Here is a 288358-nt window from a genome sequence, read left to right as displayed (position 1 = left end):
ACAATGATCTTGAATTTCCTCCATTTGTACACAATCTGTCTGACTGTGGATTGGTGGAGTCCAAACTCTTTACAGATGGTTTTGTAACCTTTTCCAGCCTGATGAGCATCAACAATGCTTTTTCTGAGGTCCTCAGAAATCTCCTTTGTTTGTGCCATGATAGACTTCCACAAACATGTGTTATGAAGATCAGACTTTGATAGATCCCTGTTCTTTAAATAAAACAGGGTGCCCACTCACACCTGATTGTCATCCCATTGATTATTAATACCTGAATCTAATTTCACCTTCAAATTAACTGCTAATCCTAGAGGTTCACATACTTTTGCCACTCACACATATGTAATATTTTATCATCATTTACCTAAATAAATAAATGACCAAGTATAATATTTTTGTCTCATTTGTTTAACTGGGTTCTCTTTATCTACTTTCAGCACTTGTGTGAAAATCTGATGATGTTTTAGGTCATATTTATGCAGAAATATAGAAAATTCTAAAGGGTTCACAAACTTTCAAGCACCACTGTAAACACAGCTATGAAAATATTCATTGTTCACCGGCCACGTTTCTAGAAATCTATAAGCAAAGGGGGATTTGAACTGGGCTATGTAATGTAATGGTTTCCAAAGTGGGGTCCGGGAACCTCCAGGGTCTGTGAAAAATAGGCAGAGGGAGTGTGATTGTTTAGATTTAGTTACAGTTGTGGAAATCACAACCCACTGTTATCAAATTGATCATATTATTTTTGATTTCTTAATATTAGCCTATTTCACTGCAACTGAAATTGAATGACAATGCTAATTAAAATGTGTTTGTGATTGAGGATTAAGTGGAGGAATACAAAGATCTATGGTACAAATTAACTGATAAATTATTGTTTTACATTTTTAAATAATAAGCCTCATAATGTGTTCAAAGGGTCCTGGGCTGAGGGGGCGGCTGATGTCCAGGAACATGGTTTGTAATCACTGATAAAACTGAATGTGATTGTAACCAACAACTTATAGAAAGGAAAATGATTCTATCTCCATTTTACAGCAATTTATACACATCTAGAGCTTCACGCCTCTGTATCCCTCTCTCTCTCTCACACACGCACACACACACACACACACACACACACACACACACAATCACTGATAAAACTGAATGTGATTGTAACCAACAACTTATAGAAAGGAAAATGATTCTATCTCCATTTTGCAGCAATTTATACACATCTAGAGCTTCACGCCTCTGTATCCCTCTCTCTCTCTCACACACACACACACGTGTTGTAACGCAGCGCCCTCTCTTGGACACTTAATATAAATGTCATGTCATAGCTCTAAGATCTTTGAAACTCATCTGTGTCTGCTCTTTACATACAATGACATCAGACTCGTGATAAACAGGATAACACGGCTCTGTTATAAGGCTGAAGTTAAAAAAACCGGGGGAAAAATCAATTAATTTCTGCAAACTCTTGCTGCCTAACCGTTTTTAACAGGAACGAGTAAGGATGAACAAGGACAGCTGAGAACTACACATATTTGGATAATCAGTCTTGGGTCAAAAATATTTCAGATGATTTGAATGCACTTATAGTGATTAAACTTCTGTCACTATTAAGATAATTAATCAGCTAAAATCCCAGGAAATCTGCAGTAAATATGAGACAAACACGAAATGTTTCTGTTTTTCTAAACATCATCACTTCTCTGTCATTTTATGATGGATTTTACAGAAAACACAAATTTCTCATATCTCATTATCTCTAGCCACTTTATCCTGTTCTACAGGGTTGCAGGCAAGCTGGAGCCTATCCCAGCTGACTACAGGCGAAAGGCGGGGTACACCCTGGACAAGTCGCCAGGTCATCACAGGGCTGACACATAGACACAGACAACTATTCACACTCACATTCACACCTACGGTCAATTTAGAGTCACCAGTTAACCTAACTTGCATGTCTTTGGACTGTGGGGGAAACTGGAGCACCCGGAGGAAACCCACGCAGACACAGGGAGAACATGCAAACTCCGTACAGAAAGGCCCTCGCCGGCCATGGGGCTCGAACCCAGAACTTCTTGCTGTGAGGCGACAGCGCTAACCACTACACCACCATGCCGCCCCTACACAAATTTATATATTAATTAATATATCAACACAAAGAATTAGTTTGGACTTTTACAAAAGTTTGTTTAGTTTGTATTTTTGATTAATTTGATTAGTTTGTACGGGCGGCACGGTGGTATAGTGGTTAGCGCTGTCGCCTCACAGCAAGAAGGTCTGGGTTCGAGCCCCGTGGCCGGCAAGGGCCTTTCTGTGTGGAGTTTGTATGTTCTCCCTGTGTCTGTGTGGGTTTCCTCCGGGTGCTCCGGTTTCCCCCACAGTCCAAAGACATGGAGGTTAGGTTAACTGGTGACTCTAAATTGACCGTAGGTGTGAATGTGAGTGTGAATGGTTGTCTGTGTCTATGTGTCAGCCCTGCGATAACCTGGCGACTTGTCCAGGGTGTACCCCGCCTTTCGCCCGTAGTCAGCTGGGATGGGCTCCAGCTTGCCTGCAACCCTGTAGAACAGGATAAAGCGGCTAGAGATAATGAGATGATTAGTTTGTACTTTTATTATAATGGTCCACCTTTCCGGTAGTTTAAACTTGTTGTAGTACCGGTAGTTTGTACTACTGGAAACATGGACCCATATAAAGTTGCATCTTACAGCGAGCACAGAGCGGTAAAGGAGGCAAAACGGAATTATGGGAACAAACTAGAGGTCACAGCTACAACAAAGTGACACGAGAAGCCTCTAGAAGGGACTCGGGACAATAATGGACTACAACACCCCCTATGATGAATGAACACGTTTTATGCTCACTTTGAGGCTGCAGCTAATGCTACAGCTAGGCATGTGACAAAAAAAAATCAAAGTTATTAGATTAAGAATATTTCTACTACACTAGAAAGCACTAGAAAAGACTTTTAAAATGATGTACGAACCAACTATCTATGACAAATATTAAGAAAGTTATGATTTTTTTTATTTCGAAAAATTGAGGGGATTTTCAGCCCTTAATTACACACTGAAACAATAGAAGAACTGTGACCGATATCAACAACTTCCACCTGTAAATGACCATAACTTGCTTAACTTTTGTCCTACTTTTTGTCCGTCCGCCGGCAGCACTTGGACACGTTGTTTTTGCTAACGTTAGAAAACTATGTGCTAGTCTTTTGATTACGATGAAATTTGGCAGTAATCAAGAAAAATACTTAAGCTATCACTTCTATATGTTTAGAAAATACAACCTACTCACCATTGATGGTAGCAGAAGTCGGAAGATGAGGATCTACTTCAAAAACATTTTTTTTCCACTTCCCATTGTCACATCACGAAAATTCGAGAACCACGAGGTTACTGACAATACTGGCTACATCATCAGTATTTGTGTACTGGGGAAATCTGCATGGGAATCAATAAGGTAGAAAGCAAAGACCAAAACGCGATGCATGAGTAGCCACTGCAGGCCACTAGTGGTAGGCAGAAACAATACAAGCGCTATGCAGGTCATTGTAGCGTAACTACTACAGCGTGAATAGCAACATGCACACAAAGAGTCTCAGTGAGGGGGCCTCTTTCATCATCACAGAACACACCATGAGGAATGCCTTCAGGAGAGTGAACACCATGAAGGCATCAGGACCTGATGGCATCTCAGATAGGGTCCTAAGAGCCTGTGCAGACCAACTAGCACTGGTGTTCATGGAGATCTTCAACCTCTCCCTGGTTCAGGCAGTGCTTGAAGCAGTCAATTATTGTTCCTGTCCTGAAGAAACAACAGCCTGCTTGTCCTATCGATCACTGTCCAGTAGCACTGACCTCAGTTGTGATGAAGTGCTTTGAAAGACTGGTCAGAGACTTCATCACCTCTTCACTTCCTACCAACTTGGACCCACTACAGTTTGCCTACTGGTCTAATTATTCCACTGATGAGGCCATCACACAGCTCTCAGCCACCTTAACTCTGCGAGGGGGAATTATGTTAGGATGTTGTTTGTAGACTATAGTTCTGCATTCAACATGACAATTCCCTCAAAACTCTTCATGACGTTGAAGGATATGGGACTCAGCCCTTTACTGTGTCAGTGGATCCTCAACTTCCTTTCAGATAGACCACAGGCAGTAAAGGTGGGGAAACATGCCCATGCCCCCCCCATTACCCTCAGCACTGGAGCCCCCCAGGTATGCGTTCTGAGCCCTCTGCTGTACTCTGCATAGCCTTATCAGATTCATCAGACTCCTCCACCATTATCAAGTTTGCTGATGACACTGTTGTGGTAGGCCTGATCTCAGATAACAATGAGGAGGCCTACCTGGAAGAGGTTAGAAACCTGGACATCTGGTGCCAGGACAACAACCTCCTCCTAAACGTCCGTAAGACAAAGGAGCTGATCATGGACTTCTGCAGAAAGCAGGGGAGAAACTACAAGCCCCTCATCACCAATGGGACCCCAGTGGAGAGAGTGGACAGCTTTTAGTACCTGGGCATTCACATCACGCAAGGCCTGTCATGGTCCTGCCACATCAGTGCCCTGATTAAGAATGCCCACCAGCGTCTTTTCCATCTAAGACGGCTCAGAGACTTCTGTCTTCCGCCAAGGGTACTGAGGAACTTTTACTCCTGTACCATTGAGAACATCCTGACAGGAAATATCTCCACTTGGTTTGAGAACAGCACCAAGCAGGACAGATGGGCTCTCCAGAGAATGGTGTGATCAGTTGAATGCATCATCCACAATGAGCTCCCTGATCTGGAATCTGTTTATACCAACTGGTGCCAGACCAAGGCCAGGAAGATAATGAAAGACCTCAGTCACCCCAAACATGGACTCTTCTCTCTGTTGAGGTCAGGGAAGCGCATTTGCTTCTTCAAGGCCAACACGAAGAGAATGAGGAGGAGCTTCTTCCCTCAGGCCGTTTGGGCTCTTAATCAGGACAATAACAGACAATAATGGGAACAATAAAGGACAACGGACAACCACTAGGTATCATCACCACTTCACCCTCTTCCCCCCCATTTCTTACACCTCTCCATATTTCTATAGCAATTATACCTCTTCGTGCAAACTAATTAGTGCAATATACATTTCAATGTACTATTACAGTGCAATATTTCTTGCGTGCAATATGGTTATACATATTTCTCTTGTGCAACCTAATTATAGTGCAATATACATTTCAATGTACTCATTACAGTGCAATATTTCTTGTGTGCAATATGGTTATACATATTTCTCTTGTGCAACCTAATTATAGTGCAATATACATTTCAACACATTTGTTACAGTGCAATACATTTATACATATTCTGTATATTGTATATGCTACAGTATTCATTCATTCATTCATTCATTATCTCTAGCCGCTTTATCCTTCTACAGGGTCGCAGGCAAGCTGGAGCCTATCCCAGCTGACTACGGGCGAAAGGCGGGGTACACCCTGGACAAGTCACCAGGTCATCACAGGGCTGACACATAGACACAGACAACCATTCACACTCACATTTACGGTCAATTTAGAGTCACCAGTTAACCTAACCTGCATGTCTTTGGACTGTGGGGGAAACCGGAGCACCCGGAGGAAACCCACGCGGACACGGGGAGAACATGCAAACTCCGCACAGAAAGGCCCTCGCCGGCCACGGGGCTCGAACCCAGGACCTTCTTGCTGTGAGGCGACAGCGCTAACCACTACACCACCGTGCTGCCCCATTCTACAGTATATATTATGTATATTGCAGATGTGTATATGTATACATATTCTGTATATCGTGTATATTCTGCATAGCACGCCATCATGTTCTTATTTTCTTTTTATTATATTTATTACATTCTATTTTACCCCTCCCCCCAAAAAACAAAAACAAAAAACCTATCCTCACGACCTATGGAGCATTGCAATAAGCATTTCACTGCATGTTGCACTCTGTATGACTTGTATATGTAACAAATAAAAATTTAATTTGCATTATATTAAGTCTTTCCCCCGAATATTTCATGAACTGCAATTATTCTGAAACACCACTTTGCACTTTAGAAATTTGTGTCCCCTCATATGCGTAAATACCGAAATAAATAATGCAATTTAATGCATTCATAAACAGAATGGAATCGTTAATAACTTCAATCACTTTTCTTTTCTCAAAGGACTGTTTATGTGTGTGTGTGTGGGGGGGGGGGGGGGGGGCACATTCGTGTTGAATGACTTCATGTTCTGCATTACAATTATAACAAAAATACAAATATCACAATTTTTCCCTCTGACATATTTACAAATATTACGTTATACTTTATTTACGTGTGTGTGTGTGTGTGTGTGTGTGTGTGTGTGTGTGTGTGTGTGTGTGTTTTATCTCATCTCAGAAAAGAGACTCGGCTCAGCAAAAACAGCCCTATTTATATTTATATATGAGCTTATTTTAAACTGTATTTAAAATGTTTCGTGTTTTTTTCACTTGTTTTGTTAAAAGATAACTTCTGTCATATTTTCAGGTATTGGGTTATTCTGCATGCATGCTATGTCTCTATGGGCGGTTTTATATAGATTAAATGCAAGATCATAAATAGATTATCAACGCCTTAACCTACATAACTGCACAATATACAGATGTGTAATGATGGGATATTAGCCTGAAAGCCTATCTGAGCAATAAATTAGCGTTGTTTATCAGTGAAGAAATTGTATCTATATAAAAGGCTTCTTAGCATATGAGATGAATTGTGCCTGCGTTCTTTGAAGCCGTGTGAGGTGGAAAACCTGGAATCGGAAAGTGTCCGAAAACATCGATGAGCGCGGAATAGCCTTTAAAGCACAGCAGGTTTCCAAAAAAGAAAAGTAATTAGGCTAGTTTAGTCTAAACCATTTTCCCTCCTTGTCATCTAATAAGGTGAACAGTGATGATTGTACAAAAAGAAGAAAAAATGGCTTCCTTTATTTTCATTCAAAATGCAATTGCATTTGGATTGACTTTTCTCCCATTAATCAGAGTAACGCGCATAATCCATCAGTATTGTTTTAGCCGCTTTAGAGTGTCAGTGCGTTCACACCTTAGCGCACACTAAAGGCGACTTGGTTTCTGCGCCCGATGACATTGAGGCGGATCACACGCGGCACTTCAAAGGCAGCGCGCGCGCTGACGATCATCAAACGACGCTGCAGTTTCTGTAAGTTTTGAAAGGAGCTTAATTAAGAGGCTCGGCATCAGAGAACCGAAGTCATTACCTCCAAGGAGCGACCGGAGAGCGAGAACAGACCGCGGAGTTGTCTGTCCTCTTTCTTTCTGTGTTTTTATTACCTACCTGTTGGATTATTGCTACTACTATGAAACACTTGGTGTGCGGGATTTTGTGCGTGGCGCTGTGGGTGCGCTCGGTCCCTGCCAGTGCGCGAACCAGCAGGAAGCGCAGATCCGCTACAGGACCATATCCGCTCTACATGATGCACCTTTACCGGACTTTACTGGCCGGTGACAGAAAGACATCAGCGGGCATTTCGAGCGCGGGGATCGGATACGAACAACCATCTCTACACCACTCCGACTCGGTGCTCAGCCTCGTCGCCAAAAGTGAGTATTTATATTAATATATTCGAGAGTTTGCAACCACAGTGACATTTGACAGACTTTGCAAGGGAAACATAATTTAGGTTCACAGCATTGTGTTTTGAGTTATGAAGTTAGTATTTTAATCTGATAAACATTAGGACAAATAAACTATATTTTGATTATGATGCAGCGTCAGAGGTAAACGGTTTATTATTATTATTATTATTTTACGCATGGCTTTAGGATATTATTCTGTTCCTGTGAAAACAGAAAAAGGCGCATGTCCATCTGCTAGCTAGAAACTGACTTGTTATTTACCAAGTCCTTTATTATGCTCAGGGTGTGTATTAGCTACAAACTTCACGACGTCTGCTTAAAAGTGGGAATACACAATTAGACAATATGAGTCTGCAGCTTTATTAACTGCGTCTGACTGCAGATGTGTGAAGGCTGTCTTCTGAATTGTTAACCCCCAAACATTTAGAGATCCTTGTGCGTCTGAGGTTGCATTGTTTGTTAACATGTTCTAATGTCGTTTTTTTTTTTTTTTTTAAGATTGCCACCGGGTCGGTGACAAGTGGGCCGTCACGTTTGACATGTCCTCCATCTCGGCGAGTGACGATGTGCAGCACTCAGAGCTGCGCCTGCGCCTCCCGAACTACTCTGCCTCTGAGAAGCCCGTGGTGGACATCTACCACGCTCCTACAAGCGCTGAGGAGCGTCTTCACCTGGGTCGCATTGATGCCGCATCAAGCACCTCTCTATCCGCACAATCCTCTTGGAAAGTCCTCAATATCACCCAGCTGCTGAAGTACTGGTTGCACCAGGGGGGTCTGCCTCCTACTCAGGTTCGTTGGGATGAAGAAGCACTCCAGGACCTTGAGCATCCCATCCAGCATCAGGCAGCCAACAGCGTCATGATGGTGGTTTACTCCAAGCAGATGAGGACAGAAGCATCTACTCTGATCCACACAGCTGAGCACTCCAAATATGTGACTCAGGATTGGGAGTTGTCTGAGCCCGTGGCCCGGAGACACAAACGTAACCACTGGACACCCAAGAGGGTGAGCGAGGCGACAGGGGGCAGTACAATTCTAACACACTCACAAGTTGAGGGTGAAAAGAAGACCCTCTGCAGGAAGGTAGACATGTGGGTGGACTTTGACCAGATTGGCTGGAGCGAGTGGATTATTTATCCAAAGAGATACAATGCATACCGCTGCAAAGGTGACTGCCCTACACCGGTGGATGAGTCGTTCACTCCGACAAATCATGCATACATGCAGGTAAGGAGAGACAAATGAACACATTTATGCCTTATGTCCAAAATGGTGCCCTACTCCCTTTCCCCCTTTGGACACAGGTTTCAAAACCTGGTTCTGGAGAATCACCGTTCCTGCATATTTTAGTGTTTTCCCTGTTCCCAATGTTCCTATCAGATTCATCCATTCACCTTAACAGCTCTTCCTGAGTCAACGTGTGAGTTAGTGCAGGGCAAACATTAAAATGGGCCCGAGGCTGAATTCCTCCCCCATATGAATTATAGATTTGTCATTAATGTTTTTATAACTATCTTCAATATCAACCTTATCTCTTCTTGCTGTTGATGTTAACCATCATCTCTTTATTACAGAGCCTACTGAAGCTACACCAACCAGACCGTGTCCCATGTCCATCCTGCGTACCTACACACTTGGCTCCTCTCTCCATGCTCTACTATGAGAATGGGAAGATGATGATGAGACATCACGAAGGCATGGTGGCAGAGGCATGCAGCTGCCACTGATCAGACTCTCAAACACCGAGCCAAATTTACTTCAGCACTTATGGCATCTTTACATGCCCATCCCCATCAAACAATGAGAGAGTGCCAGAAAACTTTAGCACTAAGCAAAGAGACAATGTAAAAATGTGGATAATGCAAAAATACTTTTGCTCACCATCATTCAGGAAACATAACCCTTTCATACAACAGTGAGGGATGATTTGTTCCTTTTAAACAACTCGTTGAAGTGAATAAATTCTCAAGGATGCATGAACTGTTTTTCAAAGATGGACATTTAATACTGTAACAGGGTTTAAGATTTGCCATTGTGACTGGTTAATGTGACCGTTATTGAAATCACTCCAACAGTGAGTTCCAAAGAACCAAATGACTACACTGTTCTACTTAGAATGAACTGCTCCCTATGAGTTAGATACTCAGCAACTGGATATTTCCTCCAGTGCCTCTCTTTTCATGTTTATAAACTGTTTGTACATATGAGATGTGACAAATGTCATGAAAAATTTTAATGCATATTTAGTAAACCATGATTCTTTTTCAAATGTTGCTTTTATTGTGAGAGTCATCACATCATAAAACACCAAAGCAAAAAGATGAATGAATTCTCAGATTTCTTTAAACTGTTCATTCATTACATTTTTCCATGTTTTGATTAAATCACATGGGAGGATTTATTACTCATTTGTATGAGATTTAAACAGCATAACCAAAACGATAAAAAAGGTGAAAAGGCATTTAGATGAAAAAGAAAAATTCTTACATTTTCATTATAAAAAAGCAAACACTGTCACAGGAAGTTTGGGGAAATATTTTATCTGAGAACACCTTCACTCCAAGATGAGGTACAAAAATCAATAGAATGAACCAATGCTCCTCCCAGTGGTCATGTTAGCAAACTACACAGCAGTAGCAAAAAATGTTGGATTTCACACATCTTGAGCAGGTGCTTGTGCAGGAGCACTGGCAGTAACTCAAGTGCATTTTGGCACAGCAGTGTGCGCTGGTGTTGAGACTTGATGGCAAATGTCTTGTGCATGTCTAGAATGACAGCAGCGATACAGAAATAATGGGGAGGAAAACAACTCTAGATAATGAAAGAAGGTAGATGACAGGAGAAATCTTGTTTCATTCATCCTTATAGGTCTGTCATCACCATAATGTTGATGTTATTAGATGTCCATTACAAACTGGGCGTCTTCACCTGGATAGAACAGACATAATAAATCTACATTATATTGTGCATTACACATGTTAGCAGAGCTAATATAAAAGCAATCACTGTAACCTTATATCGTTTTCCATCAACAAAGCTGATGCTAGTTCGGTTCTTCTGTCAACACCACTATATCAGATATGAGCATATTCCACTCTCAGAACTCACAGCTGCAAAACAGTTTTATATTGAGGCATGCTTTCTAATACTTTACATTAATGGCATTTAGCAGACATGTGCGACGTACAACATACCCAGAGCAGCTGGGGGTCAGCTGCCTTACTCAAGGGCCCTTCAACCATTCCTACTGGTCTAGGGAATCAAACTGGTGACCTTTTGGTCCCAAAGCTGCTTCTCTCACCATCAGGCCATTATCATTTCTATTGTAACGGCTCATTTACAGGGACTTGTATGGAAGACATTTCACAAACAGGTTTTTTTTTTTTTTTAAATGCAAGTGATCGTTGATATGGTTAAGTTTTCTGTAAGGAGATGTTTATTTAACATTTATGGAAGGAGTCTCCAGTGTCGGTGCTTTGTAAGTCAGAGCTGAAGCTGTAACTTGGCTGAAAGTTTTACAAAACAAGGAAGTTTTCAGGACAGACTAGTTTATGCTTTGGGGTTTCTTTAACATTACAGGCTATGGTTTTATGCCTTATGTAATATACAAGTTTATAATCTTATTCATAAGCAACACAAACGAGAGGCTGAGAGGGAATTTATGGCATGTGATAATGGGAACTAATTTTTGCTTTCCCTTCTGTGGACATTCCACAAGGTTAAAGGCTGTTAGATTGCCATACATAGTAAGAGGAATAAAACACTCAGGTACATACTGTTATAGGAAAATAATGAGATTCTGTGTGATAACTCCACATATTTTAATTTTCATATTGTGTCCAAATTCTTACTATATATAAATGATAAAGTTAAATAATTTTTGGTAAAAGCACTTTAGTGACAACTACAAATCTCAGTACTACAACTTACAAAACTGTGATAAGAAACAGGACATAGGGCAAGTATGTACTTTTTTTGTATCTGTATTTCAAAACATCTACAGAGCAATAGAGCAGTCCTCCTTTTTAAGATATGCATGATCAATATTTCACAGGATGGAATTTGAGAGAGAATAATTCAGGACATGTACAGAATTGTGAAAAAGTTTTAATTACCCTTTAAGTAAAAATTTTGTTGTAGATTTGTATTTTTTTAATGTCTACATTAACAAGTCAGTGCAAAAATATTTTTGATTTCCAAACAGTTTTCCAGCACAAAATTAAATGTTACAGAAAAACGTTTTTCATTAAAGAAAGCAGCAGATTATGCAAGAGACTGCTTTTTAGACAGACAGAAAAAAAAAACAAAAAAAACACCACACTCCGCATAATGAAGCCTCCGCATAGAAGACCACAAGCGAGTCACAGAAGGCTACAGATAACTCAAGAGGAAGCAATAGGAGTCGTGACTTGTGCTGCTGTTGTAGTGTAGAACTAGTTACTTTGTAGTTGCATGGCTTCAAACACTACAAACAAGTGCATAAAACTTTAGTCATTCGGCGTGGGTCATTCCATGTCAAATGAATCAAAATTCAAAAGGTTTTCCCACCTCAAATTTTTTTTGATAATTTTTGAACGTGTATGAAGGGCAGCGTGTTAAAAATAGAAAAAAAAATAATTTACCCAGTCATGATTGCATTTTCTAGCAAGTTAGTGCACTTATTATGAAAAAACTACACCACAGCTGTCCACATCTTTAACACCGTACTATTGTGGACCAACTTCTTATGCCCTTCATGTATTTGCATGGCTGTAGATGTTATACATCTTAAAGGAAGGAACATGCAAACTTGACCCAGAATGAAAATGCCAAATTATCCCTTATTTTAGGGGGTCAAAATCCAGGGAGGGACACATAGTACATAGCTGGTATTTTATATCTTTAAAGTAGGTTAATAATAAATAATATATAATTAGGTATGTAATATCTTTGCAGCCCTGTGATGACCTGGCGACTTGTCCAGGGTGTACCCCGCCTTTCGCCCGTAGTCAGCTGGGATAGGCTCCAGCTTGCCTGCGACCCTGTAGAACAGGATAAAGCGGCTAGAGATGATGAGATGAGATATCTTTCCTTCTTAGAAAAATATTGGAATCATTTATGCACAAAAAATGCTAATTTTCTCTTCTGAGCCAACTTTGACCTTGCATAAATTGTTAATTATGATGATCTGGGATCTAAATTTGTCATAATTTATTTTTAGTTTTGCTGACTTCAGCAGCAATGCTGTTCAAATAGCTTAGTCTGGCATCCGTCTGTCCATCCATCTGTTAGCAGGGCATGTTTTGACACCGTAAGAGCTAGGAGGCTCATACAGTATATGGCCTGAATATACCTTGGGTGACCACAACGTAGCTCACCAAAAACTAGGTCACTGTGACCTATTTTACTGACTTTATAGGCCAAAGTTCGTTGTTTTGGGGGCAATTTACATGTATTCCCAATGGGAAGGATTTGGGCCTGTATTTCAGTGGCCTTTTCAAGTTGCATTTACTTTGTGATATGATTTAATAGACTTTGACAAAGACCTTTTGACCCATATGACCTACTTGACCTTGACCTTATTTTCAAGGTCACAGGAGGGTTTTAAATCTTCAAACAATAAAGTCTTTATATGCCCCTTTTCCACCAAAGCAGTTCCAGGGCTGGTTCGGGGCCAGTGCCTAGTTTGGAACCGGGTTTTCTGTTTCCACTGACAAAGAACTGGCTCTGGGGCCAGAAAAACCGGTTCCAGGCTAGCACCAGCTCTCTGCTGGGCCAGAGGAAAGAACCGCTTACGTCAGTGGGGGGGGCGGAGTTGTTAAGACCAACAACAAGACCGCGAAAGATCACCATTTTTAAGTGACAAGAAGCAGCAGCTGTACAAATGCGAAGTCATCCATTATTATTATTAGGGCCCGAGCCCTATGGGCGAAGGCCCTATTGTTCTTGTAAGAGTTCACTATTATTAGGGCCCGAGCCCTATGGGCGAAGGCCCTATTGTTCTTGTAAGAGTTCACTATTATTAGGGCCCGAGCCCTATGGGCGAAGGCCCTATTGTTCTTGTAAGAGTTCACTATTATTATTCTTCCGTCTTCTTCTTCTTCTTCTTCTTCCGTCTTCTTCTTCTTCTTTATTTTTCTCCGCTGTTGGGCCATTTTCGGGGCGCTTGCCATGGGCGAAAACGCACGAAATTTGGCACCAGTTCCGAGAATTGACACCGCTACTCAGAACCAGAAGCCCAAACTTGGCCGGGGCTCAGGGCCTCTATAGCGCCCCCTAAGTCGTTGTGATTTTGGCCTCCCGCATTAAGGTGCCTGGGTGCCATGTAGTTTGTAGTACTGGCATGCCATTTGGTACGCATATGTATCTCACTAAGCCGGTCAAAAATGTAATGCCAATGCATTAGCCACGCCCAACAGGAAGTGAGGTAATTTCACTTTTGTGCGAAATGCATGGCCACGAATACGGCGCAACTCCTCCTAGACCGTTCATAGGAATGTCACCAAAATTGATACACATCATCTACAGACGTGGCTGACAAAAGTTACTAAATACGTTTCACGTAGGATAAACCGTTCAGAAGTTATACGTCAATCAATTTTCGATGCAAAATTTTACATGCTTAAAAATTCATAACAAATCTTCTGATTGCTCAAAACTGCTCATACTTCACACGCACATCACTCATTGGGCTTCTGATATGTTACCCAATTTCTGTGATATTTCGCCACTGGGGGCGCTATTTTTGGGCAAAAATTCCAATCTTTCCTCAAATTTGGTCAAACTTCACGGCCACCCTCTTACTACCTCCCATGTCATGTATACCACGTTTTGGAAATTTTCGTCCATGGGGGGTGCTGTTTTTGGCCGACGCAATTGCTCCAAAACGGGTTTTTGGTAAATAATTCCATAATGCTTTTCCTTCACACCACTACCTTGTGATAGTACGTTGCTGTTGTAGACACTTATTTTTCCAACTCATAATCGCTCATGTACAGCATAGCGCCACCTACTGACATGGGAAAAACCAAAAAATTTTTTCTTCAAAAATCTATATCTCATCTTCTATTTACTCAATTGTCATCAAACTTCATGCGCAAACTCTTCATAGCTCACCTGACGTCTACGCCAAATTTTGTGCACTTTCGCCCCTGGGGGTGCTGGTTATGGCAAAAATGATTTTGCAGCTTCTGATTTGTCAAACTTGCGAAGCAAACTCTTTACAAGACCCTTATTGGGGCGCTTGCCATGGTCGACAACGCACGAAACTTGGCTCCTTTTCCTTAGTCTGCCACCGCTTCTGAGAACCAGAAGCCCAGATCCAGGCGGGCCTCAGGGCCTCTATAGCGCCCCCTAACTCGTTGTGATTTTGGCCTCCCGCATTAAAGTGCCTGGTTGCCATGTAGTTTGTAGTAGTGGCATGCCATTTGGTACGCATATGTATCTCACTAAGCCGGACAAAAATGTAATGCCAATGCAGTAGCCACGCCCAACAGGAAGTGAGGTAATTTCACTTTTGTGCGAAATGCATGGCCACGAAGACGGCGCAACTCCTCCTAGACCGTTCATAGGAATGTCACCAAAATTGATACACATCATCTACAGACATGGCTGACAAAAGTTACAAAATAGGTTTCACATAGCATAAACCGTTCAGAAGTTATACGTCAATCAATTTTCAATGCTACATTTTACATGCTTAAAAATTCATAACAAATCTTCTACTTGCTCAAAACTGCTCATACTTCACAAGCAGATCACTCATTGGGCTTCTGACATGTTACCCAATTTCTGTGATATTTCGCCACTGGGGGCGCTATTTTTGGGCAAAAATTCCAGTCTTTCCTCAAATTTGGTCAAACTTCACGGCCACCCTCTTACTACCTCCCATGTCATGTATACCAGATTTTGGGAATTTTCGTCCATGGGGGGCGCTGTTTTTGGCCGACGCAATTGCTCCAAAACGGGTTTTTGGTCAATAATTCCATAATGCTTTTCCTTCACACCACTACCTTGTGATAGTGCGTTGCTGTTGTAGACACTTATTTTTCCAACTCATAATCGCTCATGTACAGCATAGCGCCACCTTCTGACATGGGAAAAACCAAAAATTTTATTCTTCAAAAATCTATATCTCATCTTCTATTTACTCAATTGTCATCAAACTTCATACGCAAACTCTTCATAGCTCACCTGACATGTACGCCTAATTTTGCGCACTTTCGCCCCTGGGGGTGCTGGTTATGGCAGAAATGATATTGCAGCTTCTGATTTGTCAAACTTGGCAAGCAAACTCTTTACAAGACCCTTATTAGGGTGCTATTATTATTACGGCCCAAGCACCGTACAGTGCGAGACCCTATCGTTGCCATGTGTCCAATTCTGTTCTTTGTCGCCATTGCGGGAGTAATGTCTCTTGCCGAAGAAGCTGTGGAAGGTATTTCGCGGGGACGCATGCCCCCGCCCCCCTTGGCCGCTGGCGCGAGGGCCCGTCGAGGCCGCTTGCGGCTTTAATTAGGGCCCGAGCCCTATGGGCGAAGGCCCTATTGTTCTTGTAAGAGTTCACTATTATTATTCTTCCGTCTTCTTCTTCTTCTTTATTTTTCTCCGCTGTTGGGCCATTTTCGGGGCGCTTGCCATGGGCGAAAACGCATGAAATTTGGCTCCTTTTTCTTAGACTGCCACCGCTACTGAGAACCAGAAGCCCAGATCCAGGCGGGCCTCAGGGCCTCTATAGCGCCCCCTAACTCGTTGTGATTTTGGCCTCCCGCATTAAGGTGCCTGGTTGCCTTGTAGTTTGTAGTAGTGGCATGCAATTTGGTACGCATATGTATCTCACTAAGCCGGACAAAAATGTAATGCCAATGCATTAGCCACGCCCAACAGGAAGTGAGGTAATTTCACTTTTGTGCGAAATGCATGGCCACGAAGACGGCGCAACTCCTCCTAGACCGTTCATAGGAATGTCACCAAAATTGATACACATCATCTACAGACATGGCTGACAAAAGTTACAAAATAGGTTTCACATAGCATAAACCGTTCAGAAGTTATACGTCAATCAATTTTCAATGCTACATTTTACATGCTTAAAAATTCATAACAAATCTTCTACTTGCTCAAAACTGCTCATACTTCACAAGCAGATCACTCATTGGGCTTCTGACATGTTACCCAATTTCTGTGATATTTCGCCACTGGGGGCGCTATTTTTGGGCAAAAATTCCAGTCTTTCCTCAAATTTGGTCAAACTTCACGGCCACCCTCTTACTACCTCCCATGTCATGTATACCAGATTTTGGGAATTTTCGTCCATGGGGGGCGCTGTTTTTGGCCGACGCAATTGCTCCAAAACGGGTTTTTGGTCAATAATTCCATAATGCTTTTCCTTCACACCACTACCTTGTGATAGTGCGTTGCTGTTGTAGACACTTATTTTTCCAACTCATAATCGCTCATGTACAGCATAGCGCCACCTTCTGACATGGGAAAAACCAAAAATTTTATTCTTCAAAAATCTATATCTCATCTTCTATTTACTCAATTGTCATCAAACTTCATACGCAAACTCTTCATAGCTCACCTGACATGTACGCCTAATTTTGCGCACTTTCGCCCCTGGGGGTGCTGGTTATGGCAGAAATGATATTGCAGCTTCTGATTTGTCAAACTTGGCAAGCAAACTCTTTACAAGACCCTTATTAGGGTGCTATTATTATTACGGCCCAAGCACCGTACAGTGCGAGACCCTATCGTTGCCATGTGTCCAATTCTGTTCTTTGTCGCCATTGCGGGAGTAATGTCTCTTGCCGAAGAAGCTGTGGAAGGTATTTCGCGGGGACGCATGCCCCCGCCCCCCTTGGCCGCTGGCGCGAGGGCCCGTCGAGGCCGCTTGCGGCTTTAATTAGGGCCCGAGCCCTATGGGCGAAGGCCCTATTGTTCTTGTAAGAGTTCACTATTATTATTCTTCCGTCTTCTTCTTCTTCTTTATTTTTCTCCGCTGTTGGGCCATTTTCGGGGCGCTTGCCATGGGCGAAAACGCATGAAATTTGGCTCCTTTTTCTTAGACTGCCACCGCTACTGAGAACCAGAAGCCCAGATCCAGGCGGGCCTCAGGGCCTCTATAGCGCCCCCTAACTCGTTGTGATTTTGGCCTCCCGCATTAAGGTGCCTGGTTGCCTTGTAGTTTGTAGTAGTGGCATGCAATTTGGTACGCATATGTATCTCACTAAGCCGGACAAAAATGTAATGCCAATGCATTAGCCACGCCCAACAGGAAGTGAGGTAATTTCACTTTTGTGCAAAATGCATGGCCACGAAGACGGCGCAACTCCTCCTAGACCGTTCATAGGAATGTCACCAAAATTGATACACATCATCTACAGACATGGCTGACAAAAGTTACTAAATACGTTTCACGTTGGATAAACCGTTCAGAAGTTATACGTCAATCAATTTTCAATGCAAAATTTTACATGCTTAAAAATTCATAACAAATCTTCTAATTGCTCAAAACTGCTCATACTTCGCACGCACATCACTCATTGGGCTTCTGACATGTTACCCAATTTCTGTGATATTTCGCCACTGGGGGCGCTATTTTGGGGCAAAAAATCCAATCTTTCCTCAAATTTGGTCAAACTTCACGGCCACCCTCTTACTACCTCCCATGTCATGTACACCACATTTTGGGAATTTTCGTCCATGGGGGGGTGCTGTTTTTGGCCGACGCAATTGCTCCAAAACGGGTTTTTGGTAAATATTTCCATAATGCTTTTCCTTCACACCACTACCTTGTGATAGTGCGTTGCTGTTGTAGACACTTATTTTTCCAACTCATAATCGCTCATGTACAGCATAGCGCCACCTACTGACATGGGAAAAAACAAAATTTATTCTTCAAAAATCTATATCTCATCTTCTATTTACTCAATTGTCATCAAACTTCATACGCAAACTCTTCATAGCTCACCTGACATGTACGCCAAATTTTGTGCACTTTCGCCCCTGGGGGTGCTGGTTATGGCAGAAATGATATTGCAGCTTCTGATTTGTCAAACTTGGCAAGCAAACTCTTTACAAGACCCTTATTGGGGCGCTTGCCATGGTCGACAACGCACGAAATTTGGCTCCTTTTTCTTAGACTGCCACCGCTACTGAGAACCAGAAGCCCAGATCCAGGCGGGCCTCAGGGCCTCTATAGCGCCCCCTAACTCGTTGTGATTTTGGCCTCCCGCATTAAGGTGCCTGGTTGCCATGTAGTTTGTAGTAGTGGCATGCCATTTGGTACGCATATGTATCTCCCTAAGCTGGACAAAAATGTAATGCCAATGCATTAGCCACGCCCAATAGGAAGTGAGGTAATTTCACTTTTGTGCGAAATGCATGGCCACGAAGACGGCGCAACTCCTCCTAGACCGTTCATAGGAATGTCACCAAAATTAATACACGTCATCTAGAGACATGGCTGACAAAAGTTACTAAATAGGTTTCACGTAGGATAACCCGTTCAGAAGTTATACGTCAATCAATTTTCGATGCAAAATTTTACATGCTTAAAAATTCATAACAAATCTTCTGATTGCTCAAAACTGCTCATACTTCACACGCAAATCACTCATTGGGCTTCTGACATGTTACCCAATTTCTGTGATATTTCGCCACTGGGGGCGATATTTTTGGGCAAAAATTCCAATCTTTCCTCAAATTTGGTCAAACTTCACGGCCACCCTCTTGCTACCTCCCATGTCATGTATACCACGTTTTGGAAATTTTCGTCCATGGGGGGGCGCTGTTTTTGGCCGACGCAATTGCTCCAAAACGGGTTTTTGGTAAATAATTCCATAATGCTTTTTCTTCACACCACTACCTTGTGATAGTACGTTGCTGTTGTAGACACTTATTTTTCCAACTCATCATCGCTCATGTACAGCATAGCGCCACCTACTGACATGGGAAAAACCAAAAAATTTATTCTTCAAAAATCTATATCTCATCTTCTATTTACTCAATTGTCATCAAACTTCATACGCAAACTCTTCAAAGCTCACCTGACATATATGCCAAATTTTGTGCTCTTTCGCCACTGGGGGCGCTATTTTTGGGCAAAAAATCCAATCTTTCCTCAAATTTGGTCAAACTTCACGGCCACCCTCTTACTACCTCCCCTGTCATGTACACCACATTTTGGGAATTTTCGTCCATGGGGGGCGCTGTTTTTGGCCGACGCAATTGCTCCAAAACGGGTTTTTGGTAAATAATTCCATAATGCTTTTCCTTCACACCACTACCTTGTGATAGTGCATTGCTGTTGTAGACACTTATTTTTCCAACTCATAATCGCTCATGTACAGCATAGCGCCACCTACTGACATGGGAAAAACCAAAAAATTTATTCTTCAAAAATCTATATCTCATCTTCTCTTTACTCAATTGTCATCAAACTTCATAGGCAAACTCTTCAGAGCTCACCTGACATGTACGCCAAATTTTGTGCACTTTCGCCCCTGGGGGTGCTGGTTATGGTGGAAATGATATTGCAGCTTCTGATTTGTCAAACTTGGCAAGCAAACTCTTTACAAGACCCTTATTGGGGTGCTTGCCATGGTCGACAACGCACTAAATTTGGCTCCTTTTTCTTAGACTGCCACTGCTACTGAGAACCAGAAGCCCAGATCCAGGCGGGCCTCAGGGCCTCTATAGCGCCCCCTAAGTCGTTGTGATTTTGGCCTCCCGCATTAAGGTGCCTGGTTGCCATGTAGTTTGTAGTAGTGGCATGCCTTTTGGTACGCATATGTATCTCAATAAGCCGGACAAAAATGTAATGCCAATGCATTAGCCACGCCCAATAGGAAGTGAGGTAATTTCACTTTTGTGCGAAATGCATGGCCACGAAGACGGCGCAACTCCTCCTAGACCGTTCATAGGAATGTCACCACAATTGATACACATCATCTACAGACATGGCTGACAAAAGTTACTAAATACGTTTAACGTAGGATAAACCGTTCAGAAGTTATACGTTAATCAATTTTCGATGCAAAATTTCACATGCTTAAAAATTCATAACAAATCTTCTGATTGCTCAAAACGGCTCATACTTCACACGCAAATCACGCATTGGGCTTCTGACATGTTACCCAATTTCTGTTATATTTCGCCACTGGGGGCGCTATTTTTGGGCAAAAAATCCAATCTTTCCTCAAATTTGGTCAAACTTCACGGCCACCCTCTTACTACCTCCCATGTCATGTATACCACATTTTGGGAATTTTCGTCCATGGGGGGCGCTGTTTTTGGCCGACGCAATTGCTCCAAAACGGGTTTTTGGTAAATAATTCCATAATGCTTTTCCTTCACACCACAACCTTGTGATTGTACGTTGCTGTTGTAGACACTTATTTTTCCAACTCATAATCGCTCATGTACAGCATAGCGCCACCTACTGACATGGGAAAAACCAAAAAATGTATTCTTCAAAAATCTATATCTCATCTTCTATTTACTCAATTGTCATCAAACTTCATACGCAAACTCTTCATAGCTCACCTGACACATACGCCAAATTTTGTGCACTTTCGCCACTGGGGGCGCTATTTTTGGGCAAAAAATCCAATCTTTCCTCAAATTTGGTCAAACTTCACAGCCACCCTCTTCCTTCCTCCCATGTCATGTATACCACATTTTGGGAATTTATGTAGCGACATAACTGATGTATACAACGACGTAATGACGTATACAGCGACGTAATGACGTGGCTTCCCTTAGCACCGCAAGCTATGGAAAAGCAAACTGGTTCTCAGCTGGCTTGCAAGTTGAACGAGTTGTGAACCAGCACCGGCCCCGAACCAGCCCTGGAACTGATTTGGTGGAAAAGGGGTAATAGTGGCTTCTAGGTTGAAATAAAGCATGTAGTCATGGCAAATCACCATGCGATGGCATTGGGGGTACCATAAAAAGGTTTGCTGCTCAGGCAAGCCTCCAAGCTAAAACAAGTAACCATATTCTGTCACCTATTGCGCTCTATGAATGGGCTGTCAGGGAAATCCAAGGTACCAAGTTCTTGTACGTCTCTAAGGAAGATGTGGCAGAAGCATCACAGGCCCAAGAAGAACGGTACGCAAAGAAGGTGCCTGGCATTAGAAGCCATCACAGCTTCATACCCTGATGGGCCTAACCTGAGAATGTACAGGATCTCTGCAGATATTTCCATGACAAGTGGGACTCTAGCACATTCTACTGCACATCATGATATCCAAGAATACAAGCTTGGTGCGTGTGTGGCAGCCGTCTATGACCAGGTCTGGTATATAGGAAGTGTGCTAGAGGTAGACGAAGACGAGGATGATCTACTCATCACTTTCATGAGGCAAACACAGAATCCTTGCACGTACAAATGGCCCGGGCAGAAGGACAAGTGCTGGGTTCCTGTGGGCCATGTGCTGTGCTCGCTGCCACTTCCCAGTACAACTACAGGCAGACAGTACAAGTTCCAACAGATGGACATTGACGAAATCAGAGACAGTTTTAAAGTTGTTCACAAGTGTGCATGGATGAACTCTTAGAAAACACTACCAGTGTATAGCTTGGCATTAATAATATATAATGTGACTTGTTTTGAACATTACCTAGTTTTTTGGAAATTATCATATTTTGCTGAGATAATTAATACATGTTGATCAATGATCTGGCTTGTACTGAATTTATCTTTGATAGCTAGATATGTCTGACTTGAAGTATGGCTAAACTATTCGTTAATAAACATTTGTGTTAAACAAAGCAATAGTGTTCCCTTTTTTTAGAGGATTTCTAGCAGTTTGTTAATGTCAGACCCCAGGTCCAATTGTCTTGTAACTTCAAAAGGGAGAGTATTACATCTTCCATTTTTTCACATGTATTACCAAGGCACATATTTTCAAGCATAAAAAAAACTGAAATTGCTATAACGTGTTCCTTTTGAGAAAAGTATGTATCCAATTATGACAAAAATAGCACTTTTCATTCTGGGTCCAACTTCAGGGGTTAATAAGTCAGTGAATATAGCCACTGGGGCCTCGAGCTTGTTTAATATGCTTAAGAAGTTTACTGACAGTGTACATTAAAAATTTTAGGTCTCAATCATCACTAAGCTAAGAGTAATGAAGAAATCAAAATCGTAAAAATACACTAACGAATTTTCGTTTGGTGATTTTTGCTTTTTCTATACCGCCTGAGGGCTAAACTGGACAAAATATGTAGACAATGATGGTTAAAATCAGGAGAGGACCAGCTTTTCTGATAATAGAATCCATGTCATAGACCTAACACTTCTGCAAGTACTTTTTCTAGATGCACAAAGTTGCTCCAGAATTGAAGCATTCAAGAAGGAGATGACCCCTACTTCAAAAACAAGGCTGAATCTCAACAGTTAGCAATAATTAAGCTTAAATACTTGGCCTTAGTACTACCAAGGCATGCTATTTGCAGTGTGCAAAGTTTAAGCAAAATCAAAAATTTGAAGTGGGAGGCTCTGGTTGAGAAGACATAGAATGACCCACGTGCTCTTTGTCACATGTACACTCAAGCACAGACTTAAGCACACAGTGAAATTTAACCCATCTGAAGCAATGGACACATGCATACCCAGAGCAATGAGCAACTATGCTACAGCGCCCAGGGAGCAGTTGTGGGTTAGGTGCCCTTGCTCAAGGGCACTTCAGCCCAACCTCAGGCCATGGCTGCCCCATGTTAACCTAACCGCATGTCTGAACTGTGGGGAAACCGGAGCACACGGAGGAAAAACCACGCCAACACAGGGAGAACATGCAAACTCTGTACAGAAAGACCCCTGTCGGCTGCTGGGCTCAAACCCAGAACCTTCTTGCTGTGAGGCAACAGTGCTAACCACTACACCACCATGCCACCAAAGGGGCATAAAATAAATCCCTCTTGGTGGACGGATTGGCTTTTGTGGCACACAGCTTGGGATGATTTCAGGACTATCCATGTTCACTCATTGTGGTTAAACTAGTTGACAATTTGGGCTGTTTTGGCACAGTTCAAGTCTTTGTGGTCGCATGGCTTAGAACACTGCATGGCTGGCGCCTGTGGTAGCTGCATACATATTGCTCTTGGTGGAAGGAGTGACTTTAACATTGGCCTGTTTCCAGCAGTGTTCATGTTCACTTTAAAAGTTAACATCCCCCCCCCAGTTTTCAGCCAGAACAATTTCATGTTGATCAAAATACTCTCATCTGTTCCAGATTTCCACGTAACATGCAAAAAGATCTGATTCTGCTGTAACATGTTTCCTGATCTGATCTTTCAGATCAAAGCTATCCTAAAACTACTGTATCTAATGTATTACTGGGTCTTTTATAAAGTGCAAGTTGAGAGGACAACACGCACCTGTGGCCTTGTCATTGGGAGGGATGCTGTTGTTGCTGACACTCTCTTGAGGGTGAGTTTTGTTATTGGTGACAGTGTTTGTAGGAGGGCTGGTCACTCCAGGGATGTCAGGCAGGCAGCTGGGGGGCGTATGGGCCAACGGGGAGCTGCGACAGTCCAGCAAGAACTTCCTGTCATAGATGATTCGGGTTCCTGCAGGGCCAAATCAAGAGCTGAAATCAGTTCTGTGGGTCACTGAACCTTTTATTGCAGTTTCCCCACTACTGTCATTTAAATAATGACTAAATTTAAATAAAAGTGCTCTATTGATGTGTATACCTCTATTGTAGGTATACACCTACAAATCCCTTAACCTTTGTACTGTATGTAATGACTGATTTTCCACTCTCATATCAGAATGGAACTGAGTGTTTGATTAAAGCAGAGTACATTTGTTTAGTGATGTTATTACCATGAGCCTGTAAGTTCCTATAAGTAGAAAGTTGTCTTACTGTGGATATGAGACGGTGTTAATATCAACTGTAACAAATATGTTCTGTGCTACACTTGACTAGAGCAATCCAGATCAGCCTTTCCCAGTTATGGCCCTTTTCTACTGCACGGTACCGGCTTGACTTGACTCATTTTGGTATCAGTAGTTCATTTTCCACTACAGCTGGTCATCATAGTGATGCTGCATGAAACTGATGTAATAACACTTCAACATGACACACACACACACACACACACACACACACACACACACCTTTTATTAAATGTTACTACTACTACTACTACTCACGCGCGTGTATACATGCGCAATGGTGTTACATCAAAGTAGCAGCAATTTGTCACATTTCCAACATTTTGTTAAACAAACAGGCATTTAATAAAAAAAAAAAAAAAGGAAAAAAAAAAAAAAAAAAAAGGGCCGCCTCATCCAAACTGTCAGGACACAGGTACAGGTTTTTCCAATCAGGAAACCCGGGTCCATGTCCCCCCGGCATATTTTATTTAAGGAAAGTTTTGCTGCCGGTAACTCATTTAAAATTAGTCACCCTGGACTAATACACTGTTGGGGGGGGGGGGGGGGGGGGGGGTTTAAAAAAACAAAAACAAACAAAAAAAACCCTAGATAGAACTCGACGCCAACGGCGTCAATGGGGATGCCTCCGCCTGGTAGACTACATGCCTTATTAAGTTGTGATTTGGGGATGGACATTTGACCTCACAGTAATCGTGACCTGGTGAAATTACTTGCATCAGCCTTGGAGACATTGTGTTCACAAGGTTTTCGGACAGACATTTGACTTCACAGTGACCTTGACCTTAGACCTTTTGATCTCAAAATCTAATCAGTTTATCTTTGTCCCCAAATGCACAAATGGTGAAAGTCTGGCGAAATTCCTCTCATTCGCCTTGGAGATATTGTGTTCACATGGTTTTTGGACAGACATTTGACCTCACAGCAACCTTGACCTTTTGATCTCAAAATCCAATCAGTTCATGTTTGTCCCAAAGCGCACAAATGGTGAAAGTTTAGTGAAATTCCTTTCATTAGCCTTTGAGATATCGCGTTCACAAGGTTTCGGGACGGACACACGGACAACCCGAAAACATAATGCCTCCTGCACCTTACGGTGGCGGAGGCATAAAAATAGTTTTGGGTAATGTTATGGATTGACTGAGGTTTTGTAATAAATAACTGACTGAAACATGATTCAGTCTATATTACTAACCGTTAGTCTTCAATGGTTTCTTATGAAGGCAGGAGGCCTTGGTCTGTGGCTTGCTTTAATATGCTTCCTGACTATAGAGATCAAAAGCGGAGTCCACGTACACTCATCAGTTTTGCCAACCGAGAGCTAAGGCCCGGTCCCACAATACTAATAACTACAACTATAAATAAAATCATGTGCAATTTATGTGATTGGTGGTCATACCAGACCGATAACTATACCTACAGCCCAGGCCTGGGCTTAATCGGCATCGGTGAGATTGTTTCTGAAGCGATTCTTCCAGGCCTGAACCTGATTCAATAAAATGTCTAACCAAATCAGGTAGTTGTTTACATGTGACGTTATCGGAGCACATGCTATTTTTTCACCAGGCATGTTTGTATCCTTGTTGTATAATGAAGTCACGGAATACAGATTCATAGAAAATAAAATATAATACAAAAGCACATTTTATTCATAGATGTGATTTTCTGTGAAATATCAACAGGAAATTAAAGTAAACATAAATGCAGGCAAGATATTTTAATTATGAACTTTGGCAGACATTTGTTTTAGACTTCTTAAATTTATCTTTAAATCTGTGAAGAATCATCCGTATGAAATCCGTAATATACTGAAACGTCTGTGACCAATCCCCAAATTCCTAACATCTGTGATACAGCCATATTAAAATCCATAACCACTCCGTATTTTGTATCCTTTATTATATTATTGTAACCTGTGACCTATTCGTATTTTGTCAACCACCAGTGCATGGGTTGTTTTGAAGTCCAAGCTGTACAGTAGGACCCAGAATAAATGTGCTACTACTTGGAAAAAAAATTCCATGACTATTCCTAAGTCGCATGCATTTATTTACCCGAGTAGCAAGACCAACCAATATTATAGTCAGGATTACAGTTGTGGTGTGACTGCTCCAGACTGGAACTAAATTCAGGTATAGTCATAGCTGTAGTTTTAGGTATAGTTAGTTATCGATGTTGTGGGACCAGGCCCTTAGGCAAAATATTATACAGGCTGGCTAATTTTAAGTCAGTTACCTGCAGCAAAATTTTCTCCAAATAAAACATGCTGAGCAAGGCAAATGAACCTATGCTCTCCAATTCTTCGTTTGCACATGACATCATAGCTAATTATGCATGAGGCTTTGAACCAGAAGTGGGCCATGTTGGAGGATATACACAAACTCATGCGGCACGCATTGACTATAGAAGATATGCTCAAGAGATTGCTACGCTCAAGAATTCCTTTTGTTTCTTCACTTTGCCTACTCTTTGTGCTGTAATTGGATGCGGGCACAACTCTATTCGAGACAAGGGGACTTAAAAGTTCTTTATTTATAATTGCTGTAATTCTAATCGAGGAGAAAAAACGAGAGAGTTGTCCACGGAGCGTAGACATCAATGGCTGTCTAACAAACCGGGCTGATCTAAACGATGAAAAAGCAAAAACCACACGAGTCTGCAGTGAACATTTTATCAATGGTAAGTGCTACAAATTAGTTATTAATAAAAGATAGCAATATATAAGAAATATTGGATCATTTAATAGCCTGGTCATGCAGAAACTCGCCACTCAAACGTGACAAAGCTGTGACCATCGAGTGTGTGATACGACAATCACAAAGGCTTCTAGAATTATTTCATTTTAAAAAAGCTGTATATAATTTTTGATGCTGCTTTTATTTTGCTTTTTCTTTCCATTCAGGAAATCAGCTGATCTCTACAATTTTACAGATCCAGACTGGGCTCCAACACAAAACATGGGCCACAACAAAATCAAAGATGGGACTAAAGGAGTAGCTCAAAATGCTAGGCTTACAGAGCACAGAAACAAACAAAATTATTGAAGAATCTTCCCAAACGATCACAGTCAAACAAGATTCATGTCAATCCACTACCTCAAAACACTGCAGCCTCCTCACCCAGTGAGAGCTCCATCACTAAACATGTTACATAGAGTTACATACCTATCTTTTGTAGAAGTCAAAATTGTTTTAAAAACAGATTTGAGAAATGACAAGCTTCTAAATGCAAGTCCTCTTTACCTTCCAGTCATCATAGGTGCAGTTTTCCAATAAAATATAAAGTCAAACATTTCTCAGTTGACTTATACTTATTTGCCTTTTGGTTTAGCATGGTTCATCACTCTATGGAAATAAATGAAAAGCAAAGCAAAAAGTTGTCTTAGGGGCACACAGACCTGAAAATACACTCCCTAAGACACTCTCATTCATTAGTAGGAAACATAGCAATGGAGAAAGGCTCACACAAGAAAAGGGTGCTGCAGTTGCAGTGTTTATTCAGTTTGACTGTTGTGTTTTCCCCTCAGAGTGGTTCTTTAAGCAGGTGAGAACATGGCAATCACACTTGGGCCTGAGAGTGTCCGAGTGAGGTGGTCTCAGTCCACTCTAGAGAGAAAGTGATTCAATTCTGAATTGACCTGGCTGCAGGAAGTGTGTTTGAGTTGCTGCAACCATTTGTAGGTGCGAGTTTTTGTAGAACCGAGCCATTAAGTGCAAACTTAGCCAAAGTAGAGAGCTGTAGAGCTGCAGAAATGTCACGTGTTTGGGAGCTTGGACTGCTAAATTAAAAGAAAAACAAAAACACTGGATGTGATATACAATGTTTTCAACCATATAGTTATTTATATAATGACCATTTATTTAGCATCAGCTCTGTGGTCTGCAATTTTGTCAATTCCACGTGAACTTGGCAATGGCTTGTTGACCTTTCCAAATGAATGAAAGGTTTTAAAGGCATGTTTTCAGCCCTATATATATCCCCCTCAGACTTTTCCATCTTTAAGTGTTCCTTTACAAATGTGCAGTGTGAAAACAAACCAAAGAATCAGTTACATGCCAATGCAGATTTAGGTGCAACAACATACAGTACCTCATCTAACAGTTGATTTTAACACTCAACTCATTATCACAGCTTTTTTTTTTTCCTTCTTTTTTTTGGGGGGGGGACCAAAACTGTTTTCCACCTGGCCCTGACTGGGACATTCCTACCATTAGGTGAGATACTGTCACATTACACTCGGACAAGAGCGTCTCTACATGTCCCAACATGTCCTGAAGGCGTGTTAAGCTGTGGGATATACACAGCATTCAAGTCAAGTCAAGTCAGCTTTATTGTCAGTTTCTTCATATGCACAGGTCATACAAGGAAATTGAAATTACGTTTCTCTCTATCCCATGTAAAGACATAGACAAACATAGGACTGACATTAACAAGACAAACATTAAAGCGCAAGACAGGACCAATAACAGTGTAACAAGCAATAAGTAAAGTAATGATTAAAAAAAATTGAAACATTTAACATTTAGAAAAATAATCTAGGCTAAAGACAGGAAGATAAGAACAAGACTAGTATACAAGACAGTACAGTACAGCACAATCCAGTTGAGGTTATCACAGTAGCAGCATTATGTAGAATAATGTGTTAAATAATATTGTGCTAATAATGTGTAGCAGCATTCAGAAGCAGCATATGGCAAGTTGTTATATTGTAGGGCCCAAGGCAGTTCTTAGGAGATAGTTCAGGTAAAAGGTGCAAAGTCACATGTGTAGTTCCATAGAGAAGTCTTTTCCGTGGAGGGCAGCAGCAACAAGAAACAGTGTATGGTGTGTAAAAAAAGTGAGGTAGTGCAGGTAAAGGTACAAAAAAAGTCACATAGTGCAGTTCCATAGTCAGAGTCTTTCCTGAGTTCGAGTCTTTCCATATATATATATATATATATATATATATATATATATATATATATATATATATATATATATATATATATATATATATATGTGTGTGTGTGTGGGGGGGCTTCCTGAGTCAGAGTCTTTCCCACGCGGGGGGGCAAGATCCTAACTTCTTGGCTGTCTGGCGGGTGGAGCTGTCAGTGATGGGAGAGAGGTCAACATCCTGACGGCCTGGTGGATGAAGCTGTTGGTGAGTCTGTTGTTCTGGACTGTAGGCTCCTGTACCTCTTTCCAGAGGGCAGGAGGCTAAACAGGTTGTGTGCTGGGCGAGTCTCATCTCTCACGATTGTGAGAGCTTTGCGGGTGAGGCGGGTGGTGTATGTGTCTTGCAGGGAGGGGAGGGGTGCATTGATGATCTTTCCAGCTGTGTTCACTATACGCTGCAGGGCTTTCCTGTTGTGGTCAGTGCAGCTCCCACCCCATACAGTGATGCAGCTGGAGAGGATGCTCTCAGTCACTACGTTTACATGCACATAGAGAGAATCGAATTTCTGCCGTTGCTCGACTGAAATCGAAGTTCAAAATGCCATGTATACACCTTAATTCGGCTGAAATTGAACCAAACTTGATTTCTCGGAATCGAGCTACACGACCTAGTTTATGCGATTTCTGCCGAGCTACTTTGTGCATGTATACCCTATCGAGCTACTTGTCGAGCTACTTCCGGAAGTGACGAGTGACGAGACCACAAGCGGGAAACACAACAGCCTCGGTCGGCATGACAACGAATCATGACAACGGCATGAATCTTTTCTTTTTGTGGCATTGTTTGCACTGTTAAAATTTAGCTCACTTACTGTATCACCAAATACATCTGTACAGCTGTTGCATAGCTGTGAATTGTGTACATAAACAAGTCATTGTATTTGTGTGTGTATGTCCAATATCTGAAGAATGTCAATAAAAACAAAACAACTGAACTTTTTGTGTGTTTATTAAGACACAAGTTAAATTGTAAGCAAAAAAAAATATTTTTTGTAAGCAAAAAAATGGACTTTAGAAAAATATTATTGTGCAAAATAAGTTGTCTTACAAAACAGTGGTCTGCGCCGGACAGTTTGTAGCCATAGTCTACAGCTTGAACACGGAACTGCTAGTGTTGCCAGATTGGGTGTTTTAAGTGCATTTTAGCGGATTTGAACATGTTTTGGGCTGGAAAACGTCAGCAGTATCTGGCAACACTATAGCTCTTCTTCATGACGACAACCGGAAGTGTACCAACACGATGGGGCGTGTAGCGCCACGTGTGGCTCGGGTGCACAATGCACCTTGCACGATAGCCCGATTTCACTTGTGCATGTAGGATTGGATTTCTCTGGCACCCCTGCTGGGACCCTTTGCTCGATTACCAACAGCAGCTCGATTTGGACGTGCATGTAAACGTAGTCAATGGTCCCTCTGTAGAACGTAGTCATGATGGGTGGTGGGGCACTGGCGTGCTTCAGTTTGCGCAGGAAGTAGAGGCGCTGTTGGGCTTTCTTGGCCAGTGCTGCGGTGTTGCTGATCCAGGAGAGGTCCTCGCTGATGTGCACTCCAAGGAATTTTGTGCTTCTCACTCTCTCCACAGCAGCACCATCGATGGTCAGTGGCAGGTGTTGGCTGTGGCCTCTCTGGAAGTTGACAACAATCTCCTTTGTCTTACTGATGTTCAACAGGAGGTTGTTGTCTCTGCACCACTTGGCCAGAAGGTCCACCTCAGTCCTGTAGTGCGTCTCGTTGACGTTGGTGATGAGACCCACCAGAGTTGTGTCGTCTGCAAACTTCATCAGGTGGTTGGTACTGTAGGTTGTTTTGCAGTCGTGTGTCAGCAGGGTGAAGAGCAGAGGACTGAGCACACAGCCTTGTGGAGCTCCTGTGCTTAGCGTGATGGTGCTCGAGGTGTTGTTGCCGACACGTACTGCTTGTGGTCTCTTGCTGAGGAAGTCTAGTAGCCAGTTGCAGAGGGAGGTACTGAGGCCCAGCTTGTCCAGTTTGCAGATCAGCTGTTGGGGTATTATGGTATTGAATGCTGAGCTGAAGTCAATGAAAAGCACTCTCACATATGAATCTTTTTCCTCCAGGTGAGTGAGGGCTGGGTGAAGAGCAGAGCAGATTGCATCCTCTGTGGAGCGTCGGGCCCTGTATGCGAACTGGAAGGGGTCCAGGGTGGGTGGGAGGGTGGATTTGATGTGTGCCATGACCAGTCGTTCGAAGCACTTCATAATAATGGGTGTCAGTGCTACAGGACGGTAGTCGTTGAAGCAGGATGGTGATGGCTTCTTTGGCACGGGTATGATGATGGCGGCTTTGAAGCAGGAGGGGACGATGGCTTGTTCCAGTGAGGTGTTAAAGATGTCAGTGAAGACATGCTTTAGTTCCTCAGCACAGTCCTTCAGTACCCAACCAGGGATGTTGTCTGGGCCTGTTGCTTTGTGTGGGTTGATGTTTGTGAATGCTCTCTTCACGCTAGCGACAGACAGACAGACAGACAGACAGACAGACAGACAGACAGACAGAGTGTCTGGTCGTGAGGTGGGGGTGTTGTTTTCTGTGGACGGGTGTTGTTTTGTTCCTCGAAACGTGCGAAGAAGCTATTCAGGTCGTTCAGCAGAGATGTTTTGCTTTCGCAGCTTTGTGGCGCAGGCTTGTAGTCAGTGATACCTTGGATGCCCTTCCATAGGCTCTGTGCATCTTTGCTATCTCTGAAGTGGGAGGTTATTTTCTGTGTGTAGTCCTTTTTTGCTTTCCTAATGCCTCGTGACAGGTTGGCTCTTGCTATTTTCAGGCCCACTTCATCCCCAGCTCTGAAGGCTTTATCTCTAGCCCTCAGCAGCCTGTGGACATCCCCTGTCAGCCATGGCTTCTGGTTGGCCCAAGTGATGATGGTTTTTGTGTGCGTCACATCAACGCACTTGGTGGTGTAGGAGGTCACGGTGTCTGTGTACTCCTCAATGTCTGTTTGGTTGTTGTAGGTGGCTGCTTGTCTGAAAATGTCCCAATCAGTTATTTCAAAGCAGTGCTGGAGAGCAGCTTGGGCGCCGTCTGGCCATACTCTCACCTCTTTTGGAACCGGTTTGGCGAGTTTTGCCTTTTGTCTGTATGCGGGCAGTAGCAGAACAGTTTCATGGTCTGATAGTCCGATTTGGGGGAGGTGTGTAGCTCTGTAGGCTTCTTTATGGGAGGTGTATACCATGTCCAGTGTGTTTTTCCCCTTGTTAGAAAATCTACGTGCTGGTGGTATTTTGGAAGGACAGTTTTTAGATCAGCATGATTGAAATCCCCGGCGAGAATGATGAAACCATCTGGGTGTGTTGTCTGTTGTTTGCTGATGGCATGATAGAGTTCGTTTAGTGCTGCATTTCTCTCGCTGTTGTTGTTGGTGGAATGTAAACTGCGACGAGCAGAATCGCGGTAAACTCTCTCGGCAAGTAGAATGGACGGCACTTAACGATCATGAACTCAGCCAGTGGTGAACAGTGTCTATAAACTACCTTAGCGTCTCTGCACCATTCATCTCGGATGTAAAAACACACGCCCCCGCCACGACTTTTACCTCCTTCCGAGAGCGCTCTGTCCGCTCGGTAGCATGTTAGCTGCTCCAGTTGTATGGCTGAGTCAGGGATGTTGTCGTTTAGCCATGTTTCAGTGAAAATGAACACACAACAACTGCTTACTGTCCGGTTCGCTGATCTTAGAAGTCGAATGTGGTCCATTTTGTTGTCCAGTGATCGGACGTTTGCTAGCAGGATAGATGGTGTGGCCGGCCAAGTAGGGTTAGCTGCTAGCCTGTTCCGGATGCCTCCGGGTTTCCCCCGCTTCCTAGTTCGCGAGCACCGCGGTTGATGCCTCTTTCCTGGGGTCGACGTGCTAGGCGAGTTCGCAGGTCTGCGCAGGATTCCCAGCTCCTGTAGCGTCCGTGTTTCAATGTCCAAAACATCACATATCTTGCTGTTCCGAATTTGTAACAATTCCTGTCGGCTGTATTTGTGTTCCAACATACATTGACGAGAAAGACACTCTGAAAAACACATTTTACAAAGAAAAACAAAACACGGGAGAGAGAGGGGCCGCTGCGTCTGTGCTGCGCTTCCGCCGCTTTAGCTTTTACAGTTTCTTCTAGTGTTTTGTCATATATGGTGTTGCAAACATGGAAACTGTCACTAGTGACCCTTTTTAAAGAGTATAGCAAAAACATTGTGTGTGCACTTTTGTTTACAGTAATAAAAGAAAAAAAAAAAGTTATTCCATCTAAACATTTCCTTCATGTCTGCTTCCTGACTCAACACCATCCTACTTCATTTTGTCTGCATTCTTAACAGAAATAGCTGAATTCTGCTCATACAGTATATAAATAGTTTGTTTGTGGTTCAGTGACCAAAAACAACTTTGAAATAGATTATAAGAAATAAGTTTCAATCTATTACTTTCTATTCCGATAAACACTCGGACATGCAAACGTACATTCATGATGATGATGATGATGATGATGAGGAGGAGGAGGATTCAATGAAGATGCCATATGGCCCTTTTCCACTACCCTTTTTCAGCTCACTTCAGCTTGCTTCAGCCCGACACGGCTCGCGTTTCGACTACCTCAGAACAGCACGATTCAGCTCACTTCAGCCCTGATCAGCCCCCAAAACTCGCACGGTTTTGGAGTGGGGCTGAAGCGAGCCAAACCGAGCCAAGTGGGGCTAGGGGCGTGAGCAGACACTCCCCTGTGCACTGATTGGTGAGGAGGAGTGTCCTCACATGCCCACACATGCTCCGCGAGCACGCTGGGATCTGTAAACACCGTAAACCCGGAAGAAGAATTACGAATTACAACCTCGCCTCATCTATACGCTCTTGCTGTTGGCGTTGTCAGTGACAACAAGCCACAGCACCAAGACCAGCAACACTAACGACTCCATGCCCTCCATGTTTATTGTTTACTATCCGGGTCATGAGACTACCGCTTAAAAGGTCAGTGATGTCACTGTTTGCGCCACCTAACGACATCACGTGACGTCCACCCACTTTCGCTAACTCCACCCAATGTGTCCACCCACTTCCAGCCAGCACGGTTCAGCGCGGTTGTAGTCGAAATGCAACTCCAACAGCCCCACTCAGCACCGCACGGCTCAGCCCAACTCAGCCGCGTTGGTAGTGGAAAAGCGGCAATAGACTAAATCGGCATAATCTGGTGCCTCATGTTTTGAGTATGCTTTCTCCTGGGGGGAAAAAAAAAAAAATCTAGCAACACCAAGTACAGCACATTCTGTATTTTACAGTTTCTCATGGTGTCTTGCCAGATAACTCTGTCTCCCTGTGAGCACCTGAATGCTAGGGATGTTTACTATATAAACTAGTATGCAGTAGGACAATCTGACTGCTCAGTTGAAACAAAAACCTTTCAAATACAAAAGTGATTGGGAAGAGAGTGAAATGATTTGGGTCAACAAAATTATGGCTTCTGCTTATCTGGTGAAAACTCTGTTCTGAGATTTGCACACATCACTGTTGGCTCTTTGTCTCTGCATAAAAGCAACAGCTACATGAATAAACATAAAACATGAATATTTTTTGACAAACCCAAGCGAGGTCATCAGGCAGAGAACAACCAGTAAGAACATGGTATCAGTCATGCAGCTATCAGGCAGCTGAGTTCAGTGTCAGACTTCCCACCTCCATCTGACACAGTCCCCCCCCCAGGACCTAATGTACCAGTAAATTTAAAAAACACCCCTGACTTACAAGGCCAAAGTTCTCACATTTACAGCTGCTCAAATAAAATATCCAGTGCAGATATCAGAGACTTGAGTCCTTGTGTTAATATCAGTGCAGAAAGAAAACCAAGGCAGTGTAAAATAAAGGCATGAATGTATAGCAGCACAAAACACCATTACAACATGCATGCTGTTACTCCACTGTTGCATCACTGTCGTAAATTTTACTAAAGCACCGTCCAGATTAATCACTATTTATAATGATAGCACACCAAAGGAGAATGTGAAGCCTATAAAAACATGAGCAGCTCATGCATATGACATTACATACACAAACATCGGTGCATTTCTTTTGTGCATTATCTGTACCATGTGTGTAACATACTAGTGCATGTCAAACAATCAGAATATTGTGAAAAAAGTTCACTTTTATTCATAATTTAATTCAAAAAGGTAAACTTCCATACAAAGTGAAATTTCAAGCCTTTTTTGGTTTTAATTTTGATGATTGCTTATAGCTCACGAAAATCAGAAATCCAGTATCTCAAATTATTAGAATATTTCCTAAGAGCAGTCAAAAAAGGATTTACAATTCAGAAATGTCCAACTTCTGAAAAAAAAAGTATGTTCATTTATACACTCAATACTTGGCTGGGGCTCCATTACCGCAAATTACCGCATCAGTGCGGCATGGCATAGAGGCAATCAGCCCATGGCACTGCGGAGGTGGTGTTCTTGAAGCCCAGGTTGCTCTGATGTCACCTTCAGCTCGTCTGTATTTCTGGGTCAGGGGTTTCATCTTCCTCTTGACAATACCCCATAGATTCTCTATGGGGTTCAGGTCAGGCAAGTTGGCTGGCCAATTAAGCACAGAAATATCATGGTCAGCAAACCATTTGGTAGTTTTGAAACTGTGGGCAGCTAAGGCCTGCTGGAAAAGGAATTCAGCATCTCCATAAAACTTGTCAGCAAACGGAAGTATGAAGTGCTCCAAAATCTCCTGGTGGGTGGCTGCATTGACTTTGGACTCAATAAAATACAGTATACCAACACCAGCAGATGGCATGGTACCCCAAGTCAACACAGACTGTGGAAATGTCACACTGGACTTCAAATACTGAGGATTACGTGCCTCTCCACCTTTCCTCCAGACTCTAGGACCTTGATTTCCAAATAAAATTCAAGTTTTCTTTCATTTGAAAAAGAGGACTTTGGACCACTGAGCAACAGCTCAGTTCTTTCTTTCCTTAGCCCAGGTAAGATGCTTCTAACGTTGGCTCTGGTTCAGGAGTGGCTTGATATTAGGAATTCAACAGTTGTTGCCCCTTTCCTGAATGCATCTGTGTATGGTGGCTCTTGATGCACTGATACCAGCCTCAGTCCACTCCTTGTGAAGCTCTCCCAAGTTCTTGAGTTGACTTTTGACAATCCTCTCAAGACTGTGGTCATCCCTGCTGCTTGTGCATCTTTTCCAGCCAAACTTTTCAGCAATGACCTTCTGTGACTTAGGGGTCATCCATAATTTATCATTATCATGAGTCTACAAAGAGTAGACATTTGAGCAACCCCCCCCCCCCCCCAAAAAAAGTGTACATTAGCGTACAAAAAAATGATGGATCTACGTGGAATAGGAATTCAAAATAAAACTATGTCTTGTATTACTTTTTATTAAAATCGGATGACAAAACAATTCACAAGAGAAGAAAAGACGACACAAGACGGGTCCAGAAGTTTTCATAGAAAGCAGGCGATTCATTTTTCAGTCCCCCCACTATTTCGTGGGCCTTTTTTGTGATTGTTATGGGCTAAAATGTCTGATGTTGCGGGGGGGTTTCCAAAAAATTGCAATGAAAGTTGCGGTGTTTAGGTTTTTGTTGCGATTACACTGCGGGAGGAAGTGAAAGTTGCGAGAAATTGTTGCGATTTTCTCTTTGTGATTAAAATTGAGTGATATGTTAAATATTATTACTGAAAAACTATTGATTAAAAAAACAGACACTGAGAAATGGTCCTATAAACAACTTTACCAATATAAAAGATTACCAGGACTACAAAAATGCAGAAAAATAGGCTTTACTTATCCAAATGCACCTGTTGGTTCAAAAGTTAAAGTGCATAGAACCTCACAGCACAACATGAAGTTACCTTAAAATATAATATAAATGCCTCAGCTTTCATGTAAGAAAACCTATTAAACACTAGTACTGTGTGCAGGCAGTCTCTCCTGAAGACTAAATTAAACAATAATTATAAACTAATAAAATAAATGGCTCAGGCTTCATAGAAGAAAAAAAACAATTTGAACAGAATCTCACAGTATGATGCTGAAGCTGCCTAAACAATGGAAAATAAAATACCATTTTGGCAAAAATGTTGGCATCCATTAATTTCTTGTATTAAGTAAAAACAATGTAAAGTGCACACAGACCTTCACTGTAAACATAACACACTTTCAGTAACAGAATTTAAGCCTATATAAACGCTGACTCGCACATGTTGCTTCTCTTGAACGTACCGGTATACACGGAAGTAAGCAGTGTTGCCAGATACTGCTGACGTTTTCCAGCCCAAAATATGTTCAAAACCCGCCAAAATGCACTTGAAATCCCCCAACTGGTCGGGAAACCACCCAATCTGGCAACACTGGAAGTAAGGCGGAAGGTAGTTTGTCGACGTCACCTCAAGACGACGCCAACGATTGGTCAAATTTGCGGGAAAGTTGCGGTGATTGGATATAATTGCAACACCGCCCTGAATTCGCGGGGATTGGTTGAATTTGCAAATCGCAACATCGCGAAATCCTGGAGGGTCTGATTTTTGAAAATTAGGAACTGTCTTTTTAAGGGGAGCTGTTGCCTTTTGGCTTTGAAACATTCGTTTTTGCTTCTTTCCAAGCAGCCTGTCCTGCCCTAACTGCCTCCTGCCGCTTCTCAGATGAATGCAGGAAACAATAAATGTTTAAAAACTGCTCGTACTCGTTTGAAGGAGTCTTGTGAATAGCGGTATTTCTGCTATTCACAAATTTGTAAATGCAGTCAAAATCTGGGTCAGCCATTGTTGTTGTATTGAAGAAAGAAAGCGTGTAGAGCTAACTGGCAACACTGATGTGGCACGAAATTTTTAACATGGCAGCCGCCGATTCGCACATTGACGGATCATAATTTTTTCATTTTTAAAAAGTGTATGCCTGGTCATTAACCCCCTCCCCCTGCGTACGGTTTGTACGCTCGTGATAATGATGAAACTTATGGATGACCCCTTACCTTCCTTGTTGAGGGTGTCGATGATTGTTTTCTAGATAACTGTCAAGTCAGCAGTCTTCCCCATGATTGTGTGTACTGAACTAGACTGAGAGATGCACAGTATTTATACTGTTTGAATAGTAAATTTACTCAAACATGAAGTGAAATGTTCTAATATTTTGAGATTTTTTGCACTGTAGGCCACAATTATCAAAATTAAAATGGAAAAAAAATGCTTGAAACATTTTTCAGACACTACTGAGGCAAGAGTTGAACATGACGGGAAAACCTCCCAGATGCTGCTGTAGATTTTCTACTCACTGTTAAACTGTATGAAGCTTCTCAAGTTCAGAATCAGTGATTTCAGCTGAGCCATCAGCTTGTTCAAACAAGCACATGTTTAAATACGCATTTAACTATGTTTGCAATATGATGCCGGGTGGCACGGTGGTGTAGTGGTTAGCACTGTCACCTCACAGCAAGAAGGTCCTGGGTTCGAGCCCAGTAGCCGCCGAGGGCCTTGCTGTGTGGAATTTGCATGCTCTCCCCGTGTCCACGTGGGTTTCCTCCAGGTGCTCCAGTTTCCCCCCCACAGTCCAAAGGCATGCAGGTTAGGCTTATTGGTGGCTCTAAATTGACCGTAGGTGTGAATGTGAATGGTTGTCTGTGTCTATGTGTCAGCCCTGCGATGACCTGGCGACTTGTCCAGGGTGTACCCCGCCTTTCGCCCATAGTTAGCTGGGATAGGCTCCAGCTTGCCTGCGACCCTGTAGGACAGTATAAGCGGCTACAGATAATGGATGGATGGATACGATGCCCAGATTTATCATTTTGCACATTTATTGCACCAATTTTGTAAACTTTCACTATTAACACAGTGTTGCCTTAAAGAGCACTGAAGCTGGAAATCTGTAGTGTCAGTGTTAACTCAAGTTTAGAACACCGTATGTTCTTTGCATCACAGGTGAACAGTATGCATTACAGCACTTTGTGGTTTCCCCATTTTAAAGGACCAAAGGTAATCAGACAATCATAAGTTACATTAATTTTTTTTTTGACTTGGTTGCAAATTGTTTGTAGTCAATAAATGCCTGAAGAACCCATAGACATCACCAGATTCTGGGTTTCTTCCCTGGTGATGCTCTGCCAGGCCTTTACTGCAAAACGTCTTCTGTTCCCGTTTGTTCTTGGGATGTTTTGTCTTCAGTTTTGTTTTCAGTAAGTGACATGCCTGCTCAATTAGGTTCACGTCAGGTGATTGACTTGGCCATTGCAGAACATTTCACTTATTTGCCTTTTAAAAAAAATAAATAAATAAAAATATATGTATATATAAAATAATAAGCCACCCCGGGTTGCTTTTGAAGTATGGTTCAGGTTCTTGCCATCTGCACAATAAAGCTCCACCCAATGAGTTTTACGGCATCTGGCTGAAACTTGGCACATACTACAACTATACACTGCAGAATTCATCCTGATGTTTTTGTCAGCAGTCACATCAATAAATACAAAGGAACCAGTTCCATTAGCAGGCATACATTCCCATGCCATAAGATAAGATAACATGCTTTGGACTGTGAGCAGTTACTTTCCTTCTCCAATATTTAAACTTCCCATTCCCCAGAAGGTGTCCTTGGTCTCATCTGTCTCAAGAAGTGTTGCTCCAGAACTGTATACAGGCATTTATACACGCTTTTTTGCAAACTCTAATCTGGTCTTAATGTTTGTGAGGCATACCTCTGATAAACCCTCGATATTTACTGTTGTGAACATTTTTTTTCACCAGGGAAAGAATTCTGTCATACAGCACAGCTGCACTCAGTTTTCTTCAGTTACTTTTGGTCCATAAAAAAAGTTCTGCAATTCCTATAGCATCAGATACCCTCAAATTAAAACAAAGTTTGCACTTTGAGATTATATTCATAATTTAATTTGAAGCGCCAATATACTCCGGTATATGGCTAAAATACCCATCTTCTTATTCAATCACAAATGTAGCCAATCAGCCAAGTTCCCTGTCCAGCATTTGTTTTAGTTTTTCAGTGGCGCAAGAGGCTAATAATGCTAACTTAAATCTACCTGATGCAAGTTCAAATTGTAAATTTGTCATCAGCATCACCTCCACTTTTTAGCTATAATTCAGACTTCGATCTTGGAGGAGAGTTCCAGGAAGGGGTGCTACCCACCATTTTCCATCAAGGTTGAGCTGTACAACACAGTTTAACCGAGGTGCAGCAGAGATGCAGCCCAAGTAGTTAGCGGTTTACAAGATGACCATCCAGTGCTAACTCAGCAGCACTGGGATTGGAAATTGAAACCTGATCAGCAGCATTAGACACTGAACTGTAACTTAAGTTTTAGATCTTTCACTGGTGTTGCTCTTGAACCTATTTGCTCTGAAAATGGTGCATAAGAATGGTTGGGCTATTCTTGGCTCTGAAGGCTGCAAGGTGAAAAAGCTACCCCTGCCACCAGGCTTTGATGACAGCAGTTGCATTCCAGTGTACACACCGAGTGTGTGTGAGAAAATGGGCACTGGCATAAACGTAAAGGACAGACAGGATAAAAACATGCAGTAGCAGTAAAAGACAATGATGTGCAAAAATAAAATAGAACCACTAAGAAAGAAAGCAGGAGATCCATTGAGGAAAGAGTGTAGAGAGGAACCATTGCACCATAAACAATGCATGTGGCTGAGCATGCGACAGCCACTCACTACCGCAGTGCATTCATCTATAGGCTTTAATGTTTTAACACTTTTAGAACAATCAGAGTCGAGAACATTAATCTGTACCTCCGGGAGTGGTGCTAAACAGAGTTCCTCCAGGTGTGCTGGAATAATCATGGGGGAAATTGGCTGCGTCGCTGATGATCACCCGTCTGGTGGTCGGGATGGCGCGGCTGCTGGTCTTCTGGCTGCTTATGGACATTCTGAACCCTGTTTAAGTCCAAAACTTTCAGCGCTGTGCTTTTATCCCTAAACCACAAGCACAACATCAACAACACAATTCACTAAACTGGCTGTCAAACGTTTTGCTAACTCGCCAGGAATCTGTGAGCTTATTAGCAACTCAGTTCCAAATCTGTTTACCTGTTTTTAAACCAAATATGACTATGTACAAAATACAAACAGCCAAGATTTAGATCATCTCATCCTCACGCTACAAGCCAACTAAATGTGCTAAGCTTCTGAACAACCACGTTTTGTGTGGGTGTGTGTATGCGCGCGCGCACACACGCTCCATACAACACGAGGAAAGTGCCATTTAAAACAGAGCTCGTGACCTTACCACGGCGCCTTAATTCTGCGTCACGGGAGTGCCAGCGCATGATGGGAAATGTAGGTTACTTGTTTGTTTCTTTACGCTTTGAAACCGCGTGATGTGTGAAATTATTTTTAGTGATTCAAATGATTCGAGTCATTTCCAACGAAGCGATTCGGATCTTTCACTTCCTGATCCGTCTTTTTGGCTCATCCGTCTTTTATGTAATATTATAAAGGTGCTGACTGCAAAGTTGAATTCTGGGCAAAATGTTCTATGTCTACAGTTGTTGGAGGTTCGAGATGTTGTGATGCTGCACACACTGTGTACCCCTTGTGTCTCTTTTGCCGAGATAAAATGCATCCCCGGCGGCACGGTGGTGTAGTGGTTAGCGCTGTTGCCTCACAGCAAGAAGGTCCTGGGTTCGAGCCCCTTCCTGTGTGGAGTTTGCATGTTCTCCCCGTGTCCGCGTGGGTTTCCTCCGGGTGCTCCGGTTTCCCCCACAGTCCAAAGACATGCAGGTTAGGTTAACTGGTGACTCTAAATTGACCATAGGTGTGAATGTGAGTGTGAATGGTTGTCTGTGTCTATGTGTCCAGGGTGTACCCATTCGCCCATAGTCAGCTGGGCTCCAGCTTGCCTGCAACCCTGTAGAAGGATAAAGCGGCTAGAGATAATGAGATGAGATGAGATATAACTAAATGAGGGTGGCACGGTGGTGTAGTGGTTAGCGCTGTCGCCTCACAGCAAGAAGGTCCAAGTTCGAGCCCCGTGGCCGGCGAGGGCCTTCCTGTGTGGAGTTTGCATGTTCTCCCCGTGTCCGCGTGGGTTTCCTCCGGGTGCTCCGGTTTCCCCCACAGTCTAAATTGACTCTAAATTGACCGTAGGTGTGAATGTGAGTGTGAATGGTTGTCTGTGTCTATGTGTCGGCCCTGTGATGACCTGGCGACTTGTCCAGGGTGTACCCCGCCTTTCGCTTGCGACCCTGTAGAACAGGATAAAGTGGCTAGAGATAATGAGATGAGATAACTAAATAATTGTAGTGAGTGCTTAGCTATCTTAGCCTTAGAATGCATGTGCTTGACTCCATGGTAGCGACAATGGAGTTATGGGGCCTTTGACATGATGTCATCGTAACTGTGGGTTTGTTTATACAGTCAAGCTTTGTGTTTGCCAGTGACAGGCACAAGTGTACGCGAGTGATTTGTAAGCCCAATTCAGTACATCTAGAGATATACTTGTAAAAGTTGCAGCTAAAAGAACAATGACAGAGACCTGTAGTGCTTTTGGATGTAGTAACAGACATGGAGATAAACCTGGTTTAACTTTTCACTGCTTCCTGACACTTTCGCGTTTCCGGTATATTTAGAAGTCCCAAATGCTGAATAGTTCAGGATGTCGTAGTGTCCTAAATCCAGTTGCTGGTTTGCTGTCCACTTTTCAATTGGAATAAATGCATTTGTGGGTAAATTAAGAAGATGATGAAGAAGAAGCCTTTATTTTTTATTTTTGTCACATATAAACTCAAGCATAGCAAAATTCCTCCTCTGCATTTTAAACTGTTTGAAGCTGTGAACACACACATTTGTGGGTAAATTATATGGATCTGTGATGCATGTTTCAGCTTTTCGATATAACGCGATCTGCTAGTATAATCTAAGGTGACCAGATTTCTGAGAAGAAAACCTGGGACATTTTCAGTTTGGGAGTGAAGATATCATGAAAACATCTAATGTTTTCATCTTTGGAATAAAAAGGGGGGACATTTCTGGTTTTCATGTATTTTGGTCATGCATTGCATAAAAAGTGGGATCTTCCTCACTGATTGCATTGTAGGCCTATTCTGCAACTGCTTAGGTTAACATTAATTAAAGACAATGTGAAAATCCCTGGTATGGGTACATAGTTTAGATTTATAGACTCTTAAATTATAGGCTAACTGAAACAGATATTTTAGACCCATGAAAGTAAATATATTAAATTAATTACTATGACGGGGCAGCACGGTGGTGTAGTGGTTATCGCTGTCGCCTCACAGCAAGAAGGTCCGGGTTCGAGCCCCGTGGCCGACGAGGGCCTTTCTGTGCGGAGTTTGCATGTTCTCCCTGTGTTCGCATGGGTTTCCTCCGGGTGCTCTGGTTTCCCCTAAAGACATGCAGGTTAGGTTAATGGGTGACTCTAAATTGACCATGAGTGTGAATGGTTGTCTGTGTCTATGTGTCAGCCCTGTGATGACCTGGCGACTTGTCCAGGGTGTACCCCGCCTTTCACCCGTAGTCAGCTGGGATAGGCTCCAGCTTGCCTGTGACCCTGTAGAAGGATAAAGTGGCTAGAGATAATGAGATGAGAGTGAGATTACTATGACACTTATCTTCTTTCTCTTTTGTCCCTTCACTCTTTTTACTCCCTTAATTTCTCACTCTTCTCCTCCTTGTCCAGTCTTTAACAATAAATAGTACATCCATCTATTATCTGTAGCCGCTTATCCTGTACAGGGTCACAGGCAAGCCGGAGCCTATCCCAGCTGACTATGGGCAATAGACAGGGTACACCCTGGACCAGTCACCAGGTCATCTCAGGGCTGACACATAGAGACAAACAACCATTCACACTCACACCATCACATTCACACCTATGGTCAATTTAGAGCCACCAGTTACACAATCACAATCTTTGGACTGTGGGGGAAACCAGAGCACTCGGAAGAAACCCACACAGACACGGGGAGAACATGCAAACTCCACACAGAAAGGCCCTTGTCAGCTGCTGGGCTCGAACTCAGAACCTTCTTGCTGTGAGGTGACAGTGCTAACCACTACACCACCATAAATAGTACACAATTAGATAAAATACTTATTCCTACTGGTTGCCTGACTTTTTTTTATTCAAACTTATCTCAAAACATTGATTCCAATATTAACTTTTCAGGCACAGTGATATTTTTTTGGAATAGGCAAGGGATGCATTTAATGAATTACATGGCTTTTGGATAAGAACTTAATGAACATTCAAGGAAGTAATGGCAGAGATCATAGCCATCACTGACAAACATTTCTAACGTTATGGTGAATTGAGTTGTAGTGGTTACTTCCCCAAAAAATAGAATTTTAACCCACTGGCAGAAAAATCTACTGCCAAAACGGTACCATGGACAACACCAAATATAGCCTATACCATGTGAATATACTTCCCACTGACGGAATTGACCTATATTCTAAAAAATGTAAGATTACAATTATCCGATCCTTATAACCTCCCTGGTATCCTTTTTAAATCCATTGAGGATACAAATGATTCCCGATCTTCCATAGCCTAAATTGTAGCCATAGCTGAATTGATGACCTAGCCTAAATGAGTAGCCTGAATCAAAATGTGTAGTCTGCTACACAAATTACTGACACTTTGGTAACATTACCATAAGCCTACAGCTTTACATAGCCAGCTACTCTGTGGTATAACACACCAATTTGTGTGTAAGTTAGCTTATGCCATTGAACTGTTACAGTTTTACCTCAGCTGGATTTCTGTTACAGCAACGCTACATCTAGCAACAACTTCAGCTGACTGATTGTCGCTGCACTGAGCTTTCTCCCGCTAAACATTGGCCGCAGTAGGCTACTGTTTGTTAGATCAACCACTCCATCTCAGTACAGTGTGACAAGCAATGTTATGGTCATATACAACATTGCAAAATGTAGTTTACACATTTTGACAACATAGATGACAAACAATGTCACTTAGGCCTACCTGAAAAGACCATGGTTCACCTGTAAAAGACTATGGTTCACTGAAGCGATCTGTCAAAGTTGATTTTAGTTTAGGCAAAGATTCTAGTGCTCCACTAAAAAGTTGTTCCTCAGCTCCGCCAATCAAAATATTGGAAAGGCTATCGCCAGAGGTGTTCTAGAACAGGAGTTCTTAACCTTTTCTACTGTAAGGCCCACCTATTCATACTTGTAACAAGTCAGGGCCCGTTAAAAAAGATCCCCAATTATTTTGGCTCATCTATTCTATTAGAATCTAATAATCTATTGTAAAGTGTATTAATGGGATGCAACATTACTTCCCTGTTACAGATGGGAGCCCAGGAAATAAATAAATGCAGTAAAAACAAACTGTTTTTACTGTAGGTTTTGTATTTAAAACTGTACTAATGTGCCAGAAGCCAACATAAAACCATGCATGCAGGGCATTCTCAGTCAAAAGGGATTAATGATCCAAACGTGGAGTCTGATTGATTAACACAAGAATAAATTCTAAGTGACAAGAATAAATTCTTGTGTTAATTGATCAGACTCCACTTTTGGATCATTAATCCCCTTTGACTGAGAATGCCCTGCATGCATGCGTTATGTGCACGCTTGGGATCCAGTCATTATGGGAAACACTTGATGCTGATTTGAGTACAATCAGTGAGTGAGTGCAGCTGCTCAAGCTGCACCAGACTCAAGTGCGCAAAGGTGTGACAGTCAAGTAGTAGCGTGCTGTGTGACCACAATTTTTAGCTTATGCATATATCACCATGCATCACCACCAAAATGCCTCATTTTCATTGATAACCCATCGCAAAGCATCGCGAGCTGTAGTGTGACCGTAGATTAATGAGGCGGATGCGATGTCGGAGGCAGCCCAGCAATTGTACCCTACTATGAATAAAAATTAGCTTCAACTTGAAAAAAAAATTGTGACCCACTAGAGGGTGCTCCCATTAGTGGGCCACAGCCCATTGGTTGAGAAACACTGTTCTAGAACATCTCTACTATTGGCCTGAGCCCATCTTAAAGTGATCCACAAAACAATATGCGAGGCATCTGCTGAAATCTGGTAGATGTTTTGGTCTGGGCTTTATTTATTTATTTATTTATTTGGGTCTGTCGGTCATGGTTAAGAACAGGGACATTTCCGGGGACAGCTCCAGCCGAGGACAGGCCACCAAAAACGGGGACTGTCCCCGGAAAACGGGGACGTCTGGTCACCCTAGTATGATCTAAGTTTTTAATTGGCTCGATGTTGTCCGCACATTGCCATCTTGATGTGACATAGTTCTATAGTTATGCTCATTAGTTAAAGCTCCTCGTTCAAAAAAAAAAAGTTCCTTGCATTCAGCTATTTACGTAGAGCCATACTGTTTACCTCAAAAGGTAGGAAAATGGTCCCAAAATGGAGAAAACCAACCCTCAGCACATCAAAATGATCACATCTCATCCACATTATATTGTTCTTGTGTGACATAGGAAAATGCCATGCACAATAAAAATTTTTTTGAAAATTTTCAGATGACTTTGCAGTCAGCACCTTTAAATGATTCGTTCCTTTCTTAAAGTTTGAATTTTTTTATTTTGATTTAGACTATTTCAGTTTTTGCAGTTCAAATATATATATATTTGCATATAAATAACCATGTGTACCAATGATTTAAGGATTGTTTGTTAAATTGAATTGCAGTACTGTCATTTTTCATGCTTAGGCTAATTATTAAAATTTATTTTGTGTATTTTGTGTCTTTAAAGTTTGTCATTAATGTCAAACCCAGACAGCAAAGGTACGTTGATTCAAAATTAAATTGTCTTCAATCCAACAATATAGAAGCAGATTCACAATCAGAATGCTGGTCTAATCAACGTTGAAAAGTTGTACTTTTACTCAACCCTGTTTTAACAGTTATCTAAATGTTGAACTAAAGTCTAAAAAACCTAAGAATATCAACCATATTTTCTGCATGCATATACGTACTACATGGTCAAAAGTATGCGCATACCCACATACTTGCCAACTGTACTGAGTCACATGGTCATCTACCATTTTTGACAGGTGAATACCGCCTTCTGATCTTAGTTCTAAACAGTGTTGCCAGATTGGGCGGTTTTAAGTGCATTTTGGCGGGTTTTGAACATATTTTGGGCTGGAAAACGTCAGCAGTATCTGGCAACACTGGTTCTAAATTACCACATTACAAAATAATTACCGTATTTTTCGGACTATAAGTCGCACTTTTTTCATGGTTCAGCTGGCCATGCGACTTATACTCCGGTGCGAAGTATATATGCTTTTTTTTCTCACCGTGGAATAACTGGAGCTGATGCCGAGTCTGACGACAGCCACGCAGAAGAAGAGGAAACAGCGCTTCGTATGTCGCTGGAGTTGGCAGCGTTGTTCAGAAGCGACACCGAGGATGAGGAATTCAATGGATTTGCTGATTTGGAGTGAAATCGTCAGCTTGATAAACTTGATTGACCTGTGTTTTATTATTAATGATAGGCCTATAGTTATTTAAATAAGTTATGTAATGATTTTAGGCAGTGCTTAATTTGTGAAGTGGGAGGTCCCGGAACGCAGGAGGTGGGTGGGTCCAGCGACTCAAAAAAAAAAAAAAAGGCGGGGGGTGGTTTACTATAAGTTTACACACATGCGCTTATTGTGTGTGTAAAAAATAATAATAATATCAGACATTATGATCTTAGAAAACGCTTTAGTGACGAACAGTTACAGACAGTAATATGTCGTGATATTATGTTATAAAATATTATTTTTATTAGGCTATATATTAAATTATATATTAAATTTATCTTCTAAAATAACAGACTGTACTCATATCACAACCGGTTTATTTCACCATTGGAGATCAGATCACACAAGACATGCGTTAAATGACTCATTTTAAGGATTTAAGTAGGGTATTTAAAAGCAGTGCCAGCAGGATTTCGCTCAGGTGGGTAAGGCGCCATACCATAAATCCGGAGACCCGGGTTCGATTCCGACCTGTGGTCATTTTCCGAGCCCTCCCTGTTTTTCTCCTGCTCATTAAAAGCAGTGCCAGCAAACATAAGTGCAATCAATTCAAGTAATAGTTAAGAAATAAAGGGTTTACAAAACAAGTTGGAGAATTCATTTTAAAAATTTTAGTAAGCTTTCTTGTTTTTTTGCCATTTTTTCCACAGCGCAAGCTAACAGCTACAAAAAACCCGGTGTTCTATTGAGCGGAAGTATACACCCCATGCCCCCCCCCCCTTCCCCTTTCGCATAGATTTTGTGGATGTCATAGGAGAGAAATCAACAACAGATATCAAAATCAAAACTGAACACTAAACAAATTTTTATTTACTTATTTAATTTATTGTTTGATTTTTTTCCCTTTGTGATGGTCACGGAGGTGATCTGATCCATTTAAATAGCTGCCGGAACACCGAATGAAATGAAAATAGCTGCCAGATCCGACAACGGAGGTTACGGATCTTGTTCCATCATGTTCCGGCTCAAATTAAGCCCTGATTTTCGGCCTATAGGCTATTGAATAACTTGATGTTACGGTACATATTCAGACAGTTTTTCTCTGGGCTATTATAAATGATTTTGTTTTGCATTTTTAAAAATAACTCTCCTTCCAAGATGAACTTTATTCTTCGTCTCTGATGTTATAGTGTTAATGGTCTGAATAACGTTTAATGTTTTTTATCTGAAATGACGTTAACTGGCAGGCGCACTTTCTGCCTGTTTTTTTCTCTGAGCGGTTGTTGTTGTTGTTGTTTTCACTAGACGGTTGTTTTTACTACCGTACCTGTCTTTGGAGATGATATACCTATAGCCTACTTGACCTCTGATTTGATGAAATAAAATTTGACAAAAATGAAGAATGACACTCCTCGATGATGACTACAGCTTTAATAACAAAGATGAAAGAGCCATGGGGCGATAATAAGCCCTACCGGTAAAAATATTCTAAAAGCAAACTGATTAATGCATCAGTAATAGGCTACTAATATTAGTTATAATAATAATACAGGCTATTAGTAATAACGATAGTGATGGTATTAAAGATAGTAGTAGATATTTAAAATAATCAGACTAGGCTACTTACAGGGCAAAGGGTGCGTTATCACTGCTCAGCTGTTCGTTTATTAAATAAACAATGCAGTCGCGCAGTAACCACACGCCGCTTATCAGATAGAATCACAGATTCTATGGATAGAATAACCCTTCAAAAAAGTGTGACTTGTAGTCCGGTGCGACGTATATATGTTTTTTTCGTCTTCATAAATGCATTTTTTGGCAGATGCGACTTAAACTCCGGAGTGACGTATAGTCCGGAAAATACTAGTTAACACTGTTGGATTTGCTCTTTTGACCTCGATTCAGCTATTTTTGGCGTAGGCCATACAAGTACAGTTGTGGTCAGAAATTTACATACACTGAATGTCATCTTGGATATGAATGTCATGGCAATATTTGGACTTTCAGTAATTTCTTTGAACTGTTTTTTGCTGTGGCAGAATGTACAGCATACATCTTTAATTTTAAAAAACACTAGAATTTGGTGCACAAGTTTTAATTTTATTTGGGTTTTCTGAAATCAACACAGGGTCAAAATTATACATACAGGGTCAAAAATATACAACCCCGATTCCCAAAAAGTTGGGACAAAGTACAAATTGTGAATAAAAACGGAATGCAATGATGTGGAAGTTTCAAAATTCATCTCATCTCATTATCTCAAGCCACTTTATCCTTCTACAGGGTCGTAGGCAAGCTGGAGCCTATCCCAGCTGACTACGGGCAAAAGGCGGGGTACACCCTGGACAAGTCGCCAGGTCATCACAGGGCTGACACATAGACACAGACAACCATTCACACTCACACCTACGGTCAATTTAGAGTCACCAGTTAACCTAACCTGCATGTCTTTGGACTGTGGGGGAAACCGGAGCACCCGGAGGAAACCCACGCGGACACGAGGAGAACATGCAAACTCCACACAGAAAGGCCCTCGCCAGCCCCGGGGCTCGAACCCAGGACCTTCTTGCTGTGAGGCGACAGCGCTAACCACTACACCACCGTGCCGCCCTGAAGTTTCAAAATTCCATATTTTATTCAGAATAGAACACTGATGACATATCAAATGTTTAAACTGAGAAAATGTATCATTTAAAGAGAAAAATGAGGTGATTTTAAATTTCATGACAACAACATATCTCAAAAAGGTTGGGACAAGGCCATGTTTACCACTGTGAGACATCCCCTTTTCTCTTTACAACAGTCTGTAAACGTCTGGGGACTGAGGAGACAAGTTGCTCAAGTTTAGGGATAGGAATGTTAACCCATTCTTGTCTAATGTAGGATTCTAGTTGCTCAACTGTCTTAGGTCTTTTTTGTCGTCTCTTCCGTTTTATGATGCGCCAAATGTTTTCTATGGGTGAAAGATCTGGACTGCAGGCTGGCCAGTTCAGTACCCGGACTGATTAAATACCCAGACCCTTCTTCTACGCAGCCCTGATGCTGTAATTGATGCAGTATGTGGTTTGGCATTGTCATGTTGGAAAATGCAAGGTCTTCCCTGAAAGAGACGTCGTCTGGATGGGAGCATATGTTGCTTTAGAACCTGGATATACCGTTCAGCATTGATGGCGTCTTTCCAGATGTGTAAGCTGCCCATGCCATACACACTAATGCAACCCCATACCATCAGAGATGCAGGCTTCTGAACTGAGCGCTGATAACAACTTGGGTCATCCTTCTCCTCTTTAGTCCGAATGACACGGCGTCCCTGATTTCCATAAAGAACTTCAAATTTTGATTCGTCTGACCACAGAACAGTTTTCTACTTTGCCACAGTCCATTTTAAATGAGCCTTGGCCCAGAGAAGACATCTGCGCTTTTGGATCATGTTTAGATACGGCTTCTTCTTTGAACTATAGAGTTTTAGCTGGCAACGGTGGATGGCATGGTGAATTGTGTTCACAGATAATGTTCTCTGGAAATATTCCTGAGCCCATTTTGTGATTTCCAATACAGAAGCATGCCTGTATGTGATGCACTGCCGTCTAAGGGCCCGAAGATCATGGGCACCCAGTATGGTTTTCCGGCCTTGACCTTTACGCACAGAGATTTTTCCAGATTCTCTGAATCTTTTGATGATATTATGCACTGTAGATGATGATGATATGTTCAAACTCTTTGCAATTTTACACTGTCAAACTCCTTTCTGATATTGCTCCACTATTTGTCGGCACAGAATTAGGGGGATTGGTGATCCTCTTCCCATCTTTACTTCTGAGAGCCGCTGCCACTCCAAGGTGCTCTTTTTATACCCAGTCATGTTAATGACCTATTGACAATTGACCTAATGAGTTGCAATTTGGTCCTCCAGCTGTTCCTTTTTTGTACCTTTAACTTTTCCAGCCTCTTATTGCCCCGTCCCAACTTTTTTGAGATGTATTGCTGTCATGAAATTTCAAATGAGCCAATATTTGGCATGAAATTTCAAAATGTCTTACTTTCAACATTTGATATGTTGTCTATGTTCTATTGTGAATACAATATCAGTTTTTGAGATTTGTAAATTATTGCATTCCGTTTTTATTTACAATTTGTACTTTGTCCCAACTTTTTTGGAATCGGGGTTGTACATACAGCACACCTAATATTTGGGTTAAATGTCTCTTCGCAAGATTCACCTTGACCAAACATTTTTGTTTACCATGAACAAGCTTCTGGCAGAATTCTGGTTGGATATTTCATGACTCTTCATGGTAGAATTGGTAGAGTTCAATTAATTTTTTTTTCTTGGCATGGACTCAACTTATAAACACAGTCCATATATTTTTAGTAGGGTTGAAGTCAGGACTTGTTTTAAGCTTAATGTTAGCCTGCTTTATCCTCCACAACCAGCTCTGATGCGTGTTTGGATTCACTGTCCTGTAGTAACTCCCAAGTCCCAAGTCTTGTTCAAGTTTCTGATTGTTTATGCTGAAGAATTCTGAGGTAGTCCTCCTTCTTCATTATTCCATCCAGTTTGTGCATTGAACCAGTTCCACTGGCAGCAAAACCACCCCAGAGCATGATGATCCTACCACCACCAGCTGGTACAGTGTCCCTCTGTACATGGTGGTCATTGTGGTCAAATAACTCAGTCTTTGTCTCATTTGACCATACAGCTATCCTCCAGAAGGCTTTTTCTTTGTCCGTGTGGTAAGCTTCAAACTTTAGTTAAGGTTGAAGGTGTCAATTTTAGAGCAGGGAGTTAATTATTGGATAGCAGCCTCTTAGTCCATGGTGATCTGAACTGTAGACAGTGATCCATCAGCTTCCAGTTCATGGCAGGGCTGTGCCATGGTGGTTCCCAGGTTGTTCCTGACCATCCAAACCAATTTCCTTTCAGCTGAGGGTGACAGTTTGGGTTTTCTTGAAGCAAAGTGGCTTGGCAAAGTGACTACACCTAACAATAACTTGCATACAATTGTTTGAACTGATCTTGGCATTTGCAGTTGTTTAGAAATGGCTCCAAGAGACATTCCAGAAGTATGTATATCTGTGATCCTCTTTCTCAGATCTGCACTGAGCTCCGTGGACTTTCCCATTTTACTGTGTGTTGGTCAATTCAATGTGTGCTGTAAACAAGCCCTTTTTATGAAGGCACAGAGAAACTACCAGTTGTAGTCAATCATGATCACTAACAGGAAGTTAAGAGACCTTGGCAAAATAAGAGACATTTTGGAAGTTTCAGCACCTCTGAATTAATAATCTACAGTGGTGCTTGAAAGTTTGTGAACCCTTTAGAATTTTCTATATTTCTGCATAAATATGACCTAAAACATCATCAGATTTTCACACTAGTCCTAAAAGTAGATAAAGAGAACCCAGTTAAACAAAAGAGACAAAAATATTATACTTGGTCATTTATTTATTGAGGAAAATGATCCAATATTACTGTGGCAACGGGGGCGTGGTCAAGTGCCGGTCTGTGACAGGAGGGCGGAGCCAGGGAAGGTGAGTGGCAGAATCGCTACACCTGATGGTAGTTAACCTGTGTTTTGTGTGTGTTTTCCCAGTAACTGCTCCCTATTTAAGGAGGCAGAGAGAGAGCAGAGAGAGCGCAACCTGGGACCAGAAGCAGAGTGTGTGTGTGTGTGTGTGTGTGTGTGTGTGTGTGTGTGTGTGTGTATATATATGTGGGCTTACGCTGCTTCTCGACTGAAAAGTTGTTTAATAAATAAGCCTTCTCTGCCTCTAAGCGTTGTCCTGCCATCCTCTGTACTCCACCCACACCTTGCAAGCGCTACAGTGGTGCCAAAACCTGGGAAAAGGTGGAGCACCAACTTTGCAGCCCCATGGAATCCTCCCCGTTCACGGACTTGGTCCACGCCCTCGCCACGGCTCAGCAAAGCCAGCACCAGGCACTCGTCACGCTCCGAAAGGAGCAGGAGCGACGCTTCGAAGCCCTGGTGCTGGCCCAGCAGGAAGATCGAGAGGCGTTCCGGCATCTCCTCGCATCGGCGGGGTCCACCAGCACCCCGGCCGCGGGCCCGTCTCCCCTCACCATGACCAAGATGGGCCCGCAGGACAACCCCGAGACATTTATCACCTTGTTCGAGCAAGTCGCCGAAGCCTCGGGGTGGCCGATGGAGCAGCGCGCGGCGCGCCTCCTCCCCCTCCTCATGGGAGAGGCACAGCTGGCCGCACTACAGCTCCCCGCCGACCGCCGGCTGGCCTACGCCGATCTTCGCCGGGCCGTCCTCCAGCGCGTGGGGCGCACGCCCGAACAACAGCGCCAGCGCTTCTGCGCGCTGCGGATGGAGGAAGTTGGCCGGCCATTCGCGTTCGGCCAGCACCTCTGGGACGCCTGCTGGCGGTGGCTGAGGGCAGACGATCGCGACGCCGAGGGAATCATCGATCAGGTGGTGCTGGAGCAATTCATCACCCGCTTACCAGCCGGAACCGCAGAGTGGGTCCAGTGCCACTGCCCGGCGTCGCTGGATCAGGCCGTAGGACTGGCAGAGGATCATTTGGCGTCTGTTCCGGCAGCAGGACGGCCAACAACGACGCCTCTTCTCCCCTCTTCTCTCTCTCTCTCTCTCCCCCCCCGTGTCCCGTCCTCGCCCCATTCCCCCACCACGGAGGCGGGGGCCGGCTCCACCCCAGCCAGCCCGCCGCACCCGTGGTGCCCTCCCGTTTCTCCCTTCTGTGTCTGTCTCACTCACCTGAGGGGGGGGGAGACACATGTGACACACACACACTGCTTCTGGTCCCAGGTTGCGCTCTCTCTGCTCTCTCTCTGCCTCCTTAAATAGGGAGCGGTTACTGGGAAAACACACACAAAACACAGGTTAACTACCGTCAGGTGTAGTGATTCTGCCACTCACCTTCCCTGGCTCCGCCCTCCTGTCACAGACCGGCACTTGACCATGCCCCCGCTGCCACAATTACATATATGTGAGTGGCAAAAGTATGTGAACCTCTAGGATTAGCAGTTAATTTGAAGGTGAAATCAGAGTCAGGCGTTTTCAATCAATGGGATGGGAATCAGGTGTGAGTGGGCACCCTGTTTTATTTAAAGAACAGGGATCTATCAAAGTCTGATCTTCACAACACATGTTTGTGGAAGTGTATCATGGCACGAACAAAGGAGATTTCTGAGGACTTCAGAAAAAGCGTTGTTGATGCTCATCAGGCTGGAAAAGGTTACAAAACCATGTCTAAAGTGTTTGGACTCCACCAATCCACAGTCAGACAGATTGTGTACAAATGGAGGAAATTCAAGACCGTTGTTACCCTCCCCAGGAGTGGTCGACCAACAAAGATCACTCCAAGAGCAAGGCGTGTAATAGTCAGTGAGATCACAAAGGACCCCAGGGTAACTTCTAAGCAACTGAAGGCATCTCTCACATTGGCTAATGTTAATGAGTCTACCATCAGGAGAAGACTGAACAACAATGGTGTGCATGGCAGGGTTGCAAGGAGAAAGCCACTGCTCTCCAAAAAGAACATTGCTGCTCGTCCGCAGGGTGCTAAAGATCACGTGGACAAGTCAGAAAGCTATTGGAAAAATGTTTTGTGGACAAATGAGACCAAAATAGAACTTTTTGGTTTAAATGAGAAGCGTTATGTTTGGAGAAAGGAATACACTGCATTCCAGCATAAGAACCTTATCCCATCTGTGAAACATGGTGGTGGTAGTATCATGGTTTGGGCCTGTTTTGCTGCATCTGGGCCAGGACGGCTTGCCATCATTGATGGAACAATGAATTCTGAATTATGCCAGCAAATTCTAAAGGAAAATGTCAGGACATCTGTCCATGAACTGAATCTCAAGAGAAGGTGGGTCATGCAGCAAGACACCGACCCTAAGCACACAAGTCGTTCTACCAAAGAATGGTTAAAGAAGAATAATGTTAATATTTTGGAATGGCCAAGTCAAAGTCCTGACTTCAATCCAATCGAAATGTTGTGGAAAGAACTGAAGCGAGCAGTTCATGTGAGGAAACCCACCAACATCCCAGAGTTGAACATCCTAACATCAACACCCTGAATGACTACCGCACAGTGGCACTTACACCTGTCAGCTTGAAGTGCTATGAGAAACTGGTGCGGAGTCACATCCTTGACTGCCTGCCTGCTGAGCTGGACCCTCTTCAATTTGCTTACAAAGCAAAGAGATCCACGGAGGATGCTGTATGCACAGCACTTCATGCTGCACTGACCCACTTGGAGCAGCAGGGGAGCTATGCCAGAATGCTCTTTGTGGACTTCAGCTCGGTGTTTAACACCATCCTTCCACAACGACTGGTGTCCAAGCAGGCGGACCTTGGGGTTCCACCACTCACCTGCAGCTGGATATTGGACTTTCTGTCAGGCTGCTCCCAGAGGGTCAGGCTGGGTTCCCACACCTCCACTGCTCTCAGCCTGAACACCGGCTTGCCACAGGGTTGTGTACTTAGCCCACTCCTTTACATCCTCTACACATATGACTGTGTCTCCATCCACCTTAGCAACAAGATTGTAAAGTTTGCAGATGACATGACCGTGGTCGGACTCATCTCGGGTGAGGAGGGTGAGCTAGCATACAGGGATGAGGTAGAGCGGATGTCAGAGTGGTGCAAAGTCAACAATCTGCTCCTCAAGACCACCAAAACAAAGGAGCTGGTTATTGACTTTAGGAAAAACAAAGCTGACATCCAGCCACTCATCATCAATGGGGCCTGTGTGGAGAGGGTCCTAGTGTTCAGGTTTCTCAGCATTGAGCTGGAGAACGACCTAACCTGGAGTGCCAACACCAAGGAGCTGCTGAAGCAGGTGCAGCAGAGACTGTACTTTCTGAGAATCCTCAGAAAGAACTGTCTCCCCCAAAATCTGCTCCGGGCCTTCTATCACTGCTCCATAGAGAGTGTGCTCACGTACGGACTGTGTGTAGGTACAGCAGCTGCACATCCTCAGAGAAGAAGGTGCTCCATAGGGTCGTTATGGCAGCAGAGAAAACAATAGGCTGCCCCCTTCCCACCCTGGAACAGATTTACACCTCCAGATGCCGTGGGAAAGCAATGGACATTTCAAAAGACTCTTCACACCCCGGTCATTGTCTCTTCCAGCTTTTGCCATCAGGCAAGAGATACAGAGCAATGAAAACCAGGACAAACCGCCTAAAAAACAGTTTTTATCCCAAAGCAATCATGGCTTTAAACTCAAATGTGCAATAGAACTATTCATGGCCAATGTGCAATTTGTGATATATATATGGGTGTATATTTTATATATATATATAGTGGTGCTTGAAAGTTTGTGAACCCTTTAGAATTTTCTATATTTCTGCATAAATATGACCTAAAACATCATCAGATTTTCACACAAGTTCTAAAAGTAGATAAAGAGAACCCAGTTAAACAAATGAGACAAAAATATTATACTTGGTCATTTATTTATTGAGGAAAATTATCCAATATTACATATCTGTGAGTGGCAAAAGTATGTGAACCTCTAGGATTCGCAGTTAATTTGAAGATGAAATTACAGTCAGGTGTTTTCAATCAATGGGATGACAATCAGGTGTGAGTGGGCACCCTGTTTTATTTAAAGAACAGGGATCTATCAAAGTCTGATCTTCACAACACATGTTTGTGGAAGTGTATCATGGCACAAACAAAGGAGATTTCTGAGGACCTCAGAAAAAGCGTTGTTGATGCTCATCAGGCTGGAAAAGGTTACAAAACCATCTCTAAAGAGTTTGGACTCCACCAATCCACAGTCAGACAGATTGTGTACAAATGGAGGAAATTCAAGACCACTGTTACCCTCCCCAGGAGTAGTTGACCAACAAAGATCACTCCAAGAGCAAGGCGTGTGATAGTCAGCGAGGTCACAAAGGATGCCAGGGTAACTTTCAAGCAACTGAAGGCCTCTCTCACGTTGGCTAATGTTAATGTTCATGAGTCCACCATCAGGAGAACACCAAACAACAATGGTGTGCATGGCAGGGTTGCAAGGAGAAAGCTACTGCTCTCCCAAAAAAACATTGCTGCTCATCTGCAGTTTGCTAAAGATCACGTGGACAAGCCAGAAAGCTATTGGAAAAATGTTTTGTGGACGAATGAGACCAAAATAGAACGTTTTGGTTTAAATGAGAAGCGTTATGTTTGGAGAAAGGAAAACACTGCTTTCCAGCATAAGAACCTTATTCCATCTGTGAAACATGGTGGTGGTAGTATCATGGTTTGGGCCCGTTTTTCTGCATCTGGGCCAGGACGGCTTGCCATCATTGATGGACCAATTAATTCTGTATTATACCAGCAAATTATAAAGGAAAATGTCAGGACATCTGTCCATGAACTGAATCTCAAGAGAAGATGGGTCATGCAGCAAGACACTGACCCTAAGCACACAAGTTGTTCTACCAAAGAATGGTTAAAGAAGAATAAAGTTAATGTTTTGGAATGGCCAAGTCAAAGTCCTGACCTTAATCTAATCAAAATGTTGTTGAAGGACCTGAAGCGAGCAGTTCATGTGAGGAAACCCACCAACATCCCAGAGCTGAAGCTGTTCTGTATGGAGGAATGGGCTAAAATTCCTCCAAGCCGGTGTGCAGGACTGATCAACAGTTGCCGGAAATTTTTAGTTGCAGTTGTTGCTGCACAAGGGGGTCACACCAGATACCGAAAGCAAAGGTTCACATACTTTTGCCACTCACAGATTTGTAATATTGGATCATTTTCCTCAATAAATAAATGACCAAGTATAATATTTTTGTCTCATTTGCTTAACTGGGTTCTCTTTATCTACTTTTAGGACATGTGAAAACCTGATGATGTTTTAGGTCATATTTATGCAGAAATATAGAAAATTCTAAAGGGTTCACAAACTTTCAAGCACCACTATGGGTGTATATTTCTTCTTATCAGTGCAATCTGAGTACATACAGAACCAAAACAATTCTTTTTGTACTATTTTAAGTGCAATCCGTGTACATATAGAACCATACAACAGATTTATGTTTATAATCTGTTTATACCATTTTACCAGTGCAACTCTGTATACCTTATTATTTATTTTTATACTTTATTTGTTCTCCCCCTTTTTTCTCTTTCTTTCTTTCTGTAACTCATAATGAGTCAACAGCACCTTCAATTTCGTTGTACCTTTGGAAAAGTGACAATGACAATAAAGTCTTATCTTGTCTTGTCTTGTCTTGAAGCTGTTCTGTATGGAGGAATGGGCTAAAATTCCTCCAAGTCGGTGTGCAGGACTGATCAACAGTTTCCGGAAACATTTAGTTGCAGTTATTGCTGCACAAGGGGGTCACACCAGATACTGAAAGCAAAGGTTCACATACTTTTGCCACTCACAGATATGCAATATTGGATCATTTTTCTTAATAAATAAATGACCAAGTATAATATTTTAATTTCATTTGTTTAACTGGGTTCTCTTCTTTCAAAGGTCTTTTTATTGATAGCAAGTCATGAATAATACAGTCACCATACAGGAAAGTAAATTTTGTTTTTCCAAACAGCATCCACCCGGGTCACAACATGTCTCATGCCCAAACATGGGCAAACACAGGCAACCATTGACAAAATTGAGAATAGACAGAGCAAGAAAAGAGAAAAATACATAAAAATCATCAACAACAGTGCATAGGAAATATAAGTGAATACAGTATAAATTGTGAACAGAGAAACCCGACAAAAAAAAGGGGGGGGGGGGGGGTTACTCAGAAATTTTGGTTGTGGGTTTTTCATAGAATACTAAGAAGGGGTGCCATACAGGGCCGTAACCAGGATTTTTCAAATACCGAGGTCAAACATTGCGATACATCTTATTTTCCAAAAAAAAAAGTCCTAATATGGTGACTTTTCATACATTTTGGAAACGAGTCAAAATCACAAGCCCAACAAGATGAACATGTAAGTGAACATGTTTATTTTAACAATTTCAAAACTGCACGATCACAAAAGTATTTTGTGTGTGTGCGTGAGTGAGTGGGTGGGTGGGTGAGTGAGTGAGTGAGTGAGTGAGTGAGTGAGTGAGTGAGTGAGTGAGTGAGTGATGGAGTGTGAGTGAGAGAGTGTGAGTGAGTGAGAATGAGAGTGTGAGTGAGTGAGTTATTGTGAGCGAGAATGAGTGAGTGAGTGAGTGAGTGAGTGAGTGAGTGTGAGTGAGTGAGAATGAGAGTGTGAATGAGTGAGTGAGTTAGTGTGAGTGAGAATGAGTGAGTGAGTGAGTGAGTGAGTGAGTGAGTGAGTGAGTGAGTATGAGAGTGTGAGTGAGTGAGTGTGAGTGAGAATGAGTGAGAGAGAGTGTGAGTGAGTGAGTGAGTGAGTGAGTGAGTGAGTGAGTGAGTGAGTGAGTTAGTGTGAGTGAGAATGAGTGAGAGAGTGAGTGAGTGAGTGAGTGAGTGAGTGAGTGAGTGAGTGAGTGAGTGAGAGAGAGAATGAGAGTGTGAGTGAGTGAGTGAGTGTGAGTGAGAATGAGTGAGAGAGTGAGTGAGTGAGTGAGTGAGTGAGTGAGTGAGTGAGAATGAGAGTGTGAGTGAGTGAGTGAGTGAGTGAGTGAGTGAGTGAGTGAGTGAGTGAGAATGAGAGTGTGAGTGAGTGAGTTAGTGTGAGTGAGAATGAGTGAGTGAGAGAGTGAGAGAGTGAGAATGAGAGTGTGAGTGAGTGAGTGTGAGTGAGAATGAGTGAGTATGAGAGTGTGAGTGAGTTAGTGTGAGTGAGAATGAGTGAGTGAGAGAGAGAGAGAATGAGAGTGTGAGTGTGAGTGAGAATGAGTGAGAGAGAGTGTGTGAGTGAGTGAGAATGAGAGTGTGAGTGAGTGTGAGTGAGTGAGTGAGTGAGTGAGTGAGAGAGAGAGTGTGAGTGAGTGAGAGAGAGAGTGTGAGTGAGTGAGAGAGAGAGTGTGAGTGAGTGAGAGAGTGTGAGTGAGTGAGAATGAGTGAGTGAGAGAGTGAGAGTGAGTGAGAGAGTGTGAGTGAGTGAGTGAGTGAGTGAGTGAGTGAGTGAGTGAGTGAGTGAGTGAGAATGAGTGAGTGAGAGAGTGAGAGTGAGTGAGAGAGTGTGAGTGAGTGTGAGTGAGTGAGTGTGAGTGAGTGAGTGAGTGAGTGAGTGAGTGAGTGAGTGAGAGAGAGAGTGTGAGTGAGTGAGAATGAGTGAGTGAGAGTGACAACACAATCTAGCCGAGCCTGAATGGACTTCAATTGCTTTTTAAAAAATATATGCCCTTTTCAATAGCAAAATACTAGACAGTTATTGGACAAAACCGACTAAAACGCCACATTCGGAGACTGAGCCTCACTGGAGATGGGAGTCAATAAGAGGGGCGGGACAAGACTTCCCGAGAGGAGGCTCATCTCCAGCTGGTGATCGGAGGAGGAGCTGTGAACGCGGCTGGGCTGTTCATGATTGACAGAAAGCAGTCAGAGATCATGTGGTAAATAAAATGTGAACATAAGTTTGCTACCCGTTTTCATTTCCGTTCGAAAATACAACCAATGATCAAAACAATGTCTTGTGTTCACGTTAGCCTATAGTCTGGTAAGTTAGCAAAATAGCTCAAGTCTCATCAGTACCCAATAACTTCATAAACAACAGGTCACGACTGTCCAGCCTTTTCTGATCTGAAACGCACCAAATCAAATCGAGAGAGAGAATAAAAGAGTTTGTGCCACCTGGAAAACGAAAATCCTATCTAGCTAAGTGGCTTCGACTGTTGTTGCTTGAAATGCTAATTAAAATTGCACTGTTAATGATCATAAGCATTCCGGCACATAACTGTCAGTGACTGGCAAAATTAACTCCCCTTCTTCCCTCTTTCTTTTTCTCTCACTTGTTGACTTTCCAGAGCTGAGTTTGGTTTGTTTTAGTGTAGTAGACTTCTTCATCTTATGTCAATTTTCAGATTCCACGACTAATTGACAAACTGACTGGCTGCGGAGTCGGACCTTGATGAGAACACTTCTCAGCTCTTGTATATCCCGTGGCGCTTAGCTGACTATCGCGAGGCTGCCTAATATGAAATGTTTCCAATGTCGGATATTTCAGCTTCGTTTAAAAATGATTATGTGGACTTTATTTTTAGACAAACAAATGAGAACAAGCTGAATTTAGAATTTTCCACCGATCAAAGTCAGAACGATTTTCATCATATATTAATTTCACATTTCTGAGTGAAAAAAAAAAAACCGTGGGAAAAAAATGCTGAGGACATGACCTCGGTGTCCTCAATGGTAGTTACGGCCCTGGTGCCATATTCTGTAGAATCTATTCTCTGATCCCCGGATAGTGTATCTGATCTTTTCTAAGTTCATGCAGGACATCATGTCTCTGAGCCAGTGTGAATGAGAAGGAGGAGCTGGATCTTTCCACTTAAGTGAGATGGCTCGTCGAGCTAATAAGGAGGCAAAAGCCACAAAGTTGAGCAGAGCTTTAGGCAGCTCTAAATCTGGAGCAATGCCAAAAATAGCAGTCAGAGGATTTGGCTCAATTCGGTGATGAAGGGTCTCTGAAATCGCCTGAAAGATTAACAACCAGAAGTTACCTAAAGAGGGACATGTCCAGTACATGTGATAAAGTGAAGCAGGTACACCCTTACATTTATCACATGTAGGGTCAACATCAGGGAACATTCGCGCTAGTTTGGTTTTGATATGTGAATACGATGCACTACTTTGAATTGCAAAAGTGCATGTCGGGAACACATAGAGGAGGAGTGTATCCGATCAAGTACCAAGTCCCATGTGTCCTCTGTAAAGGCATAATTCAAGTCTTGTTCCCAAGCAGATCTCATAGCCGCCGTTGAGGAGCAGTGCAGTTTGGAAATAAGATTGAAAAGGTTAGACATAATACCTCTATATGTGGGGTTAATCGAGAGAAATGTGTCAATGGGGTTGTCTGGGGGTTTACAAGGAAATTGGGCTGTTAAACGTTGTATAAAATCTCTAATTTGTAAAAATCTAAAAAAAATGTGTTTTGGCAATACCAAAGGTGTCTGTCAATTGAGAGAAGCTAGCAAAACAATTATCAATGTATAGATCATCAAAGCATTTCAATCCTTTCCTGTGCCAGATCTTGAATGCGCCATCTTCCATTGAAGGGGCAAAAAGATGATTAGCAGCAATTGGGTTTTGAAGTGAAAAATGTTGTAACCCAAAACTCTTCCTAAATTGGCCCCAGATTAGCAAGGAGTGTTTAACTACTGGGTTACTGCTGGGGATAGCCGAAGCTAGAGGAAGTGCAGCGTCTAAGAGGGTAGGTAAGGAAACAGGGTTACTACAGACCTCCATTGTCACCCAAGCTGGAGAAGAGGGTTCAAGATGGAAATGCTTCCAGCACAACATACACCTAATATTGGCTGCCCAGTAATAGTACTGGAAATTACGCAAAGCCATTCCCCCCGCCTGTTTAGGTCTTTGAAGAAATGCTTTCCGTAACTGTGGTTGTTTGCCATTCCAAATATAGGATGTCATTAGTGAGTCAAGAGCCTTGAAAAAGGATTTTGGGATAAGAATGGGGAGACTCTTAAATAAATAGAGGAACTTGGGAAGCAATGTCATTTTAACTGAGTTTATTCTTCCAATGAGGGACAGGGACAAAGGGGACCATTTAGATAAAATCTGTTTAACCTGATCAAATAGGGTGAGAAAATTTGATTTAACCCTTTGGTGACTGACCCCTTGAAAATGGTTCCTCCAGGAACTATGACTTTTCAGTTGTCAAGACAACAGAAGAACTAAAATACAAAAACAGAAAGATACGTCACAATGCTCTTGTGCACAAAACAAAATGCTCTTGTATTTTAGTTTTTCCGTTGTCTTGACGACTGAAACGTCATCGTTCCTGGAGGAACCATGTTCAAGGGGTCAGTCACCAAAGGGTTTAAATAAATTTTTAAATTCTTTAATGACACATATTCCAAGATAGGTAAAATGATCTTTCACCACCTTTAATGGGAGATCCGTGTAGTTAAGTTTAAGAGCTTCTTTATTAATTGGGAATAGCTCACTTTTATTCAGGTTTAGTTTATATCCTGAAAACTGACTGAAATTCTTCAAGATAGTGAGGGCTTCTGGTAGAGAGGTGGATGGTTTAGAGACGAACAAAAGCAAGTCGTCTGCATACAGCGAGACCTTATGTTCGACTCCCCCCTCCATATACCCCATATCCACCCACTGCTACGCAACGCAATTGCCAGAGGCTCGATAGCAATCGCAAAAAGGAGCAGGCTTAGTGGGCAGCCCTGCCGGGTCCCACGGTGAAGGTCGAAGTATTCTGTGTAATGACTATTGGTCAGAACTGAGGCAGACGGACATTTATACAAAATTCTGATCCAGGAGGAAAATACTGGGCCAAATCCAAATTTTTCAAGAGTCAAAAAAAGATATCTCCACTCTACTCTATCAAATGCCTTCTCAGCATCCATAGAGGCAAGGCATTCTGCATCAACATGTTTTGGGGAATAAAGAACGTTAAAAAGCCAACGAATATTATAAAATGAATAAATTTTATAATAAATCTTAATAAATCCAGTTTGATCTGGAGATATTACAGAAGGAAGGATATCCTCAAGTCTGCATGCCAAGATTTTAGCAAGGACCTTTACATCCATATTTAGTAATGAAATCGGCCTGTATGAGCCACAATCTAGTGGGTCTTTGTCTTTCTTATGTAACAGGGTGATACAGGCCTGATTGAATGAGGGAGGGAGTGCACCCGAGTCCAAGGAATCAGAAAACACTGAACACAGAAAGGAGGTCAAATCAGCAGAGAATGTTTTTTTTTTAAATATGATGGGAACCGGGGCGGCACGGTGGTGTAGTGGTTAGCGCTGTCGCCTCACAGCAAGAAGGTCCTGGGTTCGAGCCCCGGGGCCGGCGAGGGCCTTTCTGTGCGGAGTTTGCATGTTCTCCCCGTGTCCGCGTGGGTTTCCTCCGGGTGCTCCGGTTTCCCCCACAGTCCAAAGACATGCAGGTTAGGTTAACTGGTGACTCTAAATTGACCGTAGGTGTGAATGTGAGTGTGAATGGTTGTCTGTGTCTATGTGTCAGCCCTGTGATGACCTGGTGACTTGTCCAGGGTGTACCCCGCCTTTCGCCCATAGTCAGCTGGGATAGGCTCCAGCTTGCCTGCGACCCTGTAGAAGGATAAAGCGGCTAGAGATAATGAGATGAGATGAGATGATGGGAACCCATCTGGGCCAGGAGATTTACTTGATTGCATAGATGATATTGCTGCAGAAACTTCTTCCTGGGTGATGGGAGCATCAAGGCTATTTCTGAGGTCTTGAGAAAGGGACAGTAAGTCGAGGTTATTGAAGATGTCTTCCATAATATTGAAGTCTGTTGTACAATTTGAAGAGTATAAATTAGAATAAAAGGTTCTTAACTTATCATTAATCATTTTCTGGTCAGATAATATACCATTTTCAGTTCATACTGCAGCAATTAGTCATTTCGCTCTTACCCCATGCAGCTGGTTAGCCAGGAGTTTGCCAGTTTTTTCACCATGCTCGTAATAGTTACTTTTATTCTGAAGTAAATGACTTTCAATTTGGTGATATGAGAGAAGGTTTAATTCTGCCTGGAGTTTCAAACGCTCTTTGTATAGTTCGGGAGATAGCGAGTTTGCATATTGTCTATCTATGTTTAAGATCTGGTTAGCAATATCAGTCTGTTTTAGCTTTGAACACTTAGTTTTATATGCTGCGAAAGATATAATTTCTCCTCTCAGATATGCTTTCATGGCTTCCCAGATTGTTTTATTTGACACCTCTGGTGTTTTATTGATGCTTAAGAAGGTTTTAATATGTGTTGAGATGTGTGAGAGAAAGCACTCGTCAGAGAGCAACAATGGATCTAGTCTCCAGAGTCTCCTTGCATACTCAGCATCTGGAAAGGCTAACACCAGAACCAAGGGGGCATGATCTGAAATAATAATACCTTCATAACTGCATGACTTTAGATTTAAAATTAATTAATTGTCTACAAAGAAATAATCAATTTGAGTATAGGTGTGATGGACATGAGAGAAAAAGGAGTATTCTCTTCCCGTGGGATACAAGAACCGCCAAGGATCAGAGAGGCTAAACTCATCGAGAAATGCTTTGATGTAACCGGCAGACTTGCTGAGAGTGGTAGGTTTAGGGGAGGAGCGGTCTAATACTACATCTAAATAACAATTGAAATCTCCCCCAAGAATTAGAGAATGAGAGTTTAGATCAGGGAGTTCAGAGGAAAACCTAGGTCATATTTATGCAAAAATATAGAAAATTCTAAAGGGTTCACAAACTTTCAAGCACCACTGTAAGTGAGTGTGTGTAAATTTTTGACCCTGTGTTGATTTCAGAAAACCCAAAGAAAATTAAAACTTGTGCACCAAATTCTAGTGTTTTTTTTATTAAAAATGTATGCTGTACAATTATTCTGCCACAGAACAGTTCAGAGAAATTACTGAAAGCCCAAATATTGCCATGACATTCATATCCAAGATGACATTCATGTCACTGTATGTAAACTTCTGACCACAACTGTATATAGCATCAAATAGTCATATTAAGTGAAGCTGAGAGCAAATGGAATGGTGTGATAATGATGTTGAATGAATTGTTTCGCTTTGTCGCACCATTCCACTGGTGCTCATTATGGTTCTAACGAATCAGCAGTGAGACATGTTATAACAAATCATGCCAGTATTTGTAAAAACCAAACACACTCTGGTGATCACAAACAATGAAAACTCCGAAGGAAAAAAAAAAGAAAGATTCATTCTGATAATAAGTTCAAGGCAACATCATCCATGCATCAAAGCATCAAGGCAAGGTGAGAAGCATGCATTTTGTGAAGTATGTCGGCCCGATTTCCTGATAATTTTCTTCAAATATTGCACTCAGAATGGAGGAAAATGCACCATTTTACTTTTTTTGTGATCTACTGCTTTTCATTCTCTGGGGGTTGCCAAGTATGTACCCATATGTGGGCCTTCACCAAACTGTTGCCACAAAGTTGGAAGCACACTGTTGTCTAGAATGTATCTGTATGCTGTAGCTCTAACTGAAACTTCATTGAAATTTAGAGGCCGAAACATGTTCCAGCATGATAATGCCCCATGCACAAAGCGGACCATAAAGACATGGTTTGCCAAGGCTGGTGTGGAAGAAGTCAAGTGGCCTGCACAGAGCCCTGACCTCAACCCCACTGAACACTTTTAGAATGAAATGAAACATTGATTGTGCATTTCTCATCAGTGTTTGAATTAACTAATGCATTTGTCAATATCATAAGTGTGAATAACACTCCGGACCATGAAGTACAGTGCTTTGCAAAAGTATCCATCCCCCTTGGTGTTTGTCCTGTTTTGTTGCATTACAACCTGGAATTAAAATGGACTTTTGGAGGTTTAGCACCATTTGATTTACACAATATGCCTACCACTTTAAAGGTGCACATTGTTTTTTTTTTTTTATTGTGACACAAACAATAATTAAGATAAAAAAACAGAATTCTGGAGTGTGCATAGTCAAGTCAAGTCAAGTTTATTTGTATAGTGCTTTTAACAATAAACATTGTCACAAAGCAGCTTTACAGAATTTGAACGACTTAAAACATGAGCTAATTTTATCCCTAATCTATCCCCTAATCTATCCCCAATGAGCAAGCCTGTGGCGACGGTTGCAAGGAAAAACTCCCTCAGACGACATGAGGAAGAAACCTCGAGAGGAACCAGACTCAAAAAGGAATCCATCCTCATTTGGGCAACAACAGACAGCCTGACTATAATATTAACAGTTTTAACATGAGGACAGTTTCGTTGATGTTATAACTCTTCATTGATGGAAACTTGAGTGCAAAACTGTTCATGATAACTGCAGTCCTAAAGTTAGCAAGACAACTGTAGTCCTCAGCCATAAAAGCATTACTGTAAGAGTCCAGAGCATCCTCCAGGTATAACCCTCAACTGTCCTCATGGGGCCGTCCTTCACAGGAGCGGTGCGATAAAACTCCGACCAGACACAGGGCACCAGAATGGATCAAACAGGTCCAAGGGGCAGAAGAGGCCAGCATCTCAATCCCAGGACCAACATGTAACTCAGAGGGACAGATTGGGGGGGAGGGGAAGAGAGAGAGAAAGAAAACACGTTGTTAGGTATGCCCTAAAAATGACAAGTATTAAATCTGTGTGGTAGGCTCGCAGAGACGAGAGTCTTTACATCAGGCATAACACACAACAATGGCATGTTAATATGGTAAAAAATGTATCATGACCTGCTCTGGCTGGATGCTTGATTGGGTGATGGGAGCACACTCCTCAGCAATGATGAGATGCAGATGGGACCCTTAGGGCTGGCCAAGACAATTCAGTTACATTTCACCGGGTCTGGGACATGCGACAGAAAGTCTGACGGCTGATTCCCTGCAGGCTACGATACCCAGTCGAGGTCTCCACCCTCTCCACCAAAAGATTTCCTGTTGACTCCATGTAACTCAGAGGGACAGATTTGGGGTGGGAGGGGGGGAGGGAAAGAAAACACAGGTTGTTAGGTATGCCCAATGTCACCTGAATAAGTAGGAGCAGTATACATATTGCACCGAGTACAAGCAGGGACTCCAGCAACTAACTATGACAGCATAACTAAAAGGAGAGAGCCAGAAGGTAACACAGGCATGAGGGAGCCCCGGGACATAAAGCAGCCAGCCACTACACCATCAACAAACTCGAGTGAGCAAGCGAGTGGGGACTGACAGCATCCATACATCCCAGTTTACCAAAACACTCTATGTCTGAGGACCCTCTAGATCTACACCTTTACCTCATAAACACCATTAACAAAAGGCTTGACTAAACAGATATGTTTTCAGCCTAGACTTAAATGCTGAGACTGTGTCTGATTCCTGAACATTACTTGGAAGGCTGTTCCATAACTGTGGGGCTTTGTAAGAAAAGGCTCTGCCCCCTGATGTAGCCTTCACTATACGAGGTACCAGCAGATAGCCTGCACCTTTTGATCTAAGTAGGCGTGGCGGGTCATAGAGGAGCAGAAGTTCACTCAGGTACTGTGGTGCGAGACCATTTAGTGCTTTAAAGGTCAATAGTAGTATTTTATAATCAATACGAAATTTGATTGGGAGCCAATGCAATGTGGATAAGACAGGCGTGATGTGGTCATATTTTCTAGTTCTAGTAAGGACTCTTGCTGCTGCATTTTGAACTAACTGGAGCTTATTTATGCACTTATTGGAACATCCAGACAGTAAGGCATTACAATAATCCAACCTGGAGGTAACAAAAGCATGGACTAGTTTTTCTGCGTCACGCAATGACATTAAATTTCTTATCTTTGCAATATTTCTGAGATGAAAGAAAGCTATCCGGGTGATGTTATCAATGTGAGTTTCGAATGAAAGACTGGGGTCAATAATCACTCCGAGGTTTTTTACTGCTGCACGTGAAGAAACAGAAAGGCCATCCAGAGTCACTGTGTAATCAGAAAATTTACTTCTAGCTGTATGTGGTCCTAGTACAAGTACTTCAGTCTTGTCAGAATTAAGCAGAAGGAAATTAATAAGCATCCAGTGTCTAATGTCCTTAACACATTCCTCAATTCTATTAAGCTGGTGTCTCTCATCAGGTTTTGCAGAGACATACAACTGTGTGTCATCAGCATAACAGTGGAAACTAATACAATGTTTATAAATAATATCACCCAAAGGTAACATGTATAGAGAAAAAAGCAGTGGACCCAAGACAGAACCTTGTGGAACACCAAACTTTACCTCGGCACGTCTAGAAACATCACCATTTATATCAACATACTGATAACGATCAGTTAGATAAGACCTGAGCCAGGAGAGGGCCATTCCCTTAACTCCCACAACATTTTCTAGTCTATCCAGAAGAATGGAATGATCAATGGTATCAAATGCTGCACTAAGGTCAAGCAACACAAGTAGCGAGACACAGCCCTGATCAGACGCTAACAGTAGGTAGTTTACTACTTTAACCAAAGCTGTCTCTGTGCTATGATGAGGTCTAAATCCTGACTGATACATTTCATGGATGTTATTCCTATGTAAATATGAGCATAACTGCTGTGCCACAGCTTTTTCAAGGATCTTGGAGGTAAAGGGGAGGTTTGATATTGGCCGATAACTGGACAGCTGACAGGGATCAAGGTCAGGTTTTTTAATCAGGGGTTTGATAACTGCTAGTTTAAAGGATTTGGGTACATAGCCAATCGTAAGAGAAGAATTTATTATTTTTAGAAGCGGTTCAATTACTCCAGGCATTATCTGTTTGAATAGATGTGTAGGTAAGGGATCTAGTATGCAAGTTGAGGCTTTTGATGTAGAGATTAATGAAAGTAATTCATTCAGTTTCTTTAAGGGGAGTAAAACATTCTAACTGATGATCTGATACAGTTATATAGTTAACTACAAGGTCACTTTCATTGTCTGACCTTAAATTAGTAGTTTGAATTTTTTGTCGGATATTCTCAATTTTGTCATTAAAAAAATTCATGAAGTCGTTGCTACTACATACTGCAGGTGTGCATGTGTCTATAGTGGACTTATTCCTGGTTAATTTTGCTACAGTATTAAATAGGAATCTAGGATTATTTTTGTTATCTTCTATTAGGGAGGAGAAATATGTTGATCTCGCAGCACTAAGAGCTTTTCCATACTTCAGGAAGCTCTCCTTCCAAGCTAATTTGAACACTACCAATTTTGTTTGACGCCATTTACGTTCCAATTTTCGAGTGGTCTGTTTTAATGTGCGAGTGTCATCATTATACCAGGGTGCTAATTTTTTGTCTCTGACCATTTTCCTTTTTAGAGGAGCTACATTATCTAAAGTATGGCGGAATGTTGACTCTAAGCATTCAGTTGCCTGATCAAGTTCTGCAGGGGCTGACAGTGACCCAATCAAAGTTGACAACTCTGGGAGATCATTTATAAAGCTCTGTGTAGTAGTTGACGTGAAAGTACGTTTAATACAGTAGCATGGTGAGGTGCATATATTATTACTCAGACATAGTTTGAATGAGATGAGATAATGATCTGAGATAACTTCAGACTGTGGAAGTATGACTATATTATCTACATTTAATCTGAATGTTAGTATTAGATCAAGGGTGTGACCACCATTATGGGTCGGTCCTATGACATTCTGCTTAATCTCGACTGAATCTAAGATGGACACAAACGCTGTTTTTAAAGGGTCTTCTGGGTTATCGAAGTGAATATTAAAATCTCCGACAACTAAAGCTTTGTCTAAGGAAATAACCAGATCTGAGATAAAATCTGCAAATTCAGAAAGAAACTCAGAATATGGCCCCGGGGGCCTGTAAATAATAAGCAATGGAATTAACTGGGTAGACTTATTTTTCGAGGCTACATACATTATATGAGTATGAAGAACTTCAAATGTATTAAATTTATAACCAGGTTTTTGTGTTACACCTAGATAATTGTTATAAATAACCGCAACGCCTCCTCCTCTGCCAGTTAGACGAGGCTGGTGTATATAACTGTATCCAGGAGGACTCGCTTCATTTAATGCTATATATTCATTTGGCTTAATCCATGTTTCAGTTAAACAAAGTACATTAAACTCCTGATCAGTAATGAGTTCATTAACCATTAGTGCTTTAGATGTAAGAGATCTAATATTTAATAGCCCCACCTTTAGATCAAAGGTGCTGGCAGCAGCTGTACAGTCAGTATGATCTAATTTTATATTGATTAGGTTACTGGAACAAACTCTCTGAAAATTTCTACCTTTTTGTTGAGCTTGGGGAACAGACACAGTCTCGATGTAGTGGATCCTGAGTGACGACTCTGTGCAGCTAGCAGACAGTCGGTTTAGCCTGTTCGTCTGCTCCCTGGCCTTGGCTCTGGATTGTCAGAAATTAACTAGGCCTGTTCTGAGACTATGACCTATGCTGCAGGAAATGAGAGCAGCACCTTCCCGAGTGGGATGGATACCGTCCCGCCCTAACAGGCCAGCAGTGCCCTCAAAATTAGCCCAATTATCTATAAAGCCCACACTGTTTTCAGAGCACCACCTGGACAGCCAGCAGTTCAGCGACCATAACCTGCTGTAAGCTACATCGCCACGCCGCATTGGGATGGGGCCAGAGCATACTACAGCATCGGACATCGCCTTTGCTAATTTAAACACCTCTACAAAGTTACTCTTAGTAACCTCAGGCTGACGAAGGCATATATCATTAGCTCCTGCATGGATAACTATCTTTGAGAACCTGTGCTTGCCTAGGACCCTAAGATTACCTGCTATGTCCGGCACCCTGGCTCCCGGAATACACCTGACTAAAGCTGCTGGTGCCCCTAAAGGCTGAGCTAATTTCACATGCCATATGATAGAGTCCCCTATAACCAGAGCTATTATGCTCTGAGCATAAGTATGTTTAGGGTCATTGTCCTGCTAGACCATGAACCTTCGTCCCAGTCTCAAACCTCTGGCTGACTCAAACAGGTTTTCCTCCAGAATTGCCCTATATTTAGTGCCATCCATCTTTCCTTCAGTCCTGACCAGCTTTCCTGTCAGTATAATATTTTCCTGTCAGTATAGTATTTTCCAAAAAAAATTAATTTTAATTACAATGGAGAGCAATCATGACATGTGCAATGTGTACTCGGTTTGATGGCTATTTTGGGGATTGTCAATCATTCCAGATTCCCTTTTTTTTTAAGATTGCTACTGGGTATATTATTATTGAGTAATAATGTTCTAATGTGGCGGCACGGTGGTGTAGTGGTTAGCGCTGTCGCCTCACAGCAAGAAGGTCCGGGTTCGAGCCCCGTGGCCGGCGAGGGCCTTTCTGTGTGGAGTTTGCATGTTCTCCCTGTGTCCGCATGGGTTTCCTCCGGGTGCTTCTGTTTCCCCCACAGTCCAAAGACATGCAGGTTAGGTTAACTGGTGACTCTAAATTGACCGTAGGTGTGAGTGTGAATGGTTGTCTGTGTCTACGTGTCAGCCCTGTGATGACCTGGCGACTTGTCCAGGGTGTACCCCACCTTTCGCCCGTAGTCAGCTGGGATAGGCTCCAGCTTGCCTGCGACCCTGTAGAACAGGATAAAGTGGCTAGAGATAATGAGATGAGATGAGATGTTCTAATGTACTCTGATATTAAAATGTGGGGCTCCTACACAAAATGTACAAAGGTTTGCCAGTCTGATACAATCAGTTAAATAATTATTTTTGCTATAGCTCACACTTCATCTGTGTCCCCCCATCCAACTGCCCCACAGTCTGAATACCTCTGGTCTATCTCCAGTCAGTCAGCACAGTGAACCTCTCCAATTTGAATGAATTAACCACCATTCTATATTTAATCAATGCCGTATTTTCAATGTGTATGCTACATTACTATTTCAATCATGATTCCACATTGATTTAACTGTGAATTTCTGTCATCAACCAAAAATCTACAAGGATGACCATAAATCAGCAGTGTATCAACATTCCTTTACTATCTGGAAAGCTTTATCATGTAAGTAAGTAAGTAAGTGTAAAAATATGTAATAACATAAAATAAAATAATTATTAAAACAAACAAGCAAACTAACTAACTAATAAATTAATTAACATAAAAATGGACCCTGACCAGGATAAAACAGTTGCTGACAATGAATGAATGAATGATCAATATAATCTAAGAAATGCACACCAAAAAATGTAATTAAATAGAAACTCAAATGAAAGCTCAAAATGATTTTTAAAAAAAATTAATTTAAAAAATACAAAGTGTAAAAACACTGACACACATTTACACAACACCAGACCACATCCAATATGTCACATGTTTCTTTATTAATTTCTGTAAATGGTTTGAGCTGGTGTGCAGGATAAATGAACTATACATATCCTTATGTCAGAATGAATCTGATTTAAAGGCTTGTATACATATTAAGATTTTTTTTTTCCTCTCCATAACAATTAAAAAAAGTTCAAAGCTACAAAGCTTCTACATTCCCCATGTTCATGTATGGGATTGTTCTTGTTCTTGCTAATATGATTAAAATACATCCATAACAACTCTAATAAGGGTGCATAGCATTCTAATTAATGTATATAATTAGATTTCTTGTCATATATTTGTACATATATTCTTTATTTAAAAACATATTTTCTGTGCATGTGTGCAGTTGCATTCCTTAGTACAGAGTAATATGATATTGCATTAATATTGTCATTTATCCACTCTAAAGGAGTACAGGTGAACTCTAGGGTTTCAACAGTAACATTGTACATAAACTCATCATAATACACTGTAATGGTAACATCTTTGCGTATTTATTTATTGAGTGCCCTTTTTTAAAAAGGACACCATGTTCTCAGTGTCCCCCCCACCTTCCTCTCAGACTCACTCACACTTCAGTGGTCTTTTGGCTAAATAACAAATCTGAAAGTTATGCATCTCGTTTTATCATAACACAGTTGTTACCCATCACCTCACACCCCAACATCCCTAAACATCTGTAGACAGTCATATTATCAGAATGATCACTGAACGCCATCAGAAAATGATGCTCAGTTACAATTTTAATTTTCTGAAAATAAACAACGTAAATATTTACTCACTGGAACAGTTTGACAAAATATTGAATTTACACATTGTTCCCCCTGTAATCCAAATGCAGCCTATCAGATAAGACATGTTTGGTGTCCAACAAGTCCAAGTCTAATGTAGCTAACAAGTAACGGAAGTCTGGCACACCCAAAAACTTTTTTTTGTTGTTGCAAATATTCATCTCAGTCTTTATATAATTACTTCAAACAGATTTTTAAAGATATATCATACAAAATCAATTATGCAGGGACATTAAAAATGTCTATATTTACACATTTAAATTTAAACTGGAGTTATATTTTCAACTTCATCTTTAAATTTTGCTAATTTGGTGGTGCCTAGAAGGTGTAAAGATAGTGTGCAAAGGAAAAAGTAAATTTGATTGTCCAAGATGGTCAACTAGAACTTTAACTAGATTTCTTGACTAAGAAAAATAAATAAATAAATAAATAGAAAATACCCCCTCAACTTGTATACTCAGGATGGTCTCACCAACCCTAAGACTAGCAAGTGAACAACATGGCTGCCCACAGCATCAACAGTAAACAAAGTAGTACTTCTTACCTTTAAATTAGTTACAGATGATGTATATATAAGTATTTGCTTTAGATAAATCAACAGACATATTAGCTTGTGAAAGCTATAACCCTGACTCTACAGTTCCCTGTCTTGAAGAGGTAAATATACATCACTCATCACAGTCAGCAAGCTAGCTTGTTGCTAACTAAAGATAAATGTGGAAACATTCATGGTTTTTCTCCCACTTTGAAGTATAGACACAATTCCGAATTCCTGTTTCTCAGGTAAGTTGAATGCAGCATAACCTCCTAAATAGGTTCTAATTTGCACCCCTTTCTAATAGGGAAAATTTCTATATAAAACCCTTTATGGACATATTCACACCTATTAGGCTGCTTTTACAAATCAGAGTGAAATTGATAGTTTGTTTGCTATTTGGTTTAGTTTCCCACAGCACGTAATCAAATGAACCAAGAGCTGGAAATGTCTTTTGCATGGTCAAAAAAATCACCCAATGATGAGATAATTATACATAACTAGTTTAAAACATTCTATGCAGCATGACTGGTTCACCTTCTGCAGTTGTGTAGATTCAGAACAAACCCCTTTCTCACTGCAATCAAACTTTACTAGTGTTCACTTACATTTACCTGATTTGGCTGATGCTTTTATCTAAAATAGCATACACTTCAAACAGACTAAACAGAGCTGTGAGGGCTACAGGTCCAACACTGGCATACCAATGCTGCTGGAATTTGATCTCATGACCATCTAGCCAGTAGGCCAATGCCTTAGCCATTGACCTATCCCTGTCCAAACTGAAGAACCTTTTGAAGAGTGCATAAGGTTCCATTGCTTAGCTAGATGACAGGAAGTCCCACAGTGTCCTAAACTACATCTGTGTGACATCACTGAAGAACTAGATGTGGTGGATATTTAAAGAAAAACATTTTAGATGGCGTAGATGTTCATTATGTGTTAGCTACATTATCCTAAAAACTTTTGGACACTATAAATGTCTTGACTATATTTGGTATGAGGGGAGAAAATTGTGTGAATTTGATTAATCACTGAACTGCTACTTTAAAGTTCAGTTATATACGTTACATGAGTTTTAGAGAGTATTTAGAGAAATGACTGTGGATAGTGGAAGAAAATCATTGGTTAAAACACAAAACCTGAGTGCAGTTTAAAGAGTCAATAGGATTGGAGTGTGCGGAGGTGAGGGTTACAGAGAATATGGGTTTCACTCATCCACAGAGAAATCTTTAACAGTAAATATATAATCACTGCTTTTTCATTACTGACATATTCAGTGATTAGCTACTTTTCATTCATTCATTCATTCATTCATTCATGTAGTCATTCATGCCAAAGAGTCATAAATATATATTTTAAAACCTCTTTTTCTTTGTAGAACATAAATAACATATAAGATTGTGTGCTACATTTGAAGCGAGTCTGTCAGACGTCAATCAAGCATCAAAGCTTGCAGCTTTCAGACAACGCCCCTGGATTTCATTTTCACAAACTTGAGTTGGTTTGAACATCACACTCTTGCACATGGTGCAACTTTAATACTCGTAATGTCTATTTATACTCATATGTAATGTGTATACTTCTATATCAATAGATTCGAATAGAAATGCTACTAGGGTAAACACTGAACACACACACACACGCCAAACTGTATCCATGATATTGATATTATTTGATATTATTGCTTTGGTTGTCGAAGCATAAATAGTTTCAGTCTGATTGGGAATTTGTGCATGAACATAAAAAATAAGAATGATTATGGATTCACAAAGATCTCAGCATTGGATATTTACTGTAAATTAAAAGGTATTCGTGTGTGTGTGTGTGTGTGTGTGTGTGTGTGTAATATAAAACCAACAGAGGACAGACAATTGTCACAGTTCAGGGGTCAATTAATTTCAAGGTGGACGATCACAGTGCTGTCTGTATAGATTTTATCTGTCTGTGCTTTACTGTACACCTATAAGGAAAAGCTTAAATGTTTAATTTTTTAAAATATATTTAAATGCCATTCTGTGTCAGATGCATCGAACTAGCAGTAACTCAGCGTGTAATCAGTAAGGGGCAAACTGGATCAACTGCCCTAAAAATGCAGAATGCACATGAACAGGACAGCAAATGAAAGCAGCATGATGTGCTACATCATTCACTAGGAGTCTAGAATGGGCAGGGTTTTAAAAGAGGTGGAGCTACAAATGCACATAGATTAGAAGATAGAGGAGATAAAGAGTGGGTGCTTCCCAGTGTTCTAATTGATGCCTCCTTGATCAGTCAGTTCTACCATCCATCTTTATGGATGTACCAATTCTTTAAACATCTCAGATAAGGAAAGAGGCTTCCAGATCAAGTATAAAATACATGCCCAGTAAATGATACAGAAATAAGAATTAACAAAAGTAACATGTAAAGTATAATATGTCTACTTGTATAAGCTAAAATGGCGATATTTAAGCATGTATATGTGCGATATTTCAGCTATTGGTTGGTGTGTGTATGGTAGTCAATTTTAGCCAGGGAGGGGTAACTATGTTCACACTAAAGTGTGACAGAGTGAAAAGCAACCATTGATTTTCTGCATACTGTATGCGTGCAATATAAAGCCATGATTTCAGTGACAGCAGCAAGTGACAAGCAATGTCTGAATTAAGATTTTCTCACTTCTATGCAAATTGGGTATGACTTGGCAAAACAACAGATACAAACGTCTAGTATGAATGATTTCTTGGACAAGTCCTATAGCACTGAGGTTTCTTCAGTTACATACTTACAACTTCAGTTCCTACCTGCAATAAGTTCCAAGAATTGTATTCATCTTATCTAGTCATAGATGACCTCTTATTAAGGATGTAACAAGTAAGTCAAACAACCAATTTTCACACATATTAGTGTGTTATATTAATTTATGCTTAACTAGTTGGCTTTAGAAGTTATATATTTATAGTAGTTACTACTATTTCCCACAGGAACTAAAAAAGACCAGATGGCGCATGCCCACAACAGACAACAGTAGCAGCCACTACACACCCACAAGGGACAAACTACAAGTTACATGAGCTACTTGTCATTTGCTAGTGTGAACATAGTGTTATATGGCTGTGCAAAAGTTCAGAAATACAATAAATCACTTTACTGAGGATTCAGTGAGCAAGAGTGTCTAATGTGGCAAATCTTTTTGCAATAGATTTCCTCTGTCCATGTTTCCTTTTCATGCAGCCTTTCCTTGTGTCCTTAGAGGGAGAAGCCAAAACATGAGGAAGGAGAGCAAGGAAAGGAACTGAGGAAGCACAAATTTAATAAATGATAAGCACGAGAGAGAGAGAGAGGTTCTCAGAGGCAACTTTTCAGTCAAAGGTCCTACATTATGTTTGCAAACAAAGTGCTTCTGTAGCTATCAGAGGTGAAACCTGTTGATATTTGAAATTAGATGTTTTGATATAGATCAATCACTCCATGGGGTTTTTATAGTCATGGCTGAGACACAAAGAGTGATGTGATGCGGCCTGATTATTTTTCTATAACAGCACACCCCAAAGTGTTTTTTTTCCTCTCATAACACAGCAATTTGCCAACAATTAAAATGTTTTAAATTTCAGAAAGGCACATCATACTTTTTAATGTTGTGGAACATCCACAAAACATGCTAGTTCCTGTTGTCGCTTAGGTTATAAACTGTTGTTTCCTCACCAGTCACAATTTCTTCACTCTTTTGCAGCTTATTATATCACACCTTCTCATATTACTGACAAACTGCAAAGCAAAAACTCCTCCATCATGAAGACTTCCCTGTGTCAGAAAACTTAGTTACAGCTGTACCCCTGGGGACTCCTTCCATAAATGTTAAATAAACATCTCCTTACACAAATTATCACCTTATCAATGATTACACATTTTTAATTGATTTTTGTAGTGAGTCCACCTGCACATCCCTGTGAATGAGCTGTTACCATAGAAAGAATAACACAGTAGAATGATTGCATTAATACAAACCTGTGATTTGCAGCTGCACTACTGTCAGAGCTGCTGTTATAAACAATCAAAACTTTCTGACCAAACAGAACGGAGACTTCAATGGCACAGTGGTGCTTGAAAGTTTGTGAACCCTTGAGTATTTTCTATATTTCTGCATAAATATGACCTAAAACATCATCAGATTTTCACACAAGTCCTAAAAGTAGATAAAGAGAACCCAGTTAAACAAATGAGACAAAAATATGATACTTGGTAATTTATTTATTAAGGAAAATGATCCAATATTACATATCTGTGAGTGGCAAAAGTATGTGAACCTTTGCTTTCGGTATCTGGTGTGACCCCCTTGTGCAGCAATAACTGCAACTAAAAATTTCCGGCAACTGTTGATCAGTCCTGCACACCGGCTTGGAGGAATTTTAGCCCATTCCTCCATACAGAACAGCTTCAACTCTGGGATGTTGGTGGGTTTCTTCATATGAACTGTTCACTTCAGGTCCTTCCACAACATTTTGATTGGATTAAGGTCAGGACTTTGACTTGGCCATTCCAAAGCATTAACTTTATTCTTCTTTAACCATTCTTTGGTAGAACAACTTGTGTGCTTAGGGTCAGTGTCTTGCTGCATGACCCACCTTCTCTTGAGATTCAGTTCATGGACAGATGTCCTGAAATTTTCCTTTAGAATTCGCTGGTATAATTCAGAATTCATTGTTCCATCAATGATGGCAAACCATCCTGACCCAGATGCAGCAAAACAGGCCCAAACCATGATACTACAACCACCATGTTTCACAGATGGGATAAGGTTCTTATGCTGGAATGCAGTGTTTTCCTTTCTCCAAACATAACGCTTCTCATTTAAACCAAAAAGTTCTATTTTGGTCTCATCCGCCCACAAAACATTTTTCTAATAGCCTTCTGGCTTGTCCACGTGATCTTTAACAAACTGCAGATGAGCAGCAATGCTCTTTTTGGAGAGCAGTAGCTTTCTCCTTGCAACCCTGCCATGCACACCATTGTTGTTCAGTGTTCTCCTGATGGTGGACTCATGAATATTAACATTAGCCAATGTGAGAGATGCCTTCAGTTGCTTAGAAGTTACCCTGGGGTCCTTTGTGACCTTGCTGACTATTACACACCTTGCTCTTGGAGTGATCTCTGTTGGTCGACCACTCCTGGGGAGGGTAACAATGGTCTTGAATTTCCTCCATTTGTACACAATCTGCCTGACTGTGGATTGGTGGAGTCCAAACTTTTTACAGATGGTTTTGTATCCTTTTCCAGCCTGATGAAGATCAACAACACTTTTTCTGAAGTCCTCAGAAATCTCCTTTGATAGTGCCATGATACACTTCCACAAACATGTGTTGTGAAGATCAGACTTTGATAGATCCCTGTCCTTTAAATATAACAGGGTGCCCACTCACACCTGATTTCAATCAATGGGATGACAAACACCTGACTCTAATTTCACCTTCAAATTAACTGCTAATCCTAGAGGTTCACATACTTTTGCCACTCACAGATATGCAATATTGGATCATTTTTCTCAATAAATAAATGACCAAGTATAATATTTTTGTCTCATTTGTTTAACTGGGTTCTCTTTATCTACTTCTAGGACTTGTGTGAGACTCTGATGATGTTTTAGGCTGTATTTATGCAGAAATATAGAAAATGCTAAAGGGATCACGAACTTTCAAGTACCACTGTGTGATATATATATATATATATATATATATATATATATATATATATATATATATATATAAACTACACTTCTCGCATGTTTTTAACCGTTGCCTTATTTTGAATAGAAATTACTTTCACCTCAGCTTTAGTAGCACTTTGCTTGCACAAATTATAAAGGACTTTTGGCTGAATTTTTCTGTTTCTCTGAATATGTAGTTTTACCTCTTCTACATATTACTGAGCACACATACATATAGCGTGTCTCAAATAGTAGGGATATTGGGGTGTTTTGCTGGCACACAGAGACAACAAAAAATGACCTCCAGCTGGAGAACCCGATTTCTTAAAATATTCAAACTACGTGGGTGGGGGGGAGGGATCCTCTGACTCCTCCTGGAAGTGACAAAAACATGGAGGACTTTGTAAGGAAACACAAAAGCTTTTGACAACAAAGATCCATAAGTGCACGCGCGCGCACGCGCGCACACACACACACACACACACACACACACACACACACACACACACACACACGCAGAGCACAGCAGGCTTGTTCTCAATCTCCTTCACACACACTCAAGAAAAAAGTGTCACAGCAGAAAAAACATTCAGCAGCCGGAAGCAATTACACATGCATTATATATGGACACACACTCACACACGCACACGAGAACGTTCGCATAGCATAGAGTGCATATATCACATAAAGAACAGGATAAAGGGCCTGTGGAGATGAAGCACTAATGGGTTCAGCGTAAACTTTACGCTGTGTCATATTATCAGACTGTTGCTTTTTTATTTGGCTGTGTTGTTCCAAATCCTTAAATTCTCCCCCAGTCCTGCGATGGCCCTTTTCCTCGTCCGGTTTTTATTTGATAGATAATGACAGCTCAAAGGTCATAGGTCATGCACCAGCAGTTGATCATGCGTTTACAGTTGACAGGAAGCACTTTTTGTTGTTTTTTTCTTTGTTTTTTTTCATGAACTTTTATACAAAAAAGATCATGCCCTAAGCTAGTTGTCCTCTTTTAATCACTGTTGTTAAAAATGTTACAAAAGTACAGGTAGATCTCCTTAGTTTTCTCCTCCCTTTTCTGAAGTGTTGCTCCTTGATAATTTCTGTTGTTTTGTTTGTTTGTTTTGTTTTTTTGTTGTGTGTGTGTGTGTGTGTGTGTGTATGTTAGTGGAGTTGTGGTTCTTTTCATTTGCTGCCTCCCGTTTTCCTCCCATCATCTTGTCTCTCATGTGCCTCTCGTCTCGTTCTGTCTCCCAAATGTATTTGGGTGAAGGATGGTTTGGCAGTGAATGTCCGGCCCTGGAGGACAGCAGGAAAGAAAAAAAAAACACATTATAAAAAGAAGGATTTCATCATGCTGACCTTAAAATCCCACCCTGATGCCCAAGTTACAAGTGAATAATTATTATATGCTATCACCTTTGCTGCCTTTAACTTTGTGCTCATATATTGTGTGTATTTTTTCTTCTGTGCTGTTGTATTTTGGTCAGAGAGCATTGTTTAATTTTGTATAACAGCAGCTCTGACAGTAGTGCAGATGCAAATTACAGGTTTATATTAATGCTCTCGTTTTAATATGTTATAATTTCTATAATAACAGCTCATTCACAATTATCATTCATTGTATGGTGTACACTTTACATAATCTAAGACTAATAATAAATTGATTTTTTAAATGTGGGACTATTTAACAAAGAAAAAAGAAGAATTGTTGATGTGATTTTTTTGTAAGGAGATTAATAACATTTAATAAAGGAGTCTCCAATGTCAGTTCTTTGTAACTGTCAAAGATAAAGCTGTAATTATATGTTGTCTGACACAGGAAAGTCTTCAGGACATCACAAACTGCATGTTTTGACACTTCACTACAGTCGACACACTGAGTGAATGAGGAACAATTAGAAACAAGTATAACCCTGACCTAACCAAATGTACGGTTCAGAAAGACAGTAAAAGTTCAGGGACATCTAAAATTCACTTCAGGCATTTCTCAGAAGCAGTTATGATAAAACCAAAACTCAGGATTAAGACTCAGGTCCTGATCTGTCTATCCCATACCTTTCGGACAGTGTGTATTAGTTTCAGTGCTTTACACTCCTCAGACTGGCGTGCTTCACTGCCTGCACTCCTCTCTTCACATCCACACCCAGCTGGATCAGGGAAGGAGGGAATAGAGAGGAGGAGGAGGAGGAGGAGGAGGAGATGAAAGAAGGCCTCAGAAACACTGATTCAATCCCTCTAAAGCTGGGGTGTCAAACTCATTTTCTGCTTTGACCACATCAGCATTTTTGTGGGCCCTTAAAGGGCCTAAATGTAAGATTATTCATTTTTTAAAATAGTAAGTGGAAGCTGCATCACCCAAGCACTAGCTAGACCAGGCCCTCTGTCAAAACAAGTGCAAAAACAAGCAGAGGCTAGTGAGGGAAGCCACAGTGAAGTTACAGTGAGAGTTAATCTGAAAGAGTAACAGAGTACAGTGGCTAAGAGTACAGTGAAAGTACACCAGACAGTGTGTGCAGAGCTCTGCATAATTGATGACTATATGGGAGGGTGGCTAGAAAGAAACCATTGCTCAAGAACCACATGAAAGCATGAGTGTGGCCCAGTGAAGATGTGACTTTTTTGATGTCACAAAACCAAGATTGAGATATTTATTTGAAACGAGTTTCAAAGTGCTACAGTATGTGTGGTGCATACCAACAGCAGGGCAAACCTCAATTAACACCATCCCTACAGTGAAATATGGTGGTGGCAACATCATGGTCTTCGGATGCTTTTCATCCTCAGAACCTGCACTGTCTAAATTGAAGAACAGAAGGATGGAGCAAAATACAGGTGGGAAAAAAAGGTGAATGTCTAGTGTGACTACGTGAAAGTCCAGATTAACCTGAAGAACCTGGAGTAAATCTGTCAAGAAGAATGGATGAAAATTAAACTCAAAGGATGTTCAGCACTGATAGGAACCTACTCCATCAGACCTGAAGCTCTTTGTGGCAGCTGGAGTGTGATCGAGTATTGGCTGTGGGCGGAGAGGAGGCAGGTAGAACCAATAGGTAACACGTGATGAGTTTCACCTGTGTTTGATTACTGGCAATTTATTTATATGTGTCTCTTGTGTTCTGGAAGAGAGAAGCCAGTAACTAGAGAAAGAGCTGAGCAACTCAGCACTATGTGTGTGTATGTGAATGCTTAAACTGAGAGATCCAAATAAAGTCACTGAAAAGTGAAGTAAAAACTGAAAATAAAATGCACCTTGAGTTGTCAAGCCTGTCTCCCATTTCCTTATTACCCTGGTGCTGAAACCCAGGAATTGAGAAGAAAATGGCATCATGGAGTCCACGCCAGTCACTGAGATCCTCCAGACCCTCGTCAACGTCCACCAAACCCAACATCAGGCCATCTGGCAGCATTTCCAGGAGCAGGCACCACCGCTCTCTCTCTCTCTCTCTCTCTCTCTTCTCGCCCCTCACCTTTCCCTGAACCATGGAAACAAGGGACAATTCTTCTGAAGCCTGCTCCCTAAACCCATGTCTCTCCCTGTTTTCCCTCTCCCACTTGTGCCTCCATGCCAAAGCTGCTGCTAACTCCCTCCATCTCTCCACAGGCAGAGCTGTCCATGCTCACCAGGACTGGGACAAAGCTTGGGCAAGCCTGCAGGCACGGTGGGAAATCTGGGCATTTCTGGCAACAGCATCACCAGGATCAGGAGGCGGGATTCTGATCTGCATTCTTGATGGGCCTCGGGCCTCCCCCAATTGAGCAGGAACTTACAAAGTGGCAGGGAGTATTCAAGAGGGTACATATCAGGCCTTTTGGTGGACTTGGAATGTAATCAGACCACAGTTCATTAAAGGACCCATGGCATGGTGGTTTGTTGATGCTTTAAACGGGCTCGTGGAGGTTTCCGGATGTTATATCTGCAGCCTTTCTCGAAATGAACCCTCGGCACGTAGATATAGCCTCCTGGGAGAAAGCCCCATTTCAGCCCTTTTCCCAGTGCGTCATTTTGCTAATGAGAAGCATGGAGGCGGGGAAGGGTAGAGGGTGGGGGCGGATCTTATCATTAATATTCATGACATGTAAACGTGTTACCTCTGATTGGCTAACAGCACTGTGACGCTACCTCCAGTGGGTCAGAACAAGTGGATGTGGGTGTCTTACTATGGCGAGAGAGAAGGAACAAACCGCGAAGGGAAAAATACCGCGCGCTGACGTCATTAAGGTGCGACGTGAGGAAATAAAATAAATTCAACAAATGTTTGGGTTTTTACTGAACAAACAAACAAATAAAATGAACGAGTGACTTAAAAAAAGAATGTGGGTGTCTTTGTAAAAACTGTTTTGATTGGCTATTATAACAGAGCATGCTGCATGCTTTTTGGTTTTGTAGCGCAGAGTACCTGGCTAACTGCAGGAAGCGGTTAGCTGCACAGCTAATGTAGCCATTGCAAGGCTAACGTGGCACCGATTTTAAAACACGGCAAAACGACTTAACAGTTATACACTTACTTGTTCGCTGTTTGTGGCTGATGCGGCAGGGATGCTTGGTACGGACCCAGGCTTCAGTGACAGTTGATGTGCAAAACCTGCCCTGTACTGTCCCAAGTTGTGGAAACATTCCTCAGGAAAATGCTTCCGACAAACATACACCGTCTTAGGTAGACTCAACGGCGTATTATTGAAGTAAATAAAATTAAGCCACTGCGTCTTCAGGGGCTCTCCCGTCGGCAGTAAAAACAGACTCTTTTCTGTGTTGTCACATCCATGTACAGCGCAATTTCCATGTTTCGCTCGCTTAGGTGATGCCATGTTGTGTCCTCTATGGTCTCCTCACTACAACTGGGCGGGCAATTCATACAGTGGGTGGGAATCCAGAGGGGGAGCGTGGGGATCATCTCCCTTGCTGACGTAGTAAAGGGAAGAGTTTATCAACGCGCCGTTTTGACGCGCCATTCTCAAATGTTGGGCATAGTTTGGTTTATACATTATGAAATTTCTAGCCACTGGGGTGACTTAAGAAGGTCAGAGGAACTCATTTTAACGTTAAAAAACCTCAGAAAGTGAAAATTTCATGCCATGGGACCTTTAAAGCCTCACTTAATACAGGGCATTGGGCAATACACAATTGGTGAAAGTGAGGTATGGACACGGGGATGTTCATAAATATCTGCTGGTTCCTGTCACTATCCAATTTAGGGGCAAAAAGCATAGTCTTGAGCAGGGCTTTGAACTGGTTCAAGGAACGAAAACGAAAACCGGGAACTTTTTCTATTTCACATGGAACAGAAACGAAACCAGAAACTTTATTATTTTTTTATGTTCCGGAACAGAAACGCTTATTAAAAATAATGGTAACCGGTTAATACCGGTTTTTATTTCGTTCCTCAAAATTTCCGTAGCCTACAAATAAAAAAGCCATTCTTCTCCTGCGCAAGTTTCTATGACCTGCTGGGGTTCACTTCCTGTGTGACGTTCGCTGACTGAATGGAGAGAGCGGGAAGGTGGACTACGATCACGTCTCCATGTGATAATAAGTGAGTAAGTGCATTACTCAGTAAGTGCATTAATGAGTGTCTGAGCAAAGAAGAGCCTGAACGTTGCAAACCTCCCTACTGGCTGTTTGTAAAAATGTATCAATTGTTGCCCTTCCCACGGGAATCATCGCGGGCTCGAGAGCCGAGACCTGACGAGTTAGTTCGTTGGTAGCAGAACAAAATGTCTGGACACAAATCGGGTTTTCAGAAAAGGAAAGAAAATAAACAGAGGGTCGAAAATACAAAAAAGGAGGCAGAAAATGCAAAATGAGTTTTAAGGTAGGACAAATGGTTACTTTTTAAGGCAGCCCGCCGTGGCTGCAGGCTTTCAGTTGTGTCATTGAATGGTTACTTTTCTGAGGCAGCCCGCCGTGGCTGCCTGCAGGTTTATTTATTATAGCCCATTTAGTTAAAATAGTTGATATAAAATGTTTATAGTTATGTGATGGTTGTCCTGATTGAGACTGGTGTTTTTTTTTTTTTTTTTTGGGGGGGGGGTTGCGCGATGTTGCACCCGGGTCCAGATTAGGGCAGAACCGGCCCTGGCTACATTTCAGGTGTAGTTTGTTTTATGTATGTATGTACTTGCATAGATGTGTACTTGGTCTTCCAATATGGCGCCTAACAAAATCTCGCGGTGCGGTGATGTCATGCGGTGGCCCTCTATAGGGCCTGACTAGCCTTTGGTAACACACTAAACGAATTATCTTTCATTTTTGGCACTTTTTCTGTTTGTGTAGATGGGAAGACATACTGAGAATCCAAATCGCCAACATTTGAAATAATAATTGTTTTGAATTATTTCTTGTCTTATTTAATGAAGGTTGTAATAGAATTAGCCTACATTTGGCTTAAGCTGGATGAGACAGACATAATTTTATAGCCATTTGTTAAACAGCTGACAGGAAACGTAATTAACCGTTCCGGGAATGAAATTTTTTTGTTCTAACCGGTTCAGGAACGTCTATTTAATGGTGGAACCCAAAACCGGAAACGTTAAAATTCCGTTTCTGTTCGGAACGAACCAATAGGAAAAAAATTCTGGTTCAAAGCCCTGGTCTTGAGGTGGAGGTTAGTCTTTGCCTCAACCATCCACTAATTCTGGGTACAAACTGGCTGGGGTTTAAATATTAGTAAAGCATTTATTTGTGCATGGGTCTTGCTTCAGTGAAACTCACGGGGATTCCAGTGCAGCATTATCTGGGGAGGCTATTTGTGTCAGCTCTGCATCAAGGGGACATGGAGGGTAGGGAGGGCTCCATTTTGGGATTTTTTAATTGGAGCAGTTGTGAGATGAAATCCTGAGGCATCCTTTTGACTAAATAAGAGTAATCAATGGTCAAAACCTCCAGCCTAACGTTGCACTCTCCTACCCATATTTTTATGTGATTAAAGATAGGTTATATCATGTGACAAAGGACACTCTCACAAAGGAGGAAATGACCCAGGTGTTGGACCCAAAGAACCATAGGGAAATTTTGTTCCATGCAGCTCATCATAATCCCATGGTGGAGGATTCAAGAAAGGATAAAACACTTAACCATCTCATGGCCCATGTCATTTGGGTGGGCATTCATGGCAGTGTTCACAGGTGGTGTGCAGTATGTCATGAATGTCAGGTGGTGAATCCACCGGTCATCCCAAAAGTGGCATTGCACCCCCTACCATTAATCAAGATCCCCTTCAAATGAATTGATATGGATCTCATCGGGCCAGTAGATTGGACTACACGAGGACATCATTTTGTTTGAGTCATCATGGACTTTGCAACACAAAATGGAGGAGTGGTGCTTCTGCACAACATTTGTGCATGCACTGTTCCATGTTCTCTCCCGAGTCAGGATCCTGAAAGAGATCCTGACTGATCAAGTCACAACATTTATATCACACACACTTTGTGAGCTTTATTAATTACTGGGGATTAAATTAATTTGTACTAGTGTTTACCATCTGCAAACAGAAGGGTTGGTCAAACAATTTAATCGAAGGCTTAAAAACATGATTCATAAGTTCATTCACAAGGAAGCTTGGAATTGGGATAGATGACAGGAACTATTTGAATTGTTTGTACTGTATGGTCGCAAGCCTTGTGGTGTTATGGATGTCATTAGGGAAAATTGGGAGGAGGGACTTTCTGCAAGGAAAAAATGAAATTCAGTATTCTTGACCTGAGAGCAGAACTCCACACACTGAGTCATCTAACCCATAGCAGGGAGACAGTAATATCTGTTTCTCTATTTGAACAATTTGAACAACCAAAAACAGCGCAAAAATGAACCATATTGAAGACAGATTAAGCCTTGCTTACACGAAAGAAGGTGTCTGTTTGACCCCCAGGTGAAATTATCATGTCATGTGTGACGTCATGTGCAAGGGGTCTATACCGTGAGTAGAGAAAAACAAAATGGTGGCATGTGCTGCTGAACCAACCGAGGACGAGATAAATACTCGAAAACAAAACTCCCAAAAATACAAAAAAAAAAAAAAAAAGCTACAAAATATGGAATAAAAGTATTTGATGGTAAGAACATATCTTTTTTTATTATTTTTTCAAGAATTATTGTAGCATTTTTCACAAATTGCTACTGTCATTTCGCCGGTTTGTTTACATTCTAAGCGGAAATGATTTGGTTGGAAGTTTTGTATAAAGTTTTTATTTGATATCCTCAGTGTCTGCAAGTATTAGATAATAATTATATTGTTGAAAGTTTTTTAGTATAATATAAATATGTACATAATTCTATATATAACATAAATCTGTTTACCAACATTATTTAACATTACAAATGAGGTCAGTAGGGTATCATTTTGATGGAAATTCTAGATAGTGTAAAAAGTTTGAGTAGTAGGTACTATGAGCTGTTTCAACATTATATTTTGCAAGTTTACCATGGCTGAATGTAATGTGACAGGTCATGAGTTTGACACCTGCACTCTAAAGTGAATGGGATCATAATACCAGTGTGCCCACTGAACCTGTAACTGATTGAGGCACCAACCTTGGTGACCACATTTCCATGTTCATCAGTGAACTGCTCTTCACTCAGATGCTCACTGGTGAAATCGACTGGCTCATCTCTCTGAGAAGAACAACAGTTACATGTAGCGTTTCGCATCAGTAAGCAGAAATACAAGATTTTGTATAAACCTGAACAAGCCAGAGGAATCTATGGAACATACCTTAGATGTCTATGGAACATACCCTCTGTATTTAATCGTTCGTTTGTCTAATTTTTATTTCAGTTTTATTTGTTATCTGTTTGACATTTTCTTGCTACTGTAACACGTGAATTTCCCTGATGTGGGGTGAATAAAGTGAATCTAATCTATCTAATCTAATACCTGTGCCTTGTGTGCATCCTGATGGGAAAAGCCAAGCCCCTTCTCAAAGGGTTGAGTGCCCATAAATCTCCCATGGAGGAGCTCTGACTGGCCTGTGTCACATACTGGAGTGAGTAAAGCTTCTTGGGCCACATGGGCCTGGCTCTGCTCCATCACACATTCCGCGGCCTTCTCCTGGAGGAAAGGTTGAAATGCACTGCTACTTAACCTGAGACACACACACACATTGGTGAGATTGTGAATACGTATGGAATAAAAGCAGTAAAACAAATACAATTTCTTTAATCAAAATTCCCTTTAACCACAAAGCCTTTTGATATCCTTGCAAATATTAGAGCACTAAACATGTGTTTTTGAGTACATTTAAGAGACCATAAAAATTTGGACCAGCTTTTTAAAAAATTTGGTAGGTGTGGCTTCCAGGTCATCCATTGTATGGATTACAATGTGTAGATTAATAACCAAAAAGTACATTTAATCCATTTTAAACTAAAATTTTTAATACAAGAAAATGTGAATACTTTCTGAACCCACTTTATGTGTCTATATTTTCACAGACATTATTAGTGAGTTAGTGAATATAAGCTACTGTGACTTTAAAATCAGTATAATACAGTACATGTTCATAATTTTCAGATCTAATATTAACTATCTGGTAATATAAACCAGAAAAAGCTTAGGGTTGTTTTTTTTTTTTTTTGTTCTTTTTTCCAGTACTTAACCTGTTTAGCTATGTAATGCTAATTTTAGCTAGCTACACATACAAACTACTAAATCTGTGGTCAGACTGGGTGCAAATAAAATTGTCCTGAAGAAAAAGCTTCAATGAGAATTGATGCAGTAAAATGAAAGAAGACAATAGTGAGGTAAAAGTCCAATATGGCTTCTGATCAAGAAGTCTCAGGTTAAATATTCAATAGCAGGGTAAATATGATCAAAATTTAATTATTTTAACATAGAAACAATGTGAGTGGAAATGCAGAGCAACAATACTATTACTTGGACTAGGAGGCACACACTAAAGGCATCCCATGACAGTGACTGGTTAAAAATATGTAGTTCCAAGAACATGTTCAACATGTTCAGCGTTAAGAGATATTCATGTGATCTGTCACATACCTGTCTCCATTGTGCTCAAGTGCTCGAGTCAGGCCGGTTTTCTCACGCAGCTGGGCGTAAATCTGTTGCCCTGTAAGAACAGAAAACTTTTCCCCTGAGCTTGCACCTAATCCAATCCCTCCTCCTATTGCTCCTCCTCCTCTAGCTCCTCCTGCCATGCTGCTGGCCGCCACCACCTCGGCCTTTCTGCTCTCCGACCTCTGACCTCCAACTTGCCCATTGTGGTTGGCTTTGGGAATGGCACCACTGGCATGGACCCTTTCCTTGTCTAATTCCTGTGGCAAGTCCTCTTCGTCCACCTCCTCCTCCTCCTCCTCTTCCTCTAGCTCCATGATGGAGCTGCTAGCCCCACTAGCACCACTGCTGGGCCACCCCAGGCTGCTGCTACAGGGCAAACTGAGGGTGTTAGGCTCTGAGTCATCTGCTCGGCTGCTGCCCTCTACAGATGAGTCTTCCACTGTCACCAGAGATGGGCTGATGCCTGCCGGCCACACCTGCACGTCTGACATCTCCATCATTGTGTCCTCCTCTGTGGTGGCAATTGGTGCACACTCCAGACTTGACACCTCCTGCCAGTAGGGCTCAGGGCCAAGTGGAGAGGGCAGATTGTACTGTACTGAGGCCGGAGACAGCAGCTCCTCCTGCGCCAGCCCATAACCTGAGGAACGGCCACACAAAAGAGGCAACACTAACACCACACAGACAAAAGGAGGCGATCTGGACCTCTCAGTGGTGTGATTGATGCGCTTGTAGCCTGCTATTATACTGTATTATATGCACGTGCTTTTAAGAGAAACTATAAACAGTCAGAATATCAGCTGTGTCTAATTCATCACATATGCATGTTGCTTCAAACAGATTTTGTGGACTTGCTGGTTTCTGACACAGTATGACACACTGGCTACATAAACATGTACAAAATGTTCATGCCAAATCATTTTCTTCTTCAGCATAGTTTGGTGTCATTCCATGCTAAGTTAGTGCATTCTTGATTTTTCCCTGCTTACAAGTTTCCATTTATAAATATCATCCAATTTTGCAAACCACTATCCTTAAAAAAGAAAGGAAAACTAGTGTTTTAGTTTTAAGGAGAGTGGGGGGATTAATATATCCTGCTAGCTTATATCAATGTTGCATTGAGGAGCTCCTCTGCAATGTAAAGTTTAGAAGGTCTTGTAATACAGCTCTGGAAAAAATTAGGAGGCCACTTCAACTTTTTTCTTAAATCAGCATCTCTGTATATGGCAGCCATTTCATTCCAGTGTCTGTGCTGGTATTCCAACACAAGCATACCTCATTTTACTTAATGAGATACTGATTAGGTGATCACCTGAAACAAGTCTTATTTAACAAGGAAAAGTATAAAAACCACTGCTGTGGTCATCACTATCCTCTTGCAATCAGACTAGTTTGGATGGTAGTGCTAGTAGTACATTAAATTAAATTGGAATGCAAAATATCTATTTATCATGCCAAAAGAGTTAAAAAGAAAAGTTTTGAGTGAGGATAGAGTGTTCAATTCTGGCTTTACTGGCAGAGGGATACAATGAGCATCAGGTTTCTTCCATCCTCAAAATGTCAAAGACTGCAGTTCATAAGAGCAAGGCCATGTAGCAGACACTGGGGACAACAAAGTTACAGACTGGCAGAGGGTGAAAATGATTCTCCATTGACTGGGATGATCATCAACTCCTTTGAATGTCACTCAACAACTCTAGGATGAGATCAAGTGACCTATGAAAAGAATGGCAAATGGCAGCTGGGGTTAAGTGCATGGCAAGGATGGTTCGAAACAGGGTCCTTCGGGCAGGGTTGAAGTCATGCAAAGCTAGAAAAATGCTTATCAATGAGAAGCAAAGAGGAACCAGGCTGAGGTTTGCTAAAGACCATAAGTATTGGACTGTAGAGCAGCATTTTTCAACCTTTTTTGAGCCATGGCACATTTTTTACATTTAAAAAAATCTCACAACACCCCACCAACCAAAAAAGTTGCAAAATGACAATTTGTTTATACTCACTCAATGTGAAACCTGGGCCTGTTTTGATAAACACAAAACTGATATCCAGGCAGGAACTGAAGAAAGGCACACACGAAGCTCTTCCTCAATAGCTCTCAGTCTCTCTCTATAAAGTTTAGCTACTTCTAAAGTTTAACTACTTTAACCCCATCAGGGCCAAGCATCTCGTTCACAATGGCTTCGCAGGCAGGTAGTATTAATATCTCTGCCACAGTGTGTGGCTTTTTTTTTATTTAGCTATGAGTTTAGCTACTAAGTACCGGTAGCTAGCTTTGAGAGCTCTCTCAGACACCTTTGTGGTTTTTCTCATTAACGTTGCCTGTTTCTCAGTGTGTTCACGCAGGTGAACAAAATAGTTGTGTTCTTGTTTTAAAGTGACGAGTGTTTCATTTGAAGATGACGTTTAAGCTTGCTTGGGACCATGGCACTGTTGGATAGCTTTTCCCCACACACCAAGCATAACGGAGTTGGTGCAGTCGGATCCCCGGTGAAAGTAAATCCAAACAAAAGATAACTTTCTCTGTATTGCCTCGAGCTCACCGTTTTTTGCTTTGACCACCACTCATACTAGGCTCTTCATCTGGGTGAGAATTTTGTCCAGGGCCCAGTCTGCATTTTTCCTTTTCAAATATTTATCCATTGCTGTTGTACATCTCGTCACCGCCACCTCTCCCCTGCATTACTTAATTCTATTGTCTTAAATTAACAAGGTCATTATTGTGCTACCTACTGACATGGAAGAGTATTTAATTACTTAGCCAGCCACTACACTGCAGGCACAGATGCTCAACAATGGCAAATTATTTGCAGCAAGTAAATAATTAATTTTTTGGACCGATTAAGTGAAATTGGACAGTTTCCCATGGCACACCTGACAATCTCTCACGGCACACTGGTGTGTCATGGCACAGTGGTTGAAAATCACAGTTGTAGAGGACTGGAGTAAGGTCATCTTCTCTAATGAGTCCAATTTTCAGCTTTTCCCATCAACTGATCATCTAATGGTTAGACAGAGACCTGGCGAGGCCTACAAGCAACAGTATCTCGTACCCATTGGGAAATTTAGTGGAGGATCAGTGATCTGGGGGTGCTTCAGCAAGGCTGGAATGGGGCAGATTTTTGTTTGTGAATGACATATGAATCAAGCAATGTACAAGGTTATCCTGGAATAAAACTTGCTTCCTTCTGCTCTGACAATGTTCCCTAACTCTGAGGATTGGGTTTTCCAGCAGGACAATGCTCCATGCCACATAGCCAGGTCAAGGTGTGGATGGAGGACCACAAGATCAGGACCCTGTCATGGCCAGCTCAATCTCCAGATCTGAACCCATTTGAAAACCTCTAGATTGTGACCAAGAGGAAGATGAAAGGTCACAAGCCATCAAACAAAGCTGAGCTGATTGAATTTTTGCTCCAGGAGTGGCATAAAGTCACCCAAGAGCAATGTGAAAGACTAGTAGAGAGCATGCCAAGATGCATGAAAGCTGTGATTAAATGTCAGGGTTATTCCACCAAATACTGATGTCTGAACTCATCCTAAGTTCAAACATTAGTATTGTGCTGTTTAAAATTGAATATGATATTGATTTATATGCATTATTCAAGGTCTGAAAACACTTCATCTCTGTTGTTATTTTGACCAGTTTTCATTTTCTGCAAGTAAATGCTCCGTGACAATATTTTTATGTGGAATTTGGGGGAAATGTTAGTAGTTTCTGGAATAAAACAAAAATATTCACGTTCCTCAAACACATACCTATAAATAGTAAAACCAAAGGAACTAATAATTTTGCAGTCGTCCCTTAATTTTTTCCAGAGCTGTATAATATAATATAATATAATATAATATAATATAATATAATATAATATAATATAATATAATATAATATAATATAATATAATAAGCATAAACATGACTTAATATTGTAGCAGTATTATATCATGTATGGATAATAAAATTGTTATATTACAAGCCTACTCCAATATCAAATTTGGGTATGGGGAGTGGCCTATAGCTTGAATACGGAGTTGTGTTTCAGATTATAATATAGTTTTAATTTTATTTCAACAATACAAATATTCTTATTTAAGGAATCTATTTGAATACAAAAGGTGTAACTGAGTCAAACTGTTTTGAGTTGAATGTGTAATGATTTAAACATGCCAAACTGCTAGATTCATTTAAAGTAAAATTTCATGACTTGTTAGCAAAACTTGTGTCATAGCAACAGGGCAAAACAAAAGATGGAGACTTCAGACATTAACTGGCTGATCAACTTGTGAAACTTACTAAAATCAGAAGATTTGACTGTATTACTTATTTTAGCCACACTATATTGATTCCTTGATTATTTTACAGTAAAGCAGGTTACCAAGCATTTCATTCCTATTATACTACAGTAATTTCCGATGATAATTATTTCTTTACTTATTTTTAAAGAATGCCACATCATACTTTTTATTTGCTTATAGGTACATTTAATGTTGTAGAACATCTGAGAAACAAGTTCCTGTAATCAATTAAGTTATAGCAATGAAAAATGGTCATTCTCTCACCAGCTTCTCTTTTTCTTGTCTTGAAGTTAATAAGCCAAAATGAGCTAGTTATTTTACAGAGAATCCACAAAGTATAAACTCTGCTTTCCTGAAGACTTCTCCATGTCAGAAAACTTGAAGTTACAGCTTTACTTCTGCCTATTACCAAGCACTATCACTGGAGATTCCTGTCATAAATGTTAACAAAACTCCTAAAAGACACTAACAAAGAGACATAATAATAATAATAATAATAATTATTATTATTATTATTATTATTATTATTATTATTACAAAATGACTTTAATAATACGATTATGCATAAAAGTAATCATGTGAAAGTGAGATATTGAAACCCAAGGGGGTTTGTATAGCTAATGATCACCACAAATATAGAATAATTATGTTAGTACAAAATAGATGTACAAAGAAATGTAAAATGTTCCTTCTAGTGAAGCTTGTTTCTGCTGCTAGTTTAATTCCAGTAATGATTATCGGTAATGGATGTAACATAAGGATATTACCAATGTTAAATTATGCTGCAACTCACAGAAGTCCTACAGGGGGCGATATCTGACTGAAAGTTTGCCATTTAGTGAAGCTTTCTGTTGTGTGATAAAAGTATAAGCTAAAAAAATTATGCACAGGCAGGTTTGGGTTAAAGGTGCTGTTTGAAAAGTTTTCTATTTATTTCAAAAATACTTTGAAAACGTTCAGAAATATCTTAGAAGATGCACTCAGAAGGAATGTGTAGAAAAATTACATAAATTATGTGTAGCACTCGGTGGCACGGTGGTGTAGTGGTTAGCACTGTTGCCTTGCAGCAAGAAGGTTCAAGCCCAACGGCCGGCAAGGGCCTTTCTGTGTGGAGTTTGCATGTTCTGCGTGGGTTTCCTCCGGGTGCTCCGGTTTCCCCCACAGTCCAAAGACATGCAGGTTAGGGTAATTGGTGGCTCTAAATTGACCATAGGTGTGAGTGTGAATGGTTGTTTGTCTCTGTGTCAGCCCTGCGATAACCTGGCGACTTGTCCAGGGTGTACCCTGCCTCTCGCCTATAGACCCTTCCCACTGACGTCACCGGAAACCGGAAGTAAACAGACCCTGCGCCATATTGGAAGACCAACAAACTTGTGATCAGGGGGAAATAACGGCAGCGCGCGGAATTTAAACCCACGAGGCACTTGATTCATCATAAACCTACAATGGTAAACTTTTGTGCTGTGTTAGGGTGTTCCAACAAAGCTGATGGGAAAGTTGAAAAGAAGTCGTTCTTCAGAATACCAGCTGTGATTGAGACACAAAGGGAGCAAACTAAGGAGCTTTCTGCCAGGAGACAGAGAATAAGTGCATTACTGAGTGTCTGTGAGCAAAGGAGAGCCTGAACGTTGCAACCTTCCTATTGGCTGTTTATTGGCTGTTTGTAAAAATGTATCAATTGTTGCCCTTCATCGCGGACTCGAGAGACGAGACCTGACGAGTTAGTTCGTTGGTAGCAGAACAAAATGTCTGGACACAAATCGGGTTTTCAGAAAAGGAAAGAAAATAAACGCAGGGTCGAAAATACAAAAAAGGAGGCAGAAAATGCAAAACGAGTTTTAAGGTAGGACAAATGGTTACTTTCTGAGGCAGCCCGCCGTGGCTGCAGGCTTTCAGTTGTGTCATTGAATGGTTACTTTTCTGAGGCAGCCTACCGTGGCTGCCTGCAAGCGTATTTATTATAGCCCATTTAGTTAAAATAGTTGATCTAAAATGTTTATAGTTATAGTTATGTGATGGTTGTCCTCAGTGTTCGAACTATGCTGATATTTTCGGGGGGGGTCCCTTTTTTTCCCTGGGGGGTGCTTGCGCTTGTCTCGGAGCGCGGATCTCCAAACACATGAGAAGCCTATCTTACGCACATATCACGCGGACTCCACACCTCCACACACGCATCGCATCTGAAGTCATAACTCATCAGGGGAAATCGTGTCCGCATTGGCATGTTCAAAAAACAACCTCGCGTCAACAATGATACCACACGCAAGAAAAAAAACAGTCAGGCTACTCAACAACCAACCTGGCAGCAGCAGTCGTTGTCATATCGGTTTATTTTATCTTTGATGTAAACACAACACTTCGGATATGCAAATGCTTCCCGTTACACACGATTGCTATGTCAATAAACATCATTTTGCCAATATTTTAGAGACCCCCCAACATTTCCCAAATCATGTTTTCAAGGGATCTCATGTCTGTTTCAGGGGATCTCGGATCCCCCGAGTACCCCCGTAGTTCGAACACTGGTTGTCCTGATTTAGACTGGTGTGTTTTTTTTGTTTTTTGTTTTGGGGGGGTTGCGCGATGTTGCACCCGGGTCCAGATTAGGGCAGAACCGGCCCTGGCTACATTTCAGGTGTAGTTTGTTTTATGTATGTATGTACTTGCATAGATGTGTACTTGGTCTTCCAATATGGCGACTACCGAAATCTCGCGGCGCGGTGACGTCATGCGGGATCCCTCTATATTCAGCTGGGATAGGCTCCAGCTTGCCTGCAACCCTGTACAGGATAAGCGGCTACAGATAATGGATGGCTGTGTAGCACTCTAGTTTACACATTTTGTGTCAATATTAAATAAGACTATGCTAGAAGCATTCAGATTTTTTACACATAGCTATATGTAGTTTTAAAATTAACACAACTTGTGAATTTGTTCACAGCATTCAACACAATATGTGCAGACTGATTTGCTCTGCACAAACTCAGTGTCAGTTTTTTTTAATGCTTGAGCTACTTGATTTGGAGCGCAGGTGGCCAAGTGGTTAGAGCGCTTGACCGCTAAGCGAACGGTCCCTAGTTCGAGCCTCGGCTCGACGGGGATCTGGGGCTCGCTCCCTGTCCACCCAGCAGTGAATGAGGACCTGGTGGAAACACTGGGGAAGTTAAAGGCGGCGAGGAAAGGAACTGGCCACCCTACCTCACTATGCCGATGGCCCAGGACAAGTGCGCTCTCTAACAGGCACTCCCCCAATGTACGAATCGTATATGGGACTCCCCTTTGCTTTTTTTGCTACTTGATTTAGCTGAACAGCAGCCAGCCAATAGTCTGAAAATTACATCAACTTGCCATTTTGTTTTCATTTTATTGTATACTATTGTACATAAAATATCACAATCACTTCACTATGTGAATTGCGAAAAAAATAAATAAATCTGCAGCTCAGTGGTCACTGAATGCCTCTGAACTAGTGTTGTAGTACTTGAGAATAAGTAAAATGTAGGTTTGTCATGTTGCCTAATGAAATTAGAAAAAGAACTGTTTTCTCCTGTTGGACATTTATTACTGCTAAAATTAAGACATTCTAGTCTATGAATTTGTATTGTTATATTCTGCAGTTTGATTTCTGTGAACCATTAATACTTCATGATGAATGTGCTGAAGTCATAGTGTATATTGCCTACCTTTGTCAAATACCACTTTTTGTGTAGGGTTTTAGGCATGTGTTTAATGTATAGCCAAGGACAGCACATAATGTGTTTTAATATTACACTTGTTTACATGTCTTTGTGTTAACCTTCCTGATGCATTCACTGTGTTAAAATAATTTGCACATTGTGTCCCAGAACTCATCCACTAATGTGTAAGAATTTAATTCATTATATATATATATATATATATATATATATATATATATATATATATATATATATATATACACACAACCCCGATTCCAAAAAAGTTGGGACAAAGTACAAATTGTAAATAAAAACGGAATGCAATAATTTACAAATCTCAAAAACTGATATTGTATTCACAATAGAACATAGACAACATATCAAATGTTGAAAGTGAGACATTTTGAAATTTCATGCCAAATATTGGCTCATTTGAAATTTCATGACAGCAACACATCTCAAAAAAGTTGGGACGGGGCAATAAGATGCTGGAAAAGTTAAAGGTACAAAAAAGGACCAGCTGGAGGACCAAATTGCAACTCATGAGGTCAATTGGCAATAGGTTATTAACATGACTGGGTATAAAAAGAGCATCTTGGAGTGGCAGCGGCTCTCAGAAGTAAAGATGGGAAGAGGATCACCAATCCCCCTAATTCTGCACCGACAAATAGTGCAGCAATATCAGAAAGGAGTTCGACAGTGTAAAATTGTAAAGAGTTTGAACATATCATCATCTACAGTGCATATCATCATCAAAAGATTCAGAGAATCTGGAAGAATCTCTGTGCGTAAGGGTCAAGGCAGGAAAACCATACTGGGTGCCCATGATCTTCGGGCCCTTAGACAGCACTGCATCACATACAGGCATGCTTCTGTATTGGAAATCACAAAATGGGCTCAGGAATATTTCCAGAGAACATCATCCGTGAACACAATTCACCGTGCCATCTGCCGTTGCCAGCTAAAACTCTATAGTTCAAAGAAGAAGCCGTATCTAAACATGATCCAGAAGCGCAGACGTCTTCTCTGGGCCAAGGCTCATTTAAAATGGACTGTGGCAAAGTGGAAAACTGTTCTGTGGTCAGACGAATCAAAATTTGAAGCTCTTTATGGAAATCAGGGACGCCGTGTCATTCGAACTAAAGAGGAGAAGGACGACCCAAGTTTTATCAGCGCTCAGTTCAGAAGCCTGCACCTCTGATGGTATGGGGTTGCATTAGTATGTGTGGCATGGGCAGCTTACACATCTGGAAAGACACCATCAATGCTGAAAGGTATATCCAGGTTCTAGAGCAACATATGCTCCCATCCAGATGACCTCTCTTTCAGGGAAGACCTTGCATTTTCCAACATGACAATGCCAAACCACATACTGCATCAATTACACCATCATGGCTGTGTAGAAGAAGGGTCCGGGTACTGAACTGGCCAGCCTGCAGTCCAGATCTTTCACCCATAGAAAACATTTGGCGCATCATAAAACGGAAGATACGACAAAAAAGACCTAAGACAGTTGAGCAACTAGAATCCTACATTAGACAAGAATGGGTTAACATTCCTATCCCTAAACTTGAGCAACTTGTCTCCTCAGTCCCCAGACGTTTACAGACTGTTGTAAAGAGAAAAGGGGATGTCTCACAGTGGTAACCATGGCCTTGTCCCAACTTTTTTGAGATGTGTTGTTGTCATGAAATTTAAAATCACCTCATTTTTCTCTTTAAATGATACATTTTCTCAGTTTAAACATTTGATATGTCATCTATGTTCTATTCTGAATAAAATATGGAATTTTGAAACTTCCACATCATTGCGTTGCGTTTTTATTTACAATTTGTACTTTGTCCCAACTTTTTTGGAATCAGGGTTGTGTATATATATAAAATCTCATTATCTCTAGCCGCTTTATCCTGTTCTACAGGGTCGCAGGCAAGCTGGAGCCTATCCCAGCTGACTACAGGCGAAAGGCAGGGTACACCCTGGACAAGTCGCCAGGTCATCACAGGGCTGACACATAGACACAGACAACCATTCACACTCACATTCACACCTACAGTCAATTCAGAGTCACCAGGTAACCTAACCTGCATGTCTTTGGACTGTGGGGGAAACCGGAGCACCTGGAGGAAACCCACGCGGACATGGGGAGAACATGCAAACTCCGCACAGAAAGGCCCTTGCCGGCCACGGGGCTCAAACCCGGACCTTCTTGCTGTGAGGCGACAGCGCTAACTACTACACCACTGTGACGCAATATATATATATATATATATATATATATATATATATATATATATATATATATACACACAGTGGTGCTTGAAAGTTTGTGAACCCTTTAGAATTTTCTATATTTCTGCATTTCTGCATAAATATGACCTAAAACATCATCAGATTTTCACACAAGTCCTAAAAGTAGATTAAGAGAACCCAGTTAAGGAAATGAGACAAAAATATTATACTTGGTCATTTATTTATTGAGGAAAATTATCCAATATTACATATTTGTGAGTGGCAAAAGTATGTGAACCTTTGCTTTCAGTATCTGGTGTGACCCCCTTGTGCAGCAATAACTGCAACTAAACGTTTGTGGTAACTGTTGATCAGTCCTGCACACTGGCTTGGAGGAATTTTAGCCCATTCCTCCGTACAGAACAGCTTCAACTCTGGGATGTTGGTGGGTTTCCTCACATGAACTGCTCGCTTCAGGTCCTTCCACAACATTTCCATTGGATTAAGGTCAGGACTTTGACTTGGCCATTCCAAAACATTAACTTTATTCTTCTTTAACCATTCTTTGGAAGAATGACTTGCGTGCTTAGGGTCGTTGTCTTGCTGCCTGACCCACCTTCTCTTCAGATTCAGTTCATGGACAGATGTCCTGACATTTTCCTTTAGAATTCACTGGTATAATTCAGAATCCATTGTTCCATCAATGAGGGCAAGCCGTCCTGGCCCAGATGCAGCAAAACAGGCCCAAACCATGATACTACCACCACCATGTTTCACAGATGGGATAAGGTTCTTATGCTGGAATGCAATGTTTTCCTTTCTCCAAACATAACGCTTCTCATTTAAACCAAAAAGTTCTATTTTGGTCTCATCCATCCACAAAACATTCCAATAGCCTTCTGGCTTGTCCATGTGATTTTTAGCAAACTGCAGACGAGCAGCAATGTTCTTTTTGGAGAGCAGTGGCTTTCTCCTTGCAACCCTGCGATGCACACCATTGCTGTTCAGTGTTCTCCTGATGGTGGACTCATGAATATTAATATTAGCCAATGTGAGAGAGACCTTCAGTTGCTTAGAAGTTACCCTGGGGTCCTTTGTGACCTCGCCGACTATTACACACCTTGCTCTTGGAGTGATCTTTGTTGGTTGACCACTCCTGTGGAGGGTAACAATGGTCTTGAATTTCCTCCAGTTGTACACAATCTGTCTGACTGTGGATTGGTGGAGTCCAAACTCTTTAGAGATGGTTTTGTAACCTTTTCCAGCCTGATGAGCATCAACAACGCTTTTTCTGAGGTCCTCAGAAATCTCCTTTGTTCGTGTCATGATACACTTCCACAAACGTGTTGTGAAGATCAGACTTTGATAGATCCCTGTTCTTTAAATATAACAGGGTGCCCACTCACACCTGATTTCAATCAATGGGATGACAAACACCTGACTCTAATTTCACCTTCAAATTAACTGCTAATCCTAGAGGTTCACATACTTTTGCCACTCACAGATATGTAATATTGGCTCATTTTCCTCAATAAATAAATGACCAAGTATAATATTTTTGTCTAATTTGTTTGACTGGGTTCTCTTTATCTACTTTTAGGACTTGTGTGAAAATCTGATGATGTTTTAGGTCATATTTATGCAGAAATATAGAAAATTCTAAAGGGTTCACAAACTTTCAAGCACCACTGTGTGTATATATATATATATATATATTTTTTTTTTTTTCAGTTTTAACACATCCTTTCTCAGTGTGCGTTAGCTCAGGGTTTTTTTTTTCTACTTTTTTGTTTAAGGGTTTGGTTTACATTTTTCAATTCCAGAAATTTGCACCATGCCCAATTTTTTTTTTTAGAAAATATTAAGTGTGAAATTGATTTCATTGCACTTCGTTTTAATATTTGGCTCATGAATGTGCAGGTTTTATACAGTGCCCTCCATGATTATTGGCACCCCTTGTAAAGATTAGTAAAAAGGATTAGAAAAAAGTGACTAAAGTAGATTCATCTCAACTTTTATTTGAAATAGTTATTTAAAGGGGGAAAAAAATCCCTCAAGAAATTTTCAACAAAAATGTGTACCACTATCTAAATCCCTTGGAAATGATGGTGAACACAATGGAACTGAAGCATGTTTCACACTTAAATTGTACCTTTTTTTAGTTGCTTGGACTGTGTAGGAACTTTCAAGCTGTAATCCATGAATTTCTGATTAACTGGGGTATAAATGAGGTGATGCAGAAGCCAAATTCCCTCAGTCCTCCATCAACATGGGAAAGACAGAACACACAAATTAAATGAGGGAGAGGTGTGTTAACCTTCACAAATCAGGGAATGGTTATAAAGAAATAGCTGCTTGCCAGAAAATGCCCATTTTTACTGTTGGGGCAAAAATAAAAAGGTGGACACCAGGGGCGTATCAAGCTTTCCAAAAGTGGGGGTGTTCTGGAATGGGGAAGCCATATCATTAGAAATCGGTTTATGGCTATATACACGCCCAGTGTGTACACTGTGATGTACTGTCAATGACCGATATGGAACTTTTTCATACCCATGGTCCATGGATGCAAATGAAAGGGAGGACAGCAGAAAGCCTATAAATCCAGTTGCCAAGTTCTGCATTTCATGCAGAGATCTATCATGTTGGGTTTTGGTGTTGTTACTGCCAGGGCTATGTAATTATTCAGTAAGTGAAGGCAAAAAGTATTGAGTGATAATTCTAGGTAACAGGATACTGTTCTATATTACAGAGATGTCAGTATTGCTGCCTACACTGGTATACACTGATCTAAACAAAACCAAAAACTTCACATAGCCCAAGAAGTCATACACAGTGTATAGATCATACACCATCATGCATAACAGTTTGGACTGGGATCGCTTTGTGTGAGCAGGAGGCATGGCTAATCAGTTCATGTTGGAGAAGCGCAGCATCCTGGAAGGACCTCTTTAGTATAGCATTCAAATAAGACGGGGCAGTTCCTGCTTTTAATGTCTTTAATTATTCAAACTCGTGTACAAAACTTGTTTGCATCATGCATTACATCAGGTTTAATGCATAAAATTTGTAAATGATGCAATAGACTACACATACAACAAACACTTAATGGCCAAATAACATTACTGTACAACAATTATTGAACATTCATTCGATTTGAAATGCCTTTAAATCTCAATTGAAAAACTCTTCTAAAAAGTGATAAGCAGTTATAATGCATGAAAAGTAGACTTGGTACAAACACACACACTCGTAATAAAAAACTTGCCTCAACTGACTTTACAACTAGTAACTACTATTAACACAATCTTTTAGGGCATGGCGCCTGGGACAACTGTTTGAACGACGGCATCGCAAGCGCTTTGAGAAGGATCTGTGTGCAGAGCCGCAGAGCCAGGCACAGTAAGCACCGCATGCGACGTCAAACCTGGAACGGTGAATCAGGAGCGGTAAAACTGGTGCTGGCTCTGCAGCCCTGCAGACAGATACTGTATTAATGAGCGCTTTCGGCACGCTACGCAAACTGGCTATTATATTCACACAACTGCTGATTGGTCGGGTGAGAAAAACTGTTTTGAGTCCGTTGCATGGCTGTTTTTTTGTCTAATGTTATGGCAATAGTTTACTTCCTTGTTACACATTTTATAGTAGCTGTACAATTTTCATAATGATGTCATTTTAATCTGACAAAAGTGCGGGGGATGAAATTGTGTTTCAACAAAAGTGGGGGGGATGAAACGTATGCATCCCCCGTGGGTGATACGCCCCTGGTGGACACCAACTGTAACTGTTACAAACTTGCCTGGAAGAGGACCCAAATTTATTTTTCCCCAATGTATAGTGAAGAAGATGGTAAGAAAGGCAAAAAAAATCATCCCCAAGGGTCACTGTTAGTGAATTCTTCTTTAGTGTTCTGCCTGATGGCCGGTCTGGCTCTGACATCCGTCAGAGTTTCTAGGGAACATTATAGTAGTGGTTTCCTATTACCTTCTATTGGATTATTATAGATTTGTCCTCTCAACCATTTACACACACATCCTTTTGGTGAATTACGGGGGGGGATCTTGGGGTTTTCAAGTCTCCAAAACCATCAGATGCCACCTCCATGCCAGCAGATTATTTGGGAGGTGCTGGGAAAAAAAAAAGCCTTTTCCATCAGTTAACCACAAATGTAAGCACCTGAAGTTTGTGAAATGCTACTACAACTTTGACTGGAACCATGTTCTATGGTCTGATGTAACAAAAACTGAACTTTTTGGCAATAAGCACTCAAGATGGGTTTGGAGTAAAAAAGGATAGCTATCACAAAAAGAACCCAATCCCAACTGTACTATATGTTATGGTCGAAGTTCTGTGATGGTTGGGGTCTGTTTTTCCTCCAAAGGCCCTGTAAACTTTGTTAGGGTACATGGCATCATAGACTCCATGAAATACCAGGACATTTAAAATCAAAATCTAGCTACATCTGCCAGGAACCTAAAACTGGGTCATCACTGGATCTTCCAGCAGTATAATGATCTGAAGCATATGCCCAAATCAACACAAAAATGGTTAGCTGACCAGAGAATCAAGCTTCTGCCATGACCATCTCAATCCCCTGACCTGAACCCCACTGAAAACATGTGGAGTGAGCTGAAGAGAAGAGTGCACAAGAGAGGGCCCAGGACCCTTACAGAATCTGTCCAGATTCTGTAAGGAGGAATGGTCTCAGATGCCCTGCTCTGAATTCTCAAATCTTATAAAATGTTATTGGAGAAAACTCAGTGCTGTTTTTCTGGCAAAGGGAGGTTGTACAAAGCATTAAATATAGGAGTACCAATAATAGTGGCACCTGTGTTTTGTTCAAAATTATTTCTTGATGAGGGATTTGGGTTTTTTTTTCTGAATAAATTTATTTCAGTTCAAGGTTGGAATGTTCTCACTTTTTTTCAGTGTGAGATGATGCTACTTCATGAAAAGGTGGATTTTTTTTCTAACCCTTTTTACAATTTTTTCCAAGGGGTACCAATAATCATGGAGGACACTGTATGAAACCTGCACATTCCTGGTGTACAACTACTCATTAGTTTTTCTGTATTTTGACTATTTTCTACATTGTAGAGCCATCCTGAAGACATCAAAACTATGTATTAAAAAGTGTTAAAAACAAAATGTTTCATATTTTAGATTCTTCAAAGTCGCCACCGTTTACCTTGATGACAGCTGTCACTAATAGCGCTAGTAATCTGAGTTTGTGGCAACCTTCAACTATGGCCACCATGGACTACAATTCCCAAGCGCCACAGTGCCCTCCCTCTCCCGAGTTCTGATTACTGCTGCACCTGTTCCATATCACAATCTAGTAGTCACACTTCTTAAGGACCACAACCACAAACCCTCAGCGTGAAGTATCGTTCTGTGTCTTTGTACCTGATTATATCAAGCCGTTTTTTTTCTGGGCTGACTTCTGTTATGTTGGTCCTGGTTTTGTTTACACTCGGACTCTGAGCTAAACCCTTGGAGTTTCTTACAAACTGGGGTTTCTTACATGGGGTTTCTGTTTGTGTGTTTTATATATAATTTGGACTGTTGAAGTGAACGTGATAATGCATTAACGCAAATTCCTTTTAACACCTTTTTTGATGCGTGATTAACACTGGTTGTGTAAGTTGTGATAAAGTGCACTTATGTACAGAATCAACTTCTATTGTTGCATTCTGATGGACATAAAATGCGTGTGGGGTTTTTTTTGTTAAATGTGCTTTTGATGGTTCAGAGGGGAGAAAATACATACATGTTTTAGTCCAGGTGGGTGGGTGTGTCTAAGTGCACAGGCTGCTCACTGAGTGAGTGAGTGAGTTTGTTTGTTTTATTCTGAGAAATCTGTGAGTTATGTAAGTGTTTATAAATACAATTTTTGCTAATGAATGTATCTTTAAATAAAGAAAATAAAAATGCAAAACCCAAATAAATACATTTGTTAAGCCACACAGGTCACAAAGATGTTTTCCAGTAAAATGCAATAACTCATTAGTACCAATGAGTTATTGCATTTGGTAAATAATTTACCAATGAGTTATTGCATTTTACTGGAAAACATCTTTGTGGCCTGTGTGGCTTAACAAATGTATTTATTTGGGTTTTGTATCTTTATTTTTTTATTTAAAGATAGCCACTACTGTTGTCCAGAGTCCACATCACCTAGTTTGTTTATTTTATTTTATTGCATAGTTTGAAGCTGAAAGTTAAGTACAGAACTAGAGGAAAATACTATTGTTTTGTTTTCACACAGAATTGTGTTAAACCCTCAAAATTAAAGTTAACGCTGCTTTATTTTTTAAATGCAGTGGGGGGAATAAAATACCCACAACAATTTTTGCTGTGTCCAGTAGAGCCCTGCACTCCCGCGGGAGTCCCGCGGGACCCGCCGCAAAGCAATGCGGCGCGGGACAAATTTTGAAAGCTTATTGCAGGCGCGGGCGGGACCGGAAGTGCACATATGCGCGCGCGGGCGGGAGCGGGAGTGTACATATGCGGCGCGGGCAGGAGCGGTGATAAGCTGCAGTCCCGCTAACTAAAAACGTGTTTGAAATAAAATTTATAAATTATTAATTTATGTCTATCATATATAATTTGTGCTGGATATTTTATTTGGCATTAATAAAAACATTTTAAGATGCCTAAATTTGCAGAGAGAGTCAGATTGCCAGATTGAGTGAGGAATGGCATCTTAAATTTGCCATTGATCACCCTAACGGGAAATCCTTTGATCACTCTAATGACTCGCCGTTTACACCCAGCCTCCAGTGACCCACACTAACATGATGCCTCAATGACACCTTAGCCCATGTTTACATTAGACCGTATCAGCGGATCATCAGATTAACGTTTTTAAAACGATTAGTGTGCACACACCAACACCAATACACGATTTGCGTGCACACAATACCAATACACGGATACGCACGGCTCCGCAGGCATCCTGCGCTCCAAATCACTCCACCCTGAACAGTGAGTGCCCTCTGGAGGGTGCGCACTCCAGCCCTGCACAGCTCACAGAGCGCGCGAGTGGAGTGCACTAGCAGTGTTTTCGGGACTGAGCCGCTGTGTGTGTGATCCCAGCGCACATCACTTACCACTTGCAAGTGGAAGGATGGCAAGCCTAAAGACAATCATAACTACACAATGGGCAGTATTTGCATCAGTATTTGCAGTATTTTCATACTTTTATACTCTTTAATGAAAGGTGATACAAGGCGGAAGTCCGCGCCGTTTTTCAGCAGTCGCGTCACATGACCAACGCCAGCAAATCAGGAAGGTGGATGTCACAGTGACGTTGTCCAATGACGACGCCAGCTAGAGCTCAGCACAGCGTATCCGCGCATTCTGAATGTTTACACAGCACCGGAGCTGACACGATCTAGATTGAATACGTGGACGCTGGCGGATTCCCGTTTCCCGGCATTTCCAGGCGGTTTAATGTAAACAGACAGTGCATCCGCGAAGAAAACGAGACAGATACGGTCTAATGTAAACGTAGCCTTAGATGAGCTGGTCATCAGAATTCTGATCCAGGAGAGGATAAATATCTCTCATTCGTTTCTCGATTCTTTTCCTCTTCCGTGTTTGAGATCTCCGATCATGGCAGAAGAGCAGAGCTCCTTTACTGAATCTCACAGTGCTTCAAAAGTAAGTGCTGGTTTAAAAAGAGGTACATTTACCGTTAAAAAGTCAAGAGTCCTGAAATCGGACATTTGGAAGTCGTTCTCACTCGTGTACGACGCGGATGGAAATCAGCTGCCCGTTGCTTGCTGTGATAAGTGCCAAAAGGTTCTGACATACATGATTATCTGAAAGTGAAACTCATTGGATCCGAATCACACCAATCTAAAGATATCCTGCTGTGGTGGAAAAATCACTGCTATGACTTTCCCACACTTGCCAAACTGGCACGGCATGTACTGGCCATTCCAGGTTCCAGCGCACCATCCGAGCGCGTGTTCAGCATATGTGGTCGCATACTGGAGGAAAGGTGCAGTATGTTGAAGCCCTCAACAGTGGACAATTTGCTGTTTCTCCATAGCTGTTCAAAGAACCCGATATCCTAAGCAATAGGCTTAGTTGTTTCGTTTACCTGCGTTTGATTTTCTCGTTTTTCTTATTCATATTCAAACAAGGTCAGCTATGTTATATTGAGTTTAACACTTGCACGGAGGCTCAAGCCCAAATAGTTTTAGAAATGTGCAACCATAGCCCTATAATGTCTACAGTAGCCTATACTGTCGATTTTTTTGTTGTTGTAGGCTAGGACTGTGTTTTGTTATAACATTTATATATGCTATGCTTATAGGGTATTCTATAGGATATTCTAGTTAGAAATGCTTAACAAATGTAAACTGGGTTAGCCTAATGTTTTGTATGGCTGAACAATAAATATACCAAATTTCCACTTGGAATTACGTGCTCACCTGTCTTTTATTATTATTATTATTAGTGCTGTAAAAAATGTCGCGTTATTATCGCGTTAACTTGACTTGACGCATCAACAGGCAGAGAAAGTGTAAAAGTACGAAATGTGTTAAGTGAGATGAAACAGTAAAGATCAGATTCAATGCAATATTTATCAACGAACAACTTAAAGTTAATATAATAGTGTACTTTATATTATAATCAAGCATGTCAAGCCTACCGTCACTGTATAACCTGTCTCTCTGATTAGAGTTGTAGACTAACTCAAGCAGTAAATCACTTCACTGAGTGAAGTGGAAGAAGAGTGAAGTTCACTCCTCTTGCTAGCTCTGCTTTGCAATAAAAAAAAAACACCATTGGTACAAAGCAAGCCCATTCGCTTTTTTATGCTGATCAGAGAATTACAATGGTTTCTCATGTAATAAAAATGTGCGATTCGCGATTAACTATTTTAATCGCTTGACAGCACTCATTATTATTATTATTATTATTAGAGACACTACATGCTGAATTCAGAAACAAGGTAAATAATAACAAACGTGAACGTGAGCTGTAGATATTTATGCTCAAATCCACTCAAAGTAGGGGGCGGGGCACCATCACGCTGTGTCAAGACAAGAACTTTCCTGAGAAATAATGCAAACGTCTGCATCATGCGGGATTTGCGGGCGGGAGCGGGACAAAATATGGCAGGCGCGGGTGGGAGCGGGACTGAAAATCATAATTTTTTTGTGGGTGCGGGCGGGAGCGGGACTGAAAATCATAATTCTTTGCGGGCGCGGGCGGGAGCGGGACTGAAAAATCCGACCCGCGCAGACCTCTAGTGTCCAGCCTTATCCTTCTTGACCTGGCCACATACATTTGCATAAAGCAAGCGTATTTGTCCACCCCCATTCCCCCAAAACTTGAAAAGTATCCCTTTAAGGTACATTCAGAACAGATAAAAAATGTGATTCATTATGAGTTAACTATGGACAATGTGATTAATTTTGATTAAAATATTTTAATCAATTGATAGCCCTAATACATACCATGTGTACATAATACTTTTAAGAAATGAAATTCTTTTTGGAGACATCAGCAGAGACATGCTGCCCTAAGCACCACATGTGGTCTCTGTGAGCTTTATGTAGTGGTAGATCTAGAAATAAAATACTTCAAGCCAGTTTGTACAGAAATATGATATATTTTAACTTTGGAGCTAATGTAGCATTTAGGTTGGGCTGCTGGAGCAAACCATTGATAAAAGAATAATGAACTTGGCCTTTGTACCATGAGTATCACTTGTACTATTCAAGCAAGAGCCCACATTGCATGAAAGTAAAAACATCCCACTCCCACGTTTCCTTTGTACATCATGTGGAATCCTTGTGAGCCTTTAAAAAAAGTGTGCCACTTATTTATGTCTGTTTTTTTCTGTTTAGAACATGCTTTCTGTTTAGTCCAAGTGTATTCATATTTGGTTCCATCCCTAGGTAGAAATCTACATCATTCAGGTTCATAATTTGTCTCAACTTCTCATGAATTTGGCTGGTTCTATTTCCCAACATATAAAAAAACATATAAATATAAACTAGTTGTTAAATTACACAGCTGTGACAATGACCACACAGTTAGTAAGAAATGCCTCAAGCTGCATATTTGCACTTGCTCAACTCCACATCACAGGAAAGTAACAACTTCCCATCCACTTGTGCATCTTCCCCTTTGTGCTGGTATTTTGTCATAGTGAGGAGACTTGTGTGTCTCAGTGATCCACGAGAGCTATATCAATGGGGATTTTAGCCCCTGACAGGTCTAAACAAGGTGGCAGGTCATGGGGGTAGAGGCCTAATGAAAATCAGCACCTGTTCCTCCAGGTTGGGGGTTGGGCTTGAGACCAATGACCCCACACCATAAAATTACCATTAAGTTATGGAAACAATGACGAATGCTACTACCATGGATCCTGTAGTGGATTTGAGCTAATTCACTGGCAGCATGGCTACTTCTGATGAAAGCCTTCAGCAGGAAGTCAGAGGTATGAAAGATAGTCTGTTTAGCCCAAAATTAATATCCGACTTGGAATGTGGACTGCCTGTATCGAACATCAAAAACAGCACAGGTCATTAATGACATGAGGAGGTATAGATTGGACAGCCTGGGGATTAGTGAATGACGATGAACAGGATATGGAGGCTGGATGAACAGTGATGGATCAGTTATCCTGTACTCTGGACATGAGAACCAGCACATCCATGGTGTGGCCCTTATAGTTTCAAAAGAGAACACTAACAGCTTGCTTGAATGGGAACCATTAAGCATCAGGCTGATTAGAACATGCTTCAACTCTAAACACTGCAAGTTAACCATCCTACAGTGTTATGCACCAACAAATGAAACATTTATGGCCTTTTTCCACTACCCTTTTTCAGCTCACTTCAGCTCACTTCAGCCCGACACGGCTCGCGTTTCAACTACCTCAGAACAGCACGACTCAGCTCACTTCAGCCCTACTCAGCACCCAAAACTCGCACGGTTTTGGAGTAGGGCTGAAGCGAGCCAAACCGAGCCGAGTGGGGCTAGGGGCGTGAGGAGACACTCCCCTGTGCACTGATTGGTGAGGAGGAGTGTCCTCACATGCCCACACACGCCCCGCGAGCACGCTGGGATCTGTAAACACCGTAAACACGGAGGAAGAATTACGAATTACGAGAATTTCTGAAGCCTTATGCGCCTCGCCTCATCTATACGCTCTTGCCAGTATCTGTTGGCGTTGTCGGTGACAACAAGCCACAGCACCAAGACCAGCAACACTAACGACTCCATGTCCTCCATGTTTATTGTTTACTATCCGGGTCATGAGACTACCGCTTAAAAGGTCACCGATATCACTGTTTGCGCCGCCTAATGACATCACGTGACGTCCACCCACTTTTGCTAACTCCACCCAATGTGTCCACCCACTTCCAGCCAGCACGGTTCAGCGCGGTTGTAGTCGAAATGCAACCCCAACAGCCCCACTCAGCTCGACTCAGCCCAACTCAGCACCGCACGGCTCAGCCCAACTCAGCCGCGTTGGTAGTGGAAAAGCGGCAAAAGAAGTCAAGGATGACTGGTATGTGGTGTTATAACAGACAGTCTCCAAAGTCCCTCAACATGACATGCTCCTGCTTATTAATGCCAAGGTTGGAGGTGATAATACCAACTGTGACAAAGCTTTGGGAAAGCGCAGATGTGGAATTATGAATGACAAAGGCAAATGATTTGTTGACTTCTGCTGAGACAACTGTGTTATTGGTGGGGCCATCTTCTCACACAAGAACATTCACAAGCTTACATGGAAGTCTCCTGATGGTTACACTGTCAACCAGATCAACCACATCTTGATCAATGGAAAGTAGCACAGGTATCTTCTATATGTTTGAGTTTGTCATGGGGCCAATGCCAACAGTGACAAATACCTTGTTACTAGCTCCATCAGGTTGAAATTTAGGAAAGTGGTCAAGCAGAGTGAACAAAGGATACATCTTTATTTTGCCAAATTCAAATGCCCAAGTACCACCAACGAGTTTGCTGTGGAACTGAGAAATCGCTTTACTGCTCTGGCTAATGAATCTGACGTGGAGTTCATCAAGAAGACCTATGTCAACAGAGCCATTAAAGTCTTAGGCTACAGGACGAAAAAGAACAAAGAATGGACAACATGTGGCACCTAGCAGAAAATTGAAGAAATGAAACAGCTGAAGGCAAAGATGCTCAGCACAAAATCACCAAGGTTCCAGCAGCAGGTCCAAGAAGCCTACAAAAACAAGGATAAGGAGGTTAAGAAGAGCGCCAGGAGTGACAAGAGCCTTTGTTGAGGAGCTAGCAGGCGATGCTGAGCATGCTGCTGCAAGAGGTGAAATGAGTGCTATTTATAAGATCAATAAGCAGCTCAGTGACAAGAACACCATCCAGTCTGCCCCATCAAAGACAAGGATAGCAATTATCTCATTACTGAGCAGGAGCAAGCAGTCAGATGGGTACAACACCTTTTGAAGTATTCAAATCATCCATCACCAGATGACCCTCTGTTGACCATCCACCAGCTGACAATATCCTGCACATTGGTACCAACCCCACATCTGAAGCTGATGTTAGGCTCGCCATCAAAGCCATGAAGAATGGAAAAGCTGCTTATATTGATGCTATTCATGCAGAAATGCTTAAAGCAGACCTTCATACTTCAACTAAGGTTCTTACAGGTCTCTTCAGGAAGATATGGGAAAAGGATGTTATACCTGATTAGAACAAGGGATTTATTGTCAAGCTCCCAAAAAAAGGTAACTTCCAGAACTGTGACAACTGGCAAGGCACCACACTGCTCCGCATATCATTCAAAGTCTTCTGCAGGATTCTTCTTGGCAGAATTGATGCTGCTGTTGATGAGAAACTGAGACAGGAACAGGCAAGTTTCAGAAGAGGAAGGGGTTGCATTGATCAGACCTTCGCACTGAGAAAGATAATTGAGCACTGCCTTGAGTGGAACACCCCTTTGTTCATTAATTTCAGTGACTTTTGGAAATCCTTTGACAGTCTACATCATGACACCCTATGGAAAATCTTGCGATTATGGAGTTTCTCCAAGGATGGTCACACTTGTAGGGATGTTTTATTGTCAGTTTCAGTGCAGTGTCCTAGTCAGTGGAAATCTGTCAGAATGGTTTCCCATGGAGTCTGGTGTATGATAGGGATGTATCATTTCTCTAATCCTCTTTCTGGTTGCCATCAACTAGATTATGCAGAAGGTAACATCTGAAACCTAGAGGCATTCCGTGGACTCTTTTTTTTTCCCAACTTGAAGACTTGGACTTTGCCAATGACTTCATTGTTTTCTCCTTGAAAATGCAACATCTGCAAGAGAAAACAGGTCTAAACATCAGCATCTCCAAAACCAAAGTGATGTGCATAAATGCAAACCCAGATGCACCCATCACAGTGAATGGTGACCCACTTTACGATGTTAAGTAAATACCTTGGTATTCCTACCTTGATAGCATTGTCAGCAAAGACAGTGCAGCACAAATGGACATCAGAGCAAAGCTTGGGAAAGCACATCTGGAAGTCAAAGCAGTACAGCAATGTCAAACATGTTCTCTGTTACAGCTCGAAATGCTGGCATGTAGTAAAAGGTGACATGAATAAGACCAATGTTTTCCACAATGGATGGCTTCGAAAAAGGTCACATCTTCTGGCCTAAAAAGATCTCAAAGAACTCTATATGAAGAATAAGAGCCAGAGTGGCACTAGACATTAAGCGCCATGTCCTTAGAATGGACTACAACAGTATACCAAAGACTGCTCTAAGATGGACACCATCTGAAAAATGTAAACCAGGTTGGCCCAAGTCAACACGGCAGCAAACCGTGATGACTGAGCTGAAAGAGATGGATCTGACATGGGGTGAGACCCAACACATAGCTCAGGACAGGTCCAGATGGAAGCAGATTGTCAATGCCTTATGCCCCTTAAGGGATGAAGAGGACTAGGATGGCTGGCTGCCGCCAGTCTTGGGAGACCATGGTTTGCATCCAGAAAGTCTGTTCAGTTGGTGCTGGAACAGCACCTTGAGTGGCTGTATAAGCCCACACATGAGTGGCAGTCTCTGCTGTAGCGGGCGCACTTGAAGGTGGTATCGGTGCCGGCTGTCGCCAAATGGCTGGCCTTCCTCCGGGCATGCTTCTCCTCTGCTGCCTGTCTCTTTAGCCTCTCCTTTCTGGAGGTCTCTGCCCAGCTCTTGCCTCCACTGACAGTGGTCACTGGTGAGTTCCTTCCACCTCTCAACGTTCATGTTGAGCACTTTCATGTCAGGCTTGCAGATGTCTTTAAAGCAGAGGTGGGGGCATCCTTGTGTACATTTTCTGGTGGCCAACTCACTGTACAGCAGGTCCTTGGGGATCCTCCTATCCTGCATGTGGTGGACGTGGCTGAGCCAGCAAAGGCGATGCTGCTAGAGCATTGTGAAGATACTTGATGTTGGCGCAAGCAAGGACTTCATTTTTTTGTGATTCTGTCCATCCAAGCAATACCAAGAATGCGCTGCAAACTCTGCATGTGGAAAGTGTTCAACATTCTTTCCTGTCTGGAGTAGAGGGTTCAGGATTTGCTGCCGTACAGCAAGGTGGAGAGTACACAGGCTCTGTAGATTGCTACCTTGGTGTGGGCAGTCAGTTTGCTGTTCTCCCAGACATGCTTAGGCAGTTTGGCACATATTCCTGCAGCACGACCAAGCCGTCTGTTGAGCTTAGCATCCATGGAAAGGTTGTCAGATACTGTGGAGCCAAGATGGATGAATTCGTGTACCACCTCCAGTACATAGTTGTTGGTCATTGTTGGAGGGTCTCCAATGCTCTGGCCCATCACTTTTGTTTTCTTCAGGTCATGGTCAGGATGAAGTCCTGACAGGTGTGAGTGAAGCGCTGCATAAGGTGCTGCAACTGTTCCTTGTGTGTCACCAGAGCTGCATCATCAGTAAACAGCATGTCAATAATCAGGACCTTGTGAAATTTGGTCTTTGCTTTCAGCCGGGACAGACTGTACAGCTTGCCATTGGATCTGGTGTGAAGATGGATTCCATCAGTGGATGTGCCGAAGGCAGGTTTCAGCATGACAACAAAGAAGATGCCAAACAACGTAAGGGCAAGAACGCAGCCCTGCTTTATGCTGCTCCTGATGTCAAATGCCTGTGAGGATGAGTTGTTGAACTGAACGACACCCTTCATGTCCATGTGGAATGACTGAATCATGCTTAAGAGTCTGGTAGGACATCCAATCCAACCAACATCTTTGAAGAGGCCCTCACGGCTGATGAGGTCAAAAGCCTTGGTCAGGTCTATGAAGGCGACATACAGAGGCTGCCTCTGCTCTCTCCATTTCTCCTGAAGCTGTCGCAGGGAGAAGATCATATCGATCATGGAGCATTCTGACCTGAACCCACACTGTGATTCAGGGTAAACCCAAGCAGCTAGTTTCTGCAGTCTGTTGAGAATCACATGAGTGAAGACCTTGCTGACGATGTTCAGAAGTGGCATCCCACTGTAGTTATTGCAGCCACTTCAATCCCCCTTATTCTTGTGCAGAGTGACTATGTTGCAATCCCTCATGTCTTGGGGTACTTCTCCTTGCTCCCAGCACTGACAAAGTAGAACATACAGATGTTGAAGCAGGATGTCCTTTCCACACTTGATGACCTCTGGTGGAATTCCATCCAGTCCTGGTGTTTTCTGTGTGGGTAAACCATCAATCACTTTACTCAGCTCCTCAAAGGTGGGTTTCACATCCAGCTCTTCCATGATGGGCAGGGGTTCAATGGCATCCAATGCAGCATCAGAGATACTGCTGGCTCTGCCAAACAACTGTGAGTAGTGGTCCACCCATCTGTCCATCTGCTTTTCTGTGTCTGTGATGACTTCTCCAGATGCAGACTTGATCGGTGCCGTCTTGGTCTGGGTTGGCCCGAGGGCTTTCTTAATCCCATCATACATGCCACAAATGTTGCCGGCATTAGCTGTAGACTGGATACTCACACAGAGCTGTAGCCAGAAGTCATTTGCACAGTGCCTGGCAGTTTTCTGAACTGTGCTTCTGGCTTACCTTAGTGCTTGCAGAGTAGACTGGGATGGGTGTCACTTGTACTCTATCAGTATGGCATGGTTCTTCTCAATCACAGTAGTGAGCTCTGCTGAGTTGTCTTCAAATGTGTGGACAACACCAGAGAATATGGTGTAGGTTTTGCTGTCAAGAACTCACTGTTGATGATTTGAGCCTGGTGAAAATGGGATTGAGAGAATAAGATCCATGCGTCTTCACACGACAGATGGGCCAGTCAACCTAGTCAGCGTGTACACTCCTACTCTCTGCTCATCACCAGAGGCCAAGAATGAGTTTTACGACCACCTACAGTCAGTCATCCAGGGACTCCCAAGACAGGAACACCTGCTGTTACTTGGTGACTTCAACGCCAAAGTTGATAGTGACCACACCTTTTGGCCTAGTTGTTTGGCCAGTTTGGAATTGGCAACATAAATTAAAATGGGCAATACCTGCTTGAGTTGTGCATGTTACAAGAGCTGTCCATTACCAGTTCCTCCTTCAAGACCAAACCACAGAATAAGGTTTCCTGGTGGCATCCTCAGTCTAGGCACTGGCACCAGCTGGATCTGATCATGAGACACTGCCACCTGAGGAACATACTCATCACATGTTCCTACCAGAGTGCTGATTGCAACGCTGACCATTCGTTGGTCTTCAGCAAGAAGATGCATCATGCCAGGCCACCAAGGAAACTGCATATAGACACCAGCAAGACTCAACACCCAGAAAAGGTAGAGGATTTCCCCAGAACTCTGGAAGACATTCTCCTAGCAGACCCTCCAGAGAAAGCCTCCCAACAGAGATGGAACTCCCTGAAAGATAAGATCCACAGCATCATCTTCTTTGTCTCTGGCAAGAAAGTGGGGAAAATGCAAGACTGGTTTGAAGAGGACTAAGTCAGTAAGTAATCCACTTGTGCATAAATGTTGCTTCCCACAGGATTGTCACAAGCTAAATGGCTGTAGGTGCTGGCTATACCCAAAAAGCAGACTCGCGTGCACAGGAGTGAAGAAGAAAGGTCTTTAATCTAGAACATTCAATGGAGGAGGGAACAGCCGCCAGGAAAAAATCCAGAAGGGAGAATTAGGGGGAACAGAAGCTAGTGTCAAACAGGAAAAGTAGAAGTGTCAGACAGGAAGAGTAAAAGTGTCAGACAAGCATGGAAGCAAAAAATATCAAGTCCAGAACGCAACCCCACAGTGGGAAAAGAGCTCACAGCATAAAAAAAGTTAAAAGTCCAGAGCGCTTCTGCAGTGGGAGAAATCCGCTCGCAGTCCAAAAAAACAAGAGTCAAAAGTAATCCAACAGGAAGAGCAAAGTAGTCCCACAGTGCACAGCAAAGTAGCAAAATAAGAGTCCAAAGCAAAATGGGGGGACAAAATAACATAGCCTGAGGGGAAGAGAAGCCAGCACTGAGTGAATCTCCAAGCAGTATAATATAGAGCTGTGGATGAACTGATGAGACAGGTGTGCTGGCCACAGCTAGGGAAAGGCTCGGGGAAAACCAGGGAGTAGAGTAAAAGACTGGATCAGTACCTAGATGTTCCCAGCTGGCTCATGATAGGGATAAGTCATGATGGGATCTTGTCTGGCTTTTCTGACAAGCTGCTTTTTCTTTTTTTTTTTTCCAGTGTTGTCAAGTGACTCATCTTATTTTGAGTGCTCACAAGCTCTTAAGCTTATTTCTTCAGTAGGACAGCTGTGAATTGTAATTGTTTAGCACATATTTCAGCAATATTAGATTACATCTATTTTTAAACACATACACCTCATTAATTTTGGCTGAAGCAGATATTAGTTCACAAAATTAAATATGACCAAGAGCTATAGCTTCTAACATTTTTATGCAGTTCCTTATCATCCCCCTGTTAATGTGACTGTGTCAGTAGAATTAGGATTATGCTTAAAGCCTGCTTCATTTAATAAGGAATTATTGCCTACATGTCTCTCATCTTGCCTGTTAGAATGCAAGCACTTACAGATGTATGTGCAGAGGAGAATGGGATACAGACTGACAACAAAGCCAAGACGAGAGACTACAAACAGAGTTGGTAAACTAGCAAGGGTCAGGCGATCGGCAAACAATGTAGGGAAGAGAAGTCAAAAAGTGAAAACGAGAGAGAAATAGCAAAAGGGTCAGGAATACAAGAAGCAATCAGAAACCCCAAGGCTTGGTATGAACTGAGCAGGCAGAACGATACTTCGCACTGGTGTGTTTGTTTGAGGAGCTTAAATAGAGGGACAGGTGATTAAGGAAATGAGACACAGCTGAGTTTCAATAGGCTGGAGACAGAGAGTGCTGTGTTTCATGGGAACTGTAGTTCAAGGTGTCCATGTTTGTAGTTTGCTCCTTTTCAACAGGTTTACTGACATTGCCATGGTACATCATTCTTCTAGTAGCTTGCATGAGTAACCCCTCCTCCCCCCCCCCCCCGAAGTTTTACACATGTAACTGAAATTAACTTAACTGCCATTATGATGTCATGAAGCTACACAACATAGCTCATCAAATTGAAGTAAGAGGAAAAATCAGTAAAATTTTCAAAGTTATTTGCAAATAAAAATCATAGTTGTGATTAAGTATGCACCCATGTTGTGGTGAAACCGCTAAATTAGTTCTGGTGCCATCAAAAGTTACATGATTAGTTAAATGAAGTGAACTATGTGCAATTAAAGGATCATGTGATCACTGTAAATTCACCTATACTCAGAAGGTGTATGTATTTAAAAGAGAACATACCAAAACAAACATCATGAAGACCAAAGAGCTATCAAAACAAGTTCCAAAGTTCTGGAAACGTATGAACCAGGGTTTGGTTGATTGAAAAAAAATCCTAAACTTTGAACATCTGGCACTTTTCTCCTTTCTGCCATCTGGAAAGCAGCTCAGGACTATCCGAACATGCACAATAAGATTCAGCGACAGCTTCTGCCCTAGTGTTATAAAACTATTCAGCACACACTAATGTGCAATATTGCTCAACACACTGACTAAAGAATGTTCAACATAAATTAACATGCAATATTAATACTAAACTTTACAGTCATTTGCAAGTTCTTTTGTTCTGATCTCTCCATGCTCATCACTCTACACTGTCACTTTAATTGTTTATTACTAATTCTATAAAATTGCTGCAACTTTCACTATATTGCAATATTCTACCCACTACAACACTTTATATTATTACTTTGCTCTGTCACTTCAATTTAATACCTCATGTTAAATGTTATGTTGTTAGATATTTAAGATATCTTAAAGTAGTTAGTATTTTGTACTTAGTATTTATTTCATTGTAATGTTGCACTAATTGACTGGTCTGTGGAGAAGCATTCAAGTAAGAATTTCGCTGTACTTTTTAGATTGTACTTTGTACATATGACAAACTTTTCATCACTGAATCCATCCTGTAGAGCACCATTACATCCATTATTTAAAAATCAAAAGAATATTGCACATCTATGACTCTACCTAGAGGGGGCTAACCACCAAAAGTAAAAGGCATTATGTAGTCAGAGAGGCAACCAACAGGTGAAAGGTAATGCTGAAGGAGCTGGAGAGATCCACAGCTCAATTAGTAACAGTTGTTCATAGAACAACCATAGGCCAGACACTCTACAAGACTGGGCTGTATAGAATAATGGTGAGAAGAAAGACATATGGAGGAAATATGAAATCATTTCGAGAGAGCAGGGACTGGGAAACTGGCTAGTTTTGAGAACAAATGAATGGTGCCAATTATACAGGGCAATTATAGAAGAAAGCCTGTTCTAGTCTGTAAGAGACTTGAGACTGGGACAGAGGCTTCTCTTCACTTTCCAACAGGAAAGCAACTCTAAGCATGCTGCCAAACCTACATTGGATTTGCTCAAAACCAAGACATTGAATGTGTTTGAATGGCCCAATCAAAACTGAGATTTCAATCCAACTGAGAATCTGTGGCAAGACTTAAAATTTGCTGTTCTCCAACAGTCAATCCAACATGTTATATATTGAGCAATTTTGCTAAGAAAGATTGGTAAAAACAGGCTGCTGTAACTGCACCTAAAGTTGGTTCTATCGAGTATTAACCCAAGGGAGGTGGGGGTGCAACCAAGAATGGAACATTTCAGTCCATTTCAGTTCCAGGTTGTAAAACTAAATGACATGGAAATGGTCAACGGGGTGAATGCTTCTCTGTAGTCAAACACTGAATATTAGTACTAAAGAAATAAATGAGGAGAAACAGGAACATATATATGAGGATGAAGAGTGTGATATACTTTACATAGACCTTCAGTGTCCCTCCTATAATGACAACACACAGGTGAGCAAGAAGCACTGCAAGGTTATGATTCACAAGAACCTACAAGTACTCCACTAACTCAAACCACTACACTAACACACACCACCACACACTAACACACACCTCCACACAATCACACAATAACATACACCTCTACCCACTAACATACACCATTACAAATACACACACTATTATACACTAAAACACACCACAATATGAGGTTTAAAAGTGTACTTATTACAGAATTTACTCAGTAACATTACTTGTTTTTCAGTACACAAGCACAACATTATGGAGTTAGAAGGACATAGGGCACACACCTCACCACATTCACACACACACACACCCAACCCATCCCCCACACAGAAACAAACAGGGCTGTATTGAGGTATTTCACCTGACGTCACAGGGTCACGTGACGCCCCGGTGTCCACCATTTTGGACGGCAAGCTAGCTAATGTCAACAACAGTAGCTAGTATGTTACTGTAGCAATATTTACGTTCAGTCATTTGGATGACTGTTAAAACCTTTCAGTCTCAAGTTTTTCCTTTACTGGATTTACTAGTTTACTGAGCTAGCGCGCGATGGCTCCCGGCTTGGCCGGCGAGCGCGCGATGGCTCCCGGCTTGCCCGAGCGCGCTAGCTCAGTAAACTAGTAAATCCAGTAAAGGAAAAACTTGAGACCGAAAGGTTTTAACAGTCATCCAAATGACTGAACGTAAATATTGCTACAGTAACATACCAGCTACGATGTTGTTGACATTAGCTAGTGCTAACAGCTAGTTGCTAATACACTGCTACAACTACACCGACCCTAATAATACAGTTCATCATCATTGCCTGGTAACAGCAAATTTATAATGGGCCATGTCTCAACAGACTACGAAGTTATTTCAATGACATTTAATAACATTTTGTTTATCCTGAGGACCGAAAGTAAATGAAAATGTGAACAAACCTTAGCTGTAATCAGATGGCGACCACCGGCTCCAGGGACGACCCGCTGATGTAGGCATGTTACCCAGCCTGACACAAAATATTTGTAGGTATCCAAACTCGTATACGCTTTCAGATCAATACCTGTGTATGGCGATGGGTTTTTAACGACATAGGTATACAGATCATGTGGGCCGAAGTCAGGTAAAGACGAGGGCTTCGTGTACTTCCGTACGTCAGTGAACAATCCTGGTGGAAGCAGGTAAACGTCATTCTCTAAGCCTGCTAACCTCAATTTTTGCAAATACCTCTCCCTCTGCTCGCCCTGTAAATGCCCTACATCACTGGATAGTGAAGGTGTTTTTTGCGTCTCGCTCCTTTTTCTTTTATGTTTTTCGTTTGTCACCTTCCTCGCATTCAAACTGATTCGAGCCGTGACGTCCAAAATGGCAGCATCACATGACTTGGTCACGTGAGTGAAATACCTCAATTAGCATGTCACTGTATGTGTCAGGCTGCTTTCAGAAAGACATCTTGGTGTCTGTAGTAAACCAGTATTTTTAAAATGAAAAACAATTATTCATATAAACTACACAATAAAGAACAATGCAGACCAAGCACCACATTTTAACCAATTATGACTATCAGTCATAATTGGTACACCTCATATTATGGTGTGTTTTAGTGTATAATAGTGTGTGTATTTGTAATGGTGTATGTTAGTGGGTAGAGGTCTAACAGTAGATTTGCAACTAGTGGGTAAAGGCCCCTAGTTGCAAATCTACTGTTGTTGGCGATGTTCATCTGTTCCTGGTAAGAAAATGATGACCTGGTTAGGTTAGGTTAGGTTAGGTTAGATTAGATTAGATTAGATTAGATTAGATTAGATTAGATTAGATTAGATTAGATAAAACTTTATTGATCCCTTTGGGAGGGTTCCCTCAGGGAAATTAAGAATCTTGGTGGTGCATAAAGGGCCATATATTTAAAAAGGGTGCCGTTTGGTGCATATAATTTGAAAACTGTTTAACATTATGTGTACTGCTAACTAATTAACTAGCTAACATTAAGCTAGATGGAAAAAATGAAGGTTTGTAATGTTAGTTTCAATGAATTTGGTAGTAAGGCTTGGTGCCTTACTACCAAAGTCATTGAAACTAACATTAAAATTGCAGGTTTGACTAACATCTATAGTATAAAAATATAAATACTTGAAATAATGTGAATGTTATAGGAAGATAGTTAACAGCAGGGTCTTGTGCTGAGCTATTATGACCACCGCAAAGTTGATTATTTTCCTATAAAAGTACATTCTGAAGTGTTTATTCCCTTGTACCACAGCAATTTCACAAAAATTTGAGTTTTTTATTCATCAAAGAATGCTATGAACAGCTGTAAAGTTATTCCCTTACAAACCTCTCTTACTCTCCTGACAATAATAAGACCAGTTTGTCATGTTGCCAATTAACCACATAATGTAAACAACTCTGTCCAATCAGAATTGAGAATCCAACAATTCTAAATGACAATCTGTCAATCACTTACAGCTTACATTTATAACTGTGACATGACATTTCTGGTCTATTAGTCATCAGGAGCAGTGGAAGCTAAAGGAAGCTAAAACCTGGTGGTGTATTAAAATCACACTTACTGTTTATTTCAAAGATTTGCCAATGTTGTAACTACGCAACAGCAAATAGACAATGGTCTGGTGAGGGGCTACTGGCCTTCATGTTGGTTTTGATCCAAATGGATGAGAAACTAGCTATCAATCTCATTTAGAGCCCTGTTTTGAAAATGTTCTTTTTTTTCTTATCCCCCGTAGTAATTGAAGACCCAAAAGAATAAATGTGGTTAAATAATGCACTGATATTTACAAACCCAGAAAAGTTGGGATATTTTCCAAAACGCAATACAAACAAAAATCCGTGATTTGTTAATTTACATGAACCTTTAGTTAATTGACAAAAGTACAAAGAAAAGATTTTCAATAGTTTTCCTGACCAACTTAATTATATTTTGTAAATATAAAGGAAGTTAAAATTTGATGCCTGCAACACACTCAAAGTTGGGACAGAGGCATTATTACCATTGTATTACATCACTTTTCCTTTTAGTAACACTTTTTAATCGTATCGAAACTGAGGATACTAATTGTTGCTGTTTTGCAATTGTGAATTTTTGCCCATTCTTGCTTGATGCAAGATTTCAGCTGCTCAACAGTCTGTAATTGCCATTGTCTGATTCTCCTCTTCATGATGTGCAACACATTCTCAATAGTAGACAGATCTGGACTGGCAGCAGGCCAGTCTGTGTCTATGAAGCCATGCTGTTGTAGCCCATGCAGAATGAGGCCTGCATTGTCCTGCTGAAAGAAGCATGGACTTCCTGGGAAGAAATGTCACCTTGATGGCAACATACGGTATGTCTCTTTAAAATCCCAATATATGCCTCTGTGTCAATGGTACCTTCTTACGTATGAAATTCACCCATGGTGGGCACTGATGCACCCCCATACCATCACAAATGCTGGCTTTGCACCGTTCCTGGATAACAAAATCGATGTTCGTGTTCACCTTTGGCATGGAGAACTCCACATCTAGTTTTCCCAAAAACAAGCTGAAATGTGGACTCATCTGACAATAGCACACAGTCTTTCAGTCAATCTGAGATGAGTTTGGACCCAGAGAAATTGGCAGGGTTTCTGCATAGACTTGATGAATGGCTTCCTCTTTGTGTAATACAGTTTCAAGTTGCATTTCTGGATGCAGCGGCGGACTGCATTAAGTGACACCAGTTTTCCATAGTACTCCTGAGCCCATGTAGTTATATTTGTCACATTAGCATGATGATTTCTCACACATTCAATAGTGGTTTCCGACCTTGCCCTTTAACCGCTGTCTCCAAATTCCCTGAATCTTTTCAGAATATGATGGATTTTGAAAGACCTAAAATCTTGGACTGAGAAATGTTCTTTTTGAATTGACTAACAATTCTCTCATGAATTTTGGCACAAAGAAGGGAGTCACGACCCATCCTTGCTTGCAGAGCCTGAGTCTTTGGTGCATGCTCCTTTTATACCCAATCATTTAACAAATTGACCTGCTTATTGTGGAATTTTCCAGAATGGTGTTGCTTGAATATCCTATCAACTTATTTTGCCTCTGTCCCAACTTTTTTTTGAGTGTGTTGCAAACATCAAATTATAACTTTGTTTATATTTACAAAATACAGTTAAGCTGGTCCCAACTTTTATCCAAAAAATATCCCAACTTTTCTAGAAATGGGGTTAATGTTTTTTAGATTTTCTACAAATGTTTAACAAATTAAAAAAGCATGCTGTTTAACACCTGCTGTGCCTCCACAAAAATGAATGTGAAGGATTTTTTTTCTAATAAGCTTTCAAGTATGAATAAATTTTAATAAAATTACCAACACAAACTTATATTTTCTAATGGACACCAAAACATCCTTGTGATAGCAGCTACAGTTTGCAGTTTAGATTTATTACTCAACAGGTTTGATATTGTTTCACTCAGTGGCCATGTAAGTACAACTGTCTATATCAGTTTTGATATCCTGCGTTTTTAAAAAATGGACAGACACACACACACCCACACACCATCTTGCACATAATGTTCTCAAAACGCTTCTGCGACATGACCTAGTCACACAGAGAGGCATTTCTGGAGAGCATTATGTGCGCTGCTCGAATCACATCAAAGTTCACTAATCATCAAAACCGTTCACAGACATTTGACAAAGTCACTGTACATGAAGAGAACCTCGTACATAGAAAGCATGCCATGCTGAGCCTACACAGGTTGGTTACAGGAAAAAAAAAGAACAAAACAGTTTTATTTATCATGGTGTTTCCCTATGACATAACATGAGTTGGTTCAAGCAGCATGCACATGCACACAGAGGAAGGGAAAAAGGTTTTCTTTTACACAACACAGGACCAAGAGAGGAAAGCAAAACTGAGATGAGAGGAAGGAGGAGGCCCAGAGGAGGTCAGCATGAGGTTGTTATGAGGTCAGAGGTCGTACAGGAGAGCTGTGAGGAGGAAAAGTAGGGCAGCTGGGCTGCAGATGACATTAGTACAAACAATGAAAAAGAAAGTGCGTGAGAGAGAGAGAGAACGGCCTGCCTTATCATATATGCAGTAGAAATAGTTGCTAAAAGGGTATAATACACACTGAAGTGGCCATTTATCAGGTCCAAATAATACCATATAGGTCATGTTGTAGGTGCAGAATTACAGACTGTAGCCTGTCTTTTGCTATAAAAAAGAAAAAGTTTCCATACCATCCTAACTTTTTCTTTTGCAAACAAACTCTAGTGAGAAAGTGATTGAATTCTGAATTAACCACACTACAGGAAGTGAACTAAACATGATGTGCATTTTGAGTTGCAGCAATTTTGATAGCTGCAAAACTGATCCATGAGGCACAAACTGTGCCAAAGTACAGAGCCAAAACAATAGAGAAAATAAACACTTGGTTGAACATACAAAATGTTTTAAAGTAGTTATTTATACAATTATCTAATCGCTCATTTAGCTCTGTTTCTGTGTCCTCAGTGCTAGGGTGATTTTTTTTTAATGTCTACGTGCATTTGGCAAAGGTTTGCTTAATTTTTCCATTGCCATATTTCAGACCAGTGAATGAACAGTTTTTGAGAATGTTTTCAGTTCTACATGCACCTCAGATTTTTTGTTTTGTTTTTTGGTTCCTTTAATTATATGGAGTGTGAAACTAAGCTAACCCAACTTTATTAATTTCTCTGATTCAGATACTGCAAATGGACTAATAGGTGTGACAGTGTTGCCTAATGCTTGGAGATTAGAGTGCCCATGCAGATTCTGACCCAAAACATGCATTTTTAGTTAAGGAGTAGATCCATGGATCACTGTATTGAGTATAAAGCACTGTGGTGAGGAACCAGCTCACTGCACAGCCTGTTCTTACCATTAATGACACTCGGAGATAGCAGGGTGGAGTCATGCTCGGCCAGCCTGCAGGCTCCCTCCTCTCCTGCCTCAGGTATTGCCTGTGGCACCGGATCCTCCAGGGATTTCACAATGTCTGACCGGTCAATGTTCTTCAGCGCCCCATACAGATTCTCCACTGCTAAAGAAATAAGTCAAGCAGGTTACACATAAAATATCCTGTTGCATGTGTTAGTGCTCAGAAATGTAGTAAACAGGATGTGTTAAATAAAATAACAGTAGTTCTGTTCGTCAGGGTCTGTACTAACCCCTGAACATACACACTGTCCCTGCTTTACAAAATATATATCTCATCTCATTATCTCTAGCTGCTTTATCCTGTTCTACAGGGTCACAGGCAAGCTGGAGCCTATCCCAGCTGACTACAGGCGAAAGGCGGGGTACACCCTGGACAAGTCGCCAGGTCATCACAGGGCTGACACATAGACACAGACAACCATTCACACTCACACCTACGGTCAATTTAGAGTCACCAGTTAACCTAACCTGCATGTCTTTGGACTGTGGGGGAAACCGGAGCACCTGGAGGAAACCCATGTGGACACGGGGAGAACATGCAAACTCCACACAGAAAGGCCCTTGCCGGCCATGGGGCTCGAACCTGGACCTTCTTGCTGTGAGGCGACAGCGCTAACCACTACACCACCGTGCCGCCCATATATATACTAGTGCATCTCAAAAAATTAGAATACCATGAAAAAGTTCCTTTTTTCATTATTTAATTCAAAAAGGTAAACTTTCATATATTCTATATTCATTACATGTAAAGTGAAATATTTAAAGCCTTTTTTGTTTTAATTTTGATGATTATGGCTTATAGCTCATGAAAATCAGAAATCCAGTGTCTCAAATTATTAGAATATTCCCTAAGCTCAATCAAAAAAAAGGATTTACAATACAGAAATGTCCAACTTCTGAAAAGTATATTCATTTATACACTCAATACTTGGTTGGGGCTCCTTTACCATGAATTACTGTATCAATGCGGTGTGGCATGGAGGTGATCAGTCTGTGGCACTGCTGAGGTGTTATTGAAGCCCAGGTTGCTTTGATAGTGGCCTTCAGCGTATCTGTATTTTTGGGTCGGGTGTTTCTCATCTTCCTCTTGACAATACCCCGTAGATTCTCTATGGGGTTCAGGTCAGGCAAGTTGGCTGGCCAATCAAACACAGTAATATCATGGTCAGCAAACCATTTGGTAGTAGTTTTGGCACTGTGGGTAGGTGCTAAGTCCTGCTGGAAAAGGAAATCAGCATCTCCAAAAAGCTCATCAGCAGATGGAAGCATGAAGTGCTCTAAAATCTCCTGGTAGATGGCTGTGTTGACTTTGGACTTGATAAAATACAGTGGACCAACACCAGCAGATGACATGGCACCCCAAATCATCACAGACTGTGGAAACTTCACACTGGGCTTCAAACACCTTGGATTCTGTGCCTCTCCACTCTTCTTCCAGACTCTAGAACCGTGATTTCCAAATTAAATGCAAAATGTACTTTCATCTGAAAAGAGGACTTTGGACCACTGAGCAACAGTCCATTTCTTTCTCTCCTTAGCCCAGATAAGACACTTCTGACATTGTTTCTGGTTCAGGAGTAGCTTGATATTAGGAATGCGAAAGTTGTATCCCCTTTCTTGAAGATGTCTGTTCGTGATGGGTCTTGATACACTGACACCAGCCTTAGTCCACTCCTTGTGAAGCTCTCCCAAGTTCTTGAATCAACTTTTCTTGACAATCCTCTCAAGACTGCGGCCATCCCTGTTGCTTGTGCACCTTTTCCAGCCACCCTTTTCAGCAATTACCTTTTGTGGCTTACCCTCCTTGTGGAGGGTATCAGTGATCATCTTCTGGACAACAGTCAAGTCAGCAGTCTTCCCCATGATTGTGGTTGTGTGTACTGAACTAGACCGAGAGATACACTGTGTTCATACTGTTTTACTCAAACTCGAAATTAAATATTCTAATATTTTGAGATGGGTTTTTTTATGTTTTTGTACTGTATGCCATACTGATTAAAATTAAAATAGAAAAATGCTTGAAACATTTTAGTTTATGTGTAATGAGTCTATAATATATAACATTTTCACTTTCTTAAATAACTGATGGAAAATATTGAACTTTTTCACAATATTCTAATTTTTTGAGATGCACTAGTGTGTGCATATATATATATATATATATATATATATATATATATATATATATATATATATATATATATATATAAAATGGCATGCCGTTCAGGAAATTAATCTTTGAATATATGGAATGAAACTTTGAATATATGGAATGAAACTTTGTATTCTGCCCCCGCTCCCACAGCTCGGCAGATAGATAACAGGTCCCAAGAAAAACTCTGACTCAGAGGAGAGTATTAGAGTATATTGAAAAACGCTGTAAAACTCGACAAACAAAATTTACAAATTAGTTTTATATACAGAAAATACCGTTATACAAATATGATCCACGAGGGAAATTACTTTGTCACCGTAGCTTCGTTGCACATAAAAGAAGTAAACACGAATAAAACCACAAGCATTCGCCAGAGTGTTAACAATGTCTTCATTGTTTAAAATAGCCGCAAACAAATCCCAAGCCGACTGACTCATTTTTGCTGCAGGACGGCGGCAGTGCCTTCATGACATCAGCCAAGTTTCATTCCATATATTCAGAGTTTCATTCCATATATTCAGTTTCATTCAATATATTCAGAGTTTCATTCAATATATTCAGAGTTTCATTCCATATATTCAAAGTTTCATTCAATATATTCGGGGATTCATTCCATATATTCAAAGTTTCATTCCATATATTCAGGGTTTCATTCCATATATTCAAAGTTTCATTCAATTTATTCGGGGATTCATTCAATATATTCAAAGTTTCATTCAATATATTTGGGGATTCATTCAATATAGTCAAAGTTTCATTCCATATATTCAGGGTTTCATTCCATATATTCAAAGTTTCATTCAATATATTCGGGGATTCATTCCATATATTCAAAGTTTCATTCCATATATTCAAAGATTGAAACTCTGAATATATTGAATGAAACTCTGAATATATTGAACGAATCCCCAAATATATTGAATGAAACTTTGAATATATGGAATGAATCCCCGAATATATTGAATGAAACTTTGAATATATGGAATGAAACTCTGAATATATGGAATGAAACTCTGAATATATGGAATGAAACTTGGCTGACGTCATGAAGGCACTGCCGCCGTCCTGCAGCAAAAATGAGTCAGTCGGCTCGGGATTTGGTTGCGGCTATTTTAAACAATAAAGACATTGTTAACACTTTGGCAAATGCTTGTGGTTTTATTAGTGTTTACTTATTTTATGTGCAACAAAGCTATGGTGATATATATATATATATATATATATATATATATATATATATATATATATATATATATAAGATTAAGTTTTAGTAATGATTTATTATGTAAACAATATTTGGTTTTCTTTATCTCAAATCATTGATTTTTAATCAAAATTTGAGATAATCATTTTGAGATAGGAGAAAGTTCATTTTGATTTCCAAGATTTTCATTATTTTATCATTTGAGACAAAATCAAAATATTGGGATAATGTTAAATAAAACATGAGAATGTCAATTTTGAGTGAATAAAATTTTAACATTTAATATTTTGAGAAGTACATTTTTAAAACATTTATTATTTTGAGATCTTGAATCATAAAGCATTTTGTTATTTGAAACTTTGAGAAAAGTAAAAAAAAAATTGAAAGAGTGCAATTATGTTTGAGACCAATATTAAGAAAATGAATAATTTTAAGATTTTTGAATTAATTGTCCACATTCTGGATTTTTTTTTTTGGGGGGGGGGGGGGGGGTTTGAGATATGAAGTAAAACATTTGAAATACACTCTTAAAAGACATGTGTTGAAAATAACACAACTTGCGTTGTTTTTTAACACATCTCTATGTCCAAATTGGGACAACAGAACTTTTGTTCATTTTAACACATTATGTGTGTTATTTGTGCAATTTTGGTGTTAAACATTTCTGAAATATAACACAACTCTTGTTGAAATTAAACTTGCACAAAAGATGTGTTGATTTCCAACACATTCGTTTTAAGAGTGTACTAAGTCAAAAGTTTGAAATACTGCACATCATAAATGTATCATACATCACCAACTAGTCATAGATATACCCCATGTATACAGGATAAGTGCCAGTTATTACAGGGTAAGTACCTGTTAAGTAAAGAAATAAATAAGAAAAATAAAAAAATCAGAAAACAATAAATTAGGAGTAAGTAAAGGGTATGATTGTACTAACCCCTTTTCCAGAACAGTTGGGATATTTTCTAAAATGCAATAAAACCAAAAATCTGTGATTTGTTAAGTCACATGAACCTTTCTTTAACTGACAAAAGTACAAAGAAATGATTTGCAATAGTTTTACTGACCAACTTAATTGTAATTTGTAAATATAAACGAAGTTAGAATTTGATGCCTGCAACATACTCAAAGTTAGGACATAGGCATTTTTACCATTGCATTACATCACCTTTCTTTTACTAACGCTTTTTAATCATATGGGAAATGAGGATACAAATTGTTGCAGTTTTGCATTGTTGTCCATTCTTGCTTGATACAAGTTTTCAGCTACTCAGCAGTCCATGGTCTCTGTTGTCTGATTCTCCTCTTCATGATGTGCCACATATTCTCAATAGGAGACAGATCTGGACTGGTAGCAGGCCAGTCAAGTACTGTACACGCACTGCATGTCGATGAAGCCATGCTGTTGTAGCCCATGCAGAATGTGGCCTGCATTGTCCTGTTCAAATAAGCATGGACTTCCTGGGAAGAGACATTGCCTTAATGATTATGTCTCTTTAAAATCCCAATATATGCCTTCGTGTCAATGGTACCTTCTCACACATACCATGGGCACTAATGCACCCCCATACCATCACAGATGCTGGTTTTTGCACCTTTCTCTGATAACAAACTGGATGGTTGTGTTCACCTTTGGCACTGAGAACTCGATGCCCGGTTTTCCTGAAAGCAAACAGAAATGTGGACTCATCTGAGCACAGCACACATTTCCACTGTCTTTTGGTCCATCTGATATGAGTTCGGTCAGGCCCAGAAAAATCAGTGGTGCTTCTGCACAGAATTGATGAATGTCTTCCTCTTTGCATAATACAATTTCAGGTTGCATTTATGGAGGCAGCGGCAGACTATGTTAAGTGATAATGGTTTTCCGAAGTACTCCTGAGCCCATGTGATTATGTTTGTCACATTAGCATAACAATTTCTCAGGCAGTACTGCCTGAGTGCTCGAAGGTCACGCACTTGAAGGTCAGTGGTTTCTGCCCTTGCCCTTTACACACTGAGTTGTCACCAATTTCCCTGAATCTCTTCAAAATATGATGGATCTCAGTGCTAATCTTGCACTGAGAAATGTTCTTTTTGAATTGACTAACAATTCTTCCATAAATTTTGGCACAAAGGACTGAGCCATGACCCATCCTTGCTTGCAAAAACTGAGACTTTGGTGCATGCTCCTTTTATAGCCAATCATGTTACCAATTGATCTTCTTAGTGTGGACTCTTCCAAAATGGTGCTACTTGAATATCCTATAAGCTTTATTATATACTTCTTAAGTCTTATTTTGCCTCCTTGTAAACTTTTTTTGAATGTGTTACAAACATCAAATTCTCACTTCATTTAAAAAATACAATTAAATTGGTCAGTAAAACTATTGAAAATATTTTCTTTGTACTTTTGTCAGTTAAATAAAGTTTCACGTGAATTAACAAATCACACATTTTTGTCTTCATTGCATTTTGGAAAATATCCCAACTTTTCTGGAAATGGGGTTTGTAGAATTAAGTGGTAATTACTGGGCAACTTACAAACATTTTACAAATAAGAAACCTATAACTATGATTTTGAAATCATTGTACTTCATAATTATAGGTTACACAAAGTAATGGGGGAGTCATTAATCCTGGACAAAGATTTTTTATATTTGAACTCAACAGCCAAACAAATACAGACCTCCCTTCAGTGCTCCTTCCCCAAATTCATGGACATGCATTGCCAAGGCAACATTACTAACAACTGGCCTAGCTGACCAAAAGCAAGAGATGGCAGAATCCAGTCAATGTCTCTTTCTCACAGCTGAAGTAAAACAAACATTATAGTATAAAATGTCATCAAACAAATGACATGTAACCACACAAACACATCATCCAAACCACAAGGAAGTTAAAACTAGTGAGAGTTAACTGTTTAGATTTTTTTTAACAATCTACAGTGATCAAAGGGAGGACCATAAGTTAGTAGCTAAACTAACAAGGAAAATATCTAGCATACTATTTCAAATTATGTATCAATCCAAATAACCCCACTTTGCTAGTAAACTTGTGTTTTTAGGGCTATGTCATGTAAGCTCTCACAGTGTGGTGTTGGAAACGGGCTTAGGAGGCAGTAGTAAGCTGGAGAAAAAAAGTGCTCTTTATTTTAAAAAATGAGATTTTGTGTGCGCGCGCGCGTGTGCTCTCGGTGCTGGGTCAGTCTCTTGGGGCATAAAGTGTAGTGCCCCAAAGTGGCTGGCTCTTGCTCACTGGACTGTCTCTGGGGCATCTGAGGCAGTCGCTGGCCACAGCGTGTAAGTGGCTCTCATTCCCACTGGTACATCACCACAGTATCCCCCCGAGCTCTGAGCCTGTAATAATGGGACATCAGGCCAGGAGCTGGTGAATATGATAGGATGTTCCTCTCTGTTGAAGGTTTGAAAGATGACAGCACCCAGGCCTGTCTCCGAGGCATCCATGTAGACCAGGAAGGGGAGACTGAAATCTAGGTTTCTTTGGACTAGTCAGCTGTTCAGTGTCTCTTTAAAGCTCTGGAAGGCTTCTTCAGTCTTGTCATTCCACCAGACCTTCTCTGGCTCGCCCTCCCTGGTGAGATCTGAAAGGGGGGAGGTTAAAGAGGTCTTTGTTAGGTCCAATGTGGAGATAAATTGGGCTCTCCCTAAACTTTCGACAGGGTCATCTACTCATGGCAGAGGGTAGCTGTCGAACTCAGAGATGGCATTCAGATTCCTGAAGTTGTTGCAGAGTGGTAGGCTTTCATAGGACTTTGGTAATACAATGAATGGACTGGACAAGGGACTGGTGGATTCTTCTATAACCCCTCCCTGGAGCATCCATGCCCTTTCCTCCTCAACACCCTGGTGGCATGACTCCAAGACCCGGTAGGGTAGGAGCTGGATGACGGTATGGGGAAGGGTCATTATGTCATGTTGGACAAGGAGGATCTGTGCTGGTGTTGCTGAGAGCACATCCTTGAACTGGTTCTCCAGCTCCCAAAGGTTTTGTCACAGGGTGGGGCTTAGATCCTCCTCAATGTGGACCTGCTCAACCAACCTGTATAGATGGACAGAGGTTGCTGTGACAGTGGGATGGGGCTCAATTGAAGATTTTTATTATAATGATGTGTGTATAATTGTTATTAACCCTCTGGGGTCTGAGGGTATTTTCTGGCACTCTAATGATTTTGGCATGCTCTAATTTTGTCAATTTCAACGAATCTAAGCAGTATTTTCAAAGTCATATGACTTTTTTGTATTCAGCAGAAGTTCAGCTACAATAATATCTATGTAGTATGTATGTCATGATTGTACTTTAAAAAATAACAGATAAATGAAGATTATGTAAAAAAGCAGTTTAAACTGTGTTGGAATGTATGAAAAAAGACCACATTACCTTACCCATTGTGATGAACAGTTTTAGTCACTTGAGGTGATTCTGTTCAGTCTTAGGAATGTATCAAGCACAAAACTTAAATCTGCTCCATTGATTTGGACAATTAACGGGCCATCAAAAAAAATTATGTCCTATTGTTTTGGGATAAAGGGTTGGCAGTGGGAGGGCTGTTCAATGAGAAGAGTAAAAAATTCCATTCAATGAGAAGAGTGAATACCCCTACCACTGCCAAGTCTTCATCCCATCAGGTCAAATGATCAAAATGGTTCATCACAATGGGTAAGGGGGGGCACGGTGGTGTAGTGGTTAGCGCTGTCGCCTCACAGCAAGAAGGTCCAGGTTCGAGCCCCGTGGCCAGCAAGGGCCTTTCTGTGTGGAGTTTGCATGTTTTCCCCGTGTCCGCGTGGGTTTCCTCCGGGTGCTCCGGTTTCCCCCACAGTCCAAAGACATGCAGGTTAGGTTAACTGGTGACTCTAAATTGACCGTAGGTGTGAATGTGAGTGTGAATGGTCGTCTGTGTCAGCCCTGTGATGACCTGGCGACTTGTCCAGGGTGTACCCCGCCTTTCGCCCATAGTCAGCTGGGATAGGCTCCAGCTTGCCTGCAACCCTGTAGAACAGGATAAAGTGGCTAGAGATAATGAGATGAGACAATGGGTAAGGTAATGTTTTTTCACACATTCCAACACAGTTCTAAAACTGCTTTTTACAACAGCTTCATTTATCTGGTATTTAACTTTATTTTGGTATTTGACTGTTTTCAGTGTGTCTTGAAATTAACTCTTGAACTATTTTACTCAGTTCAGCGCCACAACCAACTCTGTTACTCTGTTACACAATTACTCTGTACTTTTGCTCCCAGTCCAAGTCCAAATTGTACTCTCTAAACTCAAAGTATAACAAAATTAACTATTTTTGAGGAAAATATGTTTAACTCTGGAAAAATTACTCATTCTTCCTGTGTATGCACTACAAGTGCACACATATCGGCCAATATGCTCATGATAAATAGAAGAAATATTTACACTTACTCGAGTTGATCTTCAGCTAGATCGAGTCGAAGTAAAAAAAAAAAGGCACCGCTCATCATCAGTGTCACAGTTCTCAAGATTGAATTGTATTGCTGTCCTGAATCATGAATTGATTCGCTGTCCTGAAATTGAATCAGTGTCTTGAATCATGAATTGAATCATGAATTGAATTGGTGCCCTGAATCATGAATTGAATTGCTGTCCTGAATCATCTGAAGTGCATAAAATCCACGTGCCATCTCACAACAAGTTTTACCTCCAAATAGCCTAAACTATAGCTGACAGATTTTATCCTGTTTATGGTGGGCATTCCCACCATGAAAGGGAAGCCAATCAAAACCAAAAGAGTGAAAGTGATTATCATGCTGTTACCATATGAAGAGTCTTTTATAAATGTGTAAGTGGGTGCTCAGTGCTCCGACTCTGGTGTGACTGAGTAAGGTGACAAGTTTTATGTTTCATCTAATTTAGGTAATTTAACAAATATAATATTATTTGGCAGTGGGCACATAGGAAAGTGTAAAGTAAAAAGTTTATGCCAATATGTTTATCATGCTTGTATGATAAAAACTCACCAATATACTTATCTAAATACATGACCTACTCATTCTAAACCTGCCAAGCTTCACTGATGAAGCTCTCAACCCCAGAGGGTTAATATAATTGCGTGCACACTTGCTGGGCTACTGCAGGTGGTAGCTGACTGGGTCTACTCTTTTCACCACAGTGTAGGGACCTTGCCAATATGCCAGGAACTTGCAGTTGGCAAGAGGGACAAGCAGGAGCATGCGGTCACTGGGACTGAATTCCCTGGGCTGGGCTGAGCAGTTGTAGATGGGGTGTTGTTTAGGCTGGGCCACCTGTACTTGCTCATTCACAATGGATGTGACTGTATCAATCTGTGCCTGCATATACTGAACAAACTCAACCACTGACCTGTAGGGTGATGGCTGCTCCTCCCAGGCCTCTCTGGCCATGTCAAGCAGGCCCCTGGGCCTCCAGCTGAAGAGGAGTTCAAAACAGGTGAACCCAGTAGATGCCTGAGGAGTCTCCCAAATTGCAAAGAGGACACAGGGCAAGAGTAGGTCACAGTCTCATCACTCTTGATCTACTACCCAGTGAAGCATCCTCTTCAGGGCCTGGTTGAAATATTCCACCAGACTGTCCATTTGCAGGTCACAGACCGAGGTCTGTAGATGTTTAATCTGCAGCAGCTGGCACAGGTCAGCCATCATTTTTGAGAAGAAGGGTATGCCCTGTTTGGTGAGCAGGTCATTTGGGATTCCCAAACAGCTGAAAAGGAGGACCAGTTCTTGTGCAATGTATTTTGAGGTAGCTTTTCAGAGGGGGTTAGCCTTGGGATACTTCAATGGTACTTCAATGATACTGGTCCACCAGTACCAGCACATACTCATGAACCCAGGCAGAGTTGGGTAGTGGCCCTACCAGGTTCATGCCCACCCACTCAAATGCCATGTCCATTGACACTGGGGGCACTGCTGGATGAAAATTGTCACATTGACTACCATACTTGGCCAGTGGAAGCAGTCCTGCAGCTTCTCTAGAGTGTTGTGGACCAATGGGTGGCTCCCAAGTGAGTGGGTGTGGGCCAGATGCATGATGGTGTCAATCATAGATTGGGGAAAAACCAGGAGGTTGACACCATCATGGTAGTGGTAACATAACAGTCCCTTCTTCACCAGAAAGTAGGTCACTGGGGCCTCATGTTTAACATGCTGCCTTACCCCATTGACCTCTAGCACCTGATTAAAACAGGGTTTGAGGTGGTTATCTGCCTTCTGCTCCCTCCCAAACTTCTCCTCCCTGGAAACCTGCTGAGATAGAACAGAGAGAGGGTTAGTGGGGGGTAGGTTCACCTTCTGCCTCAGTATTGGCAGTACTGTCCTTATCTTGGGCCAGAAGGGCAGAGGTTGGGTGACTGTGATGTCACCTCTATCTTTGGCTCCCTTTTCGTGAGTGGGTGTGGGCCAGATGCATGATGGTGTCAACCTTAGATGGGGGAACAACCAGGAGATTGAGGGTTTGGTTGCTTCATTGGCAGTGGTAATATAACAGTCCCTTCTTCACCAGAAAGTAGGTCACTGGGGCCTCATGTTTAACATGCTGCCTTACCCCATTGACCTCTAGCACCTGATTAAAACAGGGTTTGAGGTGGTTATCTGCCTTCTGCTCCCTTCCAAAGTTCTCCTCCCTGGAAATCTGCTGAGATAGAACGGGGGGTTCACCTTCTGCCTTAGTATTGGCAGTACTGTTCTTTTCTTGGGCCAGAAGGGCAGAGGTTGGATGACTGTGACATCAACTCTATCTTTGGCTCCCTTCTCTATGTTGCAGGGGTGGTTCGGGGAAGCCTAGCCAGTGTCTTCCCACCAGTAGTAGCACCAGAAGTTTGGGAACCCTTCTCACTAACATCAGCCATTTGCCATGGGAACCACTGATCTGGGTGTGGGAAACTCCTGAAAATCTCCATGCATGCAGGTTACTGACAAGTTACTACAAGGCTGGATGGCCTTGGGAGACTAGAGGGATGGTGCTCCCCAAGTCCAGCAGCACTGTCACTGAGCTCCCATTGAGCTGTGGAGTGGTTGTTTGGGGGTTTGTCAGAGACTGTTAGCCAAGGTTTGCTGGCTCAGGGGGCACTTTGGTCAGACTCAGTGGGTATCAGTTAAACAAGAGGTGAGGACTGCGCTGAGCTTGTATCTGGAGTGGGTTGAGCTGGGGCACGCTGGCCACAGCATGTAGGAGGCTTTTGTTCTTGCTGTCTGGAAGCACAGGATTCAGGAATTAACATAGTCTGTATTGTGAGAGTGAGCTTACTTGAATGTGAGTTGTAGCATCACCTTTTTATACTCCCTCAGTGCCTTGAGGAGGTTCAATCATTAATGTACTCCAGCCAAGCAGTGTCAGTGGGGTCTACCCTCCAGGCACATGTATGCTGTTGGACCATAACATTGGTGGTGCTGAAATGCTGCGGCTGAGCGTCGCGAGGTAGTGGGTGCTGTTTGTTCAGCACCACCAATGGTATGGTCCATGTTATGGTGGCACGGCACAGAGCACTTGCTCGTTTGAGGATGCCTGCCATTGGTATGCTGCCACAGTGGCTATTAACACCTTCACAAACATTGTACAAACAAATATCATGATCAGGTCAAGTGGCTTTATTGTCATTTCAATAATATACAGCTGGTACAGTAAGCAGTGAAAGAAAACAACATTCCTTGATGCTTGTGGTGTTACATACAACACAGTACTACAAGAGATCTAAATAAGACCCCACAGACTTACACAGGACTACATAAAGTGCATATGTGCAAACATCACAAGACAGTACAATAATTACCCAAACTGGGCAAGAGTAAAAGTTAAAAAAATCAGTAAAAATGACCAGTAACAGTTCTAGTGTGAATGAAGCAATGAGCAGTAACTAGAAAGTAGAACTGAATTCTCGAACCATTCCATGTTGATGTAAACATACAAGCAACCACTGTGAGCCTTATTGCAGAGATGTATTTCTGTCAGCACTAAACAAAGTAAGTCTGTCTACATGAATAATCTCCCATTGAGGAGTCTGCTGGAGTCGGATGTAGTCCAGTTTATTGTTCAGCCAACATTCTTTCAGTTTTTTTGGCACTTAGCAAAGAATTAACTGGTGCACCACTGCCAGTAACTGGTTGAGTGTAGATCACCATCCCTCTCGGTCCTACCATCCTTTGTCTGAGCTGCTTTGTTTCCCATTTAAAGAGCCAGGGCTGTGTGTGAACACTGGATTTATTTTTCAGCACGTACACAGAATGGACAGCTAGTGTATCGTGAGGAGATATTTGCAGAATGTGGCAGTGGGGGCGTGGTCAAGCGTCGGTCTGTGACCGGAGGGCGGAGTCAGGGAAGATAAGTGGCAGAATCGCTGCACCTGATGTGAGTTAATGTGTGTTTGTGTGTCTTCCCCAGTGACCGCGCCCTATATAAGGAGAGAGAGAGAGCAGAAGAGGGAGCTCTCTCCCCAACCAGACGATCTGTGTGTGTGCATGCATGTGTGGCTGGGAGAGGTTAAAAATCACTAAAAAGTGCCAATAAAGAGGTTTTTTTGAACTCAGTTCTGGCCTTCCGTCCTTCTGTGTTCCACCCACCCGTCCGAATTTCAACAGTGGTGCCGAAACCTGGGATCGGAGCACAGAGAAGAACAGCTGCCAAATGGTCCTCTGCTAGCTCGATGGCCTGATCCAGCGATGCTGGGTGATGGCACTGGACCCACTCCGCGGTCCCTTCGGGTAGTCGGGCGATGAACTGTTCCAGTACCACCAGATCGATGATTCCCTCGGCGTCGCGGTTGTCAGCCCTCAGCCACCGCCGGCAGGTGTCCCGGAGTTGCTGGCCAAACGCGAACGGCCGGCCGACCTCCTCCAGGCATAGAGCGCGGTGTGGGTCCAGTGCCATCGCCCGGCGTCGCTGGATCAGGCCATCGAGCTGGCGGAGGACCATTTGGCAGCTGTTCTTCTCCGTGCTCCGATCCCAGGTTTCGGCACCACTGTTGAAATTCGGACGGGTGGGTGGAGCACAGAAGGACGGCAGGCCAGAACGGAGTTAAAAAAAACCTCTTTATTGGCACTTTTCAGTGATTTTTAACCTCTCCCAGCCACACACGCACGCACACACACAGGTCATCTGGTTGAGGAGAGAGCTCCCTCCTCTGCTCTCTCTCTCTCCTTATATAGGGTGCGGTCACTGGGGAAGACACACAAACACATGTTAACTCACATCAGGTGCAGTGATTCTGCCACTTACCTTCCCTGACTCCGCCCTCCGGTCACAGACCGACGCTTGACCACGCCCCCGCTGCCACACAGAATTTGGCAAAAAAGTATTGGATTAGAATTGATGACTGCACCTTTAAGGGGTATGATAGCAGAGCTCCTTGCATGTGCTTTGCACAAGTGGAGCAGAGCCCCATACTTAAGAAAATGTGGTAATGCATCAACCTGATTTTTGATAGATTAACCAGACGACCTCTGAACATATGATGAACGATGGACATGTACCACCACAGGGAACCCGATCGTAAGTGCAAGGCAATGTATTGCATAAACATTTGACCATCAGACAATGAAACTTGTATCTTTATTTACATAAGATAGATGGGTTTTTATCCAGCACTTATTTTTAATTTGCTTTTTAAAAAATAACATGGGATTATTTACTAACACATTTTAAATATTCATGACAATTTCATATAAAATTAGTTAAAACAGTTTTATTTGCCCACTAGCTTGTTGGACAATTCACAGTTTCTGTCATGTAAAGGTGATAGACAGATGTAAGTGCAGGAAGAGTTTTATTGAAAGTACACTAGCAAACAGATCCAAAATGTCGACAAAGGCAGAGTAGACAAACAGGTAGTGGTTGAGTGAGACACAGACAAGATATCAGAGATAATACAATCATTGTTCTTGGCTGTCCATCGCGAGCGATGATGACTGCTTCATTAGGATGCACAGAAATGCATATGGGCCACAAGGCCCACAACAGAGTCACCCGCAGCAGCAGCACGAATGGCCCAGCTGAGCCACCACAGAATGTTTGGGCTTGTGAGCTCTAGCATACTATTCTCCTCTCCTAATGAAGCGTCTTGCACAGTAAGTTAAGACAAACAATGTCGTGCCCCCATCATGTTGTTTCTCTGGACCTCCAGACCTGATGCCAAGTGGTGCACAAAAGCGCCACAGACCTGACTGGTATGGAAGTTGCCCCACAGTGACAACTGACTTGCCAAGTGATGCCATCCATTGACCATTTGAGTGGCTCTTCCGCATGCCATCTGGTGGTGTGCCATTGACCCTGTTGGGTTTATCTGCCACATTGCACCGAAAAGCACCCTGCTACCAGTGCCTTATTGGTGATGTACAACCCCGATTCCAAAAAAGTTGGGACAAAGTACAAATTGTAAATAAAAATGGAATGCAATGATGTGGAAGTTTCAAAATTCCATATTTTATTCAGAATTGAACATAGATGACATATCAAATGTTTAAACTGAGAAAATGTATCATTTAAAGAGAAAAATTAGGTGATTTTAAATTTCATGACAACAACACATCTCAAAAAAGTTGGGACAAGGCCATGTTTACCACTGTGAGACATCCCCTTTTCTCTTTACAACAGTCTGTAAACGTCTGGGGACTGAGGACACAAGTTGCTCAAGTTTAGGGATAGGAATGTTAACCCATTCTTGTCTAATGTAGGATTCTAGTTGCTCAACTGTCTTAGGTCTTTTTTGTCGTATCTTCCATTTTATGATGCGACACATGTTTTCTATGGGTGAAAGATCTGGACTGCAGGCTGGCCAGTTCAGTACCCGGACCCTTCTTCTACGCAGCCATGATGCTGTAATTGATGCAGTATGTGATTTGGCATTGTCATGTTGGAAAATGCAAGGTCTTCCCTGAAAGAGACGTCGTCTGGATGGGAGCATATGTTGCTCTAGAACCTGGATATACCTTTCAGTATTGATGGTGTCTTTCCAGATGTGTAAGCTGCCCATGCCACACGCACTAATGCAACCCCATACCATCAGAGATGCAGGCTTCTGAACTGAGCGCTGATAACAACTTGGGTCGTCCTTCTCCTCTTTAGTCCGAATGACACGGCGTCCCTGATTTCCATACAGAACTTCAAATTTTGATTCGTCTGACCACAGAACAGTTTTCCACTTTGCCACAGTCCAATTTAAATGAGCCTTGGCCCAGAGAAGATGTCTGCACTTCTGGATCATGTTTAGATACAGCTTCTTTGAACTATAGAGTTTTAGCTGGCAACGGCGGATGGCACGGTGAATTGTGTTCACAGATAATGTTCTCTGGAAATATTCCTGAGCCCATTTTGTGATTTCCAATACAGAAGCATGCCTGTATGTGATGCAGTGCCGTCTAAGGGCCCGAAGATCACGGGCACCCAGTATGGTTTTCCGGCCTTGACCCTTACGCACAGAGATTCTTCCAGATTTTCTGAATCTTTTGATGATATTATGCACTGTAGATGATGATATGTTCAAACTCTTTGCAATTTTACACTGTCGAACTCCTTTCTGATATTGCTCCACTATTTGTCGGTGCAGAATTAGGGGGATTGGTGATTCTCTTCCCATCTTTACTTCTAAGAGCCGCTGCCACTCCAAGATGCTCTTTTTATACCCAGTCATGTTAATGACCTATTGCCAATTGACCTAATGAGTTGCAATTTGGTCCTCCAGCTGTTCCTTTTTTGTACCTTTAACTTTTCCAGCCTCTTATTGCCCCTGTCCCAACTTTTTTGAGATGTGTTGCTGTCATGAAATTTCAAATGAGCCAATATTTTGCATGAAATTTCAAAATGTCTCACTTTCGACATCTGATATATTGTCTATGTTCTATTGTGAATACAATATCAGTTTTTGAGATTTGTAAAATTATTGCATTCCGTTTTTATTTACAATTTGTACTTTGTCCCAACTTTTTTGGAATCGGGGTTGTACTATTTAAAGCTATATGGCTTTTCAATTTCATAAAATTGGTGAAATTTAGTTCCCTCTGAAATTTGGTCATTGTGATGTATGTTTATTTCTGCAATATCTCAAAAAACAGGCCATTCTGTGGCTGGGAAGTTATTTAATTTGCGGGGACTCCCTAGCAAATAATGTGCATGAAATCGCTTGCTTCACACAGTTAAGCAGACAGAAGAAGTCCGGTGTGCGCATGCGCAGGTTTACCTGCTTCTTCTTCTTTTCTTTCTTCTTTTGGGTTTTACGGCAGCTGGCATCCAGTGTTGCATTACTACCATCTACAGGTTTACCTTGACCGTGCACTGACAGTTAAATCATTCTGTCACTAAATGAACAGCTGATCACACCGAGGTGCTTGCTGACTGCTGATATTTATTAGTTTGGTCCTGCGTTTCCTTTTCTTCACAACATACCATCTTTTCTTCTCGCTTTCTGTTACCGTAGTTGGTCTTTCATGTTTCATTCGTGTACACACATCCTCCATTTTCCTCTCCTGTTTCAAATTTGTATCCCACAATGCCTTGCTTGAACGGGGAAAGCCCACCACTTGATGCATGACATAGTAGCTGTCATAAGCTAGCTGGGAACATCTAGGTCCTGATCCAATCTTTTACTCCTTTCCTTGGTTTTCCCCTGAGCCTTCCTGTACTGTGGCTAGCACACCTGTCTCTTATCAGCTCATCCACAGCTCTATATTATTCTGCTCAGATATTCATTTGGCGCGGGATTGTCTTCGCTTCAGGATATGTTTTTTCGCCTTTTTACCTGTTTTTGCATTGTTATTTTGTTATTTTGCTGTGTGTTGTGAAGTAACTTTGCTCTTTCAGTGAATTACTTTACCTCTTGTTTTGGGACTGTGAGTGCATTTCTTCCAATGCGATAGCTCTTTGAACTTTGTTTTTGTACTGAGAGCTCTTTTCCCACTGTGGGGCTGTGTTTTTGGACTCTCATGTTTTTCCTTTTTTCGTGCTCATCTGACAGCTGATCACTAATTTCCATTTTTTCCCTAACTGCCCATTCCTATATTTCTCCTGTTGGCTGCTCCTCTCCTCCACGATTAGGATAAAAGATCTGCCCTCTTCTCTCCAAGTGCATGTGAGTCTGCTTTTGGGTATAGCCTACTCCTACTGCCTTTTGGCTGTGACAGAACAATCCCACCAGAGGAATGTACTCAGCAGACTTTGAAATGGTGAGAGCAGCTTTGACCAAACAAGGCTCTATTCTGGGTTATCACAAGCAGGAGATTGCGGCTGTGTTAGGGTTTTACTGGGATTCGAACCTGGTTCGCTGGTGTGATAATCCAGCAAACCCCCACTAGGCCACCAGGGGGATGACGCAAATGCAGAGGCGTGAGGCGGAAGTAGAAAAGTATCAAAAAGTTTATTTACAATATATACAGTCCAAAAAGAAATAATCCAAAACGCTCAGAAGATGAAGGGAAAATAAAAAAATATCCAAAAGTTCAAGGTCAAAACAAAAGCCAAAAAAAACAGAAAAGAAAAGGCAAAAATACCAACGCTCAGAAGATCCAAAGAACAGTAAATACTAAGTCCAAAAAGTCCAAAAAGCAAAGCAAAGTGCAAAACCAAAAAGACAAAGGCAAGGAACACGGTACAGAGGTAACTAGAGCTAAACATAACAGCACAAAGACTCCGTGACAAGAGGACTGAACTCAGTAGTATTAATACACAAACTAATTAAGGACAGGGCGGGGCAGGAAACAGGCAATAAGACAAACACAAAACACAGAACACAGTGGCGACCTCTAGAGGCCAAAACAAACATGACCAAACAAAGGAAATAACAGCGGCCTCTAGAGGCCAAAACAGTCCCAGTCCTAACAGGCTGTCCATCAGAACTTGACGGCCATTACAGAAACTCTCCTCTCAGATGGAAAGCCTTCAGAATGCCATCTCCAGTCAACTGACACCTGCTCCAGTTAGCTCACCCATTGCTCCAGCAGTTGTTCCAGGTCCACAACCCCTCTGAGAGCCATATTTGCCTGCCCCACAGCCTTACGATGGGAAGCCTGGGACCTGCCGCTTATTCCTTTCCCAGTGCTCCTTGTCAATGGAACTCCAGGCCTCTGCTTTCCCTTCTGAGAGTTCTCAAGTCACCTATGTCATCACACTTCAGACTGGAAGGGCTCGGGAGTGGGGAACAGCAGTCTGGGATGCTGGGGCCCCTTGTTGTTCAAGTTTCAATTCTCTGAAGAGATGCAAAAGGTTTTCAACCAGTTGCTCAAGGGCAAGGAGGCAGCTAGGCGATTAATGGGGCTCAAGCAAGGCAGCCAGCCAGTTTATGACTATGCTATTGAGTTTTGTACCTTGGCTGCAGCTGTGGACTGGAATGCCAGTGTCTTGTACATGACAATTTTTCATGGACTACACAGCTCTGTATTGGATGAGATCATTCCCCATGACCTCCCTGAGACTCTAGATGGCCTCATGGACCTAGCTGGTTGGGTGGATACCTGGTTATGCCAACAGAGCATGAGAAGGAACCTCAGGTTTGAACTTAAGGACATTGCTTCCTCATCTGAGGCCACTGCTTCCCCTGAACTAGAGCCCATGCAGCTAGGCAGAACCCAAATCACCCCCGAGGAGAGAAGGTGCCGCTGTGAGACCAGGTCCTGCTTCTACTGTGGCAAACCCAGACATTTTGTCTCTCATTGCCCGTTAAAAGGGCCTGCCCACTAGTAGCAGCAGGGATATGGGTGGGTGTACTGATGCAGTCTTCCCTTGCTGAGAGGCCGGTGCATCCCATTAAGATCTTCTTTCAGAACATGTGTTACTCAGTAAATGTGCTCATTGACTCAGGGGCAGATGAAAATTTCATCAGAACCTCCTTTACAGAAGAGCTGGGGGTCAACCTATGGAAGTTAGACTACCCTCTAACCACCAGGGCACTCAACAGCACAGAACTCAATCTTGTCTCCCACATCACAGAGCCACTCACTCTTAAGATCTTGAAGAACCACGTGGAGTCTATTTCTTTCATTGTCATGAATAACTCTCATGAGTCTATTGTTCTTGGTCTTCCTTGGTTGTGCCTGCATAATCCCCATCTGAATTGGAGTAATGGTACAGTCCTCTCTTTGAGCACCCGCTACATGGCCACCTGCCTGTCCTTTGCCAAGATTCCCCTCACCTCCCAAGTCTCCAATCCTGATGAGTCCATCGACCTTTCCAACATCCATGCAGAATACTGGGACCTTAATCAGGTGTTCAGTAAAGCCCAGGTCACCTCTCCCCCTCTTCATCAACCTTATGATTGTGCTATTGACCTGCTTCCTGGTACCACTCCCCCTAGGGCTTGAATTTATTCCCTCTCCCCCCGAGAGAAAGGCCATGGACAAGTACAGTGTCTTGCAAAAGTATTCATTCCCCTCCATGTTTGTCCTGTTTTATTGTATTACAAGCTGGAATTAAAATGGATTTTTGGGTGGTTGGCACCATTTGATTTACACAGCATGCCTACAACTTTAAAGGTGAAAATTGTTGTTTTATTGTGACACAAACAATAATTAAGACAAAAAACAAAAATCTGGAGTGTGCATAGGTATTCACCTGCCTCAAAGTCAATACTTTGTAGAGCCACCTTTTGCTACAATTACAGCTGAAATTCTCTTGGGGTATGTCTCTATCAGCTTAGCACATCTAGCCAGTGGGATTTTTGCCCATTCCTCAAGGCAAAACTGCTCCAACTCCTTCAAGTTAGATGGGTTGCATTGGTGTACAGCAGTCTTCAATTTATGCCACAGATTCTCAATTGGATTGAGGTCTGGGCTTTGATTAGGCCATTCAAAGACATTTAAATGTTTTCTTTTAAACCACTCCAGTGTAGCTTTAGCAGTATATTCAGGGTCATTGTCCTGCTGGAACATGAACCTTTGTCCCAGTCTCAAACCTCTGGCTGACTCAAACAGGTTTTCCTCCAGAATTGCCCTGTATTTAGTGCCATCCATCTTTCCTTCAATCCTGACCAGCTTTCCTGTCCTTGCAGATGAAAAATATCCCCACAGCATGATGCTGCCACCACCATGCTTTACTGTAGGAGTGGTGTTCTCAGGGTGTTGGGTTTGCACCACACATGGCATTTCCCATGATGGTCTAAAAGACCAATTTTTGTCTCATTTGACCAGAGGATCTTCTTCCATGTGTTTAGGGAGTCTGCCACATGCTGTTAGGCCAACTTCAAATGTGTTTTCTTCAGCAATGGCTTTTTTCTGGCCACTTTTCCATAAAGCCCCACTCTGTGGAGTGTATGGCTTAACCTCATCCTATGGACAGATACTCCTATCCCTGCTGTGGATCTTTGCAGCTCCTTCAATGTTATCTTTGGTGTTTTTATTGCATCTCTGATTAATGCCCTCCTTGCCTGGTCCGTGAGTTTTGGTGGGCGGCCTTCTCTTGTCAGGTAAACAAACCCAAAAACTAGATGTCTGATAAAAAAAGAAAAAAAAACTAACTTCTCTTGTCAGGTTTGTAGTGGTGCCATATTCTTTCCATTTTGCTATAATGGATTTAAAGGCCTAGAGAAATGTACCCCCTTCTTCCTTGGATAATAATAGTACAAGTCCCAACAATGAAAACTAATAATAGAAACCCATGTCATAAATGTCAGGAGCATTCAGAATTTGTCGAGTTTAAATTTCCCGCCAAGGGAATCCCGGTACCAATGTCACCATTATTAGCTGGCTTTCACATGATGTCACAAGAGTGAGTGGTTTTACTGGCGGTTTTTCCACTGACATCCACACAGTGTAGCTTCTGTTCAACTCTCTGCTCGATTACATTCATTTTGATAGAAACTTGCAACAGAACACAATGTAGAAAGAGAGACAAATCGTTAAACTACAATCTATGACTGTTATGGAGAAGAAGGGGGAGAGAAAAAAGGAAAAGCACCCGGAAAGTGATGTATCATTGCAGGGTGCAGCAACACAAATGCCATGGAGGGAGTGGCCCTGTTCCTTTTCCCGAAAGATAAAGGTAATCACTAATTAGTCAAGACTTTGCTACAATGAACTGCAAAGCATTTTGTTTCCAACATACTGTAATACTACTAACTTGAGGAATGCATCTTCAACTTCCAGTCATTCAAACCCCTTAAGGTGAGCTTGTGCCAGGGTAAATAATGTCCCAAGGTGCAGTCCTACTGGGCCATGCCCATGCTGGTTCATGAAAGCTAGGGGACATGGAGGTGCATGCGAAATCTCGCTTCGCTGCGAGCTTCCCTGGCCGAGTTATGAATTTTTAAAGTCCGCCTGGATCAGTGAATCATATGGAAATTCAAGGCACGGAGTAGAGCTCATGCCAGAGTGAATAATGTCCCGGGGCATGGTCCTATTGGGCTGTGCCTGTGCTGCTTCGTAGGGGATCATGTAGAGGGAGGTGCCTGCAAAATTTGGCTTTGCTGGGACCTCTGATGGCCAAATTATGAGCATTTAAAGGCTGGCTGAAGCCATGGATCAAATCAAAACTTAAGGTTCATCATTGTTACTGTCACTGACCCCATTCTCATCGGACAATTCTGGCTCGAATCGGTATGGTTCGATACCTCTCTCTTCTTCCCTATTGCTGGTCACTTCTTCTTCCTCTGTCAGTACATTGTCATCAACTTGAATTGATGAAAAACTACTAAAACTTAAAGTTTCTCCCTCAATAAATTCCTGCTCGCTTTCGTTGCTCATGTTGTTATTCATGACCAACACACACCTGTGACATCACACAGCTCCCATCTGCTACTTCCAGGCTGTTCTAAAAGGGCTAAATTTACTCACCTTTTGTCTGCAAATATATCTGCTACTGTGTGGTTTAGAGAATAGTTGCCTTTGTCCAGGGACTCAATAAACTTCACTAAATTTAACTGCTATTCTGTTTTAGTGCAAAAAAAATTGCATTTCTCTAGGCCTTTAATGGTGCTCCATGGGATATTCAAAGTTTGGGATTTTTTTTTTATAATTCAACCCTGATCTACTGTATACTTCTTCTCAACTTTGTCTCTGACATGTTTGATTCCTCCTTGGTTCTCATGTTGCTTGCTTAGTAGTGTTGCAGAGTCAGGGTTCTTCCAGAACAGGTTGATTTATACAGATATTATGTGACAGTTCATGTGACACTTTGATTGCATACACTTAATCAACTAATTATGTGACTTATGAAGTGAATTGGTTGGACCAGCTCTTATTTAGGGGTTTCATATGAAAGGGGGTGAATACTTATGCACACTCCAGATTTCCTTTTTTTTCATCTTAATTATTGTTTGTGTCACAATAAAACAACACTTTTCACCTTTAAAGTGGTAGGCATGTTGTGTAAATCAAATGGTGTTAACCCCCCCCCCAAAAAAATCCATTTTAATTCCAGCTTGTCATGTGGCAAAACAGGACAAACACCAAGGGGGATGAATACTTTTGGTTTCTTTTTCATGGTCAAGAAGGACAAATCTTTCAGGCCGTGCGTCAATTATCGAGGCTTAAATGAGATTATCATTAAGAACCGCTACCCGCTTCCTCTCATGTCCACTGCCTTTGAGCTGCTGCAGGGAGCCCAATTTTTCTCCAAGCTGGATCTCTGCAACGCCTGTCACCTGGTATGCATTAGGGAGGGGGACGAGTTGAAAACGGCCTTCAATATGCCCACTGGGCACTATGAATACTTGGTCTTACCTTTTGGCCTCACTAATGTGCCAGCGGTCTTCCAAGCACTGGTCAGCGGTGTGTTACGAGATTTCATCAACCAGTTAATCTTTGTATACCTCAATGACATCTTTATCTTTTCTCCCACGCTCGAAACTCACTGGTCCCATATCAGGTTCTGCAGCAGTTACTCGAAAATCAGCTTTTCACTAAAGCTGAGAAATGTGAGTTCCATAAGCACACAATCTCATTTCTGGGTTTCATCATTTCCCCAGGTAAGGTCCAAGTGGACCTGGACAAGTTCAAGGCAGTCTCAGACTGGCCCACTCCCTCCTCTCACAGGGAGCTGCAACACTTCTTGGGGTTTGCTAATTTTTATCAAAGGTTTATCAGGAATTATAGCTCCATTGCTGCCCCTCTTACAGAACTCACATCCTCCAAGAGCCCCTTTCTCTGGAACAACCATGCTGAGAGTGCCTTCACATCCCTCAAAACCAAGTTTTCCACTGCTCTCCTCCTTACCCTCCCAGACCCTACAGCTCAGTTTGTGCTTGAGGTGGATGTCTCTGACATGGGAGTAGGGGCAGTCCTGTTCCAGAGATTATCTAAGGATGACAAGATGTGCCCCTGTGAATTCTTCTCGCACTGCTTGACTCCAGCTGAGCGCAACTATAGCATAGGTGATCAAGAACTGTTGGCCATCAAGTTGGCCCTGGAGGAGTGGAGACATTGGTTAGAAGGGACTGAGACCCCTTTTATCATATGGACTGACCATAAGAATCTTGAGTACGTTAAGTCCGCCAAGCAACTTAATTCATGCCAAGCCAGGTGGTCCTTATTCTTTTTTCATGTTTTAACTTTGAGCTTTCCTTCAGACCATACTCCAAGAATGCCAAGCCAGATGCCCTCTCCAGACAGTTTTCACCTGAATCTCAGCAAGATGCCACAGACCCTATCCTTCCTGCCCACTGCCTTATGGCCACTGCCCAGTTTGACATCAAGAAGTTTGTCCAGGAGGCTCTGGCCAGGGATCCAGGCCTAGGTAACAGACCACCTAATGTTGTTCTATTTGTACCCATTGGTGTATGTTCCAAGGTGCTTCAGTGAGGGCACAGTTCTCTCCTTGATTGTCACCCTGGGGTGGCTCGAACCCTCTTTGTTATCAGGCAACACTTCTGGTGGCCAAAGATGCAGCAGGATGTCAAGACTTTTGTGGCAGCCTGCAACATGTGTTCCAGAAGCAAGACTGGTAACCAACCCATGGCCAAACTATTAAGACTGCTACCTGTATCTCATCGTCCCTGGTCCCACATTGCCATGGATTTCATCACCGGTCTCCCCAGTTCCAAGGGTAACACTTATATCCTAACTACAAGATACAAGATGCCTTTATTTTCACTGTACAAGTACAGTGAAATGTTGTTTGGAAAAAGCCAGCAGATGCTCAGTTAAATTTCCTAAAGTATAAAAGTATTTATAAAAATATAAAAGTACTTCAATAAAAAGTAATACAAACACAACTATACACAGTAAAATTGAGGTAGAACAGAATTATTGAGATAAAACAGAATTATTGAGGTAATATGTACAAATGAAGGTGTAAGATTATGTACATGATAAAGTGCATGAGTATTGGACAAAGAGGAATACTGTACTAGTATGTTATTGCACTAGTGTTGATATAGTAATATATGGTAATATACATGAATATACAGAACCAGTCAAATGCCATGGACTGTATTGCACAGTAGTATAGCAATAGTGAGTGAGTGGAGATGTGCTGTTCAGACCAGTGGATTAGTTGGGGGGGGGGGGGGGGGGGGGTTAGTGAGTGCTGTGAGTTCAGTAGTGTGATAGCTATGGGGTAAAAACTATTCCTCAGCTGGATTGTGCAGGCATACAGAGTTCTGTAGCACTTACCAGATGGCAGAGGGGTAAAGAGTCCATGTCCAGGATGGGTTGAGTCCTTGATAATGTTTTTGGCTCTGTGGGTGCACCAGGTGTGATGGATTTCTTCCAGTGATGGAAGTGGCGTGCCTGTGATCCACTTGGCTGTTTTTATGATGCACTGCAAGGTCTTCTTATCCTCCAAGGTGCAGCCTGAGTACCATACAGTAACGTAGTATGTGATCAGTGACTCTATGGTGCACCTGTAGACGTTCATCAGCAGCTGTTGAGGCAGTTGTGCTTTCCTCAGGATCCTCAAGAAATGGAGCCTCTAAAGACCTTTTTTTAGCCAGTGCTGAAGTTTTTGTGGTCCATGGCAGGTCCTAGCTGATGTGTATGCCAAGAAATCAGAAATTCTGGACTACCTCCACACTCTTGTCGCTGATGCTAATGGAATGGTGGCCTCCATGCTTCCATCTCCTGAAGTCCACGATAAGTTCTTTTGTCTTTTTGGAGTTCAAAACAAGGTTGTTGTCTCGACTCCAACACTCCAGTTTCTCTACCTCTTCCCTGTAGGCTGACTTGTTGTTATCTGAGATCAGACCTATCACAGTTGTATCATCTGCAAACTTTATAATGATGTTGGAATCATGTATGGGTTTGCAGTCATGTGTGTAGAGTAGAGGAGGGGGCTGAGCACATAACCCTGTGGTACTCCAGTGTTCAGATTGATGGAGGTGGAGGTGTGTTACCCATGTGCACAATCTATGGTCTGTTGGTAAGAAAGTCCATAATCCAATTGCATAGGTGTGTGTTCAATCTAAAGATATTCAGTTTGATGGCCAGTTTAATGGGGGGGATGGTGTTAAAGGCAGTGCTGTAGTCAATGAACAGCATTCACACATAACTGTCCCACCACTCCAGGTGTTGTAGGGCAGTGTGAGGGGCCAGTGAAATGGCATCCTCCATTGACCTGTTTGACCTGTAGGCAAATTGGTTTTGGTCGGGGGGGTTGATGTGTGCTTGGACCAGCCGCTCAAAGCACTTCATGATAATAGGGGTCACAGCCACTGGGCGATAGTTGTTTTGGGTCCTGACCACTGCCTGTTTTGGGACAGGGATAAAGCTGAAGAGACATAGTTGTTTAAGTCCGTGTGGTTGACCTGAGTAGATTCCTGTATGAACAAATCCCAATTTGTATCAAAACAGTCTTGTAGTCTTGTCATGGCTCCTTCAGGCCAGACTCTGATGGTCTGCACAGTGGGCTTTGCTCTAGTGATGAGGGGTTTGTATGCTGGGGTCAAGAACAAAGAAATGTGGTCAGAACGTCTGAGGTGGGGGGAAAGGGAGACTTTGCATGTGTTTGTTACATTACAGTATATGTGGTCCAGTGTGTTATCTCCTCTGGTTGAAAAATCAACAAACTGGTAAAATTTGGGGAGCACAGTTTTAAGGTTGGCATGATTAAAGTCACCAGCAATAATGAACACGGCGTCTGGATGAGTGTTTTGCAGTCCGGTTGTAGCATCATGCAACTTAGCAAGTGCTAATTTAACATTAGTATGAGGGGGTATGTAAACAGCAGTGAAAAACACTGCAGTAATTTCCCTCAGTCGATGGAAAGGTCTGCACTTCAATGTGATAAATTCCAGGTCCAGTAAGCAGTATTGTTTAGTAATGACTGTGGAAGTGCACCAGGAGTTACTCACATAAATGCACATTCCATCACCTTTATCCTTTCCGGATTCAGCAGTCTGGTCTGCCTGGTAAAAAGTCCGGCCTGGTAGCTCAATAGCCGAGTTGGGGATGTTAGAGTTTAGCCAAGTTTCCATGAAAAGTGAAGCACAGGTGTTCATTTTTTGCGATTAAATCCTCAGCCTCAGCTCATCTATCTTGTTCACTATGGATTGGGTGTCCGCAATGAACAGGCTAAGGAGAGAAGGTTTATTTGGGGAGTTCTTTAGCCTAAAATGAATGCTGGCTTTCTTACCCTGCTTCTGCTTCCTGTTCTGTCTCTGCCTGTGCTGCCTCTTTCTCCAGGTGGTAATCCAGGTAGGCACCGATGTGCTGAGTAACTCCTCCGGGACGTTAGGAGGTGGCAGTGGAATGAAGCTTTTTAAGCCAATATTCCGAATTTCCTCTGGACTCTAAATTCTAAATTACACAATCCTGTCGTAATGGTAAACAGCAGCTCACTGTAACTAGAAGTAAACTAACAAACATACAAAAAATAAAACATTTGCCTCTGCATGGGGAGCTCTGGGCCACTGCGTCCGTGCATGCCATCATCTTGAAACACCACAAACTATTGTTGATCATTTCTCTAAAGCTCGTTTTGTCTCATTTTGTCCCTCTCCTCAAGCTGCCATCTGTTAAAGAGACTGCTGAACTCCTTATTAACCATGTTTTCAAGATCCACAGCCTGCCACTGGATATCATGTCCAACAGAGGTCTTCAGTTTTCTGCTCACTTTTGGAAAGATTTCTGTAAACTAATTGGAGCCACCCCTAGCCTTTCCTCAGCTTACCACCCTCAGAATAATGGTCAGACTGAGCACACAAACCAGAGCCTAGCAGTTGCCCTATGATGTTTGACCTTGGATGACACATCTTCTTAGAGCTAGGCCCTGCCTTGGATTGAGTATGCACACAATAGCCTCCCATCATCATCTACTGGATTGACCCCATTCCAGTGTTATCTCGGATACCAGCCACCTCTCTTTCCCAAGCAAGACGGAGAAGCATCTGTCCCTTCAGCCAGCCCAGGCCTTCATCTGATGTTGTCAAAGGGTGTGGGCACATGACAGTCATTGTCTACTACACTCCAGTCAATTATATAAGAGGAAGGCAGACCGACGCCTCACACCAACCCCAGTCTACCATCTTGGACAGAGGGTTATGTTGTCCACCACCAATCTTCCCCTTCAAACCCCCTCCTGTAAGCTGGCACTCAGGTTTGTTGGTCCTTTTTCCATTTCCAAAGGTATCAACCCCACAACTGTCAGGCTGAGGTTACCTAGGTCCATGAGTCATGTTCACCCTTCTTTCCATGTCTCTCAATAAAGACCCCTGGTCTCCAGCTCCTTCTCCCCTCCCTCCAGGCCCCCTCCCCCCCAGGTTCATCTATGGAGGTGAGGTCTACACCGTCAAGAATTTGCTAAAGGCCCATCGGTGAGGTCAGGGGTTGCAGTACCTGGTTGATTGAAAGGGATATGGCCCAGAGGAAAGGTGTTGGGTCCCAGCACACTTCATCTTGGACCCCTCACTCATCAGGGATTTCCACTGCAAGAACCCAGAGGCCACATCTGGGATGTTCATAGGAAGAGGGATACTGTCACAAGCCAACCGGGAACATCTAGGTCCTGATCCGATCTTTTACTCCATTCCCTGGTTTTCCCCTGAGCCTTCCCCACGTTGTAGCCAACACACCTGTCTCTCATCAGCTCATCCACAGCTCTATATTTTACCGTTTGGATATTCATTCCCTCCTCCCCTCCAGTCCTCCACAATTAGAATAAAGAATCTGCCCTCTTCTCTCCAAGTGCACGAGCCTGCTTTTGTGTCTAGTCTGCTCCTACTGCCTTTTGGCCGTGACAGTAGCTTGAATTGGGTCATGGTGAAGCAAGAAAAATTAGCGGAGAATTTAGGGCCACATGGCCCTATATTTTAAAAAAAAAACACCTAATAAAATTGGAAGTCTGTGATTCAAATTCAGTAGCTTTCAGTCCACTGACCAAAAATAATTGGGTGTCAGGGAAAAATCTTTTTATGACCTAAACTTGAAAAACCTGAAAGGCAGTCTGCCTTTAACCCATAGCTGGAACCCAGGCAGGTGCTCCCACTTTGGGTCAGAACGGACCTGGGAGCAATGGTGATTAAGGGGTAACTCCACTTTCCCCAATACACAAGTCCTCCTGGACCTGAGATTCACCACTGGTTGCAGTTTAAAGTCATACCCAGGACCAGAAGTAATGCAATACTTAAAGTCCAAAAATACAAACAGGGTCAAAACCAGAAAAGCAATACAAAATACAAGGCTTTTGCAAAGTCAATGTGCTACTGAGAGTCCTTATATATATGTACTATGTTTGACTGCTAATCAGGAACAGGTGCATGCTATTTACTCCAAATAATGTGTGTTCACTTCACAATCTGTGGCTGCGTGTGCCGAGCTCCAATGTGCATGGACATAAGAGATGTAACCAGACAACTGATTGACATATCAAGTTTGATATTTGATCATAACTATAGTAATGATATAAAGTGAAAATACTGGTTCACTGCTGTCCACCATGCACCCAGCAGAGTCACACCATAATAAATGTCATAGTGTTGTTTCTGGCACATGGCATGCAGTGTCAGAGAAAGGTGTAAATATGTATTCAAAATTCCTATGTATATCTCATTATTGGTATCACTGTCACAAGATACTGCAGCAATTTACTGATGTGAAATACACTACACAGTTCAATGGTTCATATGCAATAGTATTATTTTCTATTCAGGTTGATTTTGTGCCTTTGCAAAGATTTTGCTCATACACTCATTGGGAGTTCCACTTTTAGGCAGTGCCTAAATATCTACATTAGTAGAAGTAAGTGGTTCTCTAGTTTGTATATTGTAAATACAGTATAGTGGTGTAGTGATTAGCACTGTCGCCTCACAGCAAGAAGGTTCTGGGTTTGAGCCCAGTGGCCAATGGGGGCCTTTCTGTGTGGAGTTTCCAGGCTCTCCCTGTATCTGCATGGGTTTACTCTGGGTGCTCCGGTTTCCCCCACAGTCCAAAGATATGCAGGTTAGGCTAACTGGTAGCTCTAAATTGACCGTAGGTGTGAATGTGAGTGTGAATGGTTGTTTGTCTATATGTGTCAGCCCTGCGATGATTTGGTGACTTGTCCAGGGTGTACCCCACCTCTCTGTCAGAAATGGCAAGCTGAGGTGAAGTGAGGACCCAAGAGCAGACTCAAGACAGGCAGTGTACAAAAAGAAACTTCTTTAATGAAGTACAGGGCAGAGGTACAATAGGGCTCAGGCAAAATCGGTGGTCAAAGAACAGGCCAAGAGGTCAAAACACAGAAGAGCAGGCAGGCACGGTCAGGGACAAAAACAGGGCAGAAAAATCTTCACAAAAACTCAAGAAAACAGGGACAAGGGAAACCCAGGCAGAGGAAGCAAAAAACACAATCCAAAGGAACAGGCAGGTAGAACAGGGGCAAAAACTTGACAGAAAACCAGGCAAAAAACATGGAACGATACAGGCAGGGGGAATCAAGAAGTCACAATACCAAAGGGCTGTAGCGAGGCAAGGAAAGTCTGCAAGAGACAGTCTGGCAACTGGAGTAGCTTCAAACAGTTCTTAAGTAGGTCCTGGCTGATGGGAGAGGAGTGGTAGCAGGTGTGGGAGTGCTGCTTCAGGGAAGATGGCCTCCAGCAGGGCAGGACTGAATTCCTGTCCCAGATCCAGCCTGGAAGTCCCACAAACTCAGGCATGGATGGACTGGACCGGACTGTGACAGTACCCCCCCTTCAACGGGCGCCTCCAGGTGCCTTAGGAAGTGCCTCAGGGTGTTGTTGGTGGAAGTCTGTGATGAGGGTGGGATCCATGATGAACCTGGCAGGAACCCAGCTCCTCTCCTCAGGACCATACCCCTCCCAATCAACGAGGTACTGGAGTCCTCTGCCTCAGTGTCGTACCTTCAGCAACCTCCTGACCATGAAGACCTCACCACTATCTATGAACCTGGGAGGAGGAGGGAGTTTGGAGGGTGGGGATAGGGAACTGGAGACAAGGGGTTTGACTTGGGAGACATGGAAAGTTGGGTGAATATGGTGCATGGTTATGGGCAGAGACAGTCTTACAGAGCAGGGATTAATTACCTTGGAGACGGGGAAAGGCCCAATGAACCTGGGAGCCAATTTGTGGGAGACTGTCTTGAGGGGCAGGTGGCAAGTGGAGAGCATCACCCGCTGCCCCAACTGATAGATAGGAGCTGCTGAGCGGTGTTTGTCGGCTTGCTCTTTAAACATCTTGACAGAATGTAGGAGTTTTTTCCTGGTCAATGCCCACATTCTCCTGCAGCAGTGCACAAACACCTGGGCAGAGGGCACGGCGACTTCTTCTTCTTGGACGGGGAAGAGTGGTGGCTGGTAACCCAGAGAACACTGGAAGGGGGAAAAGACCTGTAGCAGAGGTGGGTAAGGAGTTGTGAGCGTACTCTATCCAAGGAAGGGTCTTGCTCCAGGAGGCCGCATCCTTGGACACCATGCACCTGAGGGCCAATTCCAGCTCCTGGTTGCCCTGTTCCATCTGTCCATTGGTCTGAGGGTGGAAATCTGAAGACAGACTGCGAGAAGCACCAATGAGTTGACAGAAAGCTTTCCAGAATTGGGCGGAGAATTGGGGTCCGTGGTCTGACACAATGTCTGAGGGGAGTCCATGTAGACAAAAAACATGGAGTATCAACATTTCGGCAGTCTCTTTGGTGGTGGGAAGCTTGGGCAGAGGGATAAAATGAACAGCTTTAGAAAAACGGTCAACAACAGTGAGGATACAAGTATTGCCACCTGAATTAGGGAGTCCTGTGATGAAATCCAGGGCTATGTGTGACCAGGGCCAGTGGGGAACAGGAAGGGGTCACAGCAGGCCAGCAGGGGGTCTGTTGCCAGTCTTGTTCCTGGCACAGATGTCGCAAGCTGCCACAAACCTCTGGACATCCTCCTTGATGGATGGCCACCAAAAACATTGTCAGATGAGTGCCAGAGTCTGGGCTGCTCCTGGGTGGCACGCCATTCTGGAACCATGACCCCACTGCAACACTTGTGCCTACACAGAAACAGGAACAAAAAGATGGTTAGGAGGTGCATTACTGGGCCCTGGGTCCTGCTCATGGGCCTTCTGGATCAGGGTTTCCACCTCTAACAGAGCAGCCCCCACCAGGTACCATGGAAGAAGGATGGTCTCAGGGGAGGTCGATTCTTCCTGGAGGGGAGAGAACATTCTGGACAAGGCATCGACGTTACCATTCTTGGAGCCTGGGCAGAAGGAATGTGTGAACTTGAAGTGAGGAAAGAAGAGAGACCATCAAGCCTGGTGAGAATTGAGGCGCTTGGCAGTCCTGAGGTATTCAAGCTTCTTGTGATCTGTCCATATGATGAAGGGAAGGTCTGACCCCTCCAACCAATGTCTCCATTCTTCCAAGGCCAGTTTCATGGCCAACAGTTCCCTATTGCCAATGTCATAGTTTCTCTCAGAGGGGGAAAGCTGACAAGAGAAGGAGCAAGGATGAAGCTTGTTGTCACTAGCCAATCTTTGGGATAATATGGCTCCGACCCCTGACTCTGAAACGTCAACCTCAACCACGAAATGCCGGGACGGATCTGGAATGGTGAGTACAGGTGCTGACGTGAACCTTTGTTTGAGCTCAGAGAACACCTTCTTGGCCCCTTCCCCCCAGCTGAAAGGGACCTTGGTGGAAGTTAGAGTCATAATGGGCCCAGCCATCGTACTAAAGTTCCTGATGAATCGCCTGTAGAAATTCACAAACCCAAGAAACCGCTGGAGTTCTCGCTGAGAGGATGGGGTGGGCCAGTCAGCAACTGCCTTGAGTTTCAGGGGGTCCATCTGAATCTGTGCAGGGGAGATAATGAAACCCAGAAAGGAGACAGAGCTTCTATGGAACTCGCATTTCTCAGCCTTAACAAAGAGTTTATTTTCTAGGAGTCATTGAAGGACCTGCCTGACGTGGATGCGGTGTTCATCAAGGGAGCGAGAAAATATCAATATATCGCCCAGACAAACAAAAACAAAAAGGTTAAGGTAGTCCCTCAGGACATCATTAACGAGGGCCTGGAAAACCGCAGAAGCGTTAGTCAGGCCGAACGGGATCATGAGATATTAGTAGTGGCCCATGGGGGTGTTGAACGCCGTCTTCCATTAGTCCCCTTCCCTGATCCTCATGAGGTGGTAAGCATTGCGCAGGTCTAGCTTGGTGAACATCTGGCCTCCCTGGAGTAATTCAAATGCCATGGTCATGAGAGGTAAGGGGTAACGGTTCTTGATGGTGATGTTATTTAGCCCCCGGTAATCAATGCAAAGGCGCAAGGATTTGTCCTTCTCCACAAAAAAGAATCCTGCCCCTGCAGGAGAAGAGGAGTGATGAATAATTCCAGCTGCTAAGGACTCAGTGATGCATTTATCCATGGCTTGCCTTTCAGAAGGAGACAGAGAGTAAAGTCGCCCCTTAGGTGGTGCAGTCCCAGGGAGAAGGTCAATTCCACAGTCATAGGGCCTATGGGGAGGAAGGAAACAGATTGAGACTTGCTGAACACAGGTTTTAAGTCATTATACTCGGGAGTCATGTTAGAGAGGTCAGGATATTCACTAATGGTGGGCTGGAGCAGCTCGGCGTGAGGGAGGGCAGATCTCAGGCATGACGATAAACAGAATTGACTCCATCCTAAAATAGTGTTGTTAGTCCAGTTGACATGGGGGTTATGTAGCATTAGCCAAGGCAGACCAAGAACTATGGGCACATGGAGGTTGCTCATGACAAAAAACTGGATGGATTCAGAGTGGTTGCCCGAAATTCTTAAGGTGACCGGGGCTGTTTTATGGGTAATAGTGGTCAGACCAGTACCATTAAGGGTCAGGACAGTGAGGGATGGGTTCAGAGCCAGTAGTGGAATCCCCAGGCGCTTGGTGGTGGTCGAGCAGATCAGGTTTCCGTCAGCCTCTGAATCAATGAGTGCCTGGAGGTCATGGGGCTGATTGCCATGGATAATGATCACTGGGAGTAGCGGTTGATCGGTAGGGGGCTGATTCGGGACATTGCCCACCATGGCCCCTAAACTCACTGATGGGCTCTTCCTTTTAAAGGGCAAGATTGGCAGTAATGCCCCAGCTGTCCGCAATAAAAACATGCCTTCATATCCCGGCGGCACTTTCATTCCTCAGGTGAGATGCAAACTCAGTCTACCTGCATTGGCTCAGCAGAGGGAATGGGAGGCTGAGGGGGAGCAAGACTAGTCCAAGTTCTTTCTTTCACTTGCTGTCTGATCTGGGAGTCAATACAACTGGCAAGGTCCAAGAGACCGGGGAGATCAGGTGGCAGTTCTCGTGAGACCAGGTCATCCTTGATGGAGTCTGACAGCCCATTCAAAAATGCATCAAACAAGGCACTCTCATTCCAGCCACAAGATGCTGCCAAAGTGCGAAACTCAATAGCATAGTCAAAAGCGGACTGGGCACCCTGCCACAGCCCGATGATTTCTCTTGCTGCCTCTCTACCAGACAGAGAGCGGTCAAAGGTTTGCCTTATCTCTGTGAAATTCTTGAAGCTGGTGCAGCATGGTGCATTGGCATCCCACATAGCTGTTCCCCACTCCCTAGCTTTGCCAGTGAGGAGAGTGATGGTGTAGGCCACTCGGGAACACTCTGTGGGGAAGGCCAGTGGTTGAAGCTCAAGGGTTAGCGAGCATTGAAATAAGAATGATCGGCAGGTACCTGGTTCTCCGTCGTATGGCTGTGGGACAGGAAGTCTCGGCTCCCTGAAGAGGGCTGGAGCATGAGCTGGAGGAGCAGTAGGCAGAGGGGGTTGTGTAGGAGCAGACATTACTTGAAGCTGTTGTAGCTGAGTGGCAAAAAGATTGAGAGTATTAGAGATGGTGACAAGGTTTTGGTTCACCTGTTGGATGTCCTGTTGGTGGGTCCCAAGGAGAACTCCCTGCTTCTGCACCGCTGCTCTTAGCTGGGCGAAATCTGCTGGGTCCATGCTGGCCAGACTGTGCTGTCAGAAATGGCGAGCTGAGGTGAAGTGAGGACCCAAGAGCAGACTCAAGACAGGCAGTGTACAAAAAGAAACTTCTTTAATGAAGTACAGAGCAGAGGTACAATAGGGCTCAGGCAAAATCGGTGGTCAAAGACTGGACCAAGAGGTCAAAACACAGAAGAGCAGGCAGGCATGGTCAGGGACAAAAACAGGACAGAAAAATCTTCACAAAAACTGAAGAAAACAGGGACAAGAGAAACCCAGGCAAAGGAAGCAAAAAACACAATCCAAAATAACAGGCAGGTAGAACAAGGGCAAAAACTGGACAGAAAACCAGGCAAAAAACACGGAACAATACAGGCAGGGGAAATCGAGAAGTCACAATACCAAAGGGCTCTAGCGAGGCGAGGAAAGTCTGCTAGAAACAGTCTGGCAACTGGAATAGCTCCAAACAGCTCTTAAGTAGGCCCTGGCTGATGGGAGAGGAGTGGTAGCAGGTGTGGGAGTGCCGCTTCAAGGAAGATGGCCTCCAGCAGGGCAGGACTGAATTCCTGTCCCGGATCCGGCCTGGAGCCGGCATGGAAGTCCCACAAACTCAGGCATGGATGGACTGGACCGGACTGTGACACTCTCGCCCATAGTCAGCTGGGATAGGCTCCAGCTTACCCATGACCTTGCACAAGATAAGCATTTACGGATAATGGATGGATGGATGGATGGATGGATGGATGGATGGATGGATGGATGGATGGATGGATATTGTAAATAACTCCCCCCCAAAATTTGATGTAACTGATTCATGAAAGTTAATGTTTAAAAGCAGTAATGAGTCATTAGATTGAGCATTTATGTAAACACATTTTTGTTGGTATTTGCTAATATTTGTTGATATTTTTAATATTTGTTGCCTGTAGTCCTTCTATTCTATGCTAAAGGAAAAACTTTAATTTTGAGAAGTGTCTCTCTCATGTGGCTATCGTCCAAATGAGGGTGTGGGTTTTTTTTTTGTTTGTTTGTTTTCCCACTTCTCAGGTTAGCTCCATCCCAAAAAGGCACACGGTGTATATTTTGGAGAATGTAATATGTGAAGCTGTTTGTTGTGATGTGAAGTTCGTTTTTTGCCAGGTTAAAGGCACTGAACTGTGGCAAGTTTCCCAAAAGCATCGTAGCACAAAGATCATCATTAAATGGTCGAGCGAGCAGCACAATGAACACTCTCTCTCCTAGTTAAGATGCTCTTAGCATTAAGGGGCTTTTGGGAAACTCACGACTGAATGTTTACCGTGCTATATTGTTATGGTATTAAAGTTTGTAGCTGGTTTTACCAAGATATAACGGTTTATGAATAAGCTAATAGAATGTAATTTAAAAGAATGAAAACTATTGTTTGTTCTTTTATGTTTTTTGTACATTTGACTCTTGTGCTTAGACTTTTTTTTAAATAAATCTTAAAATTATCAGTCATGTCTCAAACCATCATTTGGAGGGGTATGCTACATATATAGTTGGCATGTAGTGTTTATATAGTGTTTTACATAGTTCATATTGTTGTATGGATTTCTAACTTTATTACATCTCTGTGTGGAATTTTAAATGTAAAATAGTAAAAATATTTTTCTTTGTTTTTAAATTTTGAATAGCTGAACATATTTCATTACAATGTAGGTTGAAGATACATTGGATTTTAACTGAATTAGTTTTAGTATTGATAATCCAAAACCATATAATAGTTACAGTATATTCGGTTGGACTCAGTGAACGTTAGCTTATACTTCCTGGTTTTGTGCAGGAAAGTACCAGGTAATAAGCTATACTTGCAATTTACTTAGCAGTTAGATACAGAAAAGTACAGGGTACTAAGTGCCACTTCAATTTACAGCCCACACAGCTTATATTACGGTGTACTTAAGAGATAGTTACAGGAAAGTACAGGGTAATAAAATATACTTATAGTATAGTTAGCAATTAGTTACAGGTAGTATTTGGAGAAAGTTACTGGAAATTAGAGGGAACTAAGCTACTCTTCAATTTATAGAAGTTTTATTTTATAACATTTGAAACAACTGAACAGTTAAAGCTTGCAGAGTACAAATTTAACTTATTGTGGTTAAAACATTTTAAAGAAATAAAAGGAATGACATTTACTGAGGACCCATTGTGTGAAGATGATAACCCAAAGGTAAGGCTGATAACCTGTGGAAGTAGGAAAAAGGGAATAACAACACTGCTGGATATTCCCTGCCATACCTATATGAACATATGAGAAATGTTCATTTCATCATTTGCCTTTCCATTTGGCTACATGAGTAATATCATACACTTAATTAATTTTTATTAACCAATGGTTAGAAGTACATCCATCCATCCATTATCTGTAGCCGATTATCCTGTACAGGGTCGCAGGCAAGATGGAGCCTATCCCAGCTGACTATGGGCGAGAGGCGGGGTACACCCTAGATAAGTTGCCAGGTCATCACAGGGCTAACACAGAGACAAACAACCATTCACACTCACATTCGCACCTATGGTCAATTTAGAGCCACCAATTAACCTAACCTGCATGTCTTTGGACTGTGGAGGAAACCAGAGCACCGGGAGTAAAACCCACGCAGACACGGGGAGAACATGCAAACTCCACACAGAAAGGCCCTCGTCAGCTGCTGGGCTCGAACCCAGGATCTTCTTGCTGTGAGGTGACAGTGCTAACCACTACACCACCATGCCGTCCCTGGTTAGAAGTACAATGAATTCTAAATAGTATTTACAGGTTTCTTATTTGAAAAATGTTTGTAAACTGCCTAGTAAATATCACTTAGTTTTACAGTCATACCCTTTACTAACTCTTTTGCCTTTTTATTATGCCTTACTTAACAGGTACTTACCCTGTAATAACAGGTACTTGCCCTGTAATAACAGTTACTTATCCTGTAATTTGTGGGCTGTAATTTAAAGTGTTGCCAGGCTAAGGTGTTACAAAATAAACATACAGGGAAATGAGGGCTATAATGAGAGATGCTCACTCTGGGAGATCTTGCCCTCTCGGCTGGCCCACAGGTTGAGCAGAGCTGTACTCTGGTCTAGGAGGGAATTGGGATTCTCGACTCGTATTCTGTTAATGTCATCAACACTGAACTGCAGCTCTCTGGCCAGTTCTGCAGATACACAACACAAAGAGAGGAGATAAGCAAAATGCAAAATAAGTTAGAGACAGCCGGGGGGGGCACGCGCGCGCACACACACATACACGTATATACGTACCAGTCCAGCTTAAACCCAACTGCTCAGTAATCAGTGCGATCTTCATCTCTGTCCTTTCCAAGGCATTCACAGCAGCTGAGAACAAAAAGATTCAAATTATGATCATATACAATCATTGAAATAATATAATTATTATTCATAAATACAATAATTAATTATATATGAACTATTGATTCATTCATTCATGTTCATTTATTACTTCATCCTCATCAAGGTATAATTATGAAAATAATTCTAGTGACAATAATAATTCACAAAGATATATTTGATGTATTCATTTATTAAGTTAAGTGTAACATAAACTAAGTGTTTAAAACCCATACCTACTCTTATTTAATTTATTTATGATATTACACAGTTACATGAAGATATGAAGTTTATCTGAAATATTTTCAACATGAGAAGATAAATTTCATATCTTTCTTTGTTCTTTGTTATTTATTATTTGGACACATCCACAAAAAATATGCAAGTTAATCAAAAAAATTTTAATTTTGAAATGGTTCACCATTTTGACAACACCCATCAAGTCAGTGGAAAAACACTGGAAGTAACATAATCGGAGTGAAATATTGGAAAATATATCACTCAGATCCGCAGTGTATTTTGTATGAAAAATGTGAGTTTTTCAACATGAAAAGATAAACTTCATATCTTCAAGCCAATGTCTGATGTTCTTTCTATTATATAAACACTTTCACAAACAAAAAGTAACCAAATTTATCAAAACAATTCATCAATTTCTTTACAAGTGACATATAGAGACTTATGTCACAGTTTTCGTTCTCCATGTCCTGGATGTAGCTTGTATGAAAAATATGAGTGGTGTATTTCCCAGTAAAACACTCGTGTCCACACACACACATCCATCCATCCATCCATCCATTATCTGTAGCCACTTATCCTGTACAGGGTCACAGGCAAGCTGCAGCCTATCCCAGCTGACTATGGGAAAGAGGCAGGGTACACCCTGGACAAGTCGCCAGATTATCGCAGAGCTGACACAGAGACAAACAACAATTCACACTCACATTCATACCTATGGTCAAGTTAGAGCCACCAATTAACCTAACCTGCATGTCTTTCGACTGTGGGGGTAACTGGAGCACCCAGAGGAAACCCACACAGACACGGGGAGAACATACAAACTCCACACAGAAAGGCCCTCGCCAGCCCTTCGTGCTGTGAGGCAATAGTGCTAACCACTACACCACCATGCTGCCCTATCTGTGTGTGTGTGTGTGTGTGTGTGTGTGTGTGTGTGTGTGTCCGCCCTCCATGATTATTTCTTGATGATGAATTTGTTTATAATAATTTCCAAAACAAAAACACATGTGGCACTATTATTCACACCCCTGAAAATTATAGTGAACACAATAACTGAAGCATGTTTCCCATTTAAATTGCACATTTTTGAGTTGATCTCAGTGTATAGGAACTTTGAAGAAGTAATCCATGACTTCCTGATTAACTGGGGACAAATATGAGGTGACATACAGGTCAAATTCCCTTAGTCATCCATCAACATGGGAAAGATAAGAGAACACACAAACCAAATGAGGGAGAAGTATGTTGACCTTCATAAGTCAAGGAATGGATTTTTAATCTCGTCGTACAGGGCTTATAGCCGATTCGGCTCTACACACCTTGTCAGCTATCAGCTCATGTACGACTCGATTTCGTGGAATAACCGATGAATTCTATCTACATTTACTGGATTTTAAGAAACAGAGCATTTTTATTTTTTTGCAAATTCGATAAACAAAAACTTTATCCAAAATGTCTGACAAAATAATTTCAGCTTAGAATGTAAACAAATGACAGTAGCAATTTGTGAAAAATGCTATAATAATAATAATTCTTGAAAAATAAAAAGAGATACATTCTTACTAGGGCGGCACGGTGGTGTAGTGGTTAGCGCTGTCGCCTCACAGCAAGAAGGTCTGGGTTCGAGCCCCGTGGCCGGCGAGGGCCTTTCTGTGTGGAGTTTGCATGTTCTCCGTGTCTGTGTGGGTTTCCTCCAGGTGCTCCGATTTCCCCCACAGTCCAAAGACATGCAGGTTAGGTTAACTGGTGACTCTAAAGTGAGTGTGAATGGTTGTCTGTGTCTATGTGTCAGCCCTGTGATGACCTGGCGACTTGTCCAGGGTGTACCCCGCCTTTTGCCCGTAGTCAGCTGGGATAGGCTCCAGCTTGCCTGCGACCCTGTAGAAGGATAAAGCGGCTAGAGATAATGAGATGAGACATTCTTACTATCCATATTTTGTTGCTTTTTTGTATTTTTGGGGGTTTTGTTTTCAAGTAGAGTTTTGATTTCGTCCACAGTTGGTTCAGCAACACACGCGCCGCCATTTTGTTGTTCTTCTTTAGGTTTTTTTTTTTTGGAAGTTGGCAAACCAACTTAAAGGTGCATTACTACCACTGACTGGGTTGGAGTATGGAACAGGAGATATGGGGGGGACTACTCTTTTAGCTATTTCTGTTTCTTTTAAATACTTGATAACAAAGCCGCCATTTTGTTTTTCTCTACTTGTGGTATATGAGCTGATATCCTAGTAGTAGAGTAGCCAATCAGAGCATGCGAATGCTCATATCCAGTGAATGTGGATAGAATAAATAGAAATAGCTACTGACCTGAAAATTCCAATTTCTACTGTTAGGGCAATAATAAAAAAGTGGACACCAACTGGAACTGTTACAAACTTGCCTAGAAGAGATTCCAAGTTTATTTTGCCCCCATGTACAGTAAGGAGGATGGTAAGAAAGGCACAAAAAAATTGCCAAGGATCACTGTTGGTGAATTAAAAGAAAAAAAAACCTTTGGGGGTTTCCACATCTCCAAAACTACCATCAGACGCCACCTCCATACCAACAGGTTATTTGAAAAGTATGCCAGAAAAAAAGCCTTTTCTGTCAGTTAACCACAAATGTAAAATTTTACAATTAAATTTTTACAACATTCAAAATAAAACAGATAATTTATTTGTGGTACTGTAACAAACCACTAAAAGCTAAAAAATGCTTTAAATATGTAAGGCTTTTGACATTTTATTCTGTGAAAGCATTATACAGAATTTATACTTGGCAATTGGTTTTACTCATACAGTGAACCAGGGTTAACCAGAAATGGTTCCCATTTTGATATACATTGCTCCCCACAATTATTGGCACCCCTTGTAAAGATTAGTTTGGGGGGGGGGGACAAAAATCCACCTACTGCTGAAGTCACTTCATCTCACACTGAAAAAGTCAGAAAAAATCCAACCTTTAATTGAAAAATTTATTCAGAGAAGAACAAATCCCTCATCAAGAAATAATAATTTTCATCAAAAAAACACATGTGCCACTATTATTGGCATCCCTGCATTTAGTCCTTGACCCAACTTCCCTTTGCCAGAACAAGAGCATGAAAACATTTTATAAGGTTGGAGAATACAGAGCAGGGCATCCAAGACTATTCCTCTTTATAAAATCTCTCCAAATCATCCAGAGTCCTTGGCCCTCTTGTGCACTCTCCTTTTCAGCTCACCCCACACATTTTCACTGGGGTTCAAGTCAGGAGACTGAGATGGCCATGGTAGAAGCTTGATTCTCTGGTCAGCTAACCATTTTTGTGTTGATCTGGATAAATGCTTTACATTATTGTCCTGCTGGAAGATCCAGTGATGACCCAGTTTTAGTTTCCTGGCAGAGGCAGCCAAATTTTGATTCTAAAATGTCCTGGTATTTCATAGAGTCCATGATGCCATGTACCCTAACAAAGTTTCCAGGGCCTTTGGATGAAAAACAGCCCCAAAACATCACAGAACTTCCACCATATTTTACAGTTGGTATACAGTTGGTATGGGGTTCTTTTCATTTTAGCCATCTTTCTTTTTTAAGCCTTTTTGCGTTGAGTGTTTATTGCCAAAAAGCTCCATTTTTGTTACATCAAACCATAGAACATGGTTCCAGTCAAAGCTGTCATATTGTTTCACAAACTTCAGGCGTTTTGTAATTAACTGAGAGAAAAGTTTTTTTTTCTGTCATACTTTCCAAATAATCTGTTGGCATGGAAATGGCGTCTGATGGTGGCTTGGGGGACTTGGAAACCCTGAGATTTTACTTTTTCTTGTAATTCACCACCAGTGATCCTTGGGGATTTTTTTTGCCTCTCTTACCATCTTCCTTGCTCCTTAATAATAATGGAGGGCACTGTAAAGCGCAAGGCAAAAGGTGTAAAAGTGGTTAAGTCATATGTACTGCACTGTATAAGAAGAAGGAAGCCATTTCACATCCAGCCATGGTTTAGTTGGCTGGCAGAATTGGATAGCTACAAAATTAATTTAAAATGGTTAAAGAGGTACCGTTGAAGTTAGCAGAGCCAAATTGATAGATGGATCAGGTTAGTCTATACTGTATATAGGCAGCTGTCTTTCTTTGTTATGTTACTTAAATATGATATTGTGTAAATACAACTGTGCTAACCAGTATGCTGAGCTGAAGAAAAGACTCAGGTGTTGGTTGGCTGATCAAATTCAACTTAAGCTCCACCCTTACTAACTAAGGGACTATGGGACACCTGTCCAGAGAGATTTACAGTGTGGCTTTAGCTGTCTTTTTATTTTTAGATTACTACTTGTCACACTGTATGAGATCCCAATAGATTCTTGGCTGAATGCTATAAGCATGTTTCTTCATGTCAGATTATGCACTATACAGCCAAAAGTATGTGGACACCTGACCATCACATCCATATGTGGGTCTTCCCCAAAACGCTGCCACAAAGTTTGAAGCACACAGTTGTCTACAATGTATTTGTATGGTGTAGCATTAAAATGTCCCTTCACTGGAACTAACAGGCAACACTTTCAGACAAGTGTCACTGCAAAGCTCACACTCTGAGATTTTTTAATTAAAAAAATTCCTCTGTGAGTGTTTCACATTATACAATCTAACAATGCAAATCTCACAAACAAAGAAATGTTTTATGATGCATTATTTTTGTCTGCAACAGCAAAATCTGCCCAAAAATTGTACAGTGTAAAGCCAGTTTTACTCACTTAAAAGCAAAGAAGATTAATTTCCAGTAAGTTCAGTAAACAAAGGAAAATATTTAAAAAATTGTTCAGAAAGTGCTAGATAAGCTGTACTTACCCAAGCATGACTTGTAAAGACTGGTATTGTGCTCGTCTGCTTTAACCTGTCATTATATAATCTGGCCTGTAAATGGTTCTCACCCCCCACCCTAATCCATCCACCTACACCCCTCAGGTCTGTCATACAGCTGCTACACAGCTTCAGCTTCTTTACAATGGGCATTATAGCAGACCTCTCCCCTCGCTCATTCTCTTGCCATGCTAATAAGGATTTCTGCACTTGGACCATATCAGATTCAGCAGCATGCACTACATTACTGCTCATTCTCTGGGTGGACGCACGGAAGCCCTGACCCCATGGAGCTGCCTGTGACTGGTTATGATTGGCTCTGCATGGCAGAATGAGACATCAAGGACAGGGCTTGGCATCCAGAGCTCAGTCAGAGCCATGCACAAGTTCAGTAGGAGCCAGAAAAAGCAGGGGATATGGCATTCAGAGACAGCGGCCTTTGTCGTCCCTCAGCATGGGGGCACTGTGTCTTACCCAGGCCTGACTCACTCAGGGCGCTGTATCTCTCCCTCAGGGCCAGTGGCGTCAGAGTCCGTCTGCGTTCTTCACCACCTGCCACCTGAATTTGTAGAGTACAAAATACAGGTTACATGTTTTTATCTGAGACATGAATCATATTTGCCTGACACTTGCGAGAAATAGCTCCAGGATGTGTCATGGAGGAAAATAATGAGACGACAACTGTGGTTTTAAAAATCTCTTTCAATTGTTTGTCTGCCCACCTTTGTTTGGCAGAAACTGTTACTTAATAGTTTTGTGTCAAGTAATATGTTAAGGAAATATTACTTACTAGTTTTGGGTGGCATGGTGGTGTAGTGGTTAGCACTGTTGCCTCACAGCAAGAAGGCTCTGGGTTCAAGCCCAGCAGTCGATGGGGACCTTTTGGTGTGGAGTTTGCATGTTCTCCCTGTGTCTACGTGGGTTTCCTCCAGGTGCTCTGGTTTCCCCACAGTTCAAAGACATGTGGTTAGGTTAACATGGGGTGGCCTTGGTCTGAAGTGCTCTTGAGCAAGGCACCTAACCCCCAACTGTACCCTGGGTGCTGTAGTATAGCTGCCCTCTGCTCTGAGTTTGTGTGTGTGCTTGTGTTCACTGCTTCAGACGGGTTAAATGCAGAGGACAATTTTCACTGTGCTTGAGTGTGCATGTGACAAATAAAGGCTTCTTCTTCTTTTGCTCTACTATGGTAGAAAGTGTATTTGAAAATACCAGTTTGTTAGGACTGGGACTGTTTTGGCCTCTAGAGGCCGCTGTTATTTCCTTATCTTGTCATGTTTGTTTTGGCCTCTAGAGGCCGCCACTGTTCCTGTGTTTTGTGTTTGTGTTGATTGCCTGTTTGTCCTCATTAGTGTCACCTGTTTCCCATTTAGTTTTGTGTATATATACTCCCTCAGTTTGGTCCCTAGTCATGGAGTCTTTGTGCTACCTATGGTTTGTTTCCTCTGTCCTGTGTACCTTGCTTATGCGCTTGTATTTTTTGGTATTTTGTTTTCTTTGGATTTGTTCTACCCTTTTGGATCTTCTGAGCGTTTTGCATTTTGCCTTTTCTTTTCTTTGGACTTTGTACTACCTTTTTGGATCTTCTGAGCGTTTTGCATTTTGCCTCTTCTTTTCTCATTTTTTGGACTTTCAACCTTTTGGATTATACTTTGTTTTTTTTTTGCCCTGGATTGTATATAGTGTATATATTGTAAATAAACTGTTTTTTGATACTCTACTTTCGCCTCACGCCTCTGCACTTGAGTCATTACCCTGGTGGCCTAGTGGGGGTTTGCTGGATTACTACACCAGCGATCCGTGTTTGATTCCCAGCAAAACTCTAACACACAGTTGGCAAATTTTACCAAAATTTTTAGACTTTTTAAAAATCTAATTTATCTTTGGTGCTTTATATTGCTCAGGGTCATAGTGGATTCAGAGATAATCCCTAGAAAACTAAGTGTGATACAGGAATATGTAACCTGAGTGGGACACCAGTCCATCATTGGGCACCATGCACACATTTACACACTCATTCGCGTCACCAGGCCATTTATCTTCACTAGTCCACCTGGTGGCATGTTTTTGGGAGGTGAGGGGAAACTGGACAACCCATAGGAAATCATTAGATTAACATGTGGAGAATCAGGCAGAATCAGGTCCCTGGAGCTGTGAGGAATCAACACTACCCACTGCACCACCTTGTTGCCCCAATATGCAACCAGTCAAAACCAAAATATTTACATAAGAAAGATCTAAAGATCACACCTTTTTCCCACAAAAAAGTTGTGAATCTATATACAATGCAATGCAGCAAGCAATACATCAGGCAACAAGAAAAATAGTATATTTTTATAGGACTGTCTAGTTATCCATACAATTTTAGTTTCTCAAAGAATAAGTTGCATCTCTTTCTCAAGACCTGAGATGCAGCAATGCTTTAAAGCAATAGGGATTATATACTGTACCAGTAAGACTTCTGGGTTAATATGTGAAATCTCTTAGCTGAATTAAATGAAGATTAGATTTTACAAAGGGTATCGCTGGAGTGTTTAATTAGTTTTAGGTTGTGTGTATACAAGTGTTATAAAATGAACATAAGTGCATGTTTGCTCTGTGGTCAGAGATATTTACTGTTGAACAACTGATTAATTTTTGTACAATGGAGGATCAGTATCCAGACTTTTATATACCTGTCAGCTAAGAACAAGAATCTGCAGCTGTCATGGGCACAGAGTCACCCAAACTGGACAGTTGAAGATTGGGGGGTGGGACTTTCCTTTTTTGCCTCAGGCCCTGTCCACACGGCAACGGATTCAGGTGAATCCGATACAATTGTTTATCATTTCGGCCTGGCGTCCACGCAGCACTGGCGTTTTGGGTGCCCCAAAACGCAATCTTTTGAGAACGGGTCCCAGAGTGGAAAGATCTGGCAACGTTGCCGTTGCGAAGTCATCTGGATGAGTAGAACGGATTTGTTTACGATGACGTCACAACCACATGACTGTGAGTGCTTCACGCCGGGTAGAAGTGTAACGAACTCGATGCGAGTTGTCAACAAATCCTATAACTTGGTTCACGAAACACGCTTACAAAATATTTTCACTGTGAATATTTATTGTGTAATGGTGCAGAGAGAGAGAGAATAGCCCTTAGGGCAGAGTCAATCCCGCCAGCAAAAATAGGGAAAAAAAGGAGCGATCTCACCTCTTCAGATGTTGGTTTAAGTCCTACAATACATTCCTCAAAAAGGGCGTAGAACAAATTAATCCATCAACGTGTAGCATTCAATTTATTACGGACCATTAAAGACGCCGCCTTCCGTGTAGAATCATACGTCATCCTCGCCGCCATATTGGATGGGTCAAAGCAGAGAATAAAGATGCCTCATTCATGTGCTGCGTTTAACTGTACCAACAGGTTTGCCGTCCAAACGAGATCACATGGGATTAACTTTCACAGGTGAGACTGGAAAAATACTTTTCATTGTATTTGGTCATTATAACGTAATTTTACGAACAGATTTTCCTGACTTTGTGGCTAATATAAAGTCTCGCGCATAATAGTTTATGCGCATGCGTCCTTACTTCTTCTATTGTTCTGGTGTCTCCGAAGGGACCGTCTTACAGCGCCCCTAGAGGTGTGGCATGTGTATTGCATCATTTTCAGTAAGCGTTGCGTTCCCATATGGACCTGATATCTTACTGATCGTTGCCCATGTGGACGCGATATTTTTTTAAATAACATCTCGTTGCCGTTGTCGTGTGGATGTAGCCTCAGGCTACGTTTACATTACGTCGAATCAGCGGATCATCAGATTAATGTTCTTAAAACGATTCGCGTTTACACTAAAACCGTTAGCCGTGCACATAGCAACGCCAATACGCGGATACGCTCGGCTCCGCAGGCATCCTGCGCTCCAAATCACTCCGCCCTGAACAGCGAGTGCCCTCTGGAGGGTGCGCACTCCGGCCCTGCGCAGCTCACACAGCGCGCGAGTGAAGTGAACAAGCCACGATTCGGGACTGAGCCGCTGTGTGTGTGATCCCAGCGCAGATCACTTATTACTTGCAAGTGGAAGGATGGCAAGCCTAAAGACAATCATAACTACACAATGGGCAGTATTTGCATCAGTATTTGCAGTATTTTCATACTTTTATACTCTTTAATGAAAGGTGATACAAGGCGGAAGTCCGCGCCGTTTTTCAGCAGTCGCGTCACATGACCAACGCCAGCGAATCAGGAAGGTGGATGTCACAGTGATGTTGTCCAATGAGACGCCAGCTAGAGCTCAGCACAGCGTATTCGCGTATTCTGAATGTTTACACAGCACCGGACCAGATACGATCTAGATTGAATACGTGGACGCTGGCGGATTCCCGTTTCCTGGCTTTTCCAGGGGGTTTAATGTAAACGGACAGTGCATCCGCGAAGAAAACGAGACAGATACGGTCTAATGTAAACGTAGCCTCAGATTCTTGTTCTTGATTGACAGGATTGGGACCTGAGTGGTCATTCTCCTCTAATCTCTCTCATCAACGAGGTGTTTCAGCCTGCAGACCTTCTACACACAGGATATTGTGTGTGTGTGTGTGTGTGTGTGTGTGTGTGTGTGTGTGTGTGTGTGTGCGTGTGTGCACTTCTCACTATTCTGTGTAAACTCTAGAAAGAGTGTGTGAAATACCCAGAAAATCAGCAGTTTCTGAAATACTCAAACCATACTCATCTGGTACCAACAACCATGCCACGATTAAAGCTAGGGTAGGGAACACTGGAGAAAAAAGCAAAACTAAGCTATATTTTGAAAATATCCAACAGAAATCCCACCCCCTGCCTTCAGGCCTCCTTCCAGAGCCACTCCTCAAAAACACATGAACATGCATTGCTTCCCTACTGCTGGGGTATGAGTCAACGAGAAAGAGCGCTGGGGTGAAAGGAATGCAGCACATTGTCATATCCAACTCCTCATATCTCATTCACATGTAAGAAAACACTTAACATTATCATAATGAATACAAACAATGAACATGGCTATTATTAGTACAACCATGTTTCAAAAAAAGTTAGGATGTTGTGTAAAATGTAAATAAAAACTGAATGCAAATCATGGAAACCCTATATTTCATTGAAAATAGGACAAAGACAACATATCAAATGAAACAGATTTTTTTTATTGAAAAATATACACAGTGTCTTGCAAAAGTAATCATCCCCCTTTGTGTTTGTTTTTTTGCATTACAAGCTGGAATTAAAATGGATTTTTGGGGCGTAGCACCATTTGATTTACACAACATGCCTATAACTTAAAAGGTGAAAATTGTTATTTTATTGTGACACAAACAATAATTAAGATTTAAAAAAAACAGAAATCTGGTGTCAGTGGCTGGTGAAGAGCTGACTACAAACATGGACAGCTCAAACTACAACTCCCAGAAGACACAGCGCCCTCTGTCTCCTACCTTCTAGCACACAGCTGACATACATTTCCTCATCATCTGCCCCTGCATATAAACACCAGTCACACAAGCACTCAATGCGAAATCAGGGTCCTTTCAGAACAAGTTGATTTATACAGACATCATGTGACAGATCATGTGACAGATCATGTGACACTTTGATTGCACACAGGTGGATCTTAATCAACTAATTATGTGACTTATGAAGTGAATTGGTTGGAGCAGCTCTTATTTAGGGGTTTCATACGAAAGGGGGTGAATACCTATGCACACTCCAGATTTCTGTTTTTTCATCTTAATTATTGTTTGTGTTACAATAAAACAACAATTTTCACCTTTAAAGTTGTAGGCATGCTGTGTAAATCAAATGGTGCTAACCCTCCAAAAATCCATTTTAATTCCAGCTTGTAATGCAACAAAACAGGACAAATACCAAGGGGGACGAATACTTTTGCAAGATACTGTACTCATTTTGAACTTACTGCCAGCAAAATGTTTTTTAAGAAGCTGAGAAAGGGCTACAAAATACTGGAAAATTTGTATAATGCTAAAAAAAACAACCTGGTGGAACATTTCACAACTAATTAGGTTAATTGGCAACAGGCCATTAACATGATTGGGTATAAAAAGAGCATCCCAGGGAGGTTGAGTCTCTCAGAAGTAATGATTGTGAGGGCTTCACCACTCTGTGAAAGACTGCATGGACTGCATTAATAGTGCAACAAGTTAAGAATAATATTCCTCAAACTAAAACTGCAAAGAATTTGAGGAAGTGGAAAGTTGTGCTGTGGTCTGATGAATTGAAATTTGAAATTCTTTTTGGAAATCATATATACTGTATCCTTCGGTTCGAATCCTGGCGTCGATGTAAAAGACTGAGCACAGACCTGCACAGGTCTCTAGTTTATATTTTACACAGCATTCCAACTTTTTTTTGGAAACAGGGTTGTATTTTAAGGAAGTGTAGCTGTAATATTTCCTAGATTTTTTTTAAGATATGCACTACAGCAACATTAAGAAAACAGGCAATAGCTGCCGTCCTTTTATTTTTACTGATTAGAGTAAGGCTCATGAATTGACAGGTTGAATTTCACCAACATAAATTCAGTATGAAGCAAATATAACCACAACTAAAAGCAAATGAGTGTCTTTCATATCCCAGCTAGTGACTTTTATTCCTAGTTGCTTTGGCCGAGAAAACAAAACAAAAATAGATTTCAGGTGTCTCTCCTAACACCATAGCAATGACATAAACACTGCCTGAATCATAAATGTTGGCAGGTCTTAATTGCAGGAATAGCCATATACGATTTCAGTAAGCGAATGTTAGTGTGTGAGAGACTCCTCCTAGTTTTTGGCTTGGATGGATCCCAAAGTAGCAACAGTTAGTTTTTCTGTGACTAAATGCAACAAGACCACGTATTGCGAAGTGGCTGGCAAGTTATAAGCTGAAAAATTAACCACACAAGGCACCTATATAAGCTGTGATGGCGAACTGTAATAGCTCATTAATTTTATCCATGGAACAACTGCTTGCAGTTTACACGTATTAGATACAAGATAACTAATTACTTATAACCACAGAACCTATTAATACCTAGTATTACTAGCATTACATAATACATAGTAACCATAATCATGGGGTTATGGAGGGTTATGGGAATTGCTTATTCTGAGAAGAATACCTGCAAAACTGCCCAAAAATTTGAACAAAATAAGTAACTGAGAGAGTAACAAGGGTGCAAATGCTGCCCTTTCACTGAAATACATGTATGGGCTAAATTATAGACTCATGCAGGGAAATGGAACCATAATCAAAGCAACAGTACCTTAACACAAGGGGGCATGGAGATGTTGAGGTTACAGAGCACATGCTGTGCATCCTCATACTTAGTGGACTTGCGGAGGAAAGACAGGAACCCTGTGGATTCTTTGTTGCTGTCTCTCACCTGAGAAGCCAAGACAGGAAGACAGAGGGAAGAACAGATGGACAGGGAGAGAACAGAGACCCAAAAAAGAGAGGGAAAAGATGTCAGAGATGACAACAGAGTGAAAGAATGTGACAGAAAAGGGGGGAGAGAGAGAGAGAGAGAGAGAGAGAGAGAGAGAGAGAGAGAGAATAAAGGCAGTCAGACACCTGGGGATGTCTCATACAAGTAGACAGGGGACAGGGAAGGGATGGAAGCAGTCCGTAGGCAGGCGAGAGAGAAAGATTTACCTTCACATTTACCTTGTCGTCTGTGTGATCAGACAGTAAGAGAGTAACCATGAGAGAGAAAGAGAGAGACAGTAAGACAGACATACTAATAAGCAGGCAGAAAGGTAGGCATGCAGGCAAGGCAAGACAACGTTTACAGCTACACCATCGTCACTGAAAGTAGCACAAGAAGCCACAATATCAGACAGAAATGGACAGGGAATGTCACAAAGAATGAAGCTCAAAAGAAGGATAAGGCTGGTGGATGAAGAGGATTACAATAATTGGAGTGTAAGAGATAAGAAATAAAAGTGTGCACGCAAAATGAAAGAAAGTGATAATTCGTTCATAATAGACACAAGATATGCTGTTGGGATATATTAAAGACCTTTCTGACACAGAAAGAGGCAGATAAACGGACCTTCACCGAGACGGGCAGTCTGTTGTCTCTAAAGGCCTGAAAGCTGAATATGCGAGGCTGCTGTGTGGCCTTCCTCACTGGCACAAGGTTTCCGGAGCATTCCAAGTGCAGTGGCATCCCCTCCATTACCTGTCAGAAGAGAAACAGAAAAAAAAGTGAAGATAGTATAGCGTGAGTCAGAGACTGTGAGTCACCCATCTGAGATATATATATACGCAACCCCAATTCCAAAAATGTTGGGATGCTGTGTAAACTGTAAATTAAAACAGAATACGATCATTTGCAAATCATGAAAACCCTATAGTTCATTGAAAATTGTACAAAGACAACATATCAAGTGTTGAAACTGAGAAATTGTATTGTTTTTTGAAAAACATATGCTCATTTTGAATTTGATGTCAGCAACACATTTCAGAAAAGTTGGGACAGGGGCATGTTTACCACTGTGTTACATCACCTCTACTTTTAACAACACTCTGTAAATGTTTGGGAACTGAGGAGACCAATTGCTGTAGATCTGAAAGAGAAATGTTGCCCCATTCTTTGCTGATATACAATTTCAGCTGCTCAACAGTTCGGGGTCTCCTTTGTTGTATTTTGCACTTCATAATGCGCCAAATGTTTTAACTGGGAGACAGGTCTGGACTGCAGCAGGCCAGTTTAGCACCCGGACTCTTTTACTATGGAGTCATGCAGTTGTAATATGCGCAGAAAGCAGTTTGTTGTTATCTTGCTGAAAGAAGGAAGGCCTTCCCTGAAAAAGATTTAGTCTGGATGGCAGCATATTGCTCTGAAACGTGTTTATATCATTCAGCATTAATGATGCCTTCCTAGGTGTACAAGCTACCCATGTCATGTGCACTAATGTCCCCTCATACCATCACAGATGCTGCTTTTGAACTGTGCACTGATAACAAGCTGGATGGTCCCTCTCCTCTTTAGCCTGGAGGACGTGGTGTCCGTGATTTCTAAAAATAATTTCTACTTTTGATTCGTCAGACCTCAGGACAGTTTTCCACTTTGCCTCAGTCCATCATAAAAGAGCTGGGGCCCAGAGAAGGGGGCTGTGTTTCTGGATATTGTTTATATCTGGTTTTAACTTGCATTTGTGGATGCAGTAATGAAGTGTTTACACAGATGATGGTTTTCTGAAGTGTTCCTGAGCCCATACAGTGATTTCCACGATGGACACATGTCTGCTTTTAATGCAGTGTCTCCTGAGGGCCTGAAGATCACAGACATCCAGTGTCAGTTTTCAGTCTTGTCGCTTGCATACAGAGATTTCTCCAGATTCTCTGAATCTTTTAATGATATTATGGACCATAGATGATGTGATCCACAAATTCTTTGTGGTTTAACATTGAGGAACGTTATTCTTAAATTGTTGCGCTGTTTGCCCATGCAGTCTTTCACAGAGCGGTGAACCCCGCCCCATCCTTACTTCTGAGAGACTCAGCCTCTCTGGGATGCTCTTTTTATACCCAATCATCTTACTGACCTGTTGCCAATTAACCAAATTATTTTTTTTTTTTTTTACCATTATGCAACTTTTTCAGTCTTTTGTTGCCCGTCCCAACTTTTTTGAAGCTTGTTGCTGATATCAAATTCAAAATGAACATATATTTTTTCAAAAAACAATAAAATTTCTCAGTTTCAACATTTGATATGTTGTCTTTGTACTATTTTCAAAGAAATATAGAGTTTCCATGATTTGTAGATTATCTCATTCTGTTTTTATTCATGCTTTACACAGCATCCCAACTTTTTTGGAATTGGGGTTTTGTGTGTGTGTGTGTGTGTGTGTGTGTGTGTGTGTGTGTATGTGCGCACGCGCGCACACACACACACACACACACACACACAGTGGTGCTTGAAAGTTTGTGAACCCTTTAGAATTTTCTATATTTCTGCATAAATATGACCTAAAACAACATCAGATTTTCACACAAGTCCTAAAAGTAGATAAAGAGAACCCCGTTAAACAAATTAGACAAAAATATTATACTTGGTCATTTATTTATTGAGGAAAATGATCCAATATTACATATCTGTGAGTGGCAAAAGTATGTGAACCTCCAGGATTAGCAGTTAATTTGAAGGTGAAATTCGAGTCAGGTGTTTTCAATCAATGGGATGACGATCAGGTGTGAGTGGGCACCCTGTTTTATTTAAAGAACAGGGATCTATCAAAGTCTGTTCTTCACAACACGTTTGTGGAAGTGTATCATGGCATGAACAAAGGAGATTTCTGAGGATCTCAGAAAAAGCATTGTTGCTGCTCATCAGGCTGGAAAAGGATACAAAATCATCTTTAAAGAGTTTAGACTCCACTAATCCACAGTCAGACAGATTGTGTACAAATGGAGGAAATTCAAGACCATTGTTACCCTACCCAGGAGTGGTCGACCAACAAAGATCACTCCAAGAGCAAGACATGTAATACTCAGCAAGGTCACAAAGGACCCTAAGGTAACTTCTAAGCAATTGAAGGCCTCTCTCACATTGGCTAATGTTAATGTTCATGAGTTCACCATCAGGAGAACACTGAACAACAATGGTGTGCATGGCAGGGTTGCAAGGAGAAAAGCACTGCTCTCCAAAAGGAACATTGCTGCTCGTCTGCAGTTTGCTAAAGATCATGTGGACAAGCCGGAAGACTATAGATAGTTTTCACTGACATCACGGCATTCCGGGGAACGCCCCCCAGCTGCCATCTTGGAGGGCAAACAAAACGGACCATCGCCACTACCAGCTACGTTATCTCGGACGAATTTATGAAGTTGTATAGTCAGTTTTCTAAAATAAAGATCAATGTCGGCAAAATCAAGCAAACGGAAGTATATAGATACATTAGACGACATCTCACGACAACGGTATGCAGCCAAACTGGCCTTGATTGGGGGAATTGACCCCTACGAAGTGGACAAAGATGCATTGTCAAGTGACTATGCAGGGCTGCCAAAGCCTGAAACTGCCAAAGCCTGCTCCAAAGCCTGAAACTAACTTCATCAAACTTTAAAGGCTGTCTGATATATACAACTTTATATATTCACAGCGCGCCTTTTGGCGGATGCCGCCTGAATCACGCAGATCCGGGGTTTTTTTAAGGGGGGGCGTTGGGAGTGTCTGATTGTAATTTCAAAGTAAATTCTGTATTAAAATTACTAAATAAGCAAATCCGTTACAGTCCATGAAACAGGAAGTATAAGGATGAGAAAAAAACAGTTTAAATCGGGAAGCTGCGCACATTTGCGCAGTCCTGCACACCGCTCGGGCTGCACAAATGTGTGCAGCTTCCCGATTTAAACTGTTTTTCTTATCCTTATACTTCCTGTTTCATGGACTGTAACGGATTTGCTTATTTAGTAATTTTAATACAGAATTTACTTTGAAATTATAATCAGACACTCCAACGCCCCCCCTAAAAAAAAAAAAACGGATCTGCGCGATTCAGGCGGCATCCACCAAAAGGCGCGCTGTTTGCATCCCAAACACAAATTAAATCATACAGAATAGAACTAAAATGTTTTTCAAAAATGACCCTTGCGTGAGTGAAGTGACAAGTTTCAAATAGAAACGTGACAAACGAGCGATATTAAGTGTACATTACAATGTAAACGTACACTCAGCGGTTCCAGTTAGGCATTCTCCAGAGATTGTTTACATGATGTTTTGGTTTCCAAAAACAAACTTAAACACAATTGATTGTTTATTTAAACAACTTACCACTTATAAAATGATCGGAGCAGACTTTGCTGTGTTTAGAAGGCTGATAATCCTTGCGGTTGAGTCTCGCAAGCCATAGATTTCTCCTTTGTATGCTGAGTTTGTTTGTTTGCTCGCCTTCGTGCTCCCGTACAGTGGGAATTCCATAAAAGCGCCACTTGACTTCATCATCTGACCTATTACGACAGCCGTGAATACAACAGGTGTGCACCACTGCTAGCTTTAAGTAGTAGTAATGTAACTATAAATGTAAATAATATATAAATGAATGTAACTCGCACGCTACAATGTGTGCTCAGTGACCCGTACGGTAAGCTAGCCCTCCAAGATGGCCGCCACCAGGGAATTCCCGACTCTGTGACGTCATGTGAAAACTATCTATTGGAAAAATGTTTTGTGGATGGATGAGACCACAATAGAACTTTTTGGTTTAAATGAGAAGCGTTATGTTTGGAGAAAGGAAAACACTGCATTCCAGCATAAGAACCTTATCCCATCTGTGAAACATGGTGGTGGTAGTATCATGGTTTGGGCCTGTTTTGCTGCATCTGGGCCAGGACGGCTTGCCATCATTGATGGAATAATGAATTCTGAATTATACCACCAAATTCTAAAGGAAAATATCAGGACATCTGTCCATGAACTGAATCTCAAGAGAAGGTGGGTCATGCAGCAAGACAATGATCCTAAGCATACAAGTCGTTTGACCAAAGAATGGTTAAAGAAGAATAAAATTAATGTTTGGAATGGTCAAGTCAAAGTCCTGACCTTAATCCATTTGAAATGTTGTGGAAGGACTTGAAACGAGCAGTTTATGTGAGGAAACCCATCAACATCCCAGAGTTGAAGCTGTTCTGAAGGAATGGGCTGAAATTCCTCCAAGCCGGTGTGCAGGACTGATCAACAGTTACCAGAAACGTTTAGTTGCAGGTAACTGTGGGTGGTAAAAGAGAGCAACTGGACTTGCTTGAAGATTCTTGAAGACGTTTTACCTCTCATCCGAAAGGCTTCTTCAGTTCTGTCTGACTAGTTGGGAGTATCAGGTATTTATCCTCTCATGGATGAAAAGCTCATCTAAGGTGTCGTTGAGTCATCCTGTTGGTGTGGGTCACTGGGGGCTGGATGTGAATGGCCTCGAGAGTCGTTAAGGTGATCAATGGATTGCCCATTAAGTCACCTTAATGGGCAATCCTTTGATCACCCTAACGACTCTCAAGGCTGTTCACATCCAGCCCCCAGTGACCCACACCAACAGGATGACTCAACGACACCTTAGATGAGCTTTTCATCCATGAGAGGATAAATACCTGATACTCCCTACTAGTCAGACAGAACTGAAGAAGCCTTTCGGATGAGAGGTGAAACGTCTTCAAGAATCTTCAAGCAAGTCCAGTTGCTCTCTTTTACCACCCACAGTTACTATGACCTGGATGACTGAGAATCTTCACAGACCCTGTCCACACTAGGGATTTTGTACCGATACGAAACTACTTTCGTACCGCAACACCTGTCCACACTAGCAACTATGGACCCTTTTCACGTGATGTCACGACAAACGCGGCCGCCATTTTGGACATGTACTACCAGTAGTCTACCACAGCCAACAACGAGGAACGACGGCGAAGCATCGAAAGGAATATAGCCATCAAAGAAAGTTTTTACTTTCAGCAAGACTTCCATCATGCCATTATATTGTTGTGCACCTGGATGTAATAACCATCAACACACAAGGCAAGATTTATCATTTTATCGGATCCCGACAGATGCTGACCAACGGAGAAGATGGATGGTCTCTAAAATATTGGCAAAATGATGTTTATTGACATAGCAATCGTGTGTAACGGGAAGCATTTGCATATCCGAAGTGTTGTGTTTACATCAAAGATAAAATAAACTGATATGACAACGACTGCTGCTGCCAGGTTGGGGACACAAACTAGTAGAAAGGAAGTGTGCCAACAGTGCCAACACACTTCCTTTGTGGTCGATTCTGCTTTAAGGTAAGATGCATTTAATTATTCGTCTGCTGTGGGTTTGGAATCGGTAGCCTGACCGATTTGTTCATGTTTGTGGTGCCATTTGTTTGTTGACGCGTGTTGAAATGGAAGATTGGTTGTTGACATGATTTCCAGTGATGCTTTGGTGCTGCTGTGGATCAGATGTGTTGAGTAGCCTGACTGTTTTTTTTTCTTGCGTGTGGTATCATTGTTGACGCGAGGTTGTTTTTTGAACATGCCAATGCGGACACGATTTCCCCTGATGAGTTATGACTTCAGATGCGATGCGTGTGTGGAGGTGTGGAGTCCGCGTGATATGTGCGTAAGATAGGCTTCTCATGTGTTTGGAGATCCGCGCTCTGAGACAAGCGCAAGCACCCCCCCCCCCAGGGAAAAAAAGGGACCCCCCGAAAATATCGGCATAGTTCAAACACTGGGTTGGAGAAAGTAATGGCAAATAGTGAGTGCACAAACCATAGAAGGTAAACTGTACACAGCGCCAGGGCAGTGTGATGGTATGTCTACTTTTAGATTGTGTTAGCTTATCAATGAACACACTCGTCACTCGACGAGTTTCACATCTTTACGACGGATACTTAAATGTGTGTTAGGTATTATTGTTGCAGTCTAAGCAGTCATTGTAGCAGCTAGATGAGCGAGAACCGAAAGGGTCTGTGCCATAAACCGTTATTTCTTCATGTCTAAAATGGCGGTCGTGCTTACGAAGGTCACGTGAGTGAAAAGGGTCTATACCGGTACTGTAGCGGTATAACTGTATCGGGACGAAACCCACAAATGTATGGGTTTCGTACCAGTACAGTATCGGTACTGTACCGCTTCGCTGTAGTGTGGACAGATGAAGCAGCTCTGTATCGATACAAATATAATGTGCATGCGCAAAGTCACACACCTCAATCGATGTCTTCGCTGAATAAAATAGTGAAGAACGGAGATTCATTTGTTTCTTTCTCAACTGCCTCACGTGTTTTATATGATTCGACTGAATAAATGACCACCAGAAATACAGACTGTACATTGACAACAAAAAGCACACACACGTTGTTTCATCCATACGGAAGCCGAGAGAGGCCCTTCATATAATCCTTTTTTTTTATTCACCTTGTTATCCCGAGATAACGACATAATTAATTCAGGACCTCGAGAAAACAACACAACTAATTCAAGATCTCGAGAAAACAAAACCGTTATTTCGAGATCTCGAGAAAACAAAACAATTATTCCGTGATCTCGAGAAAACAAAACAATTATTTCGTGATCTCGAGTAAACAGCTGAGAAATGGTTCATTCAGGTGCGCCAAGAGACTTGTGATATGCTGACTTTGGGGCTATTTCTCATTTTGTATAGACGCAACTTTGGTCATTAGAATGTCTGGAATAATTGATCACCTAATAAGGCAATATTTTGATCAGGGGTTGACACAGGGAGAGATTGCATTAAGTCTTTTAATAAGGGATAATTTCAAAATTAGTCCGTGGCACCTCCACAGAAGACTGGCCCGGCTTCGTCTCTACCGACGGAGATACAGTGATCCAGCTGAGATCATGAAATAGTTGTTTTGTTTTCTCGAGATCATGGAATAATTGTTTTGTTTTCTCGAGATCTCGAAATAACAGATGCCATATATTCTCGGAAGGAAGTTACTCGGTAACCACGGAAACATTCCGCGCATGCGCATTTGAACTACCGTGAAAGAAAACCGCAAACATTTCTCGCTAGTGTGGACAGATGCACTAAACTGTACTGGTATACTTTGTATCGATACAGTTATACCACTTTCGCACCGGTATAAGTGTGAACACAGCATATGTTGTAGTTATTGCTGCACAAAGGGGTCACACCAGATACTGAAAACAAAGGTTCATATACTTTTGCCACTCACAGATATGTAACACTGAATCATTTTCCTCAATAAATAAATGACTAAGTGGAATGTTTTTGTCTCATTTGTTTAACTGGGTTCTCTTTATCTACTTTTAGGACTTGTGTGAAAATTTGATGATGTTTTAGGTCATATGCTGAAATAGAGAAAATTCTAAAGGGTTCACAAACTTTCAAGCACCACTGTGTGTGTGTGTGTATATATATATATATATATATATATATATATATATATATATATATATATTAGGGTTGGGCGGTATTATGGTAAGAAGGTATCCCGAGGTATCCAAAAGTACCAACGGTATCGGTCTCATTACTGTCATTTTAAAAAAATATATAATATCTAAATAAATATGGAGTACATGAGGTCATAATATAAAATAATAAATTGAAGATCATCCCGAATAACTGTGTGATCGTATTTTCACTAATTCTATCAATTTCCTAAAGAAGTTCTCATCGCGTGCAGGGTTGTTTATGTCGTTACCATGGCAACCCTGCGTGACATTTGGAGTCTGACAGAAAGCTTCGCAAGAGACTGACCCTGCATTCATGTGCTCTGGGAAGAAGATATTTTCCAGTTGGGAAGTGGTATTTACCAGTGTGTTGTGTTCACATGCTTTTGTTGTGGTTGACAAATTAAAGATGGTGGACCAGATTCAAGTTAGCAATAGTTAGTTAGCTATCGTTAGCAATAGCGTCTGCTCTGGATAGGTAAAAACAAACCATAACAACACATTTTTAAAGGAAACGGATTTCTAATGTATTATATTACACTTGTTAATGACGCAACATTGCATAGACACCAAAAACTACCCACTAGTACTAGTAAAAAAAACTTTAGTAGCGTACAATGCTTAGCATTCAAGTGTCTTGTACCGCTCGCCGCCATGTTGAAAAGGTTAAAGTTCATCTCATCTCGGCAACTCGTGTATCAAAATTTTCTACGAGTTGCCCAGTGGAAAATACCACAAGAGGGGGCGTTCATGTGTGCTTTCCATGTCGGCGTTTGGTATTTACCATAATTCCCATAGCACATGAACGCAGCATGAGACCGCGGTTGAAAGATGGCAAGTCAAGATAACGAGTTAGTGGCAAAAAAAAAAATACAACATCGGCAGTGTGGCAGTATTTTGGTTTCAAACCAAACGAAAAGGAAGAGCCAGCAATAATGTAAATGACCGCGCAAAATCAAAAAAAATCTAATATATCCCCTAAGGCACACCATAGCCTGGGGTACTCCACTTCCACGAGATCTCTCCAATGAGTTGTGTTTTGAGTAGGTTACATGAGTAACAACAAGGTAAAATAATATAACGTATGACATTTGGGATGTGGGTAATAAACGTTTGAAATGTCATCTACTGAAGAAACGGAAGAAAACATCGTAGCGTAAACTGTTAGGTTTCTGGTGTGAATTAGCAATGCGCTTGCTATCTTTGTTGGGTGTGTTAAACCGTATGGATTTAAGTGGAGTAATTGTAAGGAGTTATGTGATCAAGACAACGTTTTAAGCAAGGTAAGGCCATTTGATTATTAATTTCCCCGCTATGGCATGACGTGGGCCCATATGATTTTGCCTTGTGCAGCTATCACGCATTTGAATTAGGTTCGCCTCATTTGCGCTGAAGAATATGGTTTATCGCGCAGTCTAAACGGACTTGGGTGTTGGTTGATTCTTTCTTTTTTTTATTTCCCATGCTTGAAAGGGTATGATCCTGCTCATCGTGTACTTTTTTTTGATGGAGTAGGTGAAATAGTGCTGCAAATGGCGTTTCAACGCAGACATGTGTAAACGACAGTTGAATGCTATTTTCAAGATGAAGGAAGAGTTGCGTGATGCTTTGAAATATCTCTTAATCCATTCATCAATGCACAAAATTCGCTTTGCTGCTTAATCCATACCACAATGCACATAATTCGCTATGCTGCTTTTAAATAGTACATTTGAGGCATAGGCGCAGGTCTGGACAAGGTCCGCCGGTATCGGCGCATGTTACACAGTAGGCCGAAACAAAATATTTTTTTCTCGGTAATACCGTATACCCCGGGAAAACACAGAGACAGTTTAAAGGTATCAAAATTTGGATACCGCCCAACCCTAATATATATATATATATATATATATATATATATATATGGGCGGCACGGTGGTGTAGTGGTTAGCGCTGTCGCCTCACAGCCAGAAGGTCCGGGTTCGAGCCCCGTGGCCGGCGAGGGCCTTTCTGTGCGGCGTTTGCATGTTCTCCCCGTGTCCGTGTGAGTTTCCTCCGGGTGCACTGGTTTCGCCCACAATCCAAAGACATGCAGGTTAGGTTAACTGGTGACTCTAAATTGACCGTAGGTGTGAGTGTGAATGGTTGTCTGTGTCTATGTGTCAGCCCTGTGATGACCTGGCGACTTGTCCAGGGTGTACCCCGCCTTTCGCCCGTAGTCAGCTGGGATAGGCTCCAGCTTGCCTGCGACCCTGTAGAACAGGATAAAGCGGCTACAGATAATGAGATGATATATATATATATATATATATACACACACACTAGTGCATCTCAAAAAATTAAAATATTGTGAAAAAGTTCAATATTTTCCATCAGTTATTTAAGAAAGTGAAAATGTTATATATTATAGACTCATTACACATAAACTAAAATGTTTCAAGCATTTTTCTATTTTAATTTTAATCAGTATGGCATACAGTACAAAAACATAAAAAAAACATCTCAAAATATTAGAATATTTCATTTCGAGTTTGAGTAAAACAGTATGAACACAGTGTATCTCTCGGTCTAGTTCAGTACACACAACCACAATCATGGGGAAGACTGCTGACTTGACTGTTGTCCAGAAGATGATCACTGATGCCCTCCACAAGGAGGGTAAGCCACAAAAGGTCATTGCTGAAAAGGGTGGCTGGAAAAGGTGCACAAGCAACAGGGATGGCTGCAGTCTTGAGAGGATTGTCAAGAAAAGTTGATTCAAGAACTTGGGAGAGCTTCACAAGGAGTGGACTGAGGCTGGTGTCAGTGTATCAAGACCCATCACGAACAGACATCTTCAAGAAAGGGGATACAACTTTCGCATTCCTAATATCAAGCTACTCCTGAGCCAGAGACAATGTCAGAAGTGTCGTATCTGGGCTAAGGAGAGAAAGAAATGGACTGTTGCTCAGTGGTCCAAAGTCCTCTTTTCAGATGAAAGTACATTTTGCATTTAATTTGGAAATCACGGTTCTAGAGTCTGGAGGAAGAGTGAAGAGGCACAGAATCCAAGGTGTTTGAAGCCCAGTGTGAAGTTTCCACAGTCTGTGATTATTTGGGGTGCCATGCCATCTGCTGGTGTTGGTCCACTGTATTTTATCAAGTCCAAAGTCAACACAGCCATCTACCAGGAGATTTTAGAGCACTTCATGCTTCCATCTGCTGACGAGCTTTTTGGAGATGCTGATTTCCTTTTCCAGCAGGACTTAGCACCTACCCACAGTGCCAAAACTACTACCAAATGGTTTGCTGACCATGATATTACTGTGCCTGATTGGCCAGCCAACTTGCCTGACCTGAACCCCATAGAGAATCTATGGGGTATTGTCAAGAGGAAGATGAGAAACACCCGACCCAAAAATACAGATATGCTGAAGGTCACTATCAAAGCAACCTGGGCTACAGTAACACCTCAGCAGTGCCACAGACTGATCACCTCCATGCCACACCGTATTGATACAGTAATTCATGGTAAAGGAGCCCCAACCAAGTATTGAGTGTATAAATGAATATACTTTTCAGAAGTTGGACATTTCTGTATTGTAAATCCTTTTTTTGATTGATCTTAGGGAATATTCTAATAATTTGAGATACTGGATTTCTGATTTTCATGAGCTATAAGCCATAATCATCAAAATTAAAAAACAAGAAAGGCTTTAAATATTTCACTTTACATGTCATGAATATAGAATATATGAAAGTTTACCTTTTTGAATTAAATTATGAAAAAAAAAGGAACTTTTTCATGGTATTCTAATTTTTTGAGATGCACTAGTATAATATATATATATATATATATATATATATATATATATATATATATACACACAAATATTGCCAACAGACAAACAAAATTCATATAATTCATCCTGGAATTACAGAGCCATTATGCACTTGACACCCATTCTCTTCTCATTATCTCTAGCCACTTTATCCTGTTCTACAGGGTCACAGGCAAGCTGGAGCCTATCCCAGCTGACTACGGGCGAAAGGCAGGGTACACCCTGGACAAGTCGCCAGGTCATCACAGGGCTGACACATAGACACAGACAACCATTCACACCTACGGTCAATTTAGAGTCACCAGTTAACCTAACCTACATGTCTTTGGACTGTGGGGGAAACCGGAGCACCCGGAGGAAACCCACGCGGACACAGGGAGAACATGCAAACTCCGCACAGAAAGGCCCTCGCCGGCCACGGGGCTCGAACCCAGGACCTTCTTGCTGTGAGGCGACAGCACTAACCACTACACCACCGTGCCGCCCACTTGACACCCATTATACAAAAATATTTGTTGTTCGTATAGCAACATACAAAGTGTTATCTGTTCCATATTAAAATTCATTCTCCTAAAGTGACTTGAAACATTCCTTAAAAGAAGAAAATGTGTTGTTGGTCTTTGGAAACTGTTCTTTATAGTGTACCACAGGTTTCTGGCATTAGGACCATTTTCATTGTGTTTTCATTGTACATGCTTAGTTAGGGCACTTTATTAAAGAGCATGGACTAAGATTTTAGTTTTATTGTTCTATTTTATGTGTAAGGAAGACAACATAGAGCGTATAATGTAGGTCTTGCTTTCTATTTCTTATGGATCACTATGGTCACTCATGAAAACTGTATGCTACCAGTACATTGTTCTATATCATGACTGTATTTTAATATGGCACAATTTCTCCTCTCTACCAAAAAACATGGTGGAAGGTAAGTATTAGTCAGTAAATAGGCCAGGTGTATTATAAATACAACAAAAGCCTTGAGCACTTGTCCAATCCCACATTGAGCTAACCTCTATGTCTCGGCTACGTGCCACCTCAGTGAAGTTCTCATGCAGCTCCAGGGTTTTGTCCATTTTGTCGTCGGTCATGCAGTAGCAGCGCAGGCGGCCCTCACGTACCTCATTCATTTTAGCAAACACCACAAACTTGGCCATGTAGGGAACGGCTGTCAGCTCACGGTATAGCAGGTTGGCAAAGGTCACGGCCTCTGCTGTCCGAGGACAGTCGGCCAGCCAGAACCTGCAGCAGAGTGGAGACAAGAGGATAAGTAGCTCTGAGCTTCCAGAAAGTTCAGCTCCAGTTTGCCTATTTGCATATAAATATAAGAATAAGCATGCAGAATTCTTAATAAAAATAGCAAATGAGCTAGCCAGTATATAAATCTGGAAGGACTAATAGCAACATAGGTCTTTTGAACTCTTAGATACTAACTGACCCCCTGGAAGCCCTACCCTCTTCCCCCATCACACATCAGTAATCTTTCAGCCAGTGCGCTTGCTTACACTCTATTTTCCTGTTTAAATGTAGTGGCACCCTCACTCTCTGTCATGTTAAATGGAGAATGTTTTGAGTTCATTAATGTTTCCACATTAGATGCGTGATTTGTTAAAAAAAAGTATAGTGTTTTTAATCCTCCCTCAGCAGGAGGTAATCTTTCAGCTCCAGTTATTCCTCTCAGTTATTCAGCTTCATTATTCCTCTTCATGGTTGGTAGGTCTTGATTTAGTTCTATGCCCTCAGGCAGCTATTGAGGACAACGTTATTTATATTATAGACTGGTTGTATTTGCTGTAAAATGCATAAACGATCTAGTTTCAGGGTTTCTAAGTGAATCTCACCTTGCTGATACATTGGTGGTGAAGTTGGCACAATTGTTGGAGTACATGAGTTTGGTGGTACCAGTGATGTCCTCCCACTGAGCTGGGGCTGTACCACCTGCAGGACGGGTTCACAGATTTTTCAGAAATTCTGCAAATTTTGTGCCCTTCATTTCACAACCTGCACCATCTGCAATCACTGTGCTCAGGCTATCTTTATCCCTGCACCCTTTCCAGGCTGGATGGCAGTCTGTTTCAGCCTGATCCAAAGCCTTGGCAGGGTAGGCATAGCAAAGCTGGTTAAGGCTAATACACACTGGAATACAAGCTAATCTTCCTGTCATATATGCACAAATCCTTTTAACAAAGAATACAACATGGGAACATATGTCAAAAACCAGAATGTACCAATGACACTGCAGAGGAGGCGCAGACTGGTGGTGTCCCCTTCACCAGCATCACGTGGACTCTCCCTCCAGGAGGGGGGCAGGGGAATGCGTAGGCCTATGGGCCGATGGAACTTGCGTCTGCGCGGCTCCACCGTCACCACAGGGCTGAATGTGGCCTGGTTCCCTAAGTGCCGAGTCAGCAACTCATCTGGGATAGGCTGAGCCTGGAAAGGAGAAGAGAGAAGAGAAATGAGAAGCTGAGAAAAGAAAGAGGAGGAAGGAGATGAGAAATTATTAGATAATATGAAAGGCACCTTGGTGCAAATGAAAGCAGAAAGAATGTAATTTTATATCCTTTGAGTAAAATAAGAATCAAGATAAAATGTCAAGTTCAGTATATTATAAACTATGCTTAATGGTACAATATATTTGGCTTTAGGAATTAATGTTTGTATTGGATTATATTGGATAAATAAACAGTGTTTCTGTGTTAAATGTGTGCAACATGACCTTTCTGCCATGTTCAAACTGAAAAATTATAAGCTATAACGAGTGAAAGACATAAAGACTTCCAGTTTAATGTTCCCTATGAGTACTCAAGCTGTGAAATGTAATATTCAATACACACAAAAAAAAACATACAGTAAGGAGAGTAAATTAAACATGTATTTCTTCACTATATTCACATATATGCTGTATTCCGTGGCGACACGGTGGTGGAGTGGTTAGCGCTGTCGCCTCACAGCAAGAAGGTCCGGGTTCGAGCCCCATGGCCGGCAAGGGCCTTTCTGTGCGGAGTTTGCATGTTCTCCCCGTGTCCGCGTGGGTTTCCCCCGGGTGCTCCGGTTTCCCCCACAGTCCAAAGACATGCAGGTTAGGTTAACTGGTGACTCTAAATTGACCGTAGGTGTGAATGTGAGTGTGAATGGTTGTCTGTGTCTATGTGTCAGCCCTGTGATGACCTGGCGACTTGTCCAGGGTGTACCCCGCCTTTCGCCCGTAGTCAGCTGGGATAGGCTCCAGCTTGCCTGCAACCCTGTAGAACAGGATAAAGTGGCTAGAGATAATGAGATGAGAAGCTGTATTCCTTCCTCACTGTCATTTATTTGCATCATGTTTTGACAGCAGCAAACAGCCAGACTGCTTAATGGAGGAAGTGAAGAGGAAATGCTTATGCAAGCAAACATATAATTACCACTCCAAATCAGAAAAAGTTGGGATGGTATGGAAAATGCTAATAAAAAAAGAAAGCAGTGATTTCTAAATTTACTTTGATTTGTATTTCATTGCAGACAGAACAAACCCAAGATATTTCATGTTTTGTCTGATCAACTTCATTTCGTTTGTAAATACCGTAAAATACCAAATAATAGCCGAGTTCCAATTAACCGCCGAGTTCCCTTTAACGGCCGGGTGTACGCGTGTGTTGTGACAAATAAAGGCCGGTTCCGAATACTCGCCGGGGTCTAAAAAAAAAAAGCATCCAAACGTTCTATCTAGAATCTTGAGGCCCAGCACTTTTCTGGTTTTCTGGTGTTTAAACGATTTTGCATTGCATAGTTTTCTACCGAAACAATATGAATGAATGAATGAATGAATGAATGAATGAAATGATTTCTATAATACTGTTTACAACATTTTGTTACGTGATAATAAACATGCCATTTCAATGTTATAATCTTGGTCTACCGTAATATTTCTTGAGGAATGCAACTCCGTAACTTTTGACAGATGTCTTAGCCACCCCTTTGGGTATACCCAACGAAAGCCAGCGTGTGTGGTGACATTGAGGACTGCGGGTTTCCAAGGTTGGACTGCTGCTTCTGTTAAACGACCTAAATTGCCGAATGCATGCGTCAAAGCACACACTGAGTTTTATTAAAGACCTTATACCATTTCACTTGCCCTTACCCATTCGGATCTGGAAGACGCTTTACAAAAAAGGTGAGAGCGTTCTAACATGCATTTCAGTCTGCTCGCGGCCAATCTAATCCAAGGGGCCTTTTCAACAAGTAATCTGTCGTGCAAGTTGGGCAGAAGCACGCGTCAGGCAGGCAACATGTAGGCCTACAAGTCAGTAACCTATTCAACTAACTTTCATCCGAACTTTAAGTTTTCTACGGGGTCGAGCCACCGTACCAACTCACTCGGGGAATAGGCTCATATCGGCCAAATAGGGAGACGTCTTGGAGAGAAACGTGATGCAAGATGACAGTATGTAGCCACTGCAGGTCACTTATTTTTCAGCATAAGAAAAAACCCTTTGGTTTGACACTTCGCACCCTAATTATGTTGCTTCAACGTCGCGCCCTCCATGCAATTTCAGATTGACAGACATCGCGAAGCGCAAAGGGTGGAGGCTGCATGGGTGAGGGTGATAGCAAGTGACCATAACTTTGCAGAGTAATTAAATCACAGTGCTGCGCACAGACAATGGTGTGGTTTCTTGATTATTTTGTAAAGCATGAGCTTAACTAGTCATTAACAGGAAAAGGTGTGTGATTTATCCTTTATCCACCCCGACTGTGCCATGCGAAGATGCATTCTGCGTCTTCAAAATTCCCCGAAGTCGGCACCGTGCTATCTGTAATCTAACTCTAAACAAACTGTAAGTTATACTGGTTAAAAGTAGGCCTATCTGAGAATGATTTTTTTCCCCGTTTTGAGGTAGATTTTGGGGAAGGTGTTTGTGAAGAAGGAATTAATCGCCTGTTCCAAATAGCCGCCTAGTCTCTAATACGCGCCGGGTCTCTTACGTGATTGAGACAAATAATCGCCCGGGCTATTATTTGGTATTTTACGGTATACATCCATTCCTGTGTTTCAGACCTGCAACATATTCCAAAAAAAAAGTTGGGATGGGGGCAATTTAAGGCTAATATTGAGGTAAAACAATTTTTAAAAAATGATGTGATTTGAAACAGGTGATGTCAACAGGTGATTGTAATCATAACTTGGTACAAAATCAGTATCCAGGAAAGGTATAGTCTTTGAGGAGCAAAGAAGGGCTGAGAATCTCCAGTTAGTCAACAAATGCATGAGAAAATTATTGAAATGTTTAAAAACGATGTTTCCCAAAGAAAGATATGAAGGAATGTGGATCTTTCACCCTTTATAGTGCATAATATCATGAAATGATTCAAGGGATGTGGAGGAATTTTGGTGCATAAAGGGCAAAGGCGCAAGCCTAAACTGAACACATGATCTCCGATCCCTCAAATGGTACTGCATCAAGAACCATCATTTATCTATAGGTGATATAACCACATGGGCTCGGGATTATATTGGCAAACCTTTGTCAAGCACTACAATATGGAGTTGCATCCACAAATGCCAGTTAAATCTTTACTGTGCAAAAGGAAGTCTATGTTAACTGTGTCCAGAAGCACGATCAACTTTTCTGGGTTCTGAGACATCTGAGATGGACCATCACACAGTGAAAATGTGTGTTTTGATCAGACAAATCAGTATTCTAGGTTATTTTTGGAAGTAATGGACACTGTGTACTCCGGAGCAAAGATGAAAAGGACCATCAAGACTGTTACCAGCAACACATCCAAAAGCTAGGGACTGTCATTATGTGTGGTTGTGTCAATGCCCTTAGCAAAGATAACTTACACTTCTGTGATGGCATCATTAATGCAAAAAAGTACATTGAGATTTTGGAGTAACATATTCTGCATTCAAGATGACATTTTTTTTTCCAGGGACACCCATGCATATTTCAACAAGACAATGCGAATCCACATTCCTAAAGCATGACTGCAGAAGAAGTGGTTGCAGGTGCTGAACTGGCCTGCCTGCAGTCTTGACCTGTCCCCAATAATGTGTGGTGAATTTTGAAAAGAACATTTCCTCCTTAAGACCTGTTTGCTGGAAGAATGGGATAAAATAACACCTGAAACACTTCATCACTTGGTGTCTTCAGTCCCTAAACATATTTTAAGTGTTGTGAAAAGGAATGGTAAGATTACAAAATGGTAAATGCTTTACTGTCCCAATGTTTTTTGAAACGTGTTGCAAAAATAAAAAATTGTGGGGTTTTTTTTTCAAAATATTCATGAGATAAAACATAAAATAATGTACTGTTGTACTGCTTTGAGTGCAAAGGTCAAAGATTATTTACAAGTCATTGTTTTCAATTTTAAATTCAATTTAAACATACCATCCCAAACTTTTCTGATTTGTGGTTGTAAAAGGATTCACTCTGAGGAAAGGTTTGGTAAACCAGCAACCAGTCCTAAAAATCTTTTCATCTCACCTGCAGGCCCAGCCGCACTCGTTTGGTGACTGCCGTCTCAGGGAAGATGGCCTGAACCTGGGGCACCAACTTACTGATCAGCTGACCACCCTCTGGACCAATCAAATCACTGTCTTGCTGGACACGTGACACCACTGCAAAGTATAGGGGGAAGTCGGTGGAGATGATCCGGCGGATTCTTTTCTTCTCCAACTCCTCCTGACTCTCCAGATCTGAAAGAGAAAGCTCGAGAGATAAGGTTTGCACTGATACAAGTGATATACTACACTCAGTGTTTCTCTGGTGTTCTTTCTACTTGGAATTTTTTTGAGAAACCCTTTGTTATGCAGAGTTCTGCATACGGACTTTGTGGATTATCCTAGAAAAACACACTGAAATATTCTCTAGGGATGAACAGGGCTGCACTGGTGATGCATAAATAATGAGCAAGTCTTACCTTCATCCATGCCATTCAAAACAGTTTCCAGGACATCGTCACCATAGCGGCTACGGTGCTCTTTCCAAACTGAACCATTTTCACTGCGCAGCACCACCAGCTCTCGATCACCCCTTCCCAGTGAAGCGAAGTGAGGGATCTCCACAATCACTGGCCTGAAATGCAGAATCCTAAGCAAAGAACCTCTGCATATTGTGGTACACATCTGCACTTCCACCTGATTACTTTCATGCTGAGAAACAACTATTTATTATGAAAGTCAGGCTTACCCCAGGAACTGCATGCTGGAGGGCCCCAGGGAGATGATGCGGGAGGCAAGACCTTCTCCCTCCACCAGGGGAGGAGGAGTTGTGAGTTTTTGTGGTTTGACCAGACGGCAGGTGATGCGTGTTGGGGCAGCACAGGTACGAGGGGGTATAATCACCCGGAGGCCATTGTGTCTGCTGCCACGCATAGACCCGCCTCTTGCGTCTACCATAAAACTCACCAGAAACCTGTCAGCCAGCAATCAACCAATGAACAAATTGGTCTACTTTCTATGCCACTGAAAAACATAAATCAATTGATGTTGTTAAGTGTATGGTCCAATAAGGTGGCATTTATCCACTGACCCAGTGTGGATGGGGCTAGCCACTGGGCTAACATTGTCTGATGTTTCTGTAGCAGGACTACTGGGGATAAGAGAGTCCTCATCATATTCCTTCGGCAAAGGAAGAGGAGTATGCTGCAGAGACACAGGACAACATGCATCATATACACAGTAATCAAGAAACCAAATATAAGTGTACAAGTAGGGCTGAATCATTCAGTCTATGCATGAACATTTTCTGCCAGTGTCCACCCCTTTTTTGATTCATGACTCCTACTCTACGAAGATGTGAAGAAAAGCAAGCAGCTGCTGACATGGACTTTCCCCAGAAAAATGCATTTTTATTCTTGCAAATGCATATTTCAAAAACTGAAAGTCAGTCAGTTAGTGATAGCCAACTACTGTCTCACCCCAAAAGTCACGAAATGCCATTTTTATTTATAGAAACCTTTTTTTTTTCAGAACAGGAATTACAATGACGGATCAGTTACATCATTATAAGTAGCACATACACAATGTTTACATTTATTTATTTTGTTTTCATGTGCTACCTCAAAATTTATGCATATTATCAGGGACTGGTACTGGTTGGCACTGGACTGTCTGTTTGCACTAGTTGTCATTTTTGCACTGTCCTTGTTGTTTGCACTTTATGTTGTCGATATTTGCACTTTATGTTGTGTGTAGTTTATTGTCTGAAATGTTTGTACACGCTGCACTCTTGCACTTTGTTATATGTAGATCTGTAGTCCTGTGATGTTTAATGTAGCACCATGGTCCTGGAGAAACGTTGTTTTGTTTTAACTGTGTACTGTACCAACTGTATATGGTTGAAATGACAATAAAAAAAAAAAGTCTTGAACTTGAGCTACATCAGCTACATTGTGCGCAAGGTAGTATTAGCACATATTAGAACTTGGGTGATTTTCAAAGTTGCATCAATCTCTGCCTTCATTCCACATAGTGCACTCGACAGTTTTATTAGTGTGTTTTACACTGGAAAATTCAATACAGATGTAGCATACTCTTAATATCCACACTACATAACAGAATGGGAGCCATTACAGACAACCAGAACATGCAATAATGCAAATACAATACAGATAAAGATTATAAACAAAAACGTTTTGAGTGCCTGTTGTGGATTTTTAAATTGGTGGTAGGTTTTTGCGGATGCTGTTCTGGTGCAAATCAATAATGTGAGGTAACACAAGGTATTTGCCATTTATGGTTAGTGCAAAACATTAGTGTTTGATTTTGAGACAGTTATCTCATGTATCTCATATGATCAAAGAATATAGTGCAGTCTGTGCAATTTAGGTTAAAACATTTGATATCATGATAGAAAAAGAAACTTTCATTTATGATCATTACAGTCAGCTCCAGAAGGTTTGGGAAAACAATTCTTTGTGGTTACTTAAACTGACACTGATCTGAAGGCTATCCTGCCAACACTGAGAGAAGGCGGGAGAATTTACCCCAGTCCATCACACGGCACGATTAATATATTGGTACGTTCACACACCCATTCAGACCTAGGAGCAATCTAGTAGACCCAATCACTTTACTTGCATGTTTTGAACAGTGGGAGGAAACCAGAGAACATGAAGGAAACCCACCCAAAATGTTAAACTCCACACAGACAGAAATCACACCGTAACAATACTTAACAGTGGGGATTAATTTATTTTCTGCATAAGCATCCATTTTACACCTTGAGTTGAGTTGCCAAAGAGCTCAATTTTGTCTTATTTAACCATAAAACCCTGTTCCAGTCTTACAGCAACTGGAAAACTCCACATTTGTAATTAGATGAAAGAAAAGACGTATTCTTTATTTTACCCATCTTTATTAAGGGTGCTCATAATTTTGGAGCTGACTGTAAGTGTTAATTCCAAAAAAAGATTTATAAACCAGTACCTGGTCAAGTATGACAGTTTCTGGAGATACACATGGAATTCTGGGAATAGCAGGTGAGTAGGGCCTAAGGAGAAGTAGAGATATTACTTTTGTTATTTCTAGAATTAGATAGATAGATAGATAGATAGATAGATAGATAGATAGATAGATAGATAGATAGATAGATAGATAGATAGATAGATAGATAGATAGATAAAACTTCATCGATCCCTTTGGGAGGGTTCCTTCAGGGAAATTAAAATTCCAGCAGCATCATTACAGAATAAACAGAGAAAGAAAATAGAGAAAACTTCTAGATAAATTAATTATTAAAATATACAAATATAAAAAATAAAATATGGAAAAAATATCTAGAAGGAGAGGTATTGCACATTATATTGCACATTTATATTGCATATTGTCCAGTATTGCTTTTTGTCAGGCTAGGCTACTGCTCCTTCCCATCCTCTGTCCTCCTGTTACCCCTCCTCCCCCCCAGAGAGGAGTTGTACAGTCTGATGGCAAGAGGGACAAAGGAGTTTTTAAGTCTGTTAGTCCTGCACTTGGGAAGGAGCATTCTGTCACTGAAAAGACTCCTCTGGTTGCTGATGACGATGTACAGAGGGTGACTAGCATCGCCCATGATGTTCAGTAGTTTGTCCATAGTCCTCTTCTCTGCCACCATCACCATAGAGTCCAGCTTCATGCTGACCACAGAGCCAGCCCGCTTGATCAATTTGTCCAGCCTGGATGTGTCCGTCTTGGTTGTGCTGCCCCCCCCAGCACACCATGGTGTAAAACAGGACACTGGCAACCACAGACTGATAGAACATCCACAGGAGTTTCCTGCAGATGTTAAAGGACTGCAGCCTCCTCAGGAAGTACAGCCTGCTCTGTACCTTCCTGTACAGGTGGTTGGTGTTGCAAGTCCAGTCCAGCTCGCTGTCCAGCCACAGCCCGAGGTACTTGTAGGAATCCACAGCCTCCACCTCATCTCCCTCAATCAGAACTGGTCTGGACCTTGGTCTGGACCTCCCAAAGTCAATGACCAGCTCCTTGGTCTTCGAGGTGTTGAGCTGCAGATGATTTCTATTGCACCAAATGCCAAAGTCCCTCACTAGGCTCCTATACTCCTCCTCTCTGTCATCCCTGATACACCCCACTATGGCTGTGTCATCGGCGAACTTCTGAATGTGACACATCTCCGAGTTCTAGCAGAAGTCTGCGGTGTACAGGGTGAAGAGAAGAGGGGCCAGCACCATGCCCTGGGGTGCTCCGGTGCTGCCAATCACAGTGTCAGACGTGATGTCCTTCAGCCTGATGTACTGCGGCCTGTCAGTAAGGTAGCTGGAGATCCAGGTGACCAGGCAAGGGTCCACTCGCATCCTGTTCAGTTTGTCCTGAAGCATAAGGGGCTGGATGGTATTGAAGGTACTCGAGAAGTCCAAAAAGAGGATCCTCACTGTGCCATTTCCCTTATCCAGATACAAGTGGGCTCAGTGTAGCAGGTAAAGGATAGCGTCTTCCACACCAACACCTGCCTGGTACACAAACTGCAGACAGTCCTGGGTGTCTTGCACCTGGGGTCTGAGGAGGCTGAGAAAGAGCCACTCCAACGTCTTCATCAGATGTGAAGTGAGTGCCACCAGTCGGAAGTCGTTCAGCTCTCTGGGTCGGTTCTTCTTAGGAACTGGAACAATGAATGATGTCTTCCAGAGGGCACACCTTATCTGGGCCTGCTGCTTTCCTGGGGTGAAGCTTCCTCAGTTGACCTCTGACTTGGTCTGCCGTGATGCATGGAGGAGTCTGTGTTGAGGTAGGGGAGGAGGAGGAGGGGGCTGCTGCAATGGCTGGGGAGAGGTGTATTGAGGGAAGTAGGAGAGATGGCTGCAGTGAGAGGGAGGGTGGGGGGACATGGACTGGTTGAACCAGTTGAAAAAGTCATTCAGCTCATTCGCCCTCTCCACTGTCCCCTCAATGACTCTGGTCTTTGTATTGTGGCCTGTGATGGTTTTCACACCTTCCCAGACCTCCCTCATGCTGTTATCCTTCAGCTTTTGCTCCACCTTTCTCCTGTAGCTGTCCTTAGCTCCCTCATGCAGCGTTTCACCTCCTACTGTGCTGCTTTCATCACCTCCCTGTCCCTGCTCCTGAAGGCGGCCTTCTTCCTGTTGAGGACAGCTTTGACTTCCTGTGTTACCCATGGCTTGTTATTAGGGTAACACCGTACAGTCTTAGCAGGGGAGACCACGTCTGTACAGAAGTTGAGGTAATCCGTCAGACAGTGTGTCAGCCCCTCTATGTCCTCACAGTTTGGGCTAAGCAGCACATCCCAGTCTGTGGTGTCATAACAGTCTCTGAGGGCATCTTCCATTTCAGGGGACCACCTCCTGATGGAGCTAGTTGTTGCAGGCTGCCTTTGGACCAGAGGGGTGTACTTCGGCTGTAGACGAACCAGGTTATGGTCAGACTTCCCTAGTGGGGGGAGGGGTGTGACTCTGTATGCATCCCTCACATTAGCATACAGCAAGTCAATTGTCCTGTTGTTCCTTGTTGGACAGTCCACAACCCGGTAAAAAGCAGCCAAAGTAGAGTCCAAAGTAGCATTATTAAAGTCCCCAGAAATGATCATAAATGCCTCAGGGTGCTGTATCTGCAGCCTTGCTGTGACAGAGTGAATCCTATCACATGCAGTGGCTGCGTCTGCCCTCGGAGGGATGTAAACACAGATGGTGATCATGTGACTGAACTCCCTCGGCAGATAATATGGCTGCAGGCTAATGGCTAGCAGCTCCAAGTCCGGACAACATAAAACTGTCTTTACAGAGATGTGTCCTGGGTTACACCAGCGGTTGTTCACATAGATGATGAATCCCCCACCTTTGCTTTTCCTGCATGCTTTAGTGTCCCTGTCAGCTCTCACAGCAGTGAATCCCTGCAGGTCCACGTTAGCATCCGGTTCAAGGTGGGTTAGCCATGTCTCTGTAAAGACAAACAAGCTGCTCTCCCGGTAAATCCACTGGTTGTTCAGTGTGGATAGCTCGTCGACCTTGTTTGGCAGTGAGTTCACATTCCCCATAATAACAGAGGGAATGGATGATTTGCAGTGCCACTGGTTGTCCGCTAGCCTAGCCTTTAGCTTAGCCCCAGCTTTGCAGCCCCTGGGTCTCCTCCTCAGCTCCACCGGAATGGGATGTCATATCCCAGCTCATCCCATTGTTTTCAGGGCCAGCAACTACTCTATCGAATAAGTGAGAAAACTGGCTCCTGGTTGCATGTTAAAATTAAAAATATCCATGGAATATGAAGAAAAACACACTATGTCTTCATAAAACAAAAAGTAAAAAAGAAAGGTTTAAAAAACTAAAAACTACAGAGCTACTGGAGAGGCAGCCATCTCCCACAGCGCCAACAGATGGTATCTTAGATATGGATCTTAGATGATGATAAACTGAACATGTGGGCATTTGATTAACTAATATTAGATGTCACAGATTAAACTTATAGCTGTAAACTTATAAACTTTTAGCTGTTCTTTGGATTTTGACTCAAACCTTACGTTGTGCCCATCCCACTCTCAAACTCCCTTAGGGATTTCTTTGGTGAAAGAAAGTCATCATCTTGATCCTTCAAGTCATCCAGCTTCAGGTAGCGAGCACCATCCATTCCCAACAGCTCATCACCTACAAATTAGCAAAACAGCAGACATTAGTCCCCTAGTGGAATTGAGGGGGGAAAGGGCAGGAATAAGATAAAAAAAAATGAGAAGACTAGTGAGAAAGGTGGAGAGAAGTGAGAGCCATGATTTAAGGAGATCTCTGTTTTTAGTCTAGCATTCACCACTCACCATCTTTCAGACACAAGCACACATCCAAGCAATGGATTCATACACGCAAATAACCAATGAAAAACATGGAGAAAACCAAGACACTGCATTCAAGAGAGATTAGTTCCTGCTAGAGTGGTTTAATCAGCTCCATGAAGATAGGAATACAGCCACTTTGTTCAATTCCTAGGAGCTTTCTGTTGAGTCAAATGAAGACCATTAGTCAATTAGGCATTATACGGTATGTTCATTAGTCGGTTTACTGTCAGTCCTGTAGTGGTGGGATAAGAGGCAAATTTTGAATGCTGATCCCATAAACAGATAATTGTGCTGAGAAAGAAAAAAGCAAGTCATGACCACATGGTGATGAGGAACCCACACTGCTGTAACACAGAGCAATAGATCCAAAAATAGACCAGATAAAATTCAGCGTCAGACAGAATGAGAGTGCTCGAGATGCAGTCACATAACGTCACGAACCACCGACAACTGGACAATCAAGGCAGAGATAGTTAGACAATCCTACCTAATGTTAGCTGTGCAGCTCCTGGAGAAGAGATGGAAACAGCATGGTTCAGAGTAGATCATTAGCATAGAATTTCCTGATACTGTACATTAAATATAAAAATCTATTGGATATGCTGGCTGCATTTTTCACAAGAGTCTTCTCAGACAGCAAATGAGAGATGGCCCACTGCTTGTGTGGTGATCATATGGGCCTCATCTGCCGAGATGGTCTGGATGTTGAAAAAAATACCTTTCTATTCACACTTACCCTAATTTGCTCACATAATTATTAGCTGTTAAATTAATAACAAATGATTAACTATTTACAAATTCTTCCAGTCAATCTCCAGTATTAGTTTTGAGTATTAACATTAGCACAAGCCTAAATAGCAAACATTCCACCAAGGGTTTGTCATTGGAGTAGCTAAACATAAATGTGTAGCAACTTTGGAAAACTCTTCACATGATAACATTTTCTACTATATAAAGTTTTGTTTCTTGAAACGTAATATTTTTAATCACAGATACCTTAGAAAATCTGATTCACAATAATGGCATTGACTCTAGGTAGTTTGTTCATCTCAGCCTTCTGTTTATATTGTAAATTCAAGGCCCATAATTGAACTCCACCTCCAGCCAGAACAAGGCTCCTCATCTCCACCCTTTCCCCAATCAGGCAACCTACCAAGGTATGTTTAGATCAGCAGAGCAGGTAGAGTCTGTGACCGTCATACCTTCATTGCAATTGAAATTTATTTTTCAGGCAACAGATGGCACTAATAACCTTTTAAATGCTGCTGGTTACAGTTGGACCTTTTTTGGCCTTCAGTTACACTAGGGCGCATTGGCATAACAGACCCTTGTGTATCTAAAGCAGGGGTCATCAATCTTATCCATAAAGAGTCAGTGTGGATGCAGGCTTTCATTGCAGCCAAATTGGAGGCACACTTGATGGTTGATTAGAGACCAAAATGAGCTGATTAAACAAGTGAAATCATGTGTGGCTCCTGTTTGGTTGAAATGAAAGTATGCAGCCACATTAATCATTTCGGAATAAGTAAAGACCCCTGGTCTAAAGCCTGGGTCCCTTTGGGGCAGGGGTCTTCAATCTTCAATCCAAAAAGGACCAGTGTAGCTGCAGGCTTTCATTTCAACCAAGCAGGGCCCACACCTGATTTCACCTGATTTCAATCAGTTCATCTTGTTCTCCAGTCAACTTAAAGACTTCTAGGAAAGTACTGCGTTACTAGTATTGGAGAGTAGCTGGCTACAAGTAGCTACACTACTTACTTAACTCCATGTTTAGTAGTGTGGCAGTAGCTGAAACTACTTTTTGAAACTACTTTTTTGAAATAATGTAACACTTCCAGTAACTAGGAACTACTTTATCCACAAGTAGCTATATGCATGAAAGCACCACATTGTTTCAAACTGAGCAGTATGAGCAGCTGAGCAGTTTCTGTCTTCCACATACAGTACCAGTCAAAAATTTGGACACACCTACTCATTCATAGGTTTTTCTGTGTTTTGACTATTTTCTACACTGTAGAACAATACTGAAGACATCAAAACTGTGAAAGAACATATATGGAATTATGTGGTAAACAAAAAGTGTTAAAAAATAAAACGTTTCATATTTTAGATTTTTCAAAGTAGCCACCGTTTATCTTGATGACACGTTGCACACTGTTGGCATTATCTTAACCAACTTCATGAGGTAATCACCTGGAATGCTTTTCAATTAACAAGTGTACCTTGTCAAAAGTTAATTTCTTGCCTTCTTAATGTGTTTGAGACCAAACAGTAAATAGTAAATAATAAAAATACAGTAAATAGCCCTATTTGACAACTGTAGTAATCCATATTATGTCAACAATCACCCAAGTAAGTAAAGATAAATGATAATCCATCCATACTTTAAGACATAAAGTGTCTGTTAATTAATAAAAATAAATAAAAAGCTGTTGAATTAGAAGGTATGTCCAAACCTTTGACTGTTACTGTACATGAACTCACAGATGACCACAATTGGTTAGTGTCTTTCTGATTGACAGGTGATAGAGTTTGAAAAAGCAAGCTGAGGTAAGATTGAGGCAAACTGAGTTTGAAATTTTGAAAGTTTGAAAGTTTGAACTATGTTTCAAAAATTTTGTTTTCACATGAAAATATGACGTTCACTTTAATCAGTTAAAAAGATTTTAATGCCCCTTTTTTTAACTTACCTACAGTGCACCCCATGATTATTGGCACCCCTTGTAAAGGTTAAATGGGAAACAGACTTCAGTTACATTGTGTTCACTATAATTTCCAGGGCTGCCAATAATAGTGACACATGTGTTTTTGTTGAAAATAATTATTTCATGATGAGGAATTTATTTTTCCCTGAATAAATTTATTTCAATTAAAGGTTGGGCTTTTTTCATGTTTTTTCATGTTTCATGTTTTTACAAACTTGTTATAAGCAACTATGCCATTCTAACTTAAAAAAAAACTTTCTATTGATTACATTTTTGGTTTGGATTCTTCAGTTTTTAATTAAGATTTCGACACATTATCTCAGTATAATTTCTCAGGACTTTTTCCATCCCTGAAAGGTGGTTTACAAATTGAATAGCAAAATCTCCTTTTGTATGGGATACCCTGTATAAGGTAAGTTTATTTTATTTTGTGCAATAAATCAGCTGTACAATAAAATGAATATGTTCTTCAATTTTACAAAGTAGCTTTGTTGTAGTTAGCTACTTTTTCTTAGTAGCTTGTAGTATAGGTAGCTACTTTATGAAAAGCAGTTTCTTTTTCGGAAGCTTAGTTAAATCAAGGGTAGCTTGTAGCTTGACATGTTAAAATGCTTTACCACATGCTAGCCCAAATCCATGTAAAGCATCTTTACTCACCCTCATCCTCTGAAACATCCAAGATCTCATCCACTGTCTCTGGGAAACTCATGCGATGCTTATCAGCGGTGATCTGAGAGAAAATTGAGAGCATTCTGAAAAATCAATGCAGTAGAAGTAACAAAAGAGAGCAAGATCAACAGAGATATGTGGGACTTTTTTAACATCATAGCAAGTTACCAATGAAAAAAAACTTCAATAAGCACTCACTACGGACACAGATTCCTCAGTCACCAGCTTGAGTACATCAATGACAGAGATGTAACCCAGCCGCTTAGCGATACCCAGGGGCGAGGTTCCGTTCTGCCACAGACAATACACACAGACTGGTTAGACACCATGTGGCCACCTCTAATCACAACCCATATAGCAATATCACACCACACAACATTTCTAAATATTCAAACCATCTTCACTCACTAAAAGGGATGAAAGCCCTTCAAACTGATGTAAAATCAAGGAAACCAATTTCAGAATATGAAAAAAAAGTCAGAAGGCAGAATATCCAACACAGCCTTTCTAGTGTATTGGTTTTAGCTGAAATCTAACAGCTCGAACAGCATCTCAAGTTCAGCCAATTTTCTTTTCAAACACTGGAAAGCTTTATACTCTTAAGTCCAAAATATAAAGCAGAATTTTCCAAAAACTGACAATGTTTGAAATACAGCATAAAGCAAGAGGACTGGAAAAAATAGAAGCTAAATTGTATAAATAAATAAATAAATAAATAAATAAATAAATAAATAAAAGTGAAGAGTTAAAAGTAACAATGAATACAATGAAACAAGTCCCTACAGTTGTGATCTCATTGGGCAGGGCTCCATGTTTCAGGAGGAGAGTGACGATGTCTGTATGACCTTGCTGGGCTGCCTGATGGAGTGGCGTATAGCCCATCTAAGAGACAGAAAAATGCAGAAGAAATGCAAAAGAAAATAAAACACATTCAGAGGCGTTCAAACTTGAGTCCAGCTTCCAAATTTGTTGTCAAGCAACTTCCAACACTGAGTACACCACCAAGAAGAAGAACCTTTATTAAACTATATTTATCACTCTTAACTCATGTTCTGAGCTCAGGATACTGTATCATTTTTCCCCCTGTGTTTGTGTTTCCTCTGTGTTACCTACTTTTCTACCACCTCCATAAAACATGCCAGTCGGTGGAATGGCGACTCTAAATTGACTCTATTTAATTGAATATATTAATTTCTTAGTTTGTTCTGTTTACAAATTATTGTTTAATGTGCAGTACAGTAGATTGTAACCTGATAAGATTTTTCACACAGAGATGTATCTCTAGTTTTGTATGACTATAGCTTGGTTGCTGTAAGGTATAATAAGTAAATTTTGTTATTACATAATTTGTTGGGAGGGCTTAGAATTAGGACAATATATTGTCAGGGGTTTGAGTTATGACATAATGCATGGGGAGTGGTGCGAGTTACAACCCGAAATCAGAACAAGTTGGGACAGTATGTAAAAATTTTAATTAAAACTAATAACAATGATTTGTAAATAATCTTTGACCTGTATTGCATTCAAAACAACACAGCACATAAAAATTAAATAATAATAATAATAATAATAATAATAATAATTTAAGCACATAATTTAAGTGTTTACTTCATGAAATTTATTTTACTTTTTTTTCAAAAACAAACACGTATGTTGCCATTCCTTCTCACAAAACTTAAAAGATGTTTAGGGACTGAAGACACCAAGTGATGAACCATTTCAGGTGTTATTTTGTCCCATTCTTCCTACCAACAGGGCAAAAGTACAGGTTCGTTTTTGTCATATTTTCCTTTCAAAATTCGCCATACATTCTCGGTTGGAACAGGAGGGACAGGCACTCCCTCCTTCCACAGCCATGCCCATATTGGAGTGTTTGACAAAGATTTGCTGAAGTAATCCCAAGCCCATGTGGTTATATCAGTTATAGATGAATGAGGGTTCTTGATGCAATGCTGTCTGAGAGATTGGAGATCATGGGTGTTTAGTTTAGGCTTGCACTCGTGCCTTGTACGCACTGAAATTCTTTCAGATTCTTTGAATTGTTTAATGATATTATGCACCCTAGAGGGTGGTATATCCAAATCCCTTCCTGTCTTTCTTTGAGGAACATTGTTTTTAAACATTTCAATATTTTTTGCAAGCATTTGTTGACAAACTGGAGCTTCTCAGCCCTTCTCTGCTCCTCAAAGACTCGGCCTTTCCTGGATATTGATTTTGTACCAAATCATGATTACAATGACCTGGTGACATTACCTGTTTCAAATCACATCATTATATAATTGCTTTACCTCATTACTAGCCCTAAATCCCCCACATCCCTAGTTGTTTGTTTGTTTGTTTGTTTGTTTGTTTGTTTGTTTGTTTGTTTGTTTGTTTGTTTGTTTGTTTGTTTGTGTTGCAGGCCTGAAATGCAGGAATGGATGTATATGAACAAATGAAATTAAGTTGACCAGACAAAACATGAAATATCTTGGATTCATACTGTCTCTACTGGAAGGGGTTCGGGTTATGATGTATTGGGATCGATGTGAGTTATAGTGTAGTACATTGGATGGGCTTTGACTTCTGATGTAATGTATTGGGAGGGGTTGGGTTATGATGCAATGTATTGGAGGGGGTTTGGGTAATGACTTCATGTATTGAGCAGGCTGGAATTGTAATGTAGTAGAATAAGTTTGTTGGAATAAAAAGCTGCAGCTACACTGGACCCTTGTGAATAAGACTGATGACAGTAACGTACTGGGAAATTGAGTTTTGATGTAATGTATTGCAAAAGGGGCAGCATGGTGGTATAGTGGTTAGCACAACAAGAAGGTTCTGGGTTCAAGCCCAGTGGCTGACAGGGGCCTTTCAGTATGTTCTCCCTGTGTCTGCGTGAATTTCCTGTGGGTGCTCTGGTTTCCCGTACAGTCCAAAGACATGCAGATTAGGCTAATTGGTGGCTGTAAATTGACCGTAGGTGTGAATGTGAGTGTGAATGGTTGTTTGTCTCTATGTGTCAACCGTGTGATGATCTGGTGACTTGTCCAGGGTGTACCTCACCCGTAGTCAGCTGGGATAGGCTCCAGCTTGCCTGCGACCCTTGCATAGGATAAGCAGTTACAGATAATGTATGTATGTATGTATGTATGTATGTATGTATGTATGTATGTATGTATGTATGTATGTATTGCAAAAGGTATGAGTAATGATGTAATGTATTGCAGAGGTTTTGAGTTATGACATACTCAAAAATAAAATGAGTTATGATGTAATGTATAAGAAAGGTTCTGAGTAATAATATAATGTGCATTGGGAGGAGTTTGAGTAGTGACATGATATATTGGAAATGTTTGATTTATGATGTTATGCATTGCGAAGTGTTTAATTTATGATATTATGGGAAGGGCTTAATCAGTTATGATATTATAGGAAGGGCTTAATCTCATTTAAGCTGATTTAAATCTGTTTTAAATGTTCTGGCTGTATTTACACCTGATTTTGATGTTGCATTTAAGTGTATGATAAACCAGTGATCAAAAAATTATCTGTACGTTTGTGTTTAATAAGGTGCTGCAATGACGCCACATGACTGGATGTTCAGACTTACTCTGGTCTTGCTGTTAACGTGTGCCTGCAACTGTAGAAGAAACTTCACCATCTTTATGTTGCCATAATGGCATGCTACATGTAAGGGTGTGTATCCCATCTATGACAGAGAGAGTAAGAAAAAGGTTTGTAAATATAAAATATGAAAGAAAAATGTACACTCACTACCCACTTTATTAGGAACACATTCATGCAGTTATCTAATCAGCCAATGATATGGTAGTAGTGCGATGCAAAATAATGCAAAAAAGATCAGAATGGTGGAAAGTAATCTCTGTTACTTTGATTGTTGCATGGATGTTGGTATGAGATGGGCTGGTCTGAGTATTTCAGAAACTGCTGATCTCCTGGGAATTTCACTAGCAGCAGTCTCTATGGGGCAAAAACCATCCTGTGTGTGGTGGGTCCTTGTTGATGAGACAGATCAGAGGAGAATGACCAAACTGGTCTGAGTTGACAGTAAATCTATAGTAACTCAAATAATCATTCTTTACAACCATGGTGAGCACAAAAGTATCTTAGTTGAAAACACTGAAATGGATGAGCTAAAACAGCATAAGACTACATCAGGTTTCATTCCTGTCAGCCAAGAACAGGAATCCGAGGCTATGGATATAGACTCACTGAAACTAGACAATTGAAAACTGGAAAAAGACCAGGTGATTTTTTTTTTAATCTTCAACTGTACAGTTTAGGTGAACCTGTGCCCATGACAGCCTTAGAGTCTTATTCTTGGCTGAGAGGCATGGAACCCAATGTGGTCTTCTGCAGTTGTAGCCCATCTGCCTCAAGGTCGATGTTTTGTGCATGCTGAGATGCTTTTCTACTCACAATGCTTCCAAAGAGTGATTATTTGAGTTACTATAGCCTTCCTGGCAACTTGAACCAATCTGGCCATTTTCCCTGAACCTTTCTTATCAGCAAATCATTTCCACCCACAAAGCTGCCAGTCACTCAATGTTTTCTTTCTTTCTTTCTTTCTTTCTTTCTTTCTTTCTTTCTTTCTTTCTTTCTTTCTTTCTTTCTTTCTTTCTGTTTGTTTGTTTGTTTGTTTGTTTGTTTGTTTGTTTGTTTAGCACCATTCTGTGTAAACTCTAAAGATTGTTGTGTGTCAAGGTCCCAGGAACTCAGTAGTTTCTGAAATGCTCAAACCAGCCTATCTGGTACTAACAACCATGTCACAACTGAAGTTACAGTGACCACATTTTTTTTCTTCATTCTGATGTTTGATCTGAACATTAGCTGAAGCTCTTGACCTGTATCTGCATGATTTTTTTTTTTTTTAATTGTGCTGCTGCCACATGATTGGCTGATTATATAACTGCATGAATGTGCAGGTGTATGGGTGTTCATCACAAAGTGGATGGTGAGTGTACAAAAGAAGAAGGCTATACAATTTGGCAAAGGAAAGAGAAAAGGAAATAGTAAAAAAACAGGAATATCAGCCTCCACATCTCAGTTTCTCCAGTGAGGAAGGAAGGTCAATCTCGGCCATTATAACAGTGCTTTACAAAGGGGTTTCTATTTTGAGGGTATTGATCAAGAGGTGAAGGGATCAACTAGGGGAATGAGAGGTCTCTGATAAAAGGTCAGAGGTCAAAGCTGAATTACCGCTGCTTGCTCAACAACTCCACGTTTAACAGAGTTTCATTAAATACTACACTGACTCAAGTGCTCTTTCTCACCAGTGTCATTGCTGAATGATACAGGTTTGTGGAGGCAACACTTTGAAATGCATTGGAGGTGTGTGTGTGTGTGTGTGTGTGTGTGTGTGTGTGTGTGTGTGTGTGTGTGTGTGTGTGTGTGTGTGAGAGAGTGAGTGAGTGAGTGAGTGAGTGAGTGAGTGAGTGAGTGAGTGAGTGTGTGTGTGTGTGTGTGTGTGTGTGTGTGTGTGAGAGAGAGAGAGAGGGTGTGTGTGTGTGTGTGTTTACCCTTGAAGCTGCATAGACTGATGCACCCTGCTTCATCAGCATGTCTGCAATGCCCACATCCCCCTCCTGAGCTACCAGGTGCAGTGGCGTCAGACCACTCTACACACACACACACACACACACACACACACACACACACACACACACACACACAGAGAGAGAGAGAGAGAGAGAGAGAGAGATTGCATTACTGCCACAGCAACACAGCAAATTATATTGAATTGAACTTGCAAACAAAGAGAATATTCATGCAAATTTTAATTTTGGGCAAAAAATTCTCAAATAAAAAAAACACTTTTTTATAATCAGTTAAATAAAATACTGCTCAGTTCATCTGCTGATTACAATAATTCCACATAAATCCTACTTCAACCACTCAATCTTGAGATATCACACTAAAGAAAATCTAGGATAGACATACAGACAACCCAAAAACATTGTCTCCAACACCTAGTGAACAAAACATTTAAATATAATTTAAAAAAATAGAGTGAGTGTGTAAGTGATACAAAATATTGATCTGAAGTCATCGGCATCACAGTGAATCAGTAAATGTCATGGTAAGATTTGGTTATGTACTGACAGACCATTATTAAGAGCACTATACTAATACTGGTTAGGGCCACTCTTTGCTCTCAAAACACCCTCAATTCTTCATGGCATGGATTCCAAAAGATACTGGAAACTTTTGCAATTCTGGTTCATGTTGACGTGATTGCAAAACACAACTCCTGTACATTTTTTGGGTGCATTTTCATGGTGTGAACCTCCTGTTCTACCACATCCCAAAGGTGTTCTCTTGGATTCAGATCTTGGAAGACCACTGAAGAACACTGAATTCATTGTCATGTTCATGAAGCCAGTTTGAGATGGCTCTTGCTTTGTGACATGGTGCATTATCCTGCTGAAAGTAGCCATTAGAAGATGGGTAAATTGTGGCCATAAAGGGATGCACATGGTTAGCAACAATATTCAAATACATTGTGGCATTCAAGAGATGATTGATTGGTATTAACAGGTCCAAAGTGGGCAAAAAAAACATTCTCCATACCATTAAGTCACCTCCACCAGCCTGGACTGTTGACACCAGGTAGGTTGGGTCCATAGAGATTCATGCTTTTGGCACCAAATTGTGATCCTGCTATCTCTGTGCCTCTGCAGAAACTGAGATTCATCAGAACAAGCTACATTTTTTCCAGTCTTCAACTGTCCATTTTTGGTGAGCCTGTGCCCAGTGCAACCTCAGCTTTCTGTTCTTAGCTAACAGAAGTGGAACAACCTCCTAGATCCTTGCCAGTCTGGTTTCCAAGCCGGACACTCAACTGAGACTGTGCTTCTCTTTATCAGTGAGGCACTTTGTGTAGCATGTGCCACTGCCCTCTCCTCTGTCCTGATACTCTTAGACCTTTCTGCTGCACTTGACACCATTGATCACCCCATCCTCCTGTCATCCCTATCAGCACTGGGGATCTGTGGGACAGCCCTGAATTGGTTCAAGTCCTACCTCTCTGGTTGCTCCTTCCAGGTTACATGGGCTGGTACAGTATAAGCACCACACCCACTTATCACTGGTGTCCCCCAAGGTTCAGTCCCTGGTCTGCTTCTCTTTTCCTTCTATACTCAGTCTCAGCCTGATTATTTCTGCTCATGGTCTATCCTAACACTGCTATGCTGATGACATTCAATTGTTTCTCTCTTTTCCTCCTTCTGACACACAGGTCTCCACTCGCATTTCTGCTTGAAATACGTGAGTGGCAAAAGTATGTGAACCTCTAGGATTAGCAGTTAATTTAAAGGTGAAATTAGTGTCAGGTGTTTTCAATCAATGGGATAACAATCAGGTGTGAGTGGGCACCCTGTTTTATTTAAAGAAAAGGGATCTATCAAAGTCTGATCTTCACAACACATGTTTGTGGAAGTGTATCATGGCATGAACAAAGGAGATTTCTGAGGACCTCAGAAAAAGCGTTGTTGATGCTCATCAGGCTAGAAAAGATTACAAAACCATTTCTAAAGAGTTTAGACTCCACCAATCCACAGTCAGACAGATTGTATACAAATGGAGGAAATTCAAGACCATTGTTACCCTACCCAGGAGTGGTCGACCAACAAAGATCACTCCAAGAGCAAGGTGTGTAATAGTCGGCGAGGTCACAAAGGACCCCAGGGTAACTTTTAAGCAACTGAAGGCCTGTCTCACATTGGCTAATGTTAATGTTCGTGAGTCCACCATCAGGAGAACACTGAACAACAATGGTGTGCGTGGCAGGGTTAAAAGGAGAAAGCCACTGCTCTCCAAAAAGAACATTGCTGCTCATCTGCAGTTTGCTAAAGATCATGGGGACAAGTCAGAAGGCTATTGGAAAAATGTTTTGTGGATGGATAAGACCAAAATAGAACTTTTTGGTTTAAATGAGAAGCGTTATGTTTGGAGAAAGGAAAACACTGCATTCCAGCATAATAACCTTATCCCATCTGTGAAACATGGTGGTGGTAGTATCATGGTTTGGGCCTGTTTTGCTGCATCTGGGCCAGGACGGCTTGCCATCATTGATGGAATAATGAATTTTGAATTATACCAGTGAATTCTAAAGGAAAATGTCAGGACATTTGTCCATGAACTGAATCTCAAGAGAAGGTGGGTCATGCAGCAAGACAACAACCCTAAGCACACAAGTCGTTCTACCAGAGTTGAAGCTGTTCTGTAAGGAGGAATGGGATAAAATTCCTCCAAGCTGGCATGCAGGACTGATCAACAGTTACCAGAAACATTTAGTTGCAGTTATTACTGCACAAGGGTGGGTCACACCAGATACTGAAAGCAAAGGTTCACATACTTTTGCCACTCAGATATGTAATACTGAATCATTTTCCTCAATAAATAAATGGTCAAGTATAATATTTTTGTCTCATTTGTTTAACTGGGTTCTTTTTATCTACGTTTAGGACTTGTGTGAAAATCTGATGAGGCTTTAGGTCATATTTATGCAGAAATATAGAAAATTCTAAAGGGTTCACAAACTTTCAAGCACCACTGCAATTGCATTAATGAGTAGGTGTACAGGTGTTCCTAATAAACTGTGCCATGAGTATAAGTTAATATCTGTACGCAACTTCCCAGGAAGCACAATTTCTCTCATCTCATCTCATCTCATCTCATCTCATCTCATCTCATCTCATCTCATCTCATCTCATCTCATTTCATTATCTCTAGCCGCTTTATCCTATCCTACAGGGTCGCAGGCAAGCTGGAGCCTATCCCAGCTGACTATGGGTGAAAGGCGGGGTACACCCTGGACAAGTCGCCAGGTCATCACAAGGCTAACACATAGACACAGACAACCATTCACACCTACGGTCAATTTAGAGTCACCAGTTAACCTAACCTGCATGTCTTTGGACTGTGGGGGAAACCAGAGCACCCGGAAGAAACCCACGCGGACACGGGGAGAACATGCAAACTCCGCACAGAAAGGCCCTCGCCGGCCACGGGGCTCGAACCCAGACCTTCTTGCTGTGAGGTGACAGCGCTAACCACCACACCTCCATGCCACTCAAGCACAATTTATGTCATTATTAAAAAATATTTGTATGATACCTAAGTTTTCATCTCATCTCATCTCATTATCTCTAGCCACTTTATCCTGTTCTACAGGGTCGCAGGCAAGCTGGAGCCTATCCCAGCTGACTACAGGTGAAAGGCAGGGTACACCCTGGACAAGTCGCCAGGTCATTACAGGGCTGACACATAGACACAGACAACCATTCACACTCACATTCACACCTACAGTCAATTTAGAGTCACCAGTTAACCTAACCTGCATGTCTTTGGGCTGTGGGGGAAACCGGAGCACCCGGAGGAAACCCACGCGGACATGGGGAGAACATGCAAACTCCGCACAGAAAGGCCCTCGCCAGCCATGGGGCTCGAACCCGGACCTTCTTGCTGTGAGGCGACAGCGCTAACCACCACACCACCGTGCCGCCCAAGCACAATTTATGTCATTATTAAAAAATATTTGTATGATACCTAAGTTTTGTCAATTAAAAATCAAAGAAAATTTTAATTAGAATTTAAGACTGCAAACAGAATTTAAATATGATAAAACGCCACTCCAACACCACCTGAACCTGCTGGCACACCTGTCTAAGGACTCTCCTAATGGCCATGGCCCAATACTTTAATCTGTATGCTTGATTGACATGCATAGTTTTACTAAACCAATCTGAGTGAGACAACACATCTATCTCATGACTGGTGAGGAGAGATTTAATCTATATTACTGCCACACACTTTGCACACTGAAACAAGAAAATCTGACATCTGAAATTCACCAATTATTCTACTGCATATTAATCATATTAATTACATTGTACTGCATATTAATCATCAGTCAGGTCAATATGGGGTTTTAACTGGAACTGAATAAATCATTTGCACTCTTCAATGTAGTTTGGTGGTAAACTGGATTGGAAAGTGCTGGGACCTTGTTGCCGAGGTTGACGTTGGCTTGTTCTGAAATGAGCATGGCCACCATGTCAGGTCGCCCCTCCTGAGCAGCCAGGTGGAGTGGTGTGATGCCTTGCAGGGACTCTACATTGGCACTGGCTCCAGACTGTAGCAGACTGCTGGCCACCTCCAGCTGGTTCTGCTTAGCAGCAATGTGCAGTGGCGTATAACCATTCTGTAAGAGTGAGAAATGTATTGTGTTTTAACTTCTAAATAATAATAAATTTCACTGGTGTAATACTTTTTGAATTTTTACATTATGTATGTATTCAAAAGCAAACAATAAATAAATAAACATTTAAATATTTTGATGATCTCCTGTTTTGCTTTTAGCTACCAAACACAAGTCTATCAAAACAAATAAACCTAAACCTTTTGGGTAAATGATACTCATGGCAGAAAAAGGGCTCTAAATACAACCCTATTTCCAAAAAAGTTGGGACTTTGCGTTAACTGTAAATAAAAACAGAATGTGATATAGCCAAATCACTGAAACCCTATATTTCATTTAAAACAGTACAAATACAACATCTCAAATGTTGAAACTGAGAAAATTTATTGTTTTTTGAAAAATAGATGCTCATTTTGAATTTGCTGTCAGCAACACATTTCAACAAAGTTGGGGCAGGTGCATGTTTACCACAGTACTGCATCACCTCTACTTTTAACAACATTCTGTAAACATTTGGAAACTGATGAGACCAATTGCTGTAGTTTTGAAAGAAAAATGTTTTGCCATACTTGCTTGATATACAATTTCAGTTGCTCAACAGTTGGGAGTCTCCTTTGTTGTATTTTGCACTTCATAATGTGCCAAATGTTTTAAACGGGAGACAGGTCTGGACTGCGGGCAAGCCAGTTTAGCACCCGGACTCTCTTACTACGAAGCCACATAGTTTTAAGAAAGTGGTTTGGCATTGTTTTGTTGAAAGAAGGAAGGCCTTCCCTGAAAAATATTTTATCTGGATGGCAGCATATTGCTCTGCAACGTGTTTATATCATTCAGCATTAATGTTGCCTTCCCAGACGTACAAGCTACCCATGTGATGTGCACTAATGCACCCTCATACCATCACAGATGCTGGATTTTGAACTGTGCACTAATAACAAGCCAGATGGTCCCTCTCCTCTTTAGCCTGGAGGATGTGGTGTCCATGATTTCTAAAAAGAATTTCTACTTTTGATTCATCAGACCTTGGGACAATTTTCCACTTCTCCTCAGTCCATGATAAAAGAGCTCAGGCCCAGAGAAGGTGGTGGTGTTTCTGGGTATTGTTTATATATGGTTTTAACTTGCATTTGTGGATGCAGTAATGAACTGTTTTCACAGACAGTGGTTTTCTGAAGTGTTCCTGAGCCCATACAGTGAGTTCCATGATAGACACGTGTCTGCTTTTAATGCAGTGTTACCTGAGGACCTGAAGATCACAGGCAGCCAATGTCGGTTTTCAGCCTTGTCTCTTGCATACAGAGATTTCTTCAGATTCTCTGAATCTTTTAATGATATGTTCCATAGATGATGTGATCCCCAAATTCTTTTCAATTTTACACTGAGGAACATTATTCTTAAATTGTTGCGCTCTTTACTCACGCAGTCTTTCACAGAGGGGTGAACCCCTCTCCATCTTTACTTCTGAGAGACTCAGCCTCTCTGGGATGCTCTTTTTAAACCCAGTCATGTTACAAAGTAGGGGGGTTTAGCATTACACAACTTTTTCAGTGTTTGTTGCCCCGTCCCAACTTTTCTAAAATGTGTTGCTGACATCAAATTCAAAATGAGCATAATGTTTTTCAAAAAACAATAACATTTCTCAGTTTCAACATTTTATATGTGGTCTTTGTACTATTTTCAATGAGATATAGGGTTTCCATGATTTGCATTTCTTCACATTCTGTTTTTATTTATACACAGCAAATTCCCCAGTGTTGAATTAACACCCAGAGTGTTTATATTGGTCCAATTGATTTAACACTGGGGAATTTACTGTGTATTTTACACAGTGTCCCAACTTTTTTGGAATTGGGGTTGCACTTTTTTCAGTTAATTAAAGGTTCACATGAATTAACATATCACAGATTTTTGTTTTTATTGCATTTTGGAAAATATCCCAACTTTTCTGTTCATGTGGTTAGTACGTAACATCCACTTATATGAGTGGTTATTTCTGTGAATAATTTCAAATGGTGTTCTATCAGGCATATTGTGGGCTACGTAGTTTCTATAATGCCACTCTCTTTATGGATCATATGTAGTGAATCAGTCACTGGCATTCAGCCTGTGTGTTGGAGGCCTAAATAAAAAATGGAGATGATTTAAAGTCAATTGATGTTTATGTAGGTCCTGGGTCACCTAAGAAACATAAAATTGAGCCAGATATCAGCACCAAGAAACATACTTTCTCTTTGTCTATTTAAATTTACAAGCTTGTGCATTTGAATACTAAATTTTCACATAAGCATCCTTATACTTCATGTGACATCAACACTAGTTGACGTAAGCACATAGTTGTATTGTGTGTGTGTGTGTGTGTGTGTGTGTGTGTGTGTGTGTGTGTGTGTATTACTCTAGCCGTGCTGTGTGGGGACCCGCCCTTGCTGACCAGCAGCTTGACCACATCCAGGTTGTTGTGATGGACAGCTACATGTAGAGGTGTTAGTCCATTCTATGAGGATGGAGGACAGACACATGTTCTCAGACAGCTACTGCTGATGATTACAGGTCTCTCTCTCTCACACACACACACACACACACACACACACACACACACACACACACACACACACACACACACACACACAGGTGTGTGGGTTGACTGCATTACCTTTCCTGCTGCATTTGGGTTTGCTCCTCTGTCTAGAAGTAGCTCGGCCACATCCACTTTCCCATATTTACACGCCACATGGAGAGGAGTGAAGCCTTTCTGTTTGACCAAAAGGATGATAAAATAATAATTAAAAACACAAAAAAGATCCCACTCATCATGCAAAATTTATAATATAAATAGGCTATGGAATAAGGCTAAAGAATACATAGTGGTGGTCACAATACTCTGTGTTTAGCAGATTCACCTAAAAAATAGGTGCTAAAGAAGGCAACTGGACTTGCTTGAAATTCTTGAAGACGTTTCACCTCTCATCCAAAAGGCTTCTTCAGTTCTGTCATTGGAGTTCCAGGTGTTTATCCTCTAGTAGACCAAAAGCAAACCTAAGGAGAGTCATTGAGGTCACATGGGTCATTGACACTCTCAGTCATCCTGTAGGTGTTAGGGTCCCTGGAGGAAGGGCATGAGCTGTGTTAGCAGCCTAGAGGGTCATTAGGGTGATCTGTGGGTCACTGGCTCTCTCTGCCATCATGTGAGTTATTGAAGTCAGCTGAGTTTTGGTGTGGATATGTATTCAGTTTTCTGGGAAGTATGCCAAGGACTGCATTGTATGTGGCTGATAAGTGGTTTCTCAGCCCACCTCTTCTGTTCAGTGATGGTTGTTCCAGGTTGACGAAGATGGCTTCTTTTACTCCTCTTTCAAACCAATGGTCTTCTCTGGCTAGAATGTGTACATTGCAGTCTTGAAATGAGTGTCCTTTGTTATTGAGCTGAAGATAGACTGCAGAGTCCTGGCCTGAGGAACTAGCTCTCCTGTGTTGAGGCATGCGCTTGTGAAGCAGTTCTTTCATTTCCCCAATGTACAGGTCTATGCATTCCTCACTGCATTGAATTGCGTTCACTATGTTGTCCTGTTTGTGTCTGGGTATTCTATCCTGAGGGTGGACCAATTTCTGCCTCAGAGTGTTACTGGGTCTGAAGTGTACAGGGATGTTGTGTTTGTAGAAGATCCTCCTGACTTTCTCAGATAGTCCAGAAATGTAGGGAATGACAATGTTCCTGCGTTTGTTGCTGTTTTCCCTACATTTCTGGACTATCTGAGAAAGTCAGGAGGATCTTCTACAAACACAACATCCCTGTACACTTCAGACCCAGTAACACTCTGAGGCAGAAATTGGTCCACCCTCAGGACAGAATATCCAGACACAAACAGGACAACGTAGTGAACGCAATTCAATGCAGTGAGGAATGCATAGACCTGTACATTGGGGAAATGAAACAACTGCTTCACAAGCGCATGGCTCACCACAGGAGAGCCAGTTCCTCAGGCCAGGACTCTGCAGTCTATCTTCAGCTCAATAACAAAGGACACTCATTTCAGGACTGCAATGTATGCATTCTAGCCAAAGAAGACTGGTGGTTTGAAAGAGGAGTAAAAGAAGCCATCTTCGTCAACCTGCAACAACCATCACTGAACAGAGGAGGTGGGCTGAGACACCACTTATCAGCCACATACAATGCAGTCCTTGGCACACTTCCCAAAAAACTGAATACACATCCACATCAAGATTGAGCTGACTTCAATAACTCACATGATGGCAGAGAGAGCCAATGACCTACAAATCACCCTAACGACACTCTGGGCTGTTAACACGGTTCACACCCGGCCTCCAGGGACCCTAAAGGCCTCTGCATGCTCTTGCGACAAGGCTTTCGCAGACAGCTTTTCGCAGACAGTTGTAATTTATTGTTGAGCGGGGAGTAATAGGCATGCGCGATGTTATTCACCGGCACAACGCAAGGGGGCGCGAAGTCGCTAGGAGTAGTTGGTGGGTGTGGTTAGTGGAGTGTTTATCCTCCGGTTACTTATAATGACTAGAACTTTTTTTTTTATAATGACTAGAACTGGAGTCGTATAGATGTACGTACTTCCTCAATCAACCGCTCTTCGTGCTGCTCCATCTTCGCTCGTGTTTTTAAAAATGGCGGTCATGAAAACAAACCAAACCGGGAAAGTAGGGAAGCGGAAGTGCGTGTACAGCGGCTGTAGAGTGGACCAATCAGAGCCCTCTTGTCTGCGACGCTGTCTGCGAGGCTTCTGCGGTGGTCACAATTTTTGGGAGGTGCGCGCAGAGCGTCTGCGAAGGTGGGGGGGCTACGCAGACGCTATCTGCGATGCCGTCTGCGAGGACTGGGTTGTCAGCATAAATTGGCCTTAACACCTACAGGATTGAGTGTGTCAATGACCCATGTGACCTCAATGACTCTCCTTAGGTTTGCTTTTGGTCCACTAGAGGATAAATACCTGGAATTCCCCACTAGTCAGACAGAACTGAAGAAGCCTTTTGGATGAGAGGTGAAATGTATTCAAGAATTTCAAGCAAGTCCAGTTGCCTTCTTTAGCACCTACGGTTTACGATGACCTGGGTGACCGAGAACCTTCACAGACAGATTCACCTCATATTTAAGGGTAACAATAACAAACCATGAATTTTAAGCATTAACACAACATAAGTACTGGTAAAAGAATACTCCAGAACTCCTCAGTTTAAATCCTATGCACTATATTTGGAGCACATACGTAATTAACATGTACTAAGAAAACAGTGAAAAACCTGTTCATGCCAAACTTATTTGGAATATATGTCCAATAGCAACTGTTAAGTTTCTTCAAAAAACATTTATGCTAAACATGTATAGCATAAACTTTTTATTTTCTTTATAGATTAACATGTCATCAGTGGTTAAAGCATAGCTGAATTATGAGGTCTGATATTTGCACCCAGTGATCTGAATTCTTGAATAAAGGAATAAAGCATGACAGGACATGACTGTTACAGGAAAATACTCAAAGAGAATTATTTTCCTATAACAGCCCATCCCAAAGTGTTTTATTGCTCTTACAACACAGCAATTACAGATAAAATACTGAAATTTCAATTATCTTTATCTCACAATTAGTTAGCTAATTAAAAACAAAATGTGATTTTGTAATTTTGTCATTTTTGTGGATCTTTGAAATGGTCAGTATAAACTGAATTAGACTTATATGGACAGACAAACTGACAGACAGATATACCACCTCTGAAGGCAACCCAAACAAACAGTTAAAGCATGCACATGAAGTTCAATATCTGACATTCGCTATTTAGGTAACCTGAATGCCCAAATATAGCATTACATTATGTTTAATTGATCACAATTAACTGTGCATTCATAATGTGAGTTAGATAAGATAAGATAAGATAAGATAAGATAAGATAAGATAAGATAAGATAAGATAAGATAAGATAAGATAAGATAAGATAAGATAAGATAAGATAAGATTTTATTGTCATTGTAGTTATACAGCGAAACTTAGTTTGGTAGCACTCAGATAAAACAGCAGCAGTAAAACAGAATATAAATAAAATTAATAAAATAAACTATTAAGTGAAATAAATTTATGATATAATTACATGGAGTAAATCATACAAACTGAAAGGAAAACAAGATGTGTGTTCTATGAATCCATAATCAGATATGAGGAAAAAAAGAGTAGAGACAGAAAAAGGCTAACCTTCGTCATTTTGATTTGCTGGGCATTGCCATCTAAGAGAATGCGTGTTGTGTGGGCATGTCCCTCACGAGCAGCGATGTGCAGAGGGGTGTGGCCAGATGTAGTAGCTGAGTCTGGACTGGCCTTATGTTCTAACAGCAGCTTGACCAGCTCTTTATGTCCCATCCGAGCTGCACAGTGCAGTGGCGTCTGATCATCCTGCAGAGAAAGATGGAGATTTATGAACTCTGTCGCATTTCTAAAAGAATTAATGAATTTTTGTGTTGTAGGTACAGTCACAGTCCTGTCTAGAACTACAAATCCCATCAACTAACTTCTGCGATGACCTACGTCACGCCTAGGCGGGATTACCGACGTCACATCCCCCCCGACTCCATAAGTGACTCGAACATCCTCCAATCTTCCTCTCTCATCTTGGACCGTCGCGTCATACAGACATAAAGAGACACCCACTCATCAGAACTTCCAAAATCAAGATGTCTGCCTTGCAAGAAAAAGAAGACTCAGCGCACTTTCATATATACCACTGGCCACGGTAAAGTCGCGCTGTCTCACTAAATTGAGTTACAACCAGTTTTATTTGTTTATTATAAGTAACGTTATGACTGCAGCCCAAGCAGTTAATTAAAAGTTAGAAGCGACCGGATTCCTTCTGACTTAACCGCTGTGCACATTATTGATCAGAGACTCTTCCTCACGAACGCGAAAGTTCGGCTCAAGGAATTCTCTGCGCCTTTTTCATAAGCCTCCATGAGCCTTCTGTGAAACTCCGCGAAACTTCGGGACATCTCTGCATATACTGCGTAGAAGCATCGATACTAGAAGTAAGGCTGGCATTTGGGCAAACTAGTCTTAGGAATTAGCTTTATGAAGCAGTGTGAATTTAAACTCAGAAACTGTTTAATTGTGCACACTGATCATTGTGTTTTACATTGCTCTCTCTCCGTTGTTTCAAAAAGATGTTGTTGCATGCTCTCCTCTATCCTCACTAACATCCTTTAATTTCATTATTACACACATTTTGACCTCATCAAGATTTCAGTGGATTGAGTAATGTTATAGTGTAGTGGATTAGCAGCCACAATGAATTTCTTTGTCTCAAGGAGACCACGAGGTGATTCTCCCTTCTCCCCTCAACACCGTAGATAACATTCCAATCCCTGATTCATTCCAAACTTTACAGCGCATCCTCCCGCGCGCACGTTCAAACTCTCTTTGTCTCCTCCCTGCCTCACACCCCTCCCTCTCTCTCTCTCTCCCTGCTCACACACACACACACACTCACACACAGACACCGGCCCTCACACACACATACACACCTCACTGTTTTGCTGCCGACCATATTGAATGTATTTCAACTGCTATTACCCATTTAGTATCATTGTTATAATAAATTCAATTATTCTGTTAAACTGTGTTTGTCCGTTGTTTGCTACTGTATTCTTGAAGTCACACAATCTCAAAGAACTCCAAAATTGCCTTCACCCAAGTGTATAGTAGTGCTATTGGCTGTGTGTCTATGTAATACGGTAAGTAATACATTATTGCTGCATCAGTAGTGATCATAATAATTTGGAATACACCATAATCTAGCTGTTTGGTAATTTATTATTAAACACCAAAATTAATGGTATTATTAATGAGACTGATTTAATGAGACTGATCACTTAAGACCAATAGCACCCACAGTGTGCTGACCCTTACCTACCTTAGCTTTAGCATCCACCTGGGCTGAGTTCTGCAGTAGGAACTGAGCCACCTCACAGTGCCCTGCCCGAGCAGCCATGTGCAATGGAGTCTCCACCTTCTATATGGACATACATATTGTGGTGCAATCAATAGGATATAAATATGTGATGTAAGACACAACACTAGTTTGTTTAGTCAGTTGTCAGTTGTTTAATCACTGCTCCCACAAGTTAGACTGAGATGTACCGGTATAACATTAAGTATGTGATAGCTTTTTTATTTTAACTTACTAATACAAATAACATGAAAGAATATGGGAAACCCACAAATGATTTAAGCCATGTCCAGAACAAAAGTGTATTACATGGCTGAGAAAGTGCATTTGGAAAAATGCCTTCCAGTCTTGTTTGTTCTTGTTTGTGTTGGGAGGGGCCTCTTCTCAGTCATCTTATAGGTACATAAATGTAACAGTATATGTTTGTAGCCACTACAACTAACTTGCTTTATAATTCATCAAACAGCAGTCTAGGTGTGTTTAGCACCAGAAAAAAAAATACTGCTACTATTAAACTATTGCATGCTAGATGTTTAGTAACACTAAAGGGTGTGCTGAATTTAATGCTTGATAAGGAAGGCTCCTTTTTGGTTAAAATGCTGCCCAATAAGAAAGAGACCTTCAAAGAATGTGGCTACTGAAGCAGCTGTAGCAGTCTTCACAAAGATCTTGAAACATCATGTGTATAAGAAGTTAAACTGAGACCTGAAGAAATTACTCACAACGTTAGATGCATTTGGAGAAGCTCCTCTCTCCAGGAGACACTTTACTATGTTGAGGTGCCCCATAAATGCAGCCACATGGAGTGGAGTTAGACCAGACTGAAAAAGAACACACACACACACACACACACACACATACACACACACACACAAAAAAAATCCCCATTGATGCTTTGAATCCTACAAAAGGCCTTTGCAGGCTTTTAGTTCTCTGTCAAACAGCATAGAGCTACATTATACCAGAAGGTATAATGACAATTGCAAAATTATCTCTGGCACAGCCGTACAATTTAATATCTTCTAAATTATATTATAATGGTTTGGATGATGTGGTGTTATATTATATTGGTGATATCTGACCTCAGTCACTGCCTCCAGAGATGCTGAGTGCTTGAGCAGTAGATCCATGGAGCGCATATGGTTCTTCTTGCAGGCAATGTGCAGAGGTGTGAAGCCATTCTGAAAAAGTAAGAGATGCAGCTTAAATGGGGTTGTCAAGAAACTCTTTGTCCAATTCCCCCCCCCCCCCCCCCCCCCCCACACACACACACAGGTATATGTGATTGAATTGGGGCAAAATTATTTGGCTGAAAGATACAGGAACTATACAGCATGACTTACCAGGGCACGAGCATTGGCCTTGGCCCCCTTGTCCAGCAGCACCTTGGCCATGCGGTGGTGACCACAGTGTGCTGCTACATGCAGTGGCGTCAGGTGGTCCAGAGTGATGTCATCAATCTCAGCATTGTATTGCAGAAGCTGGTGGACACAGTCCATGTGATCACCTTGTGCCGCCATGTGGATGGGAGACAAACCATTCTGCATGATGACAGCACAGACAGGCCAAATCAGTGGAGCACAGATATTATCATACTATCAGCTTCTCAAATGCAGAAGAAGCCTAATCTATCAGGTGGACAGACATACAACTAAAACTATTAGTTACTGTAGATTTCTGCATTCATGGCTATTTTCATGAGGACAGTGATTGCAATCAACAATCTAGTGTATCATATCTGCAATTAACAAACAATTTTTATGCATTTCTCTGTACAAAGAAAAGATTATGAAACATTTACTGTGAAATCAATTTTAATTACCTAATTACCTCCAATTTTTAAAGTATGCAACTAAATAATGTGGAATTTAAATAACAGCTGTAACATGCTAAGATTAAAGATCTTAGAATGAAAAAGACTGTGGAGAAAGTCTTACCAAAATCTAGTTTGATCCAACTTTCCAACACTAATTTTATCCAACGAAGTTCCAGATACTTCATGCTTTTTTGAAGGATTTGTGGTATTTATGCACCATCAAAGCAACAAAATTACACTGATATTATTGTCATTACAACAAATTCTTCCTTTATTTTTTTTAAATACTGGTTTATACAAATGTACAGTTTTATTTACAAGAATTTTAGAAAAAATACAAGAAAAAATTTTTTGACAAATGTCATTTTTTTAAAAAAATCCATAAAAATCTGGAAAATCAGCAAAAATTTTCTGGCCATATTCACAAAAACATGCCTATGCCTAACGGATAAATGTTGGCAACAGATGCCAGATTGTCCTTGTGAAAACAGCCTTCATCCTGTATTTGATGCAACCTTCAGTAAGGAAAACCTGATACTGAATCACTGAAAGGCTATCACTGCTGAATCACCTTAGTTTTGGCCTGGATGGGTGCTCCCTGATCTAGGAGGATCGCAATGACCCGCATATGGCCGTTCCTGGCAGCACAATGCAGAGGGGTCAGCTCATCCTGACAGGAACAGGAAAAAAAAGACTGATGAAGATATATACTGTATATACTCTGTGTGTGTGTGTGTGTGTGTGTGTGTGTGTGTGTACACACACACACACACACACAAACTATATATATATATATATATATATATATATATATATATATATATATATAAAATATACACACTGTGTGTGTGTGTGTGTGTGTGTATATATATATATATATATATATATATATATATATATATACACACACACACACACACACACACACACAGTTCCACTGTACCAGTTTCCTTAAAATAGCTTGTTTGTAAACCTTTTGACAGCACAGTCTCAGAAGATTTCATGGTAAAGGAAAATGTGCACTTAATTAATTATCCAAACACACCATTTGGCATTTGAATCCCAGCTTGAACCATATATACGAAATACCTGATTTACTCCCAAGAGGACATAAATAGGTCATCCTCTGTAAGCAAGACATAAATAACCCAGCAGTCTACTTTGCAGAAATTTCATACTGTATCTGATAAATAAACCCTCTGCAAGACTGCCATTGTTGGAGGCATAAGCAAAAAGGGGCAAATAGATACTGTACCTTTGTCCTGGCATCTATCTGTGCTCCTCTGTCCAAGAGTAGTCTAACCATAATCACGTTTCCTCTTCGGGCAGCTATATGCAAGGGAGTGATGCCATTCTGAGATCAGCCATATAAAGGACAGAAGAAGATTCATTTAATCATCACTTAAATTAAGCTTAATCCAACAACAGGGTCAACAGATTGCAGGCAATTTTCAGAGTTTCACATAAGAAAATTTAAAAAGAGTGCATCTGTGTGGGCATGTTATTTATCCATAAATATAAACTGAAGAAGGAAAACATTGAAATTCATTTAGCCATTTGTCCTTCAGAAATCCTCTCATGTTAACTCATGCAAGCTTACTGGTTAGTCTAATCCTGTCAGGTAAAATTGTGTTAAAAGCTTGTTATGAACTTTATGACTATAAATTGTGTACTGCACAGTAAAATGTGTAAAAAGGCATTATTTCAATCCACATGTGAAATGCATTCCTAACCCGTATATAATTTGAATTCAGCCACAAAATTTGTTAGCCAGCTCACTAAAATGATCTAACAGGATTTCTAGGTCATAATATTCATTGCTAATGCTGAATAATAACTAAGCTACCTCAATAGGATTCCTGAAAGGGTTCTAAAGTCACTTTCAAAAGTGTTTATAATATTTGCTGCTAAAAATAGTTAGATGACTAACAATAAATTGACAGCCAGACTAGCTAGCTAACTAATATGAGCTAATATGACAAAATGTATCATGCTGAGCTAATCTGACAGGATATTTGAGAGAATTTATCGGCATAATCATAAATGTTCATAATCTTCATGCTAGCTAACTAATATTACATTGAAATGGCTTATCATCTTTTCTTGCAGCTGAATAGCAAAGGACACAGCTCAAGATGGCCAATTCAAAGGCATACAAAGGCACTGCTGGAAGCCACCATACTACTCCTGTCTGACCACAGCTCAGATATTCACACCTATGGGCAATTTACAGTAGCCAGTTAACCTAACTGCATGTTTTTGGACTGTGGGGGAAACTGGAGCTCCCGGTGGAAACACACACAGACACGGGGAGAACATGCAAACTCCACACATGCCCCTTTTCCACCAAAGCAGTTCCAGGGCTGGTTCGGGGCCAGTGCTTAGTTTGGAACCGGGTTTTCTGTTTCCACTGACAAAGAACTGGCTCTGGGGCCAGAAAAACCGGTTCCAGGCTAGCACCAACTCTCTGCTGGGCCAGAGGAAAGAACCGCTTACGTCAGCGGGGGGGCGGAGTTGTTAAGACCAACAACAATAACAAGACCACGAAAGATCACCATTTTTAAGCGACGAGAAGCAGCAGCTGTACAAACGCGAAGTCATCCATTATTATTATTATTGTTGCTGTTGTTGCTGTTGCTGCTTCTTCTGCGTTGTTTTTGCTTCGATAGTCGCACCAAGATTTATGCAAATGTAGCGACGTAATGACGTGTCTCCCCTTAGCACCGCAAGCTATGGAAAAGCAAACTGGTTCTCAGCTGGCTCGCAAGTTGAACGAGTTGTGAACCAGCACCAGCACTGGCCCCGAACCAGCCCTGGAACTGATTTGGTGGAAAAGGGGTAACCGAAAGGCCCCTGTCGGCCACTGGGATTGAACCCAGAGCCTTCTTGCTGTGAGGCAACAGTGCTAATCACTGCACCACTGTGCTGTCTGTGCCATGTCATATGATCTAACATGACTGGTTTTAGCTAGTCAGGCTGTTCAGGTTTAATGGTTTTAGAGGGGTGTAGGTACAACACAGTCCATTTAAGAAACTACATTTCCCATCAGCCAACTTCCGCATTGACCTACGTCACGCCTGGGCGGGATCACCTACGTCACGTCCTCCATGACGTCACTTCCTCCCTGAAGGCATAAGTAACGGAACAACGCTTCCGTCTCGCTCTCTCTCGTCTTGGATGTCAAGCCATCTGGACACAAAGAGATAACCTGCACCAGAAAACCCAAGTAAAGACGTCTTTCTCTGCAAGATCCACGATTCAGCGCGATTTCTTTTTGTTTACCCTTGGCCACGGTAGATTCCAGAATCGTGCGATTTTTAAACTCAGCTTGAGTTACAGCTGGTTTTCAGCTATTTATTATACGTACGTACGGACTGCAGCCCAAGCAGTTAATTAAAGTTTAGAAGCGACCGGATCCTTCTAATTAAAAAGCTGTGCACATTGTCTGATCAGAGAACTTCTTTTCATCACGAGCGACCACGCGTCGGACCAAGAAATCCTCTGCTTTCCATGGAAGCGACTCACGTGCTCCACAACGGTGAAACTCCAAAAGTCTCGGAACATCTTCTCATAATCTCGTGTAGAGACGAGATACTGAAGTAAGACTGGCATTTGGGCAAAACCTAGTCTTAGGAATTAGCTTTTATTAAGGAGTGTGAATTAAACTCAGGAACGGTTTAATTGTTTACACTGTAGACACGCAGTGTGTTGAATTGATGATTGTTCTATTTTGTTTTAATCTCTCAATTGTTTAATAGATAGGCTTTGCATGCTCTCTTTCTCTATTCCTGTCTAACACTTTAATTTCATTATTACACGTATTTTGACCGCATCAAGATTTCAGTGGATTTAGTACTGTTATAAGCTAGTGAAATTAGCCTACGGCTAATTCTTTTGTCCCATTAGCATCCAGGGCTAAGTGTATTGTCTCAAGGGAACACGTGGCGGCCCTCCTCCACACTCACATACACATCTTTTGTCTTAACTCCACGAGGTAGGATCCTTGGGCCTTAGCTAGCCACATACGGCTAATTCTTTTGTCTAATTAGCAACCAAAGCTAGCTCTCTTGTTTTACTTAGAAACACGTGGTCACCAGGCCTCACACACACAAGCACACCTTAGCTAAACACACGGCTAATTCTTTTGTCTCGTTAGCAAGCTAGGCTAACCTTTTTGCTTAGGCCACAGGCCACACACAAACGCACCTTAGCTAGCAATCCATGCTAACTTTTTGTTCAGGCCACACACAGGCTAACTCTTTGTCAGGCCACATGGCCACACACAAACACACCTTAGCTAGCATTCCTTTGTCTTAGCTAGCGACACAAGGCTAATCTGTGTCTCCACACATGGCCAACACATCTCAATTAGCAACCAAAGCTAACTCTCTTGCTGTACTTAGAAACACGTGGTCAGAAGGCCTCTCTCACACACACACACACACACACAAACCATATCATATTTGTCTATAATGATTCCAACTGCTATTATCCATTTTTATCTTTGTTATAATAAATTCATTTATTATTGAAACTGTGTGTTTATTTGTGTTCCGATATTTTTGAAGTCGCCCAACCTCAAAGAATTCCAAGGTGCATATGAGTTGTGTAATATGGTAAGTGATCATAATAATTTGGAATATACCATAATTTGGCTGTTTGGTAATGTATTATTAAGCACCAAAATTAATGGTATTATTTAATGAGTCTGATTTAAGATTTAATCAGACTGATCTAATGATTTAATGAGATTGATCACTCAATTACCAATTGCACCTACAGGGGCAGTATTTCTTAGATGATTTATTGAAGAATCTAAGTCTAATGAGGTTTCACTATGTGATAATATATCAGTTGAATGCTTGTGTATAAATGTTTCACTGTCCCCACATATGTAATTTAATATTCTGGTATATACCCCCCCCCCCCCCCCCCCCCCCCAAGTGCGATTTAACATTTTATAAGAATATAGAAGAATTGTGTAAAAGCTTCAAATGTAATGGTGAGGTGCTTGTCCTTGGAGATTTCAATATAAATTGGCTGAACAAACACTGCAGAAAAAATCCTGATTTACAACTATTCAAAGGGCTGAGAATTCAGGTAGTTAATGAATTGCGCTGTTTAAAAGCTAATTTTTACATTCAAGTCCTATCAGCGGTTAAAGAAAATGGCAATATAATCTGAAAACAACTAAATACTTTAATAAAACCAAAGGACAATGATATTCACAAATATGAACTTAAAGTCGGGGAAAACATTATCCTTGATTATGAACAAGTTGCCAAAAATGTAATGATTTCTTCATTCAATCAGTTACAGATCTAGCAACAAACTTCTCCCCATCCGTAGGAATATCACAGCTACTGATGAAGATAACGCCAACTCATTTGAGATGAGGGAAGTTGACCAATCAGTTGTCCTGAAAGTTATTAATGATTTGAACACCACTTTCTCCAAGTATACGGTATATATAATTTAGATAATGTATTTTTTTTATATAGCAGCATTCTGGTTCAGCCCCTTACTCATCTTGTTAATGTTTCTATCAAAACTGAACAATTCCCAGATGGATGGAAAAATGCCTTGGTAATGCCTATTTTAAAATCTGGGAATGCTGAAGAAATGAGTAACTATGGACCAATTAGTCTCCTTCCAGTCCTGTCTAAAGTGCTGGAGAGGCTGGTCTCAGAACAACTGCTACATTATCTGGAGAAAAATTATTATTTGCACCCTTTAAAGTTTGGTTTCAGACAATCATTCCACTGAGTCAGCTACTTGTTTACTATTCGAAAACATAAAGCAATCTCTTGATAAAGGAAATGTAGTAGGTGCAGTGTTCCTGGATCTAAAAAAAAATGTATATGATACTGTAAACCACAACATTTTAATTTCTAAACTGTCAGTGTTTAATTTTTCAAAATGGTCACTGTCATGGTTTGAATCGTATTTAAAGGAGCATGAAGAATGTGTTGTGATTAATGTCAGGTCTGTTTCTTACAAAATTGACACAGGAATCCCCTAAGGAACTGTCTTGGGTCCTATCCTTTTTAGTTTGTATATTAATGACTTTCCAGAAGTATGTCCTGATATCGGTCTTCAAATGTATGCTAATGACACAGTCATCCATCCATCCATTATCCGTAGCCACTTATCCTGTGCAGGATCGGGGGCAAGCTGGAGCCTATCCCAGCTGACTATGGGTGAGAAGCAGGGTACATCCTGGACAAGTTACCAGATCATCGCAGGGATGACACACAGAGACAAACAACTATTCACACTCATATTTTACGGTCAATTTAGTCACCAATTAGCCTAACTCACATGTTTTTTGGGAAACCAGAGCACCTGGAGGAAACCCACACAGACATGGGGACAACATGCAAACTCCACACAGAAAGGCCCCTTTTGGCCACTGGGCTCGAACCCAGAATCTTCTTGCTGTGAGGTGAAAGTGATAACCACTACACCACCATGCCATGCTACAGTCAGCCATCCATCCATCCATCCATCCATCCATCCATCCATTATCTGTAGCCGCTTATCCTGTACAGGGTCGCAGGCAAGCTGGAGCCTATCCCAGCTGACTATGGGCGAGAGGCAGGGTAAACCCTGGACAAGTCACCAGGTCATCGCAGGGCTGACACATAGAGACAAACAACCATTCACACCTACGGTCAATTTAGAGCCACCAATTAACCTAACCTGCATGTCTTTGGACTGTGGGGGAAACCGGAGCACCCGGAGGAAACCCACACAGACATGGGGACAACATGCAAACTCCACACAAAAAGGCCCTCATCAGCCACTGGGCTCGATCCCAAAACCTTCTTGCTGTGAGGCAACAGTGCTAACCACTACACCACTTACACTGTACAGGAAGGGATAGAGCAGGCTATACTTCTTGAGGAGGCTGCGGTCCTTTAACATCTGCAGGAAACTCCTGCAGATGCTCTATCAGTCTGTGGTCACCAGTGTCCTGTTTTACACCGTGGTGTGCTGGGGGGGCAGCACATCTAAGAAGGACACATCCAGGCTGGACAAACTGATCAGGCAGGCCGGCTCTGTGGTCGGCATGAAGCTGGACTCTCTGGTGATGGTGGCAGAGAAGAGGTCTATGGACAAACTATTGAACATCATGGACGATGCCAGTCACCCTCTGCACACCGTCATCAGCAACCAGAGGAGCCTGTTCAGTGACAGAATGCTCCTTCCCAAGTGCAGGACGAACAGACTCAAAAACTCCTTTGTCCCTCACGCCATCAGACTGTACAGCTCCTCTCTGGGGGGGAGGAGGGGTAACAGGAGGACAGAGGACGGGAAGGAGCAGTAGCCTAGCCTAACAATAAGCAATACCGGACAATGTGCAATATAATGTGCAATATAAAGTGCAATATCTTTCCTGCTCCCCCCCCCCACACACACACTTACCCTAACCCCACTTCTCCCCCTTCCTCTCTTCCCCATATCTTATTCTTTTATATTTGTATACATAAATACTTAATTTATTTTAATTTATCTAGAAGTTTTCTCTATTTCTTTTCTCTGTTTATCTGTAATGATGCTGCTGGAATCTTAATTTCCCTGAGGGAACCCTCCCAAAGGGATCAATAAAGTTTTCTCTAATCTAATCTAATCTAATCTAATCTAATCTAATCTAATCTAATCTAATCTAATCTAATCTAATCTAATCTAATCTAATCTAATCTAATCTAATCACACAGTCAGCCATGTATCTGGCAAAACCTGTGATGCTGTAGCAGACAAGCTAACCAAAAAATTTAGAGAAAGTATCAGCCTGGCTTGACACCTCCTGCTTGACACTAAACACTAAAAAAACAAAATCTATCTGTTTTTCCATTAAAAAGGCTACCTACAACAGAATCTTTGGATGTTACAATTAAAGGTGAGCTCATTGAACAAGAAACAGAGCTGAAGTATTTAAGGATTATTTTAGATTCTCAGTTAAATTTTGGTTTAAATTTGTATTATTTGTAATTTGTAAAATTTGTAAAATTTGGTTTGGTTTGGTTCAGTTAAAGTTTGGGCAGTAGAAAGATGGAGAAACTATGGGAGCATCACTTTGTGCTGTGCACAGATTACCAAGTGCTTACTATCTTGCTCACGTCCGACAGTATTGGCCATGCTGGACTGCAAATTGTGAGGTGGTCAGCATGACTACTTTTGCTTTACATATGATGTAGCTTACTGCCCTGGAAAACAGAATGTGAATATGTCCTGGCTTCCATTGTCTACCACAGGAGAAGTTGAAGTGGAACCAGACATAGTGGCTACTGTCTTTATGGATTTTTTACATGCTATGTCTCTGCCAGAGTTCACCACTGCATCTGAAACTTGCCCTGAATTGACTCACTTGAGACAGCAGATACAGAAAAGTTGGCCAAAATGCAGAAAGAATATGACAAATGAACTGGCTTCAGACTTTAATGTGCAAGATGAACTGGCCATAGATAATGTACTTGTCATGCGAGGTACTGACCGCTTGATTGTGCCTACTGTACATCACTGCGTTCCAAAGTGGTAGACTTGGCCCACAAAGGGCACCAGGGAGTGGTGTGCACTAAGCAGAAAATGTGAGAGTTTTATTGATGGCCACAAATGGGCAAATATGTACAGTCTAAGATAGCGTCATGTGTGTCATGCCAATATAATGTCAAAACAGTGAAGATTGCACCTTCACCACTTACATCTGTGGAATTGCCAGATGGGCCATGGGAAAAGATAGCCATTGACATAACCAGTCCGTTTGAGTGTGCCACATGGGACTGTCATTATACTATCACTCTCATGAACTATTACAGTAAGTAGCCAGAAGTGGCATTTGCCTCTACAGTCACAACAGAGGTGATTATTTGCTTTTTAGCAACAGTGTTCAGTCAAGAAGGAAATCCTACCTGCCTGGTCTATGACAATGGACATCAGTTTACTTCCCATGAATTTGTCAACTTTCTTAGAGAGAGAGAGAGAGAGAGAGAGAGAGAGAGAGAGATTAAACATCTGTGCTTCAGTGTCTACCACCCAAGATCAAATGGAGCGATTGAGAGATTCAATAGGGTCCTGAAAGAGTGTCTACAGGCCACAGAAAGAATGCACAAGCCATGGAAACATATAGTGACCGAGGTCTAACAGATTTATTGCGCTACACTGCATGGTACTACTGGAGCTACTCCATCTGAATTGCTGAGAAATAGGAAGATGCGTACAAAACTGAACATCCTTCCTGTTACACACAAAATTACACCACACAAACAGGTCAAAGAGACTGTGAGACAAAATCAACAAAAAAGTAAGGAGTGCACAGACAGAAAGACAGAAAGAGAGGAGCAAAAGTGCCCACCTTCCAAGTGAATGATACCGTACAAGTCCAAAGACCTGAACATGTGTACAAAGGATCATCCAGATACACAGAACTCCTGACTGTCATGAAGAAAGTCAGACCGAGTACTTACCTTCTCAGCGATGGTTGGAAATGGAATGCCACAAAGCTGGTGCATTTCCCAAAGGAGGCTCTAGCTTGCACCAGTGAGAACAAGGATATTATGCTTGATGGACTCACTATGCCTGAGAATGTGCAGGCTGCACAAGAACAAGGCCCTAGGCACAACCTCTGAGTCAGAAATCTACCACAGTAGTTAACAGACTTTGTAAGGGGAAGATGAACAGGAGCAATATATTGAATACTGATGTCGTTATGTGAAAAAAATACTGATACTGTTCTGTATGTGAAGAAAAGATATCATACTGTTCTAAGGACTGAGTTATAATAAATAAGAACTAATGAGGGGCGGCACGGTGGTGTAGTGGTTAGCACTGTCGCCTCACAGCAAGAAGGTTCTGGGTTTGAGCCCAGTGGCCGACAGGGGCCTTTCTATGTGGAGTTTGCATGTTCTCTGCATGTCTGCATGGGTTTCCTCCAAGTGCTCGGTTTCCCCCACAGCCCAAAGACATGCAGGTTAGGTTAATTGGTGGCTCTAAGTTGACTGTAGGTGTGAATGGTTGTTTGTGTCTGTGTGTCAGCCCTGTGATGACCTGGTGACTTGTCAAGAGTGTACACTGCCTCTCACCCATAGTCAGCTGGGATAGGCTCCAGCTTGCCCATGACCCTGCACAGGATAAGTGGTTACGGATAATGGATGGATGGATGACACTTTTACAGACTTACTGAAGTAATTCCTTCAAGAAAGGGGGAAATGTTGTGTTCTGTTCCCATTTCTGGTCTGCTGAGGGTGCTAGAGTACACCACAAGGTACAGGTGTGTTGTGTTAGATTGAAAAAGAAGAAGAAAGTTGGAAGCATGTAAACTATACAGAGATGTATAGTAACGAAGTGGAACTACTTAAGTACTGTACTTAAGTACTAAAATGCAGTATCTGTACTTTATTCAGGGGCGTAGCCATCATTTTAGAAGTGAGGGGGACAAATTGTTCAGAGGTCTTTTGAGTGATTTATCATCCTCTCGCATTCAATTGCACCTCTCCTTAGCAGCTAAAGAACCGCATAACCACAAACAGCACAGCACCAGGGAACCGACTTTAGTTCTTTAAAATGATATACTATCAAAATCTAAAGTCAAAATCTATAAATCTATAAAGTAAAATTTATAAATAGAATTAAGAATAGTAGTAGTGACGTAGCTAGTTATATTCTCTTCTCACCTGTGACCCTGCATAATCATCCCTGTTGGCCTCTGGTCCACTGTCTCCTCTCTCATCCTGCTCTTTCTATTGTGGCAATAAAGATTAAAAAATATGTGGAAAGCAACATTTTGAAATAGAATTAGGAATACAGTAATAATAATCAGCAAATTCATGTACTTTAAACTTTAACTACCACAAAAATAAATTAAATCTTTACAAAAATAACAGTCAAAGGAACACAAATACATTTATATTTTTATTTTCTACTCAGAAGTGAGTAATCTTAGAGTAGCCAAAATAGTAACGTTACTCAAGTAAGAGTATTGTTAGTTTAGAATAATATTACTCAAGTAAAAGTAAAACGTATTTTGCAACAAAACAACTCTTCAGAGTACAATTTATCCAAAAAGTTACTCAAGTAAATGTAACGGAGTAAATGTAACTAGACTGCATTTCCGCAGAGAAAATGCAAAGTGTGCTTGCTGAGCTACAGCAGAACAGCTAGCATGCTAGCATGCTAAAAGCTAGCATGCCAACATGCTAATGCCAACATGCTAACAACTAGCATGCTAACATGCTAACAGCTAGCATGCTAACAGCTACAGTAACAGCTAGCATACTAACATGCTAACAGCTAGCATGCTAACAGCTACAGCAACAGCTATCATGCTAATGGCTAGCATGCTAACATGCTAACAGCTAGCATGCTAACAGCTAACATGCCAGCATACTAACATGCTAACATGCTAGCATGCTAACAGCTAGCATGCTAACAGCTAACATGCCAGCATACTAACATGCTAATATGCTAGCATACTAACATGCTAACAGCTAGCATCCTAACACGCTAACAGCTAGCATACTAACATGCTAACAGCTAGCATACTAGAGTGGAGGAGCTCCTTATGACATCACTCCAAAGTTCTACCCATTCATTTCAATGGTACAGAATTTTGCCAAAAAACGGGAATACCGAACGAACGACAAGGGGTAGTGCAACCATTTTAACAAGCATGCCATTCCAGATCGGGCCCTACGTTTCAGCGTTGGAACGGTGTCTCTATCTTGAAAGCCCTAGGAGGAGTAGTGGATCCAAAAAACGGGTGAAACGGAATAATAATAATAATAATAATAATAATTAAGAAGAACAATAGTGTGCTTTTGCAAGCACACTAACTAGTTACTACCGCCTCTAACTTAGCTAGCTAGCTTTAACTAAATTGACATCTATTTGTCATCTTTTAGCTAAACATTATCTACATTCAACAGCATTACTCAACTTACACGGTTTGTTTGGAAAAAACTATCTAAAGTCTTTAGCCTCTTGGCTGGTTTGCTGAACATACAGAAGCACTGCCCAGATCTGAATCACACCAAATATATTCATACAATATTTTCTAAAGCGTCTCTGATCACACATGACAGCGGTGTTTGTTTGCCGCCTTAGCGCCGCCTGCTCATGATGCGTTTAGAGGCGGCTCGGAAAAACGCGTTTCCACATGTTAAAAATTAATTGAGTGGTTGTAATGGCTGTAAAAAGTGCGGGGGACAGAGGGCACAAATACAGGAAGTGCAGGGGACATGTCCCCCGCATCCGCTATGCCCATGACTTTATTGGAGTATTATTTTTTTCTCCTACAGTACTTCCACTTTTACTTCACTACATATTTTTGATGAACTTAATACTTTTACTCTGATACATTTTTCATGTGCTGAATCGTTACTCGTTACTATTATAAAAACATTACGAATCATACCAAACCCATAGTATCAATGCCAGAGCGGTAGATGGCTCTGTCACCAGGTTTGATGAAGCTGGCTCATCATTGGGCGATTCAAGCGATCAAGCTGTATATAAAAAGACCACATGCTCCCCTTCCACACTGCTGCCTGCATGCATTGGGAACACTTGGCGTCAGTCTACTGCTCTATTTCGAGATGGAAGAAGACCCAGGAACACCACCATCAACACCAAGTTCTTCGACTTCGAATGATCTTGGCGAGGGTGATGAAAGCGACCACCCCTGGCCCTACTTAGAGTCCATGTTTTCCTTTGTCGGACCAAAAGACAATTCGTATCGAATGAAGTACCTACTCTGCCTCCTGAAGGATTGTGAAATAATGGCCTTCAAAAATTCACCGTCGAATTTGAAGAAACATATCAAGGTAAGTTACAAATATAGCTAATAAACATAATGACACATCAGCTTGAGCTATCAGTAAGTGCTAGCAGCTATCTCACTAGCTAACAGAGGTTCAGTTCTGCAGTGTTCACTTAGCACTTAGCAGCTAACGTTAACTAGAACAAGCCTGGCTGACTAGCTGTGCCACACTGAATGGTGTTATTATTGGCACATCACTAATGTCAACTTTCTCTTATTTTATGGCATATATCCTACTGTTGCCAAATATAAATCATGGACCATGTCTCTTTTTGTGCTGCCTAATCACATGCCCATAGCCCATTATTTTATAGTGTATAGGGTTAGCTAATTGTTGTGGCACTGGCATAACTAATGCTAGATGAATTTAACTGACTGCTGCAAAGTTGCTGCGGGTAAATGCAGGGCAGTAGGCCTATTAATGGATTTCTGTTTTTACTATTTGTAATGTAGCCTCTTGACTTGACGTTATCCGTTCACGTGACCAGCATGCCGTGAATGTGACCTTGAACCTTAGCCTGCTAGCAGCTACATTCTGTTACTCTGCTATAATTTGCTATTTGGCTAATGACTTGTTTGGGCATTTTGTGATGCATGTAGCCTAGGTCAATTTATGACCATTTCTCTTCCGACTTTTTTGGTAATGAACCCAAAATGATGACGAACAAAGCATCTCAACTAGTCTGCATTTCAAGTGGTCCTCGCGCACTCCCATTTCTCATGATGCATTGTTGGATGTATCAAGTTAGGCCTAGCACTACAGGGTTTTGCAAGTAGAAAGATTATTAGAGTACCAATGATGGATTTTTGGTGATGGGATTGCTTGCTTAAGTCTTTTAATGTAGAATTATAGTGGATAAATCCCTTTAAATTTAATTAATTTTGCTTTTATCAATAGTATCACAGCAGTCACTACAGTCACCTATGTTGCTCATGATATAATTCTGAGAAAGTAAAGCTATGTATGTTTGTCTTGTTCCAGAGCAAGCATGACTGCCACTTGAAAAGATATGAGGACCTCATATTAGTTAAACGAATGAGGAAGACTGCAATTCCCTCCCCCTCCATCAAGCAGCCCACATTATTAGAGAGCTGGACAGCACCCCATAGATCCGTTGACAAGGCCATTGTGAATTATGTTGTCCAAGGACTTCAGCCTTTCAGCATCGTAGAGCAAGAACCTCTCCGGGACTTTGTATTCGACCTGGCGCCAAATACCAAAATAATGTCAAGAATCTCACACACATCTAGGATTCATGATGCTGCCAAACAAATGAAGATCAAAATGGTTGAGGCCATGAAAACTGTGGACCACATCGCAACAACCACTGACTGCTGGTCAGCCAGGCGGTGTAGTTTCATTGGGGTCACGGCCCATTGGCTGGACCCCGAAAGTTTAAAAAGGGTCTCTGTGGCCCTGGCCTGTAAAAGATTAAGAGGCTGTCACACTTTTGACCTTCTGGCAAACGCACTTAATGAAATCCATGCTGAGTTTGAAATTCGGGGGAAGATAGTCACAACAACCACGGACAATGGCTCCAACTTCATCAAAGCCTTCAAAGTCTTCGCTGAAGATGAAAATAACAATACTGGTGCTCAAGTTCAGGAGGAGGAGGAAGAAGCAGACAAAGATGAGGAGGAGGTAGAGTTTGTTGACATATCTTCACTTTTGGATGAGGATGATGGTTTTGAGTTCCAGCTTCCAAAGCACCAGCCTTGTGCATGCCACATTCTTAACCTAATAGCCACTACCGATGCCAGCAAGGCAGTGTCCAATGACACGTACAAGAAATTATACTATTCAACATTTGGCAAGTGCAATGCACTTTGGAATCAGTGTTTTCGTTAACGATGACGATGACAAAATGATTTCGTTAACGCACCTTTTTTCATGACTAAAATGAGACAGTGACGAACTAAACATAACTATTTGATCACAAAAATATGATGAGATGTATCTGTTGTTTTCGTTGATGAGACGAGGCGAAAATGTTAGTGGGTTGGCTATAGGACTATCAAAATGTATGGCGTTTCCTCCAATGGTGCGTGCAACCTGTCTGCCAAATGCTGAAAATATCAGCAATGCACCTGCATCCTGTCCTTGTTTGGTCACGTCCACCACCAGGCATGTCTGGGCACAGTGCACACCGGGGCAGCCACACAGTTCATGGACCATTGGCAATGCCAGCACAAGGGCTTGGTGGGCGGAAAAGACGCGATGACTTATGGACATACTTTACACATAATCCAGCAGAAAATAAACGGAATGCTTTGTAGTGGGAGACAGAGGTACATGCTGTGGCTATAAACTACGTGGCAAGAATACGACCAACCTCAAGAGGCATCTAAAGGCTCACCATGCTGCTATTTCTGCAATGGTAAGTTAACGTTACAAGAAGTCCTTAACAGATCATGTATATGTTTGCTAGCTTTGGTTAATGTCACTCAACAATTGGTCTGTGATGAATTTCCTATGAAGTTTTCCAAAACACCGTGACCTGGCGAAAATGAATGGGACCGCTAACTTCATGCTAAAGTTGGCTTGGTTAAGCTAACTTAAATTCAATTAACATGTCATGAGTGGCGGCATGGTGGTGTAGTGGTTAGCGCTGTTGCCTCACAGCAAGAAGGTCCGGGTTCGAGCCCCGTGGCCGGCGAGGGCCTTTCTGTGTGGAGTTTGCATGTTCTCCCCGTGTCCGCATGGGTTTCCTCCGGGTGCTCCGGTTTCCCCCACAGTCCAAAGACATGCAGGTTAGGTTAACTGGTGACTCTAAATTGACCGTAGGTGTGAGTGTGAATGGTTGTCTGTGTCTATGTGTCAGCCCTGTGATGACCTGGCGACTTGTCCAGGGTGTACCCCGCCTTTTGCCTGTAGTCAGCTGGGATAGGCTCCAGCTTGCCTGTGACCCTGTAGAACAGGATAAAGCGGCTAGAGATAATGAGATGAGATGTCATGAGTAAAACTTGTCCTGCAGGGATTTTTGGTGGGACAGCAACTGAATGCTTTGTCATATATTGACCCATATTTGAGTTACTATGACACATATGGGGGGAAATGTAGCTTTTCAGACCTGTTGCTGTGCCTTAATATGTCTAAATGAGCAGCAGCACACCTGGCTACTCTAACGTTAGCAGCACGTTTAGCCATCATATTTACATTAACAGACAGTGTGGTCATCTTCTAGTTGTGTGTTCATCATGACATGTTTGTGCTCTATCAGCGCATTACAATATGTTAAACGGAAGCAGAAACACGAGTCTGTGAATAATGGAGCATGCACACTAGACAGCATTTCTGTAGAGAGCATGCGCACTAGACAGCGTTTCTGTAGAGAGCATGCGCACTAGACAGTGTTTCTGTAGACAGCATGCGCACTAGACAGCGTTTCTGTAGACAGCATGCGCACTAGACAGCGTTTCTGTAGAGAGCATGCGCACTAGACAGCGTTTCTGTAGAGAGCATGCGCATTAGACAGCGTTTCTGTAGAGAGCATGCGCACTAGACAGCGTTTCTGTAGAGAGCATGCGCGCTAGACAGCGTTTCTGTAGAGAGCATGCGCGCTAGACAGCGTTTCTGTAAAGAGCATGTGCACTAGACAGCGTTTCTGTAGAGAGCATGCGCGCTAGACAGCGTTTCTGTAGACAGCATGTGCGCTAGACAGCGTTTCTGTAGAGAGCATGCGCGCTAGACAGCGTTTCTGTAGAGAGCATGCGCGCTAGACAGCGTTTCTGTAGAGAGCATGCACGCTAGACAGCGTTTCTGTAAAGAGCATGCGCACTAGACAGCGTTTCTGTAGAGAGCATGTGCACTAGACAGCGTTTCTGTAGAGAGCATGCGCGCTAGACAGCGTTTCTGTAGAGAGCATGCGCGCTAGACAGCGTTTCTGTAGAGAGCATGCGCGCTAGACAGCGTTTCTGTAAAGAGCATGCGCACTAGACAGCGTTTCTGTAGAGAGCATGCGCACTAGACAGCGTTTCTGTAGAGAGCATGCGCGCTAGACAGCGTTTCTGTAGACAGCATGCGCGCTAGACAGCGTTTCTGTAGAGAACATGCGCGCTAGACAGCGTTTCTGTAGAGAGTATGCGCCCTAGACAGCGTTTCTGTAGAGAGTATGCGCGCTAGACAGCGTTTCTGTAGAGAGCATGCACGCTAGACAGCGTTTCTGTAGAGAGCATGCACGCTAGACAGCGTTTCTGTAGAGAGCATGCACGCTAGACAGCGTTTCTGTAGAGAGCATGTTATGCACAAACTGTCAACCTCGAGTACAATTTCCTATCTCTGTATTGGTCTAATTTAATGTTTTAAAGTAATTATTTTTTCGACTAAAATGAATGACTAAAACTGGACTAAAATCCTTTTAGTTTTCGTCGACTAAAACTAGACCAAGACTATCAAGGATAGAATTGACTAAAATGTGACTAAAACTAATAAGCATTTCATCCATAAGACTAAAACTAAATCAAAAATGGCTGCCAAAAACAACACGGTTTGGAATAAGTGGTCAAGAGCCTCAATAGCAGCTGAAACTGTGGAAGATGCTTGCTCCCTCCAGCTTGTGCAACTGGTTGCAACAAGGTGTTCATGGCTGTGGAGAGACTGCTCAGGATCGTCAAAGAGAAGGGAGAGGCAGCCATGAGAGTTGTCTGCACAGATTTGAACGTTCCAATGTAAGTTTAAAAAAAATCATATTGTACTTTCTCTCAAGCTCAATTCTGGTACATATTGTCTACTTGTACAACAATTGAATTGAATGATTAACATTGAATGATGAGCCATTCCATTGCATGATAATAAGCAGATCGTGTAGCAATGCTGGGGTTTTTTTTGTCTCTTATTGTTACACTTAATCACCTAACACCTAATCCTGTGTGTTAATGAAATATGTTCTTGTCTTCATCACAGGTTTAATCCAGCCAAACTTGCATTCCTGTCAGAGTTTGCTGTTGTGATGACTCCAGTGACCCAAGCAACTAACATCTTGCAAGCTGAAACCAATGTCCAGATGGGGTGGCTGCTCCCAACCGTCAAGCTCCTGAAAATTAAGCTGGACAGGCTCAAGCTACCACTAAAATACTGCAAGCCCCTTGTCCATGCTCTGCAGGTGGGCATTGAGGATCGCTTTGGCCCTATGATGGAAGACCCAGAGCTGGTGGCCGCTGCTATTCTGCTTCCAAAGTTCCGGACAAATTGGACACAGGAAGATGAGACAATCAAAATAGGTAAGAAAGGGAACACTTTCAATTAAGATTTGCATATTAATCATATACCAAGTGCTTACTAACATGGATATTAGTAGTGCATTAGCCCTTTCTTAGCCTGTATAAAGCCGTCATTTCTATTAAAATCATTATTTCTTACTGACAATGTTGTCATGTTAAATCTGTGGTTACTGTCATGATTGGTTGAAACTATTATTGTTTATAATGTACTCTTATATTTTAGGAATGGACTATATCAACAACACATTGAAGACTTCTTGTTGCAGTCTGGTGAGGTCAACAGGTCGAGCTCATCTGATGAAGACGACTTTTTTTCTGGCATGAGGGGTTCAAAGGAACAAGACAGCGCCAAACAGCTACAGTAGATGCATACTTGTCCTGTTCAGCAGATAACATGGACTTGCTCAAGTCTTTTCCAGCTGTGTGTAAGATGTCTGTTAGGTTAAACACACCCCTTCCAGCATCAGCAGCCTGCAAGAGGCTTTTTAGTATCGCAGGATTAGTCTTTAGCCAAAGAAGAGCGAGACTGAATGACTCCAATTTTGAAAACCAACTACTTATGAGATTAGACAAAAGATTTCTAACTCCCTAACTGACTGCTTTATGCATACCAGTTTAAGAAGGGAATACACTGTGGAGGGAAAAAAAGCACAAGCAGGGAAGAGAAGGGAGGGATGCTGTGGGGGGATCTGTTTTTGTTTACAAAGAGCTCAGGTGTTGTAAGGTGATCTACTCATGTGTTTTTACATGAGAAATACTTGTATGTGGCCTACTGGGGGGTATTCCAAGTAGTTGATTAAGAGACAAACCTGAGTAAGTTAACCTGGAGGCAGTGGTTAACCTGTTGATGGAAGAGCCCTTTGGCTTTGTGAGAAGGATGCTTCCGGGCTGTTCTATTATAAGGTTTACCATTAGGCTTAACTTGCCCAGGTTTGTCACTTAGCCGTATTCTTGGAATACCCCTCTGGCCTTTTGAGATGTTTTAGTTGCCCTGACAAGTTAAGGTTGAAAAAATGTCTATCTTCCAAAAAAAGACTGCTTTACTGTATGCACTAGTTTAAAAAGGGAATAAGCAGGGGGGCAGCAGATAGTTGATTTGTGTGTTTACAAAGAGCTCAGTGTTGTAAGGTGCTCTACTCGCATGTTTTTACATAAATACTTGTATGTGGCCTACTGGGGACCATTGCAAGTAGTTGATTGAGACAAACCTGAGTAAGTTAACCTGGAGGCAGTGGTTAACCTGATGATGGAAGAGCCCTTTGGCTTTGTGAGAAGGATGCTTCCAGGCAATTTGGTCCTCCAGCTGTTCCTTTTTTGTACCTTTAACTTTTCCAGACTCTTATTGCCCCGTCCCAACTTTTTTGAGATGTGTTGCACTCATGAAATTTCAAATGAGCCAATATTTGGCATGAAATTTCAAAATGTCTCACTTTCGACGTTTGATATATTTGTCTATGTTCTATTGTGAATACAATATCAGTTTTTGAGATTTGTAAATTATTGCATTCTGTTTTTATTTACAATTTGTACTTTGTCCCAACTTTTTTGGACTCAGGGTTGCATAAGGTTTACCATTAGGCTTAACTTACCCAGGTTTGTCACTTAGCCGTATTCTTGGAATACCCCTCTAGTCTTTGAGATGTTTTAATAGTGTTTTTTTTTTCATAAACACTTGTATGGCCTTTTATGTCCTTGTACTGCTGCTTCAGCCAGAGAAATTGTGCCCTTAACTTTAAATGTTTGAAATAATATAAACAATATGATAGTCAAACTTTTGACTGCTTTCTTTAATATACACAATACTTTTACTTTTAGTACTTGAGTAGTAATTTTTAAAATACTTCTATATGCAATACTTAAGTACAAAACTTTAGTACTTCCACTTAAGTATGGTGTTTAAAGAACACTTCAACTTCTACTCAAGTCACTTTTTTGATATAGTACTTGTACTTCTACTCCACTCCTCTACTCCAGTACTTTATACATCTCTGAAATTGTAATGTTACTGTCTCTTGGCTATTACTTCTAAGATACCACAAAATGTTTATTATAATTCCTGATAACACTAATCAGCTAGCTTACAGGAGCAAAGATGACAGGGTATATCATAATTTAAGCTAATGATAAATGACTTAACAGGATGTTAGAATAATATTCATCTTGTTCTTGCAACTTTGAACTGTGAAACCTCTGCATGGACGTAGATTGCCTACACCCAGTGCCTTATCTTTGTCACCCATCACACACAGACCTCTTTGTTCTATACTCAATTGTCTTCATTGTATGTGCTGTTTATAAATGTCTGCTTTCCTTGAGCCATATCTGACTTACCTTTGTACATGGCAATAAACTAGTTTAGACCAATTTAAGTTCCTGCTCTGTGCTCAAGGCACCCATACCGTAAATGCCTTTGCTTGAGAAGAGCTGTACATATACTTCTGCTTTTGATCAGTAAACTTTAGATTGAACAAAACCTGACAACTGTGTGTGTTTCATTTCTCTCTTTCTCTGGGTATTCGTAACAAATTACCAATAGGAAAAGGACAGACAAGGTGGAGATTGAACCCTAACACAGGATATATGAGAGAAGTCATTCATAATTATAATAATCTTATTGCAGATGCAAGGCTAATATTATCTAATTTGTCATGATTTCTGTGAGGATTTTGATATAAATCATTTTAAATAATCAATTTTATTCATTAGTCACCTATCATATGCTAACTTAATAATCTTTAAATGGTTATATTCACTGCTAATGTTAAATGGCTAACATGTTATCATGGGAAGATTTTCATAATGGGAGATAGGGCAGTGGTAGGCTTCTTGATTTTTTAAAACCAGAGTAGATGAACAGTCGAATGAGATAGAGAGAGAGAAAAGCACCAACCTTTGGTGTGAAGTTCACATTGGCTCCCCTGTTTAACAACAGTTGTGCGACACTCAGATTCTCATAATGTGCTGCAATGTGGAGAGGAGTAAAGCCAGTCTACAGAGAAGAGGTTGAGGGGAAGGAGATATGCAGACACAGAAAGACAAAGAGGACATAAATATTTTAAAACCAGAAATTTATGAGATCAGGCTATGGATGAATATCAAATGACTATTTCCTAAATTAATGCATCAGCAACTGTGATTGAAGCACACCTGTTTCAAGGATTTTGATCAAGGTCATATATTTTTATTTACCAAGCTCTCAAACTGTGAAAGACTTGCAAATGGATCCATACAAAGACTACTGTTACCTTGCTAAGAACATCTGGGTTGGGGTCATTCTGTAGCAGCACAGCTGCAGTGCGTGTGTCATCATTGCGGGCGGCGATGTGGAGAGCAGGCAGACGCACTTTGCCCTTAGTACCATAGTTAATGAGAAGAGCCACCACGTTCTCATGACCTTGCTGCAGAGCCACGGCCAGGGGTGTGAAGCCATCCTGACATCCCACAGAGGAAAGCAAAAGTTACAATAGGTATACATGTCTTAAGAGAACCTACAGGGCTGCTGACTCATTTCAGGGGAAAGCAGCAAACGTATGCTTAAAAAAATTAGCTACCGTAGAATTCATCAGGTACAGTGCCTTGCAAAAGTATTCATACCCCTTGAACTTTTTCACATTTTTCCACCTTACAACCACGAACTCAAAAGTTTTTTATTGAGATTTTATGTGATAGACCAACACAGAGTAGCACATAATGGTGAAGTGAAACGAAAATGATAAATGGTCTTCAAAATTTTAAACAAATAAAAATCTGAAAAATGTGGTGTGCATTAGTATTCAGCCCCCTGTACTCTGATACCTCTAAATACAATCCAGTGCAATCAATTGCCTTCAGAAGTCATCTAATTAGTTAATAGAGTCCTATGTGTGTAATTTACTCTCAGCATGAATACACTTGTTCTGTGAAGGCCTCAGTGGTTTGTTAGAGAACACTGAAGAACAAACAGCATCATGAAGACCAAAGAACTCATCAGACAGGTCAGGGATAAAGTTCTGAAGAAGTTTAAAGCAGGGTTAGGTTATAAAAAAATATCCCAAGCTCTGAACATCTCAAGAAGCACTGTTCAATCCATCATTCAAAAATAGAAAAAGTATGGCACAACTGCAAACCTACCAAGACATGGCCGTCCACCTAAACTGACAGAGCGAGCAAGGAGAGCACTGGTCAAAGAAGCAGCCAAGAGGCCCATGATCACTCTGGAGGAGCTGCAGAAATCCACAGCTCAGGTGGGAGAATCTGTGCACAGGACAACTATAAGTCGTACACTCCACAAATCTGGCCTTTTTCGAAGAGTGGCAAGAAGAAACACATTGTTGAAAGACAGGCATAAGAAGCCATGTAGGGGACACAGCAAACATGTGGAAGAAGGTGCTTTGGTCAGATGAGACCAAAGTTGAACTTTTTGGCCTAAATGCAAAGCGCTATGTGTGGCGGAAAACTAACACTGTTCATCACCCTGCACACACCATCCCCACTGTGAAACATGGTGGTGGCAGCATCATGCTATGGGGATGCTTTTCTTCAGCAGGGACAGGGAAGCTGGTCAGAGTTGATGGGAAGATGGATGGAGCTAAATACAGGGCAATCCTGGAAGAAAACCTGTTGGAGGCTGCAAAAGACTTGAGACTGGGAAGGAGATTCACCTTCCAGCAAGACAATGACCCTAAACATACAGCCAGAGCTACAATGGAAAGGTTTAGATCAAAGAATATTCATGTGTTAGAATGGCCCAGTCAAAGTCCAGACCTAAATCCCATTGAGCATCTGTGGCAAGACTTGAAAATTGCTGTTCACAGACGCTCTCCATCCAATCTGGCTGAGCTTGAGCTATTTTGCAAAGAAGAATGGGCAAAAATTTCAGTGTCTAGATGTGCAAAGCTGGTAGAGACATACCACAAAAGACTTGTAGCTGTAATTGCAGCAAAAGGTGGCTCTACAAAGTATTGACGCAGGGGGGCTGAATACTAATGCACACCAAATTTTTCAGATTTTTATTTGTTTAAAATTTTGAAGACCATTTATCATTTTCGTTTCACTTCACAATTATGCGCTACTCTGTGTTGGTCTATCACATAAAATCTCAATAAAAAACTTTTAAGTTTGTGGTTGTAAGGTGGAAAAATGTGAAAAAGTTCAAGGGGTATGAATACTTTTGCAAGGCACTGTAAGAGCATATACTAATTTGAATATTAATTGAATCATAATGATAATTTGCATTCAATGAAATATTTTCTGAAGACACATGAAGCACTGCTAGTGAGAAGTCAGGAAACAGACACAAAGGAAATGGTTATGGCTGGAATAACTCTATTTTATTACTTGTACATGTATAGTATAGTATAGTATAGTATAGTATAGTATAGTATAGTATAGTATAGTATAGTATAGTATATAGTAAAGAATAGAACAAAGTATGTGCACAGGTGGACAAACAATGGTGATCAGTGTTTGCTCATTGGAGGCAATGGTGATCAGTAGTTGGGCACTGGGACCAAAGGTGATCAGTGACTGGTCATTGCAAAATAATGGGAATCAGTGATTAGTCATTGAAAACAATGGTGAATAGTGATTGGTTGTTGGAAAGAATAGTGATCAGGGCTTGATTGTTGAGACCATCAGCTCATGCAAGCACAACTCAGTCAGGCTTTACACACTGGTGGTGAACCAAATAAACCTGCTCTCTCAATTCTTATAACCAGCAGCTGTGATATGAGCTGGAGAACCCCATCAGTTTGATAAGATCTGCTCAAAAAGTCACTAGATTTTTTAAGTTGTCAACACTGGTCTTAAGATTACTTTTAAGAAAATAGTAAGGTTACATGCACGCTAATATGTTTAGTTTTTTTAAATGAAAGCGATCTCTGTCCTAACAAGCATTTTAGTTCCATATCAGGAATAATCTCCATCAATACTAACATGCCTGAAAACGCATATCACATGACCATTTACATTCACTGGGCATGTGCGTACCATCATAAACAGTTGATGCCCTTTGTTTTCTTCCAGAAAATGGTCACATGATAGGAGCATCATGAATCAGGGAAAAAGATGTTGTGACTGATCAGACCCAATCATAAAGTGAACGTCTCTGTTTTTGCACATCCACACCAAAACACAAACCTGGAGTTTTCAAACTAAAACAGGGCCAACAGTGTTTCCAAAAGTTTCAGTTTTGGGGGCTTGAAAACTCCGGAGAAATATGGAATCCAGTTGTAAACATAGCAAAAGTGATGCATTTTAAAACTAAAACGTGTTAATGTGGATGTACGCACACACACACACACACACACACACACACACACACACACACACACTACTGTTCAAAAGTTTGAGGTCACCCAGACAATTTTGTGTTTTCCATGAAAAGTCACACTTTTATTTACCACCATAAGTTGTAAAATGAATAGAAAATATAGTCAGGACATTTTTCTGGACATTTTGAGCATTTAATCGACCCCACAAATGTGATGCTCCAGAAACTCAATCTGCTCAAATGAAGGTCAGTTTTATAGCTTCTCTAAAGAGCTAAACTGTTTTCAGCTGTGCTAACATGATTGTACAAGGGTTTTCTAATCATCCATTAGCCTTCTGAGGCAATGAGCAAACACATTGTACCATTAGAACACTGGAGTGATAGTTGCTGGAAATGGGCCTCTATACACCTATGGAGATATTGCACCAAAAACCGGACATTTGCAGCTAGAATAGTCATTTACCACATTAGCAATGTATAGAGTGTATTTCTGATTAGTTTAAAGTGATCTTCATTGAAAGAACAGTGCTTTTCTTTCAAAAATAAGGAAAGTTCAAAGTGACCCCAAACTTTTGAACAGTAGTGTATATATATATATATATATATATATATATATATATGTGTGTGTGTGTGTGTGTGTGTGTGTGTGTGTATATATATATATATATATATATATATATATATATATATATATATATATATATATAAATCTCCTTCTCACCCCCGGCGGGGGGGGTGGTGGTATCCATGTCATCCTCAAGCTCGGGTCCTCTACCAGAGGCCTGGGAGTTTAAGGGTTCTGCGCAGTATCTTCGATGTTCCTAGGACTGCGCTCTTCTGGACTGAGGCTTCAGATGTTGTTCCTGGGATTTGCTGGAGCCACTCTCCCAGTTTGGGGGTTACTGCCCCAAGTGCCCCCACTACCACGGGGACCACGCAACCCTTGACCTTCCACATCCGTTCCAGCTGCTCTTTCAACCCTTGATACTTCTCAAGTTTCTCATGTTCCTTCTTCCTGATGTTGGCGTCAGCTGGGATCGCCACATCTATCACCACCACCCTCTTCTGCTCTTTGTCCACCACCACTATGTCCGGTTGGTTAGCCAGGATCTGTTTGTCAGTCTGGAAGCTGAAGTCCCACAGAATCTTGGCCCTGTTGTTCTCAGCCACCTTCTGTGGTATGGCCCATTGGGACTTGGGTATTTCTATTCCATACTGGTTGCAGATGTTCCTGTATACTATCCCAGCCACTTGGTTGTGCCTCTCCATGTACGCTGATCCAGCTAGCATCTTACACCCTGCTACTATGTGCTGGACTGTTTCAGGGGCTTCTTTGCACAGTCTGCATCTTGGGTCTGATCTACTCTGGTAGATCCTGGCCTCTATGGCTCTTGTGCTTATGGCCTGTTCTTGTGCTGCCATGATTAGTGCCTCTGTGCTGTCTGTCAGTCCTGCATTATCCAGCCACTGGTAGGATTTCTTGATATCAGCCACTTCCTCTATCTGACGGTGGTACATGCCATGTAGGGGTTTGTCTCTCCAGGTTGTCTGTTCCTCCTCCTCCTCTGCACTCTCATCAGGGTTCTGCTGCCTGAGACATTCACTTAGCAGTTCATCCTTTGGGGCCATCTTTCTGATGTATTCTCGGATTTTCGATGTTTCATCCTGGACCGTGGTCTTGACGCTCACTAGCCCTCGGCCTCCCTCTTTCCGCTTAGTGTATAGTCTCAGGGTGCTGGACTTGGGGTGGAACCCTCCATGCATGGTGAGGAGCTTTCTAGTCTTGATATCTGTGGCTTCTATCTCCTCCTTTGGCCAGTTTATGATACCAGCGGGGTATCTGATGACTGGTAGTGCGTACATGTTGATAGCTCGGACCTTGTTTTTACCATTCAGCTGACTTTTCAGGACCTGCCTTACTCTCTGGAGGTATTTGGCTGTGGTTGACTTCCTTGTGGCCTCTTCATGGTTTCCATTAGCCTGTGGGATGCCAAGGTACTTGTAGCTGTCTTGGATATCACCTATGTTGCCCTCTGGTAGGTCAATCCCTTCAGTCCGGATCATCTTGCCTCTCTTTGAGACCATCCGGCCACACTTGTCCAATCCGAATGACATCCCTATGTCATCGCTGTAGATCCGGGTGGTGTGGATCAGCGAGTCTATTTCTCGCTCATTCCTGGCATACAGCTTGATGTCATCCATGTAGAGCAGGTGGCTGATTGTTGCCCCACTACGGAATCGGTACCCGTAGCCGCTCTTCGTGATGATCTGACTGAGGGGGTTCAGGCCTATGCAGAACAGCAGTGGTGATAGCGCATCTCCTTGGTATATGCCGCACTTGATGTTGACTTGGGCAATGGGTTTTGAGTTGGCCTCTAGGGTTGTCTTCCACATTTCCATTGAGTTCTGTATGAAGGTCCTTAGGTTCCTGTTGATCTTATACAGTTCCAGACATTCCAGTATCCATGTGTGTGGCATTGAGTCGTAGGCTTTCTTGTAGTCAATCCAGGCAGTGCACAGGTTGGTCTGTCTCTTCTTACAGTCTCGGGCGACTGTTCTATCAGCCAGTAGCTGGTGCATGGCTCCTCCTCTGTGCCTCGCTCATGTATTGAGCCACATGCTTACTCATTTTTGCCGCAATGATGCCTGACAGGGCCTTCCATGTTGTGCAGAGACAGGTAATTGGCCGGTAGTTGGATGGGATGGGTCCCTTCTGGGGGTCCTTCATGATTAGGACTGTCCTGCCTTGGGTTAGCCATTCTGGGTGGGTTCCATCCCTCAGCAGCTGGTTCATCTGTGCTGCTAGGCGTTCATGGAGTGCAGTTAGCTTCTTCAGCCAGTACGTATGGATCATATCGGGGCCTGGTGCTGTCCAGCTCTTCATCTTTGACACTCTTTCTTGGACGTCTGCCATTGAGATGGTTACTGGTTCTTGTTCTGGGAGGTTGCTGTGGTCAGCTCTTAGGTCCACTAACCATTGGGCATCGGTGTTGTGTGATGCCTTTCTTTCCCATATGTCTTTCCAGTATTTTTCCACCTCAGCTCTTGGTGGGTCTGACCGGTTGTTGTTCCCCTGCCATTGAGAGTACACCTTGGCTGGTTCAGTGGAGAACAGCTTGTTTATTCTCCTGGCCTCTCCTTCCTTGGTGTATCTCCTCAACCGGGTGGCCAGAGCTGTTAGTCGCTGTTTGGCAGTTTCGAGTGCCTCTGGTATGGAGAGTGAGTTGTACTTCCTGGGCGCCCCTTTATTCACCATGCTCCCTTTCTGTAGTTCAGCTAGCTGGCTAACTTCTCTCCTTGCTGCCTTTATCTTGGCCTCTAATCGTCTCTTCCATGGTGGATACTGTTTGTTATGTGTGTCCAAGCATCTCCATGATTACTGTTGCTGTACTGTGTATCAGCTTGTTGGTCTCAGTGATGGTTCTTGTGGAGATTGTCTTCAGAGCAGCATTCACATCTACTAGTAGATCTTCTGAAGGTACTTGTCGGGGGCTCCAGGTTTCCAGTTGGGTCACGATCTTCCTTCTCAGGTCAGCAGCTCTTGTGTTGAGGCTGTTAGCTGTTGGGGCTTGGTACCCAATCTCTGGTTGTGGGGATGATGACATCTCCCCGCTGACCTGTCTTCCTGGCTCCCCCTTGCCGTAGCATCGTTGTTGTATTTCATTAATCTCTAGTTGTGATAGCAGATTTCGATTATGGATGTTGGAACACTGGGCTAAGAGCTGTTTCTTTGTTAGCCTTGATTGTGGGTTTCGAAGTATCCAATGGTCCCACATTCTCTGCATGTATCCCCTCTCTCTGGGATTGCTTGTATAGTAGCATTCCAGCAAATCCGTATTTTCTGTCCTCGTCCATCGATGTCTTGTTCCAGTAGCCCATTTCTCATCAGTTTGCCCTGGTTCCCTAGCAACTGACGCAGACCTTGTTGACCCGGGCGACGTCTGAGCCGGTATGACTCTATCAGTTATTTTTTCACTCATTCCTGAGGTAGGCTGATATATCATGAGGGGTTTTGCCTAAGGACCCTTACTGGATGATGTTTTGCCCCGACCGGGATTCGAACCCCGATCTCCTGCGTCGTAGTCAGTGAGCATTACCACTGTACTATCCAGCTGATATATATACACACAAAGGTAGTCATCGACTTACGACTGCGTTTGGTTTCGACTGACCGGTCGTAAACTGATCTGGTCGTAAGTCGGCCTACAACCCCGATTCCAAAAAAGTTGGGACAAAGTACAAATTGTAAATAAAAACGAAATGCAATGATGTGGAAGTTTCAAAATTCCATATTTTATTCAGAATAGAACATAGATGGCATATCAAATGTCTTAACTGAGAAAATGTATCATTTAAAGAGAAAAATTAGGTGATTTTAAATTTCATGACAACAACACATCTCAAAAAAGTTGGGACAAGGCCATGTTTACCACTCTGAGACATCCCCTTTTCTCTTTACAACAGTCTGTAAACGTCTGGGGACTGAGGAAACAAGTTGCTCAAGTTTAGGGATAGGAATGTTAACCCATTCTTGTCTAATGTAGGATTCTAGTTGCTCAACTGTCTTAGGTCTTTTTTGTCGAATCTTCCGTTTTATGATGCGCCAAATGTTTTCTATGGGTGAAAGATCTGGACTGCAGGCTGGCCAGTTCAGTACCCGGACCCTTCTTCTACGCAGCCATGATGCTGTAATTGATGCAGTATGTGGTTTGGCATTGTCATGTTGGAAAATGCAAGGTCTTCCCTGAAAGAGACGTCGTCTGGATGGGAGCATATGTTGCTCTAGAACCTGGATATACCTTTCAGCATTGATGGTGTCTTTCCAGATGTGTAAGCTGCCCATGCCACACGCACTAATGCAACCCTATACCATCAGAGATACAGGCTTCTGAACTGAGTGCCGATAACAACTTGGGTCGTCCTTCTCCTCTTTAGTCTGAATGACACGCCGTCCCTGATTTCCATAAAGAACTTCAATTTTTGATTTGTCTGACCACAGAACAGTTTTCCACTTTGCCACAGTCCATTTTAAATGAGCCTTGGCCCAGAGAAGATGTCTGCGCTTCTGGATCATGTTTAGATACGGCTTCTTCTTTGAACTATAGAGTTTTAGCTGGCAACGGCGGATGGCACGGTGAATTGTGTTCACAGATAATGTTCTCTGGAAATATTCCTGAGCCCATTTTGTGATTTCCAATACAGAAGCATGCCTGTATGTGATGCAGTGCCGTCTAAGGGCCCGAAGATCACGGGCACCCAATATGATTTTCCGGCCTTGACCCTTACGCACAGAGATTCTTCCAGATTCTCTGAATCTTTTGATGATATTATGCACTGTAGATGATGATATGTTCAAACTCTTTGCCATTTTACACTGTCGAACTCCTTTCTGATATTGCTCCACTATTTGTCGGCGCAGAATTAGGGGGATTGGTGATCCTCTTCCCATCTTTACTTCTGAGAGCCGCTGCCACTCCAAGATGCTCTTTTTATACCCAGTCATGTTAATGACCTATTGCCAATTGACCTAATGAGTTGCAATTTGGTCCTCCAGCTGGTCCTTTTTTGTACCTTTAACTTTTCCAGCCTCTTATTGCCCCTGTCCCAACTTTTTTGAGATGTGTTGCTGTCATGAAATTTCAAATGAGCCAATATTTGGCATGAAATTTCAAAATGTCGCACTTTTGACATTTGATATGTTGTCTATGTTCTATTGTGAATACAATATCAGTTTTTGAGATTTGTAAATTACTGCATTCCATTTTTATTTACAATTTGTACTTTGTCCCAACTTTTTTGGAATTGGGGTTGTATGTTAAATGAACGTAAGTATATTGTGATGTGTAATGATATTGTGATCATCTTAAAGTCTTATTTTATCAGCATTTTCTTATTTCATTACCTTGGCTCATTATTTGGTTTAAGTCAAACACTGCATACTACACTGTGTACAGTACAATTCGTTTAATATGGGCAAAACAAAAAATACGAAATACAGGTGTGAAAAATAGAAAACATTTTAGTTTGAAACATACCAAAATACAAATGTAAAACATTGCAAAATACAAAATTTAGTGACCGCTGGCATCACTGGTGTTTGGCTGTGGGTTGTCTACGTCAGGGCTTTTCAAAATGTGGGGCGCGCCTCCCCTAGGGGGCGCCAGAGTTCTTCAGGGGGGGCGCAACGTCTCATCTCATCTCATCTTATTATCTCTAGCCGCTTTATCCTTCTACAGGGTCGCAGGCAAGCTGGAGCCTATCCCAGCTGACTATGGGCGAAAGGCGGGGTACACCCTGGACAAGTCGCCAGGTCATCACAGGGCTGACACATAGACACAGACAACCATTCACACTCACATTCACACCTACGGTCAATTTAAAGTCACCAGTTAACCTAACCTGCATGTCTTTGGACTGTGGGGGAAACCGGAGCACCCGGAGGAAACCCACGCGGACACGGGGAGAACATGCAAACTCCACACAGAAAGGCCCTCGCCGGCCACGGGGCTCGAACCCAGGACCTTCTTGCTGTGAGGCGACAGCGCTAACCACTACACCACCGTGCCGCCGGGGCGCAACGTGAGGAAAAGTAAACCAGAATAAGTTACTATTGCAGACATTTAGCGAACTTCAGCTAGCCTTTGCCAGAGACAAAAAAGATCGATTTTTAGTACCTAAAGCTACAGTGAGTGAGGAGACAGTGTCTGGGCCAAGCGAAAAAGGAAGGAAGTATGACCACGATTATTTAAAGTTTGGATTTTCATGGACTGGATCTGAAGATGCTCCACTGCCACAGTGTGTTGTCTGCCAAGAGGTGCTAGCTAACGATGCTATGAGATGTTTTAAAAAAGCACAGATGTTTAAAATGTGTAAAAAAAAAGAAGTTTTAAAAAGCACAGATGATTAAAATGTGTAAAAAAAAAAGATGTTTTAAAAAAGCACAGATGTTTAAAATGTGTAAAAAAAGATGTTTTAAAAAAGCACAGATGTTTAAAATGTGTAAAAAAAGATGTTTTAAAAAGCACAGATGTTTAAAATGTGTAAAACAAAAGATGTTTTAAAAAAGCACAGATGTTTAAAATGTGTAAAAAAGGATGTTTTAAAAAAGCACAGATGTTTAAAATGTGTAAAAAAAGAAGTTTTAAAAAGCACAGATGTTTAAAATGTGTAAAACAAAAGATGTTTTAAAAAAGCACAGATGTTTAAAATGTGTAAAAAAAGAAGTTTTAAAAAGCACAGATGTTTAAAATGTGTAAAACAAAAGATGTTTTAAAAAAGCACAGATGTTTAAAATGTGTAAAAAAAGATGTTTTAAAAAGCACAGATGTTTAAAATGTGTAAAACAAAAGATGTTTTAAAAAAGCACAGATGTTGAAAATGTGTAAAAAAAAGATGTTTTAAAAAAGCACAGATGTTTAAAATGTGTACAAAAAAGATGTTTTAAAAAAGCACAGATGTTTAAAATGTGTAAAAAAAAAGAAGTTTTAAAAAGCACAGATGTTTAAAATGTGTAAAAAAAAGAAGTTTTAAAAAGCACAGATGTTTAAAATGTGTAAAACAAAAGATGTTTTAAAAAAGCACAGATGTTTAAAATGTGTAAAAAAAAAAGATGTTTTAAAAAAGCACAGATGTTTAAAATGTGTAAAAAGGAGGTTTTAAAAAGCACAGATGTTAAAATGTGTAAAAAAAAAAAGATGTTTTAAAAAAGCTCATATGTTTAAAATGTGTACAACAACCTTTTTTTTTTTAAATACGAATGAAACATTAAGTATAGCAACAACAAAAATTGTAAGGGGGGGGCTGTTGTTTCTTTACTCTCTGAGGGGGGGCTGACTCTCCAAAACTTTGAAAAGCCCTGGTCTACATCATCATCAGCTGTTGCAGCGCTCGGGCTGGCGGGAGCATTTGCTCGTTTCATAAACCAGGAGCTGGAGCGGAAACTGTATGACGGAGTGCGCAAGGGAGCGCGAGACAGACTGCACATGTGCCTGGAGCTGGGGCGGAAAATGTATGACGGAGTGCGCAAGGGAGCGCGAGAGAGACTGCGCATGTGCCTGGAGCTGGGGTGGAAACTGTTGTCCGTGGCGAGAGGCGCTGCCGGGAGCTGGGGCGGAAACTGTCATACGCTCAGCTAGCTCAGCTGGGAAACACTTGCCAGTCATAACCAGACGGTCGTAAAGTCGATCGGTCGTAAGTCGCATAGGTTGTAAGTCGCCGACTACCTGTATATATATATATATATATATATATATATATATATATATATATACACACACTACCGTTCAAAAGTTTGGGGTCACTTTGAAATTTCCTTATTTTTGAAAGAAAAGCACTGTTCTTTTCAATGAAGATCACTTTAAACTAATCAGAAATACACTCTATACATTGCTAATGTGGTAAATGACTATTCTAGCTGCAAATGTCTGGTTTTTGGTGCAATATCTACATAGGTGTATAGAGGCCCATTTCCAGCAACTATCACTCCAGTGTTCTAATGGTACAATGTGTTTGCTCATTGCCTCAGAAGGCTAATGGATGATTAGAAAACCCTTGTACAATCATGTTAGCACAGCCGAAAACAGTTTAGCTCTTTAGAGAAGCTATAAAACTGACCTTCATTTGAGCAGATTGAGTTTCTGGAGCATCACATTTGTGGGGTCGATTAAATACTCAAAATGGCCAGAAAAATGTCTTGACTATATTTTCTATTCATTTTACAACTTATGGTGGTAAATAAAAGTGTGACTTTTCATGGAAAACACAAAATTGTCTGGGTGACCCCAAACTTTTGAATGGTAGTGTGTGTGTATATATATATATATGCAACCCCGATTCCAAAAAAGTTGGGACAAAGTACAAATTGTAAATAAAAACAGAATGCAATGATGTGGAAGTTTCAAAATTCCATATTTTATTCAGAATAGAACATAGATGACATATCAAATGTTTAAACTGAGAAAATGTATCATTTAAAGAGAAAAATTAGGTGATTTTAAATTTCATGACAACAACACATCTCAAAAAAGTTGGGACAAGGCCATGTTTACCACTGTGAGACATCCCCTTTTCTCTTTACAACAGTCTGTAAACGTCTGGGGACTGAGGAGACAAGTTGCTCAAGTTTAGGGATAGGAATGCTAACCCATTCTTGTCTAATGTAGGATTCTAGTTGCTCAACTGTCTTAGGTCTTTTTTGTTGTATCTTCCGTTTTATGATGCGCCAAATGTTTTCTATGGGTGAAAGGTCTGGACTGCAGGCTGGCCAGTTCCGTACCCAGACCCTTCTTCTACGCAGCCATGATGCTGTAATTGATGCAGTATGTGGTTTGGCATTGTCATGTTGGAAAATGCAAGGTCTTTCCTGAAAGAGACGTCGTCTGGATGGGAGCATATATTGCTCTAGAACCTGGATATACCTTTCAGCATTGATGGTGTCTTTCCAGATGTGTAAGCTGCCCATGCCACACGCACTAATGCAACCCTATACCATCAGAGATGCAGGCTTCTGAACTGAGCGCTGATAACTTGGGTCGTCCTTCTCCTCTTTAGTCCGAATGACACGGCGTCCCTGATTTCCATAAAGAACTTCAAATTTTGATTCGTCTGACCACAGGACAGTTTTCCACTTTGCCACAGTCCATTTTAAATGAGCCTTGGCCCAGAGAAGACGTCTGCGCTTCTGGATCATGTTTAGATACAGCTTCTTCTTTGAACTATAGAGTTTTAGCTGGCAACGGCGGATGGCGCGGTGAATTGTGTTCACAGATAATGTTCTCTGGAAATATTCCTGAGCCCATTTTGTGATTTCCAATACAGAAGCATGCCTGTATGTGATGTAGTGCCGTCTAAGGGCCCGAAGATCACGGGCACCCAGTATGGTTTTCCGGCCTTGACCCTTACGCACAGAGATTCTTCCAGGGTCTCTGAATCTTTTGATGATATTATGCACTGTAGATGATGATATGTTCAAACTCTTTGCAATTTTACACTGTCGAACTCCTTTCTGATATTGCTCCACTATTTGTCAGCGCAGAATTAGGGGGATTGGTAATCCTCTTCCCATCTTTAATTCTGAGAGCCGCTGCCACTCCAAGATGCTCTTTTTATACCCAGTCATGTTAATGACCTATTGCCAATTGACCTAATGAGTTGCAATTTGGTCCTCCAGCTGGTCCTTTTTTGTACCTTTAACTTTTCCAGCCTCTTATTGCCCCTGTCCCAACTTTTTTGAGATGTGTTGCTGTCATGAAATTTCAAATGAGCCAATATTTGGCATGAAATTTCAAAATGTCTCACTTTCGACATTTGATATGTTGTCTATGTTCTATTGTGAATACAATATCAGTTTTTGAGATTTGTAAATTATTGCATTCCGTTTTTATTTACAATTTGTACTTTGTCCCAACTTTTTTGGAATCGGGGTTGTATATATATATATATATATATATATATATATATATATATATATATATATATATATATTTGTGTGTGTGTGTGTGTGTGTGTATGTATGTTTCTACGTCCACATGAACATGTTTCATTTTAAAACACAACACTTTTGCTATGTTTACGCCTGGAGTGTGTGTACTGTATACACACACACACACACACACACACACACACACACACACACACACACACGCACCCCCCCCCAATTTGCTCTTATTGGTCTTGTCAATTCCCACCCACTAGCCATCCATCTATCCATCCTTATCCTGTACAGGGTCGTTGGCAAGCTGGAGCCTATCCCAGCTGACTATGGGTGAAAGGTGGGGTACACCCTGGTCATGTCACCAGGTTATCGCAGGGCTGAACACATACAGACAAACAACCATTCTCACACTGGTTCACACCTACGGTCAATTTAGAGCCACCAATTAGCTTAACCTGCATGTCTTTGGACTGTGGGGGAAACCAGAGCACCCAGAGGAAACCCACTCAGACACAGGAAGAACATGCAAACTCCACACAGAAAGGCCCTCATCGGCCACTGGGCTCAAACCCCGGACCTTCTTGCTGTGAGGCAACAGTGCTAACCACTACACCACTGTGCCACCACCCGCTAGCCAGTTCTCCCATATTTTGGAACTGCTGTTCATGCTGCATCACAGGGTAGTGTAGCATTGCTCCATGTCCACAGGTAGAAAAAAGCTTTTGTTTTTATTGACCCTAAGGGAAATTGTATGACGGGCTAAATTTGCTGTGATTGACAGAAGAGCGACAGTACACCATCCCTTCCAGCCAGACAGCACAATTCTGGTCTCTAGACTCCAGTCCATGGATGGATGGATGCGACATCATTGGGATTTGAATGCATGATCTCCCAAAGACCAGACAAATGCTTTTCAACTGCTCCACTCAAAAGTCCTAAAATGTGTCTGATGTTTCTCATCAGATATGGTGTTTCTGTCTCATCTTCCTCAAAGGTCACAGGAGAAACTGAAATGCTTTTGTCTTCTTTAACAGACAACAAAACATGCACTTTTACTTATTACTATTTTATGTATCCCTTTGGTTCAATGGACTGATAAAGTCCAATCAAGAAGCTAACATGGGTGTCTGCCTCATCATATTCAAAAGTCTCGATATCTGCCCTGTCCAACACAAGTTTTCAAACTAAAACGGGGCCAGCAGCTTTTCTAAACGTCTCAGTTTTTGGCTCAAAAACTCCAGACTAGTATGGATGCCAGGTGTAAACATAGAAAAAATTATGCATGCAACTAAAATGTGTTCATGTGGGTGTAGTCTCAGTAGCAAGTGCTTATTAGCATATTGTGGTGTTTCTCACCTCAGTAGGGAGGCTCTGATTGGCTCCATTCTCCAAAAGGAACTTCACTACCTCCAAGTGGTTCTCCTGTGCTGCCATGTATAAGGGGCTGAAACCTTTCTGAAAGATCAACATTAAAAATAAAAGAGACATCAGCACCTGAGGCACCTGAACAGCCCAGAGACATGCTTAAATTAGTCTGAGACTTTCAGAGACTAACCTGAGACTGGGCATTGACATTGGCACCATAGTTGGCTAGTTCGGCAACAACCTTCTCTTGACCTGCCAGTGCTGCAATATGTAGTGCAGTATTCCCTTTCTATGAGCAAGAGAAAAGTATCATGGAGTCATACAAACATACATTGAACCAGTCATCAAAGTAAATGCATATGCATTGTAATTACTATATTTTCAAAACAATAAGATGTGTTTTCATTGAGCAGTTGTTGAGCTTTTACTTGTGTTTACTGCAGGTGTGCTACTACAATATTTATATTGTACAACTTTACTTTGCCTCTTTGTTAGTGTTTATAGTATGCATGCCACTCTAGTAGTCATAGCAATTTGCCCCTTTGTTAGTAGTTTTTGGTATATGTACTACTCCAATGAAGATAACATGGTAATTTCCTCAATGACTTCCTTAATTTAGGGCTTTAAGGGTGAATGTTCTACTTCAGTCAGTAGTGACAATCATTTACTCATTCATATTTTTTTTCAGTAACAATGCGATTTTCCCAATTGTTAGTGTGGTGGGGTTTTTTGTTTGTTTGTTTGTTTTGTTTTTGTAGAAGTGCTATTCTAGTTGCAATAGTTTGCCCATTTGTTGGGGATTTTGCAGTAAATGTCCCATTACACCATTTACAGTAGTTTTAACATCAATTATAGATTTTATGGCAGTTATGCCATACACCAGACACAGTAGTTTGCCTGTTTTGTAGTGATTTAATGGTAGACATGCCATTCTATCAGTTACAGTAGTTAGCCCACAGTTGCCCAGAACCCTACTTTAGTATGAATGCTATTCTAGCAGTGACAATTGTTTGTCCATTTGCTGTGGTTTTATGGTAGGCATGATACTATAGCAGTTACAGCAGTTAGGTTTTAATGGAATGTGTGCCATTGCACCAGTTATTATAGTTTGCCTATTTGAAGGTGCTTTACAGTAGGCATGTCATTCTACCAGTTACATTAATTTGCCCATTTGTTAGGGTTTTTATGGCAGGTATGCCATTCCACCAGTTACAGCTATTTGATCAGCAGTTAGGGGTTTTACTGTAGCTGTACTACTCTAGCAGTTTCTTAGCAGATAAACTTACTGTAAAAATGGGACATGCATGTCATATATACTATGATGTAAGAGGTTGTTCTATAAACTAAATCTCATCTCATCTCATCTCATTATCTCTAGCCGCTTTATCCTTCTACAGGGTCGCAGGCAAGCTGGAGCCTATCCCAGCTGACTACAGGCGAAAGGCGGGGTACACCCTGGACAAGTCGCCAGGTCATCACAGGGCCTCTATAAACTAAATCTACTATAAATATTAGATATACTACCAATAAAATGTAATATTAAGGCAAAAAGAATAAGTCAAGAGTCCTAAAAAAAAAGTCAGGAGTATCCCATTGTCAGGAAATGAGAGTAATGCATTCTGTTCTTTTCATATTTCATGCTGTATATTTATTTACTGATCAGTGTTAGAATACCTTTGTGGTGCCCTCTGGATCAATCCCACTGTGCAACAGCTCCATCACCATCTTAACATGACCTTCTTTTGAAGCCAAGTGCAACCCGTTAAGTCCATTCTGCCAACAAACAAAATCTATTTAAAACCTGATCTGTTCAGCAAGATTCACCCTTACTTCTGCCACTGTGCCATTTACAATCATTTGAGTCAGAGTCAAATAATATATAAACTATCATTCAAATGTTTGGGGTCACCCAGACAATTTTGTGTTTTCCATGAAAAGTCACACTTTTATTTACCACCATAAGTTGTAAAATGAATAGAAAATATAGTCAAGACATTTTTCTGGCCATTTTGAGTATTTAATCGACCCCACAAATGTGATGCTCCAGAAACTCAATCTGCTCAAAGGAAGGTCAGTTTTATAGCTTCTCTAAAGAGCTAAACTGTTTTCAGCTGTGCTAACATGATTGTACAAGGGTTTTCTAATCATCCATTAGCCTTCTGAGGCAATGAGCAAACACATTGTACCATTAGAACACTGGAGTGAGAGTTGCTGGAAATGGGCCTCTATACACCTATGGAGATATTGCACCAAAAACCAGACATTTGCAGCTAGAATAGTCATTTACCACATTAGCAATGTATAGAGTGTATTTCTGATTAGTTTAAAGTGATCTTCATTGAAAAGAACAGTGCTTTTCTTTCAAAAATAAGGAAATTTCAAAGCGACCCCAAACTTTTGAACGGTAGTGTATGTACTGTAGCTGTGGAAGTGAGGGTTCCCATGAAGCAGTGAGTAGAAAAGTGCTTCTCTCTCAGATGGAGAAGATAGATGGATGAGCCTATTTTATGTATAGGAGGTGAGTGAAGTGTCACGCAGCACAGACACTGTCCATACAACAGCTGTGATATGTGCTTTTAGAAGCCAAGCCAAGAAGCCTTTATTTGTCACATGTACACTCAAGCACAGACTTAAGCACACAGTGAAATTTACCCTCTGCATTTAACCCATCTGAAGCAGTGAACAGCACCTGGGGAGCAGTTGGGGGTTAGGTGCCTTGCTTAAGGGCACTTCAGCCCAACCTCAGGCCATGGCTGCCCCATGTTAACCTAACCGCATGTCTTTGAACTGTAGGGGATACCGGACCACCCAAAGGAAACCCATGCAGACACGGGGAGTACATGCAAACTCCACACAGAAAGGCTCCCGTCAGCCGCTGGGCTTGAACCCAGAACCTTCTTGCTGTGAGGCAACAATGCTAACCATGACACCACCATGCTTTTGTGGGTGTACCGTACGTGATCCGGCTATAGCCATTCTATTCCCATTCACCAAGCCATGATTGTCAACCGTATCTTTGTGGATGCCAAGGCATGGTCAATTAGTCAGGGGAAGAAGATATGCTTATGTCACCATTAATTACAGCCATTTCCTCATTATAGCACAGCAATGACATGGTAAACACAGCTGCACTCATACAAACATGAATACACAAATAGAAACACACATTCACGCACACACAAGCACTATTTTTTTAAATCCTGGAGTTGATAAATTAATAGTTCATATTGTTCAATTTGTGCTGTACCACCTAAAAATTAATTATTAATCTAATAAATGCTCCAATATAACTTCAGTTCTCAATAGAATCATGAACAAATCTGATTTCATCCCATGAAGCAAAATCGCAGCACAGCAGCTTTCCACATGCTCCTACCTGATTGGCTGTATTGATGTCTACCCCATTTTTGATGAGATCCAGAATCTTGTCCAGATTACCTGAGCGTGCTGCACGCAGAAAACTGGATGCTGCACCCGCCTGAGGGACAGAAACATAGAGGGAATAAGTGGTAATAATATATAAGCAGAAAAGAGGAATTTAATACTTTGATTGGACCAAAAGTATTACACTAAATTGCAATTATTCACAATCAAACTAGCCTATGATTTTCAAAATCAAATCTAATCATCCATCCATTATCTGTAGCTGCTTATCCTATACAGGGTTGCGGGCAAGCTGGAGCCTACCCTGAGAAGCAGGGTACACCCTGGACAAGTCACCAGGTCATTGCAGGGCTGACATATAGAGACAAACAACCATTCACACTCACACCTATGGTCAATTTAGAGCCACCAATTAGCCTAACCTGCATGTCTTTGGATTGTGAGGAAAACCGGAGCACCTGGAGGAAACCCACGCAGACACGGGGAGAACATGCAAATTCCACACAGAAAGGCCCTTGTCGGCCGCTGAGCTCGAACCTCGGACCCTCTTGCTGTGAGGTGACAGTGCTAACCACTACACCATCGTGTCACCCCAAACTTAATCAACACATTGCAAATTTAGCTAATAATAATAATAATAATAATAATAATAATAATAATAATAAACTATTGCTTCTTTTCCTAGTCTTTCTCTTTATTTTTCATTTTCATGGTTCTTTTGGTTGTGTGGCTAAAGGGCAGAGCACTTGTCACTCACCAAGCTGTACTTATTCATGTGTATTTTCTATAAATTCTATAATCTGTGGGTGACATCACAATTGTTTAAGGAATAATTGGGCTTTGTTTAAAAGTCAGCAGAGGATTACCAGTTCACCACTGCTTGGTGCATACACACCAAATTATAACCTGCAATGAGTGTTCTGTCTGATCTTGTGCAGTTTCATATTTTTACTGTCTGCCCTGAGCTGTAATAATAAGCCATCATTCAGCAACATGATAAAATGACATTGTCTTTGTATATGAAGCTATTAAGCCACTAGTCTGCGTTTTATCTTTCCTTCTTAAAAATTACACCAGCAGCACAATGAAATATCATTTTAGCCCATTTTCTGCTGCCTTGTCATGGCAGTGATGATTTTCTTTCCCTCATGTCCCCCCAGGCATTGATCCAGGAAAATGGGAAGGGGTGGAATCAATCCAGTAAGGCTGCAGTTTTTAAATGCCCGGAGATTTTGAGCTGTCAGAGACATGTATCTTAAAGAAAATTACCAAATCAAAAATATGTTTTAAAAGGAGGAACTTTCAAAACCATTTTATTCGTCACTGAAAATGATATTGTCAAAGTTGCAGATATATGTGTAGAACATAATTACAACTGATATATGGTAATATTTATGAAAGTTGTATTGTCATATAATGCATTACCACATGACACACTACAGTGTAGTACACTGACTACAAAACACTTTATATCAATAAATTATTACTATTTTAGCAACTGCAATCTGAGCTCCTGCTCAAGACATTGTACATATACGGTAAGACAGTGAATATACCCAGGTAAACTGAGGTAATGTAATGCCGCTTTTCCTCTACAAACGCGGCTGAGCCGTGCTGTGCTGAGTTGGGCTGAGTCGAGCTGAGCGGGGCTGTTGGAGTTGCATTTCGACTACAACCGCGCTGAACCGTGCTGGCTGGAAGTGGGTGGACACATTGGGTGGAGTTAGCGAAAGTGGGTGGACATCACGTGATGTCGTTAAGCAGTGCAAACAGTGACATCAGTGAGCTTTTAAGCGGTAGTCTCACGACCCGAATAGTAAACAATAAACATGGAGTCGTTAGTGTTGCTGGTCTTGGTGCTGTGGCTTGTTGTCACCGACAACACCAACAGATACTGGCAAGAGCGTATAGATGAGGCGAGGCGCATAAGGCTTCAGAAATTCTCGTAATTCGTAATTATTCTTCTTCCGGGTTTACGGTGTTTACAGATCCCAGCGTGCTCACGGGGCGTGTGTGGGCATGTGAGGACACTCCTCCTCACCAATCAGTGCACAGGGGAGTGTCTCCTCACGCCCCCCGCCTCACTCGGCTCGCTTTGGCTCGCTTCAGCCCCACTCCAAAACGGTGCGAGTTTCAGGGGCTAAGCAGGGCTGAAGCGAGCCGAGTCGTGCTGTTCTTTGGTAGTCGAAACGCGAGCCGTGTCGGGCTGAAGTGAGCTGAAGCGAGCTGAAAAAGGGTAGTGGAAAAGGGCCATAAAAGACTGAGATAACTATACAATGATTGTGTGAGTTGCATGTGAACAAGTCCAGTAATAAGTCTTAGTTCCCAAGACTCAGGGGATTTCAAGCAGATTTTCTTCAGAGCCACTGCAAAAATCAAAGTGAGGCTCACCCCCAAAACAGTATGTGTACCATGTACTTATACAGGGTATAGTAAGTAAAGGGATACCCTATTAATGAATACAAGCAGTAGCCGGACAGCCGACACGTGTGTGTACGCAGTAAGCCTGCTGCAGCATCTTATCATTTTGGCTTGTGAGCATGCGTGTTAACAATACCATAAACATAAAAGGATGGTGCACACCCTTTACATGTACAGTAGTCTACAGTGCAGTCTGGGAACACAGTATGTTATTATGTAGATGCACATAGTTCCCGTGCCCTGTTAAAATCCAACAGGACTCTTCCGGCTTGCTTTTCACTGCATTTTTTTGGATGGGGGCACCCCCCTTAAACCCACGCCAGCTCTCATATGTAAGGCTATTTCATGGCTGCTCTTCAGCCAGTCATCTTTCATTTTTATGCGTAGCTGGGCTGCCACAGATTTTTAAGCTTTCTGTTACACAACAGGTCTGCTTCACTCCCCAGCTTATGAATGAATGAACAAACATTTGTAAGCCCCAAATACCTTTTGTTTGTTTATTGGTTGGTTGGTGGTTGTTGTTTTTTTGTTTGTTTTTCAGCAGGGATGGACTTTTATATAAAGCCATCTCTTATGAAGGTACTTACAGTGGTGCTTGAAATTTTGTGAACCCTTTAGAATTTTCTATATTTCTGCATAAATATGACCTAAAACATCATCAGATTTCCACACAAGTCCTAAAAGTAGATAAAGAGAGCCCAGTTAAACAAATGAGACAAAAATATTATACTTGGTAATTTATTTATTGAGGAAAATGATCTAATATTACATATCTGTGAGTGGGAAAAGTATGTGAACCTTTGCTTTCAGTATCTGGTGTGACCCCCTTGTGCAGCAATAACTGCAACTAAACGTTTCCGGTAACTGTTGATCAGTCCTGCACATCGGCTTGGAGGAAATTTAGCCCATTCCTCCATACAGAACAGCTTCAACTCTGGGATGTTGGTGGGTTTCCTCACATGAACTGCTCGCTTCATGTCCTTCCACAACATTTCCATTGGATTAAGGTCAGGACTTTGACTTGGCCATTCCAAAACATTAACTTTATTCTTCTTTCACTATTCATTGGTATAACAACTTGTGTGCTTAGGGTCGTTGTTTTGCTGCATGACCCACCTTCTCTTGAGATTCAGTTCATGGACAGATGTCCTGACATTTTCCTTTAGAATTCGCTGGTATAATTCAGAATTCATTGTTCCATCAATGATGGCAAGCTGTCCTGGCCCACATGCAGCAAAACAGGCCCAAACCATGATACTACCACCACCAGGTTTCACAGATGGGATAAGGTTCTTATGCTGGAATGCAGTGTTTTCCTTTCTCCAAACATAACGCTTCTCATTTAAACCAAAAAGTTGTATTTTGGTCTCATCTGTCCACAAAACATTTTTCCAATAGCCTTCTGGCTTGTCCACATGATCTTTAGCAAACTGCAGACAAGCAGCAATATTCTTTTTGGAGAGCAGTGGCTTTCTCCTTGCAACCCTGCCATGCACACCATTGTTGTTCAGTGTTCTCCTGATAATGGACTCACGAACATTAATATTAGCCAATGTGAGAGAGGCCTTCAGTTGCTTAGAAGTTACCCTGGGGTCCTTTGTGACCTCACCAACTATTACACACCTTGCTCTTGGAGTGATCTTTATTGGTCAACCACTCCTGGGGAGGGTAACAATGGTCTTGAATTTCCTCCATTTGTACACAATCTGTCTGACTGTGGATTGGTGGAGTCCAAACTCTTTAGAGACAGTTTTGTAACCTTTTCCAGCCTGATGAGCATCAACAACGCTTTTTCTGAGGTCCTTAGAAAGCTCCTTTGTTCGTGCCATGATACACTTCCACAAACATGTGTTGTGAAGATCAGACTTTGATAGATCCCTGTTTTTTAAATAAAACAGGGTGCCCACTCACACCTGATTGTCATCCCACTGATTGAAAAACCTGACTCTAATTTCATCTTCAAATTAACTGCTAATCCTAGAGGTTCACATACTTTTGCCACTCACAGATATGTAATATTGGATCATTTTTCTCAGTAAATAAATGACCAAGTATAATATTTTTGTCTCATTTGTTTAACTGGGTTCTCTTTATCTACTTTTAGGACTTGTGTGAAAATCTGATGATGCTTTAGGTCATATTTATGCAGAAATATAGAAAATTCTAAAGGGTTCACAAACTTTCAAGCACCGCTGTATAAAGCATACCCACATCTAATCATCTCATTGAGGATGTATCATTGGAATCAAAACAGAGCAGGAAGTTAATGAGCAGAGGGAGAACAGAGTTAGCCCATATCAAACCTGGGGAAGGTTATGGGCAATAAAATATCTCATCTCATCTCATCTCATCTCATTATCTCTAGCCGCTTTATCCTTCTACAGGGTCGCAGGCAAGCTGGAGCCTATCCCAGCTGACTACGGGCGAAAGGCGGGGTACACCCTGGACAAGTCGCCAGGTCATCACAGGGCTGACACATAGACACAGACAACCATTCACACTCACACTCACACCTACCATACGGTCAATTTAGAGTCACCAGTTAACCTAACCTGCATGTCTTTGGACTGTGGGGGAAACCGGAGCACCCGGAGGAAACCCACGCGGACACGGGGAGAACATGCAAACTCCGCACAGAAAGGCCCTTGCCGGCCACGGGGCTCGAACCCAGGACCTTCTTGCTGTGAGGCGACAGCGCTAACCACCACACCACCGTGCCGCCAGCACTTCCACTTTTCATGACAAATATTGTGAGATTGTAGAAACACTGTTTCACTGTTAATATCTCCAAATATAACTCAATCCTGTAAAGGTTTTTATGCTAATTTTCTCTCAAACTTAAAGCATATACACAGAACCATGGCCTCACTTTTTTGTTTATAAATGCCTTGAGACCTCAAGAATGGCACAGGAATAGTTTTAAACATTAACAATAAATCTAATATAGTAATTTTTACAATCAAAGTAATTCATATAGGTAGGGGTCTGAGTGAATGACGTTGACGTCCGTAACGTCACAGCAGGAAGTCTATCAGTCTCATCGCCATTTCCGCTAGACTAAAACACAGAGCTGACTGCAACTCTGATCCTATATTTTGAGCTAATTTATTGCCATGCCACGTAGATGTGCCAGCAACATGACAGAAGGTGGATTTACGTTGCATTCATGGCCCAAGAATGTTCAAACTGCAAAGATTTGGACGCGTTTTGTGAGAAGTTCACGGGCACATTGGGTGCCTACGAAGTGGTCTCTCCTCTGCTCTGCACATTTTACTGAAGACTCGTACGAGACCTCTGATCTGTTGAGGAGCGTTGGCTATAAGCCCTTATTGAAAGAGGGTGCAGTATCAACAATTAAATAAAACTACAAGAAAAGGAAAACATTTATTTTATTTATTTTTTAAAAGGAAAGTTCAGTTGCACCAGTTCTCCCAGAGTGTGAGCCGAGGGTTGTTGGTAAAACCCGGTACGGAATGGGATGGAACATATCGCTTGGGTAGTGACCTCCCCACGGTTGTTGCTAAAACCGGTGACGTTCCGTTCCATCCCAGGTTTTAGTAATTGCCTGAGCCGAGCAGTGATGGCAGAGTACTCAGTATGGAGAAAATGGAGAATGAGTGAAGCAGCCATCTGATTTCTTCACTGGATATTGCTGCCATCTCGGCCTTATGTGGAAGAAGCGAATAAAAGGAGAACTGAACGAACAACTGAAAGTCAGATTGTTTCAAAACAATCGGCCACAAGATCGGCCTTCAAGAAGCAAGAACACAGACGGGTAAGCTCCGACTCTCATTTGGATATAAAACAACAAAAACACATTGTTTATCTGCATTTAGGTTAATACATGTAACTTGTATTGTGTGTTTAAGTTACCGGTATAAGATTATTTAATTTGCTTCAGAATGTGATTGTCTCAGTTCATCTGATTATTTAATTAGCCTTTTATGTTTTATCAGTGAAAATGCATGCATGTACATGTATGTTGCATAAGTTATAATACCTATCCTGTTTTAAAGAGAGTCAACCCACAATCGATGAAGTCAAATCAGTCTTAGTTGAGCAAGTCGGTAACGGTATTTCTTACTTTCACCATGAATTTTTATTTATATGACTTTGGTCTATAGCTGTCAAAGGCCTCTGCCTTAAAACCAGTTACCACTGTGATGTCACGCACTCAGGGCTGGCTGGCTCAGCAAGGCAGCTCGAATGCCAACTTTGTGGTCGATTTTAACTCTCAAAAATATATTTTTTAAATTCCCATTTATGCAGCATACAAGAGCCAAGGGTGGAGATACTATCCACTCAGAAATTTATTTAAAAATAAAGGTTCTGCGTATCTCCTTTAAGAACAATATTTTGGTTCATGACCACATTTACTTGCCTGGGGACTGCATCATGGTGGAGTTAATCCCAGAATTAATCACAAATTAATTCTTTGTTCTTATGCTTTTAATCAGGTGTTACAATTTTAATAACCCATGTTTAAAATTAAGCAGTACAACACAATTTGAATTACAACCACAAATCAGAAAAAGTTGGGACTGTATGTGGAAATTGAAATTAAAACTGTAAACAATTATTTGTATAATCTTTGACCTGTATTGCACTCAAAACAATACAGCATATTATTTGATGCTTTACCTCATGGATTTTATTATTATTATTATTATTATTATTATTATTATTATTATTATTATTATTATCAAAATGTTTAGGTAACACAAAAATTAGTTGAGTGATTTTTTTTCATCTGAAGATCGAGTAATGTGAGAAAGAGATTCGAGCTAAATTAGATTCTAAATTTCAGAAACTGTTTACTTTGTGTCACTGTGCATGCGCACTTCTTCCTTCTTTGCAGTGGGTGACCATCTGTCTGCAATGACTATTTTCGACAAGACAATTAAATCCAAACAAAACTCAAAAAATAAACTCTTTTATACTGACAGATAATATCCATACAAGACATGCTTGATTATTCATTTGTACATTTTTGTCCCTGTATACTGTGTACAGATTGTTTTTCTTTTAAAATAAAATGTCCCTGGGTGCTGACATCTTACTCTGTCCAAGGTTCAAATATCGCACTCTGTGTGCAAATTACATGAGAGAATCTGTGATGCCACTTACATACCACATGACTTACTGAGGTTGAGATCTAGTGGATGCATCGCTTCTAAATTGTTGTAAACAACCCTGAAAATGCCTGAGTGTCAAACATTTGGGTGTAAAAATAAGACTGATCATTGAAGCAGTGAACACATGCGCGCACACACACACACACACACACACACACACACACACACACACACACACCTAAACAGTGAGCATACACATACCCATCCTTTGAGAAGCTGTTTTGTTGTTTGGTACCCCAAGGCATTTTTTGTTTGTTTGTTTGTTTGTTTGTTTGTTTGTTTGTTTGTTTGTTTGTTTGTATGCTAATTACAGAGTAATTACAGAGGGATAAAATTACAGAATAATTACAGAGGGATAAAATTGATAAGCCACACCATGAAGTTATGGGAAAGGGTATTGGAGGTGAGATTGAGAAGAGAGGTAGCAATCTGTGAACAGCAGTATGAGTTTATGCCAAGGAAGAGCACATCGGATGCAACTTTTGCTTTAAGAATGTTCATGGAGAAGTACATACAGGGAAGGCCAGAGAAAGCTACATTGCATGTTTGTAGACCTGGAGAAGGCATACGATAGAGTGTATGAGAAAATGTGGAGTGAATGAGAAGTATATTAGGTGGTGTTTACATTAGACCGTATCCGTCTCGTTTTCGTCGCGGATGCACTGTCCGTTCACATTAAAACGCCGGGAAACGACTCCACAGGCAGAACAACTTGAATCCGCCAGGGCCCACGTATTCAACCCAGTTCGTATCTGATCCGGTGCTGTGTAAACATTGAGGAACGAGGAACAACTGTGCTGAGCTCTAGCTGACGTCGTCATTGGACAACGTCACTGTGACATCCACCTTCCTGATTCGCTGGCATTGGTCATGCCACGTTGGTCATGTGACGCGACTGCTGAAAAATGGCGCGGACTTTCACTTCCTGCTATTTGTCCTGAATCACTGCTCGTGCGCTTCACTCGCGCGCTCTGTGAGCTGCGCAGGGCCGGAGTGCGCACCCTCCAGAGGGCACTCGCTGTTCAGGGCGGAGTGATTTGGAGCGCAGGATGCCTGCGGAGCCGAGCGTATCCGTGTATTGGCGTTGCTGTGTGCACGCAAATCGTGTATTGGCGTTGCTGTGTGCACGCGAATCGTTTTAAAAACGTTAATCTGATGATCCGCTGATACAGTCTAATGTAAACACCACCTTAGAGTGGTACAAAACATGTATGAGAAGAGTGAAACAGCAGTGAGGTGTGCAGTTGGAAAGACTGAATGGTTCAAGGTGAAGGTGGGACTTTATCAAGGATCTGCTTTGAGTCCTTTCTTGTTTGCTATACTGATGGATAGCTTGACGGACAAAGTGAGGCAAGAGTCACCATGGAACATGATGTTTGCGGATGATATTGTGATATGTGGTGAAAGTAGAAAGGAGGTTGAGCTGGGTTTGGAGAGATAGAGGTATGCATTGGAACGAAGAGGAATGAAAGTGAGCAGCAGCAAAACAGAATATATGTGCATCAATGAGAATGGGGATGAGAGTGTAGTGAAGATGCAAGGAGTAGACGTAAAGAAAGTTGGTGAATTCAAGTACCTGGGGTCAACTGTGCAGGAAAATGGGGGCTGCGATAGTGAGGTGAGAAAGTGAGTGCAGGCAGGGTGGAGCAGTTGGAGAAGGATTTCGGGAGCCATTTGAGATAGGAAAGTCCCAGCAAAAGTGAAAAGTAAGCTGTATAAGACAGTAGTGAGACCACCTGTGATGTATGGATTGGAGACAGTACCCTTAACGAAGAGACAGGAGGCAAAGTTGGAGGTGGTGGAGTTGAGGATTTTAAGGTTTGTGATGGGAGTGACAAGGTTGGACAGGATAAGGAACGAGCACAACAGAGGGACAGCACATGTGGAGAGCTTGGGAATTAAGCTAAGAGAGATGAGACTGAGATGGTATGGGCACATCCTGAGAAGAGATGCAGAGCATGTGGGAAGGAGAATGTTGAGGATGGAGCTGCCAGGCACATGAAAACGAGGAAGGCCAAAGAGGAGATATATGGATGTGGTGAGAGAGGACATGAAAGTGGCAGGTGTGGTAGAGAAGGATGCGGAAGACAGGGAGCAATGGAGACGAAAGAGCCACTGTGGTGACCCCTAATCAGGAGCAGCCAAAAGAAGAAGAAGAAGAAGGGTTTTTTTATGGTACTTTCTCATACAATAGCCCATCAGAAAGACCATGAAAAAAACAATGATGCCTCATTCATTAAGATAGCTTTATTGATTTTGAAATTACAGCATTTTCAAATATTTAAGATAATACTGTTTTGGACTTGGTTTTTACACTAAAAACAGCCAAAATGCCAAAAATGGCATTTTTCAAAGATCAGTAAAATCCTAAAAATATGTTAAAATACCTGTTGCTATACATTTTCTAACACACTTTTGTGCATATTTTAGGTCTAATTTTTCCAAGTTATTATCTGAAGGCTAAATTAAAATATTTGACCATTAACATTTGAAAAAAAAAATCATTTTCTACTTGTCAAAAAGGCAGAGTCGACAGATTTGTCAATTTTCAAAGGTAATCTGCCATAATATTCTTAATATTGGTTCTATTAACATCAGGTTTGAATTGCTATATAGCTTAAAACATTCCCTTTTTAGAATTTACAATTTTACTGGACAGCAGCTTTGTGAAAATAATGAAATGTGATGAATTCTAAAAAATATTGATGAATAAGTTTGTCATGCTCCGCCCCAGACTTCCACTCCGGAGGTTTGTTATCTCCCAGTTCAATGCTAATCGGGATCCGGGACGGGACTTCCAGCTTGCCAGCATTCACTTCCTGGTTTGCTCTGCTGTGTATAAAAAGGCCGTTCTCAGGCGGGGACTATGCTAGAACCAGGGCTCTACAGTGTGCACATTTCATTCGCATTTGCGAACGAATTTTTCGACATGTGAACGACGAAAAAAAAACGCGCATTCGTGCGAGGGCTTCTTGCGGCCGACAATTTAGGAAAGCACTGAGCACAGACGCGAGGAGTTTAACATTCTAAAATGTATTAAACATTAAACTGCAAAGTATGTAAATCCAGCACTGGATAGCCTACCTAATATAGTGTAACGAGTAACGGCCTGTATTGTTGTAAGTGTGTGTGTTCAGTGTTGTGTACGTGCGTGTGTGTGTGCGTGTGTGTGTGTTCTGCCTGCGCCTTGCTCCCTGTCTGTAGTTGCGTGCATTGCCTCTGTCTTGCACTGCGGTGGTTCCCACGGTAGCCGGGGGGGGGGGGGGGGGGGGGGGGGGGGGGGGGAGAGTGAAAAAGTTACATTTTTTTGCCGTTCTGCCATGCTAGTGCGTTTTACCGGGACATGAGATTTCAGCATTTTTATTCTTCTCGGTCTGTAGCTTGAATAAGTTTAGGCTACTGAATAACACTTTCAGTTAAAGTTGAGTCTGGTGCTTTTGTGCTGACGCTACAATAGCCTACTATCACAATAAATATCCCCCGTAACATTTCCCATTTTCTACTCATCTTTCTGTGATTGCCCCTCTTTCCCACGGTTGTATGTTGTGGGTGTGGCATTAGGTGGGAAAAGTGCTTTTTAGGGATTCATCAGAGCATTCAACTGAGAGATAACTGAGAGCTGGTTCAGACCGAGCTGAGAAATATATTTGCTATGCAGAGAATAACAGCGTTTTTTAAAAGAAATGATGGTGCAAACAAGAATAAAAGAACGGACGAGGAAGAAAGTGTAGTGAAGAAAGCTAGAACGACGGGAGAAGGTGCGGGAAAATTATATAATGAGATGGAAAGCATACATGTCAACCTATATGGATTGTCCGGAAATTATACGGATTTTAGCTCATTTCAAGGGCGTACGGGCGTATAAACAAAGTTACGGATTTTCAGTATTTTCTGACCTAAATTTATTTTGTATATCTTACTTGAACATCGTCAGCTGATCGTTGCAAAAACATACAAAAGCTCGATTTATAGACAAAGAACAGCGTGTATGCAGGGGCAGATAACCCAGACTATGTGAAACCGGATGTTTATTCCTCAAGCCTCGTGCAGTATTGTGACTGCGAGACTTTGCTCGTTCCGGTCATGCACAGATGCGGACAGGAGAGATTTCCAAACCTGAGAAAAACTATGGAGGCATTGCTGTGTCTACCTCGCAGCAATGCTGACTGTGAGAGGGTATTCTCACAGGTCAGGAAAATCCACACTGACTGCAGAAAAAAACCTGGGCACAGACACCCTTACTGCACTACTGCAATGCAAACTGAACACAGACTTCTGTTGTGACATCACCCCCACAGAAAGGCAGTTACTGCTGGCAAAGAAGGCTGCCAGTGATTATAATCAAGATCATATGTAAACATGACTGACTGTGGACAAAAATGGTGACGTTTAAGTGCTTTCTCTGGCTATATGAAAAGTTGACTGTGGACAAAAATGTGAAAAGTATCCCATTGAAATGGGAGCAGCCTACACTTTGACTGGCAGTGCACAGACAGTGGAGTTTGAGTGTTTTCCCTGAGTCTGTAAAAAGTATTTTCCTTTGGAGTGGGAGCAGCCTACCCTATGAACAATAGGATAGCAGTAAATGTGTATTGTACAAATGTACATCAAAATAAAAGTTTGGTGTGATTTGAAGGCTATAAGGATTTTATGTTGATTTTATGGATTTCTTCCTCTGATACTACAGGTAGACGCCCAAAGGGGTTGACATGTATGGGAAAGCACACACCCCAGTGCAAACATTTAGATGGGAACATACAACACAGCAGAAAAACAAATAATATACAGTATATACAAATGGTGCATGTCACAACACCGCAGAAAAACAAAGAATATATATACAACTGGGCGTGTTGAGTTGCAGATGTTAATTGCACATTAGTTATAGAAACTCAGTTCAGCTACAAAACTCATGATATTGCACTGTATTTGGTATTGTATTGTATTGGGTATGGATGTAAAAGTGTAGAAACATAAATATAAAATATACAAAAGCTATAAAAACTAAAAAGTTGCTCTGTGAGGTTGCACTGTAATAAGTATTGCACTGTATCAGGTAAGTGTGAGAATATTGTCCTTTTAGGTCCTTGTTGGTGCATTGTTACACCTGCCAGAAGTGGCATCAGTCAGTGCATGTACTTAGCCTTTTTCACATTACGTCACTTGCAGAAGAACCTCACATCCGTTTTCAGCCTTTTGAATGGAAGAAGAGGCGGCATGCTAATCTGCTGGCTAACAAGTAGCAACCATAGAAAGTCAGTAAACTTCCTTTCCAAAACAAGGCAGATAGGTGACTGGAATGGTCGCTAACAATACGTAATGATAAACAACAATGCGCAATATTATTATCAATCTTATCTGTGAATGACACAGTTTTGTTAACATATGTTGCCGCCGTATACCTCTTCTTCCATTCAAAAGGCTGAAAACGGATATGAGTTCCCCTGCAAGTGACGTAATGTGAAAAAGGCTAATTGTTCAAGGTGGTTATGGCCTGTAGGAAAAAACTGTTTTTGAGTCTGTTGGTCCTTGCTTTGATGCACCTGTAACACCTGCCTGAGGGCAGCAAGTCAAAGAACTCAGAGCCAGGGTGGGAGCTGTCCTTGATGATGTTGTTAGTTCTGCTGAGCTCTGCTCTCTGTTTAGCTACTGTTTGTTCATTCATTCAGTTGTTCGTTATTCATTTGTTTGTTCATTCATTCATTCTCAATTGAATTTTGCGTTTTATGTGTTGTTGTGTCTAAGGTTTGCGCAGCAATAAACCTTTAAAATGAAAACCTACTTGTGCCCCCATTTTTTTCCCTGTGCTCCTAAAATTTTTAACTTAGGAGCACATGTGCTCCTGAAAAAAAAAAGTTAGTGTAGAGCCCTGGCTAGAATGTCTCGGTTTTTCATGTTGTCTCTGGGCCATTATTGCACCCTGTTACACCCTGGACAAGTCACCAGGTCATCGCAGGGCTGACACATAGAGACAAGCAACCATTCACACCTACAGTTGATTTTAGAGCCACCAATTACCCTAACCTGACTGTGGGGGAAACTGGAGCACCCGGAGGAAACCCACGCAGACACGGGGAGAACATGCAAACTCCTCACAAAGGCCCCTGTCGGCCACTGGGCTTGAACCCAGAACCTTCTGTGAGGCAACAGTGCTAACCACTCCACCACCATGCTGCTGTGGCATTACTAATGAAGTGTTAATTTGTTTCAAAACAATTATGTGATCAATAAAGAAGCAGTAACAATCTGTGTATATGTAATGTATGTGTAATGTATGTACAATGTATTTAAACAATGTATTTAATCCCTATAATATGTCCTTTGCTTTCAGTGTCCCTAGGCCTACATAATTTTAAATTTATAGTTATAAATGTGGTATTCTGGGATATTTAATTATTTTATGTTTATTCTGTATTATGAAAGCTGCTGTTGTGATAAATTTTTTGTTGAATGATTACATTCATGCAGAGAGAGTCATATTTTTGAACTTAACAAAGTAACATGCTTAACATGTGTTTACGAAAAACTTCCATTATCGCCCGTTGGCAGTTGCGACTAGTGACATTTATTTGCTGCATATCAGGATTTTAAAATTTAAATTTTAAATGTGCAGAAATGTGTGCAGATATGTTGGCAATCATTCCATAATATCAATGCAAATTTAAGCTACAAGATTCCATCCATCAATCCATTATCTGTAGCTGTTTATCCTGTTCTACAGGGTCGCAGGCAAGCTGGAGCCTATCCCAGCTGACTATGGGTGAGAGGCGGGGTACACCCTGGACAAGTCGCCAGGTTATTGCAGAGTTGATACAGAGACAACCAACCATTCACACTCACACCTATGGTCAATTTAGAGCCACCAATTAACCTAACCTGCATGTCTTTGGACTGTGGGGGAAACCCACAGGGAGAACATGCAAACTCTGCACAGAAAGGCCCTCGCCGGCCACTGGGCTTGAACCCAGGACCTTCTTGCTATGAGGCAACAGTGCTAACCCCTACACCACCGTGCTGCCCACTACAAGACTCATATAAGGGAAATAATATGGTTTTAGAAAGTGATGACTTACAAAATTCTTTGCATTTGAGACGTAACATCAACTTTGAGCACTTGTGTCACTTGTTGACATTCCACGTGCTGGATCCGCCATGTTTCTAGCGCAGAGTCGATGTCAGCGGCAAGGAGACTCAGGTGAATAAATTCATGAGGCGTAGTTTCCCCATCAGATTATTTGACCTCACACCAATATTTTTTTTTGAAAATGAACCATCTAAGCTTTCTATTCATGTAAAAATTGACAGATATTGCATTTATTAAGCCATTTTGTAATTGGAACTAAAGGTTTAATTAAATAGTTCAACCACTTATAATAGGGTGACAGGCATAATTTTTTATATGAAAATGTGCCTGAAGAGACAATCTATAAGTCTGTCAGTGTTTCCAAGCAATTCTGACCAATGGGAAATTGGGTGAGCCATCAGAAAAGATGCTCTGCAAACAGGTTGTCAGCCACCAGGCCAACATGCTGTACGAAGCCTGGAACAGCCTGTTTTTAGTTGTTTCATTGATAAAATATTACATTAATACATATACTGTAAAAGGTGGACATACATAATGTTAAATACTTGGCCTTGGGGGCGTCGTGGCTCAGGTGGTTAAGGCGCCATACCATGAATGCGGGCGACCCGGGTTCGATTCCGGCCCGAGGTCATTTCCCGATCCCTTCCCGTCTCTCTCTCCCGCTCATTTCCTGTCTCTACACTGTCCTATCCAATAAAGGTGCAAAAAGCCCAAAAAAATATCTTTAAAAAAAAAAAAAAATACTTGGCCTTAGCTTTCATACAAAATTAAAATGAATACTACAACTTTTGTGTATAAAATGACTTGGAAAAAAATCACTCTTATCAGTGCTGGTCAGCACGTGTCCATGCGTGCTGCAGCAGCCCTTGGAGTACCTACTATAAACACTCCATTGCTGGCTACTCATAGTGGTGTTTTGTTTTGTTGTTTGTTTGTTCGTTTGTTTTATTAAATTCTTCCTTGTATTTTAGGTGATATACTTTTTGGTTTTATTCACTGAAAAAAGCAATTTTTTTTACACAACAAGAATAGTGTTGCTATGACAATAAACATTGTTTACTACTCCGTTAGAACTGGGTGTGCGTTATCTAGCTGAGTCAGGTTTATACTTCATAAAAGTGAAGTCTGTTGATTTGCGTATTTTGTTACCAGTAAAAATCACAAGGTTACAGAAAAATTTTGATTAGATTTTTAGAATTAGAAGCCTTTATTTGTCACATATATATTACAGCACAATGAAGTTCTTTCTCTGCATTTTAACCCATCTGAGGCAGTGAACACACACACACAGAGAGAGAGAGAGAGAGAGAGAGAGAGAAAGAGCAGTGGTGACTGGGTTGTTTTTTTTTTTTTTTTGAGAATTAGAAGCCTTTATTTGATGGCTCTGTGTTACTAAAGGAAATGGCATACTAGTGATCCAGTTATGCCACAAGGGGATATCCAGTTTCAGCACAATAAACCCAATAAACCCATTTAAACATGCGGGGGGGTGTTTCACATCGGGGCACTTGCCATGATCGGCAAAGGCGTTTATTTTCGGATTTGGGGTTTTTTTTGGCTTTAAAGAAAAACTGACTGCTAACCTACTTCTACGCAACTTTAAGTATTCTATCAATACCAATAATTTGTTATTGGACAGTTTAATTGGAAGAAAAGAAATATGTAGCCTAAGAGTCAGAGGACAAATTCAGGAGTTAAACTGTTGCTAACACATAAGGACTATCCTTTGGCGTGATTTAAACCAGCTAGTTTAGCATTTGCTAGTTAACGTTAACAATTTAGTGAGTTAATACAGAATAAACATTAATGTTTGCCCTTAAATTAGTTTCATGTGGAAAAAATTTTACTTGCATAATGTTACTCTGTGTTGTACGGTAACTGTCACTAACAGCACTGAAAACTGGAGTTCGGAGCAGCCTCCAAACATGGCCGCTCCACACGACACCTCTCAAGATTCTCAGTGCCCTCTGTCACCAGAGTATTAACTACTGCACCTGCCTCCAATTATCCCGAAATCACTTCCCCTATACAAGCCCTGCTCTCACTCTCAGTTAACGCAAAAGATCGTTCTGTGTCCCATACCTGAATATACCGAGCCATTTTGTTTTTTTGACTGACTTCCTGATTTAGACCACAGTTCTCATTATTATTCTGATCACGTTTCCTTGTCTGTCCTGCATCACTCTGTTTGCTGATCGGTCGACCTACACCCATTTCCTAACTGTGAATTCTGTCTCACAATTTGGCTTCAGCTGCAGTTTGCGCTGCACCTACTCTCCCCTGCACCTGCATCCGTAAGTGCCTGTGCTCTGACAGGATACTTCGCCAGCATGGATGCAGCAGAGGAGGCTAAGCAGACTGCAATCCAAGTGCAGGGGTGACTGTTAGGAGAACACCAGCAGATGCTAAGCAATATCAACACCATATGCCCCTCCTCTCCATCCAGCGTGTCCTGAAGCATTCCTCTGCCAGAAGAGTTTTCTTTGGAAGCTTCCTGTTGTAAAGGATTTCTTCTTCAGTGTTCCCTGTATTTTTCATCTCTCATGGGGGCAACTGATGAACACAAGATTTCCCAGTTCATCAGTCTTCTCACTGGTAAAGCTCTCCGGTGGGCAAGCGTGGTGTGGAGGCACACCACACCATATGACCATTTTCTGGAGCTTTTCATGAGAGTGTTCAACCATGAGCCAGAGGGGAGCGAAGTCAGAGAGAGCCTATTAACTATCCATCAAGGAGAAAGGAGTGTCGTGGAGTATGCACTGGACTTCTGCACCTTAGCCACTGGCAGCGGCTGGAATGAGCCAGCCTTGAAAGCCACATTTCACCTAGATTTGCATCCAGAGCTACTCAGCGAACTGGCGTGTTGTGATGAAACTCTGTCTCTTGACTCGCTTATTGACCTTTTCCATACATTTGGATCATCTTCTCCACAAACGGCCCTCACTACAACTACCTCCTGTTCCCTCTCCCAAGACTAACTCTGTGACCCCAATGGAAGTCTCATGTACATGACTTCAATGATCTGAAAGAGAGAAGAAAGTGAGATGGCCTCTGCTTTTACTGTAGTGAAGCCAGCCAGTTAATCCCCAAGTGCCCTATTCAACCCCCGCAAGACCATCAGCCAAGTAGAACTTCCAGTCCCACCAATCTGGTGAGTTCAAGTATTTCTCGTAACACACAATCCTTTCAAGCACCAGTATTATTGAAACTGCCAGACTCGACCCATGTACTCTCTGTTTTCATAGACTCGGGGTCAGAGGGAAACTTCATAAATAGCACAGTCATTCAGAAGTACCATCTTACTACCCATGAACTGTTGAGACCCATCAAACTCAAGGCCATCGATGGGGGACCCATAGGAGAAGGATTGGTTTCAGCATGTACAACACCCCTCAAAATTCAAGTAGGAGCAATTCATACCGAACACATTTCCCTTCTCATTACTCCCACCTCGCATCACTTCATACTGGGTTACCCATGGCTCCAACTCCATGAGCCATTAATTTCCTGGCAACAACATGACATCCTCCAGTGGTCTTCCTCCTGTCTCCAGAACTGCATGAAACTTCCTCAACCCACTCTTGCATCCACCTCTGTAGAGAGCCCTCAGCCTGACTCCCTAGAAAATGTCCCAGAGTCTTACCTCAACCTAAAGGAGGTATTCAGCAAAGGGAAAGCCTGTGGCCTGCCTCCTCACCGTCCATATGGCTGCACTATTGACCTCCTCCCAGGTACTACTACTCTTCATAATCGCATCTATCCTTTTTCTCTAACAGAATAAATGGCTATGGAGGAGTATATACAAGAAGCCCTGCAACAAGGGTACATCAGGCATTCTACATCTCCAGCCTCAGCAGGGTTCTTTGTCGAGAAGAAGGGAGGAGGTCTCCGGCCGTGCATGGACTATCGGAGCCTAAACCAGATCACAGTGAAATACCTTTATCCACTCCCACTGGTCTCTTCAGCAGTAGAACAACTCAGATCTGTCAAGATATTCTCCAAACTAGACCTGCACAGCGCCTACAACCTGGTCAGGATTCGTAAAGGTGATGAATGGAAGAGCGCCTTTAGCACCACCACTGGCCACTTCGAATATCTTGTCATGCCTTATGGCTTCTCTTGCACTCATGGTGTCTTCCAGTGCCTCATCAACAACATGCTCAGGGACATACTGGGGAGGTTTGTCATCACCTACATCGACAGCATCTTGATTTACTCCCCAGATGAGAACATCCATCGTGAGCATGTCAGGTCAGTGTTTTCTCACCTCCTCATGAATCACCTGTATGTTAAAGCTGAAAAAAGTGTGAATTTCATGTCAGCCAGATTTCATTCTTAGGCTATGTGATCAGCTCAGAGGGGGTGAGCATGGACCAGTCCAAAGTCACAGCAATGACCTCGTGGCCCACTCCTATGACCATCAAGGAATTACAGTGCTTTTTGGGGTTTGCCAACTTCTATTGCTGATTCATCCACAGAGTCAGCACCATCGCAGCGCCCCTCACCACTCTTCTGAAGAACAGATCTCGTCACCTCCACTGGAACTCAGCAGCCAACCAAGCATTCAACCAATTGAAATCTGCTTTCACTACAGCCCCCATACTTCAGCACCCAGACCCCTCAAAACCATTCATCGTGGAGCTAGATGCTTCTGAAATGGAAGTGGGAGCAGTTCTATCACAGAGCCTCGGTGAATGACCCAAATTGCACCCCATAGCATTTTACTCAAAGAAGCTCACACCCACCGAGAGAAACTATGACATTGGCAATCGAGAGCTCCTGGCTGTCAAACTGGCCCTTGAAGAACGGAGACACTGGTTAGAAGACGCAGTGCACCCATTCATGATCCTGATGGACCACAAAATCTTGAATATTTGAAAACAGTTGAAGTGCCTGAACCCCCATCAGGCCAGATGGGCCTTGTTCTTCACCAGATTTCATTTCACCATCTCCTATCATATTGATTCCCAAAATACCAAGGCTGATGCTCTCTCATGCATTCACACAACTTCATTTAAATTATCTGAATTAACCACTATTCTGCCTCCTGAGTGCTTCCTACAAGCAATCACCTGGGACATCGACAGGGAGATCAGATGAACACAAACCACAAGCCCTCCTGAGAACTGTCCACCTGGACTTTTGCATGTTCCCCCCAAGCTCAAAGGCAAACTCATCACCTGGGCGCACTCCTCTCCTGCCACTGGTCATCCCAGCAGCCATCGCACTTAACAACTTCTCCAAAGCAAGTATTGGTGGGAGAATATGATCATGGACATCAACCATCACATCTCCTCATGCTCCATCTGTGCCCAAGCCAAGATCCCCAGAGCTCCCCCTGCCGGCAAACTATGCCCTCTCCCAATACCCCAGCGACCCTGGTCACACATCACCCTGGATTTCATCACTGATCTACCACAGTCCCAAGGTAGCACTGTCATCCTAGTCATTATCAGTCACTTTTCAAAGACACTCAGACTTGTCCCATTACCAGGGCTTCCCACTGCATTCAAGACAACCAAATTGCTCTTCACCCACATCTTCTGTTATTATGGTATCCCTGAAGACATAATCAGTGACTGGGATCCCCAGTTCATCTCAAGGCTGTGGTCAAGATTCATGGACAGGCTGGGTGTATCAGTTAGCCTCACTTCCGGTTAGCATTCACAATCTAATGGCCAAGCAGAACAGGTAAATCAAGAATTAGGTTGATTCCTCCATGTATTCTGCATGAAGAACCAGAAGGACTGGGCACGTTTCCTTTCATGGGCCGAGGACACACAGAATTTGCTCAAACATTCAGCCACTCAGCTAACCCCATTCTAGTGCATACTCAGATACCAATCCCCTTTGTTCCCTTGGGATGACACCTCCATGCAGATCCCAGCCATAGACACTTGGTTCCAGAGGAGCCAGCAGATATGGGAGGAAGTACACCAGAGGCTGGAGACAGTCATCACCAAGTACAAACATTATGCCAACAAACACAGAAACGCCACTCCTGAATACACCCCAGGTGATAGAGTGTGGATCTCTACAAAAGAACTCAGGGAGCCCAATTCTTGTAGGAAACTACAAGCCAGAATCATCGGTCCTTTCAGAGTCCTACACAGAATCAATGAAGTCTCCATACCAGCTTGAACTTTCCCCTCACAGCAAGATGGCTCCCACCTTCCACATCTCATGCCTCAAACCTGCTATCCAAGGTCCCCTAGCCTCAGATACACCCACCCAAGAAAATCCCTCCCCAGACATCGAAGGAGAACCAATCTGCCAGGTCAATGAGATCCTCAATTCCCACCACAGACAGGGACAACTCGAGCACTTGCTTGACTTGGAAGGCTATGGCCCAGAGGAATGTAGTTGGGTCAGTTCCAGGGACATCTTAGACCCTCTACTCACCCAAGAATTCCACAGTCAACACCCTGAAAAACTGGCACCAAGAAAGAGAGGTCAACCAAGAAAAGAAGTTGCTTCCAAAGGGAGCTCCTCAAGGAGGGGGGTCTTGTCAGTAACAGCACTGAAAACCAGAGTTCGGAGCAGCCTTCAAATATGGCCGCTCTGGACTACACTTCCCAAGATTCACAGTGCCCTCTATCGCCAGAGTATTAACTACTGCACCTGCCTCCAATTATCCCACAATCTCTTCCCCTATATAAACCCTGCTCTCACTCTCAGTCAACATGAAGTATTGTTCTGTGTCCTGCACCTGAAGATACAGAGCTGTTTTGTTTTCCTGACTGACTTCCCAATTTAGACCACAGTTCTCGTTATTATTCTGACCACATTTCCCCATCTGTCCTGCATCACTCTGTTCGCTGATCGATCGATCTATGCCCGTTTCCTGACTACGAATTCTGTCTCACGATTTGGCTTCAGCTGCAGTTTGCGCCACACCCACTCTCCCCTGCACCTGTACCTGCATCTGTAAGTGCCTGTGCTCTGACAGTAACCATCTATGAATGCAGAAGTTGCAGAGATATATCTACTGAATAAATCTCAATTCTGATGGGAGATGCATTGGTTTCATAGAAAAAAATGGTGGGATATTGGAAACAGTCAATACTGGCACTGATATGTGGTCAAATGCTGCATTCTACCAATACCAATATTTGTTTGAGACACTGAATGATTGGTATTTCTGATGAGACAAGATTCAATACGTTAACGGTAATGTTCATTTAAATCATAATGGCTTCATGGAGAAAATGTCTCCAATGCTTGAATCAAGCATCAAACATGTGGTTAATAAGACAGCTAGCCTTATCTGGCTACATTACATATGCCTTATGTTGTGTCCTCTTGAATAATTCCAATACATGTCAATCTTCACTGTAGGTTTATTGTATATAATTAACACAGTGAATGATCTATTTTAACCAACTACACTGATAGAAATGCCACCATGAATCATGTTAAGACAAGTCCCATTCTTGCTATCAACAAAGCTATAGTACATGTATGGCCGTTGCCCGCTTTCATAATTGAATCCATTTTGAGCAAGGCTTCTTGGCCACTGGTGAAATTTTATTGTCATATATTAACTTTACCTGAAACATTTTGCAAAGGCATGTCTTTGTTGGTGAAGCAATGCTAATTCATCATATTCTTAAAATTTAAATTTTAAAAAAT

At 41.7% G+C, this 288358-nt stretch overlaps 3 protein-coding genes across 4 annotated transcripts; 1 reads left to right on the top strand and 2 right to left on the bottom strand.

Moving 5' to 3' along the window:
- Positions 1–7364: 7364 nt before the first annotated feature.
- ndr1 (nodal-related 1) lies at positions 7365–9373 on the top strand. Its single transcript, XM_060935046.1, has 3 exons — positions 7365–7608; positions 8143–8873; positions 9221–9373. The coding sequence occupies exons 1-3, from the start codon at positions 7365–7367 to the stop codon at positions 9371–9373; spliced, it is 1128 nt and encodes a 375-aa protein (XP_060791029.1).
- Positions 9374–9926: 553 nt separating this feature from the next.
- On the bottom strand, positions 9927–41677 carry eif4ebp1 (eukaryotic translation initiation factor 4E binding protein 1). 2 transcript variants are annotated; one of them, XM_060935045.1, is made up of 4 exons: positions 41508–41677; positions 41211–41393; positions 24012–24203; positions 9928–10574 (listed from the first exon to the last, which is right to left on the bottom strand). In XM_060935045.1, the coding sequence occupies exons 2-4, from the start codon at positions 41344–41346 to the stop codon at positions 10543–10545; spliced, it is 360 nt and encodes a 119-aa protein (XP_060791028.1). In that variant the 5' UTR covers positions 41347–41393; positions 41508–41677; the 3' UTR covers positions 9928–10542. The 2 variants fall into 2 exon arrangements, with proteins under 2 accessions (XP_060791026.1, XP_060791028.1); XM_060935043.1 differs by having other exon boundaries at positions 9927–10574; positions 41211–41677.
- Positions 41678–81307: 39630 nt separating this feature from the next.
- On the bottom strand, positions 81308–264454 carry ank1b (ankyrin 1, erythrocytic b). Its single transcript, XM_060935917.1, has 40 exons — positions 264377–264454; positions 262893–262991; positions 262694–262792; positions 247901–248086; positions 247546–247644; positions 227874–227972; positions 227190–227288; positions 226146–226343; positions 225885–225983; positions 225525–225623; positions 224767–224865; positions 223059–223256; positions 219500–219598; positions 219242–219340; positions 216655–216852; positions 212168–212266; positions 210238–210336; positions 207432–207530; positions 206847–206939; positions 206637–206709; positions 203762–203782; positions 202969–203092; positions 199431–199494; positions 197533–197645; positions 197191–197415; positions 196922–197076; positions 196486–196697; positions 192244–192448; positions 191857–191953; positions 191029–191257; positions 178357–178485; positions 177568–177687; positions 170778–170862; positions 165156–165230; positions 164918–165049; positions 127219–127380; positions 90754–91411; positions 89635–89842; positions 89292–89372; positions 81308–82057 (listed from the first exon to the last, which is right to left on the bottom strand). Exons 1-40 carry the CDS (start codon positions 264425–264427, stop codon positions 81944–81946), a joined length of 5493 nt encoding a protein of 1830 aa, XP_060791900.1. The 5' UTR covers positions 264428–264454; the 3' UTR covers positions 81308–81943.
- Positions 264455–288358: the final 23904 nt, after the last annotated feature.

The sequence above is a fragment of the Neoarius graeffei genome, chromosome 12, assembly GCF_027579695.1.
Source record: "Neoarius graeffei isolate fNeoGra1 chromosome 12, fNeoGra1.pri, whole genome shotgun sequence".
Classification (NCBI taxonomy): Eukaryota; Metazoa; Chordata; class Actinopteri; order Siluriformes; family Ariidae; genus Neoarius; species Neoarius graeffei.
Note: the sequence above shows the minus strand (reverse complement) of the source record. Positions and strands in the feature narration are given on the sequence as shown.

Excerpts from the sequence above, each read along its gene's own strand:
- ndr1 (XM_060935046.1), top strand. The coding sequence starts at position 7,365 with ATGAAACACTTGGTGTGCGGGATTTTGTGCGTGGCGCTGTGGGTGCGC. Across the intron at positions 7,609-8,142 it reads GCTCAGCCTCGTCGCCAAAA|ATTGCCACCGGGTCGGTGAC; the intron begins GTGAGTATTTAT and ends TTTTTTTTTAAG. Across the intron at positions 8,874-9,220 it reads CAAATCATGCATACATGCAG|AGCCTACTGAAGCTACACCA; the intron begins GTAAGGAGAGAC and ends TCTTTATTACAG.
- eif4ebp1 (XM_060935043.1), bottom strand. The coding sequence starts at position 41,346 with ATGTCCATAAGCAGCCAGAAGACCAGCAGCCGCGCCATCCCGACCACC. Across the intron at positions 24,204-41,210 it reads GTTTAGCACCACTCCCGGAG|GAACCCGAATCATCTATGAC; the intron begins GTACAGATTAAT and ends TTGGCCCTGCAG. Across the intron at positions 10,575-24,011 it reads TCCCAATGACAAGGCCACAG|GTGAAGACGCCCAGTTTGTA; the intron begins GTGCGTGTTGTC and ends TGTTCTATCCAG.
- ank1b (XM_060935917.1), bottom strand. The coding sequence starts at position 264,427 with ATGGTGATGGAGCTGTTGCACAGTGGGATTGATCCAGAGGGCACCACA. Across the intron at positions 199,495-202,968 it reads GAGAGTGGGATGGGCACAAC|GCCCTACTCACCTGCTATTC; the intron begins GTAAGGTTTGAG and ends ACTTCTCCTTAG. Across the intron at positions 89,373-89,634 it reads AGGATGCACACAAGGCACAG|AGAGATGAGCCAGTCGATTT; the intron begins GTATTAGATTAG and ends TGTTCTTCTCAG.